Source organism: Simochromis diagramma, unplaced genomic scaffold (assembly GCF_900408965.1).
Source record: "Simochromis diagramma unplaced genomic scaffold, fSimDia1.1 OVJJ01000091.1, whole genome shotgun sequence".
In the NCBI taxonomy this organism is placed as follows: domain Eukaryota; kingdom Metazoa; phylum Chordata; class Actinopteri; order Cichliformes; family Cichlidae; genus Simochromis; species Simochromis diagramma.
This window is the reverse complement of record NW_024386901.1, coordinates 1,962,001-2,250,358: the sequence shown is the minus strand read 5'-3', so window position 1 is coordinate 2,250,358 and position 288,358 is coordinate 1,962,001. Positions and strand designations below refer to the sequence as shown.

The window sequence follows — 288,358 nt, the reverse complement described above, 5'->3', positions numbered from 1 at the left end:
GCATCTTGGCAGCTGCACGCTTGACTTTTCTCAGTTCATGGGCAGTTATTTTGCGCCTTGGTTTTTCCACACGCTTCTTGCGACCCTGTTGACTAATAATTATGCACACCTGATATAGGGTGTTGATGTCATTAGACCACACCCCTTCTCATTACAGAGATGCACATCACCTAATATGCTTAATTGGTAGTAGGCTTTCAAGCCTATACAGCTTGGAGTAAGACAACATGCATGAAGAGGATGATGTGGACAAAATACTCATTTGCCTAATAATTCTGCACTCCCTGTATATATAATAAAATTAGGAAAATTTAGAGACATGGACTCATGTGCTTTGCATACTCTTTCACTTTTCTCATACCTGTGCTGATTTGTTTATTTAATGATGCAAATGTTTCAACAGATGTGTCATTGTTATTAAAGCTCACGCAGAGGTGACTTTGGTCTATAGCTTCTCATATTGTCAGACTGTACATGTTTCATTAAAAGCAGATTTTATTGTAGTGGGCATGTCAACTCAAAATAAAGCCCTTTCACCAAAATACCAATAAATAGTGTAGACAGCACTAAACATTTCATAAATACACAGTGCAGAATAGCAGACCAGTGTCCTCACTTTATTTTGAGTATGTGCCAGCCACTGCAATTCCCGCAGAAGTGTGTTTGAAAGCTGGTACATTTTATAGGTACTGGGTTGGATTACCTTAGGTCTTCAAAACTGTCTTAATTCTTTGTGGCATTGATTCAAGAAGGTGCTGAAAAATTCTGCAGAGGTTTTGTCAATATTAACATCACAGCATCACACAGCTGCTGCAGATTTGTCAGCTGTGGATCCATGATGCAAATCTGCAGTTCCACCACATTCGAAGGAGCTCCGATGGACTGAGATCTGGTGAATGTGGAGGCCATTTGAGTACAGTGAGCATACTGCAATATTCAAGAAACCAGTTTGAGATTATCTGAGTTTTGTGAAAAGGCACATTATCCTGCGCGAAACATCAAGATGGACATGGTCAGCAGCAACACTCAGGTAGGGGACCCAAAGTGTGTCAGCCTGAACTATTTATTTAAGGCAGGATGGAGACATGTTTTCATGTTGTTTAAATCAAATTCTAATCTAATACACCAGAAATTGAGGCTCATCGGACAATATTTTTCCATTCTTCTTTTGTCCTGCTTTGGTGAGCCTCTGCAAAATGTAGCCTCCCCTTCCTGTTCTTAGCTCACAGGAGCTCCACCCGATGTAGTCTTCTGCTGTTTTAGTCCAGCTGCTTGAAGGCACTGTGTGTTCAGAGATGCTCTTATGCATAATTTGATTATAAAGACTGGTAATTGAGGTACTACTACCTTTTTATCAGTTTGAAGCAGACTGAGCATTACTCTTTAACGTCTGGCATTAGAGAGACATTTTTTCACAGAAAACTGCAGCTCACTACATATCTTCTCTGTTTTAGACCATTCTCTATGGACCCTGAATGGTTGTGTGGGGAAATCCCAGTAGATCACAGTTTCTGAAATACACAGACCAGCCTATCTGGCACCTTTCTTCCTAATTCTGATGCTCTCTTTGTATTTCAACAGGTCGTTTCTACCATGTCTATATGTCTCAGTACTTGTTACTACCACGTGAACGGCTAATTAGACATTTGTGTTAATGAGCAGTTGAACATGTGGTCAGTGAGTGTCTTCACAACAAAGATGCTAATATTGACTGTTCAATCATCAAAAAAGAATAAAAATTTTATTATTAAATCAGTCCAGCTCTTGCTTACAAGAACCAACCAGCTTATTGCATGTGTCTTATAAAGCTAGAAAAAGTAGGGTATATATATCATCATTTATACATTTTGATAGGTTATTATTTATGATATCACCTGCATCTTTTTGGTAAAGTCCCTCTATGACTGACCATCTAGTTTAATTTTAAGCTCTTACCTCACTGGGCTTCATACTTATCCTAGGTGCTGGTGGTTTATCATTGACCCTTGGCAGTGTTTGTGTTGTAGTTATCTGTCTTGCAGCTGTTGTGTTCTGGTTTCACTGGTCATCAGTCGTTTTTGTCCAATGACTATGCATCACATAGCCACCTCCTTGGGTGTCTTTGGCACTGGGATGGCAGAATCATAATTATCTTCGATGCACCATAAAATCTGAAATTTAAATAGTGCACACGCTTCCAAAAGAAACTGCAACTATTAAAACAGTTGTTTGTTGTTAGATTTAGAAAATCAATAAGAAACTATATTTAATAACTATATTTTGTTTTTCATTCTTCTCAGGAGCAATATATTCCACTCTATGGGGACAAGCAAGAAATATCCAAAATAAATTTTTTTAAAAAAAAATCAGAACTTGGAACTGAAATGTAAGGCCTAGAATATTTTTATCTGTCCTCATCAGATCCTGTATATACCATGGGTAGATATCTCTTGGGGTAACTGGAAAAGTGAGCTCACTCAAGTTGTTGTTTTGTTTTAGTTGCAGTGATGTTGGCAATGAGGACCAAGCAGCAAGCATCCAGTTCATAAGAGAATGGAGGGTCACCACCACTTTCGAGAGAGGCACACTGAGCGAGAGAGGAGATATTCAGCTGCTGCTGTCCATCTCGTCCTCGGGTAGCACCCTGCTCCTGGTGCAGCGAGTGAGAGTAATGATATAAAATACCAGAGCGATAGAGGCACATCATCTGAACAGAAAATGCAGGGTACTTCTTGGTCTTCTATACATTTACAGTGAATTGCTGTGTTAATTATAGCTACCACTGGACCTCAGCTGTATGGTTGAGGTCCAGAAATAATTCTTGATTTATTTATAATAGCAAAATGCTTTTTTTTTTTTTTTGTTGCATGTGGCTCACATGACACCCTGAGTGTTCTGCTGTACCGGCCTGGAAATTCACTGTTAAAACAAGTACCAGCTGCTTCACCTTTGAGGTGCTAAACTATATTACTCTGTTTTATAGAATGAAAAAGGAGGACATCTAGAGCTGCCCCTGTGATGGCAGAAATATTGATTTCTTCTCTTGGTGTTTTTAACTTAATAGAAAGCAGTGGGCAGCTGGTGAATTGGTCATTACAGCTTACAGTTTAAGCATTAATTCAAACTTCCAAACAAGGTTTAAAATGTATTTTCAGCAATAGGAATTGCAATATTTTGCACTTTTATGGTTGTTCATGTTTTGAAAATGTCTTCATTTGATGTGCACAAAAACATGTGACAGTGAGGAATACAATGAATTTAAAAATCCTAAAACTGTTTTCGTGGCAGTAAAACAGGAAAGATGTATTTTAAAGGATTGCAATGCAAAAAAATCATTTAAAAATATATTATTTAGATGTTCTCAGTCATAATACATACTAATACAGTCCTAATACTCCAATACATTAATCAAGTCTTTCTTAGACATTTTAATTTCTAAGAGGCTTATTTCTGATTCAAGGGGCGTTGGTGGTGTAGTAGCAACACCTTCGAGTAGCTATTCATTTTTAATTTGTACTTTTTGGAGGCATATGCTCATTTCTTGGTTTGTATCCTCAGCTTGATGTTGACCTGGTTCTTAACAGGATGTAGTCAGCTCAGGATCAGCTGATGGATGACCTCAACAGATCTGACACTGAGAACCATGCTCTGCTTTAAGCTAGCCTTCTCCTCGCCGGCTCACGCCTTGGTCATACATACTTCCATATCTTTTACAGAAAATTGCTGCTTGTCAACATTACGTCTGTCACAAAGCCATTCGCACTGGGTAGCACTGTCACAGTCTGGCTTTACTTTTGTGTTCCTGAGACCCCACTGCCAGTGCCCACTGCCTTCCTCATAACTGTACCGCTGATGCATTACCCTCAACAGGTGCTCTTTTCTGAAAGGATCACATAGGTATATTTAGATTTTGAAACTCGAGAGCAGTTCTCTGTGATTGGCTGTGTCAGCCACATGATAACCTGGGTAGAAACCGCAGCTGTGTGCTGTCGCCCAGCGTTTCTCTGGAGGGAAGCTGGGGAGGCTTTGGTGGCTTGGGAGACCAATAAACTTTAACATAACCGGTAAGCAAAGGAAAGGATACAAAAAACAACAAATATCCATGTTGTCTGCACCCTGCATGGCTTTCCATCTGCTTGGAGATCCATATTTTCCATCCTTGGCTGCCATCTGGATCCAAGAATACCCTGCTGAGGAATAAGGAGTGTGAACAATCTTTTTCACATTGAAGGAGTAACCAAACAATCCAGAACTACAAGACTCTCCAAGTCACTTGAGACAAGGCCATCCTTTGGATGTATCTGAAATTTCAGCAGGAGTCTGAATCTTTTTGTTTTCTTTCCATAGTCTCTGAAGCTTTCCGGCTTTTTCATCCTTCTACCTCTATGATTCTGGCGATTTCTTTAGTTCTTTTGCAGAGAAAATATAGATATATTAATACAAAGGGAGAGCATCCATGTACTAAAAAAGGTAGTTAGTATGCAATCCTATATTTAACCTGCAGCCTCAGAAGGTATTGCATCTCCATTTGCTAAACAGAGTCAGCCAATCAGGCTGTGGCATTAGCTTACATGTCAAATAGCTGGAGCGCTGTTGGACAGCTGTCGCCAACCTTCAGCCAGGAGGCACAGTCCTTTGAACTGTGTTGTAGCACATAAGGGAGGAAGGGTGGCAGTCACATATTCAAAAATCAGATGCCTATTAAAATTAGTCAGTGTCTCACCTATTACAGTAAACTCTGCAGATCTCCCTGTTTAATTATTCATTGAATAAGTTGTAAAGTGTTTTACACATTGTGTTATTGTTTTGTTTAGGAATTGGGCAAATCACAGAGTTGGACTGTCAGTTTGAGGCCCTGTTGGATGGAAAGTGAAGCTTCCTTACTGTCAGAGATTACTGCGAGACACCTTTGCTGGTATGGCAAGGACATTGTTTAAACGCCAGTATGCTGCTGTTATAGTTTATATATATGTTTACATAAATATAACATATACAAAAAGAGGAGGGTTGAAATATCCCTGGTGTAGCCGCCCTATCTTCTCTAAGTCCCATTATATCCCATTTAAAATTTTGATTTTATTTTGAAAGAACACGTAGAACATTTATGTTTCACTACACTGTGGTGTTTTTTTTTTAAATTTATATATATGTATATATATATATATATATATATATATATATATATATATTACTCCCTCAGAGTAACGCATACCTGAAAATGTGATCTGTGTTTTGTGTAGAATCTCTCAAATCGTCTCAAAATGACAGAAATTGTAGAGGAATATGAAGAATATGAAGAATATGAGGAGGAGGAGGAGGAGGTTGTGGAAAGGGTAAGTGGATCCCTTTTTAATCGCACATGTAAATAAATCCTAAAGTACTGTTGTTGCATTTTTTATATTTTGGCTTTTGATCTGGATAATAGAACTTCAGCTGTGATATCATTTAATACATTTAAGTGTGGGATCTCCAAGTCCAGTGGAAGGCCCTATGAATAGTTTGGTTAGTGACGATACCTCTTACAGTCAGCAGTTCATGGAGGGAGACATACATGACTGCTGGTATATCCTGTTTCAGATGGACTCCTTCTGATGGCCTGGATTGCCCTTAACAGTCAAATATGGAAAAATAGTTCTATTAATTATATAATGTTGCATTTTATTTGTGTCCTTTTGGCATTGCAAATACCTTTACTTGAGCCTTTGACATACGCCAGACAGCAACACATGTAAAGCAGATGTAATCGTACAAGTCTGACATGTAAAGTGACTTTTTTCCATAGATCCCAGCATTTAATTTCACTACACTGCTTGAGGAGGAATATATATTGCAATGATCTATTTGCACCTAAATCCCCATAGCGTCCCTCCTGTGTATGATAGACACGCAAAGATTGGATTACATGCAGTTTGGGGGTGTGCCAGTTTCTGGAAGTTACTATTTTCCCATGTGAAATATTTCTCCAGATTGAGTGCTCACATCCCCCATGATTTCATCACAGTTTTGCTGCTTTTAGAGTCCCTTTTGCATATGAATTATTGTCTTGTTCAGTGTCTCTGTGACAGTGTCTGATGGAAGAGTGAAAGCAGAAGGCTAACATTTAATCCCATATTTCCTGGTGAACTAGGATTAAAGTTAGCCTGGTATTTGTTCAAACTTAATATTGCTGATATCTTATAGGGGAGTCTGAATGACTGCTCTTGGTTGTCAGAATATCCAAACCAAGCAAACATTTTTTTAAAAATCATTTAACTCCCATATAACATATCAACTGTTTCAAACAGATTTACTACCTTTTGTGAAGAGATGTAAATCGTTTGGGAGGTAGGAAAGATAATTACGCTCAAAATCAATACACTCTGATTTCACTAGAACTTTCATCTGTACTGCGGAGAAAAGATGCATTGTTTTCAATAAAATGTAAGATGGCTTCGTATTTAATTTACAGAATGGGGAGAAACATAGTGCTGTCCAGGTCAGACATAAAACATATGATTAGTTTAATACATAATACATAAACATTGAAAAACTCATTATTTAAGTTATTTCTTTTCAAATTTCTTACTTGTTTCTATATCAGAATAATAATAATAAACGCTAAAAAGTAAAAAAAAAAATGACTTCAATTCTCAGGTCATTAAGGAGCAAAGTGTACAGTTCTCTATCTGGCATTCAGGCAAATTTAGAAATGGACTTCTGGAGCACGTTGGCAGAGAGTGGAGGAAGGAGGAAAGGGAGGGGAGAAAATTAGACGGGCCACTGTGCTGTAAATCAGCCCCTGATAGGCTGGAACAGGTTAATATCACAGTGCTAGAAATTCGCTTATGGGAGGTGGATGCGTGGAAGAATGTGGCCTGCAGACAAGGAGTGTTTTTGCATTGAACTGTAGGGATGCTTAGTTACAGTGGTTCATCTACACCTATGGTTCTCTCCTGTCTGAGAGATTCATATACTGAAGCCGCTTACGAATGTTGATAAAAACGATTGAGATGTTCTTTCTCAGCTCTGGCTTTTCTTTCATTTAACCTAGATTTTAAGGTCTCTTGTCTCTTAATGTTCAACCTTATGTTATGTAAACGCTCTTCATCCTAAGAAGAAGGAAGTTAGAAATTAGAAGTGCTATTCCTGGATGGGGATGTATGTGAGAGGCTGTCAGTGACTAAGTCGTCACTAGAAATTACATTTAAAAATTCACATTTGCATTTTTACAAAAAGTTAAAAGAAAACCCTCTAAATTCTAAATTAACTGAGGTGAGTGGGACTTTTCTTTTATTTAGTGTATTTATATGTAAGCCTCAGAAACTAAATACAGCACCCCCACATTATATTAAGTTGAAGGTAGAACGCTCTTTGGTGAGATATTTCAAAATCCGAGCTAACAGAATAAAAACATCCTGCATAAACTGATTTTGTTAGAGCTAAATTGTGGGGCTTTTTTCTTGTTTTTTTCTTGTTTTGTTGTTTGGCTGAATCAGTGCTTTAAACCCATAAGACCTATGTGTGAACAGCCGTGGAGATTACAAAGCTGTCCAAACAGCTTGTATACTGTTGTGTCCTGTAGCAACTGATAACAAAAGCATTTGTGTATGAAATAACAAATAAGAATAGAACAGTTGTCATGTGAGTATGGAGTGTTTTTAGACTTGGTCAGACGATCAAAGATTCAGGCTGTTCGGGCTCACATAGAATATTAATGCTTCTTTATCCTCTGTTTAAAATAAGCTTAATTAGACAGCAGCCATACTATTTTCACCTTTGGAAATTTTGCCCCTCCTTTAGGTGACTCTATTTGAGTGGACCGGTGATAAGTAGGTTACACCAAAAATCCCCGATGACAACCTTCTCTGTTTCTACTTATTAGCCTGCCTGGGGGCATTTGCTAGAACAGCTGCTAACACGATACAGTATAGAGTGATTTCTTACTCGCAGTGCTGAAAGTGGCAGTGGCAGTAATTGATGAATGCCAGAGCTGTGGAAAAATCACCCTCAATCCAAACAAATATTTTGCTGTTTCTCCCATAATCTGTCCTGGAAATTTTGAAAAACCAGAGTGTTTCCTATATTTGTAATATGTTGAGCAGATTTCAACGACGACTGTCACTGAGCACAAGACTCAGTTCTTACAGGTAAAACACCTCCTCCCAGGCACAACGGTTCAAGCAGGGCAGGAGACCCTTGTCTCCCATGGCTTATGGTGCATCCCCCTTCTTTCCTGCATGTGTATATAGAGTATAGATAATGTGCTGTCTTGTTTGGCTTTGGCAGGTTTTTAGAGCTAAATAATAAGTTAAATATGTTAAGATTCAGCATTTTTACTAAGACAACACATGGCTTTTGTAATTTGGTTTCCTGCAGCTTTGCTGGCCAACAAATATAATATGGTAGTGTAAACCTTTGTGGATATGTGCTGCTCAATGTTGTGTTGCATGCAAGTCATTTAAAATGTAGGTGTAAGTGCTTGCCTTGGGTTTGTCTTTCATTCATTTACATTTCAGCAGGCGTAACCTTAGTATACAAAATCTCCATTGTCCTTCCAAATAGAATAAATCATTGATGATTAAATAATTTCACTAACTCGAGGTGAGTAATTAGGGCAGTGGGAATCCTGCTTCATATTGAAAATATCAGATCATTGTCCAGTCGACACATTTGCATTAAAGTGTAATTAAATATCTAGAAGTTTGCTTTTTGAAAGTATCACCAGTCCTTTTGCTTTCCCTGTCGTTTTCCTTCCTGGCAATTCCCCCTACCGTAATCAATAAAACGAGATCCATGTGTTAGTTTGGTCGTTAATTGTATTCTTCTGTCCTCTCCCAGTCTGGCTTGCCCACCAGGAAAGTAAGGAAGAAGGTCAAGGTGGATACTTCCAAGTTCATGACTCCATACCTGGCCCATAGCCAGAAGATGCTGGAGCAGTTCAGCCACGTAAGAAACAAGTTTGAGTTTTTATTTGCATGTATATATACACATTTATTTGACTTTTTACTTGCTTTTACTTGTTGGTTGTTTTCCTGCTTTGTATGACATTAATTACTTACTTAAATTTTATGACCGTTGTCCCTGACAGAATAAGTATCGCCAGGCTTATGAAATGTCCAAAGGGACACCTCCTGCCATCGTTACTGATACGCCTGAAATGATTCGTATCAGGAAGGCCCAGGAGCAGCTTAGCGAGGTACTCTTTAAGATATGATGAACACAAAAGACACTTATTGGTTATTGAAAGGCACATTTAAGACTAGCAGATTCAGAACAAATTTTCTATGATCTATATATGACTATAAAACATAAAAATATGCCTCTGGTCTCAAATATGATTGGATCTTGCTTTACTGAGGAATAATTTGAAATAACACGCATTATCTTCAGGTTAAATACCGTATGGAGGGAAACAAAGCTCGGACAACCAGCTTGTATGACGGTGAAGCAAGAGAGATTGCCCACGTCAAGCATGTATCTGAGCTGATCAGCAAGGTAAGTTACCCAAATCTCCCAACATACAAAGAGAATGAATAAATATGACGTTAATGCTGATTGTATAACACAAATGCTGTTGTTATCTCTTATAGGTTCTGTACAGACAGAAGTGGGATGAGACCAAGGACAGGTACCTGCTGCCTCCTGATGCTCCTGAGCTGGTTCAGGCTGTGAAGAATGCTGCTAACTACAGCAAAGTAAGTCCAGTGTAGCATTCAAGGGCTGACTTTTAAGTCCAAAGTTTTAAAAAAAAATTCCAAATTACATAATTGCATAATTTAACAATTCTATAATATCTGTTAAAATGTTTTATATTCACGTAGTAAGTGATAACGTTACACCTTGTTCAGAAACTTTATACCGAGGCCTGGGATGAAGATAAGACCATGTACTACCCCTACAGTGACAGTCCTGAGCTCCGTAGGGTGGCCAAGGCTCAGGAGGTCCTTAGTGATGTAAGTAAAATTTATTATCTATATCTGTCGTGTTATTCAGATTTTCAATGTGTGTTTGTGGTTATTATATCTGCAAAAAACAAAAACAAAAAAACCACTGTATTGAGCCAGCCTCTGCTTTAATGTGTCTGTTTTGATATGTCTTATAATATGATATATACTATATTATAAGTTGTTAATTCTTCAAATCTATACATTTTAACTATTTTAACTATATCTAACACATTTTCTCAGAATTTTGACTTTTTTCTTGGAATTCTAACTTTTTTCTTAGAATTCTGAGATTAGTCAGAATTCTGATTTTTTTTCTCAGAATTCTGACTTTTTTCTCGGAATTCTGAGATTAAAGTCAGAATTCTGAGATTAGTCAGAATTCTAACTTTTTTCTCAGAATTATTTTTTCTTAGAATTCTGACTTTTTTCTTAGAATTCTGAGATTAGTCAGAATTCTGTTTTTTTTTCCCCTCAGAATTCTGACTTTTTTCTCAGAATCTTGACTTTTTTTCTCAGAATTCTGACTTTTTTTCTTAGAATTCTGACTTTTTTCACAGAATTATTTTTTCTTAGAATTCTGAGATTAGTCAGAATTCTGTTTTTTTCCCTCAGAATTCTGACTTTTTTCTCAGAATCTTGACTTTTTTTCTCAGAATTCTGACTTTTTTCCTTAGAATTCTGACTTTTTTCACAGAATTCTGACTTTAATCTCAGAATTCTGAGTTTTTTTCTCAGAATTCCAACTTTAATCTCAGAATTCTAGAAAAGAAGAAAAAAAAGACATGCCCTCTTTTTTCCCCCCCCGGTGGCCCTAATCCTCTTCCGTACTAAACCTCTTCCGTACAGATAGGATCACAAAGTATCGATCTGATACTTTTTGACCTTATCCTCTATCAGTGACGATGATACTTGGTGATGACCAAGATTTAAGAATCGGCCAGTATTTTTTTCTTTCAGACACAGGAAAAAAAATTTCTCCAACATTCGTTGTGTGTTGTTACATATGAATTGTTATTAAGATAATATGTGACTGCAGTTTAAAGATAATAATATTTTAGTGCCATGACAAGTCGCGTAACAAAACCTTACGCTCTGCTCAGATCAGCTGGTTGGTGTGATTGTGCTGTTCCAAACACGTTGCTAACAAGGAAGTTGCAGAGCGCCCTCTGGTGATAAAATAGAAAAGACTCAAAACTCGTAATATCGTTGGAGGGTGTTTCCTCCATCTCTTAATGTTTTAATTTGATTATATCGGTGAATACCTAATATTGAAAATTATATATCGTGCATGGTGCTATATCAGGTCAAGCTCTTATTACAGCTGTTATCTGTACGTCTCCATCCTCTTGGGTTCTGTGTTGTTAAACTTTTTTCCCGATGCATGGAAATTACCAGTCTATTTAGGTAGAGGCGAACTGTGCATGAAAGTCAGGTATTGATGTTGACGAATTGAGCGTCTTAGTAAATGTTAACTCATGTTGTGATTGACAGGTTCACTATAAGAAGGGCCACCATGAGCGCAAGGCTAAGTATACTTCCTTGCCTGATCCTCCTGAATTGGAGCTGGCCAAGAGAGTGTCCCAACAGCGCAGTGATGTAAGTAACAATTTTAAACCAAACAAAAACCACTATGACTGAGGTAGATATACTGATGAATTTTTCTTGTCATTAAGCTATAAATATACATAGATCAGATATTTAAGTCCACAAACTCTTACTGAAAGCAATGTTCAGTGCTTTCAGTTAATAAGAGTATAGGAGTATGCACTACAGACAGTGAGCAGTGATTGGGGCAGTGCAGTTTTAGTTTAGATCAAAATCCAAAATACCATAAATTCAATATGAGACCAGTACACAATTATTTAATCCATTGTATAGTCTATCCATCTATCTGTATAGTGCATCTGTTTTCGCTAGACTCATCAACTTTTCTAGGATTAACAGTGTTCATCCCCTAACTAGACATGGGAGTAATAAATATCTTTGCTTATTTTAGAGTCAGAAAACTGGGCCTTGCACAGTGTAAGCACTGAAGCAGGAGCCCCAGACACCAACCAACCCTGAGAAAGGGATCAGTCCACCTGCTCTCTGATATTAGTAGCAACACTAAGCTGGGTGGGAGAGGCTAACAATGACAGGAATTCCAATCATTCCTAATGTGTTTATATAAACATATGAGATTTATTCATTTATCCTTTAATAAAAAAAACCCTTCTTATGTTAATTGCCATCTTTTCCTCACAGCTTAAGTACAAGGAAGATTACAATAAAAATGTAAAGGGTCAGTGGTGTGAGACTCCTTACTTCGACGTGGCGACTGCCAGGGTGGCAATGGAGAACCTCAGCGACGTAAGAATTCACTATTTAAAGGAAAGGATTTCAGATTTCTGCTTTTCTTTGTCCTTTTTCTGCACATAACTGTTGTGTGTTTTCCTTTCAGAGAAGATACACGCAACATTATGAGGATACAAAAGACCAAATTTATTTCATGCAAACAGAAACACCCACTTATGATGCAAACAAGAAGGCTCGTATTGCTGCTAGTGAGGTAAGCGCGAAAACACGCACAAACACAAAGGTAACACAGTATTTTTATAGGCCCGATCTCATGCGGAAGACACGACAGAGAGTTGACCCATGTCTCAGAGCAGTGTGTGAGTCAAGAGACTCAGTCCACTCTGACGCATGGATACACTGTATTGTGCCCACACTGCATGACTGAGAGATCCACATTTGGTTTACTGTCACCACGCACATTCGGTCTGTAGCTTTACTAGCACGCAGGAATAAAATGCGAGTCTGTGTGACAAAGCTTTTCAGTTGCTCTGCACCTCATAGCCACCCACACGTTCACACACAGGGGAAACATGCATCGTTTTCAAGAAATGCGAAAGACACACTTCTTAGCCGGCCAACCAACTGTGCCATCATTTTGAACCATGTGAACACACCTCATTATCACACTTTCCTCTCTTTTTTTACTCACAGTGATCTGTTTCTGTCTTTAGGTCCAATACAAGAAGGAGTATGAGAAGAAAAAAGCACAGTCTGACTACAACACGCTCCCCGCCACAGAGAATCCTCTATTGAGGCAGCTCAGATATGCTGGCACTATCCTCAGTGATGTAGGTGTTTAAAAAGCCCTGTGCAGAAAGTTTATTTTTCTTCTGTGACAAAAGATAGACCTTTTGCCTTTTCAGGAAAACTAAATTATAAAATCTTAGGCTGTTGTTTAATTATTGCTTAAATTACCGGGCCAATTGCCCTGTTATTGTTGGGATAGAGTCCAGCCCCTCCCCACGACCCTGAATTGGATAAGTGGAAGTGAAATACATAGTGTTTGCTTGTTGTTTGCAATTACTCTCCTGTAGTTTTTCCTGTACCACAAGTATGTATGTAGCTGCTCATATATGTTTTTATCGTGGTTTGACTTTGTTTTGTTTTTGCCATTTCCTTTCCAGAAAGTATATAAGGCTAGCTATGAGAAATCCAGGGGTTTCAGCATCAACTACTGTGACACGCCCAAGTTTCAGATGGACTCAGTACTTAAGCAGTTCTCTGATGTAAGAGAGCTCGTTGAGTTAAAATTTCTTTGAATATGAACCACTTATGTTTCTCTTTTAACACACGTTTTGATTTTCTTTTAGGCACATTACAAAAATAAGTATGAAAATGAGGTGAAGGGCCACTACATTGGAAGCTATGAGGACCTTTATATGCTTCACTGCCAGAAAGTCGAGGAAATGAAAAATGAGGTTTGTGCATTAAAAAATTTGAGCATGTATTAATATATTCCTCATCAAGCCTTTCCTCATAACACAATATTTACTTTTTGTATTTCACAGCAACTATATAAATCTGATTATGAAGACATTAAAACTAGATGCTTCTTTCCTCAAACAATTACGCCTGAATACGAAGCTGGGAAGAAACTTAATCAATGCAACGATGTGAGTAGTCGCTGATTATAAAACTGTTCTTTGCAATAAAATGGATCGAGGTTCTTTTTGGATTTCTTATATGTATATGGACAATTATTATTTTTGTTTTGATCCTTTGGTTTTCAGAAAGTTTACCGGCAACATCCAGACACAGTGAAATTTACACAAGTGGTGGATTCACCAGTTCAAGTTCAAGCCGCCATCAACGCCAAACAGCTAAGTGACGTATGTACCTTTTTTGGACCACTTCCTCTTGGTGCTAATGTAGGAAAGTCTAGAATTTAAACTGGTACAGTAAAGCTCACATACACGCACTGAACATTTAGGTGATACCTGCATATAATAGTAACATTAATGTGACTATTTTGTTTTCTCGGTGTCCATTTATGGCCTGGAATTCTTGCAATCATCAGCTTGTGTCAATCCAGTTCTCCTAGATATGCAGATCACCTTTAAATTTGCTCAATCATCTATGAAGCCCAGCTGTCTTTCTATGGGCGCCATGGAAACTGGAGAGCCATTTCTCTGTAGTATAAATAGAAACAAGCATTCAGTTGGCCCAGAATAAACCCTGTGATCAGACAGGGGTTGGGGAGGTGGAGAAAGCAACTGCCACCATCTCTGAGCCCTGATAGCACACTACTGCCCTCCAGTGACAGAAAGTCAAATAACAGCTTATCAGAAAATATACCCTGAGCAGTACTGACACAATAATATTACCATTTTGTTCTTCTGCAGTTAAACTACAAGGCAAAGTACGAGGAAATAAAAATGAAGAACAGTCTACCCCCAGACTACCCCTTCTTCATCCAGTCCAGAGTTAACGCTTTTAACCTCAGTGATGTAAGTAACTGCGATATTTGCATATCTCTAAAATTTAACTCGTATCAGCTTTGATTTCTCATACTGTCGATTTCAATTTCCTGAATTGCACACTTTCTTCTTGCAGAACTGCTATAAGTATGATTGGGAGAAAACCAAAGCGAAAAAGTTTGAGATCAAAGGGGATACCATCTCAATCCTTGCTGCCCGTGCTCACACAAACGCCATCAGTGATGTAAGTATCCTACTTCAACAACTGCTTCAACAGATAAATTACCTGCAGTACCTGTTATGTATTCTAATCCATGATAAATTCTGTTCATTACTAGGTTAAATATAAAAAGGAGTATGAGAAGAACAAGGGAAAGATGGTTGGAGCCCTCAGTATTAACGACGATCCGAAGATGCTGCACTCTGTCCATGTGGCCAAAATCCAGAGTGATGTAAGTTATTAGTTGATGTCATATTTTTAATAAATATTAATTTATGGGGGTTAAAAAGAAGGGCAACTGAGTAATCTCTTGTTAATATCTTCACAGCGTGAATACAAAAAAGACTATGAAAAAGTAAAGACCAAGTATCATACACCATTGGATATGTTGTCAGTCACCTTGGCTAAGAAATCCCAGGCAATTTCCAGCATGGCTGGTTACAGGAGCATCAGCACCAACTATTTCCTTCCACCTGACAGCGTCCTGCTGGATCTGGCCAAGAAAGCCAACGTTATCCAGAGTGATGTAAGTCCAAACAGACTTTAGAGACTCCAACTGCTCAGTTTTGCTAAAGTTCTGCTTTTTTCATCATAATATGAAAACATGTCCTGATGTGCTATTGTGGGCTTAAATATTCATCAGCATTTGTTTTGGTTTTGTGTGTTTCTCTGCACCAAAGAATGAGTATAAGGCTGACTACAACAGCTACACCAAAGGTACTCCATGGGTCCCATATGGCTCATTGGAAGTGGAAAAGGCTAAGAAAGCTGCAGAGATCCTCAATGAGGTATGTGTGCAACATGGCTTCTTTACATCTGCTCTCATGGTAATAACAAAATGCATATTTCAGAGCTGATAGGTCATTAAAATAATAGGTCATTAAAATAATAATATTTATTTACTCTTTTCCTTCAGAAAAAATACAGAACACACCCAGACAAGATCCCCTTCACATCTATCGACGACCACCCCATCATGATGCAGGCCAAAGTCAACCAGCTTCAGAGGAGCGATGTGAGTCAAGTGTCAATGTTCATACTGGAGAAAGAATTCCTTCTGCATTTTTCCAAGATCCCTTTTAGGAAGATTCTTGTTTGCTCTTACTTTCTTTTAATTTCTGCCCTGTCACATTTATTCTTTTATAGCTGTTCTACAAGCGAGGTCTAGAGGAGATTCATCAGAAGTACTCTCTACCCCCGGATGTCCCAGAGTTCCTTCAGGCCAAGTGCAATGCCTACAACATCAGCAAGGTGACGAATGCACATAAAAAAAGCAAAATAAATAAAATATTTTTTCAACTCACTTTGAAAACTTATATAACTGTATATCACCACAGTATGTGTGTGCATCTGTTCATGTTTGCGTAAAGCTATAATGGATACATGCCTTAAACATTGTTTATATGTTTTATGTGATTTCAGAATTACTACAAGTTTGCTTGGCAGGAGCTGATTGCTAAGGGTTATGACCTGAAGCCTGATGCCATCCCTATTGTTGCTGCCAAAGCTGCCAGACATGCTGCCAGTGATGTAAGTTTTCTGAAAGACCAAATTTGCTGCACTTTTTAAATAATTGTTACATATAAAAAACTAGAGAAGCTCCATGTGCTTTAACTCCTAGGTCCAGTACAAAAAGGCTTATGAGAAGGCGAGAGGCCACCATGTTGGCTTCCGCAGCCTCCAGGACGATCCTCTGCTGGTTCATTACATGGAGGTGGCCAGAATGCAGAGTGACAAGAACTACAAGAAGGACTACCACAAAGTCAAGCTGAAGTATCACTCCCCAGTGGACATGCTCAGTGTGGTTCAGGCTAAACATGCTTCAGGAGTGCAGACCTACATTGGCTACAAGCAGCACCACCATAAATACTTTCTTCTCCCTGATGCTATGGGTCTGCAACTTGCTCGCACCATGAACTACAATTCCAGCGATGTATGTTATTAACAATGCTTGTGACTTAATGGCAATATAAACCGTATGGACTCTCTAAAAATGGTATTTGGTCTGACAATAGTTTCTTGTTTTTCTGGGGTTTTTTTCTATTTCTCAGCACAACTACAAGATGGATTATGAGACCTCGGTCAAGGGTATTGGCTGGATTCCAATTGGTTCTCTGGAGGTTGAAAAAGCCAAAACAGCAGCAGCAGCTCTGAATGAGAAAAAGTACAGACAGCACCCTCAAACCATCAAGTTCACCAGTGCTACTGACTCCATGAGCATGGAGCTGGCTAAGACCAATGCTAAGATCATGAATGTGGTGAGAAGGACAAAACAAAATAATGACTTATGCTACATATCTAAAATTTAGTCCTTTTCAGTGAAGAAATAAATTCTTGCCTTCACTGTAATTACACAGAAAGAGTACAAAGCCAGCGGAGAGAAGTTCATGCACACTTACAATCTCCCTCCTGATGCCCCCCAATTTCTGCAAGCCAGATACAATGCTGCCAACATCAGCCAGGTTAGCTGCAGATTGATTTAAGCACATATGAAACATACAAAGAAATTTAATTGTGAATGTTTTTGTAACAATATTGCTGATTATCTTTTTGTTTAGAATTATTACACTTATTCTCACCGCCAAGATCTGCTCAAAGGACATCACATGAAAGAGGATTCCATTCCCATTGTAGCAGCCAAAACTTCAAGAAACATTGCCAGCAATGTAAGCTGGAATTATGCTTTTCATAATAATTTTTAAATGTTAATGCATTTAATAATATTACTTATATTGCATTTTATTTAATACAGTACAAGTATAAGCTGGCCTATGAGAAAGAAAAGGGCCACCACGTTGGCTTCCGCAGCCTCCAGGATGATCCTCTGCTGGTTCACTATATGCAAGTGGCAAAGATGCAGAGTGACAAGAACTACAAGAAGGACTACCACAAGGCCAAGCTGAAGTATCACACCCCAGTGGACATGCTCAGTGTGGCTCATGCCAAGCAGGCTTCTGCTGTTCAGACAATGGCTGGATACAAGAAGATCCCTCACAGCTTCTTGCTTCTTCCTGACAACATGCACCTGCGGCTGTGTCGCAACATGATGGAGATTCAGAGTGACGTGTGTATTCTTTTCATCTTATTATCTTTATATATTGGTCTCATCCTGGAACAACATATATAGCATTACATATATGTATATATTTGATTATGACCTTTGATTAATTTAGATTTTCTCTAAATACCCACAGAATGTTTACAAGTCAGATTACAACAGCTACTCTAAAGGTATAGGATGGGTCCCTATTGGTTCTCTGGATGTTGAAAAAGCCAAAACCGCTAAAGCTGCACTGGATGAAAGAAATTACCGCCAGCACCCCAGTAATTTCAAATATACAAGCAAGACCGATGCCATGAACATGACTCTGGCTATGGCCAACACTAAACAGATGGACATCGTAAGAATCCCTTTTCTTAACAGAAGATACTTATGTAGAGATTCTTTAAACATTCACTGTTGTTTCTTTCTTCTGACTAGACTACATACAAAGCTTCTGGAGAGAAGTTCATGCACACCTACCATCTGCCATCTGACTGCCCCGAGTTTCTCCAGGCTAAGTTTAATGCCCAGACTATTAGCGAGGTTAGAGCACAAATTATTTAACTGAATATGCAAGTTGAAGCAACAGCAATTTCCTGAGGTTCAAGGTGTATATGAGCATAGTTGTGCAAAAAATTGTTGTAACACTTTGCTGTTTATTTGCAGAGTCATTACAGGCATAAGTGGGTGGAAGACATTGCCAAGGGATATGACATGAAGCCTGATGCTATTCCCATCCTGCATGCCAAGCACGGCAGGCATATTGCCAGCAATGTATGTAATAAATGCATGTAATAAATGTAACTAAATTTAACTGTAAAAAGAAAGAATCAACACATCACTTTTTCTTTTTTTTTTCTTTAGGTCCAGTACAAAAAGGCTTATGAGAAGGCGAGAGGCCACCATGTTGGCTTCCGCAGCCTCCAGGATGATCCTCTGCTGGTTCACTACATGGAGGTGGCCAGAATGCAGAGTGACAAGAACTACAAGAAGGACTACCACAAGGCCAAGCTGAAGTATCACACCCCAGTGGACATGCTCAGTGTGGCTCATGCCAAGCAGGCTTCTGACTGTTCAGACAATGGCTGGATACAAGAAGATCCCTCACAGCTTCTTGCTTCTTCCTGACAACATGCACCTGCGGCTGTGTCGAACCATGAACCTCCAGTCAAGTGATGTAAGTAGCAATGATAGTCATATGCATGCCTTTTAAAAAAAATAATCAAAACCAGATTTGAACTACAAAAGATCATTTATCTTTACTTTGGAACTAATTTGCGTCATGACTTTTTTTTTTCAGAATGATTACAAATCTGACTGGAATAACTTTGTCAAAGGCATTGGATGGGTCCCTATTGGCTCGCTTGCTGTTGAAACTGCCAAGGTTGGCGGTCAGATTCAGAGTGAAAATAAGTACCGCACTCATCCATCAAATTTCAAGTTTAGCAAACTGATGGACTCCATGGACTTGGCTTTGGCTAGTGCCAACAACCAGATCATGAACAAGGTGCAGTATTTTCAGATGTGTTTGCATAGGGTCACAAAATAGAGATAGTCTTGTTTGTGATAAAAATTGTGATTGACCCCTTTCACTGATTTCTTGACCTACAGAAAGCATACACCGCAGCCTGGGAGAAGGACAAAGTGACCACCCATGTCATGCCAGACGCTCCTGAGATTCTGCTGGCGAAGGCTAATGCTCTGAACATGAGCAATGTAAGGCATTACAAATTATATTTATTATTATTTATTCAATTATTTATATGATTTAACATCTATATCTTATCTAACCATTATGCTGTAAGCCATGGCTATATAATATATGTATGATCCTTAACTGTAGCGTGACCTTTCTGTCATTGTATATGTTTTCACAGAAACTTTACAAAGCTGGTGTTGTGGAGATGGCTAATAAAGGCTACAACCTCAAAGCAGATGCTATCCCCATTCTGGCTGCCAAGGCTGGCACCACCATTGCCAGCAACGTAAGTAGACAATAAAGCAAATCTAGCAAGTTAAGGAGTTTATTTCCTACAGCCCATTACACATGCTGACCAAGTGCACATTTATTGTTACAGTTCAAGTACAAATTGGCTTATGAGAAGGCGAGAGGCCACCATGTTGGCTTCCGCAGCCTCCAGGATGATCCTCTGCTGGTTCACTACATGCAAGTGGCAAAGATGCAGAGTGACAAGAACTACAAGAAGGACTACCACAAGGCCAAGCTGAAGTATCACACCCCAGTGGACATGCTCAGTGTGGTCCATGCCAAGCAGGCTTCTGCTGCTCAGACTATGGCTGGATACAGACACATTCAGCACACTAATGCTCTCCTGCCTGATGCCATGAACCTGGAACTTGCTCGTAACATGCAGCTCATTGCTAGTGATGTATGTATAACAATTTGAATAGATAACAATTTTACACAGTTACTGCCCTTATTGTGCATAGCTGTGCTGCACTGTGAAAAACAATTGTGTATTCCCCTCAGAACCAGTACAAGAGTGAGTATGAGCACTACATCAAAGGAATAGGATGGGTCCCTATTGGATCACTTTCAGTTGAGACTGCTAAAGTTGGCGGTCAAATTCTTAGTGAAAAGAAATACCGCACTCATCCATCCAACCTCAAGTACAGCAAGCTGATGGACTCCATGGACTTGACTCTGGCTACTGCCAACAATCAGATCATGAACAAGGTGAAATCCCTTAACTTTAATTGGAGAACAAAGCCACCCAATATTGTCAAAAACATTGTTCAGAACTGACACTATTATTTGATTTTTCTAATGATTTTTTCTTGCAGAAAGCATACACTGCTGCATGGGAAAAGGACAAACTGACTGTTCATATTATGCCAGATGCTCCTGAGATTCTCCTTGCAAAGGCTAATGCCCTCAATATGAGCAATGTAAGGGGAATCCGTCAAATTAATAAACCTACTGAGTCTTGTTATTTATTAGGCTGTTAATAATGCAAATCACTTACCTTAGTCGTATGTAATTTCAGAAACTTTACAAAGCTGGTGTTGTGGAGATGGCTAATAAAGGCTACAACCTCAAAGCAGATGCTATCCCCATTCTGGCTGCCAAGGCTGGCACCACCATTGCCAGCAACGTAAGTAGAAAATAAAGTAAATGTAGCAAGTCAAGGGGTTTATTTCCTACAGCCCATCACACATGCTGACCAAGTGTGTATTTATTATTACAGTACAAGTACAAATTGGCTTATGAGAAGGCGAGAGGCCACCATGTTGGCTTCCGCAGCCTCCAGGATGATCCTCTGCTGGTTCACTACATGGAGTTGGCAAAGATGCAGAGTGACAAGAACTACAAGAAGGACTACCACAAGGCCAAGCTGAAGTATCACTCCCCAGTGGACATGCTCAGTGTGGTCCATGCCAAGCAGGCTTCTGCTGCTCAGACTATGGCTGGATACAGACACATTCAGCACACTAATGCTCTCCTGCCTGATGCCATGAACCTGGAACTTGCTCGTAACATGCAGTTTATTGCCAGTGATGTATGTGTAAAAGTTTGAACAGATAACAATTTTACACGATTGCTACCACTGTGAAATAAACATTTGTGTATTCCCCTCAGAACCAGTACAAGAGTGAGTATGAACACTACATCAAAGGAATAGGATGGGTCCCTATTGGATCGCTGGATGTTGAGAAAGTAAAATCAGCAGGGAAGGCCCTCAATGAGAAACTGTACCGTCAGCCTCCTAGCAACTTCAAATTCACCAAAGATATGCACTCTATGGACTTGACACTGGCCACTACCAACAACCAGATTATGGATAAGGTACAGAAGAGAATCTGTCATGAACAGTGTTGGGGAGTAACGGAATACATGTACCGCCGTTACGTATTTAAAATACAAAATATGAGTAACTGTATTCCGTTACAGTTACCGTTTAAAAAGGTGGTATTTAGAATACAGTTACTTTGTTGAAATGAATGGATTACACGGCAGTTTTTTCCTGTTTCATAAGACTATGAACTCTATATTTCTGGTAATTCCACGCCGGTGGAAACCCAAACAAAACACGCATTAAGAGCCTCTAATGCCCGTGTCTCAATCTCGCGGCACATGTTACCATTTACTACGGTTCGGAGCCGCGGACCTGTTTTATATATGCGCGGAACAGTTTTCTATACGAGATCGCTGCAATAAGTGCAGCCTTACCTAATGTCCACCTACTGTTACTCATTTTATATTAAGATTTAAAAATCTAGTTGGCATTGGTATGGCGAGTAACCTTCAGTAATAGTAACACAGCAATAGTTCATTCATGTAGTTGTAAAAAGCATGATAATATATTAAGTAATCCAAAGTAATCAGAATACTTTACTCTCATTGAGTAACGTAATGGAATACGTTACAAAATACATTTTGGGGCATGTAATCTGTAATCTGTAGTGGAATACATTTTAAAAGTAACCTTCCCAACACTGGTCATGAATATAACTGAAAAGTACTTTCTCTTTATTTTATGTGAAGCCGATAATTACATTTTGCTTCTTTAGCAATCCTACATCAAAGCCTGGGAAAAAGACAAGACTTCAGTCCATGTCATGCCTGATGCAATGGGCATTGTTCTGGCACGGGAAAACAGGAAGAACTACAGTGAGGTATCGTATAATATGCAGTTTCCTGTCTGTAATGATATGGATGACAGTTAGGGAAACAATTACACTAATACTATTAGCATGTCCATTTGAAGGTAGACATGGTTTCCTTGTTGACATTATTTCTTGCTATAGAAACTGTACAAGTTGGATCATGAACTATCCAAGAAGAAGGGCCATAATCTTCGTAGCGATGCCATTGCCGTCCAAGCTGCTAAAGCCTCCACTACAATTGCTAGTGATGTAAGTGTCAGTTTATATTCTCTTTGCTGTATTACTTTATGTGAATATTTATTCTGATATGCTGTTTGGTGACTAAACGTCACACTATTGCTTTTTTAGTACAAGTACAAGACAGGATACCGTAAGCAAGTGGGTCACCACATCGGTGCTCGCAGCATCCAGGACGACCCTCTGCTCATGCTGGCTCTGAATTCAGCCAAGATTGCCAGTGATGCTCTGTACAAGAAGGACTTCAACAAGTCCAAGACCAAGTTCCACCTGCCAGTGGACATGATGGCCTTTGAACTGGCCAAGAAGAACCAGATTCAAGTCAACCATTTCAACTACATCACCCGACTGCACAACTGGACATGCCTGCCAGACTCCAATGATGTGGTCCAGGCCAGACATGCGTATAACATACAAAGTGATGTGAGTATATTTTAATAATTTATATTATGATAATATTATTATATTGCAGGACTCGTGTTTTTTACTATATATCGTTTTTGTTGTCCACCAGATTCAACCATTGCAAATCATTCTTGGTTTTTGTTTCTTCTTCCAGGCTGTGTACAAGGAGGATCTGAAGATGCTGCAGGGTATTGGTTGGGTGCCAATAGGTTCATTAGATGTTGAGAAGGTGAAGAAAGCTGGTGAGATCCTGAGTGAGAAAAAGTATCGTCAGCACCCGAGCAACTACAAGTTTAAAATATCCACTGAAGACATGCCCATAGCACTGGCTAAGGCCAATGCTCAGGTTATGAACAAGGTATGAAATCCCATTTAAAACCTCCATCAGCCATACTGGATGTTGTATGTAAATTAAGTTATTGTAAAATTCACACAGAGGTCACAATGTAAGTACTTTTTGTCTTTTTTTTTTTTCATTTTTGTTACTGCAGAAAGCATACATTGAAACCTGGGAGAACGAGAAGACAAAGATCCATGTCATGCCCGATGCTATGGATGTCCTTCTGGCTAAAGCAAACAATGTTAACTACAGTGTGGTATGTAGGCATTTGTGGTGTAGAAAGACTCACATCACTTATGAATTTTAAATGTATATAACTTCCATCTGTTGGATCATTGTGTTTCCTTACAGAAAAAGTACAAGCAGGCATATGAAGACTCCAAGAAGAAGGGCTATGATCTGCGCAACGATGCCATTTCCATCATTGCGGCGAGAGCTTCCAGGGACATTGCCAGTGATGTGTGTCTTTAATCTGAATTATTTACATAAAAAAATATACTAACTGTATCATAATAATAGTGCAAATATATTAGTTTTGATATTGATTTATAGGGCTTATTAATGCATACATGAATTTTTAAAAATAATAAAACCCATTGTACAGCATGTATAAAACTGTTTAAAGGCAGTGATGATATTATTTTATTTTTCATCCAGTACAAGTACAAGACAGGATACCGTAAACAGGTCGGTCACCACATCGGTGCTCGCAGCATCCAGGACGACCCTCTGCTCATGCTGGCTCTGAACTCAGCCAAGATTGCCAGTGATGCTCTGTACAAGAAGGACTTCAACAAGTCCAAGACCAGGTTCCACCTGCCAGTGGACATGCTCAATCTGGAACTGGCCAAGAAATGCCAGATCCAAGTCAACGACTTCAACTACAGAACTCACCTGCACCAGTGGACGTGCCTGCCAGACTCCAATGATGTGGTCCAGGCCAGACATGCATATGACCTGCAGAGTGATGTGTGTATATATTTATAATTTTTATATATATACATATATATATATATATATATATATATATACAGTTTCTATATTCTATATTTCTACATATAGTTTTTTGTATATCTGCCAACTTTTGCCACAACACTTTCTTTCTTTTTTTCTAGGCTGTGTACAAGGAGGATCTGAAGATGCTGCAGGGTATTGGTTGGGTGCCAATAGGTTCATTAGATGTTGAGAAGGTGAAGAAAGCTGGTGAGATCCTGAGTGAGAGAAAGTATCGTCAGCACCCGAGCAAATACGGTTTTAAAATATCCACTGAAGACATGCCCATAGCACTGGCTAAGGCCAATGCTCAGGTTATGAACAAGGTAAAAATTCAATAACACTCAAAATGCAGCAAAGTATAACTAATACAGAATGACTCTGGTGAAGTACTAATGCTGACATGGTAAAGAAATGATTCTGTGCACAGCTTCATGGTTGATAGTGTTTACATTTCCATGATTACAGAGAGCATACATTGAAGCCTGGGAGAACGTGAAGACAAAGATCCATGTCATGCCTGACGCTATGGATGTCCTTCTGGCTAAAGCAAACAACGTTAACTACAGTGTGGTATGTAGGAAATTAAAACGTTTTACTGTTTAAGCAATTTAAACATTTGTTTTGAATAATTAATTCAGATCATTGAATTTATTGCATTAATATCTTGATAAGATGTCAAGGCAGGTATTTAAGTATTCATGATTCTGAACACTATTATTTGTTGTTTTTATTACATGTTTAAAATCTGTTTTTTGTGATCATGAACAGAAAAAGTACAAGCAGGCATATGAAGATTCCAAGAAGAAGGGCTACGATATGCGAAATGACGCCATATCCATCATTGCAGCCAGAGCTTCCAGGGACATTGCCAGTGATGTAAGCTCATTGGATCTGAACAATGATAAACTTTTATATTTAAATATCAGACCCTGCTAACTCCAATCATTATTTTCACAGTACAAGTACAAGACAGGATACCGTAAACAGGTCGGTCACCACATCGGCGCTCGCAGCATCCAGGACGACCCTCTGCTCATGCTGGCTCTGAACTCAGCCAAGATTGCCAGTGATGCTCTGTACAAGAAGGACTTCAACAAGTCCAAGACCAGGTTCCACCTGCCAGTGGACATGCTCAATCTGGAACTGGCCAAGAAATGCCAGATCCAAGTCAACGACTTCAACTACAGAACTCACCTGCACCAGTGGACGTGCCTGCCAGACTCCAATGATGTGGTTCAGGCCAGACATGCATATGACCTGCAGAGTGATGTGAGTCTTTGAATTTCAGTGGTGTAAAATAATCATGTTAATTAATAAATATATTTTCCAGTTTTAGAATATTTTTAATCATAATAAATCCTTTTTTCCTCAAGGCTGTGTACAAGGAGGATCTGAAGATTTTGCAGGGTATTGGTTGGGTGCCAATAGGTTCATTAGATGTTGAGAAGGTGAAGAAAGCTGGTGAGATCCTGAATGAGAGAAAGTATCGTCAGCACCCGAGCAACTACAAGTTTAAAATATCCACTGAAGACATGCCCATAGCACTGGCTAAGGCCAATGCTCAGGTTATGAACAAGGTATGAAATCCCATTTGAAATCTACGTCAGCCATACTGGATGTTGTATGTAAATTAAGTTATTATAAAATGTATATATACATTTACAAGTAGTAATGTAAACAGTTGCTCATTATCTGTTTTTGTTACTGCAGAAAGCATACATTGAAGCTTGGGAGAACGAGAAGACAAAGATCCATCTCATGCCCGATGCTATGGATGTCCTTCTGGCTAAAGCAAACAATGTTAACTACAGTGTGGTATGTAGGCATTTGTGGTGTAGAAAGACTCACATCACTTGTGAATTTTAAATGTATATAACTTCCATCTGTTGGATCATTGTGTTTCCTTACAGAAAAAGTACAAGCAGGCATATGAAGACTCCAAGAAGAAGGGCTATGATCTGCGCAACGATGCCATTTCCGTCATTGCGGCGAGAGCTTCCAGGGACATTGCCAGTGATGTGTGTCTTTAATCTGAATTATTTACATAAGAATAAATAATAGTGCGATATAGGTATAATAGATTTGATACGGCACTGTAAAGGGCTTGGTAATATGTAAATGTATAAGAAAATAATAATCAATAAAATTCATCATACACAATGTATAAAACTGTTCAAAGACATTGATGATAATATTTTATTTTTCATCCAGTACAAGTACAAGACAGGATACCGTAAACAGGTCGGTCACCACATCGGTGCTCGCAGCATCCACGACGACCCCCTCGTCATGCTGGCTCTGAACTCAGCCAAGATCGCCAGTGATGTTCTGTACAAGAAGGACTTCAACAAGTCCAAGACCAAGTTCCACCTGCCAGTGGACATGCTCAATCTGGAACTGGCCAAGAAATGCCAGATCCAAGTCAACGACTTCAACTACAGAACTCACCTGCACCAGTGGACGTGCCTGCCAGACTCCAATGATGTGGTCCAGGCCAGACATGCATATGACCTGCAGAGTGATGTATTAGTTGTTTTCATGATTCTTTTTATTGCTTTTTAATTCTGTGTTTGTGCTACTAAAAGTATATCACAAGGCTGTTCTGCCGTGTATGCCAGGCTGTCTACAAAGCTGACCTGAAGTGGCTCCAGGGCCTGGGTTGGGTCCCCATTGGCTCGCTTGATGTGGAGAAAGCTAAGAAGGCTGCAGAAGTTTTGAGTGAAAGGAAGTACCGCCAGCATCCCAGCAAAGTTCCATTTACCAGCCCAGTAGATGCCATGAATCTTGTGCTGGCAAAGAATAACGCCCTAACCATGAACAAGGTAGAATTCTTCATTAAAGACTTTCAAAGCCATTTCTATCTGGTTATCACTTTTGTCAGAATCATTAATTAACGCTGCATTATTTGTGTTTTTTCCAGCGCCTCTACACTGAAGCATGGGAGAAGGACAAGACCACGCTGCACATTAAACCTGACACTCCTGAGATCGTCCTCTCACAACAAAATGCAATGACCATGAGCAAAGTTAGTATCATTTCAGAGAATGATTTATTATGTCAACAAGAATACTTTCAAAATATTTTCAATATTTATAATAATTTCAAAAAAATGGAAAATACCTGTTAGGAGTTAAGTGTACTCATTAAGACATTAAGCTTCATTCAGAATGCTTTGGCTTGAGTTACTAGCACACTGATATTCTTACAGTAGACTTTGCGAATATGATCCCTTAAGCAAACCTTATCACTTTATAATTAGGTGCCAAAACTAGAACATTGAAAGTTAAAGTAAAGGTTGAAGTTTAGTTAAAAAAATGTGCATATGTCTTATTTTGCAGAAACTATACAGACAAGGATATGAAGAAACTATCAAGAAAGGCTATTTCCTCCCTGTGGATGCAATCTCTGTAAAGGCTGCTAAGGCCTCCAGGGAAATCATCAGTGACGTAAGTGGTCATACTGTACCAAGTGTCTGTTTACTGACACTTTAACATAATTTAAGCATTGTTCTACTTGTAACATAAATTTTTTTTCGGCTAATTTTATCCAGTACAAGTACAAGACAGGATACCGTAAGCAAGTTGGTCACCACATCGGTGCTCGTAGTATCCACGACGACCCCCTCGTCATGCTGGCTCTGAACTCAGCCAAGATTGCCAGTGATGCTCTGTACAAGAAGGACTTCAACAAGTCCAAGACCAAGTTCCACCTGCCAGTGGACATGCTCAATCTGGAACTGGCCAAGAAATGCCAGATCCAAGTCAACGACTTCAACTACAGAACTCACCTGCACCAGTGGACGTGCCTGCCAGACTCCAATGATGTGGTTCAGGCCAGAAAGGCCTACGATCTCCAGAGTGACGTAAGTCCTTTTGCGGGATACTCAGTGAACCATGCTGCTGATTTTGTCACTATTCTTGTGTTCTGATGTTCGAATTCATGTATACTTTTCTAGGCTGTATACAAAGCTGACTTGGATGAGGTTGTTGGTGTTGGATGGATCCCCATTGGATCACTGGACGTGCTGAAGGCCAAGAACGCTGCAAAAATCCTCAGCGACCGTCTCTATAAGCAGAGACCAGACACACTGAAATATAAGACAGACATGACTTCCATGCCTTTAGTCTTAGCCAAAACAAATGCTGATATCATGAACAAGGTAAAGTGTATTATGTTTGTAATTCCATTGATTTGCCTTCTGTTAAGTCCTCTTGTTTGCACTTTCTGTTTCATTCTGTCTTTTGTGTTTCCCACCACAGAGAACCTACGTTGCTGCTTGGGATGCTGAAAAGATTAAGGTCCATGTGCCCCCTGACACCCCTGAGCTGTTGCTTGCCAAAGCTAATGCTTACAACATCAGCCAGGTACTTTTTGTCTGCACAAATGATTAGGATAATAAAATCCAAGTAGATAAAATTGATTTTTTTAGGGTTTTTTTTTTCTTCATGTGCAGATAAAAATATTCTCCTATGTGTCAATTTGTATTTTTGCATTTGAAATGATTCAATGATTATTATCAAATATAAATATGTGATTCTTGAAAAGTTTAAAAAAACAAAACAAGAGTGGCATATTGAAGGGAATAGTAGTTTGTCCTCTGTGTACTTGCTAACATATGACTTGCTAAAATTAGCTTGAGAATTCCCAGATTAAATGTAACTATTTATTTTCTCTTTCCTTCAGAAAATATACAAGGAAGCCGTTGAGGATATTTTCAGAAAGGGCTATGACCTCAAGCCCGATGCTGTCTCTGTCGTTGCTGCCAAACATGGAAGAGAAATCATCAGCGATGTAGGTGACATTGTTTTTCCTTCTCTGTTATTGGCTTTATTTGCTTAAATTTATTGTGTTAACTTTGATTTCCTTCCTGCTCGCCACACAGTATAAGTACAAGACGGGATACCGAAAACAGGTCGGTCACCACATTGGGGCTCTCAGTGTCCAGGACGACCCTCTAATCGTGTTGGCTTTGAATTCGGGCAAGATCGCCAGTGATGTTCTGTACAAGAAGGACTTCAACAAGTCCAAGACCAAGTTCCACCTGCCAGTGGACATGCTCAATCTGGAACTGGCCAAGAAATGCCAGATCCAAGTCAACGACTTCAACTACAGAACTCACCTGCACAACTGGACGTGCCTGCCAGACTCCAATGATGTGGTTCAGGCCAGAAAGGCTTATGACCTGCAGAGTGATGTGAGCACTCATCACTTTTTGCTGAATATTAGCTCCAGTCTCTGTCTTCTGTGGCTTATCTGTAGCTGTGACCTGTGGTTCTTCTTCTTCTTCGGCTTGCAGGCTGTGTATAAGGCTGACATGGAATGGATCAAAGGAATGGGATGGGTGCCAATTGGTTCAATTGATGTGGAGAAAGCCAAGAAAGCGGCAGAGATTCTGAGTGAGAGAAAGTATCGTCAGCATCCCAGCAACTTCAAGTTCACTGCTAATACAGCTGACATGCCATATGCCCTTGCTCAGGCCAATGCCCAGGTTATGGACAAGGTACAGATAGCACATCTTATCCATTATTGTTCTGTGGGAGCCAGGTCTTTAAAAGTAGTGCATCAAAAGTATATGAGGTTCTTTTTGTGTCACACCAATGACACTAACTTTTTATTTTGTAGGGCTTTGAGTCATTTTATGTATACTGAGTATATTAATCTGCTTTGTACAGAAAGCCTACATTGCTGCCTGGGAGAATGATAAGACCAACATTCATGTAATGCCTGACACCCCAGAGATCATCTTGGCCCAGCAGAATAAACTCAACACCAGTCTGGTAATACAGTCTCTTCTTGCATAGGTTTTACAACATGTTAGCATGGTACAAATGATTATGTTTTCATAGGTACTGCTCTTTGTATTACAGTGTATAGAACATGAGACCCTAAAAGCATTATTCTTTTATCTCCAGAAATTTTATCGTGAAGGCTATATGGAAATGATCAACAAAGGCTACTACCTTCCCAAGGATGCAATCTCTGTTATATCAGCCAAGGCTTCCAGAGACATCATCAGTGATGTAAGTTTATGTTTCCCACTTGCTCCAGTTTGTCTTTTTGTTGCTTCACCACAGTAAATGTAGGGTTATTTTTGAATTTATTTTGAAACTGATGCATTATTTCTATCCATATTTTCAGTACAAATACAAGGCTGGTTTCCGCAAGCAGTGTGGCCATCACATCGGTGCTCTCAGTGTGAAAGATGATCCACTAATTATGCTGGCCGCTAATGCAGGGAAGATTGCCAGCGACAATGTCTATAAGAAAGACTTTAACAAGACCAAGACCAAGTTCCACCTCCCAGTAGATATGCTGACAATTGAACTGGCCAAGAAATGCCAGATCCAAGTCAACGACTTCAACTACAGAACTTACCTGCACCAGTGGACGTGCCTGCCAGACTCCAATGATGTTGTGCAGGCTAGAAAAGTCTATGATTTGCAGAGTGATGTAAGTACATGCTGGTGTTGTAGAAAGCACTTTTTGGATTTTAATCGATTGTTCAATTATTTTCAGAACATTTAAGCCTCTATCTGTCTCTAACTGATTAAATAGACCTTTTTACATCCATTTTGAGTCATCCCACAGTTTGTCAAATTCAAACCATACATGAACAAATTCTGTATTTAATTAGGTTCAAACTGATTTTTGTGTTTGTAGGCTGTGTACAAAGCTGATCTGGAGTGGCTCAGGGGATGCGGCTGGTCACCTCAGGACTGTATAGATGTCGTCAAAGTGAAGCATGCTCAGACTGTCCTCAATGAAAGGCTCTACCGCCAACACCCAAGTACGGTCAAGTTCACCAGTGTCGTTGACCTCCCAGCTATTGTCTTGTCCAAGCAAAATGCTGAAAACCTCAGTGATGTGAGTAACATCTTTCTGTAGTTTCTTGGATTTTTTTTAAAATTGTGAAACCCAAATATTTGATAAAAATATCTATTCAAGTGGATAAGATGAAGCAGTTAATGTTCTTCTTTTTTTTTTTTTTATCTCTGACAGAGGAAATATAGGGAAGTCTGGGATAAAGACAAGCTCACCATTCATGTGCCACCCGACACCCCCACCTTTGAACTCGCCAAGGCCAACGCTGTTAATATCAGCAATGTACGTTTGCGTTTACTTTACCAGTGTTTACTTTTTAACTTGTCTGTGCAGACGCACAATTTTTGTTGATTTATTTGTTGATTTTTTTAAAACTTTATTTCTTGTTCTGTGCAGAAATTGTACACAAAGGCATGGGATGACCAGAAAGCAGGAGCCTACCATATCAAGGAGGATGCTATCTCTGTGCTAAAGGCTAAAGCTTCCAGAGATATTATCAGTGATGTAAGTTAAAAAAACAAAACAAACTTAACATTAAGAAATGATCTACTTGCTGACTACGTCTAGTTCTACTTGCATTAACCTTTAATTTCTGCTCCCTTTAGTACAAGTACAAGACGGGATACCGAAAACAGGTCGGTCACCACATTGGGGCTCTCAGTGTCCAGGACGACCCTCTAATCGTGCTGGCTCTGAACTCAGGCAAGATCGCCAGTGATGTTCTGTACAAGAAGGACTTCAACAAGTCCAAGACCAAGTTCCACCTGCCAGTGGACATGCTCAATCTGGAACTGGCCAAGAAATGCCAGATCCAAGTCAACGACTTCAACTACAGAACTCACCTGCACCAGTGGACGTGCCTGCCAGACTCCAATGATGTGGTTCAGGCCAGAAAGGCCTACGATCTCCAGAGTGATGTAAGTTTATAGTTGCACGTGTGGGTAGTATTCTACCAATCAAAAGTGTCAGTGTAGTCAGAAAGTAGAGAACAGATCATAAACATTTATTAAATGTAAATCCTTTTACTCGTTTTACTCATTCGGCAGCCAAATACACTTTTTACTGTTTTTACAGTGGATAAAATACATTACAGTTTTTCCCCTAATACTATTGTTTTCACTCTTCAGTCCAGTTCATCCAGTAACAATGTTTCAACTTTTGTCCTATAGAGTACAGTTGCATAAATTATCTGCCTGCTTTCTTTTCTCAGGCTGTTTACAAAGCTGATATGGAGTGGATACGTGGATGTGGATGGATGCCACATGAGTCCGTAGAGGTGTTGAAGGTGAAGCATGCGCAGAAGATCCTGGCTGATGTAAGTTTGTACCTCACTAAGACTTAAAAACAAATAAAAAGTATGTTTATGCACACTGAATAGTTTCTTCCATTTCTTTCTTGTATAGAGAGGCTATCGGATCAAGTTGGATAAACAGCAATTCATGGTTCCAGCTGACAGAATTGACTTAGTCCGTGCCAGGAATGCTGCTGAAGTCCTGAATGAGGTGGGGATGATTGTCTGTCATCAAAATGCTGCTTGGTTTTGACTTTTTGTTCTTAATGTGAACCGTGTGGCAAAATAGTGCTAGTGGCAAATTCCAGGTAGCTGAATTTTGATCTCCCACTTTGCTCAGGCTAAATATCGTGAGGCCTGGCACCAGGACAAGACCAAGTACTCATTGGTGGACACACCATCTCTTGCCACAGCCAGAGAAGTGGCGAAGAATGTTCACCCGGTAAGACTGATGGCATATATGACGCATTTTCTGCATATTTTAACTCAGCAAATTTCAGCCTTGTGCAGTTCCTGCTTTATTATTAGCAAAATAAGTGATACATTATCTTTTGTAGAAACTGTACACCAAAGAATGGGATAAGGTCAAAGCTACAGGATACTTCATGCCTCCAGATGCTGTACCAATCAAGCAGTGCATCCAGACAACTAAAGTGCAAAGCAAAGTAAGTAGTAGGATAAAATTTAATCAGGTTTGATTTAACTGACAACTTAATAATGTGGTAAAAATAAGTTCTTTCTTTTTTTTTTTGCCTGTCTTGTAGCATAAATACCTGGAGGGATACCGTAAGCAGGTCGGTCACCACATTGGTGCTCTCAGCGTCCAAGACGACCCTCTGCTCATGCTGGCTCTGAACTCAGCCAAGATCGCCAGCGATGCTCTGTACAAGAAGGACTTCAACAAGTCCAAGACCAAGTTCAACCTGCCAGTGGACATGCTGCAGTTTGAACTGGCTAAGAAATGCCAGATGCAGGTTAACGACGACAACTACAGAACTCGCCTGCACCAGTGGACGTGCATGCCAGACTCCAACGATGTTATCCAGGCTCGCAAAGCCTATGATCTGCAAAGCGATGTAAAGCACATTTGTAACTATTAATCATATTGACATAATAATCTGACAGAAACGTCTGTCTTGACTTCCTAACATGCATCTTGCTTTCGATCTCTAGCACGTCTATAAGTCAGATCTGGAATGGCTCCGAGGCTGTGGTTGGGTAGCAGCTGACTCTGTTGAACATGTGAAGGTCAAGAAGGCCCAGGAGATTCTCAATGATGTATGTTTACTGCATTACATGACATTCAGCCTCTTTTTCAGTTGGTTTTTTTAATCACATGTTGTGTCATTGTGTCTTGCCTCACTGCTCTGTTTTATTTACAGAGACTTTACAAGAAGACTGCCCAAGAAGGTTTTGGAAGATTCACCCTGGTTGTGGACCGGCCAGAGATAGTTTTGGCAAAGATTAATGCTGCCAACCTGAGTGATGTATGCAAAATCTAATATTTAAAATGACTCTCGATCGGAAAACCGGTGAGCAATGATCTGAAAAAAAGTTATTTTTTCTCTAATAGTTGAAGTACAAAGAGACTTTCAATGCAGAAAAGGGTCATTATATTGGCTCAGATGATACTCCTCAACTGGCCCATAGCAGGGAGGTGGCTAAGATCATCAGTGAGGTAACGTAAAAATAATAATCAAATCCTTTCTAGATTTCTAATTTATTTATTGTAAGTTCTGTGTTATATACATGTATTGTGCCAGGCTTTTCTTAAACTTTGCACATACCTTTTGTGGTTTTAGAAACTCTACAAATCAAACTGGGACAAGTCGAAGGCTTCAAGCTACCAGCTGAACCATGAATACATCCCACTGGTCATCTCCAAGAAGAGCAGGGACATTGCTAGTGATGTGAGTGTCTTATATTTCTTTAGAACTGTGATAAGATTAAATCTAATAACATGATATATTTTATTCTTGCACTACTGCAATTTTTATCATTCTAAACACCATTAGGTCAAGTACAAGGATACCCACGAAAAGGCCAAAGGTCACTACATGGCTGGAACCCTGGTGGACTTCCCTGAAGTGATGCGCTGTGGACACCAGGAAAAGAACAAGGCACTGGTGAGATACTACAAAATATAGTATAGTATAAAAAACTACACCACTACACAATGCACTGAGAAATAAGAAACCATTAGTAACAACAGGCACTCAAAGAGGCAGCTCACTCTCTGGACAGTATTTACTGTTAAGGAAACAATGTTGTGTTTTGTATCTAATAATTTGGTTTTCTTTGTTGTTTTTAAATATACTATAAGATCTTTGTAGTGCAGTAAAATACAAATAAAGGGAGCATGACAGATGTTGATGTTTTGACTGTATAAACATTATGTAGGAACAATATGAAGTTATTATATAATACTATGATACTCATAGTACTATATAATGCATATTATATCATTAAAAGATATAACACATTTTGGGGCCCACCTGCAAGAAAGGCAGATGTGACATGTAAAAGTGAGGTCAGAGCTCAAATGTGACGTGATAACTGGATACAAATTTTAATGTAATATTCAGAATCCAGATACAACAGTATAATTTCCTAAATGTTGACAATACAAACAAAGGCAGCAGAATTTTTATGCAAAGTTTTAAAATAAAAGAGCTTCTACAAAAATTTGACTAGATATATACATGAAAACTTGATGATTTTTAAGTTGTTTTTTCTCTTGTTATTTCAATTATATTTGCATGTCCGAAATAAAATTCTATCTATCTACCACTCACTCACAAGTTGTGCTATATGTCTGAAGCATAACCTCCTCAGCAGAGGTAATAAAACACATTAGACAGAAGGATAGCAGCAAGACTGAAAGGGAAGGTTTACAAGACAGCAGTGAGGCCTGCTGTGATGTAGGATTTGGAGAATGGTGACGCTGATGGATAGATGGAAAAAAAATGAGTATATTAGAAGAACAGCTCTAGTCGAGTAGTTTGGTGTCGAATTAGAGAGGCAAGGCTGAGATGGTTTGGCTACGTGCCGATAAGGGACAGTACATATGATGGAGCTGCCGAGCAGGAGGAAAAGAGGAAGACCTCAGAGGAGGTTCATGTTGTAGTGAGGGAGGACATGCAGTAAGTCGGTGTGACAGAGGAGGATACTGGGGACAAGGATACAAGGATACAAGGTAAGATGGAGTCAGATGATCCGCTGTGACGATACCTAAAGGGAGTAGCTGAAAGAAAAACATGGTGATTAATAAAATATGTTAGATGCCACTATATGTGTATCACAAGTATATAGAATCAATAAGTCTCAATGTATTAATTTTATTTTTGAGATCATAGACTGCATATAAGAATAGAGAAGGGGGCGGTTGTGTAAATTGGTAATTAATTATTATTGTTTCTAACTCATCCTAAGGTCAGTAGATATGTATCCTGACCGTTTATTTGTTTATCAAAGTGTTTTAGTTACCCTTGTGGATTGAACTTATTTTTTAATACGTGTAAACTTTATTTCAAATTAATCTCTTTTGCATCGCTAATCAGTAACTTTGTATCGTGTGTGTCTAAACAGAGGGTCTACCAGAAGGACTACAATCAAACCAAAACCAAAATCCACATCCCATCCGACATCATCGCTAACCAGGTAGCTAAGCGGTGCCAGGACATGCTGAGTGATGTTCTTTACCGCACCTACCTGCACCAGTGGACTTGCCACCCCGAACAGGAGGACGCCATCCGTGCCCGCAAGACCAACGAAATCCTCAGTGATGTAGGTCCTTCTTCTGTGCACGTCTGCCGCCTGGTTGTGCCTGATTGTCGTGCGAGATCCCGTACAAACTTATTATTACAGGAAGCATTATCTAGACATTATACAAAATCTTTTATCTTTGTATTTATATAAACGCCAGAAAGGTTATTACACGTCCCACATTAATAGATGTTTCTATCTGCAAGCAAATATATAATGTTGTCCGGGTTTATTGTCATTTGATAGGTGTTCTATAAGGATGACCTGAACTGGATGAAGGGTATTGGTTGCTACGTTTGGGACACACCAGAGATTCTTCGTGCCAAGAAGTCCTATGACCTGCAAAGTGATGTGAGTAAAAACATGTGATTCTTGAATTGTGTGTGTGTTTATGGGGATTTGGATTTTTTCTATTTGTGTTTGATAATGTACTTGTGTAATATGCTCCCGTATAGCTTAAATACAGAGAGAACGCCAAGAAGGAGTTCAACAATTACTCCATTGTGACAGACACCCCGTCTTATGTGACTGCTGTCCTGGGCCACACCTGGGCCAGTGAGGTGAGTGAGCTGCACTTTTAAAAACTACAAAAATTAGTGTTTCAGTTTTGAACTCATACTGAGTGGATTAATGAAACATTCATCACTGACAGCTCAACTACAGAGAGGCGTATCAAAAGGAGAAGCACATCTACACCACGGTTCTGGATACCCACGATTACGTCAGATGCCAAAACTTCAAATACATTTTCAGCAACGTAAGTGGAGATCCAGTAAAAATGTCTGTCCTCCTGTCACTGATAAGAAGTGATAGATATCTGTAAATGACATGTTTATGGTGACGTTCTGGCTTTTTCTATCAACAGAAAAACTACACTTCTACCTGGGACAAAATCAAAGCGAAGAGTTACCAGATCCCACATGACGCAAACGCTTTGCAGCACGCTAAACAGCAGAAGATTATTCTCAGCAATGTACGTTTCAATTTTTATTTCATATTATTGTTATGATGATGTTCAATTTCTGATCTTTACAAGGCAATATGAATCCTCTCTCCCGTTCAGGTGAAGTACAAGGAGGACTACGAGAAGTTCAAATCTCTCTACAGCCTGCCCAAGTCACTGGAGGACGATCCTGGAACTGCTCGTTGCGTCAAAGCTGGAAAACTCGTCCTAGATGTAAGCTCCATTTGTTTTGCCCTTACACCTTCCACATATTGACATTTCTCTTGATAAGCAATAGAGCGGCTGTGTTGTTTGATTAGCTCTATATTACAAAAACATGCATCCCTGTGTAGATTTTATTGTGCATATGACGACTGAAAGAACCATCTGTTTTTCCATCATTGCAGCGTCTGTACAAGGAGAACTATGAGAAAACCAAGGCCAAGAACCACATCCCCCCAGACATGTTGGATATCCTTTCTGCCCGCAGTACCCAGAATGCCGTCAGCGAGATCAACTACCGCAAGTATCTGCACCAGTGGATTTGCATGCCTGACATGCAGGTGTACGTGCAGGCACGCAAAGTCAATGAACAGCTCAGCGACGTAAGTAGCAGTCCTCAGCTTTGATATTCTGTGCTTGTTATTGCTTATTTTGTCAGCTCTATCATTCTCTGTGCTATGATCCTATATGTTTACATTTTATATTTTTTCTTATTTTATTTTATTTGTTTTTCATTTTTGTGAGAATATTGGAAATCAGTTCAACCACACTGAGTTTTTTCTATTCCTTTTTTGTTTATTTCTTAAAAAATATGAAAGGTCAGGATGTTTTGTTGCCTTATTTTATGTAAAAGAAATCAAATAGCTACATTCTTGAATCCTATGCACTGAAACTAATTTCAACCACAACATTTTACCTCTCCCCAGATCTTCTACAAGGATGATCTGAACTGGCTCAAAGGTATTGGTTGCTATGCCTGGGACACACCAGAGATCCTCCGTGTCAAGAACGCTGATAATCTTCAGAGTGAGGTTAGCCCAAGCAACACACTCATTCTCCATCATCTTCATTGTTTTAAGTTTCTAACTTTAGTTCATCTCCTTTATAAGGATTTTGTCCTAACAAATGATTGCTATGCTTCATTTTTGATTCTAGAACAAGTACAGAGCCAAAGGCAAAGATGCTTTCAAAGAATATTCAGTGGTGACGGAGACTCCAGTGTACGAGACTGCCAAGCAGAACGCTCAGAACCTGAGTGACGTAAGGGATTTTATCGTCTTAGTTTCATGCTAGCTCAGTAGTTTGTTAACACTCTCTTTGTACATTACAAACGAAAAGAAGTAAGATCGCAAATCTCATCTTTTTTTTCCATTTGTTTTCCCAGCTGCACTACCGCTATGATTACAACGCCAATATCAAGGGCACCAACACCGCTCCTGCTGTTACCATTGAAACAGAAAGAGCCCGTCTGGCCAACTACATCCAGAGTGATGTAAGATAACGTTCCTTCATATTCAGTGTGATTGTTTAACAATTATTATCATATATTGTATAGTATCAATATTTAAAAATTTTTAACAACATCTCTCATCATGTGTGTTGACTTCTCTTAGAACTGGTACAAAGAAGCTAACAAGAGCTTCATGCCCACTGGTTATTCACTGCCTCATGACACCCCCCTCATCAAGCAGGTCAAGTTGAACACTGTTGTCTCCAGCAATGTAAGTCAAACACACGCTTGGGCAGAACAGAACTTTTTTATTTTTACGGTAATTTGATGTCTCTGAATGACACACTTTTGTTTTTATCCTTGCAGGTGAAATACAAGGAGGCCTATGAGATGGTGAAGGCTAAAGGCTACACTCTTCACCCAGAGGGTGTCAACTTTGTCACTGCAAGGAAGGCTAACAAGATCATCAATGAAGTAAGATGACAAACAGCTGTTATACTTAAGCCAGACCCACTGTTGTAGATTAATGTTTCATTTCCTTGTGATGGATGTTAAATGCTGCATAAAACAGTGCTGTGCATGTGTTTCTTGCTCCTCCAGCGTCTGTATCGTGAGACTTACCACAAGCAAAAGGACAAGATCCACACAACCTATGACACTCCTGATATTAAACAAGTCAAGATGAACCAGGAGCACCTCAGTGACGTACGGGCATCCACAGATTACAACATTCATGTCCTTTTTTTAAAAAATTCATGCTGTAAGATGGACTTTTTTTGTTCCCTTCTTACCCAAGTTGTGCTACAAAGAGAAATACTACAACAGCAGAGGCCAGCTGATATCGTTGCCCATAACGCCTGAGCTCATGCACTATCACCACGTCAATGAGATCACCAGCGATGTATGTAAAGAATAAAATTAAAACAAAACCTCTACAAGGTGGAGTTTGAAGATGTTTTTTAAAATAATTTTTTAAATTGTTTTGTGTTTTTAGCTGAAATACAAAGAGGACCTGATGTGGCTGAGAGGCATTGGCTGCTTCTTGTATAACACCCCAGAGATGGTCCGTGTCCGCGACGTCACCAAATTCAGGGTACGTCTTTTTGGATAGAATGGATTCCTATTTTTCCTTTCCAATGCATATTCAGGCATCTGCATCATTAATATAAACTATTTTTTCTTTCTTATAGGTGAGCTATCCAGTGGAGGCTAAGAAGAACCTTGCTAAATTCTCTGTGGTCCTGGACACGCCTGAGTATAAGCGTGTGACTGAGCTGAAGACGCACATGAGCAACGTGAGTTGGTTTCCTAAATGTGCTTCATCGTATTATAGCTTCATGTGATCTGGTTTCCAAACAAAAATGAGCTTGCAGTATATTCTAAAAAACAAAAGCCACACGTTTTGACATTCGCTCTGTTTCTTTCCAGCTGATCTACAAAGCTCAGAGCAAGGAGGACATGGCCAAAGTCACCACAACTGCAGACTCTGTGGACATTCGGAGAGTCAAGTGGGCCCAGCAGCTGGTTAACCAGGCAAGCTCAAATAAACAGCATGAATAACTGAATCTATTATATGTATGTGTGTGTCTTTCCTGATAATCTAATCAATATTTTTTCCCTTCTGCTACAGTACCAGTACGTAGATCTGGCTGCCAAACAAAGAGCTCATTTCACTCCAGAAATCAATACTCCAAATATGGGCCATGCTAGAAAAATGAAAGTGTTCTACAGTGATGTAAGTCTGATCCTTCGTTCTCATTTAATGCCGCTGTCACTGAAACCTCAACCTAAAATTGTTTGCATTTTATTTTGTTTACACTATTTACTGTAGCTGATTTCTATATACTCTTATACTTTGCCAAAATAATTGAAATTACAGCAATTGCAGTCTCCTCTGAAGACTAAGGTGTTGTCTCAATCGTTTCTTCCCTTAGAACAAATACAAAGAACAGTATGAGAAGATGAAACACCGGTACACTGCCATTGCTGACACACCTCTCCTGATCCGTGCCAAGAAGTCCTACCTGCAGTCCAGTGATGTGAGTTTGCTCATTTAGGAAACTTGTGATTTAGTTTGAAACTGTTATGCATTCAGGAATTATAGGAGTCAGACTGTTTGTTAATAATTTTTCCACTGAAAAAGGTCAAATTGAAGAGATTTCATTAACTAATAGTGAATTTTATCCCATGTCAAAATATAAATATTCTTTATCTGTTTATCTGATTTTACCCTTTTACCACAAATACTGTACAAGTCAGTGTGAAATTGTAGATGCTATAAATCACATTATGTGTGTTTGATGAATGTATATGACACGTTTTCTCCTTCGTTTCTTCAGCTGCGCTACAAAGAAACCTTTGAGCTTTCCAAGGGACACTACCGCACAGTCAAGGATGCTCTGGACATCACTTACCATCGCAGGGTCACTGATGACATTAGCGAGGTCGGCAGTTGAAATTATCTGGCTCATTGTTAACTATAAATGTCTTTATAAATGTACATGTTTTGAGCTTTTGCATCTCCTTCTACTGTTTTTTTCCTCTCTTATCAGGTTAAATACAGAGAGAAGTACATTAGCTCTCTGGGGACCTGGAAGTCCATCCCCGATCGTCCCGAACTCTTCTTCAGCAAGATTGTCAGCGGTAACGTTAGTGACGTGAGTACTCGTGACTTTATTCACCCTGTGGTAAAATGTTTACAGTTCATTAAAGAGTATTCAGTACAATGAGCACTGAGACACTACACAACATTTCAATTTAATTTAATCTCATTTTATGTGGGTTTTTTTTAGGTCAAGTATAAGGAGGACCTGGATTGGCTGAAGGGTATTGGCTGCTTTGTATGGGACACACCTGAGCTGGTGCAGGCTGAGAGGAACAAGACGCTCTACAGTGAGGTAAAACATCAGTGACATTAAGCTTCATTTTTATTTATATGGCACCTGTTTATGATTTGCAGTATCGAGGTATAGTTTCTGTATTTTCTTAATAAAAGTTGTATTGTTTGTCTGCAGAGACTGTACAAAGCCTCCTTTGAGAAGAACAGAGGCAACTTCAAGTATACCAGCGACACTCCATTCTTCCAAGCCGCCAAGCAAGCCTCCGTTCTCATAAACGATGTGAGTCCCGTCATTCTTTAACCTCCAGCAATAAATAAAAATTGGATTTAGTTTGTTAACGCATTTGTAAATCAAATGAAACAGTTAACCACATTTCTATTTTTCTGTGCTTCTCTATTGGACTCTCAGCGTGGAGGTAAAAAAAAACAGGAATTCACTGTAGTATTTTATAATTGCCTACACTGTTTATCACTGACTGTTTTTGTGTTTACCCTTAAAGTCAAGTGTTTAAAATGTTTCCCTTTGTTCTTTACATCAGTCAGTTTTTACCTTCCTTAAATTCTTAAAATGTTTCATCCACATGACGCGAGATGAAACATTTTGTTCTCTGGGGACTCCTTTTTAACTACCTTCTGACACTTTGAGCAGAGGGCTTACAGAGCAGACTATGAGAAGACCAAGGATAAGTTCACCATAACTACAGATGATCCTAGATATCAACTGGCCAGGGAGAACAGGAAGATGAGCCAGGTAAACGCCCTGGTCACGTTGTACCACCGGCCTGCCACCTCCGGTCTGGTCCCCGAAGAGCCCTGACACCGGTGCATGAGGTTGTCAGCAGGACTGCTGATGGTGGACATCGCATGGCATTTATAGACCTCCCAACTCAAAAAAAATTCTTTCCCTTTTGTATCAGTTTCTTCATTTTGTCCCACACAGGTTGCTGTTGAACTGCCACTCAAACAGCAGCTGGAATGCTGAGTGTTATGCAGTGTTGTCCTTCATCTGCTCCATCAGAAATGACAGTTTAATCACTAGCACAGTAACGATTCAATCCACTGAGCCGATCGTCTCACACTCGCTGTAGATGATCATCCCTGTCACTCTGAGGGCACAGATAAGGACAGACAGCACCATCGTCACACTTGGATCCGGAGTTCTTCTCCAGTCCTCCCCCATGTTACTGCTGTTTTCCTTTTGTGTCCTCAACTATGGCATGCTGTGTGTGTGTGTGTGTGTGTGTATGTCATTGTGTATGTGGACAGAAAATGTATAAATCCAGAGCAAAGGATCTACTAAAGGGTGGCTGCAATGAGCTACTCCGCCCTGACATCCTCACAGCCCTTTACCAGACCACTATGGGCAGTAAGGTAAACAAAGAGAGAAGGGAAGCATGATAACTCTGATCTCTGTCCACAAACAGGCACAAAATAGACCATGTGTTATATATCATAAGACTCAAGTCATAGATGGAGGTGACTTTGTTCCTCCCTGCTGTTTGTGGACAAGGTCTTATCACATAAAATCCCCATCCTGCAGAAAATCTTTCCATCCAGTCATTCCATTTAAAAGTGGCTTTAACTCCCACATATTCCATCCTTCTTCCATGCTCTAATCCCTCCATCGCTCATTTGCTTTTCTTCATGGGCAATTCATTACCGAAGCTTTAACACTGTTTGCCCAACTGCCTTTGAGCAATTTGGTATCTAAAGTCAGAAATGCAGTAAAATTTAGTACATTATAGCTTCTCCTGGAATTTGTTAGTTTTGACCAAAATAGCAATCACAGAGTCTTCTCTTATGTTAAACTCTTATTTATTGAGGCCACACTACGCTGTACATTAGCCTAAGGTCCTATATATTTGTGTGTGTGTATATATTTATATATTTATATATTTATATATATATAGAGAGAGAGAGAGATAGAGAGAGAGAGAGATAGATATATGTATATATGTATATCTATCTATATATAGATAGATAGATATATGCATATGCCCACATGGTTTAAGATGTTGTATGTAGATATATATATACATACAACATCTTAAACCATGTGGGCACTGCAGACTTTCATGATGGTGGTAAGGCATTTAACTGTCTTTATTGTCACATGAATAATGCATCCCTCTGTGCACGTGCACGTCTCTCATCAAGCATGCCTATAAGCTTTTCCATTGCTTTGTTTCACTCAGTTGATGTTGCATATTGATTTAATTATAACTACATGCTAGCCAACTTGCTCCGATAGTGTTTAAAAGCTATCCAAGAAAAAAAACAAGCAATTAATTTTTCCTTAAAATTAGCTATAATATGCTATAACACTAGCGATGTTTTAAAATTAGCGCTATCATCTCAACTGACTCTTAAGAAGCTGAAATAGGACTTTTTTTAAAATCTGCAGTAGGGTTGTATATGTATAGTGTCTGCAAGACTTTTTCAGATGTTTTCTTGGACAGTTTTTCTACCACTTTAGAAGTTGCTTGTTATATTCATAAAGACAAAAAAAAAATTCATAAAGACAAGCAAATTAATACAGCAGCAATTTCATTGCATGATGCTAACTTTCTTTTGTTTTCACATTATCCTTGTTCTATCAGTGGAAGTATAGAGAGCAGTATGAACGTGCCAAGGACAAGTTCACCTCTGTTCTGGAGACTCCTGAGTATGAGGCCCACAAACGCAGCAAGAAGATCAGTGATGTAAGTGTTGGGTTTGCAAGGTTTTTATTATTATGTTTAGATTTTTACAAGAACTTGTGAAGAAGCAGTGGGTTTTTTTGTGTTTAAATTTCACCTGTTACTATCTACATCTGCTTAGATCATCTACAAGATGGAGTATAACAAGACCAAGGCAAAGGCTTACACCTTACCTTATGACACTCCACACCAACAACACATGAAGAAGGTCAAGGAGATCACCAGCAATGTAAGTCTGCACTGCACTTTTAAAATATTCTTTCATACACTGGCACAGGAAACCAAAATACAAAATGTACTTTTGTATATTTTATGTGTCTTGCAGCTGAAGTACAAAGAGGTGTATGAAAAGAGCAAGGCCCACATCAACATTGACCCCGAAGCTCACGAGATCCGTGCCGCTAAGGAGGCCTACAAGAACATCACCAATGTGAGCATCTCGAGTGCCAGAATTTTCAAATGACATTTTTAAACCCAAATTTGTGCTAACATCCAGTTTTGGATTCTGTTTTATTTTGCTATATTTCTAGCTTGACTACAAGAAGAAGTATGAAGCAACCAAGAACCAGTGGATCTGGACAGCGGACAGGCCCGACTTTGTCAATGCTGCCAAGAACTCCTTGCAGCAGAGCGATGTGAGTTGGGACCTCTTATTTTAATGTGTGTCATTTTAGCAACATGCAGCACTGTTGCTCTCTTTTTTTCACCGCCATATCTTACCAACAGGTTGAGTACAAGTACGACAAAGAGATCCTGAAGGGCTGCGTGATACCTGTGGTCGATGACAAGTTAACCTTACTGTGCATGAAGAATGCTGAAATGGCCAGTGAGGTAAGTTTCCCCATTCTTTATTAGAGACACCATATTTAGTTAAAACTACTAAAGGCCAGATAGTGATGCTTAAGAATGTGATGTTTAATGTCCTAAACTGCTTCTTTTTTCTTTTGCCCATCCCAGGTGAAATATAAACAGAAGTATGAGAAGGAAAAGGGACACTACATGCCTGTCCTGGACACTCCTCAAATTCTCCATGCCAAGGCTGTGCGTGTTCTGGCCTCAGAGGTAAGAACTGTTCAGCAAAAAACTAACTGTACTATAGGGTATATATAGTATACCCTTAGGTAAAACTTATGAGTATGAGTTTTTAACTGTTTTTATTGTTCATCAGAGCAAATACAAGGAGGCCAGTAAGAAGGAAATGCAGTCCGGCTCATTCACCACCCTGTCCGACACTCGTGATACTGCCCACAGCAGGACAGTCAACAAACTTGTCAGCGGGGTATGACTGTCTTACTATTACATGCATTTCACAAAATGAGCTCAGCCAGCGTGTAACCCTGGACTGTTTGTTTGCAGCTGGGCTTGATGTGCTGTTCTCTCTTTTTAGAAAGTGTACAAAGAAAAGTTTGAGAAGGAAAAGGGCAAGTCCATATATAACCACATGATTGTGCCGCCTGATGTTCAGCATGCCATGGACGTGGCCAAAAATCAGAGCAATGTGAGTCATTTCCACAAATGGGCTAAAACAGTTTGGGTAGTTGGACTTGGGGGTTTTCATAGTTGTCTGTGGATGTGGAAGTCAGGTTTACTATATTGCATCTCCAATTTTGTCCAACTGGACAGGTGGCCTACAAGAAAGATGCCAAAGCCAGCCTGCACTACACTACTGTAGTTGACCGTCCTGACATAAAGAAGGCTACCCAGGCTGCTAAACTCATCAGTCAGGTAACCATGAAGTACACTGATACTGACTCACCAGCTCAGTACACGTAAATGTGTTTAAAGGCTCAACTCAAGACAAAAGAAGAGAAAAAAGGAGCATCCCTATAGTACCCATCCCTGTACTGTAGTTTCTACATGATCAACTGACTCTTGTCGGGCCTTGTGTCCATCAGATTGGCTACCGTGAGAAAGCACGTGAAGAGGCCAGCCGTGGAGGCTCTCTAGCCCACCGCCCAGATATCGCTTTGGCAACTGAGGTGTCCAAGCTGACAAGCCAGGTACACTAAATGAATTTACTCACCTGTCTCATCCAGCCCTGGACAGTCGGGTTCCTTTGCCACTGGGTCGTGACGATTGTCATCTCATAGAAAAGGCTTTCCTTGTTTATTAATTTATTAATTTATTCATTCATTTAATTATTTATTTAGGTGGCAGCCAGTTGGAAAGATCAGCTGCCTGGATTTTAACTGTCAGATCAGCTTCCACAAGCTAATATTAGCAGACTAGTAGTGCTGTGGTAGATGCTTAGCAGCAGTTGTGTTGGCCTAATGATACAACTAGCAGCTCTTACACTGCGCTTCCTCTGCCATCCTGCATTATAATCCATGTTACTCCATGAAAGTAGATATAGATGTTTAACCATACCATTGTACATGTCCCACCACCATCCTTATACCTGTCCTCCTCTTCCTCCATCCTTCAATACTATAACTCTTCTTCTCAACCTTAACCTCTTTCCTCTTCTGTCTACTTCCATAACATTCTAGTCTGTGTGTTCTCATCCCTCCATCTCACTGCGCTTTGTAGGTGGAGGATAAGCCCTCCCTCCATGGAGCAGCTTCCTATGATACCCCCCTGATGCGCCACATTAAGAAAATGAGTGCGGTGACTAGTGATGTAAGGAGGTTTATGCCCTAAAACTGACGGACTGCTGCTGCTTGTCTGTCCTCTCTGTCTCTCTGTCCCCCTTCCTGCTGACCCACAGACTGGCTGAATACAGGGTTCACTGAGCCTTTAAGATAAACATCTGGAACTTTTGAGAAAATATTGATTCACAAATCAAATCTTACAAAGTTCCTATTTGATTTGCTCTTTCTTTTCTTTGCAGTGTCCACCCTCTGCTTTTTTTATATTTCCATTACAAGATGTGCCTCATTGCTAAGCATAGAGAACAGCGTTACTGCATTAGCTGCCTGGCGCTAATACAGTGTGTTTATTTAAACTGTCTTTTCAGATTTTTCCCCCTATTTCCCTTTAAGTCTCCATGTCTATTTGTTTCTGAATGTGACAAAAGGCTTTTCTAAATATGAACTTGAATTGTTCTTAAAAACATGTGTATGTCCAGTAGTTCACCGTGCTGTGCTCCATTTTCATCGCAATCCTAAGGGGTGGTGTAGGCCCTCCTAAAAGTTTGGAATACGGTTACAGTAGTGAAAAGTTAGCCACAATTCCTGTTAGATATACACATGTTTTTATAGCACACCTTTTCAAACGTGTTCCTGTGTTCTGCCTTCACTCTAAAGTGGTTTGACCTGTGGAGCCAAACCACACCTGACCTGCGTCCACAACCACACCGCCTTACCTTTTCCATATATATTTTATTATATATGAAGTTCATGTTTGTGTTTATGCGAATTACAGGATGCTTTATTTGCATATGTTTACAGTACAAAGCATCTTGTCTGATCAGTTTGATCAACTTTAAAGTTAATAAATGCATCAGAATCAGTTTTACATTTGCAACCAATCTATTACACGCTTTTCATTACTGCTCAACATATTTATGAAAGAAAAAACAAATTAAATACTTAAAATGTGGCGCAGAGCCTGTGCAAAGCTTTTATAAAACTATCTGCGAGGAATCTGAGTCACTAATCAAATCCAAAAACTGTTGTCCTTCAGTTGTTTTTTACTATGATGGAGACGTCGGCTGATGTTGGTTTCCTCTCAGTCAATACATAAACTAACTTGTACACATATCCTACGCTAATGAACAGGTGAAGTACAAGGAGAAGTTTGATAAGGAGATGAAAGGAAAGAAACCTCAATATGACCTGAAGGAAAGTAAGATTTACAAGACTCTCAAGGAAGCCAGTGCGCTGGCCAGTGAGGTGGGTGCTCGCGTATCTTATCATCACTTCACACCGTTTTTATCATAGGCCAAAAACATCATTCATTTTTTCCACAGTTGTTATACTTTTGTATAGTTTGTCTGATTGGTTTATCTATGGGAGTAAAGCAATATCTGATTTTGGCATCCTGGTGTTGTTACTAGAACAGAGACAAACTAAATGTATCCTAGTAATTCTTTACATTTCTGTGAAATTCACCATTTCAAACAAATATCGCCCATTATATATTACCATAGTGTCTAATTAATGTGACTGCTGTCAATATAACACACAGGTGAAGTACAAGGGTGACCTGAAGAAGATCCACAAACCTGTGACCGACATGGCCGAGTCCCTGTCCATGAAGCACATCACGAGCACCAGCAAGCTGTCCAGCGACGTAAGCTACCTGTGTGACTATTAACCTTTAACCCTCTCACATTCCCAAACAGGAAGCTGCAGCGAGCGAGTTTGGTTTCGTTGCACAGTGTGCTGAACTCTGTTTCCATCACCTCACAGTAACAATCGGCAAAATGTAGCAAACTGCTGACCATCTCATGGATTTATGCACTAAGCTCCATCATAAAAGACATCCATCATTCTCTGACCTCATCTGGTAGTGATCTTTACCCATCTCACTTTTGACCTTTGACCCCGAATACTATCACCCTCTATAACCTCTACTTCTTAACCTTTTCAGTGACTTTTTCCCCCCCCGTAGTTCAAACAAAACTAGTCTTTTATTAATGTTCACTTAACACCGACTTCCTCTTCCTGCCTTTTGTAGATTTACAATTATTTTAACATAACTTTAAAAACCCTTATGTTTAAATGCTATTATGTTTCTTTCTATCATAAACTATGAGGATTTTCTGCTAAGTAATGATTCGCTGTACTGAGCTGCCTTACTTTACTGGGAATCCCCCATAGTACTGCTACAAGAAGAAATTTGAGGAGAGTAAGGGTCACTACCACATGATTCCCGACACACCCGAACAGCTCCATCACAAGGAGGCTTCTGAACTTCAAAGTAACGTAAGTGGTTCATACTCCCGTGGGGCAACGAGCACTCGACACAGTAACAAAAACACTATTGTGGGTTTCAACTGTGTCAGACAGTTTTCCTTCCCACTGTTGCCAAAGTGCTTGCTCATAGGTTGATTGTTGGGTTTGTTGTTGGGTTTTTCTCTGTAGGTATATTTTTAGGGTCTACCTTACAGTATAAAGCGCCTTGAGGCGACTGTTGCTGTGATTTGGCGCTATATAAATAAAATAGAATTGAACTGAATTGATAATACTTTCTATGTTTATTATACTGTAACAATTTTAATGGGCCGAACAAAGAGGCAGATGTAGAATTGGATATTTATTTATTAACCATTCAGTTTCAGGAAGGCATTTAACAAAAAATGTTTGTTCAATCTTTTCTTTGCTGTACCGTAGCAGAGATTTTGCCCACACAACTGTAATTGTGTTAGTTAAAAAAATGCTGTTAAAATTGATATTTTAAAAAAATAAAAAATAAAATAAAACCAAAAAATACTCATTTTGTAATTGTTTATGATATAGCATATTTGGTATTATAGTTTTCTTTCCAGGGAGTCATTTCTCATATCAAGTCACTGTTAAATACCTTGATTGCATAATCAGTCGCAGTGAAGAGCCGTGCAAGCTTTTCTTTTCTGTTCTCATTTACATTAATTACAGTAATTTAACTTGTCTTGAATCTTACTGGATGGATACACCTTACAGCTTTTCTGTTTGATTTTCCCAGCGTACAGAAATGAATGGAAACCATGTGATATCCCCACAGTGTGTCTTTCCTTTGCAGACAGTTGAGTATGTTTGTGTGGGTCGTTACAGGTGAAATACAAGGAGAAGTATGAGAAGGAGAAGGGCAAACCTATGCTGGACTTTGAGACACCCACATATGTGACTGCTAAGGAGGCTCAGCACATGCAGAGTCAGGTAAATAAGCCTTCTGTTAACCTCTGCCAATGAAGTACGCACAGATGCACTACGTTTTCCCATTGCAGACCTCTCTTAAAATCTTTAGTGCCTCCTTAAGCACTATATTAACTTGTATTGTGTTGCCTCTTGTTGCTAGTTGGATGCAAAGCCATTGTTTATGTTATGCTTACAGAATGATTCTAAAGTATGGAAAAACATTTTACAATGCCTTTAGTAACTTTATTACACCAAAACTGCAATTCAGTAATTTTATAGTCGCAAAATGTTTTAAATTGCAGAAAATTCACATCAGTAGCTCTTTACAGTCGTCCTATTGTAATACTGTGGCAGTGTAAAATGCGCTGAAAGGAAACTCACCCGGAAGCTTCTGTATTGTTCACTTAATGCTATGACAGGTTATTTTCCTGTCAAGATGTCAAAGTAAAGTATGTGTTTGGCCTCTTTCCTGGAGCCTGCTTTATAGATTTTAACTACAATATGATATCCTAGTGTAGTTGCTTTTTCACAACAAACACCTCTTACACCTCCACACATGCACTCAGACACATTTACAGACATCAGATATACAGTTATGGGTGCTATCATGAGCAGAATGGTGCAAACAAGAATGAAGGGAGCTGCATTGTGAACCAGCACTGCTTGCATGTGGTTATCTGAGCTCTGTCTGTCCCTTGTGTTATCTCTGTGACCAATAGAAAGACTATAGGAAGGACTTTGAGGAGTACATGAGGGGAAAGAACCTCTCAGGCTTGGAGGTCACCCCTGCCATGATTCATGTCAGACACGCCACCAAAATAGCCAGTGAGGTAACTAAAGGACAACTTACATCTGATGGTGTCTCCTATTTACCTCACCCAAGCTTCATAATCGTACTAAGACAACATCACAATCGGTCTCTTTTTCTTTTCACCACTTTTTTTAGCCCTTCCCAGTTTGCCTTTTGCAGTATTATTAGTTTATTATTAATTTTTGCATGATTGTCTACAGAATAATAATGACCTACCCATCCTCCGGCCATCATGTGTCTTCCTAGCAGTAAAGTACTCAACTAATATTGAATAGATCTTCATTTTACAGTCCTTCACCAAGTAGTAGCTTACCACCAACTTTATGTGACAAGACTGCATGCATGTAATCATTTGTGTGAAGCAACAGGGTGAAATGCTGATGTGAATTCCCATCTTGTTGATTTTCTTGTTGTTTTAATGAAGATTTTGTTTCTGCTCTTTCTGATTAAATGTGTTTCAACTTGTTTTTCATTAGAATCCTGCCAAAATCACCAACGTCTCCAGTTTTCTCTGTAACAATATCACTGATTGTAATGATAATACATAAAAGCAGTGAATGTGTCTCTGCGTAACTTGGAAAGACTTGGTGACTTTGAGCTTTTTAAAGGCAAGCAGCAGAACTTGCCGACTGTATCGTTTGTCTGTCTGTGTGCTTTGGCCTGGCCTGCCTGTGTGCCCTTCTCTGCAGTCTCTCTGTTCTTCTTCCATCCTGTAGAAAGAGTACAGGAAGGATCTAGAGGAGGGGGTGAAGGGTAAAGGTCTAACTGTACTGGAGGAAACTCCGGAGCTTTTGAGAGCAAGAAATGCCACTCAAATCCTGTGTGAGGTACGACTGACCGAGAGGTGATGCGAACAACATCACGCTCTCATCCGAATGACTTCCAACAATCTCGCTCTTCATGAATCCTATCCCCTCTTAACTAAGCTTCACCATTGCACTAAAAGTGAGACTGTTGGGTTCACTCTTCCTCTTGTCCCTGCTTTCTTATGTCACTAATTTCCCATCATTGTATTTTGTGTTTCATGACCATAACCTATTTAATTTTGCCATGATTTTCACTTGTACTCATATTTATTTGCGTGTTATGAATCCTACAAAAATCAGCCTCAGTTGTACCCAAAGCATATCTTCTGTTCTCTTGTTTTTCAAGTCAAACATGCAATGTTGAATTTTTATAGAATTTTAATGACTTTATCTTTTTTCATAAGTGATCCCGGTGCTTGCAGATCTCTTAATTGTTTTGTTGTTGTCGGTAGTGTTGTTTTTGAAAAGATATACTCTGAGTGCATTTGAGGTTGATTTGTAGATTGCAAGATAGATGTATAATGACTTAATGAACAAACTGAAGAAGTAGAAATAGTCTCTTTTATGTCATGTCTCTAACTGCTGACTGCTGTTGTTTTATTTTCAGTTCTGTGTCAAGCTTCACACTCAGTCTTGTTACCACATCCGTTACGTAGATTCTGCTAACTTTCTCTATTCTCTGACCCCTCATGATTTCTGGTTTTGCAGCCCTCTTCAGTATGAATGAGTAGAAAGCCCGTTTTGTGTTTTTTTTTTTTTAGAGTAACATTATCATGTGTAAAAATTTGTAACTTTTGGTGTTTACAGAGAGAGTACAAAAAGTCTCTGGAGCAGGAGATCAAGGGCAAGGGAATGCTGGCTTTGGCTACAGACACCCCAGACTTTATGAGAGCCAAGAATGCCACGGAGATCCTCAGTCAGGTCTGAATCTTAAATGTTTTTTGCATCGCTTTCTTGGAGCAGTGATTTCCAGAGTGTGAGCTGCAGGCCCCTGATATGAAATGAAGGTATTATGAATTAATTATTTATGTAAAAGAAAAAAAAGAACTATTTTAGCTCCAGCACACATGTTATATCTCATCATTAGCAGGGAAAAATTAGATTTAGGATTAAGGTAATCAGATAGTAACAACCAAATTAAAAGAAGACAAAGAAGGAACTATATTTACAACATATTCTGTGTCGAACAGAGTGATTGCATGTTAAGGTGGACTGAAAAGATTCCAAGAGTAACAAAAGTCGAACATTTCAACTAGACAGAGTAGGACTGGGCTGATGAGAGGGCTATTTCTTCACACTAGGCTGAGGCTGATTAGGGAAGGGGAGACATGTGGGGAATGAGACACGGGTGAAAAAAGTCAGCACAATGACAACATTGGAAGTAAACTTACATAATGCACAAAGAAAAATCAAGCTTTGAGGAAAATGGGAACTAACTAAAAGACAAATGCTAAATATAGAGACAGCACACAGATACAAGGGAACAGTGAAGGAAGTAAACACAAATAACAAAGTCAAAGTAAGAACTTGAGTAAATACAAAATGACAGCTCAGGTCAAAAAACAGGCATCAAAAACTCAGAAGACAAGAACTAGGCTAGAATGGTACAATAAATAAAACTAAAGTTTGGTGAAACTATGAGCACACGTCCGGTGTTAAAAGGAATATCTGTTAATATTTTCCGCTGCATTTATGATCAGTGCTGACTGGCTGTTTTTCTTTTCCAGTCTAAGTACAAGCAGACCGCTGAGATGGACAGAGCCAGCTACACAACTGTCATCGATACCCCTGACATCATCCATGCTCAGCAGATGAAGAACATCGTCAGCCAGGTAGGTTACTGAACTGACCCAGCCACCAGTCTCATCAGGATAAATCATTAGCATATATAAAAAAAATCACAAATTGTATTATCATCCAAACAGAAAAAATACAAAGAGGAGGCTGAGAAGACCATGTCTCACTATGTACCAGTCCTGGATACTCCAGAGATGCAGCGAGTCCGCGAGAACCAAAAGAACTTCAGCACTGTAAGTAACACACGAGGAGTTACGCCGCGTCCTGACAGGTCAGCACGTCCTGACTGAGGTTCTTTCAGCATCTTGTGTCTCTATGTGCGTCTTTATAGCTGCTGTAAAATTATATTTTCAGTACTTTATATGTTTGCAGGGGCGCCACCAAGGGGGGGGGGCACAGGGGGGCCACTAGCCACACTTCAAAATTTGCTGCCCCCCCACCGAATGCCCCCACCCAGCAAGATTGTCCAATGTTGGTAATAATTCTAATAAACATGGGCACAAAAGAGAGGAAGACACCATATATTTACTCATTTAATCCTGTTTAAAACAGATTATTATGGATTTCATAATATTATTTGGTTTTCACAGACACCTAAGCTAGGCATAATTATTCTTTTCTCCCATATTTTTGGCCATATTTTTCAAGTAACCTATATTTCACAACTGCATAATAAAACGGGAAATTCTGTTTTTGCTGTGCTACCCCATTATTTTAGTTGTGGCCCCCACATGGCCACCCCTATGAAAAAATTCTGGAGGCGCCTCTGTTTGTATGTACTGTTTTAATGTTCTACTCCAGTTAGTTTTGTGCACTGTATGCCTTAATCAGGGATATACGTGAAGACTTGACCTCTTTTTCATTGTGAAACATCTTAACTGCACTTTTGTTTTTCTCCTTGTAGCTTCAATACCAGACTGACCTTAAAAACATAAAGGGCAAAGTGTCTACTGTAAAGGACACTCCTGAAATGCTGCGTGTTAAAGAGAATACAAAGAATTTCAGCTTGGTATCTACTCCGTAATATTTTTTCTTAACTTTTTCTAATATCACATTTTTTACATAATTCTTTGAATTAATTTTTTTGGGTTTGGCGTTCCACATTTTTTAACAAACCTTGATATGCAGCCCTTCTTTATTTAGAGCAAATTATTTAATTTTTTTTAACTTTGCAAAACAAGCAGTTTTTAATTTGTGTAACTAACTCTTAACCCTTGGTTCTATACTTTAACCTTTACTTAAAACTCTTAGTGCAGACGTTGTGGTGTGAAACGCTTTGCTCAAAGTGTTGTAATCAGGCAAAATGCGTGTGCTTTATTTTTAAGTGTTTGTATAGATGTTTGTCTCATTCTGTGTGCTTTTGTTGACGTGTGCTCCCAAAGGTGCAAGATAAGTAAATTAGCGCTCGGTGAGGCTAACCACTCGTTTATGCTTTGATTCCTCGTCCGTGTAAGATTAAGTACAAAGAGGATTTGGGAGGAGGAACAGCTTTGCCCGAGACCCCTGAGATGGAGAGGGTTAAACGCAACCAGCGCAACGTCAGCACGGTACTCAACAGAGTGACCCTGCCCTACCTCATTACTCCTCAGCCACTCCTCCCTCCATATTTCCTCCTCCTCTAGCATCAAAGAATAAAACCAGACCTGCCATCACATCTAATCTCTTCAAATAATAATTATATATTCAACTGTTTTTGTTTTTTGCAGAAACCTGTTTTTCATTCTAATTTTTTTTTTGGAGCCCAGAAAAATCCCTAGATGCTAAGAACTAGATGACCAAAAGTATGTGGAGATTTTATTGTGCCTTTGTTTGGGGCTGTTAGTTCACATTTGTTCATTTTAGAGGACTTAACAGACTTGGGTACATGAAAAAAAGCCTTTTATATTTGGACTCTGACAGAACCCAGACCTCATCATGCAGGCTCAGCGTTTGAACTTATTAAGAGTCTTGTGGCTGATGTGGAGCAAATCCCTGCAAACGCATGAATGTCCATGCTTTTAAAATGCAGTCTCAACAAAACACGGTTGTATTATTTGTGTATCCACATACTTTTGGTGATATAGTGTAAACAGATGGTGTTTCCACTGTGAAATAATTAGAATCTTATCGTCCACAGGGGACTGTGAGGGCTCTCATAATAACTCATAATTAATTTCATCTGAACCTTGAAGTGATAAACTAAACTAAGCATCACCCACATGCACCTGCGTCTGAAAACCGATATGATCAGTAACCTTTTCATTTCAGTTGTTCTGAAGTCAACACCTGAAATGTGTGCGTTCTTTGTTAAGTGTTTGTATAGATGTTTGTCTCATTCTGTGTGCTTTTGTTGACGTGTGATCCCAAAGGTGCAAGATAAGTAAATTAGCGCTCGGTGAGGCTAACCACTCGTTTATGCTTTGATTCCTCGTCCGTGTAAGATTAAGTACAAAGAGGATTTGGGAGGAGGAACAGCTTTGCCCGAGACCCCTGAGATGGAGAGGGTTAAACGCAACCAGCGCAACGTCAGCACGGTACTCAACAGAGTGACCCTGCCCTACCTCATTACTCCTCAGCCACTCCTCCCTCCATATTTCCTCCTCCTCTAGCATCAAAGAATAAAACCAGACCTGCCATCACATCTAATCTCTTCAAATAATAATTATATATTCAACTGTTTTTGTTTTTACAAAAACCTGTTTTTCATTCTAATTATTTAATTGTTTAGATTTATTAAAGGATCTTTTTGGAGCCCAGAAAGAATCCCTAGAGGCTAAGAACTAGATGACCAAAAGTATGTGGAGACTTTATTGTGCCTTTGTTTGGAACTGTTAGTTCACATTTGTTCATTTTAGTTCAGCGGTCCCCAACCCCCGGGCCTCGGACCGGTACCGGTCCGTGAGTCGTTTGGTACCGGGGCGCGAGAGTTGAGGCTCAGGTGTGAAATGTATGGTTTTCAGGGTTTTTATCGGTTTTCAGCGTTATTTTGTTATCGTTTTTATCGTTAACTCGGTTTTCCTGGGTCTTTTCATGTGTGTTATGAATAAATCTTCTTTTTTTCGGTACCGGTGCTAGTTTTATTTTGTTGTATTTATCCGTGACACCTTAAAGGCCGGTCCATGAAAATAATGTCGGGCATAAACCGGTCCGTGGCGCAAAAAAGGTTGGAGACCGCTGTTTTAGAGGACTTAACAGACTTGGGTACATGAAAAAAAGCCTTTTATATTTGGACTCTGACAGAATCCAGACCTCATCATGCGGGCTCAGCGTTTGAACTTATTAAGAGTCTTGTGGCTGATGTGGAGCAAATCCCTGCAAACGCATGAATGTCCATGCTTTTAAAATGCAGTCTCAACAAAACACGGTTGTATTATTTGTGTATCCACATACTTTTGGTGATATAGTGTAAACAGATGGTGTTTCCACTGTGAAATAATTAGAATCTTATCGTCCACAGGGGACTGTGAGGGCTCTCATAATAACTCATAATTAATTTCATCTGAACCTTGAAGTGATAAACTAAACTAAGCATCACCCACATGCACCTGCGTCTGAAAACCGATATGATCAGTAACCTTTTCATTTCAGTTGTTCTGAAGTCAACACCTGAAATGTGTGCGTTCTTTGTTAAGTGTTTGTATAGATGTTTGTCTCATTCTGTGTGCTTTTGTTGACGTGTGATCCCAAAAGTGCAAGATAAGTAAATTAGCGCTCGGTGAGGCTAACCACTCGTTTATGCTTTGATTCCTCGTCCGTGTAAGATTAAGTACAAAGAGGATTTGGGAGGAGGAACAGCTTTGCCCGAGACCCCTGAGATGGAGAGGGTTAAACGCAACCAGCGCAACGTCAGCACGGTACTCAACAGAGTGACCCTGCCCTACCTCATTACTCCTCAGCCACTCCTCCCTTCATATTTCCTCCTCCTCTAGCATCAAAGAATAAAACCAGACCTGCCATCACATCTAATCTCTTCAAATAATGAGTTTACATTCAACTTTCTTTTTACAGATATCTGTCCTCGTGCTAATATTTCATTTTTATAACTCATTAGAGGACTTTTCTTGTTTCCACTGTAAAATAATTCACAGTTTATCATCCACAGGGGACTTTTAGAGGTTGCGTAATAACTCATTGTTAATTTCATGTGAACCCTGAAGTAATAAACTAAACTAAACATCACTCACGCTGAAAACAACCTGCATATTTTTACATTAGTCCCTTTAAATATTGATAAATATGTCTGGAAATCAGTATGATCAGGAACCTCTAATTTCAGGTGTTCATGTTGTTTTTATGAATAGCTGCCTGTGTATGTGTCTACAGTACAAACTGTGCTTTTGTTTGTCACCGTCTGATTTTGCACCTGTGTAACTTATGCAATGGGCAGATACAGTACAAGGACTCTGTGGGTCAAGGCACAGCCATACCAGATCTGCCTGAGGTGAAGCGGGTCCGAGAAACCCAGAAGAATATCAGCCTGGTAGAGGAAAAAGACTGCAGTGACCCTAATATGACTTCCTTATAATAACTCCCCCCAAACGCCCTCTGATCTCATCTTACTTATCTAGAAAACTTTACCTTTCCTGTATTTAGCGCTGGTTTTCCCCTCCTACATCCTAACCATGTTCCATACGTCATTTCCTTTTACGAGACAAAAATACCCTCCCTTTCCTTATTACTCCGCTTTGGAATTTTTCTGTCTTTTTAAATTTTTTAAAATTCCTTCCTTCCCTCCTAAATTTAAAACTAATCATCTTTTGAATGTGTTACAACAATAATTGACTTTTTTGTGCTGTTTTATTCAAAGCATCAATACAAAGAAGGCGTGGGAGGAGGCACATCAATATCAGAGACGCCAGAAATGGAGAGAGTTAAACGCAATCAGCAAAATATTAGCACGGTACTCCACTGCAGTGAACCCCTAGTCTCCGATTTGCATCCGTTCATCCCTCCACCTCAAACAGTGCCATAACAATTCTCCTTAGCCTCCAGTAGATCTTCCCAGTAGTTGTTGTGTGTGTCTAACATAAACCTGCTTCTTTATTTTTTAGGGAACGATGTGTGTTTAATTTCATGTTCTGTCTCTGCTGTGATTTTTGGTGCCGCTTGTGGCTTTTTGTCTGCGTGTTTTTCTGTTATTGATCTGTTACTTACTTTTTTTTGTACTTTCTCTGCACGAATCCCCAAATTCTATTTGGTTAGATAAAATACAAGGACTCTCTGGGTCGAGGAACAGCTATACCGGATCTCCCTGAAGTGAAGCGAGTCAAAGAAACCCAGAAGCACATCAGCTCGGTAGTGGAACCGTACCACGTTTGCTCCTAACTGTGAACAGTAGAGTCCTATAATAATGCCTATCATACACTTCCCCCTTCCTCATCATCTCTTGCTCATCTCATCAAGCTCCATCCAGGGCCCAGACTGCCCATCCATCTAATTTACACCCTTGCCTTTTTTCTCTTTATTATTTTAATCCTCAATCATCAGTCCCCTAAACTGAATAAAATCTTCCTTTTTGGCCTGTGAGTCTACTATCTTCTAACCTGCAGCTCATCTTTCTTCACATTAAGCTGCTGTGTGCTGCTCTTAATTTCCACTTCACAGCTAAATCTCCTGCTAAAGCATTAGGGATGTTTGTCTCCACGTACAGCAGAGATCCTGGCTGCTCAGCAGGAGCTACCAGGATGGATCACTCTATAGGACCAATTTCTCAGAGGCTGCTTGAATATACTGATATATACCAAAATAATATACCAAAAAAAATGCCACCAACTAAAGAAATGACCTCTCTGAGTTTAATCAATCTCAGATATTTCCAGAAAACTCCTCCTTGTCAATGAAAGCAGTCCTATAGGTGTGCGTGGACTGTATGTTTGAGTTTCTGATTGGCCCCTCGGGGTGCTGTGCTTCTGCCCTGTAGGTGTTGTATAAAGACAGTTCAGCCAAGGGAACGCCTGTGGTGTTTACTCCAGAGATGGAGCGGGTGAAAAGGAACCAAGAAAACATTAGCTCGGTACCTTTCAGAACCTGTAGAACATGTTCTGCTGAAGAAATGTTCTACTCCTACCTCTTTTTAACCCTTCTCTAACTCTGATGTGTCCCCCTGGCTCTTGTTAATCGTATTAATTCACCTGACTGCACTCTCTCTCTTTTTTTTAAATATGTTTAATACCTCCAGCTGTGGTGTGCCTGTGCACATCGTCACTGCTAATCTCTCCTGCTGTTTTCCCACTTGATCTTATTCCTTTCGGTCTCCCACTGAAGATTGGAAAATAACTTTATTTCCTTTTAATAATTCGCCCACTTAATAAAAGTCTCCCTGCTAATTCATCCCAGTAGTGCCATAGCTCATCCCAGCAGCTGCCTGTGTCCTCTTGGCATTAAGTCTCTCTGACCACACCTCTTGTGCTGTGGATGCTAACAGCTATTGAATGATGGTTTGGGAGTGTGAAATATTTTAGATCCTTACTACTTTTGATCTGTCATTTCTAGGTTCTGTACTCTGACAGCTTCCGCAAGCAGGTCCAGGGCAAAGCCGCCTTTGTTCTGGACACACCTGAGATGAGGCGCGTCAGGGAGACTCAGCGTATCATTTCTGGGGTAAGTTTTTGTGCTTGTTTGATTAATTTCTGTTCTAAGTGGAAAAGTGCTTTCGTTGTTACTTGACTACTTGAAGAGTAAGGCTTCAGTACTCTTTGACACCTCATCATCTCAAAATGATTCAAAACAAGAATCTGGTCGTCAGTCTTAAACAATGTTGCTACACAAAGACAAACTAAAATTAGAATTGATTCAATAATGAAGAAATAATGGGTTTGGTATAGAGAAAAAAGACAGACAACACATTTTAGTATTTTAAGTAGTTAAAGTGGAGGCTGGCATCGATGCCAGTTTGGTTGGCTCGTGCAAAATGGGTCCATCCGCCCTGCAGCTTCACTTACAGTGTTTCGTATTTGTGCACTTCAGGTGAGATACCACGAGGACTTTGAGAAGAGCAAGGGCAGCTTCACTCCCACCACCACTGATGTTGTGACAGAGCGCGTGAAGAAGAACACGCAGGACTTCAGCGACATCAGCTACCGTGGCATCCAGAGGCGCGTGGTGGAGATGGAGAGGAGACGTGCCATAGAGCACGACCAGGAGACCATCACTGGTAACGACAACAGCAAGCACTAAGCTTTAGGAGTTGTTAGCTTGTTAGCAAAAAATAAATAAAACTGAAAGACAAAATACCTCAAAATTACATTCTGGAGAGACATACCTGAAGCAAAACTGTAATACAGACTGTTATCGGCTGATCTATTCATCTCCTCAGATCTGCGTGTGTGGCGCACAAACCCCGGCTCTGTGTTTGACTACGACCCCGCTGAGGACAACATCCAGTCCAGGAGTCTGCACATGATGTCAGGTGATTGAAATTCTAGAGGATCGATTCAGAGAGCCAAAGCTTTAGTTATGCTCCTGATGGATTTATTCAAAGTTATCATTAAATGTCAGGGACGCTAAGTGACTGGCAAAGGATTATGTATTGCTTCTTGTGTGTGAAGCAGGTGTGTCACTGATAGTTAAATAAATAATACGCATTTGAAATAATGTCTTAAAGAAGCCTCTCACCTAATGCTGTTCTGACAGTACAAGCTCAGCGTCGCAGCAAGGAGCACTCCCGCTCCACCAGCGCTTTGAGCGGCGTGGCTGATGAGAAGTCTGAGGTGTCCCAGGATGCTGACCACCACATGTCCCTCTACAGCAATGGCTTCATGACCTCCTCTATTGGTAACCCTCATCAGACTAAACAGCAACAAATACACTTGAGAGTGAAGAATAATTTCCCCTCTACTTAATCTGTTTGTTATTTTAACATCTTCAGGCTACCAGCATGCTACTGTGAAGACCGTGGAGCTGCAGCAGAGGTCATCTTCAGTGGCCACCCAGCAGACCACAGTCTCTTCCATTCCCTCACACCCCTCTACTACCGGGGTTAGTAACATATATTTATATTGTACATACACTCCATTCGCTTTACGTGGTTTAACTTTTCTCCTGTGGGGAGTGATGCTACAGGCGATGCTTGGTGTGGTCAGGTAAAGCAGGTTTGAAACGTTCAGTGGGATCATCATTATTTTAGTATATCAGTTACATTATTTTATGGCCTGAAGAAATGAAGCTGAATTTAAAATTTCTGCTTGTTTGTTAAGTGTGTCCATCTCTTTCCTTCAGAAAACCGTGCGTGCCATGTATGACTACACCGCAGCCGACAGTGACGAGGTGTCCTTCAAGGACGGCGACGTCATCGTCAACGTGCAGTCCATCGACGAAGGCTGGATGTACGGTACTGTTCAGCGTACCGGCAAGACCGGCATGCTGCCAGCCAACTACGTTGAAGCAATCTAAAGACAGAGCCCGCCCACGGTCCCTCCGTAGTGGGCGCGATGCATCCACAGGGCAAACTCATCGGTCTTCCTGTGATCACAACTGTGGCTTAGTGCAATGTGTAGCTTGTAGTGTCTGTACTTGTATTTTACTTGTATTGTGATTCTCGTGGAGTCTGTCATTAATATGCTGCTGCCCCCGCTCCCTGTGGATGTGACATTAGCTTCATGCCATGACCCATATAAATAGATCTGATTATACATAATGTGCCTACTACGAATGACAACGTGTGTTAGATTGTTTTAACTATTCTGTTCCTGTCCTGGAAAAGCGAGGCTAACACACAAACTGGCCCTTTGATTTTGTACATTTCAAACATTTCATTTACGTTATTTATCATTTTTTTGTCCAACGTATTTTCTCTGAAACACAACGGGCTCGAAAAGTTTCATGTAACCCTTTTAACGGAGAGTCCATGTAGAGAAAATATGAACGTTAGAAAGGAGTAAGTCACCATCTACCTCCTCCATGATGAAATCATGAGAAGCTCTCTGCGCCAAGCCTCAGTTTTCCCTCCTTTATAACGAAGGCTGGCCACTAGTAAAATGTGTGTTTTGTTTCTCCCAATTATTTAGGTCCTGGCTAAAGCACGTCCTCTACTTTCAATCAGTAGCTAATAAAGCACACCAAGTTCCTGCACCACTCTGCCTCCTCCTCTTCATTTCAGACTCTTTCATTAGATCACTGCTAAAAACTCTTTTCACTGCACCAGTCGAACGGTAGAAGTTCCCCGAGCCAAATACAAAACAGTCTAGACACGAGCCCTTCTCAATTATCGGTTCTTACATCCTTCATTCTTTTCCTCACTTCCTCCCCTTGCATTAATCCCTCCCCTCTGAGGAGGTGGCAGGCCGAAAAGACGGGGGAGGAAACGGGGAAATGACTAAATGAGACGTGTTTGCTTTGGAGCAGGAATTTTAGATTAAATATTTGTGTGGTTACAGCTTCATCATGTCCATTGTTTCCTTATTGCCTATTACAGCTGTGGTTTATTATCTCAGATGAGGATGTGTTAATAGCAGAGCTAATTTCATTTCACAGTTTGTTTGTGTTTTTTAAATCCTACACACTTCACCTTGGAGCTGAAAGCTTGATCATCAGTCTGTTGATCATATTAAAAACTCAAGATGTATGAATACAAAGCAATAGCTTCTTGGTTTGTATGTTCCAGCTGTGTCACGCGTCTTTCATACATCGAGGGTAAAAACAACTCGAGTCCTGGTCACAGGCAGGAGGACTGAGGAGCTGAGAAAAATGAGTAAAGATCAAAGAAAACTTGGATTTATTTTTATGGGCTGATAAACATTTTTGTAGTTATAAAAAAATCCAGCACTATTGGGTGAAAGGCAAAGCACGGCAGTGAACCAATAATCTCCCAACACTGAAAACATTTAAAAAAATAAATAAAAGTCTGAGGCTGAACAATGATGTGAATCCTGCTGCCAGTCTAATTTTTCTTAATAAGAAGTGAAAACAGAAGTGATTTTCCTCCAACATTTTTATTTAAAATGTGTCATCTTTTTTCCTGCTTTCATTAAATGCTGATTTATTTTTCCAGTATTCTGAAAAAGCTTTCAAAAATATCTTTAATCAGAGAGCGTGTGTTTGAAAACATTTAATATTAAAGAAATAGAAGTAATAAAATTAGTCATTAAAAAAAAAAAAGAACACTATCCGTATGCTAGATTTGTCCTTAATGCTGAATCATTGATCGCAAGGTTTACAGGTAAAACTTAAATAAGGCAGATTTCTGATGAGAAAGTGAGTGGGACGAAGCGTAGAGCGTTATCTTCACAGCCAGTAAACACTTTAAAACACAACAAAGTGGTGACAAATCATTGGACTGAAACACAGCTGAGCTGCAGGCATCCTTTTGGTGACACAAGAAGGTAATAGGTAAAGTTTCCCATGGCCCAAAATGGACTAAATGAAAAATCTTATGCCCAGATCCAGTGAGTCAACCACTGGAATTGGCCGGAACATTTTTCTTCTCAAAAATGTTCACAGAAAACATCTTTCTGTCCTCAGTCAGAGGTCAGAGCAGTTTGAGGGCTTAGAAAGAAACCCGGCAGTCGTGTTATCAGCACGACAAATATCACAGGTTACATTAAGGCTCTTCAGCATCACACGACACTGCTGCAGCTCGCAGCCTGCTGTTCACGTTCGAGTCAGCTGCTCGCTCGCTGCAGAGTGAGCAAACCCGCCCGCTGCTGATACTGACTCTCCTTGGCTTGTGTGATCTTGGCCGACAAATCCAGAGGCTTCTCGAAGAAGTTCACCAGCGCCTGCTCCGTGAGCAGTGAGGCCAGGATCTGAGCGTAGCTCACCGTCCACTCGTTGTCCGCTGTTGCCGAACTCCTGCTGCCTCTGCGGGCGTCGACTCCGCCCGCCGCCGTCGAGCCCTCCTGGCTGTTGGCCTCTGATCCGGCGATTTTACCGCGATGGCCGACCTCGCCGATCTGCAGCACGAGACTGGTGACTGTGGCGATAGCCTGGAAGAGCTCGTTCTCCTCCGGGTGGAACATGCTGTAGAGCGTTTTACAGAACTGGATGAACTCCGACTGCACAAGAAGGAACAAAGAGAGTTAATTAACAAACTTCTGCATGTTTGTCTGATTATTTAACGCAGAATACATATTTTTGTCTTGACTTTTTGTCAGAAATCTGACTTTTTTCATACATCTAAAAAAACAACAAAAAACAACAAAACTCTGAATTTACACAAGAAAGGTGAGAGCATGCGACTCCTATACCTGATTCATGAGAGGCAGAGGCTTCTCCACATCTTTCTCCTTCTCTGTGGCCAGATCCTGGAGCATCTGCTTCAGCTGATCCTGGTAATCTGTCACTTCACCGTCATCACCTACAACAACAAGAGAGAGAGTTCTTCAGCCTCACAAGTAAATCCCCCTGATAAGTGCAATAACGTGACGAGGGAGCGTGTTTGCACTGACGAGGGGGCAGATCAACATAGAGAGGTCTGTTTGTGGACAGCAGGGGGCTCTTCATAACCGAGGGGTCATCTTCAGTTTCTGTCAGAGCTGCAGATGCGAACAAACACAAAAGGAATCAATAAATCGCCGACATGAGAGTAGAGCTCAATAACTCGTCATCATATTCACATAATGAATAACCTGGAGGGATGTGAAGGCAGTAAAGCAGCCTTATTTTCTCATTCAGCTCCCCAAAGTACAGCGTGTCTGGAAAAAAAAAAAAAAAAAAACATGAGGAGACAGAGCAAAGTGAAACTTCTTTTTATTTCAGCTTTATGCATTTTCCATTTCCCCGCCTGTCCTCCCTCTACCTACCCAGCCAGCTGGCAAAGTCTCTAAAGGTGACCAGGTTGTCGCAGTCCTGGTCCAGGAGGGTGAAGGTGCGGTTGGCCAGCGTGTCGGTGTGCTGGTTGGAGACATCGGGCCACGGCACCAGCAGCCCGTACAGGCTTTTAAACTGAGGTCGGTCCAGCCGATACTGCCGTTCTATAAAGGAGCGATTTGAGTCACAGTAGTGCCACGCTGCTGCCTCTGCCGCCGCCGCCGCGCTGCTGTCACCCCAGTACAGCGTGATGAAGTGCTCCGTCTGCAGGGAGGAGGAGGACAGAGGAAAACAAAATGATTTAAGGTCTCTTTCACACATCAATTAGTCTGTCAGCAAGGAAGGAAAATAACCTTGAAGAGATCGTAGATGTCAGGCAAGTTCTCTGCAGGGATGGAAACATCTGGCGACACCAGTCTCAACTGTAAAGGCGCATAAAAAAAAGGGAGCATTATAAACAGCTGAGAGCTGGGTATGTGTAATACTGTTGTGTCCTTCAAGCTTCTTTTGAGCAGCTTTAAAGATGTTTGAGATTCTGTGTCAGTCTTCTCACCGCATTTTCTTTGGTGGTGTCTTCGTGTGCCTGGAGCACCTGGATTCTGTGCCGACAGCGGAGCTGCTCAATCTGCCGCACTGTCAGGTCTCCGAATTTCTGAGGTCAGAGAGCACAGCATGAAAGATATCTCATGAACTGTGATGACTAAATGAGGATTATGAAGAAGGTCAGTAGAGCGAAATGTAGTTGAATAAGCCAGAGGTGAAAAGCTCACTTATCTAACAAAAGGAAGCGAAAGAAAACAAGTAAAGGAGCTGGTGCACAATGTGCACAAACTAATTATTTAAGGCAAATATCAGGCAAAAAATGTGCATCTCTTACAATATAGGAGTCATTGATGAGGTCAGTGATGTTTGTGTGCCTCTTAGCGACACTGCAGCTAGTTTCCTCTGCAGCAGGCGAGGAGGACGGAAAACCGGGGCACTCTACATTTCCAACCTGGTCCAGAAAACTGGGAATCATAGGAAAACCAACGAGGTGTTAAATTCCACCCGTGCACATACAATTATAAACCATACAATGCAGACAAAAGCACAAAGCATTCATGTCAATCAGTGGCACAATGCTTTGAGTTTTGCTTTACCAGCAAGCTGCAAACCTACCCTGTGAGAATCATAAGCGCCTGCCCGTCATCTGTGCTGGACGAAAGCTCCGCAGCATTGGCCTCCAGCACAGCCAGACCAAGCTGGAAGATGGCTTTGATTCCGTGGAAGAAGAAGCAGTCGACCACGCAGACGGCGCTGTGGAACGGCAGGACGCTCAGGAACAGGGTGAGGAACCAAGACAGGGACACAGAGGAGAGGGTGGAAAGGTCTGGAATCTGTTCAGCCAGCTCTGGCAGACGCTCCCTGATGAGCTCCTCGAACACCGACTGGTCCACCTGAGCGCCTGCAGGAGAGGGCGGTGGAGTCAGACAGTGTTGGGGCAAAGAACGGCCTTGGATGTAAGCCTGTCCAAATTTTTCTCCAAGTTAAATATATTCAAGACGTGTTATGATTCTCATAAGTCTGACCTGTTTGATGCCCATTTTTCGTTAATATATGGCTTTTTCATCATTCTGACCACTAGATGGCAGCATAAACATGCTATTCAGTCTGTGCTGTTCTGCAGTTCCACAAAAGATTTTTATAGTAAGGCTTTACTTCTCTTTGCTAAATAGCTGCTGTGTTCTGTAAAGACAAGTAATGTTAATGTGGTTTCCGTGTTTTAACTAGAGGCAGGTTGTTGCCAGAATAAATATATCAATGGTTTTTGTGGGGATTTTTTGCCTCTTTTGAAACGTGGAAACTGTTTACTGTTTTTTTTTTTTAAGTAATGTTGTGAATCTATGCTTCTACAGAGTCTCAGACCACAATCACTGTTCTTTCAAAAATAAGTGACGCCCACAAACATGTGGACATTAAAAGGAAAAGGAAATTGCTACAAATGCAACACGCAGGGCAAAAATAAACACCTTTACAAACACAGGAAATAATGCCTATTCTGAAAGCCTGTCTCAGAAACGGTACATGCACCACAGTAACAGCAGCAACACAGTAACCACTTATGTGCTTTTTTTAAAAGCGTGGCTGCAAGCAAATAAAGCTTCTGGGCTCTTTACCTATGACCCTGCGATTGAAGTAGTCGGGCAGCATTCTTTCACACACGGCCACCAGCAGCCAGAAGGCATCTTCCTCTTTAGCATACAGCAGCAGCACCGATGCCAGGATGTTCATAGACTAGTGAGAGAGAAAGCAAAATTCACACATGCATCTTAAAGTCAGGATGAACACTTGAATCACATGAGTGGTTCTAGTATTACACTATAAGTGCCACCATTACAAAAATGACTAATACTGCTGCTTAAACGCCTTTACCTGACAGTATCCGATCTTTGGGTTGCGGTGAGCATACGCAGTGAGGACGCGCCTGAGTGCAGCAATGCCCGTTGGGTTTTGGAAAGCGGGATGGTCTGGCAGTGAGCGGTGCAGGTCCCGTTCGATCTCCTCTGTGGCCAGGTTGTTATGGCCCATTGATTTCTGCACCAAGCTGGCGTAGTAGCCCTCATGGGACCCTAGGTCAGAGGATGCATCTGCACAAACCACACAGGAATTAGAGAACGGAGAATGACCTGCTACCCAGTTTTGTTCCCCAACGACATATATATATATAAATGCTATAAGAAAAATCCCAGGTTAAAATTATTCTGCACACCTGTGCCTTTTACCTTCGATCGGTTTCATTTTTAGTTATTCTTTGCGGCACACAGGAACTATGTTTGGATAAAAGGAAGTGAGAATGAGCAGAGGAACGGACCACACACCAAAATAAAATCTGACTGACTGAAAGAGTGCCATTGTCTGAGGAACAACAGATGCAGAGAAGAGGATGTGAAGCCCAGGTTGGGTTTAAACACAGACACACACACACCTGTAATTCCATACTTGTGGGGACCCTTACAGTGATTCATTGCCTGCTGGGGCCAGGACCACAGTGAGACTTAGATTTAATCTCAAAGTGTGTCTTCTTGTTTTGTGTGTGCTGGCCTACCACATCTGTGTTTTTACTCAGCAGATACATCAGTGTATCGCTCATAATTAACCACAGCAACCACAGCGTTCTGCAGCGCCATGCAATACCCTCTGGTATGAGCCTAGTTGGGCAGGGGTTCATCCGACAGCAAGATAATGACCCAAAACATGAGTCCAAGCCAGGCCAGAATTTTACCTCTGGTAAAAAGTACAAGATGATAAGCTTGAAAACATGGAGCAGACAGCACTTAAACCCCATCGAGCTGGTTTGGGATGAACTGGACACAAGAGGGGAAGCAAAGCAACCTACAAGTGCAGCACATTAATGAGAACATCTGCGACAGATATGAGAGGAACTTTCTGAACAATATCCCTGTTGTAGAAAGAACGCCACGGGTGTGTTCAGCAGTTATATCTGCCAAAGGTGGCGACTTTGATGAGTCAAAAGTTTAGATTACATTTTGGTCAATAAATTAATTCCATGATTTCTTTTTTAACTCCAATTGCTTTTATTTCAGAGTACAATGACACATTAAACTGCATAATTTTCAATACAAAAATTGAAACATTGGGGTATGTATATGTATACACACCACAATTTTCACATAGCATGTAGGAAATATGTTCCAGTTTTGCAGATGTGCCACAATTGCGTGCAGGCTAAAACAGCCTAATTAACTTCTGCTAATCTGACGTGTTGATGGGTATCAGAAGACTGCATGGCCTCCTTGAACCAACACGATGCTTCACTTGTGCAGCACAGACCGTGTGCAGCGGTCTGTTATTAAGATATTTGAAATAGTTCTTATAGTGTTTTGCCTCCTTTAACATTGATGACAGTTTGAAGTCTTTTGTGGTAGTTATGGATGAGGTACTTTATTTTCTCAGATGATAAAGCTGTCCATACTTCTTTGCAAAATGCCTCCTCTTCCTGTTCTCTGTACAGTAACTCAGTGATATTGATGCTATCTGCGTGGTCCTATGCTATCAAGCCAAAACTTCCAGGGTATGTAAACTTTTGATCAGGGTCTTGTTTCTGTTGTCTTTATGATTTAAAAAGGGAAAACACAGCTGTGGATAAATGATTTAACCCAACTACTGACCGTGAGTGAAAGTAACGTTTTTGTATTATCATTATTTCTGAAAAATGGACAAAACAAACAAAAAAGCATAACTTCTTCCAGGCTATGTAAACTTATGACCACAACTGTATACACATATATATTTATATACCTGAAAATATCATCCACAGCTCCCCTCGCAGTGACTCTGGTATCCCCATGGCCACAAGCTTTTGGATCTTCTCTGTGCGAAACATGTGGACGCCACGTCCGAACTCAGAGAAATGATCCTCCCACAGCCGCTCCTTCACCTGATCCGTGCTCTGACACAAACACACACATTTCCTGATCCTGACTTACTACATTCAGCTGATGGATATTGTTCTTTTCTAACTCTTAGGGAGAGACGAGCCTTTTAAATCAGATCTGAAGTGACTCTGAATTCATTCGATTGGTTATTTATATATCAAGTTACAGGTTTAGATGAACAGTGTCTCAGACTCCTCCCACCTTGTTGCCGTTGGTTCCTGGTTGATTTTGGTGGAAGGCCGTCATGAGAGCTTCACTGTTGACAGTGTTGCGCAGGACATGCTCCTCTATCTCTTCTTCATCAGAGTACCCAGTGTCATAATAGAAGGTGTAGTAAGGTGTTGGGGAGCTCTGTGGAAAATGTGAGGAACAAAAGAAACGTCAGTAATTACAAACAATATTTCTATGACTGGATCCCTTTGAAATTAGAGCTGAACAGTGCTTGCAGTACTTCCCTTAGCCGTCATACAGGAAATGTTTCCAGTTCCACATATGGCATTTTAACTTTGATTAGAGAGAACATCATAAAGTGCTTCTAGCAACCGTTTGTCTTTATGATTTTGGTAACAACCCAGTGTATTGAACATTACTGACTAGTTCTTTCTGTTGTGTTGTTGCATTGTTTCATTTTCCATTATCCGTATAAATGGCAGGTCCCACCCAATTAAACATCCCACTCACCACGCTCCTCTTGCCCTCTTTCCTGCTGCGGAACATGGACCGTTTCCACTGCAGCGCTCGAAGTCTGGAGTTCATGTTCTCAACCAGCTCGTCTCTGTCGTTCAGCTCAATCAGCTGGAAGGCCTTTTTAGTCCGAATACTCACTATGACAGGGTTGGGCAGCGCGCTGGTGCTGTCTGCTTTCTCTATGGACAAAACCTGGTGACAAAAATGGCCAAAAGAAGTGGTAACGCATCATAACACACGCACAGTTGTTCTTTGTGCAAAAACAGAGCAGGAATGCAGACTGGCTCCTGCTGCTCAAGCTGGAATCGAAAGAAGAGAAACATCTTCAAAAGTGGGAATCCAAGAGGCTGAAATTACTAACAACACTGCAGCCACGTACGAAGTATGCAGAATCAGGAGGAGCAGAGGGGTAGGTTAGGTTTGTGAAAGACAATACTTCAATAGAAAACACAGGATTAGAAAGTATGAATGACTGAACAGATTGAACCACCGGCTAATTCTCACCCCAACCGGTCGCAGCAGATGGCCCCGCCCCTCCCTGAGCCTGGTTCTGCCGGAGGTTTCTTCCTGTTAAAAGGGAGTTTTTCCTTCCCACTGTCGCCAAAGTGCTTGCTCATAGGGGGTCATATGACTGTTGGGTTTTTCTCTGTATCTATGAAGCGCCTTGAGGTGACTTTTGTTGTGATTTGGCGCTATATAAATAAAATTGAATTGAATTGAATTGAATTGATACTCTCTTCCTTTCACAATGAACTGCAAAGACTTTATTACAAACTAGGATCTAAAAGACTGAATTCCCCCAAAATGCTTAAAGTTTGTCTTTTTCACCTTCATGTTTTTTTTACAGTTTGCAATCTGGCTGTTAATTTGTGTCAAAGAGACAAGTGCTACTAAAGCCACTTCCTTTACATTCCTGACAGAGCTAACAAAGTGTATACAGTGTGTTTTCATTTCCTTCTGCAGGGCGCCACGTGATCAACCACATGAAATCAGTCCACATGTTACCGGTTAACCACAGCAGACAGAATAAACAAAGACTCCCTGTGAAAGCTGTCTTATAGGGACAGCAAAGATGAAGCCAGACTTTTCATTAACAAGTGCATTTATGTTCAGGTAGTCACGACTAACTGTATCACATGACATGGGACCAAAGGTTTTTGGGCCTTCTGTCACTTCCTGTAGACACCTGCAGTCTTTTAATTAGCCACATGGCTGCATTTACAATGCATTTTAACCTGGATTGCTGTCCATTATGTTTATTGTTTTATGAGACACTTAAAGATTTAACTTGAACTTTTGTACTTTATGAGAGCCATCTGCAGGCCACAGTTATAAATGTCAGGGAGGGAAGTATGTAATAGCTCTAATAATGTGCTAAATGGCAAGTACTGTACCTCTGAGAGGGGTATGAGCAGGATGAGGTTGCCTTCCTCTCGGCTGGAGAAACACAGATAACTGTCGGTGGTGTAGAGAGTCCCGGCTGTGTGGCAGCGGGCGTGTGGTGTCCAAACTGAACAGGAGGCCACCTCATAGAGGTTTTCACTCCGTGGGAGTCGAAACAGAGCCAGAACATATTCCCTAATAGCCTGCTCCTCTAGGATCCTGGGAGGGGGAGATCGTTAGAGGAAGAGTCAGACAATGAGGCAGTTTGAGACAGGTGGGGGAGTGAAAGCAAAAGCAAATGACATTACAAAAACTTCAGTCTGTGAGGAAACGGGTCCAAAAGGACAAAAAATATTTACGTCTCATTCACTTTCACTAAAAACTACACACAGGGACATATAAACAGTACTTATTATGGCTGGGAAATCAAATCTTCACATTTCTGGCAAACAGATAAATCTCTGCAGAATAAAGCTCTGGTCCTTAAAGGCCTTAAACTTGTATATTAACAGCTTCCAAAATACCAAAACCGTATCAGCTGTTTGAAATGGAGTACAGAAGCTGTGCCAGTGAACGGCAACAGCAACAGTGACGCTCAACACTGAACAAACGCGCTGCGCTCAATGATGCACGACTGTGTCAACGTCACATTAAACGAAGACAAAGAGGAGCTGTAGCACGGCCTTGCTATGTGCGTGATAATCGACTGCAGTGCAAGAATAGAACACTTAAGTGCAGTGCTGCTCGGCAGAGTTTATTGCAGAGCTTTAAATCCCACCCTATAATTTTCCAAGACAAGAGAAGCGCCCTTGTTTCCTCACCGTTTATCCTTTCCCAGTGCAAATGCTCTTCATGTTTTCTATTTAAGCTGCATTTACCAATGACAGACATGACAAATCACATCACTTAAGGCTCTGTAAATAAATATAACAGAACAGTTGAGGCCAGAATTTTAAATATACTCATCATGAATGTGGTTGTAATTTTAATGATTTCTTTGAACTGTTCTTTTTGCAGAGTGTAATGACTGGACAGGCCAGGAAACCCATTCCTGAAGCATCAAAATTAACGTTAGCCCACTGCGTCAGTTCAAAAGCCAGTTTTGATGCATGTTAGGTATCACTGTCATACTTCAACACTAAACTGTGTCCAAGTTTCAACCGTCTAGCTGTTGAAGTTAAATAATTGGGAGGAAGTCCTCCTTCTGCATTATTCTATCCACCTTGTGCACAAGGACCACGGGTAGCAACAACAGCCCCAGTGAATGATGCTACCACCACCATGCTCCACATGTGGTGGCACAAACACATTTTCTGTGGCCAAATAGCTCAATCTTTGTCTCATTTGACCACAAAACTTTCCCCAGAATTCATTTGGCTTTTCCATGTGGGCAGCTGCAAGTTTCGGTCAAGCTTGAATAACTTGTCAATAGTGACTTCACCAATGATGAATTAATAGGCTTCAGCCTTGTGAAGTTAAAAGACATTGTAGAACCTTCAGCGCCACGTATGTTAGAGGCTGTCTGTGTACTTTTGACCCTGTGTGGATTAAAGAAAATCCGAAATTCAAATTCGACTGTGCTCTTCCACGTTAAAGATGTTGGTGTGAAGCAGGTCTATCGAACATGTGTCTGTAGGAGAGTCGTCTTACACTTCCACGCTTCAGTGACAAGCACCTCCATCTGGTCGGTAAAACAAACCGACCTCAGAGCTGCGGTGAGAGCGCTTGCGTTGTATTTCAGGGATGTCTGGTCACCCTTTCGCAAAAGCAAGAAATCTATTTTTGCTTTTTAACTCCTTTCGCAGAAACGTAGGCTTTGTTCTTGAAGATGCAAAACAGATTTGAAGTGAGTTTCTGCCTCCAACCTCTAAACTGCCAAGAGACAGGCTGGTTGTGCCCTGAGGAGATCAATTCAATTTTAAACACAGCTCTTTGTCCTCTATTTTCTGACCCAAATGTTTTTACTTCCCATCTGAAAAAGAAGATCCCCCAGCACGACTAAAATGCAACAGACAATAACTGTTCGTTGTCTGTATATATGCTATAACACAATCCTTTCACTTTACACTACATTTGTTTAAAGCGCGACCATCATTTTTAACATTCTGCCCTGTTATTTGGATGTTTAGATGCTTACTTCTCACATCCTGCGACATGTGCATTAGTCATGTGCATTAGGGGCGATCGTGGCTCAAGAGTTGGGAGTTCGTCTTGTAATCGGAAGGTTGCAGGTTCGAGCCCCGGCTTGGACAGCCTTGGTTGTTGTGTCCTTGGGCAAGACACTTCACCCGTTGCCTACTGGTGGTGGTCAGAGGGCCCGGTGGCGCCAGTGTCCGGCAGCCTCGCCTCTGTCAGTGCGCCCCAGGGTGGCTGTGGCTACAATGTGGCTTGCCATCACCAGTGTGTGAATGTGTGTGTGAATGGGTGGATGACTGGATATGTAAAGCGCTTTGGAGTCCTTAGGGACTAGTAAAGCGCTATATAAATACAGGCCATTTACCATTTTTACCATTCAAATGTGAAACACAGCACAGCGACTGGCGTGCAGATTTATGTGACCTCTCATAATATATATAGAAAGAGTCCAAATAGAATAGAAACTGAATTACTGCAGATGTTTTTATGAGTGGGCTATGAATGAGGAAGAGAGGATCCCAGCAAAGAAGTATGTTAATACTAACGTCCATGGGAAGTCCCATTTCTTTTTCTCTTTGTGAATTTGGCTGCCTTCATCTGCCACTTGTGATTTCAGTCTCATCACCACACGTTCAGTTCCTCTTTTTCTATTCATCATCCTGCCCGTTCTGGACCCTCTGTACTTTCTTTATCCAGCAAGCTCTATTCCTTCCTCCTCTTCTTCTTCAAACACATGCATGGACACACACATATAAAGCAACTACTGTGATGTGGTGTGTTATCCAGTCGGGCACCTGCATTGCACAAATTCTTTTTTTTTTTTTTAGATAAAGCTTTGAACCTGACTTCCTGTAATGGTTTTGAGGTTTGTTTGGGTTTTCTTTCTTTCTTTCTTTTTTTAGAAAAATAAACAAAGTGTATGCCTGCATTACAAAAAAAACACAACAACACAGATACACAAAAGAACACGGCACAACTTCTGTCGCCATGTTTGTTGTTGCTTTGGAAAGCTGCCCCCTGCCATGCACGCACACAAACACACACATGCACACACACACCACAAAAACCGCTGCACCAGCAGTGCTACAGGAGTGGAGCTGTGTCACACTGTTCCTGTGATACTGAACTTGTGCTGTGAAACGGCAGCTCTGTGAGGCTGAGAACACAATAAAACCTAACGCCTAAGCAGACTTCTGTTTTTAATTCCATTATTTTTACCCTATAAAACCTACTTATTTCTTATTCTGTAGTAATACTGTTAATACTGCAGCATCCCGAGCAGGTGTGTCAGGGAGGCTGTGTTAGCGTAAATTTTCCGCTTGCTCCGTCATACTGAGCAGATCTGCGTGGGCTCTGTGATGCTTTGAGCTCAGCAGCCTTCATGCTGGACTAGCAAAGCAGTGAGACTGTGAGTGAAGCGAGTAACCGAGTTACTGACTCAGTGGGTTAGCACAGGCAGGAATCTACATAGTAATATTGCTGTGTGTAAAAAGGGAAGTAGTGAGTTTCAGGCTGACTCACCAAAGGCTTATGAGAGAAGCATAATTGCAATATTTGAATGACTCGTGCCTGAAAGGGTCTACAACAGGGGTGGGCAATTCCAGGCCTCGAGGGCTGGTATCATGCAGCTTTTAGATGTGTCCTTGATCCAACACAGCTGATTCAAATGGTTAAATGACCTCTTCAACATGTCCTGAAGTTCTCCAGAGGCCTGGTAACAAACTAATCATGTGATTCAGGTGTGTTGACCCAGGGTGAGATCTAAAACCTTTCTGTGGATAACTTTGTTTTATTCCTAATGTTGCTTAATCTCACATGAAGAAACTCACTGTCTGTTTGTATTGTTAGCACACACCTGAACCGGCACTGACCTTTTGGTGATGCGTGCGGGCTGCTGCAGCACTCGGTCCAGCTCTAGGCCTTTGCTGTCCAGCAGCCGCCTCAGGGCAATGTCAGCCAGCTGACCTATGACTCCGAATGCCTCGTCCAGGTTCAAGAACATGGAGAACTCCCTTTGCCGCTGCCGTGTGGTGACCCGAATTGCCTCCGGCATTAAAGCGGTGGAGACCCGCTCCAACCGTGTTACCTCTGCCCAGGGAATCACAAACTTGACTGAAGGGGGAAGGAAGAAGAGAATAAAATCCCACTGAGTGTATGAGCTTAGAGCCACCTCGCACTCACTATAGTTTACACAGCAAGCTTTTCTAATACTGTTAAAAGAGAATGTGAGTTTCTCCAAATGCCAAAGTCTGAGTACCGTTATTACCAATTTGATGAACAAGTGCAGTCTTTTAGATTGAAAATGAGAGCTCTCACTTTGGAGTACAGACCTTCCTTCCCCAGCAGGAAGGAGTAGAAGGCCATGTGGTTGATGCTGAGGTAGAGAAAGCCCTGCCGAGGCACCCGGCCCTTCCAGCAGCAGCAGGAGTAGTACGTCACCAGTTTCTCTGACGAGGGGAGGCCAAAGTGAACCTCAAACTTCCGGAGCGCCTCCCTGAACTTCCCCGGGTCATCCTCCTGGGCCGCCTGGCGTCCCTGAACCTCCTCGGCGATAAGGCCCTGCAGAAGACAAAAGCTGGAGTCATTACTTCAGCCTACTTTTAAATGGGCTCACAACCACATCGTTTAAAAACCTTTGAGAAAATCACATCTTTCAATCTAAAACTCATCCTCTCTGAGTTTTTATGACTATGCTGGCAATTTACAGACCTTGACTTTTCCTTTGACGAAGCTGGCAACATCCTCCTTGTTCTCAAACACAGACAGAGAGTGAAGCAGGTTGTGGAGCAGCCAGTCCCAGTGCTTGTTCACCTCTTCTATGGCAGCTCCTGATGAAAGCAAAGAATGAGAGAATTTAACATCTCCGGCCGGTCAAATGAGTCAAGGTAAGGCAACCGAGTATGCAGGAATCTCCCAAGGCTGCAGATCACAACAGGCACACAGATGAAAACATAAAAAAGGCATAAGGGTTCAGCTCACCACTGGCAATGATCCAGCTGACCTGGGAGCCGGGAACTTGGAGGAGGATGCGAAAGGGAGTGACCCTGGCAGTGGAGTCCAGAACATTGTCAAGCGCCCCCACCAGGAGCCCTGCAGAGATGGCAAAGCACAGACAATCAGTAATCAGTGGGAATTCTGCCGTGTGAAAAGTCATTTCCTGGTGAGTGTTAATATTTTGTTCTTATCTCTGAATTATTTAGCCAAAATACTGCAACCTGCTGCAGCCATAATGAACCCCAAAGTAGCCAACAGTGGACATAAAAAATAGCGAAAGAGCTCAAATACTGTCTGCAGCCTTTTAAACTCTCACAGCAGTGAAGCAGCAGGTGATGGACACATACACGCTGAGAAGATCTAACACATCTATTGCTTAAATAATCGCTGAATATCACATAAACCTCAACTACAACAACCAGAAAAACACAATCTCACAAGTGTACTAATGCCACTCTTCAGTCTCCCTGTCAGCGGAGTGAGACGGGGTTGAAGAGCTCTCGAACAGACAGCAATATTTCACTTCTGCATGACAGAAGGAGAAATTGGAAACACCCAGAGAGGCTGTTTCCAACACCAAGAGGACAAGACTGGTGAGTTTTATACATCTCTGGTCTTTATCTCGGATTACACTCACTGCATATGGCAGGGACTTTTCAGTGTCCAATTTCAGGATACACAATAAGCCTAACTGACGGTTTTCCATCGCATGATTTCACTCCATCCACTTTCCTTTAATTTATATTTTTGTTTTATTTTAGAATTACAAAGGGTTTTATTTTTTTATTTCTTGATAATCATTAACATTGGTAATATTAATGATGAAAATGTAGCATTTTCATCTTTTTTGGCCAACTTCTGTCACTTCAGTATTAGCGCCAGAGCAATTAATGCCTTTTCCCATGGAGTCTTTCAAAAGCCATCAAATGACCTATATGTTTGCACAGCCTTTTAGTAATGTGCCTGCACTTGCTCTGCTTGTACAGCATGGTGTAGAAGTCTTGAGCCACCCCTCTTTCTTAAAAATGTTCTTCTTGAGCAATAGTTCTCAAAGCTTTCTGAAGGTCTTTTAAAGTTTTTCTTTGAATATTTGCTGCTTTTAACTTATTTTCAGTCCAGTCCTTCTGCCTGACCCTTTTCAGGAGGGAAGTTGTTTTGCTTTGGGTTTTTTTTGCTTGTTTCTTAATCCGTTTAATGCTGACCTTATGGATTAATCATTCAAATGCAAAAAGGGCATTTAACACAAAGGATGAACAAATGTTGTGTATACACGTGACAAACAACTTAGCAAAGAACCAACTTAAAGTTTGAAAGCATCAATCTGGAAATAAACTGACTGCCAAGAGCTTCATTATCAGCATGACGATGATCCCGAACACACTGACAGTGCAGTGTGCAGAAAAACACACAATGGGCCTCCCCACAGTCTGGACCTCAACATTATTGAAGCAGAGAACTGAACAAAAGGCAGCCAACGTCTAAAGAAGAGCTCTGAAGACTACTTAAAGAAAATTTAAGAAAGTCTATCGAAGAGTTGCAATTGTACAAACTCTGTTTTTACCTTATATACTGTGTTCCCATGTGTACAAGTTTCAATGATCACTCCACCCATTTCTCGTTTTTCTAGAAAAATATGAAGAAATGAGGGACGGTTTAAAACATTTGCACATTACTGCGTGCACTGCATATTTTTAAATTCTGGTACTGCTTTTAACTCCAATATTTTGTTGATTTTAATTCCGCTAGTATGCTTTAGATCAGTTATCATAAAGCCTATCATGTCTGCTGTCTATGAGAAGCACTACACGTGTTTGCCTATTATAAAATATGGCTCAGATGATGAGGAAACCGTAGTTGGTTCCAATGGAAACTTTTCAGGCAGCATGCAGATTAGCTTCCCTCAAAGGCATAATCACAATAAAGAGACAAATAGAGCAGCAAAAACTACCACTTAAGACACATCCAGCACAGCAGAGAGGTCGAAGCCAACCTTATTACGGTTTTGATGAGTCTCATTTAAAAACAGAGGGACTTCGAATGTAATCAGGCATGTAATATCCACCCATCTCTTCAGCAGACGACTGAAACAGTTGCTCAGTTCAGTTTTAATACCAAAATCCGGCAGGAAATCTGCATCTCCACAGTTGCAATCAACTCCACAGATGTTCTTGAAGCTAAAATTGAGCCCCGAACCCTCATAAATTTGAATGACTCCGTGCATTGCAGTCGTCAGGCAAATAGAAACAGACCAGGCACACATGGTTCCACGTCCTGCCTGAAGCTTTCATCGGGTCTCAATAGGGCTACTGTCATCAGGTTTTCATCTTCCTGAACCATAGCTAATCTGCATCATGCTCTCCAAATAACTACACTCTTGGTGCCACTTTTATTCTGTATTTCCTCTGTGCAAAATCACACACTGAGGCAGACAATATTCTGACTTGAAATCAAGAAGTCCATCAAACTTTGAAAGAGTAGAAAACAATAAAATCATTATGATAAATAAGAAAGTGATAGCTTAATCGCCATTATAAACATAGCAAATGACCTAAGAGAACTCCAGAGGTCTTAGAGAGTAGCTACACACATTCTTCAATTTGAAAATAGACAATGACAATACAATAAAAATAAAGACTCACAGAACCTGGTTTGTATGAAAAACTGGGTTATAAGTTCAAATTGCTTCATGAGCAGTACCACACCCATCATAAGAGTTTGAAACATAATAAAAAAATAGGTTCCTTAAGGTTTCACATTGTCAACAACCCACACTGATGGCTATCAAACCCATTTAGAATACTATAACCAAAATAACACGTATGGAAATCGCACAAAACCTCTGGATACAGGGACTAATGCAAAGTATTGATCGTGATAAGATATGCACAGAGCTGTGTAGCCACATCCTCTCTGCAGGCCTGCAGGCGCACTTAACCATAGTCAACTAAGGACAGTCGACACTTAAAAATGACACTTTCAGCAACTAGGACCAAATGGATGCATTTCATTTGTAATAGGTCAACACAGCCATCAAATCCAATATGTCTGGCTCATAGTACCCCAAAGCCCCTTAGTCTAACTTTTCTCTAATACTTTTAAAAGGTTTATTAGAAGACAAAGTTTGGGACTTTTCCCCTTAAGGTACTTTCACGTTTTGCAACCCAGCTTTTCTTTAATCTATTAAAGAATTTTTATCTTTCAAAGACGCCATTATCAGTGAGATCAGCCCACCCGAGCTGAGCACAGCCCTGCTTTTCAAAGCTATGACTGAAAAAGATGAGGGCAACCAGATCTCTATCTCTGTGTTTAGCAGTGTCTTCTCTGGTTTGGTACACACACGCAGACACAAAAACAAATCTGCATGAACAGAAAAGGAACTCGCATGCTTGCTTATAAGAGGTTCAGTATAGTTCAACAACTTCAGGCTAGTCAGCCTATAAAACCTGCCGTGAGGCCGCATGACTGTGCCAAAGAGAGTCATAAATCCACAGAGTATTTCAATGGACATGAGAAACATTCAGAAACGATGTTGTTTTTATGTTAATTGATTAATAATAATCAAATTCAGGCCGCACATCAGCTCGTGAGCCCTTTAGAGCCCATATTGGTGAAACGCTCAGCAGACGAGGGGGTAGAAATATAAAGATAAGTCTTTTCCAGCAGACAGCTCTGACGATCAGCCAAATGTAAACCACATCTTAGCTTCAAACTTGACCTGCCTGAAGCTGCAAATCCGGCAGCCTGGCAACACAAAACTATCCATCTGTCACCACAAACCCAGACGGGGTTTACACTGGTGAAGCTTCCAGAAAATAAAACGGAGCCACGGTGAATCATTGCCTCTCTCTGCTAACGGTCACATTGTAGGGGAATACTGCTGTGGAGACATGATGACTGCAGGCGACCTTTAAGAGGCTCGCAGCAAAGCAAAACAGACGTCTGCTTTCACATCCACGACGCCGTGATCTCTGTCCGCTCTTGAACTCATCAAAATTAATAAACGGGACATCATTTTCTTGTGCTCAGGCTGGAGTGGTGAACTGAGGCTCGCTGATCGGATGAGGAAACACTAAAAACAACACGAGAGAGGCATTAGTTTGAAATAGAAACATGTGAACGGGCTGATCAGCTGCAGATGTTACCCAGCCCTTCTCAGAAATCCAGCTGGAAGAGTGTAGTCACCGGTGATAAGAGCAGAAGAGTGCGTTTGTACAGCTGAGTTCTGAGACCACATGCACAACTCGGCTTTCTATTTAATTAATAGGTGGAAACATGAAGCAAATCCAATCTGAGCCACTAAACAGACTCTGCCGCGTGGCTTTTTTCTACAGTTCCTGAATTAGTTAATGGTAAACGACGTGAGAGCAGGACTTGACCCTTTGACCCCCTGTCTTCTCTCTATGGGAACAGCAGGAACAAACACAAAGTAAACTCCAGCCAGGAAGTCCCACTTATTCCGTTTTATGAGAAGAGCTCCACAAGCAAGAAGACAGATCGTAAAAAGGAGACAGTGGATGAGGCACATGCTCGCTTTAATGTAATTAACATCAACTAATGTAAAAAAAAAAAAAAAAAAAAAGTGTCCAGTGCGCCTGCAAAGCCTGTTACACAGACGCAAAACACACACAGAGGAAACCAGACGGAGGAGGCAGAAAACAGGCCAAGCTGCAGCCGCTGCAACAAGTGTGGGGTCAGAAATTTATAGAAAAATCACTAAAGAATAGAAAGGACAGCAGTGTCACAGCAGCACGATGCCACCTCTGTAACAGCTAACACAATAGGACCCTACAGCATAACAAAGCCTGTTTCCTACAGGAAATTACAGTGATAGGTCAGAGTTCAAATTCAGCTGGCTTTTGTTTGGGGAATTTTTCATAACAGGTTAGAACACAAGTCCAATAAAAAAAAGAAATTTTAAAAACAGCCAACAATGCTCTTGTGATGTTTATGGTTATTGTCACCACAAGAATTCAAAGAATACTGCGCCAGGAATAGCAGGAAATGGGTTATCCAACTGTGATCTGTACAATACTGACAAACACTGAAACAAACGTGTGTTTTATGTTTTATAGCAAAGACATTTAGCAAATGCTCGGATAAAAAATAAATAAACCACGTAAGAAAGAATCATACATCAGAATCAGTTTGTTTGTTTGCCCCAGTTTCTTTTCTGTCCTTTCACTGTTTGACAGGTTAAGTCTGATTCACAGGTTCGTGCACAAGACTCTCACAGATCGCAGTTCGTGCGATTTGTGAGAGTCTTGTGAGGCATTTGTCTTTGTCCGAATGTAACACAAGTGCTCTGTTTTAAATGGATGCGTTTGTGGTCTGGTGGTAAACATGAGTTAACCGCACGTTTCGTGGGTGTAGTTTAACGTCCCCTTCAGAGGATGCAGAGTTTGAGCAGGTGTGAGTTACAGGTATGCGGCTCGGGGGCATTCCTGATTGCTCGTGGCTGCTATAATCCAGGCATGTGCTGAACTTTGATTTAACAGATCTGCGTGTACACTGATCTTTCTTTGTAGAGAACCGTCCTGAACACACCCCTTCTTTGGACACCCAGTTGTTTACCTGTGACCCCGCCCGTTGCCATTTTTTTGTCCATGCTTATACCTGTTTTATCTGCCACACACCCGTGCTTTTACCTGTCCCTCTCCCTGTGTATGTGCCTGTGCTGGCAGCATGGCCTCCCCTTTGTTTGGTGTTGTTGCTCCAGTAGCTGACTGTTTTATTGTTTACCTGTGATCCTGCTGTTGGACTCGCCGTGGCCTCTCCTCCTCTGCAGCAGGAAGAAGTCGTTGCTCCTCTCGGTCACCCAGAGTTTCAGCACATTTTTGAGCAGAACTTCATCGGGGTTTAGCCACATTTCTTCTAACAGGGAGGGACCGGAGTGAGCCCTCTGCCGACTCGGTCTCTGCAACAGAGGGGGAGTATAAACTTTATCTGCCTGTTTTTCGGCTCGGGGGTGGCCCGATCGCTCCTACAGCGGCGGGTTTTCGGCTTTATCCATGGCCATCCTGCGCTCCTGACAGCTGCAGGTTTCGGACTTCCTCGCCCCGCGTCTGCTCCCACACACCAGACACACAGCAGCTGTACACACGACTCACAGATCGCCTATAAGAGACGATGACTCACTCGGTGGCTGAATCGAGTTCCCGTAGCTTTACATACAGAGCGGAGCGGTTACGATTGAAAATGAAACAACATAAAAATATAACTCATGGACCACAGTGGTCTTTTTAGAGCAGGGGTGTCAAACAGAAGGCCCGGGGGCCAGAATGGCCCCGGGACAGACCCTAATCCGGCCCACTGGATGGCTTTGGAAGAAAGAAGGAGGGCATAGATATTTTTACTTTTAATTGTATTTTCACAGATTTTACAGCTTTTCCTACTCATAAAGACCCTCTCATGGCCATTCACACTACACAAGGTAAATAATTCGTAGAAAAACAAATGACACAGAATGTCCAGCTTTTTTTCTACTATAGACATTTCTGTAGTTTTCTGTTTGTTTTTTTGAAAAAAAAAAACAAAGTTTAAAAAAGTAACAACAATAATAATAATTTCTGTGAATTAACAGAAACTTTTTTAGAAACTGTTTTATATTTACAGGAATTAGTTACCAGAACCTTTGGTGTAATTTTACACATTTATTTATTACAATTTAAGCCGAAAGAGCCAAACTGACAGATTTCTTTCATTTAGCTTCAAGAGCAGCATTTTTTTTATCATGTAGAAAAACTGAGATGTGCTGTTGAAACTGCACTACTTTTTTAAATTTTTCACTTCAGCTCAAACTGAGCTGTATGTGTGCCATGATGTAAAATGAGTGTGACATCCCTGCTTTAGAGTATTTGTTAATGTGCAGCTGTCGATGTGACGTTTGTGGAATAATTTTGAACTTAGCCACTATAGCCACAGCCAAAATGTTGCTTTAAAAAAAAGAAAAAACATTATTATGCAGAATATTCTCAGTCACATGTTTTCCCCTTCAAACTCACATGATCCAGTCAAAGAAGCAATAAAAACAGTTTAACAGAATTAAACTCACCTCCCAGCTTTATTTAGCCAGCTGTGCCATGTAACTTCAATATTCAATATAAAATAATGTCAAATTTCAACATTCAACAATTTCAACAGGAAAAACTTACTGTAATTTAAAAATGATAAATTAACCCTTTACAGTAGATTCCTATGAAAAGAGTCTGCTTTAGATTTGATCTTTGGCTCTCCTGCAACTCTTTTAACCACATCTGCCAATTGTTGCATAAGTTTCCACATGAGAGAGGAAACTTAGATTTACTGAGATCAGCAGCAGCAGATTTTGAGCTAAAGAGCTAATAAATAAGTGAAAATGACTGTAACGTGTTCTGCAGAGTCTAACTTGTGAATGGTGGTCAGGTAAAAGCTGGAAAGTAGTTGTGGTTTGTTAGTAACTTACACAGCTATAACACATTGTACTTTGATTAATAAGTTTTAAAAAAAAGTGCACAGTTTGTGAAAAACAGGGTCAGAGTGAGAGCTCTTCACTTTATTTTCTCCTGTTCCGCATTTCACCAACTTTCTCTTCCGCCAGTTCCGGTAGTGAGCCAGTGACCGTTCTGTGATTGGACCTTCGCGTGAAACAGCCCTCAGGTGTTTGACTGTAAAACAAAAGAGTTTCTGTGAAAAGTGACACACTGAAAGACTGTCAGTGGAGTGGAAAACAGCTTTTTATGTTATAGGACTTGTAATGTATCCTGTATAGGACCTGGATGATAAACACTGGAAATGTGTAATAAGGAACACATAGAGAGATAATATAGGATATATTATCCCGACAGATCCACCGGCAGGTGCACTTCACACCTGCTTCCATTAAAACCCACGCTCTCTGACACTCCCACAGTGTGGGTTGAAACTGAACCACGCAAAGTTTCACTCCTGTTCTGTGTCACTGCAGACTGCGATTGCGCTTTGTACTTGTTTTATCTAACAATCTGCTGGATCCTTGGCTTAAGGTTAACTGTAGGTTGCACGGGATGAACAAAACCTGTTGCAGCGGTGGGCGTTTGAATGAACAGTTTCACAACAGATCTAAATAACTCTAAACCTTTTTAAAAATTAACAGAGTATATGACATAAAAATAACTCTTTAGTGGGCAGAATGTGCTTGAAGCGAACCACCCCCACAGCACAAACGACCTTTATGATAACTCGATTAAACACCGATTTTTTTAAGGGGCCAATAAACCAACCCATTCATTTGAAAATAAAACTTCGGCTCCTTTATTCACAAGGGGTCGCTCGACATGTTTTGACTGGGGACTCTCTTTTTTTGTCCTTATACCGGAAGCCCTTCCTGAGGTAAGCCCAAAGGGGTTTCCTGTGATCAAACCTGGGGCCTTTTTTTTTCTAAGGCACATCTGTTAAACACCACACCTTCAATTTTTGGATATTTTAATGGTGCAACTTGACAGGCAATGTTGACATTAATGAAGCTCCCAAAATAAAATTATAAATAAAATGATAGCCTATAGGGTGAATCTGGGGCTTTGAGTAGTTCGCTTTCCGCCCTCCTTTAACAGTGACAGACCAGCAAAAAGAATATATCTATATTCATATATAGTCACATGTGATTATTTTTGAGCTCGGGTGGATGGCAGTGGTGTAAAGCTGAGGAAGAAGGGGAAGAAGAAAAAGAGGAAGTTAAGTAAACAAAATGACCGCGGTCAAGCGGAAGGATCTCACTGTGTTACCAGTTTCATGCAAACATCTATGAAAATCTGTGAATAAAAAAATATGTACACCAGTACTTACTGTTATTGTGTGCATAACGTGGCACCTATCCGTATATGAATCGCTAATAACCTATTCACTAATTGTTTAGTAATGTGCTACACTTGAGAGGCTTTGCGTTGTGTGCCCTTTTTACATCCCACAGTAAATATTGTACTCTTTGTGTGTGTGTGTGTGTGTGTGTGTGTGTGTGTGTGTGTGTGTGTGTGTGTGTGTGTGTGTGTGTGTGTGTGTGCGGCACCTGTTTGGATTCGCTCTCAGCAGCCACAAATGGAATGCTCCGCTCTCATTCCTTATATGGGCATATTGCGCCTCAACAGGAACTTGGTGTCTCTGTTATTATTGTCCTCCCCGTGAAGTATTTTTTTCCCAGTCCTTCTAAAATCAGGAATTTTTGTTTTTATACCACAGTAAAAAAAAATAAGTTCAGTAAATGTTTGAGACATTATATAGATAGTTACAGGGGGTTATTTTAATGCTGGGTATTTTTTGTGCGCATGTGAAACAGTCACAGGTTTTTGTTTCCTGTCGGAATCGATTTGGCTGCGCTCCTTCTATTTCCGCGTCTGGGAGGGGAACAGTGGTGTGATTTCAGAGAACTCTTATCAGTCAAAATGCAGGTTGGTAAACTTTCTTTAGTTTGTTAAAAGTCACAGCGTATCGGCTGTGAATAAGAATACTTAATGTCATTTAAAGCCGTGTAACGTGACGACTTAATTTTCTAGATATTTAGCAAGCAGTGTCTGTGAGCACTCAATAGCTTTACACTTAGCTAGCAAGCTAACCCTGTAACACTTCAAACCAGTCAAAAAGTCTCGGAATAGTCTGGGACCAGAGTTGAGACGATTACTGTCAAACTAAAAATAAACGTTGGCACACGAAGACTTTTATATGGTAGCAGATTTGCTAAAATATTTTGTGGAAACGATAAAAAAAAATGTAAAAACTTTTAACCACTGATAAATCCAGTGACCTGTAGTCTTTTAAAAAATGTTTATAGTTTATTTGAGTTTAATAAGTGTTTATTAAAAGGGTAAATAACAAATAATGTTTTGATGTTAACTTTTTAACGACCTGGAGCCTATACTACGAAGCGAGTTCAACATACCCAGGGCTGTGTTTCCGTTATCTGGATTCACTCATTCTAACATTGGCTATCAAGATAAGCAGTCACCCAAAGCTGGGTATCAGCTTGCTAAGTCACATCAAAGGGGATCTATTGACCAATCTAGTAGGGACGTTTCACGGATCATGAGGCTTTTCTTCCGCAGAAAATGATCCCAATGAGTGCCGCTAAAATATGATCTGCAAACAAATCCACTCAGTTTGTGATAAAATAGGAGTATAGCAGAGCTCTTATACATTCACTTTAAGCAACTATAAAACACATCCAGACCCATAGAGTGCACATGCCTTATCTTAGTCCATAGCACTATCTTAGCTTATTTGTTAGATCAAGTTAACTCGTGGAAGTAATTTGTTTGCACAAAGACTGACCTTGGAAATGTCATGTTGTTTTTTCACATCACATGGAAACCCAGATTAAAAGAAACATTTTTCTTTTCTCTTTAGGACCCAAATGAAGATACAGAGTGGAATGATATTCTGAGAAAGAAAGGAATTCTTCCTCCCAAGGAGACACCTAAGGAGGATGAAGAGGAGGAGCTGGCCCTCCAACAGCAGTCTGTTGGTAAGAGGGATCAGTCATTCTTTGTAGCTTAAACTGCAAAAGGCAATTTTTTACCCAACCTAACATAGTTTGCAAATACCAGTTAAATGCACATGAAATATTCAGATGTATTATTTGATATGTTAATGTTTTTTTTTCTCTGATCAGTTAAAACATATGAGGACATGACGTTGGAAGAGCTAGAGGAAAATGAAGATGAGTTCAGTGAGGAAGATGAAGCAGCCATTGAGATGTATAGGTAAACAATACAACAACTGGAGCACAACTCAAGTAGAGTGGAACAAGAATAAATAATTTCAGCTTTATGCTGGTGGTTAGTTGCCTGTTTGTTTACACCTTCTGCTTGCACCCATTAGACCTCTTGATCTGTTATTTTTTTGGTGAGGTACTGTTAAATTATCTTGGGAAAAGCTGATTTTAACTATAATGTGGTAGTTAAAAATATACTTAGTATTTTCTGTTGGACATGAAAAAGAAAACATTTTGCTAGAGAAGAAAATCTCTGTCTTAAACTTTTATTGTGGATTGATAGTCATGTGAGTTTGTCGGGGTACTGATGTAGGCTGCGTCTCCTTGCAGACAGAAGCGTCTTGCCGAATGGAAAGCAACCCAGATGAAGAATGTGTTCGGTGAGGTGGCAGAAATCTCTGGACAGGACTACGTCAAAGAGGTCAACAAGGCTGGAGATGGCATCTGGGTGGTGCTGCACCTCTACAAGCAGGGGTAGGTCATCCAGTAAGCATGAATGAGGAAAATATCGAGTGAAGTTTTTCATTTCGTGTTTATAAGGGTATATTTACCATTAATCTCAGTTATTTTACATGCTTTTTCTTTGAATAGACTTAGCACTTCCAGGTTGCTGTTATCATTAAAATGTTTTAATTGAACAGTCGGATTATGTTTGTTCAGTTTTATATATTGCAGCAATTAAAATGCTATTGAACAAAATCTCAAACAAATCTACTTTCAAAGTTAGAGAGAATTTATTTTTGGTGATGTGAAAAGCTGTTCTAAATCCAGAACACTTGGAGGTGATCCTGGTATTTTGAGCAGGTAAACTGCAAACCGTTGCTGTTTAAAATACAATGTCTTGTAATTCTTAAAATTAAATTCTTTGATTTGTTAAATTACCTCAAATTTATTTGATAATGTGTTATTTCCATTCTTTATATGCTTCTGCTTAGATATGAGTATTTTTTTTTCTTTTCTTCATGCACTTGGTTGCTGTTTGAATATCTGTTTTTGTGTTTTGTAGTTTGGATAAAATAAGAAGGGATCAGTTAGCCAATGGCAATCTGGAGCTTTTGTAATTAACTAACTGGCCAAATAATTAATGCCATTGGGCCATCATTGTGGCTCACGTCCCCAGTACTGTGCCTAAATGTGATTCGTATTGGTATAACCATTCAGTACTGCTGATCTGATGCTGTCTATTTCATATTCCACACACATTCACTTGGGGCAGGAAACAATTACTGACATTAACATTAACTGACATTACATTAAAAATGAGCAACTGTTGTCACAAAGTTTACCACCAACAGGTCAGTCTGATGTTTTCTCTCCATTCATCTCCCTTACCAGCATCCCTCTGTGCACCCTCATCAACCAGCACCTGAGCACATTAGCCAGGAAGTTCCCTCAGACCAAGTTCCTCAAGTCCATCTCCACCACCTGCATCCCCAACTACCCCGACCGCAACCTGCCCACCATCTTTGTTTACTTCGAGGGCGAGATGAAGGCCCAGTTCATCGGTCCTCTGGTCTTTGGGGGCATGAACCTGAAAGTTGAAGGTAAGAGGCGACTTGCTGACAAAACCGAACATTTTTTAAGCACAAAACTAACTAACTGACTGTAGGCCTGACAGACCTATCTCTGAGTGGATACAATGATCGTTTTGTGTTGTTTTAAACTGGAAAATATCAGGAAGTAGGTACACAGGTGTTGGCATTTAATCTGAAATTTGTTTTGTCATGTTTTCATTTTTCAGCAGTTGCACTTTTAGTCAGGCAGTTTGGTTTTAATGATAGGTACTGTTAGAATTCTATTAAGTCACTAAAGCTCGTTTGAGAGTTATGAATTTATTTTCAGTACATCTCAGTGTATTGCATGTAACTTTGGACGCTGCAGTTTGTCAATCTGTTGAGCGATATTGCATCGGCTATACCTCATGTTATGCGATTGAAGTGTCTATAATTCATGTTGTGTGTCCCAATCAGAGCTGGAGTGGAGGTTATCAGAAACTGGAGCCGTGAAGACAGACCTGGAGGAAAACCCCAAGAAACAAATCGAAGACAAGTTAATGTCATCGATAAGAAGTTCACTTCATACACGAAAAGACAGTGACTCAGAGGATGAGGATTAAAAAAAAAGTAAACACCTGTAACTTCAACCACAAAAGCCGTGTGACAGCTACATGGAAAACACTCCGAAGACCTTAAAACCGAGCAGAGGGGGCGGCTTCTCCTTTGTCAGCATGTGCGTTGTGTGTTGTAACCATGTAGGTGGCGCTCTTATACTGGATCAGTCCTGTATTTGGACAGGCCACTGGGCTGCTGGAAATGTCAAACCTGCATTATGATCATCCTACAGTACATTTCAGCAGGGGAAACAACAACTGTTTTGTAATTTGAATAAACATTGAACTGTATCAACTACGTCCTCACAAAAGCATCACAGACGAGTTTTAACTTTTTTTAATACCGTTTCATGATAATTATGTCACAAAATGTACATGTACATTTAATTCTGGTAAATTAAATGTGAGTTCACCTCTTTGCCACAGCGATCAGTGACAGTTTTGTGTTGTTTTGTTTTAGATACTCATGTCTTGTGTAACAATCTGCCAAATTTGCTTGGTGACAGTTCCCGTCCAATGACACCAATTTTTTATTTATTTTTTTGCATTTGCAAGCAACAAGACACACGGCAGCTTTAGCAACACACTTCAGTTTTTTTCCAGCTATACAATCAAATTGTTTCTGTTAACAAAAAAGTTACAGATGCTGTTGCGTGGTCCATCAGTTGATTTTGAGTGTGATGTCCGCAGGTGGATCTGCCAGCTGCTCTTCTTCTGATAGGTGTGTGTTTGTTTGTTTCCTTTTACAACATCCCCTCTGGCAGACCTCGAATCTTCTGTTTAATTAGCAGGAGATGAAGAGAAAGAGTCAGTCACTACATTGAACCTGAGTAGTAATGCAATTAAAAGTGATACATGCTGGCTAATTCTTAATCACTGGTTCACTACTTCTTCACTACCTGAAAAGGTTAAGTCTTTATAAGCAGAAGAGAAATGAGTGGAAAGTATGGGGTGTGTGTGTGTTTTCGAGAATGTCTGCTGTATGTGCAGAGAAGAGATGAAAATGTTTCTGCTGTTTTTAGTCTTAATAATGGAAAAAATGCACATTTTCACTTTAGCGCCATAGTTTTTGCATTTATTATATTTCTGAAGTGTATGGAGTCAATTTTAGAGGTGCTAAAGGACAGTTTGGGCAACTTTTTCATGTGTGCTGTGCCAAAAACATTTATTTCCCCAAATTTTAATCTAGTTTCTTAACTGTATTGTTTTGCCTACGTAGACGTTTTTTAGTGAGATGAAATGAATTGTGGGAGCAATAAACAGTTCCTGCTTGAGCAGCTCAAAACCCCTTCAGCTTGCAAACACTGATTAACGTGAATGGCTCACCAGCCAAAAACAGTTTACTACCTCCAATTGTTAAGTAGGAAGTTTTAAAAGTCCCTAAGCTTGAGAGATGACCTCAATTGTCTGCAGTTTTTCCTATCCTCTTCATTCATAACCCTGCTCTGAAATCTCCAAGTAAAAAAATCAGTTAAAAGCATTCAGATCTGTGTTCTCACCAAAAGTACCACCTTCTTCTTTCTCCTCTGGGAAAGCTTTGGTGAAAGTCGCATGAGAGGGTGAACTGAATGAGACTGGAGGAAGAAAGGGAGAGAGCTTCATGAGGATCTGCTGAGTAGGCCAAAAGACCAGAATTTCGCTCCAGATTTCAGTATTTAAAGTCGCATTTGCCACCTGCTGTCATGCTGTATCAGCTCTGCGAGCGAGCCGACAGCATCCAAATGGCCAGCTCTGAAACTGAAACTTACTTAGGTTTGTTTGCCGTTTTCGGGGGTGAAAAAAAGAGTCTTTAGATTCGTTCACTTCAACAGGTTTTGAATAAAAATTCATAATCAACCTGAAAGCCTCAAAGCAGATGTTTTGTGTTCTCCTTTTCCACCCATGCTGCCAATTGAAATGACCAAAAGCAGTTTAAGCACTGCATTAAATTAAAGCAATAACTCTCGAAAATGACAAATAAATGGAAACATCAGACACTAAGTTTGATTGGTTTGCTCATTTGCTCACCTCTTTTTGTACAGCTCCAACAGAGTTGCGTGCTTTGGAGTAATGAAACAGGAACTGGGGGGGGGGAGCAGAATCAGTGAGCTGGTGCTGAACAAACAGCAGAAATGATGGAAAAGTGTAAAGACAACTAGGGAAGAAAACCTACTCTTTTGAAGACATTCTGAACCTGCTCCTGTGGGGGAAGGAAAACAATTAGGCATTAATAACAGAATTAAAGTTCTCACACTCTATCCTGCCTCCATTGACTCTTGAATACAGTAAACAGGCAAAACAGCAACAATTCACCAAAACGTAAGAGAGCACACAATGATTCCAGCTCTGTTACTTCCTTTGGGTATTGTGGTATCATGTCATGTTGTCTTCCTGTTGACTCGGTGGCTCACCTGCCCACTCCATAACTTCAACAAGAGATAAACTTGGGTAGCAACCCAGACACAGTCATGTTTATCCTGCTAACCAGCTTTTAGACGGTTAGCAGGATAACCGTCTAAAACTGTCTTTTTTTAGAAGCACTTTTTTTTTCATTTCGTCATTTCTCCTCTTTGTACTTCTGCCTCTGCTGTGATGTAATGTTTTTTATTTAAAGGACGTGCATTTGACACAGCTTGCTGAAGAGAATTGAAATTTGACATGTGACCTTCTATTGAACTGGACTTTTATTTTTTAAGGATTAGTTTGTCAGCTGTGGTTTGAAGGTATGGTTTTTCACAAGTCAAGCATTAAAAGCAGTTTTTAAAGTCATATAGTTTGTGATCACATGTCGAAAACCCCTTTAAAGTGTTAGCATGAGGCCTATAGCACAGAATAGAATAGAATAGAAACCTTTAAAGTAGCTTTAAAATGTTTGCCTACCTCATTCTGGTCTCTCCGCAAGACACCACTCAAATCATCACTTCTGATCCCTCGCACCTGCAGACAAACAGTACACTTATTTACAGCTCGAAAGCTGGCAGTGAATGCAACATAATACCTTTTACCAGTGATTTTTCTATTCTTACTTCTTATTTTCCCATAAAACACAACATCAACACTGTTTGGAAGTAAAATAGAACATTTGTACTCAAACTTCTAAGTGTCTGTATATTTCTTGTCACAGAGTTGCTCAAAGCACTGAATGTGTGGCTGAGTGCAGATGACACTGTTCATCAAACTGGCAATAAGTAGTGCTAATTACACAAGAAATGTAGACCAGAATGAGTGGATCATCCACTAAGTTAGGAGGAAAATAACAACAGCAAAAACAAAAATTGTAGAGACTTTGAAAAATGCCTCAGTGATGGAGGGATGATTGTAAATGAAGAGTCTCACTACCTTTTGTAACACTATGCCGTCTTCCCACTGATCAAGAGGACTGGCATCTGGATAAAGATACACATAATGTTAATACTTATCGATGTTTTTATAGTAGGGCAGCATAATTCAATAAATGTAATATTGTAATTGGACTGATACCACGACGTCATGCATATGTAGTCCAAAATAATAATTTAGAAGTCCTTTATCATCATTTATTGTATTTTTATGTGTTCAAATTTCATATTATTATTAAGCCTCTAATATGAGGAGGCTGCTGGTGTATGTTTGATGCAATACTACATATGACTGTGAGGCTCGGGCTGCTCATGAGTGACTGTTATCGAACGACATGCTGAAAACGTTCAAGCTTTCCTCAATAAGCATCTTTAAGCTGTCAAAGAAACATTTCAGAATAATAACATACAGGTTGGAGATAGTGTTATGAATTTCAGAGATCTCATTAAAAAACCTATTTGGACCGACATCCACTGGTTCTGTATCATTTCATTTACAATTTTCTCCATGTTAACACGTTGCTGTCTGCATAGATGTGCTTACGTCACTGTCACTGTGCGTTTCAGAGTTAAAACAGAGCGCAACATTTTAATATGAGGTCAGGTAAATGCTTTCCATCCAGGTATCACACTCCTTCATTTAGAAGGGAAATTTATTTGATAAATCATTTTAATAGGGGATGGGTACTTGTAATAGAGTACATTTTACATTGATATAATTCTACTGGTACTAAATTTGAATAATAAATGCATTTTTTTTCTCTTACAATGAGTCATTTATAAAAGATTTCCCCAGTCAGAGCACAGCACCCAGACTGGAGTAAGACTGTACATATTGTACCAGTTTTTGCACTTGCACACAGTGTGACTTTTTTTTAAAAAGTGGGATGACCTTGAGCTAACATCACCTATAGGGGAATTTATGAAGAATTATTATTAATCAGAATCATACATTATGCCTATCACATCTTGGTGTATCACCAGTCACCATTCATTACATCACAATCCATTCACTACATACCAATTTTATACTTTTGTTTAAAATATCCAGTGAAGAAGTCTTATTAATTAAAAAGACTGCGCAAGATACTGCTTCTTTGAGTACAAAGCACATCAACCTATATTTATTAGCTCATTATGGATCTATACAGCACTGATAAATCATTCAGTGACAATGAATGATTGAGTTAGAACTTATTAACCATTTCAATGTTGGCTACGTTGTGTTACATTGTGGTGTTAGTCCCTCTTTAATTGCCTCTGAATCCACCTATGCATTGCTTTTTTTTTTTAACATATACTGAGAGTTTAAGTGCAAGCTGAAATAGTCCTACAACTATGACTCAGATATTCCTTATTTCCTGAAACCAGTGATGAAGCCTATTTGTTATATAGTGAGCTAGAATTTTCCACTTCTTGCATCAGGATTAGTATACCATAAATAATTATTTTAAAAACTTACACTAAATATACGACTGGCTTCATAACTTACAGGCGCATTCATAAAGATATAAAACCTTAAAAAATGCACTCAAAATTGCACTTTGTTTATAAGCGATCACCACTGAAAACAACTTTTAGAGCATGATTAATTTTAGCTGCCAAAAACAACTCATGCACCTTGACGATGGTATCTGACTCAGTATCATGCTTCACCCACCTGTTGTGCTCCAACATCCAAAGCAAATGAATAAACACAGCAGAAAAAGTTGTTGCACAGCTGACAGAGTCATATCTCCACTTTCTTCTTCTTCTTTTTTCTCTCTGTGTTTGAGGAAGGTCTGCTTGACGTGGCTCTGCTCTCCGGTCTCGTCTCCTAACAGCTGTGAGTGTTCTGAATGCATTGCCCTCTGCCCGCAGCACTTTAAAAGCACGCAACTTTGCTGGCTGACATGCATCTCCTCAGGTGGCCAATCACAAACACACCAATCTGAGCATCAGCAAACCCGCTTGCGCAATCTCCAACGCACCTTGCACTCCCTCCATCTCTCTCTCTCTCTCTCTCTCTCTCTCGCTCCACTCACAGGGCGTAGAGTTGGAAAAATACAGAGCACTTGGAATGTTGAGCTCTGGGAGTATTGGGCTGTTTTGCTGCGTGGACTGACGTCAAGTTGATAACAAAGATATGACTGGTCTCCTTCAGGAAAAGGAAAGTGGATGGTGAATCTGATTAAGAAAAACAGCCAATAAACTGCATTAAATGTTAAAAAGATTACCAGCATTTAATGTGAACTCCTGCCGGGAAATCGTTATTAACGAATGATAACTGTATGAGGTACTCACATATCGCCTAATTAAGATACAGAAACAAATGGACACTCTCAGGTGATTCCAAAGATCTGCAGCTATAAATAAATATGAGGATTCATGCTCTCTTGTTCTGGTCTTGATGTAAATGTTACTGGGATGCGATTGGACGGTGATTAATTTTTGTATGAGGAGATTTGAATGAGCTTGAGTAATATGGTATGTTTGCTTTAGTCAAAAAGTTCTGCTTTAAAACAACCTAAAGCAGCATGTTGTTGTTTCTGCTGGGTTATCACATGCTGTAGTACGTTCTTACAGGACACATTATTTCTAAATGACTTGTGTTAAATCCTGGCAACCCTGGACTTGCAATATTCCTGTCACTTCAAAGATAATCTGGAAATGTCAGGCAATGAGTCTCTGCTTCGGGAAAACCAAGAATTGAGCTTTAACTTGTTTCAAACCCCTTTAGAAGCCTCAACAGCTTCTAAAAGTTTCTGAACACAAGAGTTTCATCAACTAGGGAAGTCTAATTTTTCAGCTAAATCTTATTCTGAGAAAGTAAGACTGGCCTGGCATCTGTTAGACTGAAAACCCTATGAGAAGCTACAGGGCAAGTTAAAGCTTGCTAAAGCTTCCTGAAGTAAGCATTCATAGATAGATAGATAGACCTGAAGCCTGCATACGTTGTTGTTTTATTTAACAGATTAAGCAGCACACCTTGTGTCAGGTGGTGCTGTGACGTGGACACTGTATGTTATTCTTTCAGGGATTAACTGTTCTGAGCGAGTAGACTGGAGGCAGAGCACCGCACTCATATTTCCCCTGACACTGACACCAGATTTTGTACCAAAACCTACTAATAAAGGTGAATCTGCATTGTTACACCCTGGAAACACTTAATTTTTTTCTTATTCATTGTTTTGGTTTTCCTATTTTTTTTCCAGCGATCAACTCACAGGTGATTAACACCCGATTCTGAACCTCTGCTGTGTTTTTTAACCTCTTTTTATTCATTGTTTTGGTTTTATGAAAAAAATCTGTCCCACAAGAAGCAGATAATCTGTTATCTGTGATAGACAGACTTTCGTTGTAGACAGGCAGAGAGGAATATATTAAACCAATAAATTACACAAAGGTTACAGACAAAAATGATCTAATATTTTTGATAATCTATAATTATCTCTCACCCCAACCGGTCGCAGCAGATGGCCCCGCCCTGTCTTCAGCCTGGTTCTGCTGGAGGTTTCTTCCTGTTAAAAGGGAGTTTTTTCTTCCCACTGTCACCAAAGTGCTTGCTCATACAGGGGTCATATGATTGTTGGGTTTTTCTCTGTATGTATTATTGTAGGGTCTACCTTACAATATAAAGCCCTTTGAGGTGACTGTTGCTGTAATTTGGCACTGTATAAATAAAACTGAATTGTTTTTAATACCTTTTGCTTAAAAGTCTTCATAAGAAATCTGCATAAGAAAGACGGACACTTTTCAATGATACAAATACTAATTTCGTGCATTCATATTTTGCTGTTTTGCAATATGTTTTTATCTTTCTGTAGCTTTGCTTTTATTCTGTTTTGCATGACTGTGGGTACCAGTGCATTTACATAAACCCTGACTGAAAAGCTTAAACCTTAAACATAATTTAAGTGATTATCAAATGAAAAGTCTACTCAACCTGCTGATTGAGCCTCTTTGTCATGCAACAAAGGGAAGGGGGAAAAAGCAATAAACTCAAACATTGTTTACTCTTGAATCTTTCAAGTGTGCGTATATGAAGATCTGGTAATCAGGGGTCATCTTGTGTGATTGCCTTGTACAAAAACAAAGGAAATGGGAATGACTGAATCACAGAGAAACAGTTGATTTGTTTCTCATTTTGAAAAATAGACATGCTCCATTCCACGGCACTTACGCAAAAACCAAATGCTTGATCTAAAACAGCAATGACGGATCTGATGAGAAATAAATGGTTATTTTTTCATTTGTACTTTCAGTTTAGGTAACACGTATGTACGTACCAGTTTTACCTTTGCTATTCAAAGGAAACACAAAAAACTATGATACCAAGCTAATGAAGTTTTTGAGTAGCAAACAGTGATATAGCAATAAGAAAATTTGCAAAAATGATGACTTATGTAACTTTAACATTGCCTTTTACTACTTTTAAAATAAAATAAGGATACTGGGGTTTGGCACAGTGACCGCCAAGGTGATTGCTCTCTGGTTCGGTACAGCTTTTATCTGTCACACACATCTTTGTGCTAACAGACAGGTGTTTCATTAAGTCTCGCTGAGGTGGCCATACTTTTCACCCTGTCAGAAAATAATGATCATCACATTTTTCAGTAATCTACGTTTGTGGGCTACAGTCAGAAGATAGTTCTTATTTTCTGTTTGGGGTTGGGTGGGTAGTGTTTTTCCCTAAATGGTAAATGGACTGGTTCTTATATAGTGCTTTTCTACTCTGTCTGAGCACTCAAAGCGCTTTATACAACTAATTCATTCACCCAATCACACCCATTCACTTCTAAGCTTAAGTGCTAAGTATCTAACATTCATACACATCCACACTCTGATGGATGCATCGGAGAGCAACATGGGGTTAGGATCTTGCCCAAGGATATTTGGCATGCAGACTGGAGCAGCCTGGGATCGAACCACCGGTTGATCTGCTCTGCCACCTGAGCTACAGCCACCCCAAATGAGCAGTAGAGACTGTTATATTAGTTAAATCATATCTGTTAAAGCAGAGCTGTAGCTATAATGTAGCAGGTTAGGATGCAAAACCATATTTTTCAGTCTATGGTCTCCTGTGCTTCCAGTTCTGATCCTCTCTCTTGTGCTTGTGCTCCATGGCTGGTCTATGGCTGCCCATCTGGCACACCTATCTGGCACACCTGGCTCCAATCACAGTATCACCAATCCTCCACCCTCTCTCAATGGCATCACCTCTTACCAGTTGCTATAGAAACAGCCTCCTCATTTGTTGTTTTAAGTTTTCTGTAATGAATTCCCTCGTGATCTGTGGCGCTCCAACGTTGACTCTGTTCTGCATGTGCCAGTCAGATGCTCTCTTTGTTCAGTCTGCCATAATCTCTTTTTTTCTATATAGTTGTGGCCAGGTTCTGACATTACTGGAGTTTTTTTTTTTATGTTAAGAAATATTGATTTTTGTCACATAATCTTATCGTCTCCATGTGCAGGCATGATTGCCGCCTAGAAATAGACCACGAGAAGGTTTGGGTTTTCTTTTTATATGATCCTGGGCATCTAATTGCATGATGCAGACAAATAGGAGGCATGTATTTTAATCATTCTGAAAATAAAGTTCAAAATGTTAACCTACAACAGGTGTGTGGACGACAGGACTGTATATACACTTAATAATTACACAGCAAGACACGGAAAGGAGAAGAACTTGGCTGGAAGTAAATTAAATTTAAAAAATGGCAGAAAAGTGAGCACAAGAGGGCAAGAAGGATGTGCTGAAACAAGGCAGAAAGGGCACTAGAAGCACAGGAGAGGATAATTAGTGTAAAATTGATGTAGGAGCTAAACTCAAAAGGACAAAAAATGATATCATACCAGAATAACAGAGGAACAGAAACAGAAACAGGAATGTAACAAACATGAAAATTCAAACTTCAAGCATTAGAAATGTCATTGAAATGTGTCAGTGCAGGAAAAGCAGACAGTGTGAAATGGTTCTACTGGTTCTTCTAGAAAAATATTCACTGGTTGTGTGGTATACACAAGCCTTGTCCACCACAGGACATCTTCACTTGAAACCCTCAGCTACTGGATTCTTCTGTCTGTCCAGAAACCCTTTAAATTCAGGGCCTTTGGCCATATTGATTAAAGAAACTCGATGAGTTTGGTATCTTTTTCTATTTATCTGTTGCCAGTTTTATTTAGAATAGATCGTGTCCGAAAAAAAAATAAAAAATCAGTTTCCATGTTACAGGGGGTTGAGTTGTTTTTCCAAGTGTGGACATGCTTGTCAGCGACACCGGACCCATTAAAATAAATGAATTCACGTTGCAGCATGAGGTCACAAATACGGATTGCTTCTTCCAGGAAGTCAAAATTAAAAATTTCACAGGATCTCTAAAGCTGTATCACTGCTTTCTTGTAAACAAATGAAACTCCAGTTCACCGTGACTGTTGCGCATTATTTGTATACTTGAAGCCTCAAAAGCATGTTTTTCCTCATAAACTATTCGATTATGTGAGATTATTGAAACTATTCTGTTTCTTCCACCCATCCATCCCCAGCAGCCTGCTGTCACTCTGTGTTCAGCCTTTGTTGTAACTGATCATCGGTGGAATAAGGTGAAACCAATTCAAGAATATGAATCTCACTGAATATGTTCTCATGTGTGAATCTTACAGTAAAGAGGAGGCCTCCAGAGTGCTGCTAGCTGCTACCAAAAGCTTGACAGTGTAATTCTGACAGCCACTATTTGCAAGATTAGAATATTTGAAACCTGGATCCAATGAATCAGGAGACATTATAGCTCATCATTTTCTTTCCATCTTTCAAACCTTTTATTGTTATCTTCACTACCCTTCTGTAGAAAGCGAACCGTAAGTAACATGATCCACTGAATATTATTAAACAAGTGAGACAGATACTATTCAGCCTCTGAGGAATTCACGTCTGTATCACCACATGATCTGATTTTTCACTCACTGAGGTGAGAATTAAATGCAGCTCTCTATCGTTCCACCCATTAACAAACATCAGAGCTGAATTTTCAGCACTAACACGAAGATTTCTGAACACTACCCGTCACATACATGACAGAAATATTTGTGTCACACTCTCATGGCAGTATGGCGCATGATGCTTCCCTGAACAAAAATTGCCCATTAGCATCCCAAACACTAGTGATGTAACTCCCCGTGGTCGTAGGTTGACGTTTGTGCCATGACGGTACAGCTGCTGCCTATGGGTGCACACGGCGGTGTGATCCAATGAAGAAGTGTCCTGCAGTCTCGAGGTTCCCAGTATAGCATTTAGGCTGATTGGTTTGTTGCAACAGCTGCTTCACTACTATGAATCTCTTGAGACGCTTTTATATTGGATAACCCAAGCTTGCTGCCTCTGTTTGTGTGTGTGCGCGTGTGGCTATGTGTTTGATTTGCTGCTACATCGCTACAACCTCCTAAAGGTTATGGGTGCTTGATTGCGTATGACTGCACAAAGACAGAGCACCCTTCTTGCGTTGTATCACTTGGAGACTAGAAAGAACAAAGCAGAATGGAGAGCAAAGCTTGAACCTCATCCACCCACCAGATGTCCGCTGACTTCTGCGCCAGTTTCACAGTGTGCTCTGTTTACACCCACTGGCTACTTTGTTAGTTACACTTTGCTACTGCCAGGTTTGACCTCCTTTGGCCTTCAGAACTACCAAAATTCTTTGTGATACAGATTCAATAAGTTGCTGGAAACATTCGACGGAGATTTTGGTCTTTATTGGCATGATAGCATCACACAGTTGGGCCATATCTAAGCGTCGTGCTGTGTATGTTTCACTATTCAAGATAGGACGGATCCATGTGTTCATGTTGTTTATGTCAAAATCCGACCCTACCACCAGAATGTCACAGCAGAAATCTATCAGAACAACCTTATCCAATTATCTACTGTCCAATTTTGTGAACCCATATGAAGTTCATCGGGTTCCTGATGATAGCTGATGTGAGTGGCATCCAGTCTTCTGCTGCTGTACTGACCTTACTTTGAGTTTGATTCCATAAAAAGTGACAAAAACATTAGCATCCGTTGTGCGTGGGAAGAAAACCTCTTTTTACAGCGAAAAAAAACCCCTAAACTTCCAAGCAAGCACAGAGTGCGCAACGACGTAATGGGAAATTCACAGAGAAACTCGCGGATTCTTCCACTGACCGCTGCGGCTCACCTGCACCAGGGTAAACCTCCGCCTACCCCACTCCTGCTTTACAGGTGAAAATAGAGCAACAGGACCGCTAGTCTTTGACTTTATTTATTTTCTGCTGTGTTTTACTTGCATCTATTTGAAAGAGTGAGTGTAAACACACAAAAAAAATTATTTTATTTTATATGCTGGAATGTGCAGAAAATAGGTTTAAATATTAAACAAATTTCTTTCAGTCAGAGAATGTTGCATATAATTAAATTTTTGCTTGATGCATAAAGTTAAAAGATTAAAACTAATAAAACAAGTTTTAAAAGGAGACTTTTCCATTTGATTACATTTTGTATGATGGATTATGCAGAAAAAGTAGAATTGGGCTGAAAGATCTATCGCTTTATCACCTATTCAGGTTGTAAATCGTGTTTTTAAAAAGTAACTAAGTAATTAATTACTTTTGAAAATAAGTAATCAGTAAAGTAACGGGATTACTTTTTTGGTCAAGTAATCAGTAATTAGTTACTGATTACTTTTTTCAAGTACCTTGACCAACACTGTTTGTAACAACAGAATACAGAAGAGCATATCCTGAGTTTCAGTTACCTTTCCAGCAGCTTATGGATATTTTCTCTCCTTCGGGCCAACTTAAAAATGGTTATACAATATATATGAGATCCCAGCATAGCAGCATTTTCTGAAATACACGGACCAGCTCATCTGGCACCAACCTTGTTCAGTGTCACTTACATCACTCTTTTCCCCTCGTGAAGATCCTCATTTTAAACGTCAGCAGGCCATCTTTTCACCATGTCTGGATGCCTAAATGGATTGGATTGGTTGCGTGTGATCAGCTGGTCACAAAAGTGAAACAGAATGGTTGCCAAATTGAGACTGAATTTGCCAACCGTTGTTGAGCTTCCCTTCTGCTTTTAGTTATCGATGAAGTGTAATTGCAAAGAAATAAAGATGTAGGCCTAAGAGGCTCCAAAGATCTTTTAAATTGTTTGTCTGCCTTTCAAACCAACCAGAACAACAGGAAGCTCCTCTCCAGAGTCAGCGTTTAACAGAAAAAAAGATTCTTGATATTCCATTGTTTTTTGTTGGTGTGTTTACCACACACTGGCATTAACGAGTGAGTCCACATCACACTGTTGTTAAGGCCCATCAATGCTCTTCTCCTTATTAACCCCATAACTCAGCTTGCCCCGCCAGCAGGCATTACATTTAAAATGACCCACAGTGTCGTATCTCACATGGTCGATGCAGCGCAAGTGCTCCTCGGGGAACCTGAAAACACATACACTTTAAAGGGCATTGCTCAACACTTTTTCGTGACCTGTGATCAAATTATACATATATATATATTTTGCTCGAGGATGTGCACAGTAACATGATTTGATGCTTTAGAAAGGAGACAAAAGTTGCTATTATTTCTATTATTCTTTTGATTTTAAGAGATTTCTTATCACAAGAGGTAAAAACATCATGAAGCTGGAAATGTTTGATGACACCTCAAGGGACATGGCAGAGCTACAGTAATTTTCTAAAAGTTATAAAATCCAAAATACTGAAAATATTTTTTTTCTTTGGCTAGCAGCATAAACTGGGACTCACAGTGTTAACTTTGACCTACTTGTCACTGTTAAATGGAGCTGTCATCAGAATCTAACAATGAAATATAAGCAATTGGTTTTAGTTTGTAAACTCTGTGGTTGAATACAGAAAACAAGAAAAAAGGAATTTAATAAACCGTAACCTCTACCATGGGTCTGGTCCTCTGTTATGCTCACATGGTTTGGCTCTACTTGTCCCCTTAAAAGGAGGGTAATTGCGTTTATCCTGTGATGAAACATTTTCATCATGTCTGTAGTGGTCTCTTCTAGCAACACAGCCCCATCCATAGGGTGCGGCTGAAGGCTAGCTAAAGAGTTTGAAGAGAATGAAAATGATGCGAATCGTATGCACAGTCTGCAGTTCTCAACCCAGCTGCATGTGTAAGGGAGACTTGAGACTGACATGTTACTCTCAGTCCCAGTCATCAAACTAATAAATAAAATAAATTAATTAATATTTTGGAAGAATGGTTTTACATCCCTCCATCCCTCTTTTGCACAGTTTTAATGACCTTTTGCTAACTTTAGCCTCAGCTGACCGGCGTGGTATCCAGTATGAGATTCTGCTGCTGAACCCCAAGTACAGGGTGGGCCATTTATATGGATACACCGTAATAACATGGGAATGGTTGCTGATATTAAAGCCCTGTTTGTGGCACATTAGTATATGTGAAGGGGCAAACTCCTCAAGATGGGTGGTGACCATGGTGGTCGGCCATCTTGGATACAACTTTTGTTTTTTCAATAGGAAGAGGGCCATGTGACACATCAAACTTATTGGTAATGTCACAAGAAAAATAATGGTGTGCTTGGTTTCAACGTAACTTTATTCGTTCATGAGTTATTTACAAGTTTCTCTTTGTTCACAGCCATTGACATGTCGAAGAGGTTAACACGTGAGGAGCGGATCGAAATTGTGTTGATATCTGGTGAACGCAGTAAACGGGTCATTGTAGCAGATTTCAATGCAAGACACCCTACGAGACCACCCATCTCCCATGCTACAGTTAGCAAACTGCTTGCTAAGTTTCGTTAAACTGGTTCAGTGTTGGATTTGCCAAAATGTGGATGCAAGAAAACTGTCACTAATGAAGAAACATCAGTGGCTGTCCTAGCTTCATTCAGCAAGAGCCCACAGCGTAGCACTCGCCGCATGTCACTGGAGAGTGGCATTAGTCGATCATCCCTTCGGCGGATATTAGCTACTCACAAATGGCACCCTTACAAACTCCAGCTACTGCAGCATCTCAACGAGGATGACCCAGATCGGCGCACAGAATTTGCAGAATGGGCAAAACAAAAATTGGAACAGGACCCTCAGTTCATGCAGAAGATTTTGTTCAGTGATGAGGCAAACTTTTATGTGAATGGTGAAGTTAACAAAGAAAACCACCGCTATTGGTCGACACTAACCCACATTGGATGGATCCCTCCAAGACTGTTGGAACAACAAAAGTGATGGTTTGGTGTGGTATATGGGGAACAACGATAGTGGGTCCATTCTTCATCAATGGAAACCTCAAGGCCACTGGATATTTGAAATTGCTACATGATGATGTGTTTCCCTCTTTATGCACTGAAGCTGGCACGTTCCCTGAGTTTTTCCAGCAAGATGGTGCACCACCACATTATGGGTGCCAGGTCCGAGCATTCCTAGATGAACAGTTTCCTGGAAAGTGGATTGGTTGTCGTGGGCCAGTTGAATGGCCCCCAAGGTCTCCCGATCTGACCCCCTTAGACTTATCTTTGGGGTCATCTGAAGGCAATTGTCTATGGTGTGAAGATACGAGATGTGCAGCACCTGAAACTACAGAAACTGGATGCCTGTGCTGGCATTTCTCCTGCGGTGTTGCTATCAGTGTGTGAAGAGTGGGAGAAGAGGGTTGCATTGACAATCCAACACAATGGGCAGCACATTGAACACATTTTATAAGTGGTCAGAAACTTGTAAATAACTCATGACAGAATAAAGTTACGTTGAAACCAAGCACACCATTGTTTTTCTTGTGACATTACCAATAAGTTTGATGTGTCACATGGCCCTCTTCCTATTGAAAAAACAAAAGTTGTATCCAAGATGGCCGACTTCTAAATGGCCACCATGGTCACCACCCATCTTGAGGAGTTTGCCCCCTCACATATACTAATGTGCCACAAACAGGACTTTAATATCACCAACCATTCCCATGTTATTACGGTGTATCCATATAAATGGCCCACCCTGTATTTCAAATGTTGTTTGATGTGTTGTGCATTCTACATGCCTTGGTTGTAACAAGTGGTTGTTTGACCTACTGTTGTCCTCCTACAAGCTCAGACTTTCTCTTTTTGAACCATTCTGTGGGAAAATCCCAGTAGATCAGCTGGTCTGAAATAGTCAGACTGGCCTACAGGCACCATGCCACGGTAGGTACAGGTACACCTGTTCAACAAGTGGCTAAGCAGGTGTACCGAACAAAGTGGGTGTATATAACTAATCAAAAAATGTAGGTCCTTTGGCTTTTTCAAAACCCTTTTCCTTGATCACATGACATTTTCCACTGAAGCCAGAGAAGAAAAGGAGGTATTTATAAGGCTGTGATACAAAGACATTACACTTGGCTATTTAATAGTACACTAGGCCCGCCAAGGTCAAACTACAAAAATATGGCCTGCAAAGTGGAGGGTGAGTTTATATGAACTGTTATATCCTTTAATGTGTTAAAGGATTATTTCATTGACTGGCTTTGCATCTTTCTTATGAAGAAAATTACACAAACATTGGAGTCTGACGACATAAAGCAAAAGCAAGGCATTAACACCTGTATGTTTGGAGGTTCAGCTCTGTGGATTCAGCGCCCATTCAGCTTCACACACATTTACATACATTTACTTCAACACCACCAGTGTTGGGGAGTAACGGAATACATGTACCGCCGTTACGTATTTAAAATACAAAATATGAGTAACTGTATTCCGTTACAGTTACCGTTTAAAAAGGTGGTATTTAGAATACAGTTACTTTGTTGAAATAAATGGATTACACGGCGGTACTTTCCTGTTTCATATTGTGGCAGGTCAGGACTGTTTGGGTTTGTTTGACAGCTATGTTCTGTTGTTCCAGGCGGCAGCGTTACGGTTGCCATGGTTACAGGGTGACGCTCTCTCTGCGTGTTTCCTGGGTGAGAGAGTGCCTTTTTGTTGTTGTTGTGCTAAGCTAATAGGCAGAATGCTACAGGTGCTCTAAAGAATGTAGCATCATAGGCAGTGTAGTCCGTGCTGCAGGGAGAATGGACTGCCATAACCGTTATGTGTCTGTGAGCGAGGGAGGGAGAAAAAGGAAAAGTACGAGCTGTCATAGAGCAAAAACGGGAGCTGGAAGCATGTAAATATAATAATAACCACTGCAGCCAAGAAGAGTGCCTGACGAGCCCAGTTGTAAGTAAGCTATTTGTCATGTACTGGGCTTTACGGCTTTACGCCACTAGGACCTGCCCTGCGGCAGGGGGGCTGTCTATATCCTGTTCTATGTCTTAGCTGACACACACGTTGTTGAGCTGTTATAACCCATGCTGGATACACGTTCAATAAAGCAGCGTTACAAGAAAGCAACCGAGTGGTCATTCTACATGGTGTCAGAAGTGGCCCGGACCATCGCCGAATAACGCCATAGGGGAGAAAACAGCAGAATGGCTAAGTTTAATCCCCCGACGGGCTTCCCCTTCGATAAGCCGACGGAATGGCCCGACTGGAAACAGCGTTTCGAGCGCTACCGGATCGCAACGAAACTCCACAAAGACGAAGGACAGGTACAGGTGAGCTGCCTAATCTACGCGATGGGAAATGAGGCAGAGAACATTTACAAGTCACTCACCTTCGCCGCCGATGAAAGTCGTGACGACTTTGCCGTCGTAATGAGGAAGTTCGACGAGTATTTTTTCCCGCAGCGGAACACTATACATGAAAGAGCATGTTTTCACCAGCGAGTCCAGCAGCCAGGCGAAACGGCGGAGAGTTTTATCCGAGCCCTGTATGACCTCTCAGAGCACTGTGAGTTTGGTGCATGTAAAGAGGAAAATATCCGCGATCGTATTGTGGTCGGGATACGAGACAAGGACCTCTCCCGCAGGCTACAGCTGATGAAGGAGCTCACGTTGGCACAAACGACCCAGATCGTCAGACAGTCAGAGGAGGTCGCAGCGCAGGTCAGCTTGCAGGGAGATGCGGGAGGCTCAGTACAGGAGGTACGGGATAAACGGAAAAGCATGGACTGGAAATCACAACAACAGCGAGGTAGACTACCCGCGAAAACAAAATGGGCGGGGCGTGACAAAAAATGCGGTAAATGTGGGAAGACACAGCATGCCAGGGATGAAAGGTGCCCGGCAGCAAAATCTGTTTGCCATGGATGCCAAAAACTTGGACACTGGGCCAGGGTGTGTCGTAACACCAGATCAGTGAATGAGGTTACAGAGACAGAGAAAAGAGAGCAGGCCTCATATTTTCTAGGCTCAGTGTGTAATGCAAATGGAAATAGTGAAGCATGGACTGTGCAGCTACTGCTAGACTCTGCCCCAATAGAATTTAAGATTGACACAGGAGCAGATGTCACTATCATAAATGAAGACACGTTGCACACTCTTGCTCATAAGAGAACGCTAGAGCCTTCAGATCACCCTCTAGATAGCCCAGGAGGAGAGCTGCTATGTCTCGGTTACTTAAAGGCCACAATAAGTTATAAAGGCAAAGACTACCTGTCCAAGGTGTATGTGGTTCGTGGACACAGAGTCAGCAACCTTCTCAGCTGCTCCTTGTCAGTGCAGATGAACCTGGTGAGAAGAATTGATGAAGCAACGATCACACCCACCAGGAACCAACCACTTTACGGTGAACACGGAACACTAAAAACTGAGCCAGTCAAAATTCAGTTAAGGGACGATGCTGTGCCATACGCGGTGCATACGGCACGCCGTGTGCCTTTCCCCATGCTGCAGAAAGTGAAGGAGGAACTACAAAGAATGGAGAACCATGGTGTCATTGAGAGGGTGACCCAACCTACCGAATGGTGTGCCCCAATGGTGCCTGTCTTGAAGAAGACCACAGCAAAGGCCAGGATCTGCGTTGATCTGACAAAACTGAATAAGTCTGTCAAAAGAGAGCGCTATATCTTGCCTACCCCTGAGGAAACGATGTCCAGGTTGAGTGGGGCAACGGTCTTCTCCTCGCTGGATGCAGCCAGTGGATTTTGGCAGATCCCATTGCATCACGAGAGTTGCAAACTAACGACATTCATCACGCCATTTGGCAGGTATTGCTTTAAGAGGCTGCCCTTTGGGATAACGAGTGCACCAGAGATCTTTCAGCGAAAGATGTTGGAGACCTTAGAGGCGCTCGAAGGTGTGGAGGTCTTTATGGATGACATCCTGGTCTATGGGGCCACCATGGAACAACACGACACCCGACTTGAGAAGGTGCTGCAGCGCATTGAGCTAGCAGGATTGAAGCTCAACCGAGAGAAGTGCTCCTTCAGACAGAGCCAGCTTTGCTTCCTAGGGCACCTGATCGACCATTCTGGGGTCAGGCCAGACCCTGAGAAAGTGAGCGCCATTCTTCAGCTGCCGTCACCAGAAAATGTGCAAGAGCTTAAACGGATCCTAGGAATGGTTAATTACCTGGGCAGATATATTCCTGCTCTTGCCACAATATGCCAGCCACTGTACGAGTTGCTTAAAAGCAAAAACAGTTGGACCTGGGATCACCCACAGCAGGCAGCCTTCGAGAACATAAAGAGAGCGCTTACATCAGCACCCGTTCTCGCCTTCTATGATGTCAACAGACTCACAGCCGTATCTGCCGACGCCAGTAGCTACGGGCTTGGGGCTGTGCTGCTTCAGCTTCATGGCGCAGAGTGGAAACCTGTTGCCTACTGCTCTAGACGCCTCACGGAGGCTGAAACACGCTACGCACAAATCGAAAAGGAGTGTTTGGCAAGTGTTTGGGCCTGCGAGAAGTTTGATAAGTATCTATGTGGCTTAGATCACTTCAGGCTTGAGACCGACCATAGACCTTTGGTACCCCTGGTCAATAGCCGGGACCTTGACAATGTTCCATTGAGGTGTCAACGCCTCCTGATGAGGCTCATGAGGTACAAGCCGGAGGCTGTCTATGTCCCTGGCAAAACGCTTGTCATCGCCGACACGTTGTCACGGAGTCCACAGACTCGGGCTGAGGATGACACTAGCACTCACAGTGAAGTGGACTGCTACATAGCCACCGTGTTACAGGGCATTCCAGCATCCCCAAGCCGAATGGAAAGCATTAAAGCAGCCACTGCAACGGACGTTGAACTACAGACCGTCATTACCTACATTCGCAGGGGTTGGCCTGCACACGGAGCTAGTGTGCCATTGAACATTAAAGCGTACATGAAAGTGAAAAACGAGCTATCAGAGGCTGACGGCCTGGTTATACGAGGCTGCAGAATCGTCATTCCAAAGTCGCAGAGAACAGCCATTCTACACAAACTACATGAAGGGCACCAAGGCCTCGCCAAGTGCAGGGATAGGGCTAATTCATCTGTGTGGTGGCCGGGGCTCTCCACTGAGTTAAAGAATGTAGTGCTGCAGTGCCACACATGTCTGGCCCAGAGGCCAACACAGACAAAGGAGCCGCTCATCCCCACACCTTTGCCAGATCGTCCATGGCAAAGGATAGCCCTGGATCTCTGTGAACACAACCGGAATAATTACCTCGTTGTGTCGGACTACTACTCACGTTTTCTGGAAATACTTCACCTACCATCCACGACCAGCAGCCAAGTTGTTCAGAAACTGAAGTCGACCTTTGCTAGGTTTGGGATCCCTGACGTGGTGGTGAGTGACAATGGCCCTCAGTTTTCCAGCTCTGAGTTCCAGGCCTTCGCGAGAGAGATGGATTTTGCCCACATAACGTCTAGTCCCCACCACCCACAGGGAAATGGTCACGCGGAGAGGGCAGTACAGACTGCGAAGAAAATCCTCCGGCACGACGACCCACTGATGGCGCTAATGTGCTTTAGGTCTACTCCCTGTGCCACTACAGGCTTCAGCCCAGCGGAACTTCTTATGGGGAGGAGGATCAACACCGGCCATCATCTCCAAGGAGAGCGTCACTCCGAGGTCCTATCTCGTTGCCACATCCCAAGGTGCGATGCTGCGACGGAACCGCCGCCATCTCCGCCTCGAACCTTCTCCACGGGCTATGCCACAACCCCTTCCAACACCCACTGTGGACGCTGAGGAGCCGCCACCTCAGTGCACTGGTGCGTCCACTCCAGAGACCCCACATTTGGCCCCTAGTCTTGCCCCAACGCTCGCACCCACTCACGCTGACGTACCGACTCTGCTACGCACGAGGTGCGGCCGGGTACGTAAGCCAGTCAGCAGGCTGGATCTATAGACATTGGGGTGATGGGACAGAAGGAAGGACTGGGGAGTGGGAATGTTGTATTGTTGCTGTTTTGCACTTATGTTTTCAGCTGCAACCAATACTGCTGTTACCTGGTTGAGTTAATTACCTTAACGGTTTGCCATGTTTCATGGGTCCTGTTTTGTGGACACTGCCCTTCAGGCTGACAGTATGCCATTTGTGCTCGACCCTAAGAGAACCGCCCAGAGGCTATTATAGTGTCGCATGTTATCATTGTGTCATTGCTGTTCTATTTGGGGTTTGTTATTGGACATAACATGAAAAGGGGGGAGATGTCATGTACTGGGCTTTACGGCTTTACGCCACTAGGACCTGCCCTGCGGCAGGGGGGCTGTCTATATCCTGTTCTATGTCTTAGCTGACACACACGTTGTTGAGCTGTTATAACCCATGCTGGATACACGTTCAATAAAGCAGCGTTACAAGAAAGCAACCGAGTGGTCATTCTACACTATTAAGACTCGACTGTACACCGTGTTCGTGTTTTCCTCCAAAAACAATAAGTTCCGTTGGAGCAGCCTTTCAACGCCTCTCTCTGTCTCTCGCAAGCAAAGTTGACCCACACAACAAAGTAAAGCTAGTTTTCAGCTACGAGCCCGACGTGTTAGCCAGAGGTCCCTTTACTATGGTTCGGAGCCGCGGACCTTCAGTAACAGTAATAAATCACAGCAATAGTATATTCACGTAGTTGTAAACAGCATGATAATATGTTAAGTAATCCAAATTATTCAGAATACGTTACTCGCATTGAGTAACGTAACGGAATACATTACAGAATACATTTTGGGGCATGTATTCTGTAATCTGTAATGGAATACATTTTAAAAGTAACCTTCCCAACACTGAACACCACAGGGCAGCGATGTTTATTCTTTATTGCATGTGTGGTCCTAATTAAAACAAACCTAATTACCCTCCTTTACAAAGTGGCTGTGGCTGAAGGATGATCTGATATCCCCGTGTTGGTGTTGTTCCCAGACCATCATGAAAATGTTGTTCCAGGTTCAACATTGCAAGTGACCAATCACATTGTTGTGACGTTATTCCTTTGCGCGCCAAGCCATTCGTGCATTTATGAAATTCCAATGTTGCAAGGACAATATCAATTCTGCTTACTGTTTATTAAAGGGTTACAGTTAGGGTTAGGGTCAGGGTCCGTTGATCGGCGGACAGAGGCGGTTTCACGCAGTTTAAGTACAGTTTTTTGTTTTACGCCGGTTTTTCCCGAAGTCGCAAAGGTATGACGTCACAACATTCTGATTGGTCACTTGCAATGTTGATCCTGGAACAACATTTAGTATGATGATCTGGGAACAACACCAACACGAGGATATCAGATCAACCGTGGCTGAACATCTGAATAAGTACTTGATCAAGTTACAGAACAGTACACAATTCACTGACCTAACTCACGGTCAATGTTCCCTCTAATTTTTCATGTGTCGGACCACTGTGAGCAACAGCAGACGTGTGCACCGTGGTCACGCCAGTATCTAATCCATGCAAGTTACATGGTTTATTAAAATAATCAACTACTACTTTTACTACTACTACTTTTAATTAACTGCTTTAGTCCACTTACAATGAAAATGCACCTGTAACATTCAGCAGTCGCCTCATTGATCTGACACACACAACAAAACTATTGACTACACTACACACTAAATACACAAGATTTCCCCCCTTCCTAAACAACTAAATGTCATGTTGCCATATAATTTTTTGATTGGTCGACATGGTACATTTTTCTAGGATGGGGTTTTTTTTGGTTTTGTTTTTGCTCACAGGCGGAGAGTGCTTTGAGCGCTTTCCTTATAAAACGCTGTTTCTACCGTTTCTTCCCGCAGTAAATATAGACAACGACAGTATTCGGGAAGAAAACCAAACATTGAATATATTTTTATCATAACTCTGGTTTTACGTGGCCTATCAACACGATTTAAAAACTGGTATAAAGTCCACACTTTTTCCGTCAATTGTTCCGTCTGTCCTGCTCACATCTCCAATGGTTGTACACCCTGTAATTAGTGTTGTGTCGGTCGCGAACGAAACGGCTCTTAGAGCCGACTCTTTGAAGTGAACGACGCGAGCCATTGGTGTTTTATTTTCTCTCTCACACTTTTTTCCGTTTCACTCAGCACGCGAGCCTTGTGCTTTGCGCTGGGGGGGGGGTGCGTAGTTACACTAGCAGTAGCACAGGAACAGAGCTGGAGGGAGAGAGAAAGAGAGCCAGGAACAACAACGTCACATTAGAAAGGTATAGTAATCATCCACAACTATTTTCATTTGCGGATGATAAAGGATTCAGAAAGTTTATTCATGCAGGTCCATATGACAGAGAATGTGCATCTTCTTTTTGTTTTCATATTTTAATTTATATTTAATTGTGTTGTGATTTGCAGTGTTTTGTGTTGTTTCACTTTAAATTTGTTTAAAAGGAAAAAGCGGACAATTTAAATAGTTAAAAGTTTAAAATGTAAATAGTTGGTTTTTGTATTATATGATTTATTTATTACATTTTATGTGGAGTGAATAAATAAAAGTATATTTACAGTGGCCCCTACAGACAAAGCAGTACAAACTCAAAAACACGTACAAAACACAACAGAAGTGCTCCAGGATGCTAGGCGCAGTGTTGAGCTTTTGTTACCTAGTGGCTACATAAGACAGGAAGTACCAACGACCGGATTTGGTGTGTGGTAATAACAGGTAAATTAACTTTTTTTTTAAAAATTATTTGAATATATGAGTGCTTGTGTATAAATACACAAACAATACACATATGCTTTCATGCTTTCAATTGTGTAATTTAAGTGATCTAGGTAGCTGTTTTGGAAGTTCAGTTAACGCTAGAAATGTGTTTTGGAGTTTGCACTGCTTTGTCTCTAGGCGCCACCATAAATATTTATATATAAACATATATAAATAAAACCACATTTTTTTTACATTAATAATTCCTTTTGTGCATAATTTTATATTGTTGTTAATAATAAATTAATTAGAGCAACAAAACAACCTGAAGAGCTGGTTGGGAGCCGAAAGAGCCGACTCCTTTTAGTGAGCCGAGCCGAAAGAGCCGGTTCTCTAAAAAGAGCCCATCACTAGTTGTCATTAATGTGGCTTGACTCCACATCAGCTACGCCGCTTTGCAAGCTAAAACACCGGTGTCGGCATATAAGGTCGTCAACAATGTTGATTAGCTGCGTATATATGATTGTGAATCGCATCATTGGCTGGACTATGGGATAAGGTGGCATCGTTCTAATCCCATACGGGAGCAGCCAGCCACTTACTGACTCACACTGCAAAACAGAATTGTTAAAGTTTTAATTTTAATTTCAATTCAGGCTAGATTTTTTTTTTTTTTTTTTTTTGTGCGCAACACAGATTTTCTGTGGGCAGAGGCCGTGCCAGCAGTGTGCAATTGCGCACACGCACAGCTTAGAGGGAACATTGCTCACGGTGCATTAAAGACACTGGTAAATCACTCTAATAGCCGAACAGCACCTCTGACAGATGCCATCATTTAATACACAGTGACCAATGCAACTTAGTCAGCATGAGTCACAGGACACCCTCCACTGGTGAGACAGAGGCACATGTGGAAGAAGATGCAGCCCTACCTCACATACCAGCAGCAGCTGGATGAAAAAACTAAACAAAAAACTGAGACTTTCTGTGTGTGTTCATACAGTACTGCTACATATGTGGACTTTCATGAACTCACTGTTCATGAAAGTCTGATGAACAGGCTACCAAACTCTAGAACAAAAACAGATGATAAATGAAAAAAAAATTATGACAAATATTACACAGCTATGCAATGTTTACTATTTATTTTACTTTTAACAAGTGGTTAGTGTAAATGACCCAGATTATTTGTTTATTTGATATTTTTCAAACAGTTAAATCCCTGAACCAATTATACCTTATAATATAGATTAGACTCTTATTTTGAAATTCGGAACGGGCAACTTCCGAGAAGGAAGATCGTACTGCTACTGCTTGCTACAGAAAAGGTTAATGAGAGGTTATCGTTTTCCATCCATCTTTAAATTAGCATCTAGCTGGAAGGCGAACAGGTATGTTTGTGTGTTGTACTTGTTTGCATTTCGGACAATTTGTAAATGTATTACTTGATTGTTAATAAGTTTATGAGTGATCTAGCAGGCTGATGCTAGCACCTCCTGCTCGATTATGGCAAAAATGATAATCACGATTATTTTCACTGAAATTGAGATCTCGATTATTTGACGATATTTATTTAACCCTTTAAGACCTACTATAGAACCAAGCCCGCCAGAGCTTATATATTTTTTTTTACATGCTGTAGTGCCATTTGTGAGAGCATTTCAAGTTGCTATACAACTGTTATAGCCCATATTTTAATAATATGTATGCATTAAGTCCATAGTAACTACATTAATTGCAAAAAAGTGCAATAAACTACAAAAAAATTGAAAATCGTTTTGGTTTTTTTTACATATATTTCTACTTGGAGAAATTTAAGAGGTTTATCCCTCAAAACTTTAAATAGAAAAAAGTTGCAAAAAATAGTTTACAACAACAGGAAATTTATTTTGAGTGTTTTCATAGTGTTATTTTGGAGATACACCAATTTTTATATACTGCAGGAAAAACGAAAAACAATCCTATGATGCAAATTTGCAAAGAAAACAGCATGTGCATCAAAATAAACTATTTCCAGCAGTGCAATTCGAGTTCTAAGCATCCCAGAAACTATTCAGAAAAGTCAAACATGACTTATAAAAACACCAGTATAGGCTTTTAAGGCCTACAAGTAAAAAACTACATTTTCCGCGAAAATGACGTCACTTCCGGTTTCGGGCAGGAAATGGCGGACATGCGATAGTTCGCGCTGACGTCTGTTTCACTGTGGGAAGTGTTACGAACAGCTGATCGGATCGGCAAAGCGTGTTTCTGGAATATTATGTTTTTGTTCCTGCAAGCGCTTTTTATGCAATTTTTGCAAAGCTATATGTGGAAGGAAACCGTGACCGAGGACAAGCTGATGGCATAAGATGTAAGTACAACTCCTCTGGTTTCATATGCAAAAAAAAATATTGCGCTAGCTTACACGGTTCAGGTTCTACAGGGATTTAAAAATAGTTACACAAAACAGAGCGTGCTACTCTGACCGGCTTTAAAGGGTTAACAATAACAATGTATTGAATAATGACTTTAAAAATAATATAAAATAGTGTGCAACACCACTGAAGTTTTTTTTACCTCTCTTTTTAACCAATGGCAGTCACTCTCCTCTCCAAATAACTTCTGTTTAGCTTTCCGAGCTTCCCTCGGGTCCTCTTAATCAGCGGTCTCCAACCTTTTTTGCGCCATGGACCGGTTTATGCCCGACAATATTTTCACGGACCGGCCTTTAAGGTGTCGCGGATAAATGAGGGAGGGGCTAATAATCGGCTCAGTCATTTTTAATGATCGTTGAAAGCCCAGATCGTAATCGTGATTAAAATTCGATTAATTGAGCAGCCCTACCTCCTGTGCCTTTTCTGTGAATTAATTAGCATAACGGAAACGTGGTTATATCAAGTGAATGTTTATTTTGTTTTATGTTATGATTACAGCTCTTACGATGTGTCTATGGTAACTTGTGAATAAATGGGTTGGAATACCCCACCATGGTCCATCCATAATGATCATTGAGTGCATCGTCTGAATAAAGTCCGGCTGGAATGCTACAGTAAGAGCTGATCCCCCGCATCATCCTGCTGCCACTCTGCACCACAGAACCACGAGGACGAGTCACGGAGCTGTGTTGCTATTCGTCTGGGATTGACAAGACATTTCACGGAGCAGCTCAGCGCCATTCTATGGGTCTTCTAGACAGAGACTTTATAATCATCATGCAGCTGGCTTAATGGTTTGATGTGACGGTCAGAAAAGGTATGGAACATTTCATTCTAATCGACAAGGAAAGGACATTCATTCTCATCAGTGGTGGTTAAAGGGAGAGAGAAGGTCGTCAATTACTGTGGACATCTGCTGCATTAAGACACAATGGACATGAAGTAATAATAAGTGAAGTAATTTTGTTTATTGGTATTTACCACCACTACTGTATATTTATCATTCTTTTTACTGACCCAAAAGGGGGTGAAAGAGGGGGCATTTAGTTCAATTTGTAACTGTACAGTAGTAATGGTGTATTGATTTGTGTTTAGCATAAGAGGTTTACTTTACCACATCAGTTTGCAACAGCTAGCAGGTTGCATTCATTATTTTATACATTTCTTCTCAACATTGTGTTGGTTATCTGCTTCTATTTCAACTTGGTTTAAAGTGCAAAGATTCCTCTCCCTTCTGTTAATGCAGCCTGTAAGTTATAGTAACCACAAGCAGCTCATTAACTAAAGCCTGCAAATTAGATAAGTAAATAACATAAACATGAAGGAAATGGAGACTCCCTCCTCACAAACAGAACTAGGGCATCAGATAGTTGACCTGCAGAATAAAATCGAAAGGCTTAAGGCGTCTCTTGAAGACACATCAGAAACTACGGAAATAGAACTTTTGGAGAAGGAAATTCAACGCAGAGAAGAAACGTTGAACAACTTACAAGGCAAGCTTAAAGAAGGCCTCCGACGCTCCACTCGAACAAAAATCCCAACTCCAAAGGCACTCGAAATGCAACAGGAGGAAGCAAAAAAAGGGAAAGAAAGTTCATCTCAACGTACGAAAGATGGAAGATTCGAGCCCGAGAGTCAAGAGAGCAGCTCAAGTCAGACATTAGTAAAGGCCAGCTGGCATCTTTGATGGATGCTTTGGAGATAGATAAAGAAACTGTGTTAAACACTTACCTTGAAATACGAAGTCACATTACACCTTCTCCAGAATTAAGACGTCACGTTGACAGCTGTGAGGCAGTTACAGCCGAAATTATGAAAGTTACCTACGAGAGAATGTCAGACCTCGATGGTGATTATGATGCAGAACAAGTACATTGCCGTCTCAGGGAGCTGCTTAAAAACAGCTATGCACGCTCCATCTATGGATCCACTGCATCTAGAGTGACAAAGTCAATCCGTAGTCACAAAAGCACTACTCTAACACTCAAACAGGCGGATGCAGCAGCAGAGCTAGCTGCTAAGGAAGTCGAATTTGAAGGGTTGCTGGAAGAAGAGAGACAAATGGAGAAGATAGAGGAACAGCAGAGAAAAATGGAAGTAGAAAAGCACAGACTTGAACGCCTTCAAGCAGAAAAGAATTTGAGGGCTGCTCGGGCCAAACTGCAAGTCTACAGCCAGGTAGCCTCGCAGGATGGCAGTCTCCATTCCTCTAATAGTTCAGTGGGAAATCATCATGTTCCCCCTGCTATCAGCCCTCCAACTCCCACCGTCACAGCATCGCCACCCGACCTAAACGTGTCATCCCTTGCCCAAGCCCTACAAGACATTATGGCTCTAAATAGACTTCTAGTTCCAGAGCCGTCTGTATTTAGTGGGGACCCCATTCAGTTCATTGAGTGGAAAACTTCATTCATGTCACTTATTGACAAAAAGGCCATCTCCCCAGCAGACAAACTTTATTACTTGAGAAAGTATGTAGGCGGCCCAGCTCGTAAAACATTAGAAGGAACTTTCTATAGAAATGACAGCGACGCTTATAAGGATGCGTGGAACAAACTGGATAACAGATATGGCCAAACCTTTATTATACAGAAAGCCTTCAGAGATAAGCTCACAGATTGGCCAAAGATCCAACCAAGAGATGCAGAAGGATTAAGAGACTTCTCAGATTTCTTAAACGCTTGCCAAGATGCAATGACACATGTGAAGAGCCTTGAAATACTGAACGACTGTGAAGAGAATAAGAAGCTAATCCTCAAACTACCAGAGTGGATAGCATCTCACTGGAACAGGAAGGTTACTGAAGCCTTAAGAGGGCAATAAGGATTTCCCCAGTTTTAAGGACTTCGCCGCATTTATGGCAACAGAGGCAGAGATCGCTTGCAATCCAATCACCTCAGCTTATGCCCTCCGCAGCTCTGAGTCGAGCACTGCAAAACAAGGCAGCAGAGACCCTAAGAGGAACAAGGCAAGCATTCTAAACACACAGACTGAGGCTGACACCGAGAGGCTCAAGCCAGTTAAGGGAAAGGAAAGGCCTCCTTGTGCCTTCTGTCAAAATAATCAGCATGGATGTCCCAAGTTTATTGCTAAAACTCTGGAGGAGCGTCGAGATTTTGTCAGAGAACATAAGCTCTGCTATGGCTGCACCAAACCTGGACATAGTGCAAAAGACTGTCGACATCGACACTCATGCAACACGTGCAAGGGTAAACATCCCACTTGTTTACACGATGACAACTATGTAAAGAAGGAAAGGGTCCTGCCACAGGAAACTGCTATCCTGAGCAACGCCGGCCAAACGGAGGCTGCTGCAACTTCAATGTCAGTGATTACTGGACAGCCAACTAACACATCAATGATTGTGCCTGTGTGGGTGTCAAAAAAGGATGCAGGAACTGAGAAACTGGTTTACGCCCTGCTGGACACACAAAGCGACACGACATTTGTCGACCAGGAACTGAGTGATGTACTAAAGGCAGATTCCTCTCCAGTTAAACTGAAATTAACTACTATGATCGGACGTGACGTGATCGTAAAGAGCCAGAGTCTCAGGGCTTTGTATTCGGGGTTATCGCTCTTCCCTCCTCATCAGCCTTCCTCCTGCTTATACCAAAGATTGCATACCGGTAAACAGAGCCCATATCCCAACAAGTGAGACAGCTAAATGATGGAATCATCTCTCCAAGGTCATAGAAGAGATTCCACCTCTACAGGACTGTGAGGTTGGTTTATTGATAGGCTATAACTGTGCACGAGCAATGGCACCAAGAGACGTCATAACGGGAGGAGACGATGAGCCTTACGCAATTCGTACCGACTTAGGATGGAGCATAGTTGGTGGTGCGTCGACATGCCCCGACACTTCAAGTACGGCGGGACAGTGCTTCCGAGTTGCAGTCAGGGAGCTCCTACCAGTCACCCCGGCAGATGCCATTCGCATTCTAGAGTCTGACTTTAAGGATGCTAAGGAAGATGGCAAACCAGTGTCTCAGGAGGACATCCTGTTCCTGGACAAACTCAAGAACCACATCAAAAGGAACAGTCTAGGTCACTACGAGATGCCGTTACCATTTAAGGAGAGACCTACCTTACCTGACAACAAACAGCTTGCAGTCATGCGTCTGAGCCATCTAAAGAGGAAGCTGTTAAAGGATGAAGGGTACAAAGAACAGTATGTCAAGTTCATGGAGGAGGTCATAGAAAAGGGTGATGCAGAGGAAGTCCACGATGATGGGAAAGAGGGCGAAAAATGGTACATACCTCATCACGGTGTATTCCACAACAAGAAGCCAGGCAAACTGCGCGTGGTGTTCGACTGCTCTGCCAAGTACCAGGGAACCAGTCTGAATGATCATCTGCTCACTGGTCCTGACCTGATGAACAATCTCAACGGCGTACTTCTTCGCTTCCGGTTGCACTCCACTCCATTGATGTGCGACATAGAGAAAATGTTTCACCAATTTCATGTGAGGAAGTCAGACCAGGATTACCTGCGCTTCCTTTGGTGGAAGAAAGGAGATCTCGGTGCACAGCCCCAAGAATACCGTATGAGGGTGCATATCTTTGGCGCAGCCTCATCGCCTGGTTGTGTGAACTACGGATTGAAGCATTTGGCTACAGAAAATAAAGACCGATACCCATTAGGCTCTCAGTTCATTCTGAGAGATTTCTATGTCGACGATGGAGTCACAAGTACAGACAGCTCAGAGAAGGCTATCAAGTTAGCAGAAGAAGCCAGAAGACTTTGTGCCCTGGGTGGTCTTAGGCTCCACAAGTGTGTGTCCAACGACAAAGCTGTCCTGGAAAGCATACCAGCAACTGAACATGCATCAGACATTAAAGACCTCAACCTTGCCTTTGATAACTTACCTTCAGAGAGAGCGTTGAGTATCCAATGGCACGTCGAATCAAACTGCCTGAAGATCAGCACCAACCTTAAGGAACAGCCTGCAACGCGTCGAGGCATAGTGTCCATTGTCGCATCCCTGTACGATCCCTTGGGTCTCATAGCCCCTTTTTTGCTCATTGGAAAGGAAGTGCTGCAGCAGATGTGCTGCCATGGAACGGGTTGGGACGACCCTCTAACCAACCAACTTTGTCCATGATGGGAGAAATGGAAAAACGACCTCAACAACTTGGAGAGGATAAATATACAAATTTATAAATTATATAAATTATAATTATTGATAAATTATGCCCCGGCAGATTTCGGAAGGGTTATCAAACGTGAGTTACATCACTTCTCCGACGCAAGCACTACTGGCTATGGACAGTATTCATATCTGAGGCTTAGCAATGAAGAAGGAGACAACCACTGTGCTCTAGTCATGGCCAAATCTCGCGTCGCCCCAACAAAGGTCACCACGATCCCAAGATTAGAGTTGACGGCTGCAGTCATCTCTGTGAAAACCAGCAATGTTTTGAAGGAAGAACTTGGATATGCGGACATTGAAGAGCATTTTTGGACCGATTCCAAGGTTGTACTAGGATACATCAATAACGAGGCTCGACGTTTTCACACATTCGTAGCCAACCATATCCAGAAGATACATCTCTACACGAATCAAAGGCAATGGAGATACGTCCCTACCAACCAGAATCCTGCGGATCATGCTTCTAGAGGTTGTTTCGTCCATGAGCTAATATCATCGAACTGGTTTACCGGCCCTGCATTTCTATGGGAAAAGGGAGTTGACCTCCGGAACTGTCAGTCGGAGATCCAGAAGTTAAGGAAACACGGACTCTAAACATGGAAACTGTAGAACAAGATTCTCTTACTTATCGGCTGACAAAGTTCTCGTCCTGGACTCGCGCCATCTGCGCAGTGGCTCGCATTCTTCGAAGGATCAACAAGGATAAGTCAATCGGCCTCTCTACAGTGCAGGAAAGAGAAGAAGCCGAGCGCCTCATCATCAAAGATCTGCAGAGACAAACATACTCAGAGGAAGTGCGGCTATTGAAGAAAGGTTGTCAGCTGCCACCTCATAACAAGCTACATCACCTCAACCCCTTCTTGGACAACAATGGTGTGATTAAGGTGGGAGGTCGACTCCGTGATTCAAACCTTCCTCTCTCAGTCAAACACCCTACCATCATTCCAAAGGAACATCATGTTACAAGGATGATCATAGCATACTGTCATGAAGAAGTCAAGCATCAAGGCAAGGGGATGACTCTCAGTGCAATTAGGACAAGAGGTTACTGGATACCAGGAATTGGTAGGACGGTTGCATCCTATCTTTGCCGATGTGTAGTTTGTCGGAAGCTTCGGAGACGGACAGAAGAACAGAAAATGGCCAATCTCCCTCCAGAGCAAGTAAATCCATCTCCACCCTTTACCTACTGTAGAATGGATTGCTTTGGACCCTTCTATAGCAAGCAAGGACGTAGTGTGCGAAAACGATATGGTCTCCTTTTTACCTGCTTCTCCTCTAGAGCCATCCATATTGAAATGCTGGAGGACCTATCTACAGACTCATTCATAATTGGACTGCGCTGCTTCATTGCTATACGTGGAGCCGTGCGCCAGATCAAATCTGACCAAGGCAGTAACTTCCTAGGAGCCAAGAATGAACTGCAGGTAGCCCTCACGGAATTAGATGGTGATAAACTGACAAACTTCCTTTCTAAGAAGCAGTGTGACTTCATCCTAAATGCTCCTGGTTCAAGTCATGTTGGTGGAGTGTGGGAGCGTCAAATTAGAACAGTCAGGAGTGTTCTCAACGCGACCCTTAGACTCTCACCTGGAAACCTACCTGATGCTTCCCTCCGAGCATTCTTCTATGAAGCAATGACGATAGTTAATAGTCGTCCTCTCACTATTGAAAACCTACATGATCCCAACAGTCTTGAGCCACTGACACCAAACCACTTACTTACCCTGAAGTCTACCATGGCCCTTCCTCCCCCCGGCAAGTTCATAAGGGAAGATATGTATGCGAGAAAGAGATGGCGCCACGTACAATATTTGGCCGAGCAGTTCTGGAGCCGTTGGCGGAAAGAGTACTTAGCCAACATTGCCTTTAGACAACGCTGGCACACCCCAAAGAGAAACCTGCAGATCGGGGATATAGTCATAATGAAGGATGAAGACTTGCCCAGAAATGAATGGAGGTTGGGAAGAGTCGTAGAGACTACGATGGACAGAGATGGACTGGTTAGGAGAGTGAAGCTATGTCTAGGTGACAGGAAACTTGGCAAAAATGGTGAACGTCTTACTAAGCGGTCAGTGCTCGAACGGCCAGTTCAAAAACTAGTCTTATTGTTGGAAAGTGACTAGTTCATTCCTTGCATACTATGCTTCTGTTGTTTGGTCATTATTTGTATTATGAAATCATTTGTGTTCTCTCTTCCTATGGTTATGGAGTTATGTTTTGAACACTAATGATTTGGTGGGAGTGTAAATGACCCAGATTATTTGTTTATTTGCTATTTTTCAAACAGTTAAATCCCTGAACGAATTATACCTTATAATATAGATTAGACTCTTATTTTGAAATTCAGAACGGGCAACTTCCGGGAAGGAAGATCGTACTGCTACTGCTTGCCGCAGAAAAGGTTAATGAGAAGGTTATCGTTTTCCATCCATCTTTAAATTAGCATCTAGCTGGAAGGCGAACAGGTATGTTTGGGTGTTGTACTTGTTTGCATTTCGGACAATTTGTAAATGTATTACTTGATTGTTAATAAGTTTATGAGTGATCTAGCAGGCTGATGCTAGCACCTCCTGTGCCTTTTCTGTGAATTAATTAGCATAACAGAAACGTGGTTATATCAAGTGAATGTTTTTTTTTGTTTTATGTTATGATTACAGCTCTTACGATGTGTCTATGGTAACTTGTGAATAAATGGGTTGGAATACCCCACCATGGTTCATCCGTAATGATCATTGAGTGCATCGTCTGAATAAAGTCCGGCTGGAATGCTACAGTTAGCACCCCACATATAAACAACAAAATAATATTTCACCTAAACACGCTCCATATTTCTCTACATATTCTCACCTGCTGAGTTTGACATCAGCAGGTGAGAATAAGTGGAACAATTTCACCCTCATGTTCGTTTATAATCCAGGTTTGGTGCCCTATATATCATGATGTTGTTCAGATTGTCATTGTTGGAGGCTGTGTTATGGTTTGAGGCTACATTTCAGTCAGTGGTATTGATGGAAATAATTCACCATGCAACACCACCATGTAACATCCCAGCAATCATTTTGGGGTAGGGGGCTGAAAGCATCTGATTGGCTTCGTCCCACAGTCCAAAGGCATGCTGTTAGTGGGGTTAGGTTACTTGGCGATTCAAAATTGTCCATTGGTCTGAATGGACTGCTTCTTATAAAGCACTTTTCTGCTCTACCTGAGCACTCATAGTGCATAAGTGCAACATGCCTCGTTCACCCATTCATACAAGCACTTTTTTCTATGCTCAAGTGCTTTCTATCTAACATTCACACACATTCACACTCAGATGGATGCAACGAAGAGCAGCTGGGGGTTAGTATCTCGCCCAGGGATATTTGGCATGGAGGCTGGAGCAGTCAGGGATTGAACCACCAATCTTCCATTTAGTTTGAATGCTTATGTGTCTCTGTGTGTTGGCCCTGTGACAGGCTGGCAACTGGTCGAGGGTGCACCCCGCCTCTTACCCTGTGGTATCTGGGGCAGGCTCCAGCTCACCCCCACAATCCTGAATTGGATAAGCAGAATAGGACGGATATATGGAATGATCCCAAACACACTACCAGTACAGTAAAAGAACACGTGGATAGAAAAACACACTGCCAGTCATGGACTAGCTTCTGCAGATGATTGTATTGAAGAAGTGTGTGATCATCTTGATTCTGCTTGGGTAATATCCCAGCAACCATTTTGGGGTTAGGGGCTGAAGTTGAGTTTGACAGACTTAGCGATCACACAAATCTTCAACCTGCTGTGTGATTTGTACTTTCAATAAGTAAATCTTTGTTTAGCACATAAACACTATATTGGCCCAGCTGATGAAGCACTTTGCTTACAGCTTCAATAAAAAGCACTTTTGTTATAGAAGCTGAAACATACTCTGGAGGACAATTCAAAAGATAATGGAAGCTCCCTCACTCTGTGTGACACTGATCCTCATCTGTTTGATAGAAATAGAAGGATACTGTACATGAAATTGTGTAATAATGTGATCAAAGACTATTTATCAACGATAACTGATCAGCTGGTCTTTGATCAATGTGCATATTAATTGTAATGAAACTGACCTGACAGCCCATTCTTCATCAGTGGCGCTAGTTTCAGTCATTGTGCAAATGTACTGTTTATTAGGTTGGAGAAACCTGCAGTCAGCTGGAACCGAAGAAGTCACCTGGATGAGTGACAAAACGTTTCTCTGACTGAAAACTCTACATCCAGATGAACAGAATCAACTTTTTGGGATTTCCTTACCTGGATGATTGAGCATGCATCGTGATATGCTCAATTTTCTTATAGTTTTTGTTTTTTCAGAATCCTAAAGCATTCCAGTTTCAGTGTTTCAGCATGCATTTCCTTCTTTTCCAGATTTTTCCACATCCTGTGGCCCAGGTGCCACATAGCCTGTTAAACTCACTTTGATGACAGTCAGACGTGTTACCATTCTGGCAGAATTTTTTTAAAAATTAATGAAAGGAGAGTGGGAGCTCAGAAAGGAAGAGTTGATTGGCTACAGTGCAGTGGCATTAGCTGTGATGTGTCACCAGCCTGTACTGTCATGATTCAAAACTCTACGGTCCTTTCACACAATAGTTCTTGACTGGCTCTAGGCTGAATCTTACTAACTGTTCAATGCACCAACAAAGATGACAAATCTCTACTAGCGGCTCACCCTTCCCTGAAAAAAACTAAGGTCTTATCTGAACTGTAAAAGGCTGGTTTATTAAAATTTCTCTTAAAAATCTGACTGCAGTGAAATTTTGGGGAAAGCTAAGCACATAGGAGATAATTGCTTTATGATTCATTTCCACATTTTTGGTGTCTGTTGTTTTGTGTGTACTGAGTTTCCATGTGATGTAGTGTGCTTTGGATTAATAATTGATACACTCTCTCTTTAACCCAGGTCAAGCCTATCTTTTTAAACCCAATAATTTAAACCCAATTATAGATGCAATGGGTTATTTAAATCCATTGCAGCTATAACAGCTTCCACTCTTCTGGGCAGTTTTTCTACGAGATTTTGGAGTGTGTCTGGAGCACAGTCATGCCGGAGCAAAAAAGGCCTTCCTCAAAATGTTCCCATAAAGTTGTAAGCATGGAACTGTGTGGACCCTGGACAAATCCCAGAAGAACAAGCCCAAAAATCTCATCCATTAAAGCTTAAACATGACACTGTGCAGTCAAGCAGTCTTAAAGGAGTACATGGACACAGCTTATCTACCACATATGAAGGTGGAAGACCATTTAAGGATTTAAATACTAACAGTGCCTCTTTGTATTGGATTCTGTAATGCACAGGGAGCCAGTGCAAGGCTGCTAACACTGAAGTAACAAGATCCCGCTCTCACTAATGTGAAAGCCAAAGTCACCTCCTCAAAGGCATCTCCCTTTAATCATGCCCAATCATCCGGTGAAGTATTAACTGTTTTTAACCAGGACAGTTACAGCCGAGAGCTTCAGACATTACATTACTGACGGAGTTCTGCTGGTACACACAGTCACAGCACAGTGACTCACAGCATCCTCATCAGGAACAGCACTTTCCCAGAATCAGTTGTGTTGTCTGGTAAGAATCGACTGTGAGCAATTTCTGTCGATCAATAACAGACGGCACAATAAAAGTTTGAGTATTTTTATTGGTGCGAGAGCTTATTGGCAACTCAATGACTGTATCCACTACTCACTATTACAGTTCATCGTAGGAGCATAGAAAAACACTCATTACATCAGTAGTAGTAGTTTTTTCTTTTTGTTGTATGAGCAGAGTCAAAACTCGTGCTATTTGTGAACGGGTTTTTATTATAAATATGTTATAATTGCAAAAGAAAATGAAATAATTTCATAATGTATTCATTTCCTTTCAGGGTTTGCTATTTCCAGGGGCTCTGGCTTTCTCTCAACGAAATATTTTTGGAGGGATATTTTTTATGCTCAAGATGCATTTATGGAAATAGTAACATGTTCGTGAAAGCTCAATGGAAATACTTTCTAGACGTTGAAACATGAATAATATATAACAAGGACAATGGCCCTCAATTTGTCTGATGTGCATGAATGTGTCTCTTCCTCAGAATAATAACAATTAATTTTGTTTTTTACAGTAACATTCAAGATCAGAGGTCTCAAAGAGCTATCATATTTAAAGAAGGTGTGGTAGGATGATGCAGGAATCAAAGAAAAAGGGCTAAAATGTCCATAACTTGTGACAAAAGTGGGGAAAAAATAAAAATAGGGAAACTGATGAATGTAAGTAAACTGTGTTTCAGACGATTTTGATTATTGAGATAATATGTATATTTAAAAAATGTTCTTTCTATACATCTGTCTGAGAAAATATAAGGGGAAACCTGGACATCTTTGAATGTAGGAAACTTCAAGTCTGATCAAATGATGTTAATGATAAAGCCTGCAATATTTTATTTGGTAATAGATTTACTTATTGATCACCTTTCAATTGGAATAATAAGTCATTATGATTCTCTGTAAACATGTACAATATCAGAACAGCCAAACATGCACAAGACTAAACTTTGCCTATGTCTGAATCAGCTGGCGTCCTCAGAGGTCAGACTGCCATCTTGTGGTAAAATATGCTCCACTGCTTCATACTCAAAGACACATGTACACAGACAGCTTCTGGTTGTATGCCATCGTTACAGGCAACAGTGTAGTTGTCATGATCCCTGGGATGAGCTGTGTTTTTGAGTTTGTAACCTTAGTTAATACATCTAAATCTGGAGCTCTGTTTAGGTTTGAGTCTTATTTTTTAAGGGATGGATTTATTTTGGGTCTTGTCTGTGTTTCATTGATCTTATAATGCTTTTATATTGGGGCTTTTTGCAAGTTTTATTATAATTATTATGGTTTGGTTGTTTTTGGTTTATTCCTGCTTCCCCAGCGTACGTGTCTCTGTATTTAGTCGGTTCACTTTTCCTGTTTTACTTTGACAGTTAGTTGTCTTTTGTAAGCTGCTTTAAGTTCTGCTTCCTTCCCTGTTACTGTCTTGATGACTTTTAGCCACGTCTCATTTTCTTCCTATTCCCAGTTTCCAACTAGCCTCGGTGCCTGTACATACACTCATTACCCACCCAGCACTACTTGTTGGAAACATTCCTCAGAGATTTTGGTCCATATTGACATGATGCTGTCACACAGTTGCTGGATATTTGTCGGCTGCACATTCATGATGTGATTTTCCCATGATGGGGATTCGAGCTGGTGACTGTGGAGGCTATTTGAGGACAGTGAACTCGCTGTCATGATCAAGAAACCAGTTTGAGATGATTTGCTTTTTGTGAGCTGGTGTGTTAATTTGCTGGAAGCAGTCATCAGGAGATGAGACCAGTGTGGTCACAGATGGATGGACATGGTCAGCAACAATACTCATGTGGGCTGTGATATTTAAACAATGCTCAGTTTGTACCAAGGAGGGTGAAGTGTGCAAAGGAAACATCCCCCACGCTATTAGCCGATTTCTACCCTACCATCCAAATACTGTAATAGAAATCGAGACTCATCAAACCAGGCAATGTTTTTACAGTTCTCTATTGTCTATTGCATGTTGGACTTTGTTTCTCTGTCTGCATTATTAAGCCTTAATAAAGATTTGTTTGGGTTATTTCAGCCAGCTTTGAGTCTTGTGTTTGTATTCAAACCTGACAGTAATTATGTATAATACCCAGTTAACACACAAAAGTGATTTACATTTGAATTGTTTCTAATTTATTCCATTTTTCCTCATCTTTCTAAATGGTGTCAGTCATTTGAATACCTTGTGCTGTTTCTGTGTGTTCAGGGAAAGTGTGATTTAAATATTTTAATGGGTGAGTATTATCCTGTTTGCAGGGTTTTAAGATGAGTTTTTGCAATCCAAATATATGATCTAACGTTGTAATAACTCTAATTTGCTGCATTCAGAGAGCATAATTGAATCCCTTTACAGGAAAAGAAATCCATCTAAATCTGCATGTGCAACGTAACGCCCTCCTTAAGTGCACTCATCAGGAAATGCATTCATATCAGTTACTGGTAGTTCATGTTCTATACAGTATATCTCTTTTAAATTTATTATAATGTCAAATATAAAACGTATTTGAATTAAAAAATAATGTATTATACTGTAAATACTTATTAGTACAGAAGTTTTTACTATCTTTATATTACATGTTAAATTCATTTATGTTAACAAGGTGATGAAAGGCGTGCAAGGCAAAGCAAATCTGGAAACTAGTAGAGTTTATACAGTGCCATGCGGTGAAACCTAAGGTCCCATGACATTAACTATCACAGTGTTTTTGGTACTGAACTGTTCATCATATCAATAACTCAGAAAAAAAAACCTCAGTTTGATATGTATTGCTTTTTAAAGTACTGTATTTCCCTGCTCATTTCAAGGACCAACAAAACACCGCATAGTTACTGCCAGAGTAAGGTGCGGTTTGCTAGACTGAAGCCAGAAACTACAGTGTTGCTGTTACAGTGCCTGTAATCACCTTTCCATCTAAACAGACGGAAATGAAAACATCATTAGTGCAGACTTCCCATTTCTGTGTCGCTGTACAAATCATTCAAGGGTGTTGTTCAGCCGAAAACTGAATGAGGAAATGTCATTTTTCTTCCTTGTCCTCGCCTTTTGTGGAAGGCACGTATGCGTAAATACGCGTGTCTCTGTGCTGGGGCTCACAATACTTCTATAAAAATAATAACGTAAATAACTATTCATTGTTGAACCCCAGTTATTGTATTGGAGTTGGGCTAAAAGTGGTTAAGCCATCCAATAACACAAACGCACACATACACACAGCCTGCTGCATGTGTGAAGGCCAGCGGAAGGAACCTCACGTGTTGCCGCTCACCGCTCTCATAGCTCACCCCTACTGACTCCACACATAAACTGTAGCACACCGGAGCAGGAAGACAGGTGGTGCTGTGAGTGCGTGTGGGTTCCAGGCAGTCAGTAGCCGAGCGCATGTGTGTGTGTGTGTGGGGGGGGGGCTGAATAGTATCGGGGCCACGTGCCGGTGATGACGAACTCGGTGCACTTGGCAGGGACAACAGGAAGAGGTAACTTCCAGTTATACAAGGCTTGCATGAACTGGACGTGGTCTGACAGCTGTGCTAAACACGGGAACACACTGTGTCGATTAGACTCAGTTTACATCAGAATAAAAATGGTAGATTAGGACAGATGACTCATTGCTTTGAGGACATCGTGATACCTAACTCTCTTTCTTCTACTACACTTACAATTCCTTCAGTGTTATTTTGGATCCGTTATCCCAACGTCCATGAGGCAAGATAGGCCTTGCAAAGGTTACCAGTCAACAGGAACAGCACATAAATTCATTCACAGCAATCACAACCTATTTTAGATCTCTTTCTTCCTATGTCTTCCGTAAAATGAGATCTTTCATTAAGCTCATTCCGCTTTCAATGTTCGGTGAATTAGAGTTATGATCTTATATAAAATCACCCTATATGCATTAATAAAGCTGCCACTGTCTCCTGTCACGTTTGCTCAAGTGTTTATTCTTTCTGTCTGTCCCCTGCTTGTGTTGTGTGTCACTGAAAGCAGCACACGGGACAAAGAAGGGATACTGTACCACTGAGAATGGAGACTAACTGCAGGCCATCTGACCAGCCGCCAGGACAGCAGAGCAAGCTGTCACATGTTGCTGCCTCGATAATCCAACTGCTTCATCCCTCAGTCTCCTTTTCACTGCAAACCTACCGACACAATCAATGAAGCAGCAGCTTATACAAACCGCATGTTCCTTTCGTGTCCTGCAGCTATATCCTGAACAGAGAAAGCGACACTCACCACTTGATTCTTAGAATACGTTCCTATCTTGTTTCTTATTATTAACGCTAATTTAAGACTTCCTCATTCCCGAAAACGTGACCGTGAACCGTGGGTTCTTTTTTTGTATTTAATAGGCAAAATATGTAGCTGGAAACCTAGAAGAGAATTCATGCAGATAATATCTCAATATGCTTATCTGGTGACATCAGTTTGAACCTTTTTGACATTATTTTTCTTCTGTTTATATTTAAAGCGTTACTTTACTGGTGTAAGTGTGAGGAACTGAAAACAGCTCGAAGGTTCTTCGTACTGTGTGCTTCTGACATGAGGTGTACCTGACAAGGCGGGGACTGCCTGGAAATTATATTCTGGCTCCTTGAGTCACTGACTGACTGTTTAGGAATCTCAGATTATGCGTCAGGTGAGCTCTGGGATTACCGAAGGGTTTAGGACATAAGGTGTTGGCCATACTGTAGAGCCTAGGCTTTCTGTATTTACGGTGAGGTCATTTTAACCTGCGGAGCCTTTTCCTTTGTCTTTACGGTAGTCGATGTACGTGCACAGAAAAAGCAAGCCAATTACGTGTATTGTTATTCCACGTGATACTTCTCAGCCAATCATATCATTTTTGTCAGAGCGCCTGGGGAAAACAAACCTCTGCAAGGAGAAGACACGAAAAACCTCGCAGAAGGAAAATAAGAGAAAAGCAGGGTTAAAGGTTTGCAAGTGAAATGTAGTTAAGGAGAAGAAAACTAAAACCTGTCATTATTATTTCAAAACGCTCATTTTTTATACAAATCTTGCTTCACTTGAAACGAAATGTGACCATTTTATTAATAGAATATCTTGTGTGTGAAAACTAATATTAAACATCGTTGAAATTTTTTGGATTGTACTTTCTGTTATTTGACTGTATACAGGCACTGAAACTGATTACATTTTGTTACCCTACACTGTAAACCCGAAGAAGTTAGCAGAATTCAAAAACTTTAAGGCAACCGATTGCCTTAAATTTTTAAGTTGAAGAACTTAAAGCTGAAGCTTATCAGAACTCCAATATCTTGACTGCATTTGACATGTACATTTAGACTAAAATAAAAGTCAAATGTTTAAAAATTATATAAAAAATATTCCGTAAATACTACTTACAAGTAGTAAGCCGTATTTTCAAGTTTTAATCTGTGTATCCTGTGGGAATAAGTTGACATAACATAACAGGAATGAGTATAACAGAGTCACTTTTTCAGTTTAGCAATGATCAATGTTTGCTGTTCACTTTTGTATTAAACAAATGTCAAGCATCAACTTTGAAAACTCAAAAAAATGTCACACAAAATGTAAAAACACAAAAAAGGCCACGATTGCCTCAATCGAGGCTAAATTTAACAGGGTGAGTACATTTCTTCAGTTCAACAGTATTTTTTTGACCTCCACCAATAACAAACTGCACTGTTATTGTTTAAGAAATATTAAAATAATTCATTAAAAATATTAAATGCTAATAGGAACATGTACTTTTGAATATCTGAATAGCAGATCTGATTAATTACACTGTAAACTGCCGAAACGCTAAAATTCTAAATGGTATGTAGTGCATATGACTCCAAACATTATCAAGAGGTACAGGTCGGCAAGCTGCGGCTCTTTAGTCCTTATACTGCGGCTCCACGTGGTTCGGAGAAAAAAAAAAATATTTATCTGAAGTGTATTTTATTTGTGTTAGTTCTTTTTAACTTGTAGTTCTAAATTGGAAGATTATTGCGATCTTGAAATCTAAAAATAAAATTATATGTTATTATTTTTCATCGCTCAAAATAAGTGTCATACTCACGTAAACCATACCCGCCGAAATGCCGTGCGAGCATTTATCGAGACTTTCAACCCCAGGCATGCCAAGTATGGATCTTCGGATCCACATACTTATGTGAGCAGCTATTCTCCACCATGAACTATGTTAAAAACAAACACAGCTCACACCTCACAGATGACAGCTTTCTACAGCCCCGATTTGCAGACGCTGTGCGCAGAGGTTCAGGAGCAGAAGTCCCATTGTAAACATATCACGGCAGACCCGACAATGTTTGCATGAACATGCTCAACGAGCTCAACAACTTTTATGCTCGTTTTGAGCGAGGGAACCCCACAACCACAACCGAAGCAGACATGACGCCAGACCACCAACCTCTGACTCTCTCCCCCACCGATGTAGGAGCGGTGCTGAGCAGGATCAATGTCCACAAGGCTGCAGGCCCTGATGGCATCCCCGGGCGTGTTCTCAGAGCGTGTTCTGGGGAGCTTGCAGGAGTGCTCACAGACATATTCAATCTGTCCTTGGCCCACGCTGTGGTACCGGCCTGCTTCAAATCCACCTCCATCGTCCTGATACCCAAAAACTCCAACCCATCTTGCCTCAATGATTACCGCCCAGTAGCACTCACCCCCATCATCACTAAGTGCTTAGAGCAGCTGGTCCTAGCACACTTCAAATCCTGTCTCCCCCCCACCCTGGACCCCCACCAATTCGCATACCGCCAGAACAGGAGCACAGAGGATGCAGTCTCCATCGCACTGCACTCTGTCCTCTCACACCTGGACAACAACAACACATACGCCAGAATGCTGTTTATAGACTTCAGTTCAGCATTCAATACAATCCACCCCTCACAACTCATCAGGAAACTGACAGACCTGGGCATCAGTTCCCTCATCTGCAAAGGGTTACTGGACTTCCTGACCAACCGCCCCCAACATGTCTGGCTGGATAACCGCTGCTCATCTACAATCACGATGAACACCGGTGTACCACAAGGCTGTGTGATGAGCCCTTTCCTCTACTCCCTCTTCACCCACGACTGCAGACCTGCTGATGGTTCCAACAGCATCATTAAGTTTGCAGATGACACCACGGTGATTGGCCTCATCAGTGACAACGATGAGGCCAATCATCGTCTGGCTGAGTGGTGCGACAGAAACAACCTGCTGCTTAACACCGTGAAGACCAAGGAGCTCATCGTGGACTACAGGAGGAATGCTGACCCACATCCACCCATCCACATTAAGGGGACGGCTGTGGAGCGTGTGAGCAGCTTCAAGTTCCTGGGAGTCCACATCTCCGAGGATCTCACCTGGACGACCAACTGCTCCAAGCTGGTCAAGAAGGCTCACCAGCGCCTCTTCTTCTTGAGGGCTCTGAGGAAGAACCACCTGTCCTCAGACATCCTGGTGAACTTCTATCGCTGCACCATCGAGAGCATCCTGACCAACTGTATAACAGTCTGGTACGGGAACTGCTCTGCCTCGGACCGGAAGGCGTTGCAGAGGGTCGTGAAAACTGCCCAGCGCATCGCCGGAGCACCACTTCCTGCCATAAAAGACATCTACAGGAAGCGGTGTCTGAAAAGGGCTGGGAAAATCATCAAAGACCCCAGTCACCCATCACATGGACTCTTCACCCTCCTGCCCTCCGGGAGGTGCCACAGGAGCCTCCGGACTAAGACCACCAGGTCACAGCTTCTTCCCCACAGCTGTCAAACTCCTGAACTCTGCCTCCTGACATCTGACCCACGTTAAACTCATGGACTGAACATACACACAATGGACAACTGTACCCTCAAACACACAATAATAACATGGACCACCACTCACAACCACTAGCACTTTATATAGCCTCTGTAGAAACTATCTACACCCTCACTTATCTTAACTGCACTACTGTATAGCTCTGTGTAAATAATCATTCTGTACATTCGATAATCTTTAATCCTACAAACTGTTTACAACTTGCATAGTTCCCATTTCTGTATAGCTGTATATCTCAGATTCTGTAAAGTTATTTATTTCATATTCTGTATAGTTTTTCATATTTATATCCTGTTCATATCCTGTACATAGCTTGTACTCACTACAGCCTGTACATACTTATAGTTATAGAATATTCACAACATACTTCATACCGTGTACATTATAACATACCATAATAGACCCATTTCTGTAATATACTCACATATCTATATTATTGCTAATATATACTGTAATATATCTATATCACTAAAGCACTTCTGGATGGATGCAAACTGCATTTCGTTGCCCTGTACCTGTGCATGTGCAATGACAATAAAGTTGAATTCTATTCTATTCTATTTTCAGCATCTCTTTACTGACCACTTTTCACACACGATTGCTGTAAGCATTCAGCCGGCTGTAGCTTTTCAGCTCACAGCCTGACAACACAACAGCAGAGAGAGCACAGACTTTAAGGCGGCGAGGCGTGATTGCGGGTGCCGCTCAGGTGCCTCCAGTGTTGGGGAGTAACGGAATACATGTACCGCCGTTACGTATTTAAGTTACCGTTTAAAAAGGTGGTATTTAGAATACAGTTACTTTGTTGAAATAAATGGATTACACGGCGGTACTTTCCTGACACCACGGTGATTGGCCTCATCAGTGACAACGATGAGGCCGCCTACAGGGAGGAGGTGGATCGTCTGGCTGAGTACTTTCCTGTTTCATATTGTGGCAGGTCAGGACTGTTTGGGTTTGTTTGACAGCTATGTTCTGTTGTTCCAGGCGGCAGCGTTACGGTTGCCATGGTTACAGGGTGACGCTCTCTCTGCGTGTTTCCTGGGTGAGAGAGCGCCTTTTTGTTGTTGTTGTGCTAAGCTAATAGGCAGAATGCTACAGGTGCTCTAAAGAATGTAGCATCATAGGCAGTGTAGTCCGTGCTGCAGGGAGAATGGACTGCCATAACCGTTATGTGTCTGTGAGCGAGGGAGGGAGAAAAAGGAAAAGTACGAGCTGTCATAGAGCAAAAACGGGAGCTGGAAGCATGTAAATATAATAATAACCACTGCAGCCAAGAAGAGTGCCTGACGAGCCCAGTTGTAAGTAAGCTATTAAGACTCGACTGTACACCGTGTTCGTGTTTTCCTCCAAAAACAATAAGTTCCGTTGGAGCAGCCTTTCAACGCCTCTCTCTGTCTCTCGCAAGCAAAGTTGACCCAGACAACAAAGTAAAGCTAGTTTTCAGCTACGAGCCCGACGTGTTAGCCAGAGGTCCCTTTACTATGGTTCGGAGCCGCGGACCTTCAGTAACAGTAATAAATCACAGCAATAGTACATTCACGCAGTTGTAAACAGCATGATAATATGTTAAGTAATCCAAAGTATTCAGAATACGTTACTCGCATTGAGTAACGTAACGGAATACATTACAGAATACATTTTGGGGCATGTATTCTGTAATCTGTAATGGAATACATTTTAAAAGTAACCTTCCCAACACTGGGTGCGTCCGACTCCCATACAGCGGCACTGCAGACCACATCCCGCCACACACATTAACCAGGTAAAATACAGTGGGACAAAAAAGTATTTAGTCAGCCACCGATTGTGCAAGTTCCCCCACCTAAAATGATGACAGAGGTCAGTAATTTGCACCAGAGGTACACTTCAACTGTGAGAGACAGAATGTGAAAAAAAAATCCATGAATCCACATGGTAGGATTTGTAAAGAATTTATTCGTAAATCAGGGTGGAAAATAAGTATTTGGTCAATAACAAAAATACAACTCAATACTTTGTAACATAACCTTTGTTGGCAATAACAGAGGTTATTGGTCAAACGTTTACTATAGGTCTTTACCAGGTTTGCACACACAGTAGCTGGTATTTTGGCCCATTCCTCCATGCAGATCTTCTCGAGAGCAGTGATGTTTTGGGGCTGTCGCCGAGCAACACGGACTTTCAACTCCCGCCACAGATTTTCTATGGGGTTGAGGTCTGGAGACTGGCTAGGCCACTCCAGGACTTTCAAATGCTTCTTACGGAGCCACTCCTTTGTTGCCCGGCCGGTGTGTTTTGGATCATTGTCATGTTGGAAGACCCAGCCTCGTTTCATCTTCAAAGTTCTCACTGATGGAAGGAGGTTTTGGCTCAAAATCTCACGATACATGGCCCCATTCATTCTGTCCTTAACACGGATCAGTCGTCCTGTCCCCTTGGCAGAAAAACAGCCCCATAGCATGATGTTTCCACCCCCATGCTTCACAGTAGGTATGGTGTTCTTGGGATGCAACTCAGTATTCTTCTTCCTCCAAACACGACGAGTTGAGTTTATACCAAAAAGTTCTACTTTGGTTTCATCTGACCACATGACATTCTCCCAATCCTCTGCTGTATCATCCATGTGCTCTCTGGCAAACTTCAGACGGGCCTGGACATGCACTGGCTTCAGCAGCGGAACACGTCTGGCACTGCGGGATTTGATTCCCTGCCGTTGTAGTGTGTTACTGATGGTGACCTTTGTTACTTTGGTCCCAGCTCTCTGCAGGTCATTCACCAGGTCCCCCCGTGTGGTTCTGGGATCTTTGCTCACCGTTCTCATGATCATTTTGACCCCACGGGATGAGATCTTGCGTGGAGCCCCAGATCGAGGGAGATTATCAGTGGTCTTGTATGTCTTCTATTTTCTGATGATTGCTCCCACAGTTGATTTTTTTCACACCAAGCTGCTTGCCTATTGTAGATTCACTCTTCCCAGTCTGGTGCAGGTCTACAATACTTTTCCTGGTGTCCTTCAAAAGCTCTTTGGTCTTGGCCATGGCGGCGTTTGGAGTCTGACTGTTTGAGGCTGTGGACAGGTGTCTTTTATACAGATGATGAGTTCAAACAGGTGCCATTCATACAGGTAACGAGTGGGGGACAGAAAAGCTTCTTACAGAAGACGTTACAGGTCTGTGAGAGCCAGTGATTTTCCTTGTTTGAGGTGACCAAATACTTATTTTCCACCCTAATTTACGAATAAATTCTTTACAAATCCTACCATGTGGATTCATGGATTTTTTTTTCACATTCTGTCTCTCACAGTTGAAGTGTACCTCTGGTGCAAATTACTGACCTCTGTCATCATTTTAGGTGGGGGAACTTGCACAATCGGTGGCTGACTAAATACTTTTTTGCCCCACTGTACATATTTAGGCAGAATTTTGCAAATATCTATTTTTTCATTTTTTAGCAGCATAGTGCTTTTTTTCCAGTTGTTTTTTAAAAGTCAGGTCAAGGCTTCAAAAGCCCAAAGGCGATATAAGGGTGGCGGCTCACAACAGTTTTTGTTTGCTACATCATTAGTTCAGCTGGGTGTCTTTCCTTTTGTTATATTTAAGAGTTCAAAATGTGTTAATTAAATAAATAAAATGTATTTTTCTCTGTAGCACTTCATGGATTTCATAAGCAACACACCTTAGTTGTTCACACAAAGCATAAAGGTAAAAAAACAATATATACAGTGTTATCTTCATTTTAGATGTCAAAAAGTATTTGCGGCTCACAGTGTTTTCTTTTGCGTGGAAACTGGATCCAAATGGCTCTTTGGGTGTTAAAGGTTGCAGACCCCTGATCCTAGTGGATATAAGACTATAACTTTGCTTGTAATCATTAATTCCCCTTTTTGACAAAAGCATCTGCATGTATGTAAGTGCATGTAAGTCTGAAAACCCGATTTAATAAAATTAACTGAGATGAACTAAGGAGCTGGAAAGAAAAGCGTCTGGACTTTAAGTTGCTTGAAGACGTTTCACCTCTCATCCGAGAAGACACTTTTCTTTCCAAGCTCCTTAGACAACGATGACCAGGATGACTGAGAACCGACACAGACAAAAAAGATGATCCTATGATGTCCCTTCATATTTTCCAATTTACAGTACTGAATCCATGTTGGGCTAATGTGGTCAAAGACAAGGATTATAAATCGTATGGTTGGTTACAGATCAGGAAACTGTGATCTGGAAAGACACGCGCAGATATGTGTCTTTTAAGTAAAGATTTAAGTGAATGTGGTAGGTGTTTACATTTGATGATTGGTGGGAGTCTTTGGTTTCAGAATGGACCTTTATTATGGGTCACTAGCACCTGAGCACAACCTGTCTTCATACCATAAAGGTCATTTTAGATGGTGTCTTCTGTTTTACAGAAACCTGTGCATTTTCCTGTGATATCTGCCTACATCACAAACAAATACCTATTGTCCTTGTGTAAATGCAAAACTGATTAACAGAACTGCAAAAGGGCACAAAAAGAAAAGACAATTCTGGAGGTTTTATTAACATGAGATTGACCCTGTATATTTCACTTTGAGTTATTATACTTATGCTGGGAGCTGGCTGCTTCCCTTTCCTCTGTTCTAGGTAGTACAGAGGTGTTAAGTTTGAATGTACACTGAGGAAACATTCACCGCCACTTCCTTCTAGATTCACGGCTCCAAAGCCCAGCAGCAGCTCGTGATAAAATTTCAAGCGTGAAGAGAAACGAGGACACTTGTGCATGATCATACTATGATATTTGGGGCACAAAGGGAGCTTTTGTATTCAGTTTAAACTCTTCTTGTCTGTTTTAACCACCCAAGAAGCAAACTTCTCTAATATTGACAGACATAGCTGTTGTCTTTCTGATGGTTAGAAAACTGTAAACAAGTACTGGGTGTGTCTGATGTGTGATTTTGAACTTTGATAGCCCCTGCTCTAGATAATTACTGAAAAACACACTCGTTGTTAAACAAAAAATGTGGAGGCATATAATTTTACCCTAATCTTGGCTGCACAATGAAAAGCAAATATTTCATAGCTGACATCTTATATGCTGACATGTTTTTAAAACAGGTTTTGGCATGAAGCTTTTCTGCTTTTTCTTTTTTTTAAAAAGGACAAGAGTGGTGTAAAGCTAGAGTGACATTTATTTTCTTAAAAAGTCTCCGTTGTTTTACAATACCCCATCAGACACGTGCAATCACAGAAAGTTGCTACACATGTGACATTTACAGCTTTAAGTTTGTTTCACTAAAATCCCAACAGGGACTATTTTCTTGTGTATTTCTACTGATGTTTAGTCCATGCGTTTATTTCAAAAGGTGGACTACTGTGATCAATTATAATCAGTTTATCTTAAAAACTCCCAGAAAAGCCTTCAGTTGATCCAATCCATCCATCCATCCATCCATCCATCCATCTTCATCCGCTTTATCCGAGGCCAGGTCGCGCGGGCAGCAGCCTAAGCAAAGAGGCCCAGACCTCCCTCTCCCCAGCCACCTCCTCCAGCTTATCCGGGGGAACACCAAGGCGTTCCCAGGCCAGCCGAGAGATATAATCTCTCCAGCGTGTCCTGGGTCATTCCCGCTGCTTCAAACTCGGCTGCGAACCGTTCCAGTGCGAGCTGGAGGCCCTCACCCGATGAAGCCAACAGAACCACATCATCCGCAAAAATCAGAGATGAGATTCTGAGGCCACCAAAGCAATGTTGCGTGGAGATCAGGGGCAGTACCCGTGGACTGGCAGACCGGGGTGGCGGTCCCCATCTTTAAGAAGGGGGACCGGAGGGTGTGTTCCAACTACAGGGGGATCACACTCCTCAGCCTCCCTGGGAAAGTCTATGCCAGGGTGCTGGAAAGGAGAGTTTGTCCGCTAGTCGAACCTCGGATACAGGAGGAACAATGCGGTTTTCGTCCTGGTCGCGGAACACTGGACCAGCTCTTTATCCTCTCGAGGATACTTGAGGGTGCATGGGAGTTTGCCCAACCAGTCTACATGTGTTTTGTGGACTTGGAGAAGGCATTCGACCGTGTCCCTCGGGGTGTCCTGTGGGAGGTTTTGCGGGAGTATGGGGTGTCTGGCCCATTGCTACGGGCCATTCGATCCCTATACAACCGTTGCAAGAGCTTGGTTCGCATTGCCGGCAATAAGTCGGACTCGTTCCCGGTGGGTGATGGGCTCCGCCAGGGCTGCCCTTTGTCTCCAGTTCTGTTCATAATTTTTATGGACAGGATTTCTAGGCGCAGCCAAGTGGCGGAGGGCTTTCGCTTTGGTGATCCAATCCAAGAACAAAAAAATCCTAATCATCACATATAAGATCTTGAATATCTTTAAGATAAGCCCCATCTTATCTTAAAGACCACATAGTACCATATCACTCCATTAAAGCTCTTTGCTCTCAGACTGCGGGCTTACTTGTGGTTCTCAAAGTATTTAAAAGTAGAATGGGAGGCAGAGCCCTCAGCTTTCAGGGCCCTGGGCTAGATCAGGTGACCCTGAACCCTACGTTAGTTATGCTGCAACCAGCCTAGGCTGCTGGGAGCTTTCCCATGATGGACTGACTGAGTATTTCTTCTACAATCCCTTCTTTTGACTCTCTGTGTTTATACACCGCTCTGCATTTAAGCATTAGTTATTATTAATCTCTTCCACAGTGTGTCTTTTAACCCAATCCCCCTTCCCTCTACCCCAACCAGTTGTTGAAGATGGCTGCCCCTCCCTGAGCCTGGTTCTGCCGGAGGTTTCTTCCTGTTAAAAGGGAGTTTTTACTTCTCACAGTTGCCAAGTACTTGCTCATAGGAGGTCATCTGATTGTTGGGGTTTGGGGAACATACAGCATATTTCCAGCAACAGTCTGGGGTTCTCTGGATAATGCACAGACATTAATAGTGATCATTAGAAATACATCTTATATCATCTTCTCTTTTCTCTTTCCAGGGTCTCGTTTTCTGGAAGAAAATGACACCAATATTTTAAGTAGATGTTTTTAGTGTTCTGAGCTGAACAAACATAATCCCATCTCATTTCATTTTATTAGATAAACTCACTGTCTACATAACATAAGACGCTGAGGACAAATAAAGGAGCTGAAACTCTTAAATCTCATATGTTTATGATGTTGTCCCCAAACTGAAAATCAGCAGTATCATACAAGCTGTACTCATTCTATGCTGACGTAGAACTTGTTCCAAATATTTCCATCTGTGTCCATCTTTTTAAAGAGTATATAACTTGTCCCCTTTCACCTGTTTCACTTTACATGTTATTTGTGACACATTTTCATATCTAACTCTAGAAAGTAAATAGACAATAATATGGGCAGAGTTCTGGTGGTTAGTGTACACATGTTGAATACAGCTGATTTAGCACTAAATAACTTACAAATTGTACATTTTTTTGGTGTTAGTTTTATTCATTTTCCTGTATCTCAGTCCTGTCCATCAACAACACACCAAAAACGAAATAAATGTTGACATGCTACATTTGGTATGCAGGAGGTAACTGGGGCACACGTTTTTCAACTAGGTCGTTTAATTTTGGTAGGTGGAGCAGACAGGGTGGATTTGTGTTTGGAATGCAAACCAAGCTTAGGACCTAATTTTTCGTATATGTCTCATCCACTGATAATCGTTTACCTCGTTTCTCCCTGTGTGTATGAGGAAGGTAAAAACAAAACAACGATTACAAAATAACTTTGCTTATCTTTATATATTTGATATATTATATAAACCCAATGCACCTAGAGCTGTTGGGGACCCTCTTGGCCGCGTCCTTGTGCATACTTAGCAGCAGGGTCTGTACAACCTTTCTTTCGTTTAAAAGAATTCACCCTTGTGTGGATTCCCATTACCTAAATTGGGTCACAGCTTTATGGAGTATTTAACAGCACAACAAAAGCTTTACTTGATCCAAAAGATAAGGTCGTACACCAGACTTTTCCCCCCTTTGGCTTAAGCAATAGATCTTAACTATAACATGTCGTCCGCATTTTAAATCCAAAACCAGACTTGACACACTGCTTATATAAAGCATTACATAAAACAATGAATCAACTCCCACAGATTAAACTATAAGTTAAAGCGAATAAAGTAACTCAACCAAAACCGAAAGCTGCGTTCTCTTGTTTTACTCGAGGCTATTTTTGTAATATCATGTGTGAGACCTCGTTTAAATTAAAAAAAAAAACGTGAAGTGTCTTTTTGGTAAAGCACACAGACACTCATTCAGCGATATCTGCAAAGGTTATACAATATTATTGAGTTATATAAGTGAGCCACATAAATGGCCAATAGGAGCTTGTCTCGTGTGTCACGTGTGGTCTTGCGTCTGCTTCGGCGAATTGTATGCGAAATCCCAAAGCAGAACCTTTAGCAGCTCAAAGCTAGCTGGCTAACAACCAAGATGGATTCCTTCGGTGAGAGCTTTGTTTTTGTTTGGGTTTCCTCGCCGTAAAAGACGAAGAAATGACTTTCGAGGTCGTGTAAATGCACATTTTTGGGGGATATCGGTTCGGAAAGAGTTCCGGAGTTTAACAAACTGCGAAGTGGCAGTATGTGTTGTCCAGTTAACCAGTAGTAACGTTAGCTGGCTCCCCGGACTTAACTGCTCCCGGGCTCTCTTATATAAACGCGGCCGATCAGCTGTGACTTCTTGGAGAAATGATGAGCTTGTGGGTCTAGCATTTATCCACTCTATATGGGACTTCTGTGGCTCGAAACCTGACCTTTATTGCGGATATTTACCATCATAACTACGAGTTAGCACGATCCATGGAAATTAAGCTGCTTATTTACTAAGCTCTTTGGATTTTACCCACCGGTTCGTACCTAAACATGCCGTAGATTCATTTTGTGTGTGTGTGGTTTTTTTCTTTTTCTAAAGAAGTTTCTGTCTTTAGACGGGACATAAATAAAACTACCTCCGCGTTGTAAAGGGAGCGATGACGTCCTCGATACGCTGAAAGTTTTTGTAATAAATAACGCCGACCTTCAACCTCCAGGTGTTTGCAGTGAAACTACATCAGATACTGGGACTTATCGAGGACCAGCCATGCTACACAGGCCCCCTGTTTTATCTGGGTTGAGGTCTTATGGAGCGGACTCATGGCCATCACTGAGAGTTGGACACAACTGGAAGTCTGGGTTGACATTTAAAAACGCTAAAGATAGTGTGCAATAACTGGGGAAATGATTTCTTATGGTGGGGAGTTTGTGTGCTTGTGCCATGTTCTCAGTGACTCTCATAGTCTTCTAAGCGTCTGATTTTCCCGTCGGGAGAAGAAGATGGAGACCGGACTAAGGTCTCACCAGGGCGAAGCGTTCGTCCACCCGCTCTCCAATCCAGGAGCTGCGGGGATCTGCCCTGAAATGTTGGAGGTAGCAGAAGAGGCCAGCCGGGCCGGGGACTTCAACTTGGCCGTAGAGATCTATAGCTCCCAACTCACAGATCTCCAGCACCCTGACAGGGGCTTGTGTTTGAGGAAGGCCGACTCGCTATCCTGTGCCGGGCGGATATCCGAAGCGTTGGACTCGTACTGTACAGCGGCCAGCCTTGGCAAGCTGCGCCCGGAGGAGCTTCAACTCCTGGTGGAAACCATCGCCCGAACTCTGCGTGAGAAAGAGCTGGGCATCCACGCCACTGTAAACGGGAGCAATAAAAGCAGCAGCGGGGAAGACGGGTTTCAAAATAGTGGGGAGTGTGAGGATGATGGAGCCCTGGACTTGTTTTCCTGTCATCTCTGCAAGTGTTTGCTCCACGAGCCTACAACCGTGGAGTGTGGACACACTTTCTGCAAACGCTGCACAGATGACGACTCTGTCACAAACTGTGTACACTGCAAACAAAATCTGAGCAGGAAAGAAGGACTGCCGAACGGCCGGAGAATAAACGTTGTACTCAGTGGCCTCTTGGACAAACTGTTTGCAACTGAGAGTAAAGCTAGGAAATTATGGATCGAAGGAGAGGATTCGTGGAAAAAGCAGAATCTTTTAGAGGCTCTGGAGAAATACAACGGAGCAGTGGATCTAGGTAAGACTGCACACAGCCACTACATGCGCACCGAGAGATAACCCTGTGCTAATTCCAGTGTTTAACTTGACAGATTGCAATTAAAAGTGTAATGTTTTTGTGCAATGACCTATTTTTTAAGTCTTAACTTCTCAGTGTCACCGATGAGGGGCGCCACCCCCTCCTATCTGGATTGTACCGAGGTGTGGTGTTACGTGACGTGCCGTCCCTCTTTACCAAAGCAGTACACAGCCTACCCGTGCACGCAAAGAAACGGCAAAGCGGTTGTTTAATGCTGCTTTTCTCTTTATAGTTGGCAGGGCTGTGCTGTTTTCACAGAGCTGCAGAGGGGACGTCTGTATGTAGTTCTCTGGACTTGATGCCTCACTTAGTCTTTCCACTGTTATGTGATCTCCGTTATGTAAACTGAAAATTTTATTTGCTCAGTCGCTACTGTATGAATACATTCATCAGATTTGTCTGGCCGGGTTGGGTCAGTGTCCTTCTAGAAGAAGGCCATCGTATTGTCTCTGGTTTGACATAACCCTTAACTCCTCCCCTTATGTATGGTGTTGGATAAGCAGTGTTGGGTAACGTTTGGGTGAACGGTAGTTGGTCAGTAATTGTACTTAAACAGAAAAACAACAGCCTATTTTAACACCCTCATTTGCTTCATGTTTATTTATTCATTTATTTTATTTATTTATTTTTCTGGTAACTTTAAGGACAAATTGTCCTAAACATAAAACGGAGTGTTCTGTTATGTTGGCACATTACATAAAGGCAGCCAGTGTGTTTCATTAATCATGGGCCATGGCAAGATCATGTTGCACAGTTTGAATCCTCAGAAAGTTAAAACTGACTCCTCCTTCCCCTCCCACATCTGGCCTACTTATTAAAGCAGCTTTTAATTGTAATTCTTTTTTTCAGACTCCTTTTAATGTCATTTTATAAAACTGATCAGCCTGATTTAGCTGAAAATTCTGAAATCACAGTTCAGATAAAAGGACTATGCACCATCCCTGTGGCATCCTTTCAGGCATTTCTCTCCCCAGATCAATACTGATTCATGCCTTCTGTCTTGTGAATGACTCTGGGTGATGGGAGGACAGAGTGCTTTCACAGTTTTGTCACTGCCAGCCAGTGTTTTCCCAACAAAGACAGCAGGAGGCCGTCTGGTATCTGTCATTTGGATTGCATGTAATTGAATTATAAATTTAGCAGATAATATGTCCTGATATGTGTGGTGTGCAAGGGTATGGCATGTAAAGCATAGTCTTACATTTTTGCAAATGGTCTTCATCTGTGTAAAGAGATGGAGAAAATGCAGTCAGATAAATGATGAGTCTCAAAAAATGTTATTAGTTGCGGTTTTTATGGTAACGGAGCCATGTAGTTCTTTCTATACTATACTTTCCCTCAACTATTATGTCCCACACATTGATGATAGGCTGGTCCTCTTGTTTGTTTACTGTCATACTTTGGTTGATTGTCCTGATCCTATGGGCAAAGTTTGCCCAAGAGGTTCAGACACCAGATTTCTGAACCCCTTATTAAGCTGCACGGATATTGTAGAAACTGCGTTGCTTTTTCTGCACTGAAACATTGGCTCTGTTGTGTACACATACACACACTTAGTAATGAAACTAACACTAGAAGACGGTGGCAACTGAGCATCTAAACTTCTGCAAACGTTTCTTCCTGTTTCTTTACAACCATGTGCCATTTTTAGCTGTTCCACAAATGTCTTTGTTTCATTATGAATACCTGTTCAACTTGTATATTATGTTATGAACTAACTATCAGGTCGCTTTGAAATCTTACATGACAGCGAGTGTTATTTTGCTTATTGACAACTAAAAGCCATTCAGACAAAGTGGGTTAAATATACTTTAGGCTGGAACTTTTTCATCCTTCTCAAAGAAACCAGTGATGACAGTTTGGTTAAGTAACGCACGACAAGTCCAACTTAGGTACAGTGTGTACTGATCATTAGTAAAGTGCATAATTTGCGTACGTGATGCATGAAGCAGTGTGTTTATGTAGGCATGCATTCCAAGCAGATGAGACTAAATGTTAATGTCCGCTGGTGTGGTTGATGTCAGTTGTTAGAGTTGTAACATAAGTTAGATGGTGTTCTAACACGTGTAACTGGTCTCATGCCACATGTTACATTATTGCCCTACTTCTCCTAGACCTAGAAAAAACAGTCTATTGCCTGGAGACCTATCCAATGAACTGATGTCTGTTCATCCCTGTGTATACAGTGCCCTCTTCAGGCAGACTGTTGCATCAGCGGGCTGAGTTGCACCTGGAGATGCAGAATTTCAGCCAGGCAGTGCAGGATGCCAGCAGTCTCTGCAGGCTAAAAACCCTGTGGACAGAGGTAAGATGAACAATTTGAACTGGGGAAAAGTTTGAAGTGATTTATAGGACAAAATTAAATGTACCTGAGTGAGAATGAAGACCAAGACTAAAGATAATGGTCACATTTCATATTAAGTGCTGCAGCATTCAGTAGTTGTCACTGAGAGTCCAGCTGCTCAAATGTGACCAAAGTTGCAAAAACAAACTTATATTTGCCATTTCATGCTGTCAATCCCTTTTTATACATTCTCATTGTTATTAGTTATTGTGTAACCTTTTGGTCACAAGCATCACTCCAAACAGTCAGGCCTCTTATGATGAAATACAAATGGGCAAATTCTGGATAAGAAGCCAGCAAGATTGCAGTATTTCAATGTTTGTTGCAAGTTGCTAATCTACAATTATTATACAAATGCTCACATATTCGGCTGTGACTTTGTGGTTCCTGTTCGAGGTTTGGCTTCAGTAACGTGCAGCACATCTGTTAGAAACTGCAGGGCACAGAAATCATTTTGGAAAATGGCATTTTTCTATTTGTCTTATTAACATGTGGAACTACTAGCTTACAGAACTCAAACTAAAGCCTGATTGAGATCATTATAAACTTAAACTAAAACGGTTTTTAAAGATGAATTGGACGTGCAGTCTTATTTTACCTTTATTATACTGCAGTCTCTGCCCTGTGCTGTTGGTGTCTATAATTTAATATAATTTGTTGTTTAAGTTTTGTTTTGTGTAGTTATTTTAGTGTGTGTGTGTGTGTGTGTGTGTGTGTGTGTGTGTGTGTGTGTGTGAGAAAAGCCCATCTAGGAACAGGTAATGCAAACTAGCTTAGGTTATAAATGTTGTGGTGTGTGGCATGGTTTGCTTAACCTACTTCTCTGTATAAAAATAAACCGTGAATAAATATTCTGCTTCCTGTATTACCAGTCATTATTTCTGGTAATAAAAAGATGCTGAAACTAATAATGGTACAATGATGTTCTTGACCTTCTGTGACATGCAGGTTCTCTGCCATAGTCAGATAGCCTGGACCAGTGTCTATCCACTCAACACACATTATCGTGTGGTCACATTTTTAGAATTTGCATGTCACGAGGAGGAAAAAATGTTCCTTTTTATTACTTTATTCAAGGGGTCAGTGCGTGTACCAGTAATAGTTGTGTATCTGGGTAACAAATTCTCTAAACTGTACATTTCAAAACGTCATAAAGGAGGGACATTTGGTTTAATCTTGTTATTATTAGAAATGTCATTATCACAGCCCATGCCTCAAAAATCAAACAAGTTTTCTGTCATTTTTAGGCTCACTATCTGAAAGCTACAGCACTGAGTAAAGCAGGCCGGAACGATGAAGCCTTACAAGAGTATTTCCTGTGTGTGGCACTAAAGCCCGACTGGGCCAAAGTGAAACTGGAAGCTCAGAAGGTAAGACAGAACCATTTGTTGGTGTGAAATATGTAATTTGATAAAATAAGTCATAATTCTCAGAACCTCTTAACAAACTATAGTCGGGTAAGCTTTTAAATAAACTTGCATGTCTTGGGAGCATGAGAGGAAACTGGGGATCCTGGAGAAAACTGGCACAGGGAGATCATGCTGTGAGACAACGGCGCTAACCATGTGCTGCCCACATAACTACGTGATAGAATAATTAGTTTTGCTGATGCTCAGTTTTGCAGCTGAAAGAAGGTTTCTCATTTGTAAATTCTGCTATTGCCAGTGTCATTACAAAGCCTCTTTCTATATGGCTCTACCCTTTAAAGGAAATGGGAATAAAATCGATTTTGTTCAAAATATGATTTAAGAAAGTGTAAGTGCTTTAAGTTAAAGCCTTCTGCTTTCTTCAGTTTTCCTGAGAGTGATATAAATGGGGAGTGCAAATGAGTATACAGCTGTCTTTGATCCTGTTTTTGGCGACTTTCTTGTGGTAAATTTTCCTGTGCTTACTTCTTTGCGATTGTTAATTAGCCACCTGTTTTCTTTCACCTTGAAGGTCCTGGGCGAGCTGTTCTCCTCTGTATTTGAGAACGAGGATCTTCCAACGCCGTTGCACCCTCTGCAAGGAGGCCTGGCTACGCGTCTCATCAAACCTCCTGCCTTGCTCAGTTCCCTGAGGCCACTTCCACAGAAACCAGGCTCATCCTCCTCACAGGTAACTGTATATGTATAAGAATCTGCCAAATCAAAGTACTCGCTGCGGTTGGCGCTTGTCAATAAGGAAGAAGGGAAAAAAAGTAGCTATTTATAAGGTGTTTGACTGAATCTTGATACATGGATATACAAGTGGTCTTAACAACTACATCTGTTGCAACCAACCCCAAAACTACTCGAGTGAGAGTTGTTGTAGTAGCATCTAATACTCTCTATAATTCTGAATATGTATAGATCTTCCACAAAGGCGCTTTTGAACTAATCATTCTTTTTCTTTTTTCTTTTTTTTTTTTTTAAATCCACCTGATATGCTAACGTATTTTTCTGTCTGTGTGTTTGTGTTTCCAGGACTCAGAGTTCACTGTGACTAAAAGCCCTCCAGTGGACGACTCATCCTCCAGACTCTGTGCTCTGTCTGCTGGTAAATCGGACCCTTCTCCAGGGGAGGGCAGCACAAAGAGCCTGGCTGATGTTTTGGCTGCACTGCCAGCACCCCCTGGTGGCCTTAAGAGGAAACACAAGAGTGATGAACTTCCAGCAACCTTCAGCCCTCCCTCTAAACTTCTCAGAGCTGGTATGAAACCAAAATAATTCAGTTAAATATAATTTTATTTCTTTACATTAACCCCTGTAGTGGAAAAAGGTTAAATGTAGATATTTTTGGTAGGGTTGTTTTATCATCATTGGCACTCCATATTCAATTAGGATGCTTAAAGTTGCAAAAGAAATGGAGCACATAGTACCAGGAATTACTCCCTTCGGAGAATGAGTGTATCCTTCAGTTGATGGAAATGCTGCTCTTTGGCTCAAACAGTGCTGCATCATCACATGCTCTCCCTTTCATGATTTGAACCACAGTTGATGTTCATTGCCATAAACACTGAACCACTGCTAAACTGCAGTGACCCAATTCTTTTGTTACTTACCATTTGCTCATTCTCCTCTTTGCTATCATTATTGCAAAATGAATGTATTCTACCCTTTTTCACAAGGATCCAGTTGATAATGACCTTGCATCGATAATTCTCAAATCTTGCCAATTTGACAGGACAAAAATACAGTATGTGTAGGAGAAGAAAATGGATTTAACAGACTGACAAAAAGCCTGCTAACTGCAAATTACACTGAGGTAAAATGAAACAAGGTAACAGGATCAGCAACAGAGTCACTCAGTCCTACTTAGTGGTTTAAAATCACTGAACGTCACATCCTCTCTGAAGAACAGTTTTTGCATACATAAAGACATGAATAGCAATGATGTTTTGAAGAATTTCTCTGGTTTCTTTGAAAGATATCAGATATTGAAGGATTCTAAAAGTTTCTTAAGGAGTCCTTATTTGGGTTTTTAGGATTCTGACTCAGCCTCCAGTAACTTGAGCTAATCTGACTACTCAGGACCAAAATCTAATTTCGTAATTTAGTGTATTCACTGACATTGTGAGATACTGAATGGTTCATTTAAACTGATGAGTTACATTATGTTTTTCTTATTGTTATGTTGATCATGGATTAGGACAGCAGGTTGCTGGCATTTTGTTTCTTCTCCCTCTTTTCTGAGCAGTGCAGAGGTGTTAAATTTGAACGTACACTGAGAAATCCTTAGTCGTCACATCTGTCCAGAAAATTTGCGAAAAGCTTTTTTCTATTTCAAGTGTAACAGCAAAATACGAGGGCGTAATTTATCCAAATCTTGGCTGCATAATGAAAGGAAAATGAGTCACAGTCATGTAATTTTCCAAATAGCATTAGCATGTAGTGTTACTATTTAAAACGAGATCTGTGTCAAGAAAATGAAAAGCGGATGTTCAGAATGTAGGTCACGCAAATCAGGTTCGTTAGGTAATGGACTAGAAAGCTGTGGCGGTCTTAAACGTTAAGATACTCATTCATCATCAGCCACGCACAGCTCTTCCATGAGGCTCACATGTATCTACAGATACCTGCGTTACTATGCAGTATAGCTTATCTAGATGGGTATTTTATTAAATCCTCATATTTGGTGCAATATCCCCAAAACACACCCACATCTTGCAGGGGTATATTGAATTGATGACAGCTTTATGATATGGGATTTATGGTGTGTACGATTAGGTTGGATGCTTATATAATCATTATACAACACCACAGCTGAGAAATTCCTCAGAGGGAGTTTTTTGGACATATAATCACTATTAAACAGTATTTTCTGTTGCACAGTTCTTTTCTACACAGCGTTTTACACGTTTGAGTTCATTAACATTTTCACAGTGTCTGATTGTCCTGCAGAATTAGTTTCAGCACAACACTTGCCTCTGAGCGTACCATTTAAGACACATTAGACATGCAGCATGTTAACACTAATGATTTGTCTACTGCTGGGAGGAGATTGGCTTCAAAATAAGTGTCTCTTTGTCTCAGTTCTTCATATAGCAGGAGTGCATTGTGTTTGCTCTTGGTAACAACAGAGTTTTTTTCCCTCTCTTCTTGAGATGTTTTAGTTTTGGTGTTAGCAGAAGCTGCTCTAGAGGGTATGGCGATGGTGGACTGCAGCTGTTCTGTTTACCAGCCAGGGGCCGTTCTTATTCAGTAGATGAGGCATTAAATTTGATCGGCTCATTTAGAAACAGTTTCTCATCTCTGCAGAAATAAGTTTTGGTCTTTTAGTTATGTTAGAAAACAATGAAAAGCAAATTTTGCACTTTCCATATTAATTAAAATGATTTATTTCAATGAATCATTTTATTCCGCTACTGAAGAAAACTCCCGAGCCTACTTTTGCCAACAATACAGACGTTAATGTTTGTACTTGATGTGCTGCTGAGGTAAAGAGGAATCTTGCTTTGCTCAAACTTGTGCTGAGGATGATAATTTATTGTGCAGATGAGGGGGAGATCCGTCAGACTACTGCTGCTTGTGGAGGGAGATCAGTTCCTGCTGAGCTGTTGGACAGTGGAGACCTGGAGTGTTCACTCTGCATGAGGTAAGCTCACCCAGTTCAGTTTCAGCATTTGCAGCTTAAGACCTGTTAAATTAGTGTGTGCAAGTTTGTCATGTTGGCATTCTGCTGGGTGCTTTTGCTCATTTGTCGTCCAGATTGTTTTACGAGCCTGTGGCCACTCCCTGTGGTCACACCTTCTGCCTCAAATGTCTGGAACGCTGTCTGGACCACAATCCCAACTGTCCTCTGTGCAAGGAGAATCTGTCTGAGGTACACTTGTTCATAGAGGGTAGTGATGTCAGTGTGACTCCTGTTTAGTGTTTTCTTTTCTGTGTTCATAATGTTTAATGTAGCATGTGATGGAAGGTGTTTTGAACTGTCGATTAGACAAAAAAAATGCAGGTTTCACTTATTCAGGAAAAGAATGAATGAATAAAATCTTTAATAATAAATTGACGGTAATATTTTTCTTTGTAATGCTCATGTGCAGGCAAATGTGCTATTGTGTATTTTTACAGTATCTAGCTAGCAGGGGTTACAACAAGACCCTGCTGATGGAGGAAGTCCTGCAGCGTTACCTAGGAGATGAGCTGGCAGAGAGGAAGAAAATCCATGAAGAGGAGATGAAGGAGCTTTCCAAGTCAGTTTTACTAACACACCTGTGCACACATTCACGATTGTTTTAGAAAACCTCTTGATTATTCAAACACACACACAAAAAGTAACAATTTCTTCACTGTGTCTCTTGCAGTCTAAACCAGGAAGTGCCCATCTTTGTGTGTACCATGGCCTTCCCCACCATCCCCTGCCCTCTGCACGTATTTGAGCCACGCTACCGCCTGATGATTCGCCGCTCAATGGAAACTGGTACCAAGCAGTTTGGCATGTGCATCGCTGATGAGCTCAAAGGCTTTGCTGACTATGGCTGTATGCTGCAGGTATTTCTTTCTTCACAGATTTTCTTGTGCGTCTCTGTGAGCAGTCAGATAGAAATCATATGAGTGCTGATATGAAATACTGTGTTTCAGGTGCGAGACGTGAAGTTCTTTCCCGATGGCCGTTCAGTGGTTGACACCATTGGCGTGTCACGGTTCAAGGTCCTCAGCCACGGCCAGAGAGATGGTTACAACACTGCTAAGATTGAGTACCTGGAAGACAAGAAGGTGGGCGTGAGGAGCAGTGTGCTGATGTTCTGTCAGTAGAACCATTTCAGACACTTTACATCACACTACTGACAATCAGAGTGGCACAAAGCAGAGCTCGGGGGGGGGGGTTTGCCTGTCACTGTTCAGCAGTGCAAAGAAAAACAAACCTGAGTCTCTGCTAGTGTGCCACTGGCAAATGTAGTCCTTTCATATGAAAGGAAAAAGAACATGTAATTGTTTATTGTTTTTTTTCTAAAACACATAAAATATGTCTGTCTGATCAGGTGGCGGGGGAAGCGCTAACAGAGCTTCTGAAGCTGCACGACTCCGTGTATGATCAGGCCAACGGCTGGTTCACATCTCTGAAAGACAACATGAAGAGTCAGATACACAGCCACTTTGGACACCTTCCCAGCAAAGACCCGGACCCACAGGTCTGAAAGTGCAGTGTTGACTCACGGATTTTCATTTATAAATAAAGGCGCAGTTTGATAAACACCTTGTGATGGCAGGAAAGAAAGAAAATCAGCAACATCTCAGGAATAGTCACAGAAAATTCTTTTTGCTCTTGAATAGATGTGTGCATTTCATATTCTGCAAGGTTCCCAGTGTTTGCATGCTTTTTAATACCCTACATGAGTAACTGTTTTGGCTGCAGATGGCAAAATAGAAGAGCTGTGTGTTTTAAAACAAAGAGTTGTCTTCTAAAGTCACATAAAATGACTCTATTAGAAAACTAGGGCTTTGCTAAGTCATGTGACCACTGAAGGTTTTTCTAATCAGTGTAAACTGTTTCTAAATTGAACAAATCTTTGTTGTACTACAGGCCAGTCCCAGTGGTCCAGCCTGGTCCTGGTGGCTGCTCGCTGTTCTTCCCTTGGAAAACCGTGCCCAGCTCACAATCCTGGCCATGACCTCCCTCAAGGATCGCCTCATTGCCATCCGAAGAGTCCTCATCTTTGTCACTCGCAAGAGGCCACGGTGATGGAGGAGCTGCTTGGAAGAACCGCTCTGGCATCTATGCAGTTCAGAAACGTGTTCGGTCATTCGTCGGGTCGCTCCTTGACTGATTCACTTTGTACGTGTTTACTCGTTCATTCTCTCCTGCGTCAGTTTATTCTCAGATGCTCATTCCTGTGTCACGTAGCCCTCCCGAACGCCTGTCAGTTCTGCTGAGAGTATCAGGTGGGTTACAGCGCTGGCATGAAGGTGTTCCCGCTTTCTTTCTTTATCCAGCATCTCCCAACCAGCTTCACTACTCATGAGTGAACCCGACCACAACACACTTCTAAACCAGTGATCTTTGATGTGGCGTTCTCAGTCTTGTAGGAGGAAAAATCAATCGAGCTGAGTAGGAATGCTTTCATTATGGTCAACATGGGATATTTTTATGAAGGAACAAAAACCTGTTCTCACATAAGCAGTGTGTTCAGGTTCAAGAGGATTTTTTTCCTATACATTTTAAGCAGTGTTTAACAAAATGGGAACAGAGCTGTGCAGTCTTCAGGATTCACAACTGGGAACCAAAAACAAACGAACCCCAGCGATGTGTGAAGAAAAAAAAATGCAAAAATACTGCATGATGGCAGCACATGTGAATGTACTGGCCAGGCTGTAGGTTGTAGATATTTTTTCCTCCCCCAAGACTACACATACAGAATCGGCTTTTTGTTTTCTTTATATTATACAGATTTCATCAGGCTCACTTGTGACATTTAGGACCGCACTCCTACAATGCAGTATTTATCATGAAAGGTGTAGCTTATTTTCTAAAGAAGACAGCATGGTGGACGAGGAACAACTCGGGCCTACACCCCGAAAAGGCGGCAAAAAAGAGGAGATACAAATCCACACTTCCTGTCAGAGCTTTCAGAATAAAATCAGTGTGCATTACATTTGTAATTTGGCCATTTACCCTGGAGTTAAATTACTGTGGAGTCAGATTCAGCGTTGTGATTCCATCCACTCTTCAATAAAAAGACAGATACAGGTGTTTCTGCCAGGTTGCCCGGCCCACTTGGTAAGGATTAAATAAATAAAAAAAAAAAAAAAAAAGCGGACAAGCAGCTGATGCCTCGCTTGAAATCTTCCTGAGCCGAAACTCTGGTGCATAAGCATCAGTACCTCAGATTGTGTGAAAGGAAGGAATGAATGCCATGAAAGCCTTTGTGTTGAGACTGTGATTTCACTCATGCTAACACTAAAAACCATCACACACTGCGGTGTGTAAGATCAAGTGCAACTCTACATCTGCACTCGTTCTGAAGAGCGATTGAGCGTAAGACTAAAGCTTAAACCTCCATCACTCAAGTCGTGCTAGCGTTTAGGAAAGAGCAGATAACAATGCATCCTGATAATGCTGATCTGGATATTTTATTTTTAATGTCCTAAATGTAGCATATCTTTGGGACTGATGTAGTTATAGGGGCTGATTGTGTATTTTTATGTTTGTTTCTCTCACTCTGCTATGCCCTTAAGTGTATGTATATGTTCAAATTTAATTTGGGTGAATTTCTGTGTATAATTGTAACTCTAAGGCCTTTTTAATGTTTTATTTAAGGAACGTTTCAACAATCTTTCTCTCTCATCCTCTTCTTGTTCATTTACATGCACACTGTAATGGAATTCCTGGATTTTTCTAATGAGCAGTTGGCTATGTTGATATGAAATCACCCAAGCACTTTCTATGTATCGCTGATGCCTGACAGACATGTCGATGTGAACAATTGCAAAGAGTTAATTTTTTTTTTCTTCTTTTGTAAACGTTTTTGCTGCTACAGATCTGTTTCTGTTGGCACTTGGCATCAACAGTTGTTGATTTAAAAATCCTAAAATCGGTGCACAATAATGATCCTGTAACCCAAATTTGTATAATGTTTAAAGTTTTTGTTTGTCTTTTTTGGTTTGTTTTTAAATTGGACTTGAGTTTCTTTGTATCTGGTAGTTAAATTTGGGTTTCTACCCACAATTTCAAGCTCTCACAGTGTCTGTTAGCAATAACATATGAAGCATGCCAAAAAGGGGGGAAGAAAACAAGAGCAATGGAGGTTTTTAAAAATTCATGACATAATTTTGCACGTGTGGATTTTCTTAGTGAGAAAATGAATGTAAATGAGAAAATTCTACTTAAATGTCTGAAAGGAGATTTCTATATATTTATCCTACGGATGGAATTCAGCAGTTGTCAATAATAAAGAGCGTCCTGAGTCTCTTTATGCAGACTTTTAAGCAGATTAGGTCGTGGCTATAATTACATTGTCAGTGTGCATATAAATGCATATTCTCTCTGTGTTGCCGTTTCCTTTTCAAATGTTTGTGACTCCACTGCAGTCACGTGCTCTCTGCATGGGAGCAGTGTTCACAATGTGCTGCATTTCCCTGGCGTATTTGTAAAGGGAGCTCTTATACCTATTTTTTATTGCAAATAAAGGAAAGCACATTCAGTCGTGTCCACCTGTTTTGTAGCCGTTTCTGAGTTTGTTATCTCGTAAAAGTAAGGTAGATAGGCATGAAGTATATGTACGCCTACAATGGTGATATATATTTTTTTTTTTTTCTTTTAAATTTCTGCTTGATATTATCAGTTGTCATATAAGATGTGGCCTATATGATGGTTAACAGCTAGGCAACAACCATGGATGTTGCCTGGCTGTTGTTTATACAGTCATGATGAAAAGCGAGTACACCATTTTTTAGGTGTAAGGTTTTATCAGGGAACGGTTAGGGAACTGAAAGAGAAAAATTATTTATGAATGAATAAAATTGAAACCATTGAAGATGTTTGACCACCTTCCCAGGAGTGGGCATCCCGGCAACTTCACCCCAATGTCAGATCATGCAATGCTTAGAGAAACTGCAAAACACAGAAGCGCTGCCCAGAATCTCAGACTCTACAGGCCTCTGCAGTTTGCATGTTAAAGTTTATGGCAGTACAATTAGGAAAAAGACTGAACAAGTATGGCTTTTTTGGAAAGATTGCCAAAAGAAAGCCTCTTCTCTCTAAATAGGTGGCAGCACAACTAATGTTTGCAAAGTCGCATCTGATCAAACCTCAAGACTTCTGTCCTGAAGTTCTTTGTGCATCTGCAGGATGCACTTACTGATTCTTAACTAAATCCAGAATCCAAAATTCTTCCACAATTCACAAGTCATTAAGAACATTTCAAGTTTTTGCCTTTAAAGGTGGCTCTACATTGGCTCCTGGGATGTGCTTAGTTTTTCACACACTGCCTTTGCATCTTGGTTCATTTTTTTGTTAAATAAATGACATGAGGTAATATGACATGTGCTCTTGTTCATATGAAGATGACCTAATTTCAACTCCTACGAACAAGATCATTTTTGTATTATGCCCTGATATTTAAAACCTTAGAGGGTGTAGTTTATCTATACTTTATCCCAGTAGGTTCCTGAGAATCCCCGTTTCTAGTTGTAACAGGGAACGAGGCCTGACACATCCAGATCCACATCCACATCCTCCTCCCTCAGTGAGACTGCAGATTTGGCTCACTCAATCCAAACAACAAGCATCTACCTGTTTCATTCTCCTCTTAGGCTCCACTGGTGTTTTATTTATATAGTCTGTACGATGTGACTGTCACTGGGCAAAATGAATTGTGGATGGGCTTGGCTCTAGCAGCTGTGCGCCACAGGGGGGCAGTGTTTGTTGGAAGATAGCAGGTGAGCTGAATCATGGGTGCATTGAGTTCATACAGGCCTCCAGCTGAGAGGAGGCAGAAGAATATGGTAGCATCATCATCACATCCATGTAGAACATCCATCATGTTCTGACACGTCTTTGATGTAACACAAAGTGCGTGTTGTCAACATTGCAAAAGCATCATGACAGCACTGCCATCTGATAAACAGCATTGTTTACAACCACACAAATAACCACAGTATGCACACAGATTTTGGTATTTTCAAGAGATGTGGATGAACTTCATCTTCAGTCTTTCTCTTGTGCCATCTTCAGGACAAAGGGATCAAAAGTGCACATAAGAAACATCATACAGAGACTGAACACACACATAGTGATTCCTTTAAAGGAAAAATAAAGTGCAGCATTTTAGAAGAAAATTAGCTGTTCCCCCTGTTCTCTGTCAGAAAACATAAATATGCTTAGCCTAGTGATATTTGTCCAGATATGTAATTTCTGCCTCCTGTTTTCTAGGTTCAAAGAGCACGAGGTGTTTTTTCTTCCCACCCCGGCCATCTTTTTCATTCATACACCAACAGGCCTTTAGTGGTGGGAAGCCATACTAGCATTGCCAACAGTTACATGTCCTGCTTCAGGTAATCAATGGGACTGAGGCCTAGGCTGATGTAAAACTAGTCACTGTCAATCCTGCTTTTACCATTGAATGCAACGAAATGGCAAATCTTGCAAATTCAGCTTCATCGACATGCTGACATGCAGTTACACATCACAACTTCAACGGCACAGAGGATGAAGGAGGAAGCTGTGGTAGATCAAACACAAGCAGAGTGTTAGCTCAGTGTTTGACCCATCCGGGTTATGGTTAGGTTTAGGGTAGGAGTCAGGGTTAGGCATTCATCTTTGATTATTAGGGTTAGGGTAGGGAAAGCATTATGCCAATGGGAGGTTCCCACAAAGCTAGCAAACCAGACGTTTGTGTGTGCCATTATGTACATAATGTGTAACAGACAAGTTTAAAAATATCAGTGTGATGATTGGTGTTAAAGATATTTAATAGCTAACGCTCCGTGAATGGACTCATGGTTATGCCTCACCCTATAATAAAACTTGGAAAACCTGCTTACAATTGCAATTTGTTCTTACTCTTATTCTCATCTTATAAACCATTTTTACTTTCTGAACAGTTAAAACTGTTCAGGCTAAAACTTAGATCTTTTAAAAAGCGACATACACACACAAAAGGAAAATATCTGGATCAAAGCCTTTTCTGTAATCCAGCTCTTAGTCCCTGTTTGACCTGATTAACAGCCACGGTTGTTGAGTCACTGTGTGTGAGTACCATCTGATGACATTAGAAATACAAACATGAATGTCCAGTGACAAAAGCCACTTCCTCCACCTCCAAGGTGTGGATCAGTGGCAGTGGGTGTGTTTGTCACAGGGATTAAATGGTATTGTTTGTTATTTCAGGTTCAGCCCGGTCGTGCGCGTCGTTAGAAACTTCTCCTTCTGACTTCCCCTCCACGGCGCTGTTTTTGATTTCATCATTATGTTGCGTAGCAAGACAAAACTCAGATACAGATGATACAGATGAGTAACCTGACACATGGAAAATTACCTTGTGAGAAGCGATTGCTAAAAAAGCACACAGACACACGTCTTTGATGTGATCTGACAAGCTCTTTGGTGAAGAACCATCTGAGATAAACATGCATTATGAAAACCTAAGAGAGAAAGCCGAAAAGAAAATACTTGCAAATGGGCAAACACTGAGGAGCCGAGCTTCAGCAAACACTGAGTGGTGCCCTCCATGAGTCACTCTGGGCAGGCTCATGAAGAGTCTGAGTATATTTTCCAGGTCTAGAATAAACTAAGCAGCCTAATTTACATGTCCAGCCTGGAATCTCCAAAATATCCCTTCTATAGATAACACATGAAAGCAGGGCACACCCAGCGGTTGATACTTTGATGTCTTTGGGTCATCCCCCTTCATCACCTTCAAAGGAAAGACTCAATCAAGCGGGCAAGACCATAAGTTTTAGGGCACAGTGCAAAATTATTTTTATCCCCAACAGGATGTGAAACAGCAGCTCATATGACCCAATTCTTGCCTTCTGATGTCTTCATACTTTGTCCTTGCTACTCCATTATGTTCCTTCCCATGTAGTCCTTTCCCCCCCCAAATGTAATTGTTGTAAAAATCTGTGAATCTCATTTTCTTATAATGATGCAATCAAAGTTGTGTTTTTTGCTTTTTTATTTAAAGTGCCCCTTTTCACAATGGAAAACGTGATACTGAAGGTATGTTTGTATATGTTAACTTGTACTCCAGATTCCTGTGGTTTAGTTTCATGTGGGCTAACTGATGTTCTTTTTTTCTTTGTTTTCCTTTTTTTTTTTGGTGTACATGGATTGACAGTTCAAAGTGAGCAAGGCAAAGCTTTAGCATCTGGATTACCAGAGAAATGTAAAACTGTAGCATAGGGATGGACATGGATATAGAAAAGAGAACAAAAATAACAAACAAACAGACAAAGTGAATTCGCTGCAGAAAACAGACTGGGGACAAATTGCAGAACAAGAATCAGGAAACTGACCTGACTGACGAGCTGCTGATGGATAAAAACAACAGATGTAAATAGAGTGCTACAATTTAAAAATACAAAAAGTTTGAATTGTCTCATCCAAACTTGCAAATGAAATTGTCATTATTGGGACTCTGTTTTATGGCTCGTGAAGACACAACAGTGCATCTACCAAGTTTTGTCATTAAGTTTCAGCCTACTAGTGTGTTCTTCCAAGTGCTAAATGGTAAACTTATACTTATAATTATTTATCACATATAACTTATAATGAGTGAATGTGTAAATGTGCTGTGTTGGATTGACATCTAGTCATTTTTCAGGCCATTTGACTACAGTGAACTCTCTGTCTTGTTCATGAAATCAGTTAGATTATCTGGGCTTTGTGACATGGCACATTATCCCACTGGACGCAGCCCTCAGAGGAGTACATAGTGATAAAAAGTGGATGGACGTGATCACCAATAATACTCAGACAGGTCATCACCTTTAAACGATGCTCTCCTGGTATTAAGGGGCCAAAAGTGTGCAAAGAGAATATCCTCCACACCATTAGACCATCATCTGCTTCCTTTTCTGATGACCTCAAAGCAGGATGGATCCATGGTTTCATGTTGTTTACACCCACCATCCAAATGTCACAGCAGAAACTAAAACTAACCTGGCTGCATTTTTGTTTTGGTGTAGCCTCAGTTTCCTGTTCTTAGCTGGCAAGAGTGGCACCAAGTGCGGCCTTCTGCTGCTGTAGCCCATCTCCTTCAAGGTTTGACGTCTTGTGCATTCAGAGATGCTCTTCGGCATACACTGATTGTGGTGGGTGGTTGTTTGAGTTAATTTTGCTTTACTATTAGCTTGAAGCAGTCCAACCACTCACCACCAGCAGTGCATTTTCACCCAGAGAACTACCACAAACAGGATGTTTTTCTCTTTATTGTCTCTAGTGCATTTTTCATGGTAATATCAATTGTTGAGTTGACCCATTTCAGGACTGAAGCCGTAAACCAGCAGACCTTTACTTCAGACATTAGTATCCACATCACATCCAGCATTAGTCTAGAGGGATGCTGGAGAACAAATTATACAACATGACTTGTAAAAGAGGATGCTGATATCATCGTGATGTGATATGTTATCAGTATGCAGCTAACAAGCGACATGGCTGCTGACAGGTACTGTAAGAGGGATGGCAGCAGGAAATAATGCAGCTCGTCTGCAGAGCAGTGACAGCAGTACTGAAATATTTATCACTGTTTCCATTTCACATGCTCTAATTGTCCTGTATCCCTGTCTGAGAAATGGGAGGATACAAACAAAAGCTGGAAGAAAAGAAGAAAGTAGGAAAACTGTTTGCGTGAAGGCAATAAACTACTAAATGAAACAGGACTTCCCAATAGGTACGCATTTACAATTACTTACATTGTAACTACTGACTAGATTTGTCATTTATCTGATTGCTCTGATTAGTTGTTGCTTTTCGCACAAGGGTCCAAAAAGCTATGTTTTGCATGACGGACTACTGGCAGCTAGGACTGTGCCTTAACCCATTATAGTCATTGATGACGTGTTAATATTGGCCCTTTTTATAAACAGTGTCAAAGGGGAGTTAGTAGGTTCTGTGTAACAAACTATCTGGTTGATGCCAGAGAGATAGTTTCCCTTTAAACATCTTACATGGTTAGATTTCAATTATTGCTCAAGTCATGTTACAACTATAACCCCATCTTTGTTAAGAGGACAAAGTAGCCAGAAGCAATATAAATATGCAGGATGGGGCTATGTCTGCTTAAATGGACTAACCATGTGTGATTAGTTTGTGTCTACTGACTTGATAGCTGCGCGCTAGCTTCTGCATAGCAATAACGGTTATCAGCCATGCTAGTATCAACTGCATCCTCATTCTAGCAATCTTGAATATACACAAGAGTTATTTTAGTTTTGTATTTTCTAGTTATTTTTATTTCATTTGAATTTTGGTTTTTATTTGGTTGGTATCAGTGAGTTTCCAGAGTCGATTTCTTGCTTAGTTTTTATTGTTTAAAAATGTTTCTGTTTTATTTTGTTTTGTTTTATAACAATTTAAGTATTATTGCATGCAATGCATATGTCAGAAGCTAAACTAACAACTAAAATGTTTTTTCACATCTAGTTTTTTCTCAGGAGGTGCACGTCGGATTTACGAGGAAGCATATGGCGCAAGGTTAAAAGGCATTTCCATTTACGTTGTAAGTCACCACGGCATTTCCTGCAGAGATTTAAATCAGGCAGTGCTCCAGCGCTAATGTTTAATAAGGTAGGCGTGGTGAAGAAGAAGAAATAAGTAATCCTAAGAGGTGGGTTGTGTTTGTAACTGCTATATATTGTTGAACCACTTGTGTGAATGCGCATGTGCAGAAATACTTCGGGGTGGTGAGGATGGGGTGACTTTGGTTCCAGGCCCCAGAAAATCTAGTGCTGTCCCTGGGATAAAGGGGCGGGGAATGAGGAGAAAGAGAGGCAGAGAGACATAGGGACTGACTGCGAGAGAGAGGGCGGAGAATAGAGAGAGAGAGAGAGAGAGAGAGAGCAGCAGGCAGCGGTCCGGCACTTGGTCGGTATGTAGCAGCAGCAGCGGAGCTTCTGTCTGGGACTATAGCGAGAAAAAAAAACGCGCCTTGGGTTGAAAATATTAGTAAGGGGATTAAAATTAAAACTACCCGAGGATGAGACACACGCCGTCCGCCTGAAGGAGACTAAAACACGCCGTTATTCCGCTAATTTACCACCTTTTTTAAACGAAAATGGCGAACGACTCTCCGGCTAAAAGTCTGGTGGACATAGACCTGGCATCCCTGAGGGTGAGTGTGCTTCACAGTGACATTTTCACGCTCGCGTTTACCCTCTTTCTCCCTCTGATTTTTTTTTTAACAAAAAAATACAATCACACAGCGAGGCAGTGCTGTTGTTGACACAGCCCTACGGCAGCTTTTCTTTGTCTATATCCGCTGGCATGAGAAGCGAACCGGGCGCAGCCGGCTCCTGCATCGAACGAACCCGCTTGTAATTGCTACGGGGAATCAATTAATCCGCTTCTGCTGTTTGTCTTTTTCTTTTAAATCCAGGATCCTGCTGGGATTTTCGAGCTGGTGGAAGTGGTCGGAAATGGTACATATGGACAAGTCTACAAGGTTGGTCTGAGCCTCCATCTCTCTCAGTGTGTGTGTGTGTGTGTGTGTGTGTGTTTAAGCACCATCTGAGAACAAACTGGCGGCGGAAACTGGAGCACAAACATGCATTTATGTATTTTTTCCTCTCTCACGGTCTCAGGAACACGTTTTTATAACATTACCCCCTCCTCTCCTTCACTTGGGACCAGTGCGGTCTGGACTGGATTATCTCTGATAGCGTTTTGACCTCTCTCTGCTTTACATCCATTTATTTATTTTAATTATTTCATCTTAATGTTATTCAACGATGCTAACATCATCCCGGTAACGTTAGGCCTATTTTGGTCCTGAAGAGATCCCTCCTCCCTCTTCTCCTCCTCTCCTCATCCACACCCCAGTGAAATATTCCTTGCACAGTGCACGCGTTGCCTCGCACTGACAGGGCCGACCCAATCCGTGCATGACAGGCTTCACCACGCTGACCGACTTGTGCGCCATTGGGTGGGCGGTGTTTCATTGCGCATTTGTGCACACCGTTGCCCGGCAGGCCTTTCTGCTGGAGCGGCCCTGTGCTGCATTAATGGGAGGGGGGAGGAGGTAGGCCTGTTCATCCCATCACACTTAGCGGAAAAGGCATTTGACGGAGACCTGGTACTCTTGCAGCCCAGTTTTCCACCTCCATAGCCTGGCAGAGATGAGCAGCAGAGCAGCGACATCACCCTGTTGTTGTTATTTGGCAAAGCTGAGAGCACAGGGAAAAAAGGAGGAATGGGTTACAGCTGATGGATCTGCCAGAGCTTCTGTTGAGCTGGCTCCTGGAAAATAGCGTCTCACACACATGCAGCTTTGTATCATATAAAGCTTTTGCATTTCTGAATGTTGCTGTGGTTTGTTTTCAAAATATGTCACATGAATATCATGTAAAACACAAAGCAGGTAAGGCTGGGGTGGCTGTGACCTGCAGTCATTTGCAACATCTGACACTTGTGTAGCACAAATTGCAAGTCAAATCTGCGATCCACTCTTATGTTCCTGAAGCTAGAAAATAGTCCCCGTATGTGTATGTTTGTGCGTTTTTTTTTCCTTCCCCCTTCTGTGATGCATTCTAGCAATGGCATTGGCCCAGCCCAAATCCTTTTGGAATAACTCCAACTGAATTTCACTGAACAACAAACACCTTGACTGAGATTTGTGGTGCACATGCTCTCTCCACCAGGTTTTTTTGTAGGATTAATTGAAACTGACTTTAGGTTTTGTCGAGCTCTTTTCACACGTGAACACACATGACATTGTCTGAAGTTGTTCTTTCTTACATGTCGCACACAGTGGGAGGAGTGCGTGCCGGTGCTGTGATTTCAGTGCTGCAAGTACACCGTTAATTTAAGTGTGTTGCCTCTCTGGTACGTGCAGGAGGCATGACTTTACTTGCTAGCTGTGAACAAACCAGTCTTATCACATGAACTGTTCTTAAATCTGCGCATCTGGACGTCACACAGATTTTAGAGTAGAGAACTAGGAGGTTATAGTCTGATGGGTGAATGTCTGGGAAAAGTTCGGGGCTGCTATGCATAAGGTAAGCTAGGCAGGGGTTTAATACAGTCAGCTAGCTTAATCAGCTCTTACTAAGCATTAAATCGTGATTTAATTTGGATGACAGAATTGTTTTTGGACAGTACACAGAGGGAGGGGGTAATTCCGTCATTTAAGTATGACTGCAGCTGTCAGCCAGTGTTTTTGAACTGGATAGCGGCAAGATCTCGAATGACAAAACTACATTTTTAGGGTTTGCCTTTATTTTGGTGCCCAAAAAGACTTTAAAAAAGAGTTACATCAGCCTCATAATATGTTTAGTACTGTTGTTATGGAGGTTGTAACATGTGCTAGAAATCGTGACATGAAGAAGATTGAAAATAGATTAAAGTTATACATAAATATGTTCTCCAATCGTAGACAGTATAAAAAATGGAGGTTGCCTCCCTATCGCAAAAATGAAGTCGGTGCGTAAGTGCCTTAAACCTGCAAGGCCCACTATATGGCGATAGCTGTGGTTGCAAAAAAGGACTTCTGGTCCTGTAGATGTCTGCGGGAAAATATCTTTTTACTTGACCTCCATAAATGTTTCTGAATTTATGGGCTCAGTCACTCATTTCAAATTGAACGGAATAAGTCTATTTTATAACTCTTGGTCAAGCCTGTGTTTTAAAATTAAGGACTGCCTGCTCATTGGCTATAAGTTGTCAGTCACTAGCCAATCGGCTACTAAGATAAAGAAATGCTTATCTCAAGGCTTCAGTTGGAACCTCAGAATCTAGTGGGTGACATTATTGTAGCCACGTCCATCTTTTATACTGTCCACACCACCTAGTGGTCCTGCAATCCTGAAGTGGATAAGTAGAAAAAAAGAATGGATGGATATATGCTATGTTGTTTATCTCTAGCTGGTTAACATGCTCCATATGGTAGCAATGGTATGAGATCATGTTAAAGCCTTGATAGAGTCCATCTGGAACAGTTACTGTGGACAAAGATTTGCTTTGGCTCTGCTAATGAATACAGTCCTAAAGTGTGAATGGAGACCCATAATAAAGGTTTCTTAAGCCTGATTTTAATAAAATATAATATTCCCATATATTTATATATTGTCAATTTTCATTTATCGGCCATCATAAATGTCAATAAGGTCACATCAGCAAAAGGCTAATATCACCCAATAATATTGGCTGGGCAGTCTTAGGACGTCTTAGGACTGGCAGTCCAGTCTTATGCAAGCATATATTGTGAGCTTATGTTCGTCTGACCTCTCGTATTTACACATGTACGTTAGGCATCGGTGTTCACAGTAGAGTACAAGGCTCTACTGCATCTTTGCTTTTGGGGATTACACAAGTCACTGGCAGCACCGAGCGATTCCTCTTATTGAGAGGAGCGTCACTTTGAATTTCTAGTCGTGGATGGCGAGGCCGGCCCTGAGGCGAGCCTCTATAAATGCACGCTCGGTGTGTGCAGCGAAATTTCTCCTTGTAATTATACACAGTGGGTGTGTTTGTTTGGCTGTTTTTGTTTTTTCGGTGCTGCAAGAAAAACAAGACTGAATGAGATCTCGATTTACTTTGAATTATTATTTTTTTGTTTGTTTCTTTGTGGTTGGCGGGGAGTGGAAGGCGACGGTGGCTGTAAACGTTTCATTAGAGCAGGGGACAAGTGGTTTTGGAAATGCTCTGATGCACCGAAGCACAAATTAACCTTGACATTTTGAGTTTAGTTCCTCAGGATTCAATGAATCATAATTACGTGTGCCAACCAGGGTTTGAGTGAAGTTGAGGCTTTTTTTCCCTGTGCTTGTCTGCGCTGCCTGCCTCGCTAACATCTGACCCAAAAACCTATGTGTGTCTGCATGTGTGTGCCTGTGTGTGTTTGGGTCTGCACATGTGCACTTGATCCTCCACACTTGGCGATTGGTCAGGTTTCCCAGGCTGGCGAGTAGCTGCAGAGCATGACAGAGTGAGGAGTGTTGCAGCTGTGTGCACCGACAACAGCTGTTGGGACAGAGAAATAAAAACAGGAGAGGGAGTAGAGCGGTTGGGGAGAGAAAGACAGAGAAGATGAAATACGCAAGAGAGAAGATTTCACCATTGAGGTACCAAAGTGTTTTAATTTGCTTGTAGAAAATAAAGACGAGGGCCTCAGTGCATCACTCACACCGCTGTGCAAGCCACGTATTAAATTGAACATTCCAGACGACAAGCTTGCCTCCACGCGATGGGGTTTCAAGTTTAGCGTAATGTGTAGGTTTCACTGGATTTCTTTGAAATGAAAAGCTGAAACATCTGCAAAAAACATGAAAAGAAACAAATGAATATGCAGAGGTCACAGTGTTTCTGTTTCCATTTAAACAGTGGGAGGTGAGGGAAAAGTTCAATCAAAGCTGAAGAGAGGGGCTGGAGGAAATTTTAAAACTCCGGTGTAAGGCTGCACTCAGCATGTGGGGCTGGGAATCCCCCTCTCTCTGAGGAAATGGTTTAACCCATTTATGACTTTCTGAGCTTTGAGTCTCGCTGCGCTTCTTTCCTTTACTCACTGTTTCAGGCTCACCGGCTCACTCCGTATTACAAAGTTGTAACAAAGTATCCGAGTCGAGTAAACGAATAAGCTTTTTGGCTTTACTCCCCAAAGATGAAGCTTGTTACCTCATTTGTAGAGTGAATGGAAATTTGTGAGGAAGCAGTGAAACAGCGGAAGTCATCAGCATAGTGAGGAGAAGTTGATGGCTGTGCTCTGATGGCTAGATTAGAAAAACCACAGCCCTGTTCCTGTTGTTCTGTCATGTATCCACACGATGTATATCAGAGGTTTCAGATTTATAAAAATTCTGCAATAATATGAGATTTAAAGTGGAGTAGGAGACCACACTGTGGATCATGTTCAGCTTATTATCAACATGCTAGAGGGAGTACAAAATATCAGTTGAAATAACATAATTTCCACAAATGTGGAAAGCCTGGAAATATCCAGTTTTTACATGAGCAATTAGAATTTATACTCTTTAAGGCCTTTACACACCCTTAAGTATTCATTAAAAAGTACAGATGGGCCACAAGATTAAAATGCCCGACAGGCACAGTGGGTAACTTGGCTCATCTTGTTATGGTGCCGTGTTCTGCTGGGAAACCTGGCATTCATGCAGGTGCCACCTTAAGTCATAAATCAAAAAGCAAATTAAACACCCCGCCTCAGTGTGCCTCAAAAATACTGCAAAAACTGCAGGAGGTATACAGCATGCAAATGGAGCAGGATACGCTGGGACAAGCCCGATCCATGGAAGACCCGCCCAGCATCCCAACCTCAGAGGATCCAGTGCCCATGAGCCTGGTGTCAGCAGACAGCACAGGATGGATCACCACCACCTCGATGGGTCAGAGCTTATTTAAAGGCATTTAGGGGACCTGCACACTGTTGGACAGGTGTGAGTTTAAAAAAAAAAAGTATTTATTTATTTATTTTATTTTAATTTTTTATTGTTGTGGCTGATCATTGGAAAATAAGTGAAAACCTAAGGTAATTAGACTTTTATGTTAAAAAAAGACTTGAACTCTAAGTGAATGATTAGAAAGAGATGTGAATAAAATGAAAGCCAGATTGCACAGCAGGCTGTTCTCCTCGTATCAGAGGTGGAATATGTACCGCCTCACCCTGGTGCAGTGTTTTGTAATCATCGTTCTCTAACCTGCCATTTCAGTGGTATGTGAGGATTTTATCTGTAGTGCTTCCAATATATAGTGTACCAGTGGAACTCCAGTGCCAGATATTCTGTGCAGCTAACAAGACCAAGTGTTCCCTGTACTCTGTTTTTGGACGTAGAAGCATCAGCACTACGAATCTCGATTTCACCTGCATCTCATGACCACGTTATGGGGAAAGATGAAACGCATTTAAAGTTATAACATTGATTTATCCCCCAGTAGGAACCATCATGAATGCTGCTACTTGTTTATAATTTGGTTTATTTCACAGGAAGCCAGTGAAAAGAACCAAGTGTAGATGTGATAACACCTTTAGATCTGATTAAATGTTAGGTTTAGTATTTAGTATTTATTTATTTATTGTCATTGTCAAGAACAATGAAATTGCGTTTGGGGCTTCCATACAACCCAAAAAAGAAGAAAATAATAAATACCCCTTAAAACCCAAGTGTACATATTTAACCCAGTGTGACTCCAATGCAATAGACAATCCTTAGCAATAACATGAGAACCTGACAAGTAATGTTGGTAGAAATTCAGACAAAGACCTGAGAAACATGACAAAGTACAACAGTGCAACCCATTCAATATTATTGTACTGTGAGATATGATATCAGATATGATAGTTATCTATTTAAGAAAGAGGGGGGGGGGGGGGGGCAGGGGGGGGAAAGAGAATAAAGATGATGCACCAATGCAGACCAGTTCAGTGCTATTAAGAAGTTGGATATGGTTATTGTCCGTGAGAGGGGGGCAGAGAGTTCAGGAGCCTCACAGCCTGTGGATACAGGCTGTTGGCCAGTCTGGATGTTCTGGCCTGTATAGACCTGTACCTTCTCCCTGAGGGCAGCAGATGGAAAAGGTGGCGCGCAGGGTGATGTTGGTCCCGCAGGATACTGTGCACCCTCCTCAGACAGCGAGTGGGGAAGATATTACTGATCTCTGGCAGACTTGTTCCAATAATTCTGCCAGCTTCTTTCACCACCCGCTGGAGTGCTTGCTGATCGGCCTTGGTGCAGCTGGGGAACCACACTAGAAATCCATACGTCAGAACGCTGCTGATGGCACAGTTGTAGAAGTTCAACATCAGAGATCTGGGAATGTGTGCGCTCCGCAGTCTCCTCAGGTAGTAGAGGCGCTGTTGGGCCTTCCGTGCAACTGAGGTGATATGGTTGCCCCAGGACAGGTCCTCGGTCACAGTTACCCCCAAGAATTTAAAACTGCTCACCCTCTCCACCGCCTCACTGCCAATGAAGAGAGGCAGATGGTTGTTATGACCCTTCTTCCGGAAGTCTACAATGATCTCCTTGGTCTTTTTGGTGTTTAAGACCAAGTTATTGTCGTGGCACCATGACTTTAGTTGTTGCACCTCTGTCCTGTAGTTTGTCTCATCGTTGTTGGATATAAGTCCGAGCACTGTAGTGTCGTCGGCAAACTTAACAATGAGATTGGACGCGCAGGAGGAAATACAGTCATGGGTGTAGAGAGTGTATAGCAGAGGGCTCAGAACACACCCCTGAGGGGCACCGGTGTTGACCACAAGGGTGGAAGAGGTGTTCTTACCCACTCTGACACTCTGTCTACGGTTAGTGAGGAAGTCCACAATCCAGTTGCACAGAGAGGAGTTAAGTCCCAGTTGGTGGAGTTTGGGACGGAGTTTGTATGGCCGGATGGTATTAAAAGCCGAGCTGTAGTCTACAAAGAGGAGCCGTGCATAGGTGTTCCTGTGTTCCAAGTGCTTCAGTAATGTGTGCAGCACTGTGGCGATCGCATCCTCGGTTGACCGGTTCTCCCTGTATGCAAACTGGTGCGAGTCCAGGGATGGTGGAAAAGCAGCTCTGATGTGTTTAATGACCAGTCTCTCCAGGCATTTGGCGGGAATGGGGGTGAGTGCCACAGGTCTGAAATCGTTCAGACATGTGACATTTGACTGTTTTGGGATGGGAACGATGGTTGCTGCTTTGAAACAGGATGGTACCAGTGAACAGGACAACGAGGTGTTATATATAGAGGTGAAGACGTCCGCCAGTTCCGCAGCACAGTCTTTTAGCACCCGGCCCAGCACTCCATCTGGCCCGGCCGCCTTCCTGGGGTTAATGCTCCGGAACACACGCCTCAGCTCATGAGTGCTCAGGACTGGAGCAGGATCGGTTGAGGGGAGAGGGGACAGGACAGGGTCGGTGTTCTCCCTATCAAAACGGGCATAAAAGAGATTTAGATCCTCAGCCAGAGTAGAACTGTCGGCTGAGGGTGATGGTGTTCTCCTTTTGTAGTCCGTGATAGCCCTGATGCCCTCCCAGGTTGCAGCAATTTTAACAGCTGCAAAAATCAATCCTTTTTTTGATTTGTTGCATTTTGATAATAAATCTCTCTGGAGTTTAAGGTAATGCCTGCAAAATGTGCAATACTGTGATATAAAACACTAAATCATCTCACGGCTGAAAGTAAAACAAAAAATCTGTTTAGATAGAACAGATAATAAACCTCCTGTCAAAGCAGTTTCACTTCTTGTGCAAGTCTTCATCCTGACTTTCTAACAGGAAAGATGCTTGTTTTTCTCCTTGCTGATAAAGTGAAGCTGGGTGTGGCTCTCTATCAGCTGCCTGTCATCTGCTGGGTAGAGCACCATTACTGCAAGTGTCTCAGAGGAGATGCACCTCAGCGTATGACTGAATGCATAGCTGATCTGTCAGATACATGGATGTCTAAGTACTCAGGCTCTGTTTCAGGTTTCCTTCAACCTGCTGCAAGTCTACATCAGCATCTGCATCTTCCACGAGGTTCAGTTTGTTTCAAAGAAGTGACTGAAGTGCTGTTTTTGAATACTAAATATTGCCCCACTGCTTTTAGTAATGCCCACAGCTGCAGAACAATTGGATTTTCTTTAAATGTTTTTAAAGTAATTGGTAAATGGCCTGTATTTGTATAGCGCTTTTACTAGTCCCTAAGGACCCCAAAGTGCTTTACACGTCCAGTCATCCACCCATTCACACACACATTCACACACTGGTGATGGCAAGCTACATTGTAGCCACAGCCGCCCTGGGGCGCACTGACAGAGGTGAGGCTGCCGGACACTGGCGCCACCGGGCCCTCTGACCACCACCAGTAGGCAACGGGTGAAGTGTCTTGCCCAAGGACACAACGACTGAGACTGTCCAAGCCGGGGCTCGAACTGGCAACCTTCCGATTACAAGGCGAACTCCCAACTCTTGAGCCACGATCGCCCCAATCATTAAAAACACCCAGTTCATTTGAATCACCATACCTCATAGGTAGCTGGTGTATCTGGCTTTTTCTGTGACTGAAATAATATCATGAATCTTGACTTGTAGTATCCAGTAGTAGGGCTGTGCGATATGACCAAAATCTCATATCCCAATATAAGACATCTATCGTCCGATAACGATATAAATCACAAAAATTTTACATTTTCTGTAAATTCTGTGAATCTCGGGCAGCTCGACTTGCGTGAAGTGTTTCCAGCTGGGCGTCATGTACCTGGAGTCGAGTGTTTTAACCGATGCATGAAACGATACATTTTTAGACATAAGTTGTAACGGCCGCCGTTTTCTTTGTGAGTATTTATTACACAGCGTGCTGCGGGGAAAAGCCTGTTCCAACGTTTGGTTAGAACGCTAAGGTTTATTTTTTTGCTTCTCATCCATAAATACTCGGCAAAATCTTTCACGTGATTCAGTTTATTTTGAAAAGTCTCAATAGGATCTTGAGCTTTATCGTGAAAGGTTTATGTGGAAAATAAGCGGACGGCCGATGGTTTTACCGTCGTTGTTGCTAACGACAACGCATAAAAACAGGCGCTTGTCCGTCCGTAGTGTGGTTATATTAAATATAAGAGAAAGAGAGAACTTTAAGAAATTAATATAGCCACTACAGTGACCATCAAAATGATGAAAAAATATTGCCGTAAACAGTTTATTTTGCGACACCACGAAACAAACGATAGCGTAAAATGAAACGATAGACATTTTTATATCGTCAACCGATATATATCGTTATATCGAACAGCCCTATCCAGTAGTGCTACAAACTAGGACTGTGACTAATGAGTATGCAGAGTACTTGACCTGCAGTAAATCCACAAATTTGACAAACTGAAACCAAAAATAATTGTGAAAACCTTTACACTGAAAGGCGTGGGAGCAGATCCATCAGCGCTTTGGTGCAACTTCTCCATGAGAAGTTGCAAATAAGTCAAATAATTGACTGACAAAATAATTTTTTATCATCTAACAACTCAACATGATGATTAATCCAAGTGGAAACTTCCACTGTTGTGTGTTTTCGTCACTACAATCTTCAATCTTGACAAAAGCCACTTCCTTAATAAAGGCTGGATATTTAAATGTGTTGGAAAATAAATATCTACATTTCAGTGACTCAGAATATCCACAGAAATAATGGTGTATGAGCTTAAACCTATTAAAAAAAGATTTCATCAGGAGCACGTTATTATTATTATTATTATTATTATTATTATTACCCACCTCCTAAATTTCTCTTGTTTTATAACTTGTACGGGTAAAGCCATTTATAGCCGGGGCCCCGGCTCTGTAAAGTGGAGGAACTACAAAGCTGTCAGAAGGAATAGGCTCATGCAAAGCCGGCTCACCGGCCTTCCGGCTATTCAAACTGGAATGTTAGTCTTGTCTGCTGCGACCTTTCTCAGCACAGGAAGTGAAGCAGCAAAAGCCTGCCACCTCTCTATGGGGAACTTTCTTTACCGTCAGAGCTGCGCTTATCTGCTGTGACCTTTCCAGACAGAAGAAGTGGAAGCTCTGCCACTGATAGCAGTAACAGGAACCCAACTGTGTCACCGTGTTTCATGGAGAAGTTGCACTAAAGCGCTGATGGAACTGCTCCCGAGCCTTTCAGTGTAAAGGTTTTCACAAAAGTGCTTCAACACACCAACTTGTAGGTGACTTTCTCTTTTAGAAGCACTTTTCTTTTTTTATTCGACTCAAAGGTGACCCTGCTACTGTTGTTAATGAATCTGTTAGCAGTAGCCAACCGTGCCTGCTAGCTAAAGTTAAGCTAAAAATAAGCCACAAGCCTCAGACAGTATCTGGGTCATGTTCTTTGATGCTCGCACTGGTGCGGACTGATGCAGTGACTGTACTGCTTCTGCTGGTGAATCTCCGAGGATCCTTTCATCCATCAGCAGAAAGATTTTGTTTTTTCTTTTGTATTTCAAGAGATTTTGACATGGATGACATTTGCTTCCATTTGTTGCGTTCATTTTTTACACCATTGTCACCAGAACAAGATTGGCACTTTTAACTCTGCTGGAGATTGAATCTCTAGTCGCAGTTTACCTCACTGCTTTTATTGATCTTTATTTTTTTGCGTGTTCTCTTGAGCACAGCATTGATTGCAGTTTAACTGATCATTAAAACCAACAATATGAAAGATGAGATCGCTGCCTGTGCTAAAAAAATTGATTCTTCACAGAATATAAACACAAAGCAATAAATTAAAGCAAAATGCGACCAAAATATAAAAATAAAAGGATTATTTATGTATTTAATGTTATTATATTAATATATATTAAATAGTTTGAAATGTTTTTTCCCTTTCCTCATTTTCTTACATTTATCAGTTGAGAGAACTTCATTGTAAAATATCTGACTAATTTCAGTTCTTTATCATATTAGTTTTTTAAAAAAATTTCAAGCACGTAACTCATTTGACCTCACAGGATTGGTAACTGCCTTCAGTCAATTTCCTCTTACTTGCTGATACCAGTCAACCAGGGGACCATTGTGGCCGACGTGTTGGTTGACCCAAAACTGGAAAACCTTGGCTTGATTACCTCGTAATCCTTCAGCATGAGATGGCACGGAGGAAAGAGAGAGAGAATTAGGACTGATCAGGATAAAGAGAAAAAAGTGGCTACACTTGCTGCTGTTCAGCTCTTAGTTACAGTTTTTGAGATGTAATTGTGTATCAGTCCCTTTGTGCTTTTAAGTACATATTATATGTTTCTGTTAAAATATTTTTCACAAAGCAAAGGTTTCTTTTTTCAGGAATTCACCTGAAATTGCTGAAGTGGTGTTATCAGTTAGTCTGGAAAAAAAAGGATTGTTTGTGTGTGTGGATGCTTTTTAAATCGAGACAAATACCCATCAAAGATGCAATCTTTTGGCCCACGTGGGTCCACAGTGAGCTGTCCACAGTGGGCCCCTCTACTGGTTTGAAATTTAGAGCACATCTGGGCGCCGCACTGTTGGGCAGCCCATTGTGTGGGCTGTCCACATTAAGCAGAGCCCCACAATGGAGCCATGTTCACACTCGTGGTGCGGCACTGTGGTGGGGTAAGCTTTGTATCTGTGTTTTGGCTTTTCGTCCACACGTAAACAGCGTTTTGGATCACTGGAAAAAAAAAAACCCTCCTTCCAACTCCCGTTTCTGTGTTTACAGAGATTTCATTTTGCAACATGAAAGGTGTGCAGCTCCAGTAAACATCAGACTCTACCACTTTATTGTTTGTAGGCTTTTGACTGGCCAATATTTCTGCCTGGTTAGGGTCATATTGCCTCCTGTTTCTTTAACTTGCCCTTGACAGTGCTTGAGTTGGTTTCTTGGCTTTTCATGTGAACAGAGATATTTTTCAAAAAACTTCCATAATTAGGGCATGAGGGGTGTCTACTGGTAAATCCATCATTCCTGAAGTGAGTAACCAAATACACTCAGACTGACATTAATAGACCCATTAGTGGCCTGCCAATGTAAAATATTGCTTTGATTCCTATTTGAATGCCTCTGAGGAGGATTTTTGATATATTAGATGTATTAAACTATATTTAAACTCCCCATTTGTTCCTCTGGCTCAGCTAAATGTCTGAGATGCCACATGTAAATCCAGACAGTAGCATCAGCTGTGTTTGTCTCACTTATGCATGTCTATAAAAACCCATCTTAGTTAACAAATAGCCCTCTTTTATTTTTTTTTGTTTTGTGTCTGCTGGCTCCTGGAAAGGTTGTTATATAATACACTCAGCTACAGTGTGTATGCGGCGCTAGGTGGATGGATGCAAGCGTGCAGACAGTGCAAACAGATGGCTTGTCCAGAGCATTAGCTCTGCCTGTGTGCCGTGTCAAACTGTAGATGCTACATTTCCAAAAATGAGCAACAAAAGAAATGAGCCTTTGTATTGTAAATGAGTGCACCGTGGCAGCATTTGGTATGGACCAAAATGTCTGTAGCACTAAAGATTGAAAACTGCCATGTACTGAAATCTGACATGGAGCTACTGGCCAGGCTTAAAGTTCTCTGTAATCACATTTTTATTTTGTAATTAGTTTTGTATAGATATGATAACGTCTCAGAGTGCATCATTGTCTAATTGAAAGTCAGGGTTTGGCAAATCCCCAATTATTATTTTCACTGACGTTCAGCATGGATGAGGACGGACAGTCTCCACGCATGCTATTAACAGGTTGCATCGGGTTCCAGTTAGTACATAAAAAAAATAAATCAAAGCATAATTTGAATATTTAAATATAAAAAGATTCCATGTGGGTATGTAAACTCTGAGCTTCAATCTTTGTTTAAATATCTCCACCTGTTTGACACGAGGTTTCATCTTTACTTCCTCTTTTTCTTCCTCTTCCTCTTTTTCTTCCTCCTCTGCTCTCCCTTAGTGTAATATGTTTTATTTGCTGATATATATTGCTGCAGTGTTCTGTTACACCTCTGTCTACAGGGGGTTTGAACTTCTTTACCCCTTCATTAGTTTGTATTATTTTCAGTCAAACTCGAATTGTTGTTCCAGCCTTAAATAGATAAACATCCACTTAATCTCTTGTATGTGCTTCTCTTGGCCTGTACTGTGTTGTTTCTCTTCTCAGCGTTAGAGTCAGTGAGCCTCAGTTTTCCTTACTCTAAGTATCTACGGATGAGAGCGATAAGAAGGCCAAATGTAATTTAAAAGCTGAGGTGGTGCAGTTGTTTGGCAGTGTGAGGAGGCTGTTGTAAGACTTGGAGTGAAGGTGTTTTGCAGTTTATTAGATTGATTAGGTCTCGTTGTGAACAGATATCCCTCTGTGTTTGTTCCTCTGTTCTCAGTTACAGTCACACTGACACACACACACACGATAGGCACAAGAGTCCATTTTTCTATGATCCAGCCCATAAACTATGTCACATGCCAGGACTGGCAAGTGATGAGATGTTATTAGTAGCCTTGCTTACTTCAGCTTCACCTTGCTTAATGTTTCCTGTGTGTTACATCAGTCATATTTCCCTAACTGCCAGCAATCTTCGTCCTCTAAAACTCAACAACCACAGGGCTAAAGCTAAAATCCAGATGGAAATTCTGCAGGAAAAAAATCACTTTTAGGAAAATTTATTCCTCGACAAAAGATAACAGCAGATCCATTTTGTTTTATAGAGCAGGCATCAAATGGCATTCTTTGCTTTTCTTCTTTTTTGTGGAAGTTTTTAAGTAAATGACATTATGTTCAAATCCTGTGTCGTTGGGGATTTATAAAAATAGCCATTCTCTAAAATATTCAGTCTCATGGGTAAATGCCAATGTGGTAATAACACTGTTAGAGTTGCCCTGATTCTGGTTTTTCTGTTTGGATACTCATAACTTGGCTTTGGGGGAAATTACCATCATATATTTATCTTCATTATCTCACTTACATGGATTTCAGCTTAACCTCCTAGGACCTGGCGTCCACATATGTGGACATCACATTTTGGGTTGTCTAGACCACAATAATAAATTTTGCTCTACAAAGGCCTGATATCCACTTACGAGGACATTATACTGCCACTGTTCTATCGAAATTTAAAACAAATGTCCTCATAGGTGGATACCCTTGTAAAGCAAAATCAGGTAAAAAGATAATTGTTTGTTTTTCATTCATCAGGTCCCAATCAGCCCGAATAGCAAGGAGAAATTAAAAATGCATGCCATGAACGAGTTCGGTTCTTAGGAGGTTAATGTGTGAGTCTTGTTGTGTTCTTGTTTTACCATCAAGCCTTAAACTGAACATAATAAGAGTTGGAGTGAAAAAGCGAGCGAGAGAAAGAGTTGGTGTAGAGCCTTTAAGAGTTTGTGCTTAAGTGAAAAAATATTAAACAAAAGAAGAAAAGCTGCTATGTTAAAATCCGGCCAAACTGATGTTCGCTTCTTTCATGCAGTATTCGCCCTCTTATGAGTGCTTGTTTACCGCTGCTGACCGATGACATCGCAAACACAGAAAAACATACAAGAGAACAGACTTGGCACCAATATCTGATCAAGCTTTTTGAGCCAGGATCAGACTGATATCTGAGCCAAATACAGGAGTGTTGCAGCTTAGTCACCATTGACTTAATTTACAATTTGCATCAATTCACCATTACAGACTTTCTATTTCCCAGAAATATTTTGATGCTGCTGCAGTTATTCACACTGTTAATATCACAATAGGTGTCGTTTATGTGTGTGAAAAATCAACAGGAGCATTTTTTTCATCACAGTCTTTTAGTTTTCTCCCACCTTCTTCAGATTGGAGCTCAGCTAAACTGTCGTGAGTACGAACACGTACACACAGTCATATTTCCAAGGTCGGAGGATCTGTCACGCGAGTGTAGTGTACTTAGATGGGTTTCATGCCTCTCTTCCCCCTTTCGCTCTCTCTCCCTCCTCCTAGGACTCCACCTTTATTGATTTCCACATAGCACTAGCTTGCATCTTGTACAAAGGCCCCTTCATTATGTTATCTGTGACCTGTTTCTGCCTGATAACTCTGACTAAAAGCCTCTGTTTAGGCTATCACCTAGGTAGTGGAGCAGTTGTGGGATCTTTTAGAGTTGTTTTGCAGTATTTTGAAGCTGGTGCATTGCCTCTCAGGTCATACAACCATCTTTACAGATTATTATGAGGTGCTGCTTTATAATGCCAACAAATGAAAGGCTGTTTAAAAGTCGGAGGAGTTGGATATTCACTCAGGTTTTCCACATCTTTGTTGACTATGGACCTGTAATGCTTTTAGATCAGATCTGAGTTTTTGGAATTTTGGTAGATTTTTTTTACTTTATTTTATGCATTTGCAAAATAATGTTAATAAACATTTAATATACTAATGTCATAAGGGAAGTCTCTCATAAGGCCTGTCCTGATTTTTATAACTATGTTTTCTGAGAAAGCTACCGTAAACATAAAGACAGTCAAGACAACAGCGTTGCTGTCATTTCAGCTATATTAGTGCATAATATCTGCTTAGAAGGAGGGTTGGATGCTCTAAAAGCCTTAATGTTTTCTCTTTTATACAGTATGCATCCCTGTCAGAGAATCAAACCACAAAAATCAGACCTGTGTATGTGCACAGCGCTTGCACACAGGTCTCTAATTGGCATGCAAGGAAAGAAAGGTGTGGCTATGGCAAGAGAGCAAGGTCTCAACTTTACTGTGTAATGCTGTTGACTGTTAGTTGAAAAACTTCACTGAACTACTGAACTAGATTCCCTGTTAAATTCACACTTTAACCAGTGGCCCAAAAATTAGCAGAGGACATTAATGAACTTGGGAGCTTGCTCTGACGGTAAATGATGAGCTTCAGTCTACAGACGTTCCTGAAATCTTGTTTGGAGAGGAAGTAATTCAATTTAAAGGCTTGAGATGCGTCCTTGGCTGGGTTTTGACTGGATAAGAAGGGAACTAACTGCACCTCCGGATAAAGCAGAACCCAGTGGCCCTCCTGTTGGCTTATCATAGCCACCCCCCCACGAAACATACGCGCCAGCTAACTCTCAGTGTCTGGTCGAAGCTCTTGATGACAGTTGTTGGACTGTCTGAGCTTCTGTGGTTTAAACGGGTGCACACGGTGAACTCTGTGTGAATGTGTGTGTAATGTTGAGGTGGGGGTTGAGTGTATGAGTGGCCATCTGGAGGGGGGGGGGGTGTCAAAGCTTCTCTTGGGTTGGCGGGAGGGGTGTTTGTCCTGGGTTACAAGCTTAAGAGAAGTCTTGGAGGGCAAACTGATGAAGAAGAACTTTAAAAGCGATATCACCAGCCTTAAACCTGGAAACAAACATGGCAACTGTTCTGCAAGTTATGCAACATTCAATCAACCAAGATCAGCATCTAATTAGACTGGAGGTGCAAAAACGTCGGCGCATTTGCAAAGCCATGCATGTATTTTATTTTATTTTATTTTACCATTTTATTCAATAGTTTTTGCCTGCCTTGCTTGCTTTAAGTGTATAGGTCAGGCTCTTAGCCACACACACACACTCACTTGTTGCCGCAGTTATAATAAACCCTGTTTTTGTTTAATTGAGTTCTGTAGCTCTTTTCAGCCCTGCGCACAGTGAGGCCGCTGGCTGGCCAACTGACAGCAACATTAGCTTTTGTTTTCATCTGCTTCAAAACACTGTGAGCCGGTCTGATCTGTCACCTGACCACAAACTTTGCCTCATGATTGGACCACAGCGCTGAGCTTCAGCCAGCTGACCAGAAGCCAGGCATCTGATTGGGCTAGAGCCTCTCAAAGCACTTCCTCCTGTAGCCGGGCAGACTGCGAGTTCCCATGAGGACTGAAGTGTTTCAAAACACATATACAGACTGCAGTGAAGAGAGACAGTTACTGCAACTATGTAGAGGGAACCTCTGACAACCATAGAAGAAAACATAGATGCCTTACCGTTAAGTAAAAATATCAGTATATCAGGAGCAACAAAGAGCATCTTTAGTTATGAGCTCAGCCTGAGTGAAAACCTGAAAATGATGTAACCACAGGATACGATTTTTTTTTTCATCTCATCGTGCCAGAACCTGGGAAAACAAAAACCTAATTAATGCAGGCGATGTTGTCGTGACTCGGAATCTGTTTGTGTTACTAGGCAGATACAAATAAATGCATTTCTTGCTCACGCGGGGAGGGAGAAACTGCTGGAACAGAGTTTGAACAGCAGATCAATCTCAGTGTCACATTTGTGCATCCACTCCAAGCATAGGACAGCTCAGCTCATTAGTTTTAGTCAGCAGTGTCAGTGGAAATACAGATAGGAAATGAGAGCGAGGGTGGTAGCACATACTCCTCTAATTCTCAAATTGATGACTGATAATCATATTTCCCAAAGTGCTTTGCTCCTAGGAAAAAAAATATGTATACGATAAATCACTTTCTGCCCTTAGATTTCATCCTTGGTTCCCCGATAAATACAATTATGTAATCCAGCTTTATTGGAGAAAGGAGAAGCAACCCTGCATGCATTTTACACTCATCCCTGTCACCGGCTTTTTCCTGTATTTGTCTTTCTCTTTGTTATCTTGTCATTGGAAACAAACATGTCACTCACAGTTGGCTCTGATGTGTCACACACCATTCTCATCTGCAAGCACTGCGCAGACACACACATTCTTGTTTTGATGTCTTAGTGAGGCCATCTAATTGACATAATGCTTTCCATAGCCACTTACCCTAACCCTTAGTCTAAACCTAACCATAACCTAATTGTAACCCGGACACTAAAACCACATTTTGAGTCTTAAAAATGCCTTCAAACTCGTGGAGACAGGCACCTTTGTCCTTATAAGTGACTGTTGGTCCCCACAAGTATAGTAACGTTCCAGTTTTTGGTCCCGACAAAGATGTCTAAACAGGTACACACACAGATACATTTACAAAATGTGTTAAGAAGCTTTTTTTCTGGTTGTTGTGGGAATGTTGGATGATTTTTGTTCAAGGTTCTTCCTTTGTCACATGCATAGTTATACAAGTATAACACACAGTGAAAGTGAAATGTTGTGCCCTCGCTGTGTTGAGCTGGCACACAGGTTACTGTAGGATCAGCTCTATACTCTGTTTCCCAGCACCTTTTATGACCCTTACCACACACACACACACACCTTCATCGTACTATCCTCAGTCAACTAGGTTGCCTTGGAGATGGGTTTGGAAAGTGTTCGGCAGATTGGTGCTTTATGTAAAATGAGGAGGGGGGTATATGGGAAAAATCAATTGCTGTGTGTGATGCTGAAAAGATGTGATTTCTGTGCTGATTTTACATATAAACTAACCAAAATAAAGTGTTAATGAGGAACATTTCTAATGCTTTTTAATGTTCATATTACTACCTTACAGTATTGTTACTTTTTAAGCCGTAGATGACGGCAATCCATCTTAACCAAAAGCTCAGGCCTTCAGACTAGCTGTTAGCATAGCTCCACCCACTTTCTGTTTCTCAGACCTTCTGGTTCCAGCAGGCAGCCAATCACAACAAAGCTGGCTTAAATTAAAGGTGGCCTTAAATCAGGGATATCAAACTTATTTTAGATCAGAGGCAACATTCAGCCCAGTTTGACCTTAAGTGGGCTGAACCAGTGAAACTCTCTTTTCTATCAGTATGAAGTTTAAATGCACATTTAATGCCTGAGATATCTCCGTAGAAGAAATATAAATAAAATTTCAGCAGTGTGTCCGAGTTTTTCTACATGATAAAAAAAAATGCAGCTTTAGTAAACAAAAGAAAAACTTTTTGGGCTTAAACTGGAAAAAATAAATTGCTCATTGCCCAGACTGTCCTGTAATTATAAAACCAAAAAACTCAGTTTTTCTTTTTCTTTTTGTCTTTTTCTTTATTTTATATGTTTATTTTTTTTTTACTGTGACTCAAAAATAGTAGATGATGAAAGAAACATGCACTGTTCTAATTTAATTATTGATGTATTTCTTATTTACTTTGGTGTAGTTTGGATGCTCATGGGAGAGGTCTTGCAAAAGCTGCAAAACCTCAAATATTGTTAAAAGTCCAAAGTTTATGTTCACCTTAACCTTTTTCAAAATGTCAAGTGTGCCACATTGCTGAAGTGAGATTACTGGAAAGTAATAATAGATTTTATGCACTTTGCATGGAGCAATTTTGCCCCCTGGGCCTTATGTTTGACACTGTTGACTTAAATGGAGAAAAGCTATTGTCAGATAAATCTAGCTACTCAGGAATTTAATATTTTTTGTTACCATTTATTATGCAGTTTTTGTTAAATACGTTGCATTTAACTAGTCTTTCAGTATGTGAAAAGCAAAACTCCAGAGCTTTAAAGCAGCATGGTTTAACAATAGCAGCAGCAGTTTGTAGACATCTGAAAAAACTGTAGCTTTCTTTGAATCATTTAGCTTCTTAATGTATAAGTTTATGATCCTTTTTTATTACATTATTACTGTTGCCATTTAGTTCCCACAGTCTTACACAGTCTGGGATTCATTACAAGCTTGTTGGTTTAGAGTACACTGATTTTAGCTAGTTATACCTAGTAATTATCAAATGAGTGTTTGTTTCAGTGATGTACGTATTAATACATTTCTCACTGGTTGCATTGTTTTCTGACATGCTCTTCTGTTATAGAATACTTCCTCAAATCAAAGTGGGTCAATAGGAACTTTCAGGCACATCACCTGTGTAGGCGCAGGTGTGGTTGCAATTTAAAAGTACTTTCATTGTTCAGTGACCTGTAAGAAAGAGTTGGCTTCAGCTACTTAGAAACACATGATCCATAACTAAGACTTTTCGTTCTCATCAAACCTCACTGACACACCACAGGCTTCCAGAACAAGCCTGGACATGTCAGTGGATACCACAGACTGCTACACCTGCGTGCAGTGTCCCTGCTGCATACTTACCCTTAATTACACCACACATCTATAGTCAGTATAGTTTCTTCTTTTTCCTAACACACCCAAAAGCATATATTGTATACTTTACAAAAAGTAAAATAATAATATGCTTTGTGTGGTTTTTATCTGAATGTTTTGTGTTTATGCCCATTATTGTTTTTGAATTTCTGGCATTCCCATCAAGGTTTTATTTTGACCATTTTAAATGATAAGAAAGCTGATATTTTACCTGTATTTACGTGTGTATGTTTTGGTTTATTCTGTTCGGTGCCCTTTGGAGAAAATTTCACCCCCTGATCTGTGTTGGTGGATTGCCTATTTTCTCCAAAATATCAGATCTGAGAGTTTCTTTAGTTTCTCTGAGATGATATCTGAAATTTTTCACACAGGTGTTTTAGCACTTTTTTTCTAACTGGCATGACTGCAGCATTACTGGCATTGCTGACCTGCACATAAAAATAATTACATAAAAAAGCGCTAAGACTTTGAAGAGTGTGTGATAATTTAGAAAAACAAAGACTTGCAATTATTCACCCCAGTTTCTACCCACTGTCAACAATCCACTGAAACAGATTTGATTAATGTGAAATAAATTTTTGTTAAATGTCATCAGCTTTGACATTTTGAACACTGCTCTCTGTCATGTACTTTCCTCTCTTTGGAGTGGTATTGGTGGAAGGTGCTGATGGGTGTTAAAGGCTTCGCTCTGTGTACTCTGCCCCACATAACTCGGCCTACTTCTGACCGGCTGCTGCTGCACAGCAGTTCAAGGGTCCTTCATGCTTAACAGGCGTCATAAAAAGCCATGTAAACACTCAGAGGAACACTCACTGATTACCTGTGTGTGTGTTTTGGTATGAAAGGTAGCACCTTTTATAGCACACAGCAAACAGTCTATAGGTTTTTGATACTTATCTACTTCATTTTGTTAGGTGACAAAAAGCCCAGATTGATATAATAGTTAATTTTTTTTCTTATCTAAGTCAAATGTATTAGACTGAGGTGGCTCGTGTTTTTCGGCTCTCTAAATAAGCTTGACTTGAATGTAAAGGAATGATTGTGCATGCGTGTGTGTCTCTGTGCGTTTGAAACGTGTGTGTGTGTGTGTGTGTATGAAAAAATTTACAAGCAACAAAAAACATCTGCGTACATCTGGCACTTTTTCAACAATAGAAAGGACAAAATAAATAGAAGATCTGCCTAGCTATAAAACGCTGTTGTCACGTGGACACACACATGCACACACACTCGCAGTAAATCTCTCAGTTAAGCCAAAGGGCTTATTGTTTATCTTTTATCATCTTGGCATTGCTCTGCAGTGAAATCACTCTGTAATCACCCTCACTCCTCTCTTTCTCCCACTGTCTCTTGTCTTGTCTAACTGCCACCATCCCCTTCTCCTCCTCTTCCTCTGCCACCATGTGATTAAAACAAACGCTTCATGTCCACCCCTCCGCCCTGATCCTATGGCAACTTGTGGGCCTGGTTTGCTGGTTATTTTTGGCTACTCGTGATGAGTTCTGCAGGCCTCAGAGAAGAATTACTTTATGTGGAGGTGCTAACAGCAAAGTGATGCTGAGCCGCTGTAGAACTTTACATTTTAGTGGTATGACCTATATTACTTTTTATTTGTTTTTATGGCAGTATAGGTTTGGTTGTTGTGGCTCACCTTCTGATCTGATCAAAGGTGTGACCTTTAGTCTGATCCAGGAGTAATTAGTATGTTTGTTTTTTGGTTTAATGAGCATGTGTAAATGCCTCCACGCTTGTCTACGTATGTTCTATCTATCCATCCTTTTGCTGAAGTTGAACCACTCCCAGACCTACTGGGAGGTAAGCTCTCCAATGCGTCCTGAGCCACCTTCTGGATCTCATCCCAGCTGGGTGTGCCTGGTAGACCTCCATCATCTTAACTTGCTCTTCTCATTGCAGCAGAGTAGCAGCTCTAGTCTGAGGTCCTGCTGGACAGCTAAATTCTACACGTTGTCAAGGAAGAATAAGAAGGGATTGTGTGACGTAAAATGATTAACTACCGTTATCAGGAGACTAATGTTTTCAAAGATTTCCATTTCTGAAAGCCTGTCATGTAGAATCTGACCAATATGTGACTTGTAATACCAATATTGATGCCAATATTTGGTGATTTAAAAATCTGACATATCGTGCAATATTTTTCTTAATTTTAGGCCTACGAAAACAAACAAATTTCCCAAACATGTGTAGTTATTTGTGCAATGTCAACACTTATAAGATGGTAGAATGGTGTTCTCCTGTCTCTTCTTTACTGTTTTAACATAAATTTGTCAGCTGGTATAAATACCAATACTAATGGTATGGTAAATAGCTACTGATGATATCAGTCCGCTGAGCAATGGGTCGAGTGCTACTCTCAAATTTTCACATATGATTCAGTATTTATCCAACACCCAGCATGAAAATACTCAATTCACCCTTTTAACATCAACTGGGACTTAGTAGGCTGGACAAAGGTTTGGAGTCCTTTGACTTGAAGTTGTATTCAGTTTGGCAGTTTGATTTGTTCAAAAACCAAAATCCAGGAAAAGACAATGAAGTTTGAGTGAAGATGTGACAAGGTGCCAGGAGGCATAACGGATCGTTAATGGCTTCTTTCAAACCGACAACCCAGAAATAAACCCTACACGAATCCTGCAGTAATTATGAAACATGAAAAACTGGGATTGTTGCTGCTAGTTACTTCCTGTTGTTTCAGGTGTGTGGGAGCTCGCGTTGTGTTATTTTCTCTTGGAAAAAATGTCTTCCAAAATGCAATACTTTTCTTTTAATTAGCATTTCCTTGGTGTAAATGTTGTTACTAAATTCCTTTTGAAAAAGGCAAGAATACTGTGGCACACTTAATGTCTTTGAAGTGTTCATTTTGTATTTGGCCTTCAAGTTTGCAGGGTTTCAGAACAAGCATTTTTAGATTTGCTTTCCCCTGTTTACACCCATGATGACTCAGCCTGTCCTGGGATCACAGTCTAGATGAAAGGCCCTTCGGCAGGGAGCGCGTCTGTTGTTGGACACGACGGTTGTCTTGCTGCCAGCCAGGACGTCCTACTGTCAAATCGTTCTTTCAAGGCAGGAGAATACGAAGCAAGGGGGTGACATCTTTCCTGATGTTAAAACTGAGCCAGAGGCAGATGTAGAACAGATGATGCAAACCCGTGTCAAGCCCACCTGAGTACAAAGATGAAAACCTGATGAGAATTTATTGTCACTCTGTCAGTTTAAGATTCAGGTTCTTGCAGTCTGTCCCATCCTCCTCTCCTCAGGTGTAATCCCAGCTCTCCCCTTACTTGCTAAATAAATCATACTAGGCTTTCCTGTGTTGGACTGGGCGAGGGTTCATGTTGTCAGATGAGAGGAGCCAGGCTATGGGGATTATCAACCAGAGCAGAACGAAGGGGCTTAACAGTTTTTGCTCTGCTATAGTTGTGTTCACACTGCAGGCCCTGAATCTTATTTGATTCTTCTTTACAAGAGTGGCACAGGAGTCTTTTTCGATGGGGTGAGGTTGCTTTTTTGAGCTGTGAGCTTCAATGTTGTTAACTATGTGGTATTTTTGTAGTTTGGAGTATTAAATTGTATCTGAATTCTGGTGCAGACATTTCAAAGCATGAGTAATATGGAAACCTACCACCTATCGTCTGTTGACTTCACCTCTGTGGCAGCAGCCAGCGTTTTAGCTTGCCCAGAACTTCCTGTTTAGGTACCAGTTATTGTTCACAGAAGCATATTTTACAAAGCTTGGTCTTTGCCACTCAATCACACAATAGCCAGTTTTTTCTTTTTAAAGATGTTGCATTTTGGCAAATGTCTTTCCTTTTTAATACTTTGCATGGGCTGCTTAAACATGTTCAGTAGTTCAGACTGTAAACAGACTGAAAAAGGAAGGGAAAATTCTACTGGCAGCCATGTGAAACTCACGATTTGTCTCTTTCTAACAGCACATGCTTGGATTGTTACTGGTGAACAGCCCAGTAACGGATTTTAATCAATTTATAAATGGATGATTCTTTTTGATGGACTTAGTATGTGGTGAAAAATATTCCCAAGGGACAATCCAGACAATAAAATGTAACTAAATCAAAATGAAAATGTTGATGTTTCATTAGTTTAAAATTCAAGTGAATTAATCAGCATAATTATTTAATAGATCAGTGATTAATGAGAATATTTAATTAGTTCTGGGCAGCGTTGTCGAATCCCTCTTTGCTTTATGCATCATTTAACCTTGACGCAGACGTTTTCTTTCCCTTTCATGTCGCCGTGCTTTGGGTTGTCCTAGTTTTGACTGTGTGCTTTAGAAGACAGAATGCTCACTGCTCTGTTGGCAAGCCTCTACCCCTCACTGTTGCTGTCTGTCTGCAGTCACCTGTATTATGAAGTGCAAAGGCCACAGAAGCCACATCTCTGACTAATGTGTCTGGGGGAAATAGACTTCTGTGACTTCCTGTGGTTGCTGATTGCTTACAGGTCTTTTCAAACTTGCCGGCACCTCATGTTGTCATCAGATATGAGTTATATCTGCAGGAAGAAGATCTCTGTGCTCATATTTGTTTCTGCCTTCATCCCTCTTTATTTCATCCCTCTTTATCTTGCTGCACTGCACTGCCCTTTTATTCCCTCCCTCCCTCTCTCCCTCGCTGTAGGTTAAATCTCTTTCTATTTATAGTGAGCAGCAGCAGCAGTGGAGCTGGATTGTGGGTCAGTATGTTGAGAGGGAGTAGGAGGAGCTGTTTGTGCTGCGTGGTGCATTACAACTTGCTTTATGTCTTGAAAAGAAGAAAAAAGGGGCCCTGTCATGTTATGAATAAGAGGAGAAAAGTCTGTGGAATTTGCCTTTTGACTTTGGACCAATACTTTCCTTAATTGTTTCTGCTCGTGCTTTTGCTGTATAATGCACTGTTGTCCATGCACAATTGCGAACTGTATTTGTCAAATAGCTGGTTGCCAGTGTGTTGATGTTGACAGAAGGAAGGGGTTGGGTCGAGCTCAATCCAGGTCAGCAGGCAACTCACTGTTATTAAAGGTGCCACCCACTGACATTGGTCTGCAGAACACAAAGTCAGCACAGTACGGCTTTAAAAACAAATTAGCAAATTATTAAATATCTGGCATGCGTATGGACGTACTACACCTCTACGTAACACCATAAGTTTTATTAGTTATATTCCGAAGGAGGGTATTTTTTTGCTGTGTCCCACGGCTTAAAATGTTGTCATTTCCAAGTTTCTACAGGCTGTTTTGGACATGTGGGTTTATGATGCTAGCCAAGCCAAATCAGCCTCCCTCCCCTCAGCAGCACAGCTCATCAAGAAGTGAACCAGCTTTTGTTTGGTTACTGTTGACTTTAGGATTTGACTGAATTACTCCTAATTTCTCATAAGCCCGCAGCTCTGTGCATAACAGCTCTATATTGCTGTGAAGGAACATTTTTACCCACTAAACTGAACCCTTGACAGTTTCAGCTGTGTGGCCTTTTATTGCTCTCAATAGTCAGTCATGTGGTAATAATTCCTTCTTTTCAATGCATAGAGATTTCAAACAACAGAGCCCTGGAAAAGCAGTAATAATGTTTGTGACATAACTGAGAATGGAGCCAGAAAAGTGGCCGTTGTGGATAAGGTTGTAAAGCTATCTGACTTACAGAAAGTGATGCAGAATGGAGCTTTTAGATCTGCAGGAAAATTAAAAGGATCTGGCATCGGTATTATGTTCTTAATTTAAATCCATCGTTGTTGACAAGTTGGTATGTGGGGGCACTTTGAAGAGAGAAATTACACACCATTATTACTTTGACCTTTGGCGTCTGTATGTTGACCTTCACTAATGGTTGCCACACAGACCACACTGGAGACAGCCTTCTTTGTGTTTCTAAGGAGCTCGGAAAGAAAAGCAACTTCTTTACGTTTCTTGAAGACGTTTGACCTCTCGTCCGAAAAGCTTCTGGGATGGAAGAAGTCCACTCGCTTTTCTTTCCAAGCTCCTTAGATTTGTATGACCTGGATGACTGAGAACCTACATAAACCTTCTTTGTGTTGATTTGTTCCTTCTTTAATCTTTCAAAGCTAGATTTTTAGACTGCTTCCAGCCAAACAAAATTTTTGTTTTTTATTTTTGATTAATCCGAAGCTTTGATTGGTTCTGCTAACCAAAAATTGTGAAAAGGTCAAATTTGAACCAATTTTTTTTGGGCTGTGTGGTATCTAGATTGTAGACTTATTGAAGTTGTACAAATATCACTGTGGTATCATTAGACACCATTTAGGATGAAGAGCTTGGTCATTTGGAAGGGGCTCAGAATAGAGCTGTGGCTCATTTGTACTGAAGGGAGCCAATTATTAGGCATCTGAACTAGGATGTCTTCTGAATGCCTCCTAGGAGAGGTGTTTCAGGCATGTCCAGTCCAAAGAAGACCCCATGGCAGACTCAAGTTATGTCTCATTGCTGGCTTGAGAAAGCTTTGCTGTCTTCCTGAAAGAGCAGGAAGTGGGAGGCTGCCTCAGCTACCCATTTACTCTCTTGGACCTGGACAGTGTAGTGTTTTTTGTTTCTTTGTTTGTTTGTTTGTTTTTTTTTTTTGATAAAATATTGAGTAAGATCTAAACGAAATTAATCTAACGTTGTAGCTAATCTTGTTTTTTTGATCTGTGAATCTCCTGAGTGTCAGCTGCAGACCAGGGATTTATGGTAGTGATTGAGATTTTGATGTCATCAGTGGACATTTCAAGTTGAACTTCTCACTTTGAGGTAAAATACTTCCATAAGCCCTTGGAGGATTTTATGGCTCTGTCACGTGCATAAGTGCAGCAGAACTGAAAAACATGGACCGCAGAAGAGACGGATCTCCGATGACAAATATCCAGTGTCGGCCTACCCTCAGTCTAAAATTTCTGCTGTCTCCTGCGGCCGCCACCTCATTTTTATTTTTTTTCAGCTGTGTGTTTTCACAGGCGGTTAAAACATCTCTGTCTTAATTAAGTGCGCCTCACCCTTCCTTGCACTGGAAAAAAAGAGCCGCTCTCTTTTATTACAGCCCACTGTGAATGAAACCGCCTTCAGACCTCACTCCTCGCTATTGTAAAGCCCTGTATTTAGTAGCGAGGGGAGAGCCAGAGCCCCCCTAGCTTCCCCCCTCCAAGAAAAACCCCTTCATTACTCTTGCAGGCCCTTTGAAGGGGTGATAAAAAATGCCAGGGTAGAAAGTTCCAGTGGTTTGGATATCGCCCTGCCCTTGTGTCTGAAAATGGAGGGTGTAGTTGGCATCAGTGGCTGCAACCTTGAAGTCATTGCAGGAAACACCAAATCTACAGGTTGCACAAAATGCTACTCATGGCACAATTATACAACAAACCACAAATAGCTTCCTGTCTGGAGGCAGGCGATGTCGAAGCTGAGCATGACTAGGAACTGGGCTGAAGGGATGTTTCAGAAGGGAACACGGTCCAGACTTGTGCTTTAAATGACAGAGCAGGAAAAGAAGAAGAGGATTCATGGAGAGGCACGATCGCTCTCTTTGGTCCTGTTTTAAAAAACTTGGCACACTTTACACTTTCTTCTTTGAAGATACCCTCCCGTCTTTCTTTCTTTGTTTCTTCCTTCCTTTCCTTCCGCTTGTACGTTCAGAGGATTTTGTTTATATGCCAGCTCTTCCAGCACACTAAACACTGCAGTACCCTATGCACCATCTATCAAAGGGCCGAATCTCCAGGAGAGCCAAGGTTTGGTTTGGACCCGGGCCTAGCTGCTTTGCCCAGTCAGATGCATCTATATATTACACACTGCAGGGGACACAGCCCTCCCTTCCTGTCGTTTCCTGTGTCTTGTTGTGTATCATTAGTATCAGGGGTTTTTCCTGGCTCAGAATGGGGCCTTTAGGGATGACGCTGCAATAAGTATGATTATGCTAGCTATAGTAAAGGCGGTGATTTTGTTACCATTTTTGAAAGAAATCTGCATTTCTTGTTATTTCTGTTTGGTAGCAACTTCCTAGGGGGTCGTGAAAATTCCTCTTTGTGGGAAAAAATGAGGTTACCGTTCTAAAATGTTTAGGAAAGACATTCTAATGGTGTGAATCATAGGTGCTTAAAAGTCCACAGCCTGACTTTTGAAGCAGCGTAGACCTGAGCAGTGTTTGTCTGGTGAGACTGATATGGTTTTAGGGCAACATACACACAACAGAGAGTGTTAAGCGCATCCAAGAACATGTTTATTTGGACAACAAGTAAGCTATTGTCACAATAAGGTGGGTGTTTCGTATTGTGAATGAGCAGCGGGGTGGAACTATGTGGCCACTTGCAATTACACTCAGTCCTGCTAACAACCCGCACTGTATACATGATGTAATGTGGCTAGCTTGGAACATAAACTTGACACAGTTGATATACAAAGCATTGGTGAGTAGTATAATCAACATTATTGGCCCAGAAAGGATCATCAGACTCAGGGACTGATATTGACTGGTGTGCTACCAGTAAAGAAAACTATGTTTAGATGCAAATGTCCTTCAGATGCACCTTTTGTTTTTTAAATTTATTTATTTTTTTATTAGAAAATTTGACACTTGTGATTGTGATCCCACGATCACAGCCATGCTTCTGATTTTCTTGGTGTGTGGATGTTTTTTTTTTTCCTTCTTCTTCTTCTAGCCATTGATGTTTCTGCATAGGTGAGACATGTTGCTGACCTTTGACCTATCTTTAAATCACATTGTTGCCTTCTCATTGTCACAGTTCGCTCTGTTTCCATGGTGACGCCATGTGCTACAGCTGATGGAAAGGCTGCTGCATCATGGGAAGGAGCACATTAGTTCCCTGCCCACACACACACACACACACACACACACACACACACACACACACACACACACACACACACACACACACACACACACACACACACACACAGAGGTACTAAAGCAAATGCCCTACAGCTTTTTCCATACTGGTAAAAGCTAAAACATACACAGCAGTAACACTGCTGTTGAATTCTCATCAATACAAAATACCCACATTACCTCTTCTCAGTAATGTTACATTTCAGTGCACCTCCAGGCTAGACTAAGCTTTTACTATAGTCTTCATGCCAATGTTATATTTTACCTAGAAAAATTATTATGTGGATTTTTGATTTATTTATTTTTTGTCAGAGTCAGTGTTAGGGCTGTTCGATATAACGATATATATCAGATGACGATATAAAAACATCTATCATTTCATTTTACGTTATCGTTTGTTTCGTGGTGTCGCAAAATAAACTTTACAGCAATATTTTCTCATCATTTTGATGGTCACTGTAGTGGCTATATTAATTTCTTAAAGTTCTCTCTTTCTCTTATATTTAATATAACCACACTATGGACGGACAAGGGCCTGTTTTTATGCGTTGTCGTTAGCAACAACAACGGTAAAACCACCGCGTGTCCGCTTGTTTATTTTCCACATAAACCTTTCACAATAAAGCTCAAGACCCTGTTGAGACTGAATCACGTGAAAAAGTATGCAGAGTATTTAACGGATGAGAAGCAAAGAACAGCCGTCAGGTGCTAAATAATAAACCTTAAACGTTAGAACAGGCTTTTCCCCGCAGCACGCCGTGTAATAAACACGCACTAAGGAAACGGCGGCCGTTAAAAGTTATGTCTAAAAATGTATCGTTTCATGCATCGGTTAACACAGCGGTCCCCAACCTTTTTTTGCGGCACGGGCCGGTTTATGCCCGACATTATTTTCACGGACCGGCCTTTAAGGTGTCGCAGATAAATACAACAAAATAAAACTAGTACCGGTACCGAAAACAAGAAGGTTTATTCATAACACACGTGAAAAGACCCAGGAAACCGAGTTAACGATAAAAACGATAACAAAATAACGCTGAAAACCGATAAAAACCCTGAAAACCATACATTTCACACCTGAGCCTCAACTCTCACGGGCCCGAGGCCCGAGGCCCGGGGGTTGGGGACCGCTGGGTTAAAACACTCGACTCCAGGTACACGAAGCCCAGATGGAAACACTTCAGCAACCTGAGATTCACAGAATTTACAGAAGATGTTAAATTTTTGTGAATTAATATCGTTATCGGGACGATGGATGTTTTATATCGGGATATAAGATTTTGGTCATATCGCACAGCCCTAGTCAGTGGACTTTCTCATGGCATGCTCCCACATTGCTCTGCATGCACAAGAAAATGTGGAAATATTCACACACAAAAGCAGTCCAATCTCACACATTTACTTTGTGTTTCACTCATGAACTATTTGAATTGTAATCATTGTTAAAAATAACTCATGTAAATACTGCAGTGTTCTCTAATTAGTCTATAATACACGTACATGTTTGCAGGTCTTTGTGCCTCAGTTGCTAGACTGAATCTAAATAGAGCGCCGTAGCAGTGCCCAAATTGCATCAGTGGTGGTGGAAAGTAGGCCACCGGCCTCTTTCGCACAGCACAAACAGGGACACACAGCTGATCACCACTGCACACGCGTGCCATCAAAACGAGCCTTGTCTGACATGGCTGATCGGATGCACATGCTGCACTTCCAATTGCGCTCTGTTTCCCCCTCAGATGGAGCTGTGCAGCTGAGTGAGCAGGCCGGCTCTGTGTGATGTATGTCAGCCCTTTTGATATTCAATAGAGACGTTTTGCAATTGGCTGATTTGTTGCAGAGATGTCTGCAACAAATCACACTCATTAAAAAAAAACAAAAACATACAGATTTCAGTTGATTATTTATTCCATTATTTTTATCTTGACGATGCAAGTTTTCTCTTGTTTTTATTTTCAAACAGCATTAGTGGTACCTGAAGTATGTATAACCACAATAAAATTACGAAATGCAAAATATCTATATATTTTTAGTACGTTACAATCTAATGCTATGCATCTTGGTTAAAACCTAACAGTTAATGTACTTCATAAGTAAACACAGCAATCTTATTAGTGCCAAATATAAATATAACAGAATAACTTTACTCACTGAGAAATGACTGAAGAATCTGCTGATACACAAAGGAAGCGTCAGATAATTGCAAATATAAATGCTTTTAAAAGGTGGTTAACATGTCCAGGTCTGGACTTCAGATTAGTTGAGCCAACAGCTAACTGCTCTTATTGTATTGTAATTATTTTTGCAATCAGGTTTTAAAGTTCTCTTCTCTGTACCTAGAAGAAGTATGCAAAGGAACTTTAGAGTTATATTTCCTAAAAGAAAGCTTTTGGGTGTCATGATGGTAGCTTAGCTCTTAGCACTCCCCCGCCCACTTATTTCAGAGGGTAACCAGACTTAAACCACCTTCAGCTATGAGCTAATTGAGTTTGCATTTTAGACTTCCCTGCTCTGCTCTCGTTAGGCTCAGCATTGTCTTTTTTGCAGCTTCTGGCCCGTGCGGATTATTCGGCTTCAACAAGATTTATAGTCAGTTATTATCCTCTTGTTCAATAGCACATTTTCATTCACATCATTTGCATTTTGAAGTGTTTTAGGCTGAAATTAGGCTGGGAACCCACTGTGGGACATGAGAGCATTTAAACCCCCAAACTACGTAAAAGAAATTAATAGTTTAAGCTGCCGAAGCCCACACAGACTCCCTGCATTAGAATGAGCTGTTTGGGTATCTAATGGTTTCTGAAAATCAATCTATGGAGATTATTGTTACTTAATATTACGGAGTCCTAATGAATAAGATTGTCATCCGTATTTTTTTCCCTCCTCATTCACTGCAACACATGAACATGTGAAAAATCCCAGTTTAATTTTGCTGACTAAAGCTGTGTGAAAATATTTAAAAAGGTTTGAGTCAGTAGCTCTCTGTGTCCCTTAGATGAACTCCTGTTCTAGTTTGTAAGCAAAACGTAAACAGCCACAGTCTCTCGTCTGATGTCGGCTTGGTGGGTGGAGGTTTTGTTAAGCCTGGGAGAAGATAAGAAAGATTGTGGGAGTTATGGGTCACCAAGGGAGCTGCAGAGGGCAGTGAGACAAGGATAAAAACAGATGGTGTAGTTTACATTACCTAGGTCACCTCCTAAATGGTCACTCTGTATAGGACCCCCATCAGTCCTCTGTTTTTTAATCACTGCTGTTGTTGTTGGCCAAGGAGTGTTTGTGAAAGTACTGTAAAGGAGATTTTAAATATGGATAGATGGGTGTTTACCTTTTACAAACTTTACAACATGGCCTGACTGTACAAAGTATCTCACAGCAGTTACAAGAGAGCTTTAATTCAAAAGGCAGAATATAATTTGAGACTAGAGTATTTAGGGCAGCCAACCTGCTTCCTTTAAATTAGTCCAGAAGTTGAGAGTCAAATTGACCCAGTGGAACCAAAACTCCTCCTGAGTAGCTAAGAAAACAGCTCATAACTGACTTTGAATAATAAAACCAATCTTGAACTGGGATTTCCCTAAAATATCATTTGTGACGTTAGGAACAACTGATCCAGTCAACATGCAACATGCGAACAGGCCTCTCTTTAGAGCTGCAGCAATGATGATAATAGCTGGTTATGCAGTTTTTGAGAAAAAGCTTTGTTTTAGCATCTATGGCTTTCCTTAGCGACCATAGTGGTGATTTTAAGCAAATACTGTGATGCTAAAAATAAATGGACTGGTTCTTATATAGCGCTTTTCTACTCTTCTGAGCACTCAAAGTGCTTTACACAACTTGTGCATTCACCCATTCACATTGTTCTAAGTAACATTCACACACATTCACACTTCGATGGATGCATCGGAGAGCAATTTGGGGTTAATATCTTGCTGAAGGATATTTGGCATGCAGACTAGGGGAAGCCAGGAATCGAACCACCAACCTTCCGACCAGTAGATGACCTGCTCTACCACCTGAGCTACAGCCACCCTTATCTCGCTAATCTTATCGCTCTAAACAATAACAAAGTATTCTGAAAAAAAAAAAGATCATGATTCTGTCCTCGTGATAGGCCAGGGGCCACGTTAGGTGACAACAAAGTCATGTGGAAAAGTCTTCTGGAGACTTTCTGTACAAAAGTCCACAGCAGTCCCGAACTTGCTGAGATCTTCCAAGTCTTAACTCAAAGCGGGGGTTGGTCAAATTGTCATGCATGAAGCCAGTTAGAAGATAATTGAATCCCATTGTAGAACACATTCCTAGATAACCATTTACAGGAACAGTATACCCATGTATTAGATTGTCTTTTAAAGGCAGTTGAACTGTAAACTCTGGTATTGTTAGTGCTTTATTCAGCTAAACTGGAAGAAGTTGTCACCCACTTCTCCGTTTTCTCCCTCGTTTCTGCTGAATTTAATTTCCAGTATTGATTCTCCGATGAGGAGTATTATCTTCTTTCCTGCAAACATTGTTCCATCAGTTTATTAAGCTTCATTCGAGGCCTCCGAGCAGGCCTCTCTAACAGGATTTGTTTAATAGTGTGCTATTCCCCGATTCATATCTCTGCAACCCTCAGTCAGCCAAGATCAACACTAATGAGCCTTTGAGAGAGAATAATAAGCTTCCAGCGGTCGCTCTACTATGTCTTCTTTGGGCGAGGGAGGACAGCATGTGGAGGCGGAGTCAGTGCCATATCTCAGTAACAACGGGGGTAATGGTGTCCGACAGTTAGCTAATTCCTCCAGCGTGCTCGGCCGCTTCATTGGGCTCCGTCCACAGGCTTCAGACCTGGAGACAGTTTGATGAAGCAAAGAGGAGGTGGCTCCCTGTTTTTTTTTTTTTTGTTTTTTGTTTTTTTTTTTAAGGCATTTTTAAAAAATTAAATGTTGATTTAATATGAGAGTTGCCTCAAAAGACTCGCTCTAAACTCAGTTTCACATGTTACATTTAAACAGTCATTGTGGGCATTTGTATCAGTTTGGTCCTTATATGCATGTAGATCTTTGTTAGTGCAGGAGACCACCAAAACATTGGTATCTTGGGAAGTGCCTTCATGTGCTCAACTCTGTGTTTTTCACGTCTTCATACCAGATCTGCCTCTCCTCTGTCCTTCATGCCGTGCTCTCTGCCTTTGTCTCCTCTGTATCGGTGTGTTTTTCCTGCTGATCCTCCAGGCTCAGAGGAGCTGCTAGAGGAATGTCGTGATGAAAAGGATGCTAAGCCATCTTGTGTTTAGACGTCCTCAGCCTTCACAATCGCAAAATGCTCCAACACCTCCACTCATCTTCATCACTTTGAAGCTTGTGTCAAATGAAGCTGTCTGTCTTTTGTTTGTTTCTTTGAGACTTGGAGCCTAATTATCATAGGGTATTTGAATTTAATGTGTCTTTTGGAGCAGTAGGAAGCAATGTTTTTCTAATGTCATTAGCACTAAAATTTGGAAGGTTTTGAGGTGTCAGTAGAGGTTTGGGCTCATGAAAGGTTACCTCCACTATACTGCTCGTCTTCAGGTGCAGGAGTAAAATTTTTGCGGCACTCAGCATTTTCCCAGCTGCCTGTGAACAGCTTTGGAAAAGCCCTGATGTTGTGGTTTGTCGGCCTGGTCATAAGCGATATCCATTTCAATGACCGTCAGTCCTCCTTGTGTGTCTAAAAATGGGGTGACAGCTCATTACGTTATGGAAAGTTGCGGCACTGTCCAGAATGTAACCCCCTTACTACCACTAGATCTAATTACAGCAGCTATGCAGTGCTGGCCAAACCCCCCCCCCCCCCCCCCCCCCCATCCCTCAACTGTCTCCCCCACCTACCTATCCACTTTTCACCGTCTGTCTTTCTGTAATACTTTAATGTCCTCACTCCTTTCTGTTTTCTTTATTTCTTTTTTTAATGTCTGAAACTAAAGATTTGTGGTATCTGTATGTGTGTGGAGATCAAAAGGATAGTGTCAGTCTCTCTGTAAGTGTGTGTGGTCATCATTAGTGCAGGTGCAGACACTCTTTGAATTTTAGCTGGATCACAGCAATCAATGGAGATTTATTACTGACCAACCTCGCTCTCTCTCTCCCCCTCTCCGTGTCTTTGTGTTGCTCCCCAGAGTGAGACTGTTTTCTTGGCCTACTTACACAGAGCTCCCTGTTTAAACACTAAGGCAGAGCAAAGGAGAAGCAGAAACTGAGCTTAACATCTTATCAAGTCTCTCGTTGTTTTCCTGTTTTTGGGAGAAGCAACAAACTGATAAATAGTGATTTTTGTAGATCCAGAAATGATAGAAACAGACATACATTAGACAAAGGAGAAGACAAAGGCGGGAGCCTGGTAGGTACTGTAGATTAATGAAAATCCTCCAGTCTGAATTGATATAGAAATAGCAAAAATGCAGCTCATTCCCCATCTGCGAAGGTGGAGTTTAAGATAAGGGAATAAAAAGAGGAGGGGAATGAATGAGTCACAAAAAAAGAAAGCACCACAAATATGACTCAGCTCTGTGAGATTTGACACTGGTTGGTTGTCTACTATCAGGCAGAAAAATGTTTTTAGTTTAAAAAAAAATCTCTGACTGTCATTATTCTTGTTTCTTTCCATTAAAGATGGCAGCTGCAGTCTACCTCAGGGGGCACTGATAAAAATAGCTCAAAAATACAAGCTTTCTGCATTAACTGGGTGTTTGTCACAAAGCAGTAGATCAACACAAGTGATGTCTTCTTCATTTGCACGGTACCGTGTCATAACCAGGAGGAAGTGATGCAGATGAGCTCCTCTGCCTGAGCCACACAACCAAACCTTTGAGTGAATCGTGAACGTCAGGTTACAGTGTTATAATGGCCAAAATAAGAAGTAAAAGCTGAGCTTTATCTAGGCTTTAAGGGATAACAAAAAGGACTTTTAAAAATGTTTTGCCTGAAGAATAATATCATTTACTGTTAAGACAGTAAATGATATGAAATGCAGGCTTCTCGTCTGCATATTTAATGCGAGCTGATTGGGTGGATTTTCTGAAACAGCTGCTTGAAGTTTTACAGCTTAAAACAGGTGTCCGTTTGTACTGGTGGCAGATGGTAGATGGATTTTTGTCATCGAAGTTTCCCAGCTGCGACTGTTTGGAGAACAGTTACACACACATACAGTATTTTGTTTTTTTTTTATGCACTTAATGGACAGATCAATGAGCAGCAGAAATAATCAATTGCCCTGCTTCTAAATAATACACAGTGGTGTGCTTGGAAACTATGTACTGTGACACACACTAACTAAAAAGAGAATTCCTGCCTTATGACACCTTCATAAACTGTATGTGTGCCTGTATTTTTTGTGCTTTCCCCACGAGAATAGAAGCACCGTAGGGTTAGTGATCGACACTGTCACTGTTGTTGACAAGAGAACTGAGCAGCAGCTGTGATGTGGAAGCAGCAATAAAAGTTTAAATTCCTCCTCTGGCCCTTGTGTTTTCTTCTTTCTACCTTGTTTTGTGTGTGTGTCTGCTGTTATAGCAGTTATGAGGTTGTGTTTAGCATACAAGAAGCTGCTCATAGGTGTCGAAGCCCATCATCGTCATGATGGTTTCAAGACTTTTCAAAACTCCACACGTTGTTGGTTTGATCAATAAAGACTTGTTAGCGAGATGGTTTTCACACTGCCGAGCTGCAGAAATAGGCAGGGTGTTTGTCTGTGCACATCTTTCTCTATGTGTGTGTTTGTTTTGGGGGTTTCTCTGTGCATCTGTGCATGTGAATGTGTTTGTGAAAGTATTTGTGTTTGCACTAAAGCTTGCACCTGGCTCCTTCTCTATGCCCCGAAAGCTCAGAGGGGCACAATAAAGGACGCTTTGTCCTGAAATGGATCATGCATGTGCACACACACTCACACGTATGCCCAGTAAAATCAGGTATATATTCAGATTAAAGATAAACATGCACTATGTGTACAGTTGACAACAATTTGTAGTGTGTGTGTGTGTGTGTGTTGGCTCTAAAATGACTCCACTTCCTTGGAATTTCCTTAAGGGGGAAGTCGCGCAGTTTCTTTCCCCCCCCTTGTCTTAATTCTATCTGGCTTCTATCTGTAACACACACACACACACACACACACACACACACACACACACACACACACACACACACACACACACACACACACACACACACACACCAACTCATGTTGTTATTTCTTGTCTTTCCTCGTCTTCTAACCCTCTGATTCTCAGCCTCGTCTTGCTCGTCTTCGCTCTTCTTTATATCTCTCCAGACTTCCGCCGTTTCCAAGCAGCAGCTGGAAAAAAATGTAAAACCAGATTTCCTGGTTTTTAAAGCAAACCAGCAACACTAAATGTGTTGTGTGCCCCCCCCCCCCCCCCATAAAAAAGCAACAGGGGGGAAAAAACTAAACAAACAAAAAGTCAGTGAAATAATTGGTGTGGTGTGTAATAGTCAAACAGATGTCAATCAATGATAAGAGATGTGTTTTTATTGGTTATAGGGCAAAAAATATCTTAAACCTGACAGGAAGTGGTGGCGCTCGGTCACAGCCTGCTGGTCCCCGTGGTTCCTAGTTTGTGATAAGCCCACGTATATGAGGCAGGAAGTCTAGAGTGTGGTCTTATTTTGCAAGGGTAAAGGGCAGCCACGAGAAAGCAGCATGCACGCTCTGCAGTAAAACCTCTTCAGCTTCAAGCTTATTTTGTGTGGGCACTTGTAAAAAAAAAAAAAAAAGACACTTTTATGTTTTATTGTAATGTAGCACAGTGAGAACCGTACAATGTTCTCTGTTAGGAGGATTACAGGGTCCAGTGGGTTGAGAAGTCATGATTTCTTGCTTACATATAACAGGAAGCCCGTGTGACTTTCCATCTCTCTTGCATGCACTTTGAACACCTTAAACCTGCAGAAAGTAATTTCAGGGAAGTTAAAATAAGTAACCGTCTGATAAATGAGCATCTGGTATATTAGGGCTGCGCGATATTAGGAAAATCTGCGATGTGCGATAACTGTGATCAATATTGCGATAACGATGTGACTTGCGATAAAATAAATAGCAAAACAAAAAAAACCCCAGAATACATCATTTCTGTTTTACTGCAACAGTTTTATTTAAAGAAAGCTGCTGTATTAGCAGTGTAGCAACAAAGTGCACTTTAACATTGAAACATTGCCCCCAATAAAAAAAATTTGGGTCTTCTCTAAGATCCCAGCTGGCCAGCACCTCACTTAATACACGGGCTATATTTCCACTAGTGTGAGAGTCTGGAAAATGCAGTCTCTAGACACGTGTTTTCAGTTCAAAGTCTTCGGTGAGGAAGTGCACTGTGAAGCTCATATATGGTTCCGTTGTACGACTTGACCATAGGTCTGTAGTGCTTGCGTAGTTTTCAGCTTGGCTCAGTTCAAATATGACGGTCTTGCAGCATGTTTCGTACATTTGTGGAATGGCGACATGGGAAAAGTAGTTTCGTGAGGGGATGCGGTATCTCCGGTCCACTTTATGTATCAGACTAGTGAAGCCCTCTCTGCTAACTGTATTTATAGGCATCATGTCTTTAGCCTAAAAATGTGTAATGGCCTCTGTTATTTCTTTGTAGCGCTTTGACGTTTTCTCATAAGGAGTTCCACTTGAAAAACTCTGATACAGAGACGGCTGTTGGACTGCTGCGCTCGTTGTCTTAACATTAGCAACCTTTGTTTGGCTAGCCCTGTCTTTCTGGAACTCTTCAAACAGTGGATGATCTGATATCGTCGTGTTGGTGTTGTTCCTGGAACAACATTTACTATGTTGATCTGGGAACAACACCAACACGATGATATCAGATCGTGCTCAAACAGTTCTCTGTGGTTGTATTGAAGATGATGGTGGAGATTAGTCGTGTTTCCTCTGGTGGTTGCCACGAGTGTTCGGCAAGTTTTGCAGAGCACCTGTGTTTGGAGAACGTCGTCTTTATCAAATCCAAAGTACCTCCAAATAAGCGAGGTACTATTATTTTTAGCCACGAGTTCATAGTCAGTAGCCATAGTCAGCCATTACAACTCTGACTCGTTAATGCAGCGCTGTTCGCTCCCCACCTGTGTAGGAGGCAGGTCTGTAATCCATTGATTGGTTAATGCCGTGAATGGCTCTATTCGACTGGTCAAATGTGTAAAGGGGTTTCTTTGATTGGTAAATTCTTTAAAGCATGTGTGTAAACATTTTAAGGTACCCAATTATCGCAGTTTACGCCGTATTTTGCAATGGGCCCGTCGCACAGGCTGATATCACGATGACAATAAATTTTCGATTTATTGTGCAGGCCTGTGGTATATGTATGTCAGTGTATCCACCAGATAATTGTCGACTTTCTAAACATGACCTGGAGCTTTTTTAAGCTCAGATTTTATTTATTGTCTGTAAGTAGAGGGGATGTGTGTTGGGACTAAGCACTTGTACAATGAGGATGACCTACATCTGGTTACCTTGCCTTGACACATCATTTGTGGAAACAGATGGGGCAAATGTCCTGTAAACACCAGGCCTTCTATGTGGACATAGCTTTTCACTTCAGTGAAAATAACCTGGATCCCTTGCCCCTTGAAGTTGTAGCTTGAGGTCAAAGGTCACACTACCTGAATGATCCTTGTGAACTCTAGGGTCAGGTCCTCATTAAACCATTGGTGGGTTCTGGTTGGAGAGATGAACAATGAGAGTGAAGGAATCCCTAAAGGTCAGGCTGCGACTCTTCATCTGTCATGGTGCTCATTCGTCTTTGATGATTGTTGCTTTAATTACCTACTTTTATATTTATCAATGAGTATATGAATGCAAAGCCATTCATGAATGCCTCTTAAATTGTGCAAGCTCTTTTGGCATCCCCAGTCTTTGGAGCTGCATAGAACCAGTTTAAGATTGGACGATGGCACCAAAACACCTTTAATGGAAAAGGGCTAACACAGTACATCCATGTAAAAAAGCTCCCAAACCAAGGGTGTATTGTTATCTCAAACTTGCAAAAGTTCCCTTAAGGCTGTCTCAAAAAACTTGTTAAGGAAATATGAGCCGAACTTCATTGCTGAAACCAGCTCCTCTCCACTTCCTAAGCCCTGCAGGCTTTTCCATGATGAAGGAAACTCTGGTCCAAACATCCCACACAGAGAATTGACTGAGCGTTGAACGGATAGATCACGGTGCTAGTCATGGGAGAGTCGGATGACAGAAAGATTATATCATGTTTGAATGGGGCATGGAGTCAGCTGGGAGGTGTTAACAGAGAGTTTCAGTAACTGTACTATTTGCATTCATAGTTAGGCAATAAAGGGCTCTTAAAAAGCAGAATGAAGGATTGACTGAAGTTTAATGTTCCCCTTTAATCTTCTTTTCTTCTCGGAGGAAAAAAAAGCAGCAGCAGTCATAATGTTTTTATTTTTTCAGTTTTGATTTAAGTGCTAAAAACCATATGGTTTATACCCAACAAGTAAAGCTTGGTAAATCGTCATCTTTTGTGACGATTTATGTGCTGAAATGAAAAAAACATTGTCTCTAAAGGTCTAAACTGGAAGATTGGCAACTAAATATATGCCTGAGTGTCTATTAAGGCAGTAACTGATGTTTTAACCCCTAAAATCCAGTGTCCTTATTACTGCAGTGATATGAGCATCCAAACTATATATAAACTGTCTTAACCTCCGGCAGCGATTTTTTTTTTTCTTTTCTCTTTGAATGTGTTTCATCTGTGCAGTGACTCAATCTTACCAACACTGAAGATGCTGGGGCTAGCACAATGAATCGTGATCTCAGTAGTTTAGCATGTTTCAGTTTTTATCTAAATAAAACAAAAATAAAAAACCTAAAGCTCAGACGTCCATGACTGCTTCTGCTAGGCCTTAAAGACCTGCATTTGTATGTTGAAGCTGTGGACTGTCAGTAGGGGGCAGTGATAAAAGTTTATAGACTACTCTGAAACATGGGCTGCTCATGTTTTCTGTTTTTGACATTGGTGGTTTTTGAGTTTTTCCACTGCTGTGGAAAAGACCATCATCCTTACAGACAAAGAAATGCTTTATAGTGGAGTGAAACTGAGAGTTAATGTCACTGAAACATTTCACTTGTGCTTTTTGAAATGTTGTCCACTTCTTCTTGGACTCTGCCTCAAGAGCTACGTAAATAGACACAACACAGGATCCTTTAAGTAAATCATTTCAGATGGGCCTACAAGCAGATTTGATTTGAGGCAATTTGGAGGGTCTACTTTTAGAACCACATGTTTAGATATTGTTGCAAAACTGGACAGCCTGTGTGAACATCTAATTTCTTTCTCTTCCTCTCTGGAAGTCTTTGTTATTTCCAAAGACTGATGATTCTTCCTTCTGGCTTTTTTTCTGTCTTTTGGTTTTTCATAAAGGCCAGGTGTGTGCGTATATCTGTGTCTCGTTTTTGAACAAAAGAATCTGGGAAGAAGATGATGTCATCTTTTAACCGTTGTATGCTTGTCTAGTGCAGGGGGGGGGGGGGGGGTCTGTAATTATAACAGTCTGTGCTGTGCTGAGGTCACCTTTCTCACATGCAAAGGCGAGTGATGCAGACGCGTAGAAATTTGTTAGTAATTTAGTCTGTGACACACACACACACACACACACACACACACACACACACACACACACACACACAGTCATAATTATATTTTTTCATATTTACACATTAACTGTATGCAACAAAACCTAGGGGGGGGGGAAAGATGCATATGTTCTCACACATTAGTTTCATGATTTCATCAGTATCTACACAACTTCTATACAATCTTTGAGCCTCGGGTGTGTGAGTGTATGGGGAATGTAAGGTGTGTGTCTGCTTGAGTTTCCATTGTTTGTCAGGGAGTTAATGTAAGACGTTTCAGAGTATTTGCAGTGTGTGCGTGTGTGTGTGAGACACATCCTGCCGCCTTTACAAACTGCATCATCAGCTAAAATGGGCTGGTACCCTACCTGCTATTCTCTTTGACAGCAAATTGTTAAACATGGCTCGGAGAAAAAGAAATGCAAAGTCTGAAGTGCAGGTGGTGAGGTCACACTGAGGAGGCAGTAAGCCGGGGGAATAGTAAGGGTTCATATACTTTTGTGCCTGCAAATCTCCTTGTGAGAGCATTTGTTAGTGGCGGTTAGTTTGTGTGCATCAGTACATAATAGGGAAAACCTGCAGTGTGGTTGTGTCATGGCTTAGAAACGTTTGACTCAGCAGCGCTGCAGTAAGATAGATACTTAAGCTTGATGGAGGCTAATAGAGACATTTTCATTCAAAGTAAAAGTTTGGACTTTCTGGAAGTTTCTGTATCGCTCAGTTAGTAGTTAACGAGTTTTTGCAGATAAGTTCACATTTCTATGCAAACTACAGGCCACTGCAGCAGCGTGCTAGCATCCAGACATTCACAAGAAAGTTCATCACAGTATTGGCGATGGATTTAACAAAGTGGCTGACTCGCCAATGTGTTGCAAAATGTGTTTTTTTTTTAATGTTTACTGATGGTCGAAGTTTATATTCATTGGAGAAAATAAAGTAAACATTTGTATAGTTAATTCATGTGCTAGAATGTATGTGGGGCTTATTGAACCTAAATTAGGCTACATTTAAGCAACAAAAGTCTTTTTAAAATGATGTCACGTTATGTAAATGGTCAAAACAGCTTGATCCTTTTGATGTTTAGTAGCTACTTCATTCTCAGCATTTTCAGTAATGTACTACGTTAATATTCTATCTCCTCTCTGCATTTAAAAACGTCTGTTTATTTCTCATTTGTTTGTCCTTTATTTCTCTTATAATATTTTGTTAAGATTATATAAAGAGAAAGGTTTAAGATTTTGAGATAAGAGCCACATTGCCACAAGAAGGCATAAAGTAAAGGTCACAAAATAACAGAATATCGAAATCTAGTACAATAGAAAAGTCAGAGTCCTCCTTTATCCTTTATTGTGTTCCGTAGTGTAACTCGATAGTCCCCACCAAAAAGCACCATCAGAGATTTGTTTTCCTGTCAGTTTTGCAGTTTGCTGTCTCCATCAGCCTTGACCTTTTTCGTCAGACACACACACACACACACACACACACACACACACACACACACACACACACACACACACAGCCCCACACACACACACACACACACAGCCACACACACACACACACACACACACACACACACACACACACATAGACACACACACAAACACACACACAGACACAGCCACACACACAGACACACATATAGACACACACACAAACACACACACACACACACACACACACACACACACACACACACACGTCCCCCTTGACTAAACTGAAATGGGTTAATCTCTCATCACTCAGTCGTTGGGGCTGGTGGTTCAGGTGTCACAGCGCCTTTTCTCACAAAGGAAACCTGATCAGACGCACACAGGCACTACACACATAATACAGTCATAAAGCATTGCATCATCTCAAATTTTTCCCTTTTTGTGTTTGTCTTTCCTGGAAGAGTTTGTTTATCTCTACACCATTGCTGTATTCAAAAGTGCTTGCTTGTTCAGGCTGTAACAGCTGTGTACCTTTCCTGTAATGCTATGTAGGCTAGTGTGAGAATAAGGTTTGTTCTTTGGGTGTTATTCTGGCATCTGAAAACTACTTGAACGGTGTGTTCTTTTACCTGGAAAAATATGTTGGTAATTTTTGTTCTTTTCATGGTGAACTGCAAAATTTTAGCTCTCCAAATGGTTGAAATTTAAGTTTTACAGTCTATTTTTTTAAACTGCTCGAGTAGCTAGTGCTTCATTAGTATTTGTCAGTGTGAGTATTTATTAGTTGTTTTCTACGGAAGAGGATTAGGGCCACTGGAAAAAAAAAGTGGGCAAGTTGTTTTTTTTCTTCTTTTCCAGAATTCTGAGAAAAAAAGTCAGAATTGTGACATTAAAGTCAGATTTTTTTAATTTTTTTTAAGAATTCTGACTTTTTTTCTCAGAATTCTGGAAAAGAAAAAGAAGAAGAAAAAAAAGACATGCCCACTTTTTTTTTCTTTCCCAGTGGTCCTAACGCTGAATTAATTTAGGGGGCTTTAGAGCAACTGCAACATGTAAGTTGTTAGTTTTTTTTATCCTTTCAGAGGAATTATTTTTTGCTTGGCATGAAATATTTTAAAAAGTCGATAAAAAGTGAAGTCTTCACAATATCTTTAAAATAAGCTATTGGTTTGATTTTTACATGGTATTAAAAAACAAAAGCAAAAATTGCTACATGCTAGTTTGCTCCCAAAAGTTATTGTTAGCATATAATCTATTTCCAGCTTCTAGCTCATTTAAAGCCTCCTTCATTTTTCTGTTATATACTTTTGGTGCTGAGTTTCACGAAGTCTCAAAGTATTTCTGAAAGCCTCTCAAGAATGAGTTAATACTGCTTTGACCACAAGCTTGCGGTTATCTCAACAATTATTGGCAATAACTTCTTTTCTAAAAAAAAAAGAAAGGTACACATGCAACGTTGTGCAAGCCTATTGCATGTTTTGTCACATTCATTCTGAAATTATGAAAAACATGCATGCAGTATGGTGGAGCTGCAGGCTAGTTACTCACACATGTAGTGAAGCATGGTATCATTATTGCCTCTTTCAGGTCACATACTATTTCACACTGTTTATGTCCTTTAAATTTGGAAAAGCTGTTCAGACTGTGTTTGCTCTGCCTGGATAAAATGAGTTTACCGTTTTAATTCTTTGCACCAGTCCAGGTTGGAAACACTGTGCTCAGCCTGTTTGGAAATGATAAAGGTTTGGATTATTGCCTGTGGTTCTCCACTCCGCTATTGTAGAGACAAATAACTTGTTATAAATGTGGTTTTTATTTTTTGGAACGGCTGAATAAACCTCCATGTGTACTCAGCCTTGGACACTACCGTCGATTTGCATAGTCATATACTTGGCCTTCAATAAAGCAGCAACTTTTATTGTCACATTGTGCTCTTAATTGTCCTATAACCAAGCTTACACTTTAATCACAAACATTGGTAGCAGCTGTTCACAATGCACAAAAATACAGATTTCCACTTTGCTCATCTCTCCTCTCTCCTGTGTTTCTTTGCAGGGTCGACATGTTAAGACGGGACAGCTGGCGGCCATCAAGGTCATGGACGTCACCGAGGTCAGTAACACCTATCAGCATGCGCTTGTAATCTTTTGTTGTCTTTAATCAGGTTTCAATCCCAGCTAAACCACTCTTGCACTGTGGGATTGTTAAATCCTGCAGCAAACGCCGGTCACGAGAAGGATTGAATGAAGTAAAATTATTCTGCCATTACAGAAACAGCTATATTCCACTGAAACAGATGCAGTGGCTGTAGGACTATAGGAATACCTGCCTTAGTAAATGTCAGCCAATAAATTTTTATATAGATAAAATGATGAAAAGAGTCACTCTTTCAATCCAGAAAACAAATTACACTGGAACATAGATAAACACGTGAGATTTGGTGCTGGAAAGGCGTCTTGTGAGGGAAATTTGATTTGGTTCTAACTGCAAGCAGACATCTGTTTAAAGTTAGTAGGCCTGATCATGAAACCTACTGCACGCGGAAGTTGGCACATTAGTACTTTTAGTACTTTGCATATTTGTAATTGATTCCAGACTAAGTTTTATTGCATGTGATGGAATAAATAGCTTTTCTGAAGCATACAAGATAAACACCAAACAGTTTCCCCACTCCACAGCCTCTCTCCATTCCACACCCTCATGTCAATATTTTCTCTCCAAAAATAGTCAGGAATATAATCACATAGCTTCCATCACTCTTAACAGTGGTCTCTGTTCATTAGATGGACTTTGAGGAGGTCACGTTTGAAGCAGATTTTTCACTTCTCTCAGGGCACTTTAGCTAATGATGATTTTAGACTCATGCATGTAAATGTTTTGAGATCCACAGAGTTAAACTGGGCCCCAGAGGGCTGTTTCTGCCTTTTTAGTTCTGTGTTCCTTAATGTGTATACAAGCAGAAAATGTTATTAAAGTAACCTCATGCTGATGTTGTTTTTGTTTTTTGGTGTTTTTTTTACTCATCATTGAATCAATGGCCAAATGAGCCAAGAAGAAAAATGTTCCTGCAGATGGCTTAAAGAGGAATGAGTGTACCAACAGAGCTTTAATCTGGGTTAACTGTCACACTGAAGAGGATTGTACTGTCTGCCTTTCAGGACCCTGCTGGTTTCATCTGTATCTCTAAAGACTTACTATCTAATGTGCATCCCACTCTATCCTTGTTGAAACTGGTCCTCTGTGATAATAAGAGCTCATTTGTAACAAAGATGGTGGTGCTGTAATCAGCCTCCAGGACTGTTAGAGACATCAGAAATGTTGTAGTATCAGTTAATTCTGAAATGGAAAGAAAAGAAAGTGTTTCAGCCACTGATTTTTTTTGTTTGTTGAGTATTTAATTTTAATTATCTGTTCAATCATTCTGTAACACCTCCCAAGTTAACTTCTGGGACCACCTGAGTTATGGATGAAAGCGACAGTGTTAAAGTCAGCGTCTTTATGCAGGGCTGTCTAAAACATGGTTCCACTCAGAATCTGGAAGGCTGTTTACAGGGAAAAGCTTTAAAGCACAACATTATGTGCACCGTAAATGGACGCAGTGTAGCAGACTGTGATGGTGCAGTTTGACATACCTTAAGAAAATTAGTTTTTCTTGTGTTACAAGAGAGCAATAGGGACATATTGCCAGCACATTTTGATGACCCTTTAGGAGGGTCTTTCAAAGTATTCTTCAGACATGGCCACTCAGACAGAGGTACAACAGTGAGTATCTTGTCCAAAAACATGACAGAGGCTGTCATGTTTTTGGACGGCATTTGAGCTAGTGGTGTTGGGAATCTTGTCAACATTGATGGACGTGTGAATGCAGAAAAGTGCAGTCAGATTTTGATCCACCGTGCAATACCATCTGGAAATCATCTGATTGGCAACAGTTTCATTTTTCAGCATGACAGTGATCCCAAACACACTGTCAATACAGTGAGTGCAGGACGTGCTGAAGAATAAAGGTGGTCATACCAAATACTGACTTTCAAGTTTATTAGAATTGTGGAAACTATTATAGCGTATTACTATATAATACAGACGTAAATGGTGGCTTAAGACTTTTGTATAGCACTGTTAATAGATTATAAATAGTTATTCTGAAATTCATTAAAAAAATGTTTTTTGTGTTGTTTTTAAAGTCAGATTCGTATTAGTGCAACAAGTATTTTGGCCTATTTGACAGTTTTGATCAGTAAACAAAAAGATTACAACAAACAATCAAAATTGCTGGCTCTGGATAATCATGACCCAGGAGCAGCTGGAAACCAGTGTCTGGAAGCAGTTTGGGTTATACAGTCCATGGCAGTATTCTCAACAAACATAAGGCTCTTACTCTACAGCTTCAGCACATCTGGGCTCTCACATGCTGCATATTGAAGTTGCCTTTGAAAAATCTAGTTCACGGTAAAACATTAAAAGCGGCAATCACGAGCTCGGGGTGTAACTCTGTGGCCTGCAGGAACAAATCTACATATCCAGCCTCAGAGATCAAAAAGAAGGGAACGAGGAAGGATCAAGAGCATTTGATGGGGACATGTTTATGTATTCATACAAGATGAATCACTGAAGAGAAATACACATGTTGAGGAGTCTTGGCAGTTACTTTTTTTCCTCCCGTTCCACCAAAATGTTTTGAGTGGTCCCTTTTCCACACGGTTTCAGCCATTTTTATAAAATAAACACAGCCTGTTTGGCTGGACACCGGCCAAGAATGACTGTCAGGCAGAGGAAGTTGTTTGCATTGGGAAAATTTGAGATACTGCACATGTACGCAAATTCAGTATAACAGTTACTGTATATATGCATATGTATGTCTGTGTGTGTGTGTGTGTGTGTGTGTGTGTGAGAGATGGGAACCACAGGAGCTTTCATGCACTCACAAGTCATGGATGGAAAACCTCCCATTTATACATCTTCTTTCCTATGTGTGTGTGTTTCTGGGAACGCTCTCGATTCCCTGTGCTCATCTCTGCATATGTGCTCTGACCCACATACCACTTCCTGTTCTGTATAGAGAGTGTGGGAGAGAGAGAGGGTGAAAAATGGACACTTAAGAAAACAGTAGGGCTATAGAGTAACAGTGTACAAGGTTGGGCTTTGTGATATAAGCAAGTCATTCTGAGCCTCAGTTGCTTTAAAGTTTCTGTTAAACCTTTCAGTCTTTAATGGGGTATTTAGAGTGTGAAAAATAAGCCGCTAAAGATGAGTGGGTATAACTGTAAGCTAAAATGTTGATTTCATGCTAATTGTCATAATGTGAAGGTTACAGCAGAGCTAAATTGCCTTTGTAACTCAATGACTTTCATCAGCTCCTTATTGAAAGCACGTCTTTTGCAATAAACAGCAACAGCATTGATGATTTCTTGAGGCTAGAACACATTTCCTCAGGCTGTGCTCAGCTGAACTTCCAGGGCTGCATACAGAGATTTTCATATTACTTCATACTTTTTCTGGTTTGATAATTGTATTATTCTTAGACTTTGTTTTTAGCAACATTCACTCATATTTGACTGCTTCAGACAGAATGTAACATTTTTAAAGTCATAACATGTCTGTGTTTTGATTGGTTGGACTATAAAGGCAATTTAAGGGTGCCGATTTGCACTTTAAAGCTCTCTTATGAGCATTTTTGTTGTTGTTTTACTTCTGCTAACAATAAAGAATATTGAAGAATAAATCAATTATAACTAAATATTTATTTGCAGTACCAAATTTACAAATAGCTTCAACACAGACTTGCAAACCTCTGAAACCCCAGAAACACTGTCTTTTATTTGGGCTAATGTGGTAGAGCTGTGCAAGCTAAACCAGCGATTAACACACAGATTCACAGTTGGTTCTGGTTATAACAGGTAAAACTAATTTATTTGAAGCTTTTGTTTTGACTAGAAACATCTGTGTCTTCCTCTCCATCTCCCACAGAGTGAATAAGATGAAAACAGACATTAAAGATTCTCGCTGTTCAGATATAATTGTAGTTTTTTTCAAAACCAGTCAAAGTGGCATTAACATAGATTTCTCTTCCTCCTGGCTTTTACATGATAAACTAGAAGTTTCTGCAAGTGGAGCAGTACTCGTGCCTTTTATGTGACACTGAAATACAGCATCCTTTCTCTCCAAAAGGGTTGGAACTGTTTACCACAGTTTTTTTTTGTTCATTTACTTTTGAGGAAATTAGCCTGAGCTTGCTTCCTGTGCTTAAGACTGAGAGAGATGGTGTATGCAGGCTTCTCTGCACCACGCAGTTTCTTGTGATGCCTGTAAAATGCTATTACATCGTTTTAGATGTGTGGATGTGCTTTTGTTGTAGTGTGGCGTGCTGGAGACAGTAGTGTGTTGCTTCCTGAGACAGCTGTAATTGCTGTTTCTTTTTTTCTTTTTTTGTTTATGTTTTACTGTGTGGTAATGCTTTCAGGTGGCAACTCTTTACCTTGTGCTTTACTTCAGACCAGTAATGCCACACCGGTGACTTTGTTCATCCAAAGCAACTGGCAGTTTAATGTCTCCTGTGCAGGAATCCTTATTTTTGCAGTCTAAGTTTAGATAGAAAAGCAGTGCCGATGCTGCGTTTTAGGAATGTCTGTCCCCGTAGTACAGCTGTCTGATTAATTGTAAGAAGTCTTTTTGGATGTTTGTTGATTACGTAAGAGAGTAAGCTCAGACAAGGAGAAGAAATCAGTGATAATGCCCCCCCCCCCTCCTCCAGAGAAGGTTCATGTAAAGTGCAGTGGGATTATGGGAGGGGCTATCACTGCTTGCAGGCTCACTCACATCCATTCTCCAGATTCTTACATCAGTCGTCTCCTTGCTCTCTTTTTCTTAAATTTCTCATCCTCGCTTGTGTTTTCACCCTTGCTCTTCCAGTTTCTGGCACAAATATGCCCATTGTGTTCTCCCCCGTTTCCATCATTCACCATCTCTCACCAGCCACCACCTCTGTTTTGTTTGCGAAATGAGGGAACGCGTGAGAGAACTGACAGAGGGAGTGAAGTCATCATCATCCCTTATAGGAAATTGGAAAGAAAGCGGAAGAGGTAGAGAGGGAATTGTAGCTGCAGCATGGCTGCATTCTGCATCTCCCACTGCTGCTGTTGACTTGATGTAATACAGCAGGACTCAGAATTTAATGGGGGGAAAAAAATCAATCTTGATTAGAGGAAAAACTCCACAGCAAGCATGTTTCTCTCTGCCTTTCGCTTCCCTCGGGAAATAAATTACTATTCTAGACATTTTTCCTCGCATCCTTTTGTCTCAGTAAATTTTGTGCATGAACTGAAAGACATCACAAGCCAAGAGAGCTCTTTCTCTCTCCTCTCACTCACCTCCCTCTCCCACTGCTCCCTGTACACTCAGAGGTGTGAATGTGGGAAGGTGTGGAAGACGCAGTAAGAGTGAATGACATAATAAAACATTTTGAAATGTCTGGCAATATAAAACCTATTACACTGAATTCCAAGTTTGAACCTTTTGAGTTTAAGTTTCTGAAATTGTTCCTCCAGTTTGGATGTGTTCAACAAAAGAACTCGATTCTGGTTTGAGAAAACTTGGCTCATCACTTCAGAGTGAAACATCAACATCATTGAAGGATTCCCATACAAACTGATGCAGATATTCATCAGATATTCCCAAGTAGTTAAAACTGAAAACCTTTGAAACAACTTTCAGTGCTTTTCAGTCAGCATTTTCACTTATTCACTGAAATATCTAGAATATCTTTGGTTAAGACTATTCATGTTCAATCTAGGATCATTTTTAAAGACTGATAACATGTACTGTGATAAATCAATGTATGTAACTCAATTGTTTCATATATTCTAACCTCAAAGACCAGTTTAAAGCAGAATTTGTAAAATAAATCCATTTCCAACAGTTTTAATTTAAGCAATGCTAAAAGTGAGATGAATCAAATTGGGATCTTTCATCCTTTCAGCCTTTTTAGCTTCTCTCAAAGTGTTTCCTTGCTGAGCCACAGTGTTAGCTTACGCAGAAATTGAAAATGCATTTGTAAGACTTTAATACTGTGGATTTTGTCCCTCTATCACCCTTCTTCATATATGAGGAATCCACATGGGGGCATTTTCAGGTATGACAGCCAACCCAGTAATGCCTGGAACAAGTCTCTCCATGTTCCCGGTTGTCTGTTAGAGGGATGTCAACCTTTTTTGGCCTCTGAAGAAGTCTCCCTGCTACTCTGCTTCCATTTTCCATTATGCTTCCATTTTGCGGCTGTCTGCTCCCCTGGGTCGGTAGTTCTGTGAGCGCTGCTCAAATTGTGTGCTGTCATACTTTAGAAGCAATATGGCTGCAACAGAGTCTCCCCACCATTTCATGCCCTGGAATGATAATGAGTAGTTTCAGGATGCCTTGTTTTGAAGGACTGACTACAAATCAGGGAAAGTGAGACAGAGAGCGAGAGATGGCGAGAGTGAAAGAGAGAGGCCGAGGTGAGATGCGTAATGACGGGATGGATGAACGTGAAAGTAAAGAGTAGAGTCATTATAGAGGACAACTGGAAGTGATGTTGCAAAGAGGACAGAGGGTGGACAGGATAAATGTGCAAACAAGATGGAGAGAAGGAGACACGGTGAACATGTGACAAAAAGAGAGGGGGTGATGTCATCTGCTCGTTAAAGCAGCTGTGGCCTGACATCCAGGCTACTTCCTGCTTTTCATCCCTCTCTCTCTCTCTCTCTCTCTCTCTCACTCTCTCACACTCACACACACACACACTCACACACACACACACACACACACACACACACACACAGTTTATGTGTCTGATTTGGACAAACTGATGTTGATGATGATGATGATTCATTCATAACTGTATATTAAATTAATCACCACCAATCTTGACTGTAAATTAATTGTTTTGATCATTTATCAAAGGTTATAGTAATGTTGTTATGATATAAATAATAATAATAATGTGTAAATGATGATAATAGTAATACTTTGGCAAGCGTGAGTGCTTAAAGATCGCATGCATTTGATTAGCTGGTTCTGGCAAATTAAAAAAAAAAAAAAAAAGTAGAATCAACAAATTTAAAGTACAGAATCAATAAAAGTGATTTCAGATTCCCTATTTGAAGTCTTTGCTGTCATGTCTTTGCTGCGTTTTAGTGTAAAATAGGTGCATGTTATAGATGCATTGTTGTATTGAACACTGTTGTGTTTTGTCAGTTTAGGGGATTCTCGTCTTCGTCTCCTTTAGCCGCTGTTTTAGCTGTGATTCATGTCCCATATTGGGTAATGCTTAAGAATGTTCCTGCTGCGTTCCTCCGCCTTCACTCTGGTCTCCGCATCTGTAATTATTCTCAGTTGTTACAGAAAATGTTCACATGACTGACATTTTGTGGGCGAGGGATGCTCTGTTGACCATAGATGGTACTGGTGTCTGTGTGGAACTTTCTCTGCATCCTTTAGCACCCTTTATAGTTTTGTTTTTACTTTCAAAGTATAATTTACTCATCTAACCAACCGACTGGTTGACTGACAGGTTGGCCGGCTCACCTGCTGGGTGAGTAGCTGGACGGCTGCTGGCTAACTGCGGGCCTGCTGCTGATGAGTGGATAAACAGAAGGACTAGCTGGCCAGCAGTCTGGTTTGCTGGCTTTCTGACTGATTGGTTGGCTGCCTGCCTAGCCAAATGACCGGCTGCCTGGCTGGAGCAGTAACCAGCGGGCTGCCTGATGGACAGTGACTCAAGGGATTGGCTTGCTGGCTGTCTGACCGACTGACCCCATCATCTTTATGACAGTCAAAGCTCCTGCTGAAGTCCTTAAAAACTCTCAGCATGTTAAAGTAAAAATAAATATCAGAAAATTTGTCCAATGGAAGCTAAAAGTAAACTAGCTTTCATTTTTAGCTGCAGGAAGTGACAGAGTATATAGAGCTTTACTTAAAAGCTGCTTAAAGTGCAGAAATATTTAAATAGTTAAAAAAAACACTGCTTCTGAAATACTGTCCACATGACTGACAGCATGAAAATATCTTCTTTTAAAGTGATCACGAACTTGTGCGCTGTCAGTTATCCAAACGTGATGTTTACTGGGTGTTCTGTATATCAGAGATAGTGAAACTGAGCTGCTTGCTTTTATTTACCCAATGGGGTCGCCAGTGAACCCATCTCTTATCTTTTAAATGCTGAAGTCTGGCAGAACTGCCCTTTAACTTCTGGGTCGGATTCAGAAATGGTAGCAGCCGTCAGCTGCCTGTCATTTGTTGCTCCTGCAGTTCTCGATAAGACGTGCACGTTTTAATTTCTTCCAGCGCCAACTTATAAGATTGAACCTGCCGTTAATATAAAAAGCCACTCTTATCCCCTTTGACAAGAAAGTTGAATTTGACAGCCAACAGAGTGAGGTAGCTACCTGCAGGGATAAATATAAAGGTCTTGGCAGTCATCAAGCGGCATTAACTTGCGAGTAGGAAGAAGATTTTTATTACAGTTGCAGTAAAACCAGTGGTGAATTGGCCACTATTCTTGTGTAACTACAGTGTGATGTTGGTTAGAAGATTTTCTGTTGGTAGCAAATCATCTGAAAGTGTGAGATGGTGTCTTCAGTGCAGAAATGTGTTTGATTTGTAAACTACAGGCTCTGGGTTCTTGTTTCTCTTAGTGTTTTTTAATCTAATGAACATACTCATTGCTTCTTTTACTTACCTGTTAAACCAAAGCTTTCGTGGTTGAGATCATCATAGTCTGATCTCAAATTTCTTTACCAATTCTTAACGTTAGGCGTCAGTCCATACTAGCTTGTCATTAGCAATGTTGCATTTACAGGTGTTTGGGGAGATTTGATATCCCGGTTGCTGCAGTAAATAGCCTGGGGATTTTTACCTTGAAAGGTTGTTAAACAGGTACTTGTAGGGTTCGGGGTAATTTAATATTACGCTCAATTAATGTTGTGGGTGGTACAGACAGAACAGAGGAGCTGTATTGACCTAAGTGCATCTCTGCGTGTGCAGTGAGTCACTGTGTACAGCCTATACCACTGAGAGCCGTGAAACATAGTTAACATTTACACATGCAATAAGTGACAGCATACAATATGTTATATTATATATTATTAAAGCACATTAGAATTATTATTTTTTTTTAATCCTTGATGCTCCCAGGTCAGAGTTACGGTACTTATAATACATCAGAGGAAACCCTGACGGTTGTGGCCTAGCTATAGTTTGCATCGTCACATTTTTGCTCTTCTCTTGCACAAATTTCAAGTAACGTGAAGTTTCCACCTTCAAACTCTGTTGTTTTCAAACAGAGGCTGGGTGATCGATGTGCAAATGTGCATTACATATTACTGTTTTTTTTCCTATCTGCCCATCTCGCTGATGTATGAGGATATTTGTAAAAACTTAAGTAATCAAACAAAGGCAGTAAGTGGTTTAACCTCCTAGGACCTGGTGTCCACATATATGGTCATCACATTTTGGGTTATTTAGACCAAAATACTCAGTTTTGCTCTACAAGGGCCTGATATCCACTTACGAGGACATTATACTGCTACTGTTCTATCGAAATTTTAAACGAATATCCTCATATGGCTCTTATTTTTCTTAAAAACAAAAATAAGGTAAAAAAAAATCTGGTAATTCTTTGTTTTTACATTCAATCAGCCCAAATATCAAAGAGAAATTAAAAATGCATGCCGTGGAAGAGTTCGGGTCTTAGGAGGTTAATGAGTAACTGTAATAAGGGCTACTATTTCACAAAGGTCACTCCACATGTTTCACATGCTTCACGCATGCGCAGGACTGGAACGTAAGCGTTTTCGGCTGTTTCAATGTGGACGCACAACTCTGTGAAAACGACTGAAAACGTTAGTGTGGAGCGTTTTCAGATGAAAAGGCCGTTTTCATATCTATCCGGGCTAGTGTGGAAGTAGTCTAAGATTGCCAGATTACTCACAGACAATGTAGTATGATTATAGATTAGTTGAAGTTCTTGGGTAAAGAGCATCCAGACACATTGTGCAGAGTGATGAAGTTCTTCTTTACCAGCGAAGGACAACCATTTCTTTGTGGAAAGTCCCCAAACTGTCACCACAAAACTTGTTGTCTTGCACTGTATTATTATAGATGAAATATATGAAGTGGTGGTAGCCTTCTGGGTCTAAAAAGTGAACATCATGTGCCTTAAACCTGCATTCTTTCAAACGGCCAGCGGGAGGGACTTTGATGTTTGCAAAAATAGGTCTGCTTGTATGGACGTTTATGGGAAAATCACCCTCGGCTACTTTGATCTGTGTCCTCAGTAGACACTTTCCACATGACTGTATGATCTTAGTTTCTAATTTCTAGTAGCATGATCATCATTTTGTGCGATACAGTCTCTATTGGAGTTGTAAACGAGGTTAAGGGAGGGCAGGCCAACCTGACTGACAAGTTTCTACCTTGTATATGTCGTAGTATGAAGATGTACCTGGATTATTGTGTGGAAAAGGATTCTGCATATATTCTCCATAAAACAGAGCAAATCTTAATCTTATTGCAACACAACCAGAGTGCAACAACAATAAAGAGAATGGTTAGTAGAGTTGCAACATCAGCAGTGTTCATGTTAAAATGTCACCATCTTCGATATGAAGAGCCAAACAGTTTGCCCAGCACTTCCTCGGGGCCTTTCCTCCATGGACATATGATGCTGCTGCAGTTTACTAAGGAGTCCAGGCTGCAGCTCCTGCTTATCAAGCAGCCGCCATTGGAAAGAAAATGTCACGTCATGTCACTCCCGGTTGGGTCGCTAGATCAAACGCACGTGCTCAGCTGAAGCAAAAACACTCAGGAACAAATGTCACCCAGCTTTGTCACCGTGATTGAGAAATAATCACTTGATCTTGTTATGTGCCTGAACGTGTGTCTGAGCCTTTACTGTAATATCCTGTGAGTGTGACGGGGAGACATGGGGGGGAGGGGGCGCTTGTTTGGCTCGGTTATCATTTTGAATTCAGGCTGTGTCTCCATGTTTGTTTGGAGGGGTATACATTTATTAGATTTTCTTTTGGACACTGTTTGTGTTCTTGCCTGGCCCTGTCTTTCACAAGTAGATGCAAAAAAAACTGCAAAATTAGCTTCTCTTTTAGTTTTCACTACCAACACAACAACCTGGTTTAGTTACAGCCCATTTTATAAGTTTCCCACTGAGACCAGACTTTCATATAAGTATGAAAACCAGTTCTTGCATAGCAAAGAATCCTCAAACATAGTCAAATGTTTTCCTACCATTTAAAATAAGGAGTCAAATAAAGACTTTGAGAAGTAGAGACTAAGAGTTGTGTAGATCTCAGCTGTAAATCTGCTATGCAGGAACACAGCAAAAGGTGTTGCTGTAAAAGCGCACAGAACAGCTCTGCAAGCCTTCAGACAAAAAAAACAAAACAAAACATTTAAGCCTGCACACAATAATTCAATTCAATTCAATTTTATTTATATAGCACCAAATCACAACATAAGTCGCCTCAAGGCGCTTCATAGATACAGAGAAAAACCCAACAATCATATGACCCCCTATGAGTCATATGATTTGGCGACAGTGGGATATTGGCGACAGTGGGAAGGAAAAACTCCCTTTTAACAGGAAGAAACCTCCGGCAGAACCAGGCTCAGGGAGGGGCGGGGCCATCTGCTGCGACCGGTTAGGGTGAGAGAAGGAAGACAGGATAAAGACATGCTGTGGAAGAGAGACAGAGGTTAATAACAGATATGATTCAATGCAGAGAGGTCTGTTAATACATAGTGAGTGAGAAAGGTGACTGGAAAGGAAAAACTCAGTGCATCATGGGAATCCTCCGGCAGCCTACATCTATTGCAGCATAACTAAGGGAGGATTCAGGGTCACCTGGTCCAGCCCTAACTATATGCTTTAGCAAAAAGGAAAGTTTTAAGCCTAATCTTAAAAGTAGAGATAGTGTCTGTCTCCCGAATCCAAACTGGAAGCTGGTTCCACAGAAGAGGGGCCTGAAAACTGAAGGCTCTCCCTCCCATTCTACTTTTAAATACTCTAGGAACAACAAGTAGGCCTGCAGAGCGAGAGCGAAGCGCTCTAATAGGGTGATATGGTACTACAAGGTCATTAAGATAAGATGGGGCCTGATTATTTAAGACCTTGTATGTGAGGAGCAGGATTTTGAATTCAATTCTGGATTTAACAGGAAGCCAATGAAGGGAAGCCAAAACAGGAGAAATATGCTCTCTCTTTCTAGTCCCTGTCAGCACTCTTGCTGCAGCATTTTGGATTAGCTGAAGGCTTTTCAGCGAGTTTTTTGGACATCCTGATAATAATGAATTACAGTAGTCCAGCCTGGAAGTAATAAATGCATGAACTAGTTTTTCAGCGTCACTCTGAGACAGGATATTTCTAATTTTAGAGATATTGCGCAAATGGAAGAAAGCAGTCTTACATATTTGTTTAATATGTGCATTGAAGGACATGTCCTGGTCAAAAATGACTCCAAGGTTCCTCACAGCGTTACTGGAGGCCAAGGTAATGCCATCCAGAGTAAGAATCTGCTTAGATACCATATTTCTAAGCTTTTCAGGGCCGAGTACAATAACCTCAGTTTTATCTGAATTAAGAAGCAAAAAGTTAGCGGCCATCCAGGTCTTTATGTCTTTAAGACATTCCTGCAGTTTAACTAATTGGTGTGTGTCATCTGGCTTCATGGACAGATAGAGCTGGGTGTCATCTGCATAGCAGTGAAAATGTATGCTATGTCTTCTAATGATACTACCTAAGGGAAGCATGTATAATGCAAACAGAATTGGTCCTAGCACTGAACCCTGTGGAACTCCATAATTAACCTCAGTGTGTGAAGAGGACTCTCCATTTACATGCACAAATTGGAGTCTATTAGATAGATATGATACAAAGCACTGCAGCACAGTACCTGTAATACCTACAGCATGTTCTAATCGCTCTAATAGGATATTATGGTCAACAGTATCGAACGCTGCACTAAGGTCTAGCAGGACAAGCACAGAGATGAGTCCACTGTCAGAGGCCATAAGAAGATCATTTGTAACCTTCACTAAAGCTGTTTCTGTGCTGTGCTGAGCTCTGAAACCTGACTGAAACTCTTCAAATAAACCATTCCTCTGCAGATGATCTGTTAGCTGTTTGACAACTACTCTTTCAAGGATTTTTGATATGAAAGGAAGGTTGGAGATTGGCCTATAATTAGCTAAGACTGCTGGGTCTAGAGATGGCTTTTTGAGTAAAGGTTTAACTACAGCCAGCTTGAAGGCCTGTGGTACATAGCCGATCATTAGAGATAGGTTGATCATATTTAAGATCGAAGAATTAATTAATGGCAGGACTTCTTTGAGCAGTTTTGTAGGAATGGGGTCTAAAAGACACGTTGATGGCTTGGAGGAAGTAATTATTGAAGTTAACTCAGAAAGATCAATTGGAGAAAAAAGAGTCTAACTTAACATCAATGGTACTAAGAGTAGCTGTAGATAATATTACATCTGTGGGATGATTATTGGTAATTTTTTCTCTAATGATAAAAATTTTATTTGTGAAGAAGTTCATGAAGTCATTACTAGTTAACGTTAAAGGGATGGTTGGCTCAAAAGAGCTCTGACTTTTTGTCAGCCTGGCTACAGTGCTGAAGAGAAACCTGGGGTTGTTCTTATTTACTTCAATCAGTGATGAATAGTAAGATGTTCTGGCTAAATTAAATAAGAACTATTTAATTTATGAATACATCAGCTGACACTACTGTCTGGCAGATGATAGTAAATATTCCTCTAGATTGCTCGTTGTTTTGTTTGGCATTTTTACAGCCCAGCTGAGACTTTTAAAGTCTGCACTTTAAATGCCGTCAATAGATAAAGCAGTTGCCAGTCAATTTATACACGTTCAAATCATGTCTGTGTTACCGTAGTTCTTTCAAACAGTTGGCACTGATTGGCTGTAAAAGTGTTACATGTACGTGTTTACAGGTGCTCCTGTTACTTGTGTGTGTGCATTCTGGCATGCTTTTGCCTCATTAACAATATTTAGCAGTGTGTAAGCTGAACATTTACAGATTCAAGATCATTATCATTATTATCATATGACACCGATACCCCCAGACTGCCTGGGGATTGTCCACACTCGGAGAGTGTTGACTGAGCCCGAAGTCTGAGCGCTGGAAAGACGATGGTGATGTTTGTAGAGAAAGTGCTGGGAGAGATAGCTGTTGCACAGCATGGCCCTCTCCTCTCCAAGTCTGGGGCCCCAGCTTTGCCCGAGTCCGAAGTCGAGGAGTATCTGGTCGATGTACCTGCAGTTAGCTGGGCTGACCACATGAAATAGCCGTGGTTTGTCAGAGGATGAGCAGGAGAGCCTATCGTCAGCCCAGCGTGCTGCTGCTACTGCGCCGGCCAGCTACGATGATGCGTCTCTTTATCCCTGTTTCGCCACTGGCCCTCTCCTCCACCAGTTTGTAGAATTTTTCCTTCCACCAGAGCCCATGGGGCCAAAAATTCATCTTCCCATGTTCCTAGAATTTGTTTGCAAGCTAACTGCATCATGGAGCAAACCGCCATCCAACCATATCACTGTGCCTGCCTATTGACAGTACATGGAGCTGGGAAGCATGGAGTACATGGATGACACCAACGAGGCTGGCTTAGCTAACACACCTGGTATGGAGCCATCCCTGGCTGCTTATCTGGCACCGTCCCACAACCATGGTGTTGGTGGCCCCACAACTCTGCCGTACAAGCAGTGCAGATTCTCCACGTTGCAGCTGGACAGTTTCAACTGGAATGCAGGCGGCGTTTCCAAATGACATAATGGTTGTTGGGCATGATGGCATCTCTGATCGCCGTAGTGTCACTTGGACTGTTATAGATGAATGTTTCAATGGTGGACTCTCTCACCACCTGTGTGCATCGTGTCACCTGACAATGACACGAATCTTGCATGCTAGCTGTCTGTCCCTGGAGGGAGCCCAGACTGCGCCAGGGCTCTCAGATTGGGAGGGTGTTGTTTCACAAGGTGGTATCCACAGATGGGGATGGGGAGCTCTGTGCGATGACGCATCAGTGAGAGGTGTCGGGACCACAGAGCAGCCTGAGCTGCACATGAATCACTTAGAGCTGCTAGCAGTGTTCTTAGCTCTCAGGCATTTTTGTTCTGAGGGTCCAGCATGTCCTAGTGATGACAGACAATTTAACAGTGGTCTCTTACATAAACAGGCAGGGAGGGATACGCTCTCTTCCCCTGTTAAAGCTGTCTCGCTCTCTGCTTCTATGGTGCAGTGTTCATTTTCTGTCTCTAAGAGCCACCCATGTTCCGGGCCACCTGAACCTGGGGCCAGACCTTCCCTCCAGGGGGTGTCCCCTGGTGAGGGATTGGAGGTTGCACCCTTTCACAGTGGCCCAGATTTGGGATCTATTTGGCAAGACGAAATTACACCTTTGTGCCTCCTGGTATAACACAAGGCTGCCCTGTTACGCAGCTTGGCTCGGTGAAGAGCGGCTATCAAAGTCTGGGTCATTGTGATTACAGGGAGTGAGTGCAGGCGGGGCCAAAACCATGTCATTACAGGTCGTCTTTAGGGTTTGAATAGAGGTTTCTTCAGCCAGGACACTGGGGGCGAGATATGTACCTCATTCCTATCCTTCAGATAACAGAACTAATAGACATGACTGTTTGTTTGGATCTACTCTGTTAATTCAAATAATTGCTTCCCAGCTGATCCACAGCCAATGATAGTGTCCTAACTCTGTTTTTCCACCTTTTTTTTTTTTCTTCCTCATAGGATGAAGAGGAGGAAATTAAGTTGGAAATCAACATGCTGAAGAAGTACTCCCATCACAGAAACATAGCCACCTACTACGGAGCCTTCATCAAGAAAAGTCCACCAGGCCATGATGACCAGCTCTGGGTGAGTCTAACATCCCATTTCTATAACGAGCACAGTATTACACACATTACAGGTTCAATTTAAACTTATATATATATATATATATATAACTTAATGAACCGAATCTTGAAGAATCCTAATTTAGAACATTTGTGGAGTTATTGAGCAAAGGGACGGAGTAGGATTAAATTCATATTCAAGCAGGAACTATAAGATCACATAACAAGATTTGATTTTGCATACATTCAGTGTGTTATCATCACACGTTAGAAGGTATTTTGAGACTGTAATGAAAAGATTTGCCAGGCTAAAAAAAGACAAACTAAACAATATTAGGGATTCCTGTATAACAGCCAAAGTGTACACTGTTATTTTTAGAAAGTTGTGTGATGACAGATAAGAGAGGTATTACATACCATGAAGTCAGAAAGCTCTCCAGCTGATATGGAGTTGAAGTTGCTTTATGCATTTTCCTCATTACAGCCAATATGCAGTTCTTCATATTTGAAGAGCAGTAAAAGAAATGACAGCAACACAAAAAAACAAAACAGATTTCTAGAAAAGAGCAACAAGACTGTGGAATTAAATAAATGGTGCATAAGTGAGACACAAAAGGAAGAGAGTCAATCAGATAAGGGAGAGGTGGGGAGGATCAGGAAGTAGAGAACAGCAGCAGGAAAAATTTACAGCTGGTGGTTTGTCCGAGGCACGATTACCTCGTTTTATGACCCGGAGGCTCTGCTGTTCCTGGGGAGGAGGAGGAGGGATCTCACTCTCACTTCACAACACAGTCCCGTATTTGTTTTTACAGCTGCTTCCACGGCCCCGTTTACAGCCTCCACTGTTGTGGATTCATGCTGTCTGCCGTGCGTGGGGGTGACATACAGAGTGTGTGTCTGTTTTATGATATTCATGTTCTGTGCTGACACCACTTAAGACTACTGTCTCAAGAAGATCACTTTATGTGTTTATGAGGCATATATCCTTTAGTAAGCGAGTAAGAGACACGGTATCAGAGGCTTAGTGACCATTAGAGAGCCATTCTTGACATATTTGTTTAAGGATTTTTTATGTTTGTCACATATGTAGTACTAAAAATGAATCGGATCAGTCCCCCAGGTCGCAGCATGACAGCTGCCACCTGTTGAAGTGCACAGAAAATGCTTTCCAACTTTAAATTTATTGTAAAACAGTGACGAGGGCACCCCATGAGATTTAACAGATGCACTTCTGTATTTGTATTGTCTCCAGCTTCCTACACTTGTGGTTTTGCTAATGCTTTTCTCTTTTGCATTAAAACCACATTTCCTAATAGCCGTTGGCTTCCTGTCTCAATCACGGCACAGGGTAAACTAGTAGAAGTGATTGCATTTTTTCCTTCCGCATTCCCTTTTATTCTTTCTGCCGTCTCTTGTTACAATATACTCTGAAGTGCTGCACAGCACTCCAGATGATTTGCATTCACATGAGGCGTGGTGGCTCACAGAAGGAAAATGCAAAGTTAACTGGGACCACTGAGTTTCTCAATAACTGCTCTGTTTGCTCAAGGTAGCTCTAATACGATGAGATAAGCTACCTTATTTATTCCCAAATTTGGGGAATTCCTATATTACACAGGAATTTCCCATTAAACTCAACAAGCTGCAAATCTTAAAATAAACTAGGATGGATTATTAAAATAAAATACAACATGATAAGATTGTCAGAGCCCAGTAAGCTAGAATAGCTCAATAATGAAAAATTAGACAAAATCAAAGGTGTGCAATCAAACACATTAAAGTGAAATAAAATAAAGAAGATCATTAAGTAATAAATATAAATAAACACAATAAAGCACATTTGAAATCTTAATATTGCATTACAGTAATACATAACTAATGTCTTAATGGTGTATCGATAGTAAAACGCTGCATGGCGTCTTACGCTGATGGTAGAATGATGGTGAGCGTTTGTGTGTGTGTTACAAATGCATCTCTTTCTCACCTCCAGCTGGTGATGGAGTTCTGTGGTGCCGGCTCCATCACAGATCTGGTGAAGAACACCAAGGGCAACTCGCTGAAGGAAGACTGGATCGCCTACATCTCCCGAGAGATCCTCAGGGTCAGTTATTTCTCACAGTCTGCTGCCAACATCTTCACTAGATTATATTATTTGTGTCCGAAATGTTGCTAAAAGTATGATTTTAAATAATTTAACTTTTGCATTTAAACAAAACAAACACTTGTTTGACCGTCTGATACAGACATATGTTCCTAATAAGTTGTTTTAATTTATATTTTATCCCACCAGGGATTAGCTCACCTGCATGCTCATCATGTCATTCACCGCGACATCAAAGGACAAAACGTGCTGCTGACTGAAAACGCTGAAGTCAAGCTGGGTGAGTCAGTTGGCTTTAGACCGGGCCTGTAGACGGGAAGTGCTCCCGCGCTGTGGTTTTGGACCGGTGCATGGAAAAGCGATTGCACCAGCAGATCTGAGTCAGCACTGTGGCGATGCCAACTGGAGCTTTCTCATTGCCAGTGTTTTGTTTTCGAATGTTTCACATGATCGCACAGCTGCAGGCCTGTGTAGTCAAATCCTTATGAAACACAAGGTCTATATACAGCTCCAAAATTTGTCTTTATTTAGATTTCTTCTGATTACAGTGTCACAATAATTTCTCGCAACAAAACTACCTAGACATTTGATTTCACTTATGATATGTGCACAAAAAGACAGAAGAATCTGTTCTGAGTTTTGGAGATTTAGTGTCCAGTTGTGCTGATCTGTAAATCAGCCTCCATCGTGTTTTTAACTTTCAAAGAAAAGTTTTAACTTCTGTATAAAAATTGCTTCTTTTTCACCAAACCTTTGTGTGAAACCACCGATCAATGTTGTTTTTATTCCCGTTAATTATCCACAATTCAGTTGCAACTTGTAATCAGTCCATCCTGTGTTACCTAGCTTAATAATGTCCCGTGACACAGCATTAAACAAAGTGTCTCCACCGTGGTTAAAATACAGCATCTTGACCTTTTACACTCTGAGGCAGACTCAAGTTAACTTGAGGGGCCCCTCTCACAGTTGTAGTTTGCCTTGGTGCAGGATCTGAACGGTTTTAGTCTGTTTTCTTCATTTGAATGCTTCGTGTTTCTTTCAGTGGACTTTGGTGTGAGCGCTCAGCTGGACCGGACGGTAGGTCGAAGAAACACCTTCATCGGGACGCCATACTGGATGGCTCCAGAGGTCATCGCATGTGACGAAAACCCTGATGCTACCTACGATTACAGGGTGAGCATGCAAAACTGCATCTGGTCGCAGATGTTAGTGGGATTCATAGTGCAGAATGAGTTTGGAACCAGTCAAATAGGAGCATCATCCATGTGATAGAAAAGATTATAGTTTTAATCATTAATATGACCAATGAGAAGACTGCTCTGTCATTTCCATCACATGTGTTACTCAGAGAAGCACACAGACTCTAACTAATCGTATCTCTTTGTGTTTCAGAGTGATCTGTGGTCCTGTGGAATCACAGCCATTGAAATGGCTGAGGGAGCTCCTCGTAAGTACAATACCTGATCGTACCACAATACCTGATTTCAATGATATCATGAGTAGAAACTGGTACTTTTATTCTAAACAAATTTACTGGTGTATTTCTGTTTCAAACCTGCATGATCAGAAGAGAACTCTGTTTACTCTGTTAACTGTAGCTTCACTATAGACTTACATTTTCTATTTATACTTCTTATTTTTATGCAGGCAATACAGATGCAAACCCCCCCCCCCCCCCCCCCCCCCCAAATCATCTTAAATGTATGACTTTGACATTTATATAATTTTTTTCTGATCTCTCATTTGGTTTCTCTTCTGTTGTTTCCTTTAGCTCTGTGTGACATGCATCCAATGAGAGCCCTCTTCCTCATTCCCAGAAACCCACCTCCTCGACTCAAGTCCAAAAAGTGGTGAGATGTTTTCCATCTTTTATTCTTGATATCAGTAAGCCATGCCGATCCGAACTCTGTACATGATGTCTAACTGCCATCATAGGTCAAAGAAGTTCTTCAGCTTCATTGAGAGTTGCCTTGTGAAGAATTACACCCAGCGCCCTCCCACTGAGCAGCTGCTGAAACACCCCTTCATTCGGGACCAGCCCAATGAGAGGCAGGTCCGCATCCAGCTCAAAGACCACATCGACCGAACCAAGAAGAAGAGGGGTGAGAAAGGTGAGTCCAGGACGAAGCTCTGTCAGTGTTAACGTGCAAAAATGAACTTATGGATAAAAATCAGAAGCTACTCCCTCAAAAGGGCATATTTTGTGTCTTTAAAAAAAATATACATATATTATGATGAAGGTTTAATGAGGACTCTAATTTTTAGACTTTATTTTTGTTAACTATCTGCAGATGAGACAGAGTATGAATACAGTGGCAGTGAAGAAGAGGAGGAAGAGTCATCTGAGCAAGAAGGAGAGCCAAGGTATCGATCCATCTAACAATACATAGTTACAGTACATGGTTTTAGCTTTTTACTATAAGCTAAACATCATAAAGTGAATTCTGACCATGTTTTTGAAGTCATCTTAGTGATTCCTTTAGACACATACATATGCACGCTACAGCCTCAGTACTTGTGTAGCACAAGGTCACATGATTACACCCTTGATATGAAAAGTATTTTATGATGTCATACGGGTCAGTTTCTACATCCTTCTCATCGGGTCATCTGTACAGTTCCATAGTCAACGTGCCGGGCGAGTCGACCCTGCGTCGTGACTTCATACGTCTGCAGCAGGAGAACAAGGAGCGTTCGGAGGCCCTTCGCCGCCAACAGCTCCTCCAGGAGCAGCAGCTCCGTGAGCAGGAGGAGTACAAGCGCCAGCTGCTGGCTGAGAGGCAGAAACGTATCGAGCAGCAGAAGGAACAGCGGAGACGGCTGGAGGAGGTTGAAACCTCATAACAAATTAATAGGATTTCTATGTTAATCGAGTAGACACAGTGCTGTGGTAAGACTGTGTTTAGAAGAGGCGATAGACTGCTGTTTGACTGTTGTGTTCCTGTAATGTAATAATCCAGTGTAACTGGATCTAAAGTGGTGATATCACCAGAACAGAATCCAGCAGGACAACCTAACAAATCCTCATAGATGTTAAAATGCCCAGCTCAATAGCAGAAGTCAGTATATTTACTACCAAAATGTCTCCATAGCTAACTTGCCTGTTTGCGACCACTGCACAGGAGGTTCAGTTTAATGTCAGTCGTGTATTTGAGTGACTCTTAAGGCTGAAAGTTCGGGCCTGACCACACTGTGTCACAGAGTCAGAAAAATGTTGGCAAAATCTGTGAGAAAAAAAACGAAAAAGAAAATGAGGGATGTAAATTTGCCTAAACAAAAATCATATTTAAAATATGAGTTATTTATTATTAATTAAGCATTTACCCTGGAAGTTTCAATAGGACTAAAAATAACCCTGTTGCAGGGAAAGATTTGAATTATTTATGAAGTTTTGTACACAGAGAGGTTCTCCCATGAAAATGAATGGCATCACTGTTTTTACAAAACTGAAGGGTTTTCAGTAAATTTTGATGTTTTCTGAAGTTTTCTTAAGTGTTACCTTCTATATGTTTGTTTAAAATACTAAGAAACTCATGTGGCTCGTTGGATGCAGGGAAACTTAACATATTTATTATGCTAAATATATTATTTCGATTATGGATGTATAACATGACTCTGGACTCTCAGGCCCAAGAAAAGGACATTTCTAACCTATTTGACTTCATCTGCTTCTCCAGTAAATCTTGATTTATTTTGACATCATAAAAAAATCAAAAGATCAGTCTTAGATCTTATCATGGCAACAATATCCAAAGTACTGCTCACATGTATACTACTTCTTCTTCTTCTTCTTTTGACTACTCCCATTAGAGGACGCTACATCCTCATCCTCAGCCACACAACCCTCTGCTTGTCCACCTTCACTACATCTGTAAACCACCTCTGTGGGTTTTTTCTCCTTTTCCTCCATTATCCTCTATCCTCCTTCTTCACATGCCCAGACCGCCTCAGCCTTTCCTCTCTAACTTTGCCTCTAAACTTCTGAACCTGAGCTGATATTGTCACTTTCACTCACAATGCACATCTTTACATCTTCAACTCTGCCACATTAAGCTTCACCTGCTGTATGTTTGTTAGTGCCACCACCTCCAAAACCATCCATCGTAGCAGATCCCACTTCTCTCTTGTAAATCTTCCCTTTCACTCTATACTTGTCACACATCACCTCTGACACTTGTGGTTTATTATAAAAGTAATTTGACTTGTCAAAACAAGACTTTGGCAATCAGAACTGCTAACTGAGTGTTCTTCTCGGCTTTGATTGGTGTCATTTTCAATTAAATTTGGAACATAAAATTCAACAGATCTGAATCAGTAACACTTTGCTGTATTTTCAAAGCGACAAATTCAGCAGAAAGTTAGAATGACTAAGTAGAAAAGTCCTTGTTCCTTTGATTTCAGCTCGTCTTGTTTGGGCAGTGAACCCTGGGGGGTTAGCCAGTTTGTCTGCTGCAGTTAATGTGTGTGTACATTATGTTGGTGAGATTAAAGTTGTTTTACTCGGGGGGATAGCAGTTAGATTTTGTACTTGATAATTTCATATAATGTTCCAAAATCAATTTTTGACTAGAGTGGGAAAAAAGTTAATTGGTTTCCCCAGAGAGTGAATTTGAACACCTTTGCTGTAATTGTCCTATTATCTCTTTAAGCTATAATCACTTTTCTGAACCTGGCTTCATCCTCTGTTCTTAAGAAGAGAGAGAAAAATGTTCAGTAACACCGGAGAGGAGTAAAGGAAGTGCAGGGAGGAAAAAAGCTTCAAATAGATGATTATAAATTTGGACACGACTGAACTAAATTCTCTGGAGGAAAAAGAGAAGAGACAGCTCTAAATATTAAAAGAGGGACTGGGGAAGCAACCCACCCCCACTCACCCAAAAAAAGCAAATTTAAACACGCTCAAAAATTCACTGAGCACATATAAATGCACTGCACAAGTGTAAGGCCTCTGTGGGAAGAGAGAGAGAACAAAGTTGTATTTCTGCTCGTGTTTTCCCACTGCACTTACAGCTCAAGGCTCCGTTTTTGATTCATGACGGTGCTTGTGGATGAATCAGACAGCGAGAAGCCACAGTTGAACGCCGGCCACGTCACTGAAATATCGGCGTACATGTGCTCTCCTGTTCTGATAGATCCCCACGTTTGGAAGCTTGAATGCTGAGCACAGAATCTGTGCAAACACGATGCGTCATCGTACGCAATCTGTGACCTGCAGTCCCGCAGCGTTCACCGCACCCTGTCACAACTCGCTCACAGACAGAAATCAGTGTAATTTCTTCATGTGTCTGCTTAGAGAGCCAAGCTTAAACAAAAACACGCTGCCTGTCAGGCCTGAACTTTCACACTGATTAAGATATCCAGTGTTAATGCAGTCCTTGAAATGTTGACATGTTATCGTCTTTTTACTTGTCTGTCCAGCTCATACACCTCCGTAGTATTTATGTTTTCTCTGCTCCCATCAATAAGACATTTTTGCCACAACCTATACTGATGTCTATCTGTTCAAAAATACTTGCAAACTGAGTTTAAAAGGTCCCCAAAACCCCCAAATAAAAAAACAAACAAAAAACAAAACAACGCAATTTGGATCGCTGTTAAAACGAACTCTGAGCCACACTGGGAGAGCTGTGTAAATCCTTGACAGCCGTGAATAAAATAATTAAAGAGATGACCTGCAACATAGTGCATTCCAAATTAATCTATAACTCATCCTGTTTTGACCCCTGCAGGGTTAAAATTCATCCTTGATGGCCTCTAAAAAGTTTCAGATTGCTCTTCTGTCAAATTCATGGTTTTATCTTTTTATATCTGTGTGATAGAGAAATCTTAACATAGCTGAACTCAGAAAATGATTGAAAATTGATTCTCTTGAGCCTCTTGATTGTTTTGCTTTGAAGGTGTAACTTCTATAAGCAGCCTTCACCATGTATCTCCTTGGTGTGATGAAGCAGAGACACGTCTGGAGTCCCATCACAGTGACACCGCAGACTTTACCTAAAACATAAAGATTATCCAGTAACCCATTGATTTGCCTTAGATTAAGCCAAATGATGCTGTAATGTTGGGCCTTTTAGCATAGGAGTGTTTGAGGTTGAGTGTGGCAAAGAACCACTTTCATACACTTTTAGAGCGGCTTCATTTTTCTGCCCCAGACGCTGCCACTCGAGTGGCACCAAAGGCAGTTATCGTTATGGAGGAAAATTCAGAGCAATAACCATGTGCGCTATACAGCAGTGTGCTGAATGTTTGAACAGGGTTTTAACCGTTTCGTGTGAGTCGCACACTTTGCGGTCTCACGTTGCTTCTCTTACCAATCCAGGTCAAATTAAAATATTAATATTGTGCCAGTCATGCAGATTCTAGTTCAGCACTGATTAGGAAACATGAGGTCAGTGTCTCGTATGACTTGACAAAAATCAGAACTAGGACGATGAGCAGTTTCTTTTTTCTTTTTTTAACTCCTCCAGCAACAACGACGTGAGCGCGAGATGAGGAGGCAGCAGGAGCGTGAGCAGCGCCGGCGCGAGCAGGAGGAGAAGAGGCGCATCGAAGAGATGGAACGACGCCGCAAAGAAGAGGAGGAGCGCAGGAGGGCCGAGGAGGAAAAGAGGAGGGCCGACCGCGAGCAGGTAGGAGGGAATCGACTGGGCAAGACACTGAAAGATTTGTTTTATCAACTTTAATTAGGATTTGGATTAATTTGGATGAACTTTTACACCCACCTTTCTGATATTTAACTAATGGCTGTGGACTCTGACTGACAGGAGTATATACGTCGACAGCTGGAGGAGGAGCAGAGGCACCTGGAGATCCTACAACAGCAGCTCCTCCATGAACAGGCCATGCTTCTGGTGAGTCACATTCAACTTCTTTTTTCCCCCTTTTATCATTTAAAAAAAATCTAAATGAGCTTAATGCTGTTTCTGCTTTCATGCCCTAAGTGATTTTAATGTTTCTGCAGCTCCCAGGTTGTTAAATTTCCTAACGCAGGTACTTTATTCCTCCATTACATGAGTTTTCTTGAGTCCATTTGCCTTCTGTGCTAAACTTCATCAAGTTTTTAGAAATAACTTTTGACTTTAGTGAAGCCGAGGGGAGCCGTTAACGGTTGAGGTCAGAGTATAATGAGCGTTCTCAGATTTTGCCGGGGAAATCAGGATGTTTACGAGCCTCTCAGTGAAGGTGATGTCATCAGCAGGAAACTAGTCATCCCACGGAAAGAGAGGGCTTCCCCTCTTCCAGATGTTAAAGGGTCAGGGGAGGCGATACTGATACTCAAACCATGTTGTTATTTTCTTTTTCTTTTTAAAGGATTCTGTTCCTTTTGGGGTTTGGAGCGGATATTCACATAATAAAAGGATATGACCGTTAACATCCTCACTTCCAGTTTCAACCATTACTTAATCTCTGACCATGTGGTTCCTGCATAGTCACCATTCATAAACTCATGCAAAAAACAAGCTGACTTCTATTTAAACTGCGAAACATTTTACTTTGAGCTGTATTATAGGGATGAATGTTACATGTTTGAATTAACAACCTATAATTAGATGGAGCCTCTGGCAATGGGCACAACTGTCCCACTGCATAAAACTGTATTAATGCTTCACTGGTTTAATTGCTTTTCACCACAGCGGTCTAACAGGCGTGCAGTTGGACATTTTTTCCCCCACCAGTATCCATCAGATGGTTTAGTTTTTTTGTTTGGTTTTGTTTTGTTTTCGTTTGTTTTTTAGTTTTTTAGTCTCCTCCCATTTAAATTCTCCACTAAAGCCTGACTTAGCCTGAAACTCAATGTTTTAACAGAGCACATTTTTACACAGTCAAATCACACTGTGAGTTGAATTAGCAGTGTTTCAGTCATAAAGGGTGCATTTAACATTTTTAGGACCTGAGACACTCAGCCTTATAGAAACTAGAATATAAAGCTATGTGTGCCGTGTTTGTTAACAGCTGTGATGTCATTGCTCACAGTTACAGGATATATATTAAATATAAATATATCCTTATATATAAGGATAAATAATATGTAATAAAAGTAAGAAATTAGTTAAAAGCTTTGCAATATTATAATGCCATTACCACCAAGAGCCTTTCAAAACAAAGTGCTCTCTCCATCTCTGATGCTAGCTTCTACACAATAGTTTTCATACAGTCGTATTCCTACAGTCACTGCTGGCATGTGACTCCAAACTGATGGTTGGTGTAACTGTATGGGGTCATCTAAATGGATTCTTAATCCCTTAAAGTATCAAAAAGGACTTTTTTGGACATAGTAAGTGTCGACCAGCCTATGTGTGCTAGCGGTTTTGGTTCAACTTGACCCTCCCTGTACTCAGGAGTACAAATGGCGGGAGCTTGAGGAGCAGCGGCAAGCTCAGAAACTCCAGAGACAGCTGCAGCAGGAGCAGGCCTACCTGCTGTCGCTTCAGCAAAACCAGAACTTGGACAGTAGCAAAACAGCCCAGCAACAGACCCCCAAACCCCCACAGAACCCTGAACCTGACAGGGTAAAGCCTCTGCAAGCCCCTGAGCAGGAAACAACAAAACAACCACAGAGCACTGACAGTGAGAAGACACGGCCCAGTCCAGCCTCCAGTCTGGAAAAAACTACAGAAAGCAGGCTACCAGTGGCTGACCTTCAAGGCCCCGCCCCTGACTCTGAGCCAGTCAGAGAGGTGAACCTCGTTAGCTGATCAGTCACAGTGACTGCTTTTAAAATGCTTCCTTTGCTTGTGTATACTCACTCCCGCTGTCTTTAGTGTATCGTGTGTAGATGGTGACGGTGAGCTGATGGTGTGGGGTGAATGGCTTTGTAGACAAGCTCTGTAGCTAGACTGTTTCTAAACTCACATGTCTAATAATTAAACAGGTCCATGACGCACATATATGCCTGTGTTACAGGACCAACAGCAGTTATTTTATCTATTTAGGTGAACTTAAATATGAAGTTCTAATAAATTGAACTCAACTTGAGACCAATCTTTAAAGCAAGTGATGTTATAGATCTTTTCAAGCTGACTTTGGAGAAGCATCAGCTCCTCCAGAGACAGCTGTAGCAGGAACAGGGCTAACTGAGAGAGAAACGGAAACAAAAGGGAGAATAATGTTTAACGTAGGTCCAATATGGAGCATGAAACTGATGTGCTGCACGTAGAGTTTATAGTATTGCTAATTTCCAATACTTGTGAAATCCTCATAGGAAAAAAGTTGGGAAACTAAAGAAATTATTATACCAAATACCAACAAACTAATATCTAGATGCAGCATACTCATGTTCACTGCGAGGATTCCTTCAGACTTCCTGAAACATAGAATAAAAAATACAGCCTCTGAGTCTGAAAAGGGCTGCCAATGTTGAAGTGCCTTAAAGGTGCATTCTTTCTAATGGCCAGCAGAGGTCAACTCCTCTGGTTGCAAGATAAGTAAGATTGTACAGAAGCCTGTGAGAAAATGAACCTACTTCTCCCTTTATGCATGAGCTCAGTAATCAGTATTTTAGGGTCTCGATTGCCAAGTTCACATTTTATTAAATAAATCTTGATGCTTCCTTTGCAAATTATAGCCCCATTTCAAGTACAGCAGATGATAAACCAGGGTACAACTTAAAATCCCTGGTTTCTCAGTCAGATCCACCCCCATGCTCCTATCATCTAGTTTCAAAAACACAAGACATCGATATTGAAAGTGACAATCTGGCCTTCAAAGCAGAAGCCCAAACGTTGGTGTCATGGTGGCTATGTCAGCGTTCTGTTTACAGTGTATGAGCAGATGTCATTTGAGCTTTTTCTCGTGAGTTTGCAGTGAAATGCTCACTTGAACAGCTCCTCCCTCTAAAGAAGGACACAACTGGTCTCTAATTATCCTCATGGTAGTCCTTGTCCCCACATTAATAAAAACGAGCCACCTCGTTAGTGCTCAGCGTGACTTACAGTCTCTTTCTTCTTTATGGCATTTGGTATCCTTTTTAGTGCCTATTGGGAAGGATAATGACAGAGACGCTCGCCAAATAAAAGCACATCATTGGCCAAAACAGCTCAGAAGCCCTAACACTGGTGGAACAAACAGGATAGTCATCTTTTGATAGTTCAGCCATCATATTTGTCGTAATGATAACACTGTAATCACAAAGTTTCTGATAAAGTGGCAACATGAAGAAAAAAAAAAAACCACAAATGGAAAAGATATCCAAATATCCATTTTGAAGAACAACCAAAACAACATTTCAAAATCTGACTTTCTATGGTGAACCGTGTCCTGGACCTCAGTGTGTGACCTAACCTTTCCTTTGTGAATGTCTTCTCTCCACATGAAAATGCATGACACTCTTGCTGGTCATGGAATTGCTGTCCTTCTCGTAGGGATGTGGGAACACTGCGGTGCCAATAACACTGCTGCCTTTGAGGAGGTGCTTTGTTGTCCCTGCTGGTGTGCCTGTATCAGCAGATAACTTTCTGATGTGCTTGAACTACTGCCAGAACAAATCACCTCTTCTCTGTTGGAAGAAACTAACAAACCATAGCGGCTGATGGCTTCTGTCTTTTCTCCTCTTCGTGTACTGACCTGTACCCACCTGTATTCTCAACTTGCTGCTAATGCTGCTGTTTGCACGTGTCCTTCTTAGGCTGACGAGCGATATCGGAAGAACGTCCAGGGTTCTCCCCAGGCGGCTCAGACCAAACCACAGCAGCCTCCGGTGCCGCCGCGATCTGAGTCTTCATACCCCAATGGGAACTCTGCTTCTGAGGCCATGCACCGGCCTGTGGAACCACAGGTAAGAGTGACTTCAAACCATTTCTTCTTCTCTTAAACTATTCTGCTTTTACATTTACAGCTGTGAGTTGGTGTCCACTGGATCACTGGACTAGGAACAGTCCACTGGTGATTTACATCTTAAAGGGTGTTGGAGCATATTGAGCAGTGGATGGGGTTATGAGATTATGAGAGAGAGATTCATGTATTTGACAGTTTCATATTGTTTGCATGACACAAGATCTGATTGTAATATCAACTTCCCTTTTTCTACATGGAAGTAGTAATAGTGGAGCTTGGTCGGGCTGAGCATGCCTGAGGACTTTATGGCTGCTAACCTGTCATTCAGTTATGTGAACAAGCCAAATTAGGGCGAGAGTTATTCGTTCCTGGGCCACAGCGTACCGGACGTGATCTGCAGTGGGCATGATAAGCAAAGTCATAGCGTAATGACTTATTCAGTTTTCCCCTCCTTCCTGCAGTCAGTTCACTGTCACTAAAATGAAACATTACTGTCATAAATCAAAGAGCCAAAGCTTAACCACCTTATGTCACTGTGGTATTGTAACCCATAGTTAACATCTTTGTCTGTAAGAAGGCTGTAAAATTAATAATGAATTAATAAGTTGAAACGCACCCTTTGGAGAGCTAGTTCTGACCCTCTGGCCATGTGTTCGACACCCCTGGTTAAGAGTATGCTGTCAGCCTTATATTGCCGAATTGCCTTGCCAACTTTGAGTGGATTTATGATGCTGAAATGTGTTATAGACCCTTGCATGCATGCTTTGAAAAGCTCATTTTTCACAAAATACTGGTTTATTCGAAAAGTCCATTTACCTTCTTAATAACCTGAACATTGCTTCAAGATGTTATCTGTGATTTTTTTCCCCTGATAATAATTCATTAGGTTTCTCCTTCAGGTGACTCGAGGAAAACTGAAATCTTTGCACTTTGGAAGATTTATTGTTTCTCAGTTTAGGAGTTGTTCTGCTTTTTTTTCTCTGCCTTCATGGATTGTATCTTTAGCTTTGAGGTCGTTTCATCTGAATAATGTATCCAACTGTGTGCTGCTGCTGAACTTCTCATGACTCTTTTCAGCCTCGGGCTTGTTATTACCTCAATTTCATTTCCCTCGTTTTAACCAGTTAAAATGTGGAACAGCATAAAACTCTTGACTGATTTGAAAAGAAATCTCCCCTTTTTCACCCAGCTTCCCTGTGGTAATGAAAATCAACCAAGTCCAACCTTCTGCCATAATTAACTCTTGGTCTGACAAGTTGTCCTCCCAATATGTAAATGCAAACAAAAGCCCTTTCACCAGATGTGTGTTTACCACAAGGTGTGCAAATGTGTGTGTTTATGGGATTTGCCTGATGCTGTAATGGGGGGTTTGAACATCTCTGCTCTACATGCTGTAACTCCTTATTGTGTGTTGGTGATTAAAACATTCATAATTCATGGGCATCCAAATTTTGCAGGGTGACTCAGGCAGTATTAGTCATTTTCCCAGTGAAGGATTGAGCACACGAAGCATGAATAATCACAGTTCATATAAGTCAATCTGTTTTGGATATGTCACACAGATTACATTATATAGAAATGATGCTGTTATTCAGTAGGATGGGGGTTGTGTTGGCCGCGGGTGTGACGATGTAATTCACTAGAGCGTTATTAACCCATAATGTTAAAAGTGGATTACTCTCATTAACAGAGAGCCTATAGAGTATTCACCACACAAAGGTCTCATATCATGATGCCTAAGGACCAACGTGAGGTATTTTTATTAGCTGCCTTCCTAAAGAAATCTCACTGCTGTCAAATATGGAAACAAAAACTAGTTAAGGTTAAGATGGTGATTATGAATAAGGTGAAAGGCAGGATGTGCAGTGCCCACTATCAAAGTCACATGTTTTCCTCCACTCCCAGCCATGAATGTGTGCATGCTGCGTGGTCCGTTGTGGTTCTGTCGGCACGCTTCTTTGCATGTCAGCCTGTTTTTACTCCTTATTCATGCATCATCTCCAGATAATTTTTCAAGGTGATCTAAAAGGACCGTGCAGTATATCAAAAGGACTAAAATGTCCAAAAAAAAAAGCTGACTAAAAGCCAAGCCAGTAAAAGCATGACTCAATTTTTTTTTTTCCTGGATCATTTCAGCTTAATCTCTCCATTCCCTGTGAATTATGTCTTCTTTTATATTTTGTGTCGTTCCCTGATTTATCCAGGCTACCCTTTTTTTTTTTTTTTTTTTTTTAAGTTAAAAGCTTTTACAGTGAAATTTCTGCTCTCCAAAAAAAAGGGTGGCCCAGGTGATAACAGGTATGACGTGCAGATATGTCTATTTCACGAGTGCTCCTTCTCCCCTCCTGTTGCACTCTTGGGTTCTTAAGGGGATTTGCAAAGATTTGAGTCTTTGCCTTTAAAATGTCTACAGCTCTTCTTTGATTTTACAGACAAGCTGTGTCAATTTCTAACTGAAATCAGCTTCTGTGGCGTTAAAACGATCTAGTATTTCAGAGCAGTGGTTGTTAACATCGTGTTGGCTTCTGCCAAGTTGTCAGATCAACTCGCCACATCAGATATCTGACACCGTGTGTTATTATAAATCATAAATGCTCTGTGCACAAATGACCAAGACTGAAAATCCTTGCATCTGAGCTGACAGAACATTTCCATCTAGAATCCCTGATTGAACTTAATGCCACTGGAAAAAGTGAATACTGTAGCAGCAAAAGGTTAAATATATGTCATCTTCCATCTACTTTAAGAGCATTATAATAAATCTATAATGTAATTATATCCTCTTATTTACATCTTTACCAACTGAATGTGCAGAAGAGCTCTTCAGCTGAAGCCTGGCAGCAAATAGGAGCTAAATGACAGCTGCAGTGTATGGATGTGTCATTCTGTTAAGTCATCGCAGCTTTTCTTTGTTGTTTTTACTTTCTGCTCATTGCTGGATCCTTTCGTGCTGTAAGATCCCTCTCACTGTTCCACATCTAATTATGAATGACCCAAAATAACCTTACAATAACCAGTAGGACCTGCATCGCCCTGATTTCCACATTTGAGCTAATGTTAGTGTTACTAACATTAGCTCAAATGTGACAAACCCCTTAAGATACCCTACAGTCCCTGAGCTTGTTCCTTGTCTGAATACCCTGCATGCAGACTGACTTGCGCTCCCCCATTGTGTTCTGTTTTGTGTCGTCCGCAAGGTTCGTTCTCATCTGGCTGCTTTAAAGAGCAGCAGCAGCGTGGCCTCATCAAACTCCTCCACTGCCACTCCGCCTGTTGTGTTGCGATTGCACTCCTTCACAGAGCCACTTACCCCTAGCTTTGAAAATCTCCACCTTCAAAACAGCCACGAATCCCGCCATCACCTTCCATCATCATCATCACCACTATCATCCTCATCATCAACGCCTGCTCGCACTGACCCACACCCCCATCCTCAGCCTAGGCCCCATGAACCAGCCCCTTCAGCGGAGGTCCCACCGAGGGTAAGGACTAGAAGAAAGAAGCCCAGTGTGGTAGCATTAGTTGAATAAGACAGTCTTCTGTAATTATTTCCCACCATTTTTTTTATACAATATCAGAATTTAAACAGCTGTTATTTTTTTTCCTTGTATGGAGACCAAGAAACACGATGTCCACTGTATGTGAGGAAATCGGATATTGCAGGGCATTTTAGTCCAATTTTTGCACACAATATCTGACAAAAGAGGAAGTTACTGTGTGGTGAAATTTCTTGTTCATGCAAAAATAGCCGTTAGTTAAAATGCATCACAACATTCAATCCGTGACCTTTCTATAACTCGACTGTTGTTCCACTTATAGGACGAGTCGAGACAGCCTGCCTCATGCTGCTTTTTTCTTCCCTCACCACACTAATTTAGACTTTTGCTGCACCACCGCAAAAAAACATAAAAATAACAAGATGAGGAATGTAAGCATAAGAAGACAGTCGTTTCCTAAGGGAATCCACCCTGTCAATGCAACACAATGGGAAAGCTTCAAGTAAACAATGGTGGACCTCACAAGCAGGTTCAGCCTTAAAATAGAGGAAAATGCTACTGAGAAAAGATTGACCAATCAGTAACATCAGTTCATACTGTTCCCATGTTGTCCCTAACTTAAACTCTTAAATAAATAAATGGCTGAAGGTTCTGTTGTGCATGGCTGTGTTGCTCTGCTCTGCGTTGGCTTCACTGAATTTACATGTGACTGATTTAGGGGAAAATGTGCCTCACATGCGTGACCTGTGACTACGATGAAGGCTTTAGTTGGCGTACCTACATTTATACATTTCAAGTTAGATACTGTAAGAACACAACAGGCAGTCACGTCAGAGATGCGCAGCTCATAAGCAGCAGAGATGCAGTACGCATAGATCCTGTGTTTTTGTTTCAGTCACGTCATCACCAACCTGAAATGTGAGCTTGTTGGTGCGTTGTTTAAACAAACCCAGCTGTTTAACTTAGTCTGATGTGAACACAGTTATTGTGTATTCTATTAGAAGGCAGTCTACTCCCCCTTTCATTAAAGATAATAAGATTACTTATCCTGACAGTACCAGAACAACATTTAAGCTCGTTACAAGATTTGTACCAACTGTCTGGCTTCCAAAGCTGCTACTTTTTATTTTAACACTTTTGTTTTATGCTTGCTAAACTCATGAATACTAAAACACTTCAGTTACTCACACCTTCCCCCTGATAATTCTGATATCCTTCTAATATGTGACAATTATTACTTGTTGGACATTTTTTAAGCTTTGGGTGTAATTTTACTGCCAAGTCAGACTTTAAATTGACTGACTGGAGCTTTCATCTCTGGGCCTGAATTAATTACACACAATCTGTACTTTTATATCACTGAGTGAAAGGTATCTCTACAAAATCAGTAAAGGTTATGAATCTTTTAATAAGATTTATTCAATGCTTGCAGAATCTAACAGCTAGTAATTGTGAAAATGTAATTGACAATAATCGGTGCAGTAATTAAGCAAACAATCTGACGCTGGGCAACATCGAGGGATTCAAAACTAGAAGTTTAATACCATTTTATTGTTTCTATTTGGGAATCCAGTCTGACGATTAGTCCAGCCAAATAATGTGTTTACCTTAGTCATCCTGACATGTTGTGGTATAGCTACTAGTTCTGAAGTTTTCCAGTGGATTAAAATGGTGACACACTCATGTGACGGTGAAGTTTAAAAATATGTGATTTGCATATTCACGGCACATGGCAGCACATCGATGCCTAAAATGTGTGTATTTGTAAGCTGGTTACTGTTTTTATCATGAAAAGGTTCCTGTCAGGACTACATCAAGGTCCCCAGTGTTGCCGAGGCGAGATTCGCCTCATCACCTTGGCAACGCCGTACACAGCAGCCATGCAGCACAACACAATGCTGCCAGGTAAACTTTCGTAACCTGTGTTGTGTGAATGTGTTTCCTTTCTTTGCTTTACTACTGCATTCTTCTTCTTGCAGTCTTTGTTTTTTTTTTTTTTTTTCATTTCTAAAATTTGGAAACGTGCCCTTTAAACGATATGGCTGACATTCTAGATATGTGATATTTAGAAAAGAAAAGCCAAGCTTGCTATTTTTAAAAAGCATCTGTGTAGTATGACACGTGAGTCATCTTTGAAATAACAAAAATATAATTCGTTAAACGACAGGAACTGGGCCCAGAATAGTACCCTGTGGCACTCCACCAGTGTCTTAAGCAGGAGACTGGATTCAACGTGCTTCAGAGCAAGTTGAATCCAGTCTCCTGTTTTCAACTCTGCAATTACAAAGACATCCAGAAAGAAAAGACTTTCACAAAGGCTGTGCAAAAACACTTCATTTAGTGATGGATCTGACAAATTAATTCAGCGTCTTCACTGTCTGTGCTGTTGCAGTCCCAGTCTGCGGAGTTGTGTGGGAGGCTTTATGTAATAGTTCTAGCTGTCTAACCTTGTTGTCTCTACTTCTATAGTTGTGTGTAAATGTGTGTCTCTCTTTATTTCCAAACCACAAACCTTTTCATGGAGTGCCATCTCTCTTCCTTCCTCTTTACCCTGCAGTGCTGTTTTTAATATCTAAAACTCTTGGCTTTCTGTAATTTCAAGTGTTTAGCGTTTTTGCACTGCTCATTAAGAACTTTAACTATAATCCAATAACATGTCAGTAATAATTAGCGAATTTAAGAAGTTAAATTAGCTGTGCTCTATTTATAACATTTTAATTTGCTGTTTAAAAGATTCTGTATCTATGATAGTTTACCTGACTCTCTTGACTCTGTTGCCTCTGCAGTGCAGCGGAGCCTCGGCTGCTGTGGGAACGAGTGGAGAAACTGGTTCCCAGAACGACCAGTAATACTGGCAGCGGAGGCTCCAGTTCCTCTAGCAGCTCCAGTAACTCCAGCTCTCAGCCCGGTTCTCACTGTGGCTCAGGAGAGAGGTTCAGGGCCCGCTGTGAGTTCACACATACGTTAACCAAGTCAGCAATTAGAAACATGCAGGAGGTGGACAATATAACTAAAAAATCACCTCAAAAATAGCTGTGCTAAAGTGTGTAATAACATGTAGGTGAAATCACTAACAACATTAGTTAAACGTGTAGATTTTATTCCAACATTTTCCAACATGCTGACCTTATCACCTCCACCTCCTTTAGCCTCTTCTAAATCGGAGGGTTCACCCCTCCAGCGGCCAGAGAATGCTGGGAAAAAACCAGAGGAGAGGAGGGACGTGCTCAGGCCGAACAGATCAGCGGTGAGAGTGGACCCGGAGCTGACTAGCCAGTAGCTCACTAGGCGGGATGGGTTTAGTTAAACTCTGTGTGCGTGGTGACTGTTACGTGTTGCGTCCAGTTAGTTGCTGTTAGATAGATGGAGAGTGTGATTATTAACAAATTGTGACAGGGATCTTGCTGCTTGAGTCTTTTTTGTGTGTGGGTATATGAATGAAAATAAACTGACTGGTCTGCTCAGGCTAAGAAGTGCTTGTTTTATCTTTGGATTGAGCTTATTGGCTGAAGGGGTCTACTGCACGTATTATTCGCATTCTCTTCTCAGCGGTCTCTTCCCCAGCGGTGGTCTTTTTAACTCATGGCTTCTCTTAACTTAATAAATTAACTACTTTTTCTGAGCTGGTTTAATTTTTCATCTTTGCAGCTCTAACAACTGTTTCATTATTAGAATTAATCCACTAACCTTACCTACTGTAGCTTGAGGAGCACCAGCTGTACTGCTCTGGAGTCATCTCTTTTTTCTCTTTTATCTTTTGGCTTTGCTCTTCCGTTGGTTTCTCATTGGCTGGCGCACATCTATAACCATTCTTCTTCTCCAGCAGCTTTCTCTTTCCTGCGTTTCTTAAGCAAGATTAACAGCAAATCTTACGTAGTGCCCCTTGCTATTTGCATGTAATATGCAGTGATGAAGAACGGACAATACATCAGCAGAGCAAGAATGACTGAACACATTAAAACACGGTTCGCTTTTTATGTCTCGGCTTCTAGGACCTGACGGCTCTGGCCAAAGAACTGCGTGCCGTGGATGATGTTCGCCCCCCAAATAAGGTGACAGATTACCCTTCATCCTCCAGTGAAGACTCGGACACCACTGACGAAGATGACGATGAAGAGGTGGATCAGGAGGCAGGTGAAGAGTCGACCTCTGGCCCGGAGGACTCCAGAGCTGTGTATGTACACAACGTTCCTGCAGGCTTTACACTTTCAGAGCAGAATTCATCGGTTCGGGTTAATGGATGAGATTATGCTCCTGCTTAGCAGAGATGCATTTTGATTTATCTGAAAGCCTTTTTAGGCAAGTTAAGCCAGACTGCAGTCGTCTTGGTAATGCCTGCAGGCTGACAGGACCAGCCCTGTCTAAATAAGGAGGAGCCTTGTGTGCATAAAACAAAGCAGAAAGTCTGCAGTCACCAGTCAAATCACATTTTATTTTCTTTAATCAAATGCTGTACTACTATTAAACATTTAAGCTTTAAGTCCAGATACTATCTAAAGCACAAGTACACACTGGAGTAGTTGCACACTCTTAATATCATATCCTCTACAAAGAAAACAACAAATGTATTGATAAGAAGATCACCTCAGTTTTAACTATATGTATTTAATTTGTGTGATATACTGGGATATTTATAATTGGAGCTATTTTTTTATATTCTGTTACATTTTGTAATATACTGGATTATTTCATTTCATTTAGTTATTGTTCTTACTGTTCTGGAGCAACTGTGACCACATAATTTCCTCTGGGATTAATAAAGTATTCTGATTCTGATTCCCGAGATGATCAACATGCACTTGCCACAGGACTTAAACTAATGTCACACTTAGTCATATTATGGGTGTAGACAGCACATTCACCTACACCTGTATTACAGCGAGATGTAGAAAGCCTCCTAGAGCACAGTAGAGACTGCTTTGAGCCTATGTGCAGAGGACATTTGGCTAATTTGTTGTCAGGCAAGCTGTTTGTTGCCTCGTTGGGTAAAGTCCGGGGCAACCATCACCTTCGGCTCTGCAGAGTACCTTTGAGTGTCGTGTCTGTCTTTTATAAAGCTGCTTTTTCTCATGGCTTGCACGGGTGTGTAAAACCATATTGGAGCCCAAACATTATGTGTTTGTGTTGAACTTCTCCTCCACTCACCTGCAGTTCTTCTCGGCTGAGTAACGGAGAAACGGAGTCTGTGAAAACCATGATCGTCCACGAAGAGGGCGAGAGTGACGCAGGCACAACGCCATGCAAAGACAGCACGCTGATTGTCAGACAGGTACTGGGAGATCGGAAAAAGAACAACCAATCGTTCACCTCGTACTTTTTAGCTTTCCCTTTATTTGTACATTTTGTTTGTTCATACCCCGACAGTTTATCCATTTTGTTTGTATGTTTTGTTGGTCATGTTCTTACTTTTTGGCCAGTGGATAGCAACTCAGTGTTAAGAAATGAAGCATAAAAGGCTGACAGAGTTTAATAATGCATACAGAGAAGTGTTGAACAATTTCAGACATTTAACTTTTAAAAAGCCATTTGATCAGGTGACAGAAAAAGAATCAGGTACGTAGGTCATCTTCACATACATTTAGGACCAATGCACACTACAAAAGGTCAGTTTAAGTAATTTTGGGGCATTACGAAAGTATTATCTTACCATGTAATCAACTGCTAACAAGAGTTTTCTTTCCGCCTGTAGAATAGCCGCTCTAGTATACCCTTTGTTCTAGCTAATACCTTCCCTTCCCCTGAACTCATCAGGAACACATCTAGACCCAAAGCTGTGTACCCCTCTTTCTACTTCCAGAGTGCAGGTGACAACAGAAAGCGTACGGGCCCTGGCCCAGGCCAAACGCAGACACCTGGCATGCATGCAGGCTTTGCCCCGAGCCCCGGCTCGGTGTCGCTCCAGGGCCTCGCTCACCACACCCCCAGCCCCCACCACCACCATCATCATCACCATCATCACCCCATACAGCATTCGGACAGGAATGGCTTTGCTGGTCGCATCCACCATCTCCCAGACTTGATCCAGCAGAGCCACCATTCCTCCCCCTCCTCCTCTGCATCCAACTCCCCTTCCTCTTCCAGCCTTGCCAGTCCCTCGTCCATGTCCCCACAGACTCCCTTGGACAAGCTTGGCATCCTCACAGAGGTATGTCTTCAAGTCCCAACGCAGACACTGGCTTAGGGTATTCATTTCTTGCACAGGAGTGTCAAAGGGAGCTTTTATAATTATTGCCATCTATAACACTGTAACTCCCCAAAACAACTAAAATCGTTCAAATAAATAAGATGAGTGCTCGTTTTTTGTTTGTTTGTTTTTTTCAGTTTTTCAGATTTTGACACACCATCTCTCTACAGAGAGATGCTGGTGTTGGTGGAAGCTTGCATTTTTGTGAATATCTCCTCGATATATTTATTATCGCAACAGATCTGTTAGCTCAGTTTTTGGGAGTTTTTTGTTTTATTTTGTTTTTGCCAGAGTTGTCTTTTGTCTTAAAAGCATTCCTCAAAACATTTGAATCAATTTTTATGCCTTGATGTTGCCTATTTTCAGCAAACAAGCTATATTCTCACATTCTCCAGACAATAGATGGTAGCACACATGGCAGTTAAGAGTGAAACCGCAAGTATGTTTTCCAAGGAAACACTTTTTAAACGGCATTTTTTTCCCTTTTGTGTTGTTATTGTTTTTTATTTGTTTTGTCAGCAGTATTCATATTTTTTTAGCCTTCATCATCCTTTTTGCCTGTTTCACTGTTTATAAGTTTACCTCCTGAATGACTGTCCACTGTATTTGCATGCAACACATACCAAAATCCTCAGTTTGCCTGGCTGTGTTTTCACTGTGTTGTTAAGTGTTTCCATTTATCTTTGTCCGTAATATCTGCATATGTTTATGGTCTTTGAAAAACAACACTTAAACATTTACAAAACTCCTTCTTTGCAGAGCCAGTCTAGTAACAACATGCAGAAGCACAAGTCTTCTTCGTCCTTCACTCCGTTCATTGACCCACGACTTCTCCAGGTCTCTCCATCCACCGGCAGTGCCCTCAACAATGTCGGTAAGGTCACTTTGTCAACTTAGGTTAAATTAACACTTCCGTGAGAGACGACACGGGGATAAAGGTCACAATAAAGGTCTGCAGGCTCCAAAATCAAAGAATTATTTCTTAAGCCCACTGGGAAGAGCCTAACTAGATGTTTTACCGCAGGCATAAGACAAATCCAAAAAGCATTTCTGGTTGTTGAATCAAACTTTGAACAAACTATGAGGAAAAGTTGTCACTCTGGAAAAGCTCAAACACAATGACTTCAATTCTGACACAAGCCAACTTTTTACTCACAACTCAAAGTCACTGAATTGGAATAGAAGCTGCAGTTCTGAGGTTTGACTGTCGTTCAGGAGGGAACAGCCCTTCTGAGTACATCCAAAGAGAAATCCCAGAGTGCTTCCCTGACTGAGCTGCACCACTGATCTCATGCTCACACGTGGAGTTCAGGTGTCTCAAAATATGATAGCAAAAATTCCTTAGCTGTTCAGATTGGGACTTGAGTCTGTGAGCTTTCAAACAGTTGACTCATATGATGACTGACGGCTGGTTTTCTTTACTTTTCTGACAGTTTACAAATGTTTGGGACATTTTAGTCATTCGGATGAATTTTGGTAAACTATTACTACAGTTATTAAACAACTGAATCAAGGTAATAATGAAAAAAATATAATAATAGTTTAGTGAAATTCATCCAAAACACTAAATATGAAAGAGGGACAGCTCATGTTGAGCAGTTTGGAGGCAAGGCTGAGATGTTTGGAGATATGTAGAGGAGGGAGAGTGGATATATCGGAGAAATGATGCATCTGCCAGCAGGGGAGAAAAATCAGAGAGAAAGATGTAGTGAAGAACATGCAGAAGGTTGGTGTGACAGAGGATGATGAAAGGGACAGGGTGAGATGATGAGCAGATGATCTGCTTTAATGACCCTTAATGAGAGCAACTGGAAAAAGAAGAAGGACTGAAAGAGGATAAAAAAAAAAAACTACTAATGAGGAGCTTTGCGAAATCGACTTTGCCTAGAGGTGAGGTCTTTGAGGCAGTAGGTGTGTGATTGACCATAATCAACTATAATCAACACTAAAGAGATTAATACATGGAGATCGGCTTCAGAAATTAAGGCTTGGTTTAAAATAATATAACTGAGTTATTGTAGTTTACAATAAACATTTTGCTGAATAAGCATTTGGCCAGGTGAGCGGTAGTATGAACATATAAATGGCTGCAATGGGAATTAATTAATATTTATATCTTCTTGACGACTGGGACTTTTTCTCATATTTCCTCCTCCAAAAGTCATAAAAGAGGTTCATATTGTCCAACACACTTCTTTCAGTAATCATAAGTGAAACAAAGAGATCTTACTTGAATTTTAGTGTGCTAAAAATCATTGTTAGGAAGCTTTTGGTTGTTTATCTTTGTTGATTTAATTGATGATTATCATTCATCATTATTAACAACCAACAACTTTCTTCCCCAAGCCACCCCCAGTGATGGCTCTCTGAAAACCGTTCCTCTAGGTTAAACCCACCGCTTCAGTTTTGACTTCGTCTGACTAGCCGCCAGTGTCCACAGCTGCAAACTTGCACTCAGATACACAGAAGCTCTGACAAACACAGCTTCTTCTTTTCAAGGAGTAAAGAGGCTGAGCACGTGAAAATGTCATTATCATTAACAAACAAAAAGAGTTGGACTCTGTTTCACTCAGGTCATAGAGTTCATTAGCTATCGCCATTAACAAACAGCTTTCTTATCACTACAGCCCTGTTCTCTCATCGTCAAGGCCAAATCTTAAGCCATTACCTCACCTGATGCAGCTGGTGACCAGCCATTGACCCCCTTAAGTATACTAGATTGTTCAGTCAGCATTTAATCACTGATTTGAGGCAGTTAGGTTTTCCTACAGATGCCTTAATCTAGAACCAAATGCATGTAAGAGAGCCGGGTAATGAGTAATCCACAACAGACACCATAAAAACTCCCATCAGCTCCCTTTTTTACTGGTTTGAGCGGAGCAGTAGTGGGAATCATTACATTGATATTTATATTTCTGTATCCCATTCCAAACTTTCATACTTACAACATGACCAATTACTCACAGTAATATAAAATGTACATCAATCACACAATATTGATATTCCATTCTTAAATATCACAGTTCACTACACAGCTTTCTGATGCTGATCATGTGACTGACCCTCACCCCGTCCGGTAAACTCTACAATCCTACGCCATCCTACCTAAGCCCTTCCCTTTGACCTTTTAGGCTATGGGAACGATGCCCGGCTGGCAGAGGCACTGAGAGCAGATCCATCCCGGAAGGGCTCCGTGGTCAACGTCAATCCGGTCAACACCCGCCCTCAGAGTGACACCCCAGAGATCCGCAAATACAAGAAGAGGTTCAACTCTGAGATTCTTTGCGCTGCCCTCTGGGGTAAGAACAAAAAGATAGGGCTTAAAAGAAAGGATACTTTAAAATAATTACCCATCAGTTGATCAGACTATGATGTCACTTTGAATAACAGGGTGGGGGTGGGGGGATAATGGGTTCTTAAAGAAAATGCTACTTATTTAATAAGGATTTTTTTGATGTAGATTATTATTAAAGGTAAATTTGTTGTGCCAATGTTTAAGTATTAACATTCATCAAAGTCCAGCTTTTTACCAGAAGTTGTAGTTATAAAGGCCTTCACCACATGGTGGCAGCAAAGCTCTAATAAGGCCACATACTAGCGCCGTCAGGCCAAGCAGCAGACCTCCAGTTGAGCTCAGTGGCTTTTTTTGGACGTTATCCTTATGGGCATGTTTGTGCATTTGTGTGTAGGAGTGAACTTACTGGTGGGAACAGAAAGCGGCTTGATGCTGTTGGATCGCAGTGGTCAGGGGAAAGTTTACCCTCTGATTAACCGCCGACGCTTCCAGCAGATGGACGTCCTGGAAGGACTCAATGTCTTGGTCACTATATCAGGTACACAGACAGGCACACTTTAAGCACCCTGATTAGTGCAACTAGAATTAGGAACCGATGAGAGATGGACTGAAACCAACGTCTAAAATTGTGCAGTATAAAGCACAAACTTGCACACAGAGTTACCTTGAAAGTACAGTGCTCGACAAACACCTTGAGCCACCCCTCATTATATTTTGCTAGGAAAATTGGAATTAGGTGTAATGATAAAAGATGTGAAAACAAAGTATATACGTTTTCAAGTAGCCTCAGAAATTAGTATTTAATCTGACCACCTATTAGAATTGAATAGAATAGAATAGAATTCAACTTTATTGTCATTGGACATGTCACAAGTACAGGCGACGAAATGCAGTTTGCATCCATCCAGAAGTGCTTTGGCCATGATATAGATATATTACAAATATATATTAGCAATAATATAGATATGTGAGTATATTACAGAAATGGGTCTGTTATAGGTATGAGGGTACAAAATATGGGTCTATTATGGTATGTTATAATGTACACATAATAATGTAATGTAAAAAATAATGTATAACTATAAGTATGTACAGGCTGTAGTGGTGTACAAGCTATGTACAATCTATGAACAGGATATAAATATGAAAGCTATACAGAAATATGAACTATGCAAGTTATAAACAGTTGTAGAATTAAAATTATCGTATTGTACAGAATGATTATTTATACAGAGCTATACAGTAGTGCAGGTAAGATAAGTGAGATATGTGGATAATTTCTACAGAGGCTATATAAAGTGCTAGTGGTTGTGAGTGGTGGTTCAGTCCATGTTATTATTGTGTGTATGAGGGTACAGTTGTCCATTGTGTGTGTGTGTGTGTGTGTAGGTGGTTGTGGGTGTGTGTGTATGTTCAGTCCATGTGTTAACGTGGGTCAGATGTCAGGAGGCAGAGTTCAGGAGTCTGACAGCTGTGGGGAAGAAGCTGTTCCGGTACCTGGTGGTCTTAGTCCGGAGGCTCCTGTAGCGCCTCCCGGAGGGCAGGAGGGTGAAGAGTCCATGTGATGGGTGACTGGGGTCTTTGATGATTTTCCCAGCCCTTTTCAGACACCGCTTCCCGTAGATGTCTTTTATGGCAGGAAGTGGAGCTCCCGCGATGCGCTGGGCAGTTTTCACGACCCTCTGCAACGCCTTCCGGTCCGAGGCAGAGCAGTTCCCGTACCAGACTGTTATACAGTTGGTCAGGATGCTCTCGATGGTGCAGCGATAGAAGTTCACCAGGATGTCTGAGGACAGGTGGTTCTTCCTCAGAGCCCTCAAGAAGAAGAGGCGCTGGTGAGCCTTCTTGACCAGCTTGGAGCAGTTGGTCGTCCAGATGAGATCCTCGGAGATGTGGACACCCAGGAACTTGAAGCTGCTCACACGCTCCACAGCCGTCCCCTTAATGTAGATGGGTGGATGTGGGCCAGCATTCCTCCTGTAGTCCAATGAGCTCCTTGGTCTTCTCGGTGTTAAGCAGCAGGTTGTTCGTGTCGCACCACTCAGCCAGACGATCCACCTCCTCCCTGTAGGCGGCCTATTATTCTTCAACATAGTCTGAACTCTTCTCCAGGCTTCTTGAAGGACATTCAAAGCTCTTCTTTGGCCACCTCTCTCTCTCAAGTTGATACCACACTGCTTTAATGATGTTGACGTGCTATGACTGATAGTGTTTCATTGTGTTTTTTTGGCCAGCTATGCTTTTACTGCATTGGCAGTATGCTAAAAAGTGAAGTCACTGCCAATAATGTTTAGCATATTGCATTGTGGTTGAAAATCTGGTGGTATTTTCATTTTTACCTCAACTCTTCTGTATGTATGATGATGATTTGGACCAAAATTTTCAAATTTATTTTTATCTCTCCATCAGACCTGTTTCCACTGATTTTCAGTCCAGTTCTTGTATAATTTGTTCTTAAGAGTGGCTTCTTGACAGCCACACTTCCACTGAGACCGCTGGTGAGGCTTCATTGTAGAATAGATGGATCAGCTGGAGGTCCAGATACATCTTTCAGGTCCTGTGTCAGGTTTTGCTGGCCTTTTTTCCTGTTTCTTAAAGACTTTACTTTCAGCTATCTGCAAATTCTTTTGTTCTCTACTTGTCAAGTTTTCAGGTAATCACTCTTAAGAATCACTTTGTAGATGAAAAAATATTTTTCGTCAAATATTTTATCAAGGAGCAACAACTTTATTGACTGACTAATGCGTTTCGAAACGCGTTGGTCAGTCAATAAAGTTGTTCCTCTTTCATATTAAGTGTTGCTGGAGTTCCTGCGTTGTGAGTTTTTCATCCCGTCCATGCACCTTGGAAGTAGGCGAAATTGTTCCAGAAATTTCTGCTGTCAAATATTTTATGCCAAACCATTTTATGTTGTGTTTCATTGTATTCATTTTTCCTGGATTCAGCTTCTAGTGACAAAAGATACTATTTAAAATTGAATCTTTGCAAAGCTGTCTTTTATGTTTAGACACAACACTGGCACGTCCCAGAAGTTAATGCTTTTTTCATGCTTGAATGATTCACCGACCAGTGATAAGTAGCTCAACAAACAAACTCAGCAAAGCAGCAATTTCAAAATCCTACATTGTCTTGTTTCCAGGTAATTGCATTTACAAGATTTCCAGAGAACTTGACCTCTGACCTTGAGGTCAAGATCACTGAGATTCAAAGTCGTCTGAGAGTTTTAGCAGCTACACCTATGGTATACATTTGAAGCTCCTACATTGCCTTATCTTGAGTTATCGCCTTCACAGACTTGGGTGTCGTTGCTGCCTGCCTAGCGGGGTGATGACAATACCCAATCAGCTAGGGATGTAAGAAAATATCAATACAACGAAATATCGCGATATTTCGCGCAATGATACTGAATCGATATTTAAAATCACTGTTATCGATTTTTTTAATTGAAAAATGACATGCATTTACTGTTTATTTCTTTTGTATGTTGGAATTCAAACTCCGGCCACTGGTTTGCAGTTTACCGCCTTTACTATGACGTAAAAACGAGGTCTCGCGATAACTGTAGAAGCGTCTAGTTTGCCAAAAGAACGAAGTAGAACAGTCAGTGGACGTGTGTGATGCTAGCTAACTGATGACTGAAGAGGAGAGGATACAGCCGGCCCCCGCAGCTTTCAAAGCTGATGTGTGGACTTATTTTGGATTTAGGACAAAAGAAGGAAGTAAAGACTATGACAAGAGCTATGCAGTCTGTAAAATCTGCACCGCCAGAGTCAAATATTCCGGTAACACAACAAATTTACGAACACACGTGTCTAGACACCATAGCGACGTAGCGTCAAATGCTAATTTTAAAACGAAACGAGGTGATCCCTCTCAACGGACAATTGAAGAAGTTAACTTTTCGAAACTACCAGCAACTTCAACTCGTGCAACAAAAATAACGCAGTCAGTACTTGTTTTTATTTGCAAAGACATGCGCCTTCTGAGTGTTGTGGAGAATAAAGGATTTCGTAATATGATTAAAACGCTGGAGCCCTGTTACACCGTTCCTTCTCGACAACACATCACGGACATCGCTCTGCCAAAGTTGTACCAAGAAGTCAAAGCGACAGTGCTGGACTCTCTCAACTCGGCTGAGACAGTTGCTCTGACATGCGACGCTTGGACTTCGAGAGCCACTGAATCGTACGTAACTGTTACAGCACATCACATAACGGACCAGTGGAACCTTCAGTCTCATGTACTACAAACCCGAGCCATGCATGACAGTCACACGGGTGAGCACATTGCAGCGTTACTAACTGACGCTGTGGCTGAATGGGGATTGAACGCAAAGGACCTTGTTGTTGTTGTTACCGATAATGCACCAAACATGGCTCTCGCGGCTAGACTTGCCTCAGCTATCCAAAGTAGCAAGGAGTTTCCTATGCATTCCTGGAACAAGTGTCTCTGCAGAGAGTTTTCTCCTCTGCAGGAGACATAGTAAATGCACAGAGAAGTGTCCTGAGAGCTGACCATGTCGATCAGCTTGTATTCCTGCACAAAAATCTGGAAATTGAAAAATAAACACTGAGAAAACACTACACATGTAAAATCTCTGATATGAGAATGTTTGACATTTTGGTTGAGTCTCATAAGCACTTATTTAGATGAGTAAATTCCTTTTTTCAGGTTGTACTAAAAGTGTTCCATTGATGGACACTGCAGAGCTGTACTTTATTTTATTAACACTTAATTGTAATAGCACTTTACATTTTTTGTTAATGTTTACTTGGATGGATTCTTCAAGCAATTTCATTTTTGATTTATATTTGTTTATGTTAAGGTCACATAAAAAGTACTTTGTTTTGATGCTCCATAGAGCAGTTTTTGGATAAGTATTTTACAATCATAGTACTTAGAAAGACTTCAGTGTTACATGTTTACTTTTTTCATGTTAAAAAATACTTGATATTTCAGTTAAGTAGTTTTTGTTTGTTTATTTGACATGACTTCTAATAAGGCAGATGTTAATTTCTCCATTCATTTTGAACTTAGAGTGTTTTTGTTTCAGATGTTTCATGTCAAGCATTAAACAGTTTGGACTGTTTACTTGAGTTTTCCTAATTAAATTTAGTCCTACTAAACACAAATATCGTCTGGCTTTTAGTATTGCAATATATCGTATCGTCTACCCTGTATTATGATACATATTGTATCGCCAGATTCTTGCCAATACACACCCCTACAATCAGCCTTTTATGACTAAGGAGTAAAAATGAAAAATTTGGCTGCTTGGAAGTAAAATATTTAAAAAATGAGGGGTGGCTCAAGACTTTTGCACAATACTTCATTTTGTACATTATGTGGCCAAAAAATGTTCACTTTTCTCCTTTTTCAGCTTAGTCTGCTCAGTATCTGTTTGACCGTCATTTTCTAGTCTGCTTTCTACTTTCGCACATTGAAAGAGCACCCGCAGTCGTACTTCTCCTTTCACAATTTCCCAAATGCACAGAAATGACACAACAGATAATCTGAGTGAAAAGGATATTGAGTAAAACTCTGTTAGCTGAAACCACGTCATGTATGTGCATGCTATGTAACATTGACACACAATTGAGATTTCCATGATGGACGGAAACGTTCTTCCATGTAACTGATTTGCAGTAGATTTCTAGGAGACAGTGTGACAGAAGAAAATTACCAAGATTTCAGCACTCATTACTCTGCAAAATGTTACTGGGTCTTCATAAATCCACTATTATAAACACATTCTGACTAAACTCATAACACAAACACTTACTAGTAAAAGCTCTTGAGTGATTACTCACAGCTTTAGCTGAAAAAGGGATGTGAACCTTGGATAATATTCAAGTTAGGAGTATGAGATTGGAAGTGTGGATTGTAAAAGTTTCCACATCCCTATACATAAAGGCACATTACAGAGCCGTGAAAAAGTACTGGCTCCCTTCCTGATTTGTTATTTTTTTGTATATTTGTCACACTTGCATGTTTCAGATCATCAAACAAATTTTAACGGTAGACAAAATGCAGGTTTTAAATGAAAATTTCATGTTCATTAATTCTCAATAAGGCAGATTGTCCGAATAATTCAGGGCTACTTCTGCTCTTCCTAAGATCTGGTAGAAAATCAGATCAACAACACGACATGCTGTCCTGCAAAAAGGAGAACGAGAACTAGCTCACAGAAATGTTTGGGTATTATTATATTATATATAATCTTTGTTAACTTTACCACAATATAAAACACTTTGCCATTGCTACGTGTCTGAAGCCAGAAATCAATTGTATTGTTCCACAATCAGATAATATGTAAGTTGAACTTTTTGGTAGGCATGCACAGCGCTGTGTTTGGAGGAAAAAAGGGAAAATCCACTGCAAAGCAAAGCCAAGGCCTCAGTCCAGACATGTTTGAAACTATAAAACTCCACCATGCAGACATAAAAGACATGCATGTTCTTGTGTGCTCTGCAAGAATTTGGTCATAAATGAAGTGACACAGATGCAGGAGAAAGTTTTCTTAATATCACAGCTGTATTTTTATATAATCGAGGCAAAACAAAACAGGAGCACCAGAAAGACAAAAAACAAAGCACGAGTCCAGCACCAAAAAACAATGAAATGAAATACAACATAGCCAAGAAAATGGAGTCCAAAACAGAAGAGTTCAGGGGGCCGGCCAGGGGGCCGACAGCACAGGAGTCCAAACAGTTCAGGGGGCCGACCGTGCGGACGGCAACGGCGGCGACGTGGAAACAGTCCGGGAGGCCGACCGTAAGGAAGGCAACGGCGACGACGACAGCACTGGTCCGGGGGCCAGCCGTGCGGAAGGCAACGGCGGCGACCCAGGCGATGGAGGTCCGGAGGCCGGCCGCGCAGAAGGCAGCGGCACCGAAGTGGACACAGTTCAGGGGGCCGACGGTGCGGAAGGCAACGGTGAAGGGAGTCTGGGGGCCGCCCACGATGGCGATGGCGCCTGGCCAGTGGCCTAGAAAGTGGCCGTTTAGCTGCAGACCCAAACGAGGCTGGACCAGGCGACGCTGAAGGCAGAGACACGGAGGCTGGGCCAGGCGAGGACGAAGACACGGAGGCTGGGCCAGGCGACGCTGAAGCAGAGGCTGCAGCTGGCGTGGATGATGAGGCTGAAGCTGGACCAGACGAGGCTGAAACTATGAAAAGCACCTTGAGTTGAAATTAGACTTTCTCCCTGCATGGAGTGAATGAGTGAAACTGGTAATACTGGAGCCTGAACTGCAGGTGACACTGGAGGCGCAGGGGCCTGAACTGCAGGTGACACTGGAGGCGCAGGGGCCTGAACTGCAGGTGACACTGGGGGCGCAGGGGCCTGAACTGCAGGTGACACTGGAGGCGCTGGGGCCTGAACTATAGGTGACACTGGAGGCTCTGGAAACTGAACTGGAGACTGAACTGAAAGTGACGCTGGTGACTCTGGAAACTGAACTGAAAGTGACACTGGTGACACTGGAGACTGAACTGCAGGTGACACTGGAGGCGCAGGGGCCTGAACTGCAGGTGACACTGGAGGCTCTGGAAACTGAACTGGAGACTGAACTGAAAGTGACGCTGGTGACTCTGGAAACTGAACTGAGGGTGACACTGGAGACAGAACTGAGAGTGGCTGCGGGGCAGCTAACTGAGCTGAGAGTGGCTGCTGAGCAGGTGATACGCTGTTCACATAATCATCCGCCGCACAGAACACCGCCCCTGAATGAACAGTCACACAGTCCGAAAACGGAAAAGAGTCCTCACTCACCACAGCCGGCGAATTAGAAGCCCGAACGTCCGGCTGTGGGGTGGCGCGCCGGCGGCGCGATCTGCGTTTCCTCCCCGCAGATGGCTCCGACGGGCCGGGCAAGATCACATCCGGCGAGTCGGGCAGCGAGGCAGGAGTGGCTGAGAGAAGGTGAGGTGTGTGCCGGAGAAAAGCCTGCATGGTCGGAGGAAGCGATTTTAGAAGCCATGGCAGGCCGGAAAAGAGCCGTTGTAGCCGGTTTTCAACGGTGCGGCGAAGCTCGTACGGAGGATTCTCCACCCACAGCCCGAGGAGGATCTCCACATTGTAGCTGATGTCATCCTGGAGCTCCTCGGACGGATTGAGTGCCGCAGGGTCCATGCTGGCTGGTTCGTACTGTCACGTCCGGTGTGGCAGACGTGTGGAGTTGTAGAAAGGACCCAAAAGGCGGCAGCTCTGGTGCAGGTGAGTATTTATTTACAGGAGTGGGTACAAACAGCAATGGTGGGTGAACATGAAACCGGAAACCTAAACTGGGTAAAACTAACAAAACAAACCAGAAACGAAGATGCAGGGAGGTCCGGGGAAATGTATACGGAGAGACACAGGGAGACCGGGGGGAAACAACACAGACGAACCAGCAACGACTAAGACAGAAGACAAGACTTAAAAACACTCAGAGAACACAGGGAGATCACACACACAGGTGGGGGACAAAACCCAGAATAATAATAACTACTAAAACATAAACACGGAGTCACAAACTCCGGATCATGACAACACCTTACCTTAAATGTAACTTTTTATTTCAGGTTAGGTTGGTATTAGGGCTGGGTTTTAATAATCGATTCATCGATTAAAATCTATTCTGGCTTGGATAACGTAATATCGATTCATTAAAATCCTGAATCGATTTTTTTATATAAATGTATTTTGCCCAAAATTCCAGAATCTCAGGTGAAACGTCACAAAATTTTGACAACCACCAAACATTTAAAACAGTAAATGAGAGCAGGTACACGGCGTCTGCACAAAGACGTAAACACAAAGCCCGGACCCGCGGATCAGAATCAGTGAGATGTCGCCTTTCTCACCCGACGGCACGGACACGCTCGGTTTTGAAAGCCGACAGCTCGCTGATTCTGATGTTTCGGCGGGTCCACGCTTTGTGTTTACGCTCTTTTTGCGCTGATTCTAAAGCTGTTAGTTGTATCTCTCTGTGGTGAGAATAAGGCACGGCGGGACCATGGAATATCCTTTCGAGCCATTTTTAGTCACACTCACCACAACAACAACCACACACACCTGAGTCCCTGTGTTTTAACCCAGCGGGCGTGATTATGAATGCCGTGCAGGTGCGTCCGCCCTCCCTGCACGGCACCGCAGACCACGCCCCACCACACTCTCTCCAAACAATATTGACCGAACCAGCAGAAGAAGATCCAAACTAAGCTTCACATAAACATCGTCATGAATTCCCTCTTACTTTTGCTGTTTTGCTTCCACCACAATAAAATCACACTTCATGCACAGCTCTCTCTCTCTCTCTCTCTGTACTTCAAGAACAGTTTCCCATCTAAAAATCTGTTTTCTGCATTATTCGCTTGCTTGTTACGCACAAGTCTACCGTTATTTACAGCGCTGTCGGCCGATGTTTTTTTTTCCTTTTACTTACTTCCGAAAAGAAAACCTAATTTCTGCCGTTCAGTAGGCTTCTGAACAAATTTAAACTTTTTAAAATTATACAAAATACAAAACGCTGTGTCTCTAATGAAACCGCTGTAACGTCAGAGGTGATGTTCATAAGTTGATTAAAGATTTTCTTTCGTTTTTGATCTACTGCAGAATATTTTTATAAAATTCCAGGCCAGGAAAATCACCTTCATGTTTTTCTGTGTTTTATCTTCAGCTACTTTGACACAAAGGCCTCTGCTGTGATGCTCACACCTTTGATAAAGTCTGGAAAGTGTCAGCTTCCCTTTTATAGATACAAAAATATGTAAATGTACTGATCTGAATTATAATATTTCTGACTGTCTGAGGCAAAATTTCCCAGAATCGAATCGAATCGTGGATCGAATCGATTCAGGACCTTGTGAATCGGAATCGAATCGATTCTAGAAATCAGTGACGATACCCAGCCCTAGTTGGTATGTGCTAGTAAGTGGGATATGGGGAAAAAGGGACCATAAGTGATCATATATACAGTAAGGGCAACAGATTTGGATTATGTCTGAGTTTAGGGCTATTTTTTTACCTCAAATTCTGGAGTCATTGAATGAATCATGAATAAAAAAATTACAAAAAGCATTTTACAGGAGAAAATCAGAACCACAGTCCATGACTTGAAACTTAGAAAGGTTAAGTGGTGCAAGATAAACAAACAGAATCACCTAAAAAGAACTAAATTCATGTTTTCAAATGGTCAAGTCAAAGTTCAGACCTTAAGGCAACTGAAAAAGGCTGTTCCATCAAGATTTGATGCAGAAATGCTGCCAACCTGAAATTATTTTGTAGGATGGTGCAAAATTCCTCTACACACACACACACACACACACACACACACACACACACACACACACACACACACACACACACACACACACCCCCTCATGAGTTTCAAGCAGCTTCAGACATTTCTCAGAGCCTCTGATAAGATCAACTGCATAGCAATTCTTACATTTTGTTTTTGCTCTTCTTTACTTCAGTGTTTCTCAATCAATTACAGGTAAGAAGAACAAGCTCCGTGTATACTACCTGTCCTGGCTGAGGAATAAGATTCTGCATAATGACCCAGAGGTTGAGAAGAAACAAGGCTGGACAACTGTAGGAGACTTGGAGGGATGCGTCCACTACAAAGTTGGTACGTTTATCACAAAAGGACATGTTGCATTTAAGAGTTTGGGAAGATTTCACTGTATTTATGAGCATAAATACTCATAACAGACTACCAAGGTGGTAAGTTTGAGATAAGGGCCCTCCACAGTGCAAAAGTGCAAGTGCATGGGGACAGTGTGTGTGGAGATCACAGCAGGGACTGGTGTTGTTTTTTTACTGACTTCACACCTAATGGGGGGTTACTTGCACACCACTCCTAAATGAAACTATTAACTGACCCACTCACCAGATTGCAAAATACACAAAGTCACAAAAAGGAAACCAAGAGGCCAACGTGCAGTGAACAAAGAGACAATCTGACAAGGACAAAAGGGATTAGTAGAATCTATAGTTTTTACTGATTGAATAATTACTTAGAAACCTGCTGGCAGCTGTAGACATGATAACTGGTCCCTGATATTGGTCACAGCCACCTCTTAGCTCACTGCCTGCAAAACAAGCAGCTTCTCCCCACCAGTTTTAACACAGACAGATGCTCATTCTCATGTAAAACTCTGAACTACTAGGAGAGGTTACTCTCTTCTGGGAAGTTGGCTGTAGCTATGCAGCTTTCTGAACAGAACAGATCCATGTACATGATACTTTTTAATTATTCAGTGCTTTAATAATTAATAAAATAAATAAAGTGATTCCCAAATTTTTCTGAGACATGAAGACTAAAATTAAATGTCACAGGAAGAAATCTCTGACCTGTCTACCTCCCCTCACCCCCAACCACTCACAGGAAATGGCCGGCTCTCGCTGAACCTGGCTCTGCTGAAGGTTTCTTCCTGTTAAAAGGGAGTTTTCCTTCCCACTGTCGCCAAAGTTCTTGTTCATCTAGTTTTGCGGTCGTCTGATTGTTGGGGTTTTCTTTGTATTATCGTAGGATCTTTGCCTTACAATATAAAGTGCTTGAGGCAACTGTTATTGTGATTTGGTGCTTTATAAATAAAATGGAATTGAATTGAAACTACAAATACAAAGAAACACAACAAAACAAAAACTTTAAATAGACAGGGATCAAAAGGTCAAGGTCATGTTTATTTATATAGCACAGGGGTGTCCAACTCCAGTCCTCGAGAGGTACTGTCCTGCAGCTTTTAGATGCATCCCTACTCCAACACAGCTGAATTAAATGGTTCAGCATGCCATCAAGGCAAAGGCCTAATAAGAAGCCATTCAAGCTGCAGGACAGTAGCTCTCAAGAACTGGAGTTGGACACTGATATAGCACATTTCCAAACAGTCCATGCTGCACAAAGTGCTTAACAATGCAAAACAACAACAAACACACTGCAACAAATTGGGAACAAGGTTGCCAAATATGTCTATCTATCAGTGTCTATGAATATCAGCCTTTAGTTTCCGCTTTGTGCTTTTCATATGTAGGAATTCAAATCGGATATGTGCTTCAGGAACCTACACGCCATTGATAAATCATAGAATGAAAACCCTTGATTAAGTAATAATGTGGTAAAAGCATCTGAGAAGACATGCAAGTAGACCTTCCTGTCTAAAACTCAGAATGTCATTCATGATTTTATTGCTTTGCGAAGACTGGCACTTCCTGTTGGAAACTCCTATGTAGTGATCAGAGCTGTTGGCTGAGGAATCAGTTTCCCGTCCAACAGCTTTATTCATGCATGTTCATTATTTTCTTGAATCAGCACTTGTGGAAAGTACAGGACTTTGCAGCAATGATGAGAAAATCAATATTGGAAAAGTAACATTTGTAACACTGTTGCCAAAACAGTGGGTTTATGTGGACGTAGGGGAAAAGAGCTGAGAGTGCACTTTTAACTGTGTTCCTCAGATGGTTTGCAAAAAGTAAGCTTGTACCGGGGTTGGGTTTAGAGGACATTTATCTTATTCTACATAGATGTAAGCTGAAAGCAGCACTTTCTGTTAATTTAATTGTGCAGGCATTCTGGGCTAACCGTTTTCTTTTTAAGATGCCAGGAATTGTTGTTTCTGTGGTGCAATACAAACTGCTGTGAATATTTCAGATTAAACCCAAATAAACATCAGTTAAAATAATAACTTTCTCCCTCCATTTGTTGCAATATTAAGTTAGTAAGCAGAGATGAGCCCACACTACTCTCCTGCCCTGTGGTAATCATGCTATTTTTAAGTGATTTATTCAGATTTTTATTTCCCCAGTGAAATATGAGAGGATCAAATTCTTGGTTCTGGCTCTGAAGAACTCTGTGGAGGTCTACGCTTGGGCACCCAAGCCCTACCACAAATTCATGGCCTTCAAGGTAAGTAAACCGACCAGCTAGTTGTTGGTGCTATTGCTTGTTATTGTGCTCTTTGTGTTTTTTCTTTTCCAAATGATAGCAATCTATCATCTCTGTGTTTTGGCAAATATCTACTGATATTAAGCTGAAAGACTAAGATTTCTGATCTGTGTGCGCCTCAGTCTTTCGGTGATCTGGTGCATAAGCCGCTGCTGGTTGACCTGACTGTGGAGGAAGGTCAGAGGTTAAAGGTAATCTATGGCTCGTGCTCAGGCTTTCACGCCGTGGATGTCGACTCTGGGGCCGTTTACGACATCTACCTGCCCACACACGTAAGAACACAGCTGTAAAATAACGCACGTGCTCGTTTGTTGTATGTGTTAAAAGAGGAGTCACTCTTATAATGTCTGTTGTTTTTCCTCCAGATCCAGACGAGCATCCAGTCTCACGCAATCATCATTCTGCCTAACACTGATGGCATTGAACTGCTCGTGTGCTACGAGGACGAGGGTGTTTATGTCAACACCTACGGACGCATCACCAAGGACGTGGTGCTGCAGTGGGGGGAGATGCCCACCTCAGTGGGTGAGTAACTGGGTGAAAAGCTACACAAACACCTGCCCTATAATGTTTTCTTGTCTGTCTAGGTCAGTGTTGCCCAGCCTTTTTGCCTCACAACCCTCCAAGAGCTAAAGTGTCCCTGCACCTACACCTTTACACCTGATTTTTTTTTTTTTTAAAGTGGTGCTTTTTTTCTGTTAATGATTAAAAATCATCAACAAGTCGATTGTTTTAGCACATTTATGTTTGACACCTCTGGTCTAGGGATTTAACATTTTCTTCGTCTTGTTTTTAAATAGAGTTAGATATCCGTATGCTAACTAAAACATCTCTTCACAGCCTACATTCGGTCTAACCAAATCATGGGTTGGGGCGAGAAAGCCATCGAGATCCGCTCTGTGGAGACCGGTCACCTGGACGGCGTCTTCATGCACAAGAGAGCTCAGCGACTCAAGTTCCTCTGTGAAAGAAATGACAAGGTGAGATTGGCATGTCAGCTTTCTGATTAGCACCACGGCCAGTGACTCGTACACATCCTTGGGATTAGTCAACTTTGTGTTTGCTCGATAAAAATAAAACACAAGAAAATCCTCCTCCAAGCAAATAAGACCAGCTCCTCCAACTTGACTGCAGGCCATCTGAGAAGCATCTTTTAAAATCAAACTGATTTTGTTTACAGATTTTAAGTGATGAAACATGAAAAAGGCTCCCCTTATGTCTTCAGTTACATGCAAACACACGGTGACTACCTACATCAGATGTGCCAGGTTAGCTGTGAAGCTAAATCCTGGCATCAAATTTGTTTGCACAATTTCTGTTGACTCAGCTGTGGAAGTAACTTAAGGCTGCTCTAGTTTCTCTTCTCTCTTTTTTGGACTGTTTTTCTCTTTTTGTGGGTCTGTATTTTTGACAGCATGTGCGGTAAATAATGGGAACTTTCGAATACGGTAACATATGACAAATGAATGAAGAAACTTTTAACCACCCGAGTTTTGTTTTTGAGTTAGAGGTTTTTAACACTATATTTAATCACCGGCACTTTCAGTTACAACATTTGTGCTCAGATTGTGCTGAGCAGTAAACTCTCACTTTGTCTCCTCAGGTGTTTTTCGCCTCTGTACGTTCTGGAGGCTCCAGCCAGGTGTACTTCATGACTCTGGGCCGAAGCAACCTGCTGAGCTGGTAGAGGTCCACGGCCTGCCCTCTTTCTCCTCCTTCTCCTCATCTTCCTCATTGTCCTCCCCCTCTCTCTAACACTGGATCTCAGAAAACCACCATTGATGTCTTGTCAGCCCTCGGACAACCAAACGAGAACAAACACAGCAACCTACCAGCCGTCTGGAGCAGTCGACAGCAACGCCCTGTAGCTGCAGCCTTGCTGGGTCTGCCTGCGACGCAGAGACAGCCGGTCAAGTCGTCGGTCCCTTCCGTAAAATCCGAAGCGACGGCTTATAACGTGCATAATGAAATCAAAGGTTAATAAATGAAAGGAAGTAGTAATACTGTAAATGTGAATTCAAGAAAAGGGAGGGGCAAGCAACGTTTTGTTTCCCTCTCAGTTTTCTTGGTGCTCATCGGATGCATTGCGATGGGATAGATTTTTGTACCTCTGCATCCTTTCCCGGGTTGGTTAGTAAGCTTGAGGTCTTCTACTACTATTGCTACCGCTATTGTTCTTACTACCACTGCTACTACCTTCTGCAGGTCTGCCTCTTGTAAGGGAGTCCCCCCCTTTGCCCCATGTTCCCACCATCCGCCCCTTCTTGTGAGCGTGGGGCTGGTGGGGCTCTAGAGTGTGTTGTATTAATGCTACAGTAGTGTGTGTGTGTGTGTGTAAATGTACTTCTGTTTGGTCCACCTACTGCTAACATGCTGGTTTGTCCAATGACCTGGAGGCTCAGTGACAAGCATGAGAAAGGGACCTAATATTGAAGGTTTTTACCACAAAGTTTAGGTTGACAGGACTCAAACATGAGGGTGTGTGCGTGCGTGTGTGTGGTTGAAGTATAGTGTTGTATCGGACAGGCGCTTTAAAAAGAAGGGGAGGGCGGAGAGAGAGTTGGTGTAGGTGATGGATTTCAGAATAGTATTTTTTGAATCATTATTATTCCTTGAAGATAAGTGTAACTATGTGGAGTTAAACATGTCTTTTACCTTGTTTTTTTTAATCATTCACACACATCCACCTACACAACTTGCTTGCTCTAAACCCACAGAAGTGTAAGGTGTGTCCGTATGAAAAGAATGCAATGCGGGTGTGATCCAAAATATTAAATAAAGTGTCTATGTACAAATAAAGCTTTGGGAACTTTTGTCGTGTCGGACCGGTGGCGGGGAAGCATGACGACCCGATCTTAACTCGAGAAACTTGAACTGCTGTGAATAAACAGATATAACGTGGAGAGAGGGGAAAAAAATCGAGAGATAATGTAGATGAGAAAGTTTAGTACGTGTATGTGTGCGCGTGTGCCGTCAACAGTTCGGCATCGCTTTGGGTTTAAGTGGCAGAGAGGTAAACACGTGGTCGGCGGGTTTGTTTTGGCACAGGAGGCGGAGTTCCATCTTCCATTTCATGATTTCGACTCATTTCATGCTTCATTTAGAACATTTGTATGTATTCAATGCACTAAGTGTCAAGAATGTAGAAAGACTTATTACTGTGTGGTGGTCCAAGGCATGAGATGACGTTTTTGCTTTGTATCTTGTCACGAGTGATCAATCCTAGGTGTTCGGTTTTGGAGTCGAAGCTGTGGCGGCGGCAGCAGAGCCTCTGCGTCAGATGTACATATTTCGATTCCGTATTTGTTTCGCAGCCTTCGGCAATCTGTGTGTCAGAGCTGAGGAGCGTTTCTCGCGGCTTTCCCGTTCAAACGAGAACACGCGCGCCTTTATTGATTCAGCACTCAGACTCTGGATTTCAGTGTTACTGTGATGAAGTGTCTCCAAACAGGCAACACTGAGCAGAGATTTTTTCCCTCACTCGGCTGTTTGTGAAGGAACTGACGAGAGAATCCCCATTTTTCTTTTTTTTTTTTATAGGAAGGAATAGTTTGTCTATTTTGTGCCCCTCCCTAACCCCCTCATGTCCCACTCCAGCTGTTATTGAAGTTCCCTGTATGCGAAAGACTGAGCAACAACCTTCAGCATGGACGATCTTTGCCCAGCTGGATTTTTTCCTTCCTTTTTTGCAATGATTCTCATCGTTTGCTCACAGGAAGAGCAAGGGGAGAGTCCGATCTATGACGTCATATCCAAACACACCTTTTGTCAGGACACAAACAAGCTTATCTTGGGTGTTTTCCCTCCTTGACGATAAGGTTACTGTTGGTCACTTAGTTTATGTCTCTGTATGGAGAAGCCGTTCGGGCCCCAGTGCTTTTGTCTGAGGTCTGCGTGTGCAGTAGTGCTCGGTGTGTGTCTCTTCTTGCATCAAGGCCTTGATGAGTGGCTGTATTGAATTCATGAAAATAATTTGTGGCTATTATCAATATTCTTATTGATCTAAAGAAAGAAACGAGCCGATTGAGACGAATCAGTCGCTTGCAGGCTTGTGTTGGAAAAAGTGCCAAGAGGGCAGCATTTAAAACGTGTAAACCTGTTGTTATAAGAACCACTACTTGGAAATCCTTTCTTTCAAAAAATAAAAACAACAAAAAAACTTAAAAAATCACTCGAAGCATTGTGTATTCTTAAGTTTTAGAGCTAGTTGAGAAGCTTAACAATAGTTTCTGTTGTTTCTGTAAGTCTATGTAAACGTAACTATGCGACTGCGGTGGTTTAATATTATTACACTCACCTTAGGTGGAGAAACTGTTTACAGAGGCAATGTTTTGTTACACTAATGTGCATCATGGTATTTATGTTTGAGAGCATAATGCATCTTAGTTCTTTAACTCATACTTTCTGCTTTTTGAGCCCACTTTTTATTGGATATTTTAAATTTTTCGTTAGTTTTTATTTATTTTTCTTTGTCATTTCTCCCACCCCTGCTAACTTTTTCCACAACAAAGAACACACGTGTTGTTCATTTCAGGTATTCACACAACGCTGCTTCAACATGGAAACATTACAGTAACGTTCCTTGCAGGCTTGGACGTGAGGCAACGTGTTTTTTCCTCTGCTGTTTCTGCCGTGCTACTCTAACTTATGTCCTCTCTGTGTATGACAGGAAGTCATGTATTTTCCTGAAAGTTTTTTGTTTTGTTTTCTTTGAATAAACTTTAAAAGTAATTTTAAAACAACAATGTTGTGCCCTTCCGTCTTTGGCCTCTCTGTGATGTTTGCTCCCCAAGTACACGCACGCACATTGAAAACAGACATGTTGTAACAGGTGTTGGCCAACAGACCAAAATGGAACACATCAGTTGCATGTATGGGGCGATTTCGACAAATGCTTTGTTTGTGGAAATTGTGCATATTGTTTTCAGACAAAATTACCATTTCCGCTCAGCTACACGATGCAATGCACTAAAAAAAAAAAAGCTTGGATTATATTGATTGTTCCTTTATTCACGACACGGTAAAGTCCAGTTATCTTACTGGCATGTTGTAAATTCTGAATTCTTGTTGAGCTCAGCTAAAAAGGGAAGTAATAAGAAAAGGTAATTTTCTCAGAATATCTTGTGCAAGAGGATATTCATTCACACGAACAGCTGAAAGATAACAGCTTTTTAAATTATTTATATTCAATTCAATTTTATTTATATAGCGCCAAGTTATGACAGTCCCCTCAAGGTGCTTTATATTGTAAGGTAAAGGAACTACAGTAATACAGAGAAAACACAACAATCAGACAGCCCCCTACAAGCAAGCACTTGGCGACAATAGGAAGGAAGGAACCTCCTGCAGAACCAGACTCGGGTAGGGGCCGATTGGGGCTGTGTGAAAGTGTTATTTTCTGTGCAATCACGTGCACCACTCAGTGCATTTAGGCATGTATCAAGATGTATTACATATCATGACTTCCTGCTGAAGCTAAACATTAGAATGGCAATGTTATTAATGAAGCTTATGTGCAAGTTCAATAAGGAAGATCTCAGAGGCTTTCCCACGTATACAACATTCACCCATGTACTTGTTTTTATGTCCGAGTGCTTACTGCATCACAGTAAGACACATTCACACTCTGATAATGCAGTGTTGAACTCCCATACCCAGTCACCGCAATGATGCTAAAAGTCAAAAGTGAATGGCCAGACTGTTTTGAGCCGATAGGAAGGCAATAATAATAATAATAATATAATATAATGCACTCATCTAAGAACTGGAAACTAAGACTTCAGTTCTCACGGGTTCACTCAAAGTTGAAAAAATTGGAAGAATGCTGGTCGGCTGAGTCTGCTGGATGGTAGGTGCATTGGTGTGGGTGATATTTTCCTGCAACACTTACCCCAGGGGTGTCGAACTCCAGGCCTCGAGGGCCGGTGTCCTGCAGGTTTTAGATCTCACCCTGGGTCAGCACATCTGAATCAAATGATTAGTTCATTACCAGCGCTCTGGAGAACTTCAAGACATGCTGAGGTGGTAATTTAGCCATTTGAATCAGTTGTGTTGGATCAAGGACACATCTAAAACCTGCAGGACACTGGCCCTCGAGGCTTGGAGTTCTACACCCCTGACTTAGCTCATGAGCACAGTGTACTCCTCGTCTGATGGCTGCTTTCAGCACAAAGCTCTAATCTTCTCAACTTCACACTACTCCGGGTTTGGGGTCAGCTTTAATTTAGTTTAACTGCTCTGGCCGACTCCATGCAACCTGTAGTTTGTCTAGTCTGTCACACTGGGTGATGAAACAATGGCATTTATTGTCTGTGTCGTTTCCTGTGAGCAGCAGATTTTACAGCACACGGGGAGTCGAATCTCACCTTCTTAGATGTTTTTTTAATGTACAAATGTCAGTTTACATACTTGGTTCACAGATGGTAGCCCTGTAATAATAAATAACGGTGAAAAAATATGAAAACAATTAAACGTGTTTTTAAGCTCACTTCTTGGTTCTGCATTTGTTCTGTGCCCCCAAAAGGAAGTGCTCTTTTCAGTTAAGCACGACATTGTCAATTAATATTCAGCTGATCAACAGGTTCTTAAACAGAAATTGGCCTATTGCTGGATGTCGACTCCCTAGAAGGTGGATTTCTTAGCACCGGACAGGAAAGCCAACGTGTCAAACTGTTTAGTCATCTATCCAGTACTGCTATCTACAGATGCTGAGGCGAACTCGAAAATTCCCAAAACACGCAACATCTTCTGCTTCCTCAAAGTCCGGTCATCAAAGGAACGGCATGTTCTGTCTTGGTCTCCTTTTAACCTGCATGCGTTAAAGATACTGGCTAATTTGGATATATGCGTTTGTGTGTGTGTGAGTGTGTGTGTGTGATAAAGGCCTGTGCATAGCTGTGCATTATCCGCCCCGTTCCTGTCTTCTGATACCAAGTGTGTAATATTTACTGTTATTTTTGTTGGATAAACTATTTGGAAAAGGCTACAGCAACCAAAAAAATGTGTATCTCTGGCCTACATGTCAACGCTCATACGTTTGCATGCTTGCAAATTTCCTGAATGCATAAATATTACCTTAATGGGAAACTATCGTAGTTTTACACAAAATGTCACACGTGACACAGCTGCTAAAGCAGGTTTTGATAAAGGAGATGGTCGAGGATAATGGGACTCATGAGTTTGCAGGTGGAGGATTACAGGATTACACATTATATGGATACACTGGGCTAAAGTTCAAAAGGACTGTGACACAAAGTTGCCATTTTCTAGAATGTAGTCAAGTACTGTTATTTACATGTGCTGGTCTCACTTGTAATCAAATACACTGAATCTAAACAGGAACCTTTTCCTGTGTTGTGAACACTACCCTGATATGGGATTATTTCCCATCACTTCCATCACTTCAGTGTTTTCATGTCATACATACGCATACTTCTACACTGGAAAATGTCCAGTCAGGATCAAAGCGAGCAATGCAGGAATAATGCGCAAGAGATGGACGCTGTATTTGCTACGCAAGGAGATGACAGAGCAATGAGTCACTGCAATACTACGGAGCTGTGTTTTAATAATAACTGCAAAGCTGGATGCCAATTTTCTCTTCTAACGAACACAGTTTATATTTGTGGATTTTGGAAAATCTACTGCAATGATATTTCTGCTTATAAGACTAGATGAAATAAAATAAAACTATACTGCAATTGTCTTTTGTTCTAGTTATACGGAGGGCAAGCTTTGTGGACATGTGCAGAACTTATGCATATCATTTTCTAAATGTTTGAGCAAACAAATTTGGCCGAGGGAAACAAAAAACCTCAAAATGGACGAGTTTGGATCCTTTCTTTTCTTTTTTCTTAAACAAATTACACTTTTTAAATGTAAAATAAATGTATAATTTTTAATGCAGCGTCTAAGTAGGTTTCTGTTTTTCAGTAGTATATAGTGTGACCTAATGTAAGCTTATTGTGTTAAATTGCAAACCAGTTATTAGAAAAAGCCTTTAAAACTATTTCAGTGCTAAATCCAATAACACTGCCAGGCTGATTGTCTGAGGCATCCACCTCTGAGCTAGATTATTCTCTCAAAATACATGATATAAATAAAAGGTAATACTTTATATCAGTGCCACACTGTTAAGCATTAATAATGTATTAGCAAGTACTTCATTCAGCATTTATATATCATTACACCTCCTCAGTATGCCATTTATAAATACAGATATATTCATCCATCTGTTACTGTTACACTTTGTACAGCCATGAGTGCTACACCATCAGTGCTAGTAATAATCATAATCATAGTCATAATAATATCTGTATTGAATTGTACTGAATAAAGTAGTTGCAAATGTCTTTGGATCCCTCGAAGAAAAGTTTATATTTCTTATAATAAGAACATTGAAATCCAGAATTCCAGTAATTTTATGACTAAAGGTTTAGATCCCAAATGAGTAACAGTTTCAGCTACGCTAACATTAAATCATTTATCATGTCGACATCAGCAAAACTGCTGCTTTTCTTGTTTCTGCTTAGTGAAATGTCAAACGCTCCCTGCTTATGTGAAGGTGTGCACGCTCACATACTGTAGAAGGTGTCGCCACAGCTGGTGAGCTGTCCTACTCCACCAGTTTAATCACAACTGTGAATAAACAAATTGCCTTATTGTCTCCAAATTGCTTAGAGCTTGTGAGAAAGAGTGGTAAGAAAGCAGAAAGGTTTTGAGGGTCTTTTAAATGACAGCTTTTCAATGAACACAATTTTTAAAAAGTAATTTCAGAACCACAGTGAAAGTACAAACCCCTTTATGACGGGGTGGCTAATGGCAGCTCAATATCTCAACAGGGGGAACTGCCTGCATGGCTCCACACAGCATTGCTGGCTGTGAGTACATTGTGACGCTCGTGATGATGTGTGTTCATGTGTTAAAACAAACAGAGATGTCCATGCAGACACAAGCAGCAGCTCATTCCAGTGAGCAACAGCTGTAAACAGATGTAAGACAAGAATGCTGCCTTTAGACTCGGGAAACTGTTTGGAAATCATTATAGGTCTTTTTCCACAGTGCATCTGAGTGGGTTTGTGTATATACTGTGTGTTTGGAGTCACCAGACTAGAGTGGTGAGCTGTACATCACACTGCATTACATTGGGAAACCTGAGAAATTTCCACCTCAGAGGGGTGGGAACATTGAAAAGAGACTGCGGGTTTCCCCTGAGCCAATAGGAAACAGATCATTTGCTGCTTCAGTCCACGCTGTCACCACATCTACCTGTCACCAGTGTCACACTGCCAGGACCACCGCCACGCTCACCTTTACACCGTGAGTATACTGCATTGCTGTGTATGTAATCATAGGAAAGTAAGGTTAAGTACACGCGTGCGCCGTATTTATATGTACACACATATGGTTGCTTATATAACAAAACTGCCTAACTATAATATATAACTTTTTAACAATAATACGCTTGTTATGTACTAATAAGTACTGAAAATTCCATATTTTATTCTGTTTTCTCATATTTGCAACCATTTACATTGCAGGGTTTTACTGTCACAGCATGTTTACTTTAAATATTTCATTTGTTGCACAAATGTTTAAATCTACTTAGTTTGCAACAGATCGAGACTTTAGAGTTTATCCAAAACTACTATAATAAAATATTTGTATGGGTGCACTGTAGGAAAAAAATGTAAATGTTTCTCAGACCGACAGTTCTACTGAATCACAACAACGAGGATGTGTATACTTTTTTTTCTTAAATAAGTGATTTTCACGATAAATGCAAAGGCATCCGCAACTTAATGTCGAATTAAGTCGCCATCATTGCGTTAATAATTTGAGATATATTTTTGAAGTGGAGGTCAAATTCTCTAGTTTCGTCGTAGACTGTGTGAATACAGAAGGTTCATTTAATTATGAAATATTGAGCTTATCATAAGAGCACATGCAGTATTTATAATATTATACTTAAACTGAAGGAAACTACAGATAGCATTGTAAGCTTAATATGGGTTTGGCAGTAGCAGTAAAAAAAACCTGTCATAATAAATGAGTTATAAAATTGTTCTCGGCTTTAATCGAAACTCTTAATCCTGGAAAATGTGTCAGTGCATTGTGACTTGTGTATGCATATTCATTTACAACAATGGCACTCCCACACTTTATGGGCCTTCCTTTTAATGACACATGGAAGATTTCAGCGTGGAAAAGATTTATCACACACGCATGTGTGTGGCACTCGTGTCTGTCTGTCTGTGTGTAAGAGAGAGCGAGAAAATGTTCACTTCTCTCAGCTGATCCTTGTAATCGGAGGAGAAAACAGAAGCGAAAATCCACTTGTTTCCACGGAAACAAAACTATGGAAATCTTACCTAACAAAATGCATTTAAATACGATACAGAAAACTTTCAAAGTATGCTATATACTACTATATGTGTGCAAATAGGATACAGTAAACAGACTATATTTAGAAAAAATTAAATACAAGTAGCCCTTACACTAATGTTATTATGTAGCACTTTTATGCGTCTTGAAATCACAGGTGTCGAACTCCAGGCCTCGAGGGCCGGTGTCCTGCAGCTTTTAGATATATCCTTGATCCAACACAGCTGATTTAAATTACCTCTCCAGAATCCTGGTAATGAACTAATCCTTTGATTCAGGTGTGTTGGCCCAGGGTGAGATCTAAAAGCTGCAACAACTGGCCCTTGAGGCCTGGAGTTCCCCACCCCTGCTAAATGTATATTTATTGTTGACTGAATATGCAATATATTACCAAATTGTTGCCCTGATCTTAATAAAAATCGCTATAGGTTACACCTGTCCTCACTACTAGTTTAGGTCTTTAGTATTGGAATAAAAAAAATAGTAGCTAAACCCCAATTTATCACTAAGCCATTCTGTTCATTCGAACATCAAAAACATATTTTAATAGTACATCTTTAGTCCAGTTACTATTGTTATTCATTTTACTGACCTATGATGTGAGTGACTTTAAAAGGTTTAATATGAGTCATCCCATGTGGTGCCATTGGTAAACTCCCTAAATTTGACTCTAGGATGTGGGGGCGAGATGAAGTGTATTGCCGACATCTTTGATGACGATGTGCTGATGTCACAACCTCTACAATCTGAAAAGAGTTTGCATAAAAGCCGATTTGGTTAAAGCTTTATGAGGCGAGGACACTTATACCTCAGCAGCCCAGTGTTTAAAGGCTCTTGTCCGGATAACATTTGAAGTTTTTCTTTTGTTATTTTTCTGGCCTTCAATGCCCTTTTTTATCCTCTCTGTGGGTTATTTTTTGTCTTAAGCCTTTTCTTTAATGTTTTACTGGAAAAAAACATTTAAGCTGGAAAGCTGGAAGCAACTGAACCAACTTGTTTAAACATCACTACAAGTTTTGCTGGTGGATGTTTTATTTCAGACGTTTGTCTCTCTGCAGACTGCCATCATGGTCTTTTTGCCATTAACATGTGCTGTGGTCATCATCAGCTGCGTTTATGGAAGACCTCCATTACCTCCTTTGCCAACGAAAGGTGAGCTTGCAGCAGCTACACTACACACACTGCATACTGTAAGAGGCAGTAGTATTCATCACAGAGAGAATGCATTGTGATCATCACAGTATTACAGTGGGGTGATCTTGCTTTTTAGACAGATATCTTATTACAGCAGACTCCATGATCATCACCCACTCTACATATGTTTACATGTAGATGCTGGGGCGCGATCTTTCAAGCCCTACAGGTACAGCCGTTACCAAAATTATTAGAACGAGAAAACACAAAGAAGGCTGTCAAAAAGTTCTTTAAAACTAAAAATTATAGCTATATATTTGGCAAATTATTAGGTACGGCATCTTCATCAAAAAATTATAATGTGCTTTTTCGTAAAAGTGTAAAGAAAAAAAAAATCTGATAATTATATTCTAACATTAAAAAATAGAATTTGGATCTCAGAGCTTGATCATACTGGTTGCTTAACCATTGCAGAAACATCAAAAGTGTTACTGTGATGGTTAAGCAAGATCAACCTTTCACTGGGTGGAGGTCTAATAAATGTTGAGCACTGTAGGTGGTGTGTTGGAGGGACTGAAAGAGGTTTTTGATAATACTGACTTAATGTTCATGTGACAGTGTGACTGCCTTGTGAGAATCACACTTTATGAGTTGCACTGCTAGATTTTTTTTGCACGTGTCGTTTCTAATCACTACATGGCCCTAATATGTACTATAAGTTACTAATGTTGACGGTTACTGAAGTTTGCTTATATCAGCAAATGGGATGGCACTCACTGATGTTAGTGTCCAGTGGTCTGTTGCACTAAAATTGAAATGTTAAATGTTAAAAATTAGTCAGATAGAGCTGAAAACAATCTAAAAAAAGTCAGCCACTTTCAGAATGAAGATTTCTTGGTTACCTTGGTAACAATAGACAAATACATACATAGAATTTTAATAGAAGATACTGGGGTCATCAAAGTATTCTTCTAATCAGTGCATCCCAAGTCAATAAACTTTGCTGTTCTGAGAACATGCACATCTTTACACAGTTACTCATTTTGAGTGATGCTTTTGTTGCAGATGGCTGCTACCTGGTCGATCCAGAGGTGGCGACATTCAGAGTGGAGGGTGAAGCAGTAATCCTCTCTTTCCCGATATTCAGCCATGTTCTTGAAAAACGCAACATTGCCCCCCCAACCGCTGAGTACTCCATCACCAAGGACAATGAGATGGAGGGCACAAACTATCAGGGTGAAGGACGTGTTCAGCAGCAGGATAACCAGCTGTGGCTCCTCCCAGCTCTGGCTTCAGACTCAGGGAAATACACCTGCACATACAGGTAGTTAACCAGAGTCAAGAGAAATGATCTCTCCAAGTAACAAGACCGTTCATTCCACAGGCGATGCTGGTAAAACTAGCAAAAGCTGATAAGTAATCTGATAGGAACAAATGACAACATTGTTTAGTTTTTATGTCCAACACTTAAACATGCAATGATTACCTAAAATAAAAGTATTATTTTTCACATTTCAATTTTTACAATTTTTTTTAAACTACTTGCTGTTTTGTTAGAAATTAGATGGAAAACCGCCCTCCCTCCAATTTACAGACAGGGTGGCTACAAAGCAACATATCAGAAACTAGCAGAAAGTATGTTTCTTTTTATACTTTCCTCTCCGGATTGAAACTTTCAAACTGGAGAAAACTTGGTCACTTGTAACACTTTTGTTTCCAGAAATGAGACCTACTGCGTAACTGGAAGTATCAAGCTGCACGTGTACGAGCCCACTTTAGTAGACATGAAAAAGCTGACGCATAAAGTGACAGCCGCAGTGGGAGAGACGCTGACATTAGAGTGTCCATCTCTGCGTAACTTCAACAAGACGGACAGCATGATAGAGTGGTACAAGGTGAGTGAACGAACCTGTCGGCGCTTGGCAAGGAACTTTCTGCCTGATGCGGTTGACAGTGATATTTTTTTACACTCTTTTGAGGTAATCGGCTAAGGCTGGTAGTGATGAGTCATTTAACCACATGCTGCCTTCTTGCAGGACTCCAACACCACTGCTCCTCCAGCAGGCAGAGCAGGGTCCTTCCAACAGCACAGAGGCAAACTGATGATCCCAGCTGTGAAGCGAACCCATGCAGGCATCTACACCTGCAAGCTCAGGGTGCGCATTAACAACCAGCAGTACAAAGTCAGCAGAGTCTATCTTCTCCATGTGCAAGGTTTGTGATCTGCAAAGTCATGCATGTGCTGAGAAATGTGGGTTAAATAAGAGTTTTTATCTATTACATGGCTATTACTGCATTTATAGTTTTAGATTATTAAGTATAATACAACTGTCAGGCTAGAGGACAGATCACACTTACGCTTCTTTTTAAGTAAACATGCAGAGCAAATGAGAAAAAAAATCTTTAAAAAATTCATTAAATTAATACTTAAATAAGCAAATCACTTTAATTTTATGACAATGTGCAACGGTCAAGTACTTTACATAAAGATCATCAATTTACTTCTTTACAACTAGAGCGTTGTGGTGCACTGCCCTCTACTGGCCCACTAGGGAAATAGCATGGGCCGCACAGATAACTCCATCAAACACATTAATGATTATTACTGTGCCAAATAGTCCACTGTTGTTATTATTTAAGGAGCCGTTTGTTTGGATGTGTCTTCCAGGCCCTGATCCTGAGATCACAACCAAATCCACTGTGCCTAACATCTCTGTGACCTCTGACCCTGGGTTAATCAGCACCAGCACTGTCAACAGTGAGTTTTTTAATAGATAGATAGATAGATAGATATTAGGGGTGCAACGATACACAAAATTCACGGTTCGGTTCGGTTCGGTTCGATACTTTGGTGTCACGGTTCGATATTTTTTCGATACAAAAAAAATGTTCATGCCTTTTTAATTTGTCATTTATTAAAATTATAAATATATATTTTAACTCAAAAGTACAGTTTTTAAATTTAACCCTAACCCTTGTGCGTGTTTTTTTATTTTGACAGCGAATGCGCACCTGCGGACCACTTATGTGCAGCCCTGGTTATTTAGCTCATCATATTGCAGCCACAGAAATTATTTTGTCCATGAAACCATAAAGCTGCACTTTCTTTTTGCCTTATAGTCTGATTTGTCATAACTTCTCCGTTTTGTGGTAAGCTTTTCTTTGGCTGTCACTTCTTCACCCTGACCTGTCTTATTTGGCTCAGCAGAACTAAAATATATATCGTGCTGCTTTTACACACGCACTCGCATAAGCTCAGCGATTCTCTGCGCGATCAACCTCTCACATGTTTAAGCTGCGGGAGATTTCACTTGTCATGTTTGCATAGTAAGCTAACTATTAATAAGACGATGTCAGAGGAATTGGTGCACAAATTATCATCACTCACAGATCAGTGCTGTCGCTCTCTATACACAGTTCGCACGATTGCAAAGTGAAAGCAAAAAAACAAGCGCAAATTCAAACGCGATTTCAATATGTCACATATTGACAGTGGCTCACCGATGCCAATGACATAATTACCCAGCTACATTTCTGAAAGAATGCAAAAGCATTGACATATATTTTTCCTTCCTACAATAGCCCGACGGGCAGGGAAGAGATAGATTTTGGTAGCCCGACTGAAAAAAATCGCTAGCTCCAGGACGTTGGGCTAGCGATCTTGCAAGCCCTGTATCTGATTGAGGAATCACTCATCTTTGGAAAAGAGTTTATTACAGAGAAATGTCTCTTTCCAAAATAAAAGCTATACTATCCGCTTCTTCTGGGCTATATTCTCAGCAGCATAAGGAGAATCATGTGCTAACAGCTGTCTAAATGACTCGGCTAAAGTTAGTAGCATGCTTATTGTTTTTGTCTTTGCACTAGGATGATGTCAGCGTAAATGTGCAGTCATATTCGTTGTGTTCCCACTAGTGCTTTCAGGTTGATCTCGTTGAAATGACCTTAACGCCACAACACAGCAAATCTCCGTTAATGAGCTACCCCTGATCGCCCCGTGCATGGGGCTAGACGGCCAACACGTTAACGAGCTAACTGCGCTAACACACTAGTTCCCACCCATGTAATTGAGCATTGCATGGCACATCCAACATACTGTTTTACTTTAGTCCATGACTCGCTTACCTTCAGGGTCATACGTCACATGAAAACCAAAATAATTCCAAACGCCAGATCTGAATGTTGCAAGGAGAGCTTAACTTCTGTCTTGCTAGCTTGCCCTGCGCTCTTCCTTCTGACTATGCTGTCTGTGTTGAGCGCTCAGTGGATCTGCGCTCGACAGTGCAGCCTAGGCGGAGTAGTCGAACGCAGATTCACTGAGCGCTCAACACAGACAGCATCGTCAGAAGGAAAGTTGATAAAATAAATTACAAATGTTGTATTGTTCGATACATATGCGTACCGAACCGAAAGCACTGTATCGAACGGTTCAATATCGATACGAATATCGTTGCACCCCTAATAGATATGTTTTTATTTTCTTTAATTTGATTAATTCAAATTCCCCAGAGGGACTGTTCATGAAGAAATCCCTTGTTTATGTTTTAGCTCCAATAGTTCAGCCACCTGTGATTGTTTCACCACTAAATGGAACTGTTTTTGAAAGTCCACATGGTGAGTGATAAAACTCTTTATTCCTAAAATAAATAATAACAATACAACCTCATTCTTAAATAAACATACACCAAACAGACTGTAAATATATATTAAATGTCTCATCTAGACTTGCCTCTGACTTTCTTTAGGTTCAGGACTGAAACTGTTCTGTCAGGTGCTCACCGAATGTCAAACAGCAGATTCTACTGAGGTCACATGGTTGGTAAACAGCCAGACAGTGGAGTCATCGTACCTTGACAAGCGTGCTCTGCAGGGGGGAAGAAGGTAATTTTTGATTTTGTCTGCACTGGTTCTAAAATTACACGTAAACCTTATCTAACTTAAATGTAAGTTCATTACGAGTTCAACTGATGCTACTTTGGAATGATAATAGCTTCTTCGATTTTGACTGCAGGTTAGAGAATAAATGGATGGAACCATTATGAGAAAAATTGCAAAAGAAAATTCAAATGAAAGGCCAGCAGACAAACATGTGTATGTGCATGCTAAAGATAAGCCCTGTGCACCGGGGTCATCGTGCTCTTCCAAACCCACTTTGCGATCGTGCCTATTTCCAACATAACCTTTTGCGCTCCTACAGGATCTGGTCTTTAAAAAACTGTGATGGTGTCTTGCCTCTCAGACAAGTTAAATAACACATTTCTGAGAGGTTTTTATGGATATTTGATCCACCAGTATTGAAATAATCTACTACCAGGTGTTGCTAACAGCTCTGTCTCTAATGATTTACTCTTTATGTGTAATCATTAGAGACAGGCCTCGTTCACAGCATTAAAAACAGACGGCTGCTTGTCTCGATGTTTCCAGGGTTACCAGGGTGTCCAAAGGCTGCCAGATTGAGTTGAGGCTAATTGTCGAACCAATAACAGAAGAAGACGAGAAGTCAGAGTTAAAATGTGTCACTCAGAACAAAGGAGGAAGACGAGAAGTTGTTGCACAGCTTCGACTAGAAGGTGAGCTGTTCTTCACATCAGGCTGCGAACTCTCGCAAAATTGACGACACACACAGTGTTAAGTTATATTTTTTGTCTTTGGTTTGTTGAGGTGATCTCAACAAACCAAAGACAGGACAACTAAACCTTGATATGTAAAGACACTAATCTACCTTTGCCTCTCTGTCTACAGACTCCACCTTTACATGGGTGGTTGTGGCTGCAGGGGCTGTGATCTCATTCCTCACAGTGGTCTCTGTGTTTCTCTACGTCCTCTTCAAACCTAGAAGGAAAAAGAACAGGGATTACTTTCTGGCTCGGCAGAGCAGCACCTTCTAGCTCTGACGCTGTGCACGCTCCCTCATCAGAGACCTCCTTTTAAACTTTACCTTTTACATCAGATTGTTTTTTATGCATTACTTCCGTGTGATATCCAGGAGCAGCACCACGTCTTTCTTAGGGTTGTCCATAAAATCCACTGCTAAAGGCTGCTAATCAGCGAATGAATAACTTTATGTATGTTATTGATGTTATAGTTTGCAGTGGAGATTCACTGGAATGAATTAAACAAATACCTCTCTGACACTCAAAGATGAACAATGTTTTTTTGTAAGGTTAGAAGCATGTAAAAGATGAGCCGTTGTGTTACCTAGTTCTTTTACACCGAATCAAGACATGAAATCAAATTTAAGGCAACACGCCAGATGTTTGAGATACACACTGACATCACTGATGTTTTTACACATTTGGATAATGATATATCAAGACGATGAGTGGAATTTTAACTATTTCCCACCAAAACTGTAATAATGTGTTTATTCCGATTCAGTTGGCTTCAATTTCCTTTTGCGCTCAGTGTCAAGCATCAGGTCCCAGATTTCAGGTCCATCAAAAACATCTTCCTTAATTTTGGTTTCACTTTTCTCAGGACTAAACTTATTTCTTAAATGCTGAAGTGCTGTTTCTGTCCAGTTATCCTCTTTGTGTAATACTTGGAACATCATCAAAGTTGGCACAGGTGAAAACATTGCAGTAGCAAAATGCTTGTTTACCACTGTTACTGATGTGTTTATACTGTGTATGTGTTAAAAAGTGCAATAAATGTTCTCAGGGAAGCATCGTGTTCTGTTGAAGAGCTTAATTTGCAAACTTTCATATCTACACATTTAAATGGAAAAACTGACTTGACCTATGTCAAGTACTTTACACATTTTTGTTTATCATCTCCATCCACTGCCATGCCTCAAAATGCCTAACAAACTGACTGACAATACTTCAGCGGTCTGTGCTCACCCCAGTTGCCAAGATGAAGGTTAAAATAATAAGTAAAGCAGTTTTTTTTCTCCAACGCTGGCAGAGTCAGGCAGTGACTGACTGCAGCCATACCACCCTGAGCACGCCCAATCTCGCAAGCTAAGCAGGGTTGGGCTTGGTTAGTACTTGAATGAGAGACCGCCTGGGAATACCAGGCGCTGTGGCTCAGGTGGTAGAGCCGATCACCTACTAATTGGAAGGTTGGTGGTTCGATCCTTGGCTTCCCTAGTCTGCATGCCAAATATTCTTAGGCAAGATAATAACCCCAAGTTGCCCTCCGATGCGTTCATTGGAGTGTGAATGTTTATTAGTTTCCACTTGAGTTTAGAAGTGCTTCTATGAATGGGTGAATGAGGCATGTTGTATACAGTGCTTTGAGTACTGCGGGAGCGTAGAAAAGCGCTATATAAGAATCAGTCCATTTACCATGATAATCGTTTGGTTGGAGACTTTGTATTTTCCAGTTTACACTTGAAACTTTCTCTCTGGGCTGCGCTGCAGTTGAGGAAACTTTGCATTGTTAGTTTCAGTCTACTTTTCTTTACAAGACAGTTTCATTCTTCCAGCAACGCCTAAAATTGCAAAGTCCTGTTTCCACTCAAAGAGCATTATGTAGCATTTGAGGTTTATATAAACAACTCCTCAAACGCAACAACACAAGTCACTCATGAGGAATGAGGAGGGAGGAAGCTAGATCGTGAGAGAAAGAGAAAGGGAGAAGCAAGCAGAGGAAAAATCTGAGGCAGAGTAAAGTTAGGTCGTTCATTACTGCTGATCATTGATGGGTTTTAAAGGCTCTGGTAAGTTGTTGCTTTCACTGCATAAAATTTTCCAGTTGTTGCCTGACTGCTATTTTATGATGTTTATATACTTTCTAGCATAAATGCTGTGTTGTAAATGTTGTGTATCTGTGTGTTTTTCAGCCATGGACTTAAGTCTAGTTCTGGTAAGCTTTGTGTTTTTCTTCGGGCTGTGTGGAATATGTAGAGGATCTGAAGAGGGTGAGTAACACTATTTTACACAATACACACACACACACACACACACACACACACACACACACACACACACACACACACACACACACACACACACACACAAACGCTGTAAAGTTTGAAACACTTTGAAATAAAACAGACTTGTGTACCCATATATTGTGAATGTGTGTCTTTTGTATGTAGGTTGTAACACAGAGGTTTGGCCTGCCTTGGATCTGAGTAAACAAATGCCAATGTTGCACAAACAAACACACACACACAATGCTTTGTGTGTGTGTAATTTTTACATGTTTATGCAAGCAGAGCTCCGACCTCAAGGGAAATAGAATAGAATAGAATAGAATAGAATAGAATTCAACTTTATTGTCATTGCACATGCACAGGTACAGGGCAACGAAATGCAGTTTGCATCCATCCAGAAGTGCTTTAGTGATATAGATATATTACAATATATATTAGCAATAATATAGATATGTGAGTATATTACAGAAATGGGTCTATTATGGAATGTTATAATGTACACGGTATGAAGTATGTTGTGAATATTCTATAACTATAAGTATGTACAGGCTGTAGTGAGTACAAGCTATGTACAGGATATGAACAGGATATAAATATGAAAAACTATACAGAATATGAAATAAATAACTTTACAGAATCTGAGATATACAGCTATACAGAAATGGGAACTATGCAAGTTGTAAACAGTTGTAGGATTAAAGATTATCGAATGTACAGAATGATTATTTACACAGAGCTATACAGTAGTGCAGTTAAGATAAGTGAGGGTGTAGATAGTTTCTACAGAGGCTATATAAAGTGCTGGTGGTTGTGAGTGGTGGTTCAGTCCATGTTATTATTGTGTGTTTGAGGGTACAGTTGTCCATTGTGTGTATGTTCAGTCCATGAGTTTAACGTGGGTCAGATGTCAGGAGGCAGAGTTCAGGAGTCTGACAGCTGTGGGGAAGAAGCTGTTCCGGTACCTGGTGGTCTTAGTCCGTAGGCTCCTGTGGCGCCTCCCAGAGGGTAGGAGGGTGAAGAGTCCATGTGATGGGTGACTGGGGTCTTTGATGATTTTCCCCAGCCCTTTTCAGACACCGCTTCCTGTAGGTGTCTTTTATGGCAGGAAGTGGTGCTCCGGCGATGCGCTGGGCAGTTTTCACGACCCTCTGCAACGCCTTCCGGTCCGAGGCAGAGCAGTTCCCGTACCAGACTGTTATACAGTTGGTCAGGATGCTCTCGATGGTGCAGCGATAGAAGTTCACCAGGATGTCTGAGGACAGGTGGTTCTAGTGCCTTAGCATTATAAAAAAATATCATATTACATGTGATGGTACACCACTTCAATTCAGTTGTATTACTGGTGATAAATCATTTTGGAAAAATACTAAGAGTCAATCATGAAATCCTAAGAGTATTTATATCTGAGCTACCCTATGGAGCTGCTGATCAAATGTTGGAAAAGTACAATCACTAAAAGGAAAAGTTAACTGTACACTAAAAATTCAAAGTATTTTGATGAGTGATGTTTTTTTCTAATCCATGATTAGAAAAAAGAAAACTGATCGTAGGTGAAGAGCCACAACAAGTGCAATTAAATAGACTTTTGTGGAAAAGTCAATATTGGACCAAATTACTGAGGAGTTAAAGTGGATGACAGGGAATGACGTTCCAGCAGCTTCAGTTTCAGTTAAATAATAATTAAATCTGACAGGCAGATTCATGCATATTACTGTGGAGTTAATTTTTTTTTGCGTCCTGCAGCTTGGCGTTGTTTCTGGTGATAGCACAGACATACTTGCAAAGTTATAAGAAAATAATGACATCCCACGAACCACCCTGTGCAATCATAGTTCACATGTACAGCTGTGGTCATGGTACCTCCTCACACTACACAGGAAGACTGGCCTTAAATGGAGTAACTTTGTGTATTTTCCAGGGAGAGAAAACAACTTTATTACTATGTATATTTAAGGTGATCGTGGTGATTTCACTGAAATCAGGCCACCTTTCCATGCTCCTTGTCCCAGCCTACACCACCTCAGGCTGAAAACAAGGCCCATATTCAAGAGTAATAAGACATGGCCTGAACTCTTGCCCAACTCCAAGAATGCTTTGCATTCCAACACAGATGCCTCACTCGAGAGAAGGAGTACAATTGACTCTTTGCCCAATTTGACAAGAACACACCTGTCCTGAGCACAGCAACAACACCCACACCTGATGCACACACTACGGCCCTGTCTGTGCAGGGATATAATGCACTCCAGTTGCTCAGGTCAGTAAACAGTGGACGGCTGCTAGCCCTGATGGAATACCTGGGAAAGTCCTGAAGGTGTGCTCCAATCAACGAACGTCTGTCTTTACATTTATCTTTAATTTAGCAAAAGCCAACATCCTATTCTGTCTTAAGTCGCCCACTATTATCCAAGTTCTTAAAAAGCCTGCTGTGGACAGTCTGAATGATTTCAAAGCTGTTACGCTGACTAATAATGTAGTGTTTTGAAGTGTTTGACAGACTGCCAATGAGGCAAATTAAAATTGACCTTTGTTCCACTTTTGACCCTACCTCAGTTTCCATACATCTTAAACAGGCAAACAGGGGACCCTCTTACGATCCCTCACGACGTAGTACTAATTATTTTAAAACAGAATGGGAAATATGTACCAATGCTCTTCATCCATTTTTATTTCAACATCATCATTCCAGATATTTTGATCTTACTGGATCTTACTTACTCTCACTTGCACCTGGATCAAAGATTTTCTTACAAACTCACAAAGTCAAGCTTGCTCTCCACCTTTCCTCCACCATGTCATGTGTGTGTAATGTGGTTCTGTTGGCTTCATCTCTTGGTGACCTCTAGCTGGGGAAATTTGTGGCCGAGTGTCAAGCAACTACAATGAAAATTAGCACTTCAAACATGGTTCAGACACAAGGTTGAACCCCAGCTGGAAGAGTTTAAATATCTCAGGATCTTGTTCATGAGGAGACAGTGGAACGGGAGATCAGCTGAAGGATCGATGCAATGTCAGCGATGATGTGGACACTGTTGGAGATAGTGGTTTGTTTAGACTGCTGCCCCCGTGACCCAGACCCATATTAGTGGTAGAAAATAGACATACGAACAGAGAAATGGATGGATGAACATTATCTTTGCCTTTGAAATGTTTGATTTCTTAGCATTAAAAGGTTAAATAACTTTTTTTCTCTATTCCACACTTACATGTATGTTGCAGAGAACTGTACTGACTACAAACTCCAGTTTGAGGTTTTCTCTGTTCCTGGAGATGTGGCTATGCTGAGAAGCACACTGGTCTCCTCAGACATCATTGACTACAACATCACGTGGTACAACTCAGTGTCAAGCCAAGAAATCAGCAGTCAGACTGGTCACATCCTGGTGCACGAGGAGACTCTGTGGATTCTCAATGTAACCATGAATGACAGTGGGGATTATGTGACCATACTGAGGTAGGAAGCACTAGCGTCATGGTTCTGGGCCTTGGACCTAGTATTTTGAGTTTCCTGTGTTTTCGTGATTGTTTTGTAATGTAATGATGATATTTAGGTTCCGCTAGTTAGTCTTGAGTCTGTTCTTTTCATGTTCCTGAGTTCCCTGGTATTCCCAGTTTAGTTTCTTGTCTGTTAGGTTCCTCTTGTGTCTTGGTCTCTTGCCCTTTGTTGCCTGTAAGTGTCTGTCGTGTTATGTGTGTTTACGTCTCTTTCCTTCTGTGTCCCTCATTCCCTCTCACTCAACACCTTTGCCATGTCTGTGTTCACCTTACCCGTTCTCCTCCTTGTGGTTGTCTCACCAGTCTGTGTTCTTGTGTGGGTCTCAGTCTGCAGGCCACATCCTGTTTTATTTTGATGGTCCCTTGTCTCATTGTGTTCAGTTTTGCTTCCCCTATCTCGTTGTGTTTAATTTGTTCCTGCTGTGCTCCCATGTGTTTCCACTTTCCTTATCACCCTTTTGTGTATGTATTGTTTCAGTCTTCTCTTGTCCCTCTTCCGAGTCTCTGCTCATTTGTCTCATTGTGTTTCATGGTTTCAAGGTTTCCTAGTAGTTTTACCGGTTTAGGTTATTTTTGCATTCTGGTTTTTCTTTATATTGTATCGTAATGTTCAGCCCAAAATAAACAGCTTGCTTTTTGTTCCCAAGTTCACGGTTTCCTGTGTTGTCTGCATATGGGTCCGCACCTCACCTCACATGATCTGCACCTGCAGATCTTGAAATATTAGAAAATAATAGAAAACAGTAAGTTACACAACCTATGTGACTGCTTATTTTTGATTATGAGAACTCGTGCAAGAATTTTGTAAACAAAAAATAAATACTGTTAAAAAAGCAAGAGCTACATGCAAAAATATGTAACTCAATTTCAATATAACCTGAAAGATTCTATTATACTATACAGTGGTCCCTCGCTGTAACGCAGTTCACCTTTCGCGGCCTCACTGTTTCGCGGATTTTTTGTGTGCAATTTTGCATGCTTTTTTTTTGTACAGCGCATTGTGTTCTGCATCCTGATTGGCTGTAGACCAGGCGTAGGCAACTCCAGGCCTCGAGTGCCGGTGTCCTGCAGGTTTTAGATCGCACCCTGGGTTAACACACCTGAATCAAATGATTAGTTCATTACCAGGCCTCTGGAGAACTTCAAGAAATGCTGAGGAGTCATTTAGCCCTTTAAATCAGCTGTGATGGATCATGGACACATCTAAAACCTCCAGGACCCCGGCACTCGAGGCCTGGAGTTGCCTACCCCTGCTGTAGACCATTGTGAATCAATCTCGTGCCGTGTCTCCTGTACAGTACAGAATGTGTGCAGCTTGTCTGTCTCTGAAGTGCTGTATGTTTGTAAGTTTTCTCCCCAACAAACACAACAATGTTGACGGAAGATTTTGCACTGTCAAAGGCAACCATGGGTGCCTTTGGTTTCATTCTATAATACTGGACTTATTTTTCTATGAAGGTTTGAACTTTGAGAGTGTTTAAAAAAGAGAGAAAAGCGTGAAAATGTTCATGCCTGTCTGAGAAAAGTGTATAAAGCGTGTAGTGGGGGGTTTTCACAGCCTTAAAACACCATAATAATTGTAAAAAATAAAGTTGGCTACTTCGCAGATTTCACCTATCACGGGTTATTTTTAGAACATAACTCCCGCGATAAACGAGGGACCACTGTATTCTATTTCAGAAACCTAACATAAATATAAGTGTTGAAATAGAGACACGATTCTCTGGAGGTTGTGACTAGACAATTAGTGAACTAAACTAATATAATAAGAATCCAGTAAAACCTATTTTAATATTTGGCCTGTAATATAAAACATATTGATAGTATTAAAGTTAGATGGCTTTTCCATTAAACTGAATTTATATTTAGATGCTGCACTTAAACTATACATGCATGCCCATTACCATGTTTTCCAGCTTAGATGCCTTGATATCCACTATAGCAGGTAATAAGGATTTTACAGATCATTTCAGATTTATGCAAATTTAAAGCACTTTTGAATTCTCATTTGAGTTTGAGGGTCAAAAATGTCCTTCACTGCTAAGACTAGTGTGCCTAATTATCCATTCATTCATAATATTTCTACTTAATTTTCCAACAGGACTCCTTCCCACTGCTACAGGCAGGCCAGCCGACTGGTGGTGGATGAAAGAGCTACAGGAGAATGTGGAAGGCCGAGGAAAGCTTATCAGCCACTTACAAAAGGAGTCACTGACAATCTGAGCTGCCCTCTGAAGAACGAAATGAATAAGCTGAACAGCTACAACATCTCTTCCTCCATCAAGTGGTACAGAGTGAGTTCTCCAGAATTCTTGTTGAGTGCTGCATGAAACCTAATGGTTTTAATGGAGAGACTGCACAGTAGCTGCAACCTCAACTATTTTCTACCACTATTTCAACTTCTATCAATACCAGGAATGTATTGAAACTCTGACACCAGTGTTTAAAATCTACAATTTGACTGAAAGCAGATCCCAGTATTCATGAGTTTTTTGTTGGTATATTTTCATCATTTGTGCAACTACAACCATTTTGAACTTTCACATTTTAAAAGTGCTAAAAGAGCATTTCCCCCAGGACTCAGTGTTTCTGCAATCACGTGCATTAAACCTCCTTAGCCCAACATGAGAGAGCCCAAGACCTCCCTAAAACCCACCATCCAGACATCTAGAAGGGAGTCTGTTTATAGGGGTCCAGGTGGTCAGTGATCTTGTGATGGCTTAGGTTTGCTAACTGTAAACTACATAGTGGAAAATATCATTCCTTTCCAACACATCTTTGTGATTGTCCAACCTCTACTGTAGACTACTGTACGCAGTATTTGATGTTCTCTATTTCAGAGAATTACTCTTTGGTTCCACAAGTGCATGAACCCTCAAATGAAGTAATCAAAGCACAGAGAGGTAAGTCTTCTAATCTATGATATTCTGAGAAATGTGGTGTTCTGTTGATTTAATATTTATGAATGTCAGGCTTCATTTAGGCCAACATATTGTGTTGAAAGTCAAAGACTTCTGCTTTCATTCTTTCCATAGTGCAGGGAGAGACCATAATTTAGGATGAACATAGCAATGAATATAAAAATGTTTCAATAAATACATTTTTTGGT

At 41.1% G+C, this 288,358-nt stretch overlaps 8 protein-coding genes and 1 long non-coding RNA gene across 18 annotated transcripts; 7 read left to right on the top strand and 2 right to left on the bottom strand.

Moving 5' to 3' along the window:
• The first annotated feature begins 3,923 nt into the window (after nt 1–3,923).
• Nucleotides 3,924–56,420, top strand: LOC120735402 (nebulin-like). The gene is given in 131 exon segments (XM_040034769.1): nt 3,924–4,043; nt 4,794–4,894; nt 5,220–5,312; nt 8,061–8,105; nt 8,797–8,904; nt 9,047–9,154; nt 9,349–9,453; nt 9,549–9,653; nt 9,807–9,911; nt 11,397–11,501; nt 12,150–12,254; nt 12,346–12,453; nt 12,914–13,030; nt 13,367–13,468; nt 13,553–13,660; nt 13,751–13,855; nt 13,973–14,071; nt 14,585–14,689; nt 14,796–14,903; nt 14,998–15,111; nt 15,208–15,405; nt 15,560–15,667; nt 15,796–15,894; nt 16,026–16,130; nt 16,302–16,409; nt 16,501–16,812; nt 16,931–17,137; nt 17,237–17,341; nt 17,438–17,545; nt 17,632–17,943; nt 18,074–18,280; nt 18,361–18,465; nt 18,589–18,696; nt 18,787–18,993; nt 18,995–19,099; nt 19,223–19,429; nt 19,534–19,638; nt 19,800–19,907; nt 20,001–20,312; nt 20,414–20,620; nt 20,728–20,832; nt 20,931–21,038; nt 21,132–21,443; nt 21,524–21,730; nt 22,456–22,560; nt 22,693–22,800; nt 22,900–23,211; nt 23,348–23,551; nt 23,685–23,789; nt 23,885–23,992; nt 24,191–24,502; nt 24,649–24,852; nt 24,995–25,099; nt 25,298–25,405; nt 25,487–25,798; nt 25,903–26,106; nt 26,240–26,344; nt 26,440–26,547; nt 26,741–27,052; nt 27,148–27,351; nt 27,450–27,554; nt 27,868–27,975; nt 28,080–28,391; nt 28,485–28,688; nt 28,789–28,893; nt 29,213–29,320; nt 29,412–29,723; nt 29,826–30,029; nt 30,202–30,306; nt 30,442–30,549; nt 30,668–30,979; nt 31,190–31,393; nt 31,529–31,633; nt 31,748–31,855; nt 31,957–32,268; nt 32,562–32,666; nt 32,755–32,853; nt 32,983–33,084; nt 33,200–33,307; nt 33,407–33,718; nt 33,816–33,920; nt 34,025–34,129; nt 34,216–34,320; nt 34,445–34,552; nt 34,658–34,768; nt 36,231–36,428; nt 36,654–36,758; nt 36,863–36,967; nt 37,060–37,164; nt 37,273–37,380; nt 37,471–37,584; nt 37,758–37,955; nt 38,280–38,384; nt 38,509–38,613; nt 38,738–38,845; nt 38,967–39,074; nt 39,170–39,277; nt 39,404–39,508; nt 39,600–39,704; nt 39,798–39,896; nt 39,994–40,098; nt 40,232–40,336; nt 40,434–40,538; nt 40,738–40,842; nt 41,143–41,247; nt 41,356–41,460; nt 41,596–41,700; nt 41,818–41,922; nt 42,292–42,393; nt 44,243–44,344; nt 44,463–44,570; nt 44,667–44,771; nt 44,872–44,976; nt 45,068–45,172; nt 45,299–45,403; nt 45,510–45,620; nt 45,729–45,839; nt 45,965–46,066; nt 46,237–46,341; nt 48,061–48,174; nt 48,470–48,574; nt 49,105–49,209; nt 50,038–50,142; nt 50,841–50,951; nt 51,649–51,759; nt 52,546–52,659; nt 53,466–53,570; nt 53,664–53,768; nt 54,440–54,544; nt 54,990–55,082; nt 55,956–56,420. Coding segments are annotated over 129 exon segments (17,895 nt in total). The 5' UTR covers nt 3,924–4,043; nt 4,794–4,894; nt 5,220–5,240; the 3' UTR covers nt 56,124–56,420.
• Nucleotides 56,421–56,615: 195 nt separating this feature from the next.
• On the top strand, nt 56,616–62,586 carry LOC120735405 (nebulin-like). 3 transcript variants are annotated; one of them, XM_040034774.1, is made up of 11 exons: nt 56,616–57,368; nt 57,902–57,994; nt 58,322–58,414; nt 58,717–58,809; nt 59,435–59,527; nt 60,007–60,114; nt 60,481–60,667; nt 60,830–60,922; nt 61,147–61,287; nt 61,382–61,491; nt 61,732–62,586. In XM_040034774.1, the coding sequence occupies exons 1-11, from the start codon at nt 57,330–57,332 to the stop codon at nt 61,903–61,905; spliced, it is 1,224 nt and encodes a 407-aa protein (XP_039890708.1). In that variant the 5' UTR covers nt 56,616–57,329; the 3' UTR covers nt 61,906–62,586. The 3 variants fall into 3 exon arrangements, with proteins under 3 accessions (XP_039890708.1, XP_039890709.1, XP_039890710.1); XM_040034775.1 differs by lacking the exon at nt 57,902–57,994 and having other exon boundaries at nt 56,618–57,368; XM_040034776.1 differs by lacking the exons at nt 57,902–57,994; nt 58,322–58,414 and having other exon boundaries at nt 56,620–57,368.
• A 623-nt stretch (nt 62,587–63,209) lies between these two features.
• LOC120735403 (TBC1 domain family member 8) lies at nt 63,210–83,016 on the bottom strand. Its single transcript, XM_040034770.1, has 20 exons — nt 82,635–83,016; nt 76,881–76,991; nt 76,611–76,729; nt 76,232–76,460; nt 75,773–76,013; nt 71,777–71,984; nt 70,377–70,574; nt 69,897–70,046; nt 69,559–69,709; nt 67,672–67,886; nt 67,416–67,533; nt 66,418–66,703; nt 66,137–66,266; nt 65,813–65,911; nt 65,613–65,681; nt 65,253–65,523; nt 65,079–65,144; nt 64,899–64,985; nt 64,698–64,807; nt 63,210–64,505 (listed from the first exon to the last, which is right to left on the bottom strand). The coding sequence occupies exons 1-20, from the start codon at nt 82,759–82,761 to the stop codon at nt 64,113–64,115; spliced, it is 3,378 nt and encodes a 1,125-aa protein (XP_039890704.1). The 5' UTR covers nt 82,762–83,016; the 3' UTR covers nt 63,210–64,112.
• A 3,146-nt stretch (nt 83,017–86,162) lies between these two features.
• pdcl3 (phosducin-like 3) lies at nt 86,163–90,151 on the top strand. Its single transcript, XM_040034778.1, has 6 exons — nt 86,163–86,293; nt 87,246–87,363; nt 87,511–87,601; nt 87,943–88,086; nt 88,948–89,156; nt 89,583–90,151. The coding sequence occupies exons 1-6, from the start codon at nt 86,288–86,290 to the stop codon at nt 89,726–89,728; spliced, it is 714 nt and encodes a 237-aa protein (XP_039890712.1). The 5' UTR covers nt 86,163–86,287; the 3' UTR covers nt 89,729–90,151.
• nms (neuromedin S) lies at nt 89,857–95,102 on the bottom strand. The gene is made up of 7 exons (XM_040034780.1): nt 94,700–95,102; nt 93,041–93,087; nt 92,582–92,638; nt 91,875–91,901; nt 91,730–91,783; nt 91,222–91,296; nt 89,857–90,498 (listed from the first exon to the last, which is right to left on the bottom strand). Exons 1-7 carry the CDS (start codon nt 94,935–94,937, stop codon nt 90,466–90,468), a joined length of 531 nt encoding a protein of 176 aa, XP_039890714.1. The 5' UTR covers nt 94,938–95,102; the 3' UTR covers nt 89,857–90,465.
• A 47,120-nt stretch (nt 95,103–142,222) lies between these two features.
• lonrf2 (LON peptidase N-terminal domain and ring finger 2) lies at nt 142,223–155,944 on the top strand. 2 transcript variants are annotated; one of them, XM_040034761.1, is made up of 13 exons: nt 142,223–142,326; nt 142,912–143,939; nt 146,186–146,304; nt 147,591–147,713; nt 148,282–148,440; nt 148,788–149,013; nt 151,299–151,398; nt 151,512–151,626; nt 151,875–151,996; nt 152,108–152,294; nt 152,385–152,519; nt 152,786–152,935; nt 153,328–155,944. In XM_040034761.1, the coding sequence occupies exons 2-13, from the start codon at nt 143,195–143,197 to the stop codon at nt 153,484–153,486; spliced, it is 2,340 nt and encodes a 779-aa protein (XP_039890695.1). In that variant the 5' UTR covers nt 142,223–142,326; nt 142,912–143,194; the 3' UTR covers nt 153,487–155,944. The 2 variants fall into 2 exon arrangements, with proteins under 2 accessions (XP_039890695.1, XP_039890693.1); XM_040034759.1 differs by having other exon boundaries at nt 142,260–143,939.
• Nucleotides 155,945–162,291: 6,347 nt separating this feature from the next.
• Nucleotides 162,292–267,086, top strand: LOC120735397 (mitogen-activated protein kinase kinase kinase kinase 4-like). 6 transcript variants are annotated; one of them, XM_040034753.1, is made up of 32 exons: nt 162,292–162,577; nt 162,842–162,907; nt 207,718–207,774; nt 223,470–223,595; nt 225,564–225,674; nt 225,864–225,954; nt 226,717–226,847; nt 227,067–227,121; nt 227,446–227,524; nt 227,610–227,785; nt 227,966–228,038; nt 228,293–228,503; nt 232,142–232,303; nt 232,439–232,525; nt 234,014–234,352; nt 236,299–236,448; nt 239,645–239,929; nt 241,740–241,849; nt 242,731–242,891; nt 243,094–243,191; nt 243,937–244,118; nt 245,096–245,213; nt 245,742–246,089; nt 246,888–247,002; nt 249,260–249,427; nt 249,818–249,961; nt 259,905–260,039; nt 262,216–262,316; nt 262,478–262,627; nt 262,721–262,880; nt 263,196–263,335; nt 263,959–267,086. In XM_040034753.1, exons 1-32 carry the CDS (start codon nt 162,521–162,523, stop codon nt 264,040–264,042), a joined length of 4,470 nt encoding a protein of 1,489 aa, XP_039890687.1. In that variant the 5' UTR covers nt 162,292–162,520; the 3' UTR covers nt 264,043–267,086. The 6 variants fall into 6 exon arrangements, with proteins under 6 accessions (XP_039890687.1, XP_039890689.1, XP_039890688.1 ...); XM_040034755.1 differs by lacking the exon at nt 234,014–234,352 and having other exon boundaries at nt 162,293–162,577; XM_040034754.1 differs by lacking the exon at nt 239,645–239,929 and having other exon boundaries at nt 162,293–162,577.
• A 17-nt stretch (nt 267,087–267,103) lies between these two features.
• Nucleotides 267,104–287,801, top strand: LOC120735401. The gene is made up of 3 exons (XR_005696242.1): nt 267,104–267,114; nt 272,090–272,092; nt 287,381–287,801. It is a non-coding gene; the product is annotated as an uncharacterized LOC120735401 (long non-coding RNA).
• Nucleotides 271,226–280,536, top strand: LOC120735399 (interleukin-1 receptor type 2). Of its 2 annotated transcripts, XM_040034762.1 has the most exons (10): nt 271,226–271,673; nt 273,797–273,890; nt 274,938–275,196; nt 275,593–275,767; nt 275,909–276,086; nt 276,541–276,630; nt 278,421–278,486; nt 278,618–278,753; nt 279,297–279,442; nt 279,615–280,536. In XM_040034762.1, exons 2-10 carry the CDS (start codon nt 273,806–273,808, stop codon nt 279,758–279,760), a joined length of 1,281 nt encoding a protein of 426 aa, XP_039890696.1. In that variant the 5' UTR covers nt 271,226–271,673; nt 273,797–273,805; the 3' UTR covers nt 279,761–280,536. The 2 variants fall into 2 exon arrangements, with proteins under 2 accessions (XP_039890696.1, XP_039890697.1); XM_040034763.1 differs by lacking the exon at nt 271,226–271,673 and having other exon boundaries at nt 273,780–273,890.
• Nucleotides 287,802–288,358: the final 557 nt, after the last annotated feature.

Excerpts from the sequence above, each read along its gene's own strand:
- LOC120735405 (XM_040034774.1), top strand. The coding sequence starts at position 57,330 with ATGGAGAGGGTTAAACGCAACCAGCGCAACGTCAGCACG. Across the intron at positions 57,995-58,321 it reads CCCAGAAGAATATCAGCCTG|CATCAATACAAAGAAGGCGT; the intron begins GTAGAGGAAAAA and ends TTTTATTCAAAG. Across the intron at positions 60,923-61,146 it reads GAGTCTGCACATGATGTCAG|TACAAGCTCAGCGTCGCAGC; the intron begins GTGATTGAAATT and ends CTGTTCTGACAG.
- LOC120735403 (XM_040034770.1), bottom strand. The coding sequence starts at position 82,761 with ATGTGGCTAAACCCCGATGAAGTTCTGCTCAAAAATGTGCTGAAACTC. Across the intron at positions 69,710-69,896 it reads CAGGAACCAACGGCAACAAG|AGCACGGATCAGGTGAAGGA; the intron begins GTGGGAGGAGTC and ends TGTTTGTGTCAG. Across the intron at positions 65,912-66,136 it reads TCATCAATGACTCCTATATT|AAATTCGGAGACCTGACAGT; the intron begins GTAAGAGATGCA and ends CTCTGACCTCAG.
- pdcl3 (XM_040034778.1), top strand. Across the intron at positions 87,602-87,942 it reads GCAGCCATTGAGATGTATAG|ACAGAAGCGTCTTGCCGAAT; the intron begins GTAAACAATACA and ends GTCTCCTTGCAG. Across the intron at positions 89,157-89,582 it reads CATGAACCTGAAAGTTGAAG|AGCTGGAGTGGAGGTTATCA; the intron begins GTAAGAGGCGAC and ends TGTCCCAATCAG.
- nms (XM_040034780.1), bottom strand. The coding sequence starts at position 94,937 with ATGCATGTCAGCCAGCAAAGTTGCGTGCTTTTAAAGTGCTGCGGGCAG. Across the intron at positions 93,088-94,699 it reads TGGATGTTGGAGCACAACAG|ATGCCAGTCCTCTTGATCAG; the intron begins GTGGGTGAAGCA and ends ATCTTTATCCAG. Across the intron at positions 91,784-91,874 it reads TTCAGAATGTCTTCAAAAGA|TTCCTGTTTCATTACTCCAA; the intron begins GTAGGTTTTCTT and ends CCCCCCCCCCAG.
- lonrf2 (XM_040034761.1), top strand. The coding sequence starts at position 143,195 with ATGGAGACCGGACTAAGGTCTCACCAGGGCGAAGCGTTCGTCCACCCG. Across the intron at positions 143,940-146,185 it reads CAACGGAGCAGTGGATCTAG|TGCCCTCTTCAGGCAGACTG; the intron begins GTAAGACTGCAC and ends CTGTGTATACAG. Across the intron at positions 149,014-151,298 it reads CTCTAAACTTCTCAGAGCTG|ATGAGGGGGAGATCCGTCAG; the intron begins GTATGAAACCAA and ends TTTATTGTGCAG.
- LOC120735397 (XM_040034753.1), top strand. The coding sequence starts at position 162,521 with ATGGCGAACGACTCTCCGGCTAAAAGTCTGGTGGACATAGACCTGGCA. Across the intron at positions 228,039-228,292 it reads GAGCAAGAAGGAGAGCCAAG|TTCCATAGTCAACGTGCCGG; the intron begins GTATCGATCCAT and ends TCATCTGTACAG. Across the intron at positions 246,090-246,887 it reads AGCTTGGCATCCTCACAGAG|AGCCAGTCTAGTAACAACAT; the intron begins GTATGTCTTCAA and ends CCTTCTTTGCAG.
- LOC120735399 (XM_040034762.1), top strand. The coding sequence starts at position 273,806 with ATGGTCTTTTTGCCATTAACATGTGCTGTGGTCATCATCAGCTGCGTT. Across the intron at positions 276,631-278,420 it reads CAGCACCAGCACTGTCAACA|CTCCAATAGTTCAGCCACCT; the intron begins GTGAGTTTTTTA and ends TTTATGTTTTAG. Across the intron at positions 279,443-279,614 it reads TGCACAGCTTCGACTAGAAG|ACTCCACCTTTACATGGGTG; the intron begins GTGAGCTGTTCT and ends CTCTGTCTACAG.